Raw genomic sequence first — 231,427 nt, 5'->3', positions numbered from 1 at the left:
AATCACTGCAGAAAATGTTCATCTCACTCAACCCAAGTTAAATGCATCCACAGGGCAGCCTAAAAGGTGAAGGGAACGGGGGCTAGCGGTCAAAGGTGAGCCAGCAGGGACAAGAGACAGCACCAATTTTGCCTGGGTCACAGGTGGTATCTATGACCCCCTGAACTCATGAACATCAGGTCTGGCCAGCTGCAAATACAGGCAGCGCCTGTCAGCTGGCCCTCCAAGCAAGACAGTCCTTACAAGGGGACATCTCCATACCTCCCCTTGCCGCTGATGATGGAGCCCACTATGCTCGGCAGGACCCCAGTGACCCCAGGAACAAATGCAGCAACAATTCCGAGATGCTGTTGTTGAACACCACCCCGAGGGGTTTTAATCAGAGCTTCTCTTTATTTATTACATTTTTCTCCTGTGCATACATATCAGACAGACAGACATGTCTGCCTGTGTACATGTATAGATATTTATGGCGAAATTTAATAATGAATATATATGAATAGTGAATACACACACACACACACACCTTTGGTAATCAGAAAAAAATAAACATCACAAAAAATACCCACCTAGCTCGTGCACAAGAACATGTCTTCCTAGTGTCCATCCCCTTCCCGCTTTGTAGCACACCCCCCCACCCCCACCCCCATCTGCTGCCCCTGTCTTTCCCATGCCCGTGGGCCTAGGGGAAGAATGCCTCTTTGGGCCTTCATTGCTGGTGCTGCTGCCTGATGGAGAATCTGAGAAAATAACTTTTCTTGTGGTTGTTTTTCTTTTGACCTTTTCATCCCCAGTGAAGGCAGGCAGGTTGCACCCCTTTTTCTGTCTTTGCCCCTCCCTCCTATCCCCTTTTGTTTGGTACCGAGAGAGCCACTCAGCTATTTCTAGTCATAAGGATGGTTTTTACACATTTGTAAATCTTCACTTGGTGAAACGTTCCCTCCGCCTTTGTCTTTGTGTCCTTAATGGTAGCCATAAATTACCGCTTTCTTTTCTCCGCACTGCATCAGGCTTCATTGCTTTTGAAATGATCAAAGTTATTTTCTTTTAAAATCCAACTAGAAACTGCCCATTGTGTGGCACAGACCTCTTTAGCTCCAGTCAAAGCATATAAATACATAAAGCTGCCCATTAAACTCGATGGGAGCCCCCCCAGCCCCTTGCCTGGTAAAGAAATAAAGACACGTTTATGTTTCAGTAAGAACACAAATTAGTTATGATAAGACCCAGTGCTTTTTTGCCTAAGAGGGTCAGTTTTTGTCATGTTTCCTGGAAAAGTTCACCACTGGCACAAATCTCAAAAAATGTTCTGAATTCTATTTTGTTTGCCCCGACTTCCATACAAATGTGCTTTCAGCTGGTTGGCTCCCAGACTCCTGGGCAACCTTTCTGACACTTAGATTAAAATCAGTATGGTTTACAACTGGAAATTTCCATAGGGGAAAGGCTCCAGGGGAAATTTGTGTTCAAATGTCAATGTTTTCAGTGTTTCAATGTCGGGAGGGACTTGGTGGGCCCTACACTAGCTGCCGTCTGCCCTCTATTGTCCAGCTGAGGTCCCCACAAACTTCTCTGAGAGGCCACAGCCACTGTTCCTGGACTGAGGCTGAATCTGCCTCTCCCTCTCCTCTCCTTTTCCACAGGCTGAGAGGCCAGTGAACAAGACCTGAGGGGAAAGAGGGCCCAAGCAGCCCCATCACACTGGTGTGGGCATCTGGCACCCAAGAGACTAGAGAGGCAGAAGACCCTGGGTGCTCTGCACCATGGATGGCTAGCTTAAACTCTGCATTCAACAGACACCTTTCAATGCCCATCTTTTTTAACTCCTCAGCAGCTTTTGGAAACTCGTTTCGGAAACTCTCCCTCCCCTGGATTTTCATCACAGCAGGCAAGCTCCTGGTTTTCCTCCTACCTCTCAGGATATGCCTTCGCAATCATCTTCTTGGGGTCCTCTTTCTACACCTCTTCCCTGATGGTTCACTCATTCCCTTGCTTCCATAACAGAAATCTCCAGCTTGGATCTCTCCCCATAGCTTCAGTTCTATGTATCCAATTGCCTACTGGATACCTCCACCTTGATCTCACACAGGTCCCTCAGATTCAAGATGTTCAAAACAGAGCTCATCTTCTCCCTCAAACCTGCTCCTTCCCAAGTGCTCCCTCTCTCCAAAAAGGGCACAACCATTCTGCCAACACCAAGTCAGAGACCTGGCAGTCATCCTAGACTCCATTCTCTCCCTACTACATCCAAACAGTCATGTCAACTCTACCTTCTTATCATCTCTCAAAGCCATCCTCTCCCTCCCTACGAGCTTCCGGAGCTCAGAGCCTCATCATCCCTCACCCACCCATCCCTCATCCCTCACCCTCACCCTGTAGCTCCTCGTCTGTGGTTCTTTACTGGTATCCCTGTCTCCAACCCCACCCGCCTTCAGTGCATCTTTCACAGTGGGGGCCAGACTCAGACATAAATTTCATCACACTACTCCCAGTCTTCCTCAGACTAAAGTCAAAACTCCCTTGATACAACCACTCTGAGGAACTTGGGAAGTACCTACTAAAACAAAACCATGCCTGCCCACTTCCAGGTATATACCCAAGAGAAATGAGTACATATGTTCACCAAAAGACATGTATGAGAATGTTCACAACAGCTATACTCACACTAGCACAAAACTGGAAATAACCCAAACGGCAGTCAACTAGAAAATGCATAAACAAGTTGCTGGATATTCATTCAATGGAATACTATGCAGCAAGAAAATGAACAAAGCCTCATAAATTCAACAACACAGAGACATCTCACGATCATTACAATGAGTAAAAGAAGCCAGATACAAAATGGTACAAATTCTGTAAGGCCACTTCTGTGAAGATTAAGAACAGACAGAACTAATTAATAGCAATTGAGGCCAGAACAGTCTTCCTGCTGGGGATGGGGATTGACTGGGAAAGGCGTGAAGGAATCTTCTGGAATGCTGGCAGTTTCAGATCTTGATCCGGGTGGTGATTATATGGAGGTATATACATATGTAAAAGTTCACGGAGATGTTGGCTTAAGCTTAATGCACTTTATTGTCTGTGTTTTACTTCAGTACCTAAGCTGAAACAAGAACTGCCGAGACAAAGACTATTATGATCTGATCCCAGTCTACTTTTTCAGCTTCTCTCGTTTCGCACCCTCACAGGCTAGGCTCCAGAGACGTCGGACTACTCACACCAGAAGTTTATCATCTTCCCTCATACATCTTTTCTTTTGCCCACACTCCTCCCTTTGCCTAAAAGACATGAAGTGGGCGTCAGTAAATATTTAAATGAATGACATGATGTATCTTGATTATAAATATACCTCAAAGAAAAGGTGCTTGCTGAGATGTTTCCCCAAAAGCAATGAGGTATGGATGGAAGTTCTAGAGTCAGCGGTTAGCAGGTCCTGAGAACTAACGCTGGAAGGAAAACCAATCTGCTCTTGCTCACACATTAATTTCTCCTCCACGATGGCTTTCACATTTCCTGAAAAATTTGTTCAATATTTCTGAGCTGGATATGAGCTAGTAAGTTCTTCTAGTTGCTTACTCATCCTCATCTGCTCCTTTTTTCTTCCTAACATATATTCGTCCCTTCCCAAGGCAGGCCATGTTCCTAGGAGGGAAGCTGCTCCAACCTCAACCTCAGGCTGTGGACTTGGCTTAAGACAATCAGTATCTTTCATTCTGGGGCACCTGGGTGGTTCAGTCGGTTGAGGCTCAGTCGGTCAAAACTCTTGGTTTCGGCTCAGGTCATGATTTTGCCATCGTGGGATTGAGCCCCGTGTTGGGCTCTGTGCTCAGCGTGGAGTCTGCCTTAGATTCTCTCCCCCTCTCTCCCACTCATTCTCTCTCTCTCTCTCAAATAAATAAATAAAATCTTAAAAAATACATATCTTTCATTCTATTCCCCTTGCAACAGCCATGGGTTCAGGGATAAGCATATGACAGTATTCTAATTGGAGTGAATCTCAGTCCCCTTGCTTGAAAGGCTGGCATGCAGGTGTTCTCTTTTCTTCCTGTGATGTGGTTGTGGTGAGACACTGTAGTAGCCATCTTGGTACCAACCTGAGGAGAGTAAACTAAGAGAAACACTGAAGCCAACCGAGAGGCAGTCCCCTACCTCAGGATCTCTGGTTAGATGTACCAGGGCATTTTCTTATTGTTTGCGCTGGGTTTGTTCTTATTTTTATTAAGATTTTATTTATCCATTTGAGAGAGAGAGAGAGTGAGCGAGAGCACAAGCAGGGGTGGGGGGCGCAGAGGGAGAGGGCGAAGCAGACTCCCCGCTGAGCAAGGAGCCCGATACGGCTCAATCCCAAGACCCCAAGATCACAACCTGAGTGGAAGGCAGATGCTTAACTGACTGAGCCACCCAGGCGCCCCTGTTTGTTTTTAAGTTGTGGTAAAATACATACAACATAAAATTAACCATTTTAAGTGTACAATTTAGTGACACTGAGTACATTTACCTCATTGGGCAACCATCACCACCATCCATATCTAGATCTTCTTTTCATCCTGCAAAACTCTGTATGATTAAACAATAACTGCCCACTCCCCTGGCAACTACAGTCCCACTCTCTGTTTCTATGAATCTGACTACTCCAAGCACCTCATAGGAACGGAACCATGCAGTATTTGGGGCTGGCTGCTTTCACCTAGCGTAAAGTCTTCAAGGTTCATCTATACTGTAGCATGTGTCAGAATTTCCTCTTTTAGGGGTGCCTGGGGGGCTCAGTCATTAGGTGACTGGGTGGCACAGCGGTTAAGCGTCTGCTTTCGGCTCAGGGCGTGATCCCGGCGTTATGGGATCGAGCCCCACATCGGGCTCTTCCGCTGGGAGCCTGCTTCTTCCTCTCCCACTCCCCCTGCTTGTGTTCCCTCTCTTGCTGGCTGTCTCTATCTCTGTCGAATAAATAAATAAAATCTTAAAAAAAAAAACAAAAGCACACTATAGATCAATATCACTTCTGACCATCAATAAAAACTCTTCAGCAATCAGAATCTAGCATCTTAATTAAGCAGTATACATTTTAGAATGCAAATATGGTTTAATATTATACCATTTACATAACTAATCATAATAAAAGATTTTGAAGTAGAAAATCATAGATCACCTCTATAGATGTCAAAGTGCATTTTAAATATGTATTCTTGGGGTGCCTGGGTGGCTCAGTCGGTTAAGAGTGCGACTCTTGATTTCGGCTCAGGTCATGAACTCAGGGTCATTGGGCTCCACACTGGGCATGGAGCCTGCTTAAGATTCTTTCTCTCTGGGGCACCTGGGTGGCTCGGCCATTAAGCGTCTGCCTCTGGCTCAGGTCACCATCCCAGGGTCATGGTATCGTGCCCCGCATTGGGCTCCCTGCTTGGTGGGAAGCCTGCTTCTCCCTCTCACACTCCCCCTTGCTTGTGTTCTCTCTCTTGCTGTCTCTCTCTGTCAAATAAATAAATAAAACCTTTAAAAAAAAAAAATCTGTCTCTCCTTCTCCCTCTGCCCCTCCCCTCTCCTCTCTTAATAAATAAATAAGAAAGCATTCTTGATAAAAACATTCAATAAGATAGGGGTAGATATTTCTTTAACATGAAAAAAGATCTATCTTAGTCCAAAAGCCAACATCAAACTTAATGGGAAAACACTAAAAATACTTCTATTAGACTCTGAAACAAGACAAAGATGATCACTTGACTATTATTTAACACTTTACAAGACATATTAGTCAAATCAACTAGACAAAATAAATCAGAGGTGTGAAATTTGGAAGAGAGGCATGTTGCAGATGATACAATTGTAATCTAGAAAATCTAAGAAAATCAACTGCAAAACTACTACAAGTAATAAAAAAAACCACGGTAAACTCATAGAAAACAAAATCAACATACAGAAATCAGGTTTTCTCAATATAAATGATGTGATAGAAAAATACTTTATTTATAATAGCAATAACAACATAACAAGAAACATTCAAGGCCTATGTGAAGAAAAAATTAAACACTACTAGGCACTATCTAAAAGAAAACTTGAACAAGCAGAAATATAACATGCTCTTAAACATCACAAAAATGTCAGTTCTCCATAACTTCATTAAAATTTTTAATGTGAGTGACCCAACAGGCCTTTTTTTTCCAAACTAGATAAATTGATACTAAAGTTTACCTAGAAAAAGAAAGGGGCAAAAATAATGACAAAAAGTGTGAAAAAGCAGAGCAACGATGGGGGAGGTGGATCTGCACTAGCAGATACTAAAAGATGTTATGAAGCCTCAGTAAGCAGAAATGGTGTAATGTTGGCATAGACAGCTAATGAAGTAGGATACAATCTCCAAAAATAGTTGCAAAATCATACACAGACACAATATAATAAAGCTGACATCTCATCAGGGAAAATATGGATCACTAAATAAATGGTACTAGGACAAAGGAGGAGCCACTTAGACAAAAATTAAGTCAAATCCATTCCTCATGTCTCACTGGGTTAATTTCAAATGCATAAAAGACTTAACTTCTCTAAAACTTCAAAAATGCGAAAAGAAAAATGGGAAAATACCTTTCATCTTGTAGTGAGGAGAAGTCTATCACCCAAAATCCAGAAGCCATAAAGGATTAGTAAGTTCAATCATCCTAAAATATACTCTGATGTTTTAAAAACATAAGTTAAAAAAAAAAGAAATAATAAACTGGGAGATCATGTTTTCATATCAGAGCACGAAAGAATAATTTCCTTCATATATAAAGAGCCACTAGATATCAATAAGTAATGACCAGTAACCCAAAAGAAAATAGACAAAGGATATGAATTAAAAGAAATATAAATGAATCTTAAACATATGAAACAAAAATCCAAAGTCTGATAACACACTATCCTTGAAAGACTAGGGAAACAGGCATTTCAAACATTAGTGGTAGGAGTGTACATGGACATATCTGTTTAAACTAAATAAATACATATATTTTTAATATGAATTCACTTTCATGTCTGAAAAATGACATCAGAACAAAGCCATTCATCACAGTCTGTTTGTAGCAGCAAAAGATTAGAAAGCAACTCAAATGTTCATCAAGAAGTGGGTAGAAATAGAAATTTTGTGGCATCCATAAAATAAAACATTATGCAGCTGCAAAAAGGAATGAAGAAGCTCTATATGTTTTAATATGGGAAGATCTCCAAGAGACACTTTTTTGAGAGAGAAAGAGAGAGCAAGCAGCGAGAAGGGGGGGTAGATGGGGGCAGAGGGAGAGGGAGAGAGAGAATCTTCAGCAGGCTCCATGCTCAATGTGGAGCCCAATGCAGGGCTTGATCTCACAACCCTGAGGTCACGACCTGAACTGAAATCAAGAGTTGGATACTTAACTGAGCCACCCAGGTGCCCCTCCAAGATACACTTTTAAATGGGAAAAACAAAGTGCAGAACAGTGGATATTCTGTTACCTTCTGTGTAAAGAAGGGAGAAAACCAAACCTGTATTTGTATTTGTTTATATATACATATATATATATACACAAATATATATATATATTTGTTTATATATATGTATTTGTTTATATAAAGATTCTAGAAAGATATAAAAGAAATTAAGGAGGTGACTGGGTAGATGGAGGTAGAAAATGGGAGGGAGGTTTTCAGTGATTACTTCTTTATACATTTTAATTGTGGAGCCATGCGACTATATTGCCATTGAAGAAGAAGGAAGAGAAGAAGAACTAGAGTGGAGGTGGTCTTTATATCATGACCACCAAAGTAACTGAAAATGGAATGAAGTCTAGATCCCAACCATTTTTGAAAATCATGGAAATTTTCAGTGTTTGTTCATAGTTTGTCTTCAGCCATAAAGTATAAGTGAATTTCTCCTGCTGCCGTAGAATTGTTGACACCTGATTATGGTGAATTATTGTCCTGGACCAATTTAGGCTAAAGAGACAACGAATAACATCTTTTTAATTCTTGTGGCAACATAGCTACCTATTGCCTAAAGTCTGTGGGAAGAGATGGACAATCAATGTACACACACACACCACACACACACAGGTCAGTCTTTAAAATCATCAAATAAGATTACTGATATTAGAGATGCCATTATCCTTTTAAATTAGCTCACAGAGCCTATTAATAAGATAACAAGTTGAGGTGTGACCTGTGGTTCCTTGCAATTATCTGTTTAACCATTCTGCAATTTTCGTGCAACTAATGCCCTTTCATTTATTACCAGATCAACACAATCCAGTTTATCAGTTATTTCTTATTTCTAAAATATCGTTCATGTCAATGTTCAAGAAAAAAAGAAAATAGAAAAAGAAAAGGGAAAAAGAGAGTCCATATATCTTACATCAAAACCGGGCAGCGGGGCACCTGGGTGGCTCAGTTGGTTAAGCGTCTACCTTCTGCTCAGGTCATGATCTCAGGGTGCTGCGATCGAGTCCCGTGTAGGGCTCCCTATTCCACGGGGAGTCTGCTTCTCCTTCTCTCTGCTCCTGCTCTCTCTCTCAAATAAATAAATAAAATCTTTAAAAAATAGGGGCGCCTGGGTGGCACAGCAGTTAAGCGTCTGCCTTCGGCTCAGGGCGTGATCCCGGCGTTTTGGGATCGAGCCCCACGTCAGGCTCCTCTGCTATGAGCCTGCTTCTTCCTCTCCCACTCCCCCTGCTTGTGTTCCCTCTCTCGCTGGCTGTCTCTATCTCTGTCGAATAAATAAATAAAATCTTTAAAAAAAAAACTTTAAAAAATAAAACTGGGCAGCATATGTAATAGAAGAAACAGGGACTTTAGTGTTATGTAAATACATTTGTAGAAAAAGTAGCCCTTTGTTTCCATCTTGCTACCAAAGGGATGATGACAAAGTTTCTACAATGAACATGTATTACTTGTATTTTTTAAAAGATTACTTATTTATTTATTTGAGAGAGAAAGAGTTGGGGGGGCAGAGAGAGAGGGAGAGAATCTCAAGCAGATGCTCTGCTGAGTGTGGAGCCCCCATGCAGGGCTCAATCCCACCACCCTGAGACCATGACCGGAGCTGAAACCAAAAGTTGGACGGCTAACTGGCTGAGCCACTCAGGAGCCCTGACAGGTATTACTTTTATAATTAAGAAGAGAGGAGATTTTTTAATGTAAATGTGTATAAGCTGAGTGTGGAGACAGCCCCGAATGTTAACTCTAATCCTGTCATTTGTTATCTGTGAGATCTCGGTCAGAGCCTCAGTTTTCCCATCTGTAAACTGAGGGCAATCATACCCGCTTCGCAGGGTTGAAGTTAGACGGACGAGACTATGTGAAGAGCTGCGCACAGGCTCTGGCACAGAGTGGACACACAGAGAGAGATCCTCATCCCCACGCACCTGGTAGAGAGGAAGGACCCACGGAAGCCGAGCCTGGTTGGTGCCCTATTTCCTAAGTTCCTCTATCTGGGCTATTCCGTGGCTGCGCCAAAGCACGGGTACTTGCCCCTGCCTGTTGGGAGAAACCTGGTTATTAATCCATACCCGTGGCATGACTGTAATTAAGAAATCTGGAATTTCTGGAGATAAGCTAGCTCTGTTCAGATCCCAGAAGGGTGTTTCCCTTTTTATGCGAATGAGGTTTCAGCGCAGGAAACTGAAATGTCTCCAGAAGTATATAATATAGAGAACCGAGAACGGACAAAACGCTTGGAAGAGCAAGAAGGGTAGGCTGTAGGAAGACACCAGCCCTAATCTGCCAGGAAGCCACTACTTCTGCACAGCCAGGGCAAACCTCAAGAGCTCTCCAAGGAGCTGTGAGTTCAGACACCTGGGCTTGAACTCGGTCACTTGTTATCTATGTAACCTTGGGCAAGTTACTTAACTTCTCAAGAATCAAGATAAGGAAGTTGCCACCACAGTAGCTGCTTCTCAACACCTGTGGAATTATTTCTACAATTTTGTTTATGAGCAAAAACAAAGCCAAAAGCAAATGGAAAATAGCCTCTGCCTCACTCCTACTTTTCAAATCTCACATGAGTACGTTTCACCTGCAGAATGTAGGTCACATCCAGGACCCTAGCTGCAAGGGAGCCTGGAAGAGCTGTTCATGCTGGTGTTTTAGCTTGTCAGACATGCAGGGCTGAAAGGGATACCACAGGGACCAGGAAGTCAGTGCTGACGACCAAATAAATGTATCACAGAAAGAGTTATTTAGTTCCTACTAAACTGGGGTGACTTCTGCCAACACCTTTTCTGCTGCAGGCACTGCAAACATAGTCAAGGTCAAAGCTTATTGTGCTCACGTGAAAATGTAGTGAGACATGTTTGGTTGCCTCTCACGCATCCCTTACCCATCATCTCCCCTAACAACGCACAGATCATAGATCTTCACTCATTCAGGTATCCATCCACCTCTCCCCTAGCAACCCATACGCTTTGGAAAACTGACCCCCATTCCATTTCCAGGAGTGGGCCCTAATTTGTGTATATAAATTAGCACATTCCATCTTCTTGGCCATAGTCATTGGCACAAAGGCAAGTCTCCCCTATAAGAAATGACTTAAATTTCACATTCCCTCTCTACACAGGATTCAAGTGGTGAGGGTATAATTTACAATTCATCTTTTTCAGCTCTCGTTCTTCTTCATCCATTCCTATACCCATTTCCTCTTGTTCTCTGTCTGCTGTTGCGTCTTCTGTATATACATATAAAATGAGAATATTATTCAGCCTTAAGAAACAAGGAGATCTTGCCATTTGTGATAACACTGATGAACCTGGAGGACATCATGCTAAGTGAAATAAGCCAGACACAGAAATAAAGATACTGTGTGATCTCACTCGTATGTAGAATCTAAAAAGTGGAAGACAAAGAAGCAGAGAGTAAAATGGTGGGTTACCAGAGGCAGGGAGGTGGGAGAAGTGGGGGGGTGGTTAAAGAGTAAAAGGTTACAGTTAAGTAGGATGAATAAGTCTAGAGGTCTAACATAGAGCATTGTGATTATAATTAATAACACTGTATTTTATACTGGAAATTTGCTAAAAGAGTCGAATTCAGGTGCTGTCACCACACACAAAACCCACTATTTTTCTATTTCTCAAAATTCACCATTAACAGAGCAAAGATAAACCACAAAAGGGAAGAAGATACTGCAATATCTATTAACAACTAATAGTCACATCCAGAATATATAAAGAACCATTAAAAGTCAGTAACAAAAAGACAAATCAATTTAAAAAATGAGCAAGCGGGGCACCTGGGTGGCACAGCGGTTAAGCGTCTGCCTTCGGCTCAGGGCGTGATCCTGGCGTTCTGGGATCGAGCCCCACATCAGGCTCCTCCGCTATGAGCCTGCTTCTCCCTCTCCCACTCCCCCTGCTTGTGTTCCCTCTCTCGCTGGCTGTCTCTATCTCTGTCGAATAAATAAATAAAATCTTTTAAAAAAAATGAGCAAGGAACTTGAATGAGCACTCCATCAGAAAGGATATCCAAGTAGCCAATACACGTATAAAAATGTACTCGATATCATCAGTCATCATAGGAATGCAAATTAAAACCACAATGAGATATCACTGCACTCCTACCAGAATGGCTAAAAATAAAAAGACTGACAATAGCAAGTACAGTGCAGGATGCAGAGAAAGGAGAGTACTCGCACCCTGCTGGTGGGAGTGAAAACTGATACAACCACTTTGGAAGAGTCTGACACATGCAGTGTGTACCAGCAATTCCCCTGCTGGTAATTATGTGTGTGTGTGTGTGTGTGTGTGTATGTGTGTGTGTGTGTGTGTATGTATATGTAGAAATACATGCACATTTCCCCCCAAAAGACTCTAAAGGAACTTTTTTCTTAGCACCATTGTTCATGTAATCAAATCCTGGGAATAGCCCAAATGACCACCAAGAGCAGAATGGATAAATAACTTCATACTACGTGGTGTATTTTTACCATTCAGCAGTTAAAATGAATGAACTTCAGCTACATTAAAAAAAAAAAAGGATGACCCCAAAAGAAACCATATACAAGGGAGGACACACTGTAGGACTCCATGTATAATCAGGTAAAGAATAGGCCCACAGTTCTCAGCTGTCCCAGCCCAGTGGCATCAGCATCACCTGGAAACTTGTTAGGAGTGAAAATTCTCCACCTGAGACGGACAGAATCAGAAACTTTGAGGGGGAGCCCCAGAAATCTGTTTTAACAAATCTACCTGATTCTCGTGTGCACTCAAGTTTGAAAACCACTGGAAACAATAAAACTGATCTATGGTGTTAGAAGTTGGGATAGTGACTGTTTGAGGGTGTGGGGGCAGGGGTGTGCAAGGGTGGCAGAGTGGTAGTTATTAGGTTCCATTCCTTGGCCTGGGTGGGAGTCATGCAAGTGTTTCCAGTTTCAGTGGTGACAATTCGCTGATCTGAAGGCATGCTTGTGATTTCTGCATATTGTTGTGTGTTATGTTTCATTTTAAAACCCCACTAGAAAAGAGCTATGTGATAAAACTGAGGAAATCTTCCCAAAGCAAAGACAAAAAGATGGGAAATGAGTGAGTGGTAAGATGAGGGAAACAGCATTCAGCATCTCAACAACAGACATCCCAGGAAAGGAAAACAGAAAAAGAATGGGAGGAAAACATCCAGGGAATAATTTAAGAAAATTTCCTGGAAATGAAGCCCATGAATTTCCAAATTAATTGAAAGGGCCTATTAAGTGCCTACAATGGATGAAAATACACACACTTAGGCAAAATTTCATCATCGGAAACAAAAAAAGAATCCCACAAGCTTCCAGGAAGAAAACACAGGTCTCATACAAAGGGTCAGACATCAGAGTGGCTTTAGACTTCTCGGTAGTGACACTGAAAACTAGAAGTCATAAGGCAATGCATTTAAAATTAAGAAAAAGTATTTCCGAGCTAGAAGTCTATATTTTTCCAAACTAGGAATCTGTAAGAACAGAATAACAACATTTTCATATATGTAAGATCTCAAAAATGTACAGCCCACTATTTCCTAGGGATGTTACTGGAAAATACATTTCACTAAAATAAGGGAATAAAGAAAAAGGAAGGCATGGGACCCAGGAAAACAGAATATTCAATACAGGAAAGTATAGTAACCACAACCTCTACACAGTGGGATGTCCTGCAGCCAGGGTGTTGGTAAGAGGAGACCCCAGGATGACAGTGGGCCCCAGGCAGCCACCAGTCCAGCCTGAAGCAGGCCCAAGGATCCAAGAGAGACTTCTTTAAGAGGATAGGAATACACTGAATGTCTGGTACAAACTAATGCATTAAGAGGAAATTTTTGACAACCAGCCAAGGGTGCGGGGTTAAATTTGTGATTAACTCAAGGAAACTAAACAAAGAATCTCCAAGGGGGCCACTCTGAAGGGCCACTCTAGCTCCAGAGCTCCATGGCATCAGTCAGGGCTGCGCTCATGCCTACACAGCAGCCTGGCTTCTCTCTCTCCCAAATCCCCACTCTCGTCTTCTTCCCCTCTATACACACGTGTTGATCCTAAGGGTACTCCCTAATAAATAACCTATACACTAAGCTCCATCTCAGAGTTTGCTTTCTGGACACCCCAACCTGCAACACAAGATGACTCCAGAGAAAAGAAAATTTAGGGAGGGAAGGACAGCCCGTCATATATTACTACACCATGCAGCTATCAATAGCATTTACAAAGAACTCAAACTTCCACTCCCCGCAGATGACATGATACTCTATGTAGAAAACTCGAAAGACTCCACCAAAAATTGCTAGAACTGATACAGGAATTCAGCAAAGTCACAGGACATAAAATCAACATACAGAAACTGTGGAATTTCTATAAACTAATAATGAAGCAACAGAAAGAGAAATCAAGGAATCGATCCCATTTACAATTGTACCAAAAACCTAGGAATAAACCTAACCAAAGAGGTAAAAGATCTCTATGCTGAAAACTATAAAACACTTATGAAAGAAATTGAAGAAGACACAAAGAAATGGAAAAATGTCCCATGCTCACGGGTTGGAAGAACAAATATTGATAAAAGGTCTATGCAACTGTGATCAAAATAACACCACCATTCCTCACGGACTAGAAAGAAACATCCCAAAATTTGTATGGAACCCAAATAGCCAAGGTAACACTGAAAGAGAAAACCAAAGCTGGGGGCATCACAATCCCAGACTTCACGCTGTACTGCAAAGCTGTAATCATCCAGACAGCATGGTACTGCACAACAACAGACACATGGATCAATGGAACAGAATAGAGAACCCAGAAATGGACCCTCAACTCTTTGGTCAACTCATCTTCGACAAAGCAGGAAACAATATCCAATGGAAAAAAGACAGACTCTTCAACAAATGGTGTTGGGAAAATTGGACAGCCAGAGGCAGAAGAATGAAACGGGACTGCTTTCTTACACCATACGCAAAAATATTTTCAAAATGGATGAAAGACCTAAATGTGAGACGGTAATGCCTCAAAATCCTAGAGGAGAACACAGGCAGCAACCACTTTGCCCTCGGACGCAGCAACTTCTTACTTGACACGTCTCCAGAGGCAAGGAAACAGAAGCAAAAATGAATTATCCTGGGACTTCATCAAGATAAAAAGCTTCTGCAGAGCAAAGGAAACAACCAACAAAACTTAAAGGCAACCCACGGAATGGAAGAAGATATTTGCAAATGACATAAGATAAAGGGCTACTATTCAAAATCTATAAAGAACTTCTCAAACTCAACACTCAAAAACCAAATAATCCAGTTGTTAAATGGGCAGAAGACATGAACAGACATTCCTCCAAAGAAGACCTATTAAAGGCTAACAGACACACGAAAAAATGCTCAACATCACTCAGCATCAGGGAAATCAAAACCACAATGAGATACCACCTCCCACTGGTCAGAATGGCTAAAAGTAACAACTCAGGAAACAACAGGTGTTGGCGAGGATGCAGAGAAAGGGAAACCCTCTTACACTGTTGCTGGGAATGAAAACTGGTGCAGCCGCTCTGGAAAACGGTATGGAGGTTCCTTAAAAATTTTAAAATAGAGCAATAGCTCTACGACTCAGCAATAGCACTACCGGGTATTTATCCAAAGAATACAAAAATGCTCATTCGAAGGGGCACATGCACCCCAATGTTTATAGCAGCACTATCCACAATAGCCAAATTTTGGAAAGATGTCCATCAACTGATGAATGGATAAAGATGTGTTATATATACACAATGGAGTACCACTCAGCCATCAAAAAGAATGAAATCTTGCCATTTGCAACAATGTGGATGGAACTAGAGTGTATTATGCTAAGTGAAATAAGTCAGTAAGAGAATGATAAATATATGATTTCACTCTTATATGGAATTTAAGAAACAAAACAGATGAACATAGGAAAAGGGAAGGAAGAATAAGATAAAAACAGGGAGGCAAACTGTAAGTGCCTCTTTTAACTATAGAGAACAAACTGACGGTTGCTGGAGGTAGATGGGCGGATAGGCAAATGCGTGATGGGTAGTAAGGAGGGCACCTGTTGTGATGAGCACTGGGTGTTACATGTAAGTGATGAATCATTAAAATCTACTCTTGAAACCAATACTACACTATATGTTAACTCGAATTTAAATTTTAAAAGATAGCATTTATATTACCATAATAACATAAATTCTATATTTTGATCTAACTAAAACTACCATATCATTTTATCAAGAGGATATACGAATGGGGAGATGTGTATGTGTCCTGGGAGTATAGAGGGAAAGAGAAATCCTCAACTTCTGTATCAAGAAATCATAGCAACATATCAAGAAATAGCATCTAAGATGAGGGGGTGCCTGGGTGGCTCAGCCAGTGAAGTGTCAAACTCTTGATCTCAGCTCAGGTCTTGATCTCAGGGTCATGAGTTCAAGCCCACGCCCAGCACGGAGCCCACTTAAAAAGAAAATGCCTAAGATGAAAAATCAACAAGTAGCAATTGTAGGCAGTTATTTAGAGCCATAGGGGTAAATACCAAAATAATTAGCTAAAAAGGAGATGAAAGTGGTTACATTTGCTCCCAGGCAAAGAGGAAGAGTGGGTAAGGGATTGACTGCTGGTTTTCAGAGCAAATTTTACATAATTAGTTGGCTCTTCAAACTATGAGCATGTCTAACTATCATAAAAACACAGCTAAAGGGGCGCCTGGGTGGCACAGCGGTTAAGCGTCTGCCTTCGGCTCAGGGCGTGATCCCGGCGTTGTGGGATCGATCCCCACATCAGGCTCCTCTGCTATGAGCCTGCTTCTTCCTCTCCCACTCCCCCTGCTTGTGTTCCCTCTCTCGCTGGCTGTCTCTATCTCTGTCGAATAAATAAATAAAATCTTAAAAAAAAAAAAACACAGCTAAAATTGTGGAGGAAAAGGAACCCTTGTGTACCATTCTTGGGAATGCAAACTGGTGCAGCCACTGTGGAAAACAGTATGGAGGTTCCTCAAAAAATTAAAAACAGAATTACCACATGATCTATAATTCTACTACTGGGTATTTACCAAAAGGAAATGATAACACTAACCCAAAAGACGTGTGCACCCCTATGATTATTATAACATTTTTTACTATAGCCAAGATATGGAAGTAAACCAAGTGTTCATCCACAGATGAATGGATAAAGAAGCGGTATACATATACAATGGAATAGAACTCAGTCACAAAAAGAATGAAATATTGCCATTTGTAACCACATAGACAGAGCTAGAGGATATAACGTTAAATGAAATAAGTCAGTCAGAGAAAGACAAGTACTGTATGATTTCATTCATTCGTGGAATTTAAGAAACAAAACAAAGAAAAAAGGGGCTAAACAAAAAAAACCCAAACTCTTAAATATAGAGAACGGGTGGATGCCAGAGGTGGGTGGGGGATGGGTGAAATAGGTGAAGGGGATTAAGAGTACATTTATAGTGATGAGCACTGAGTATGTACAGAAATGTTGAATCATTGTATTGTACACCTGAAAATATAAGACTATGTTAATTATGCTTGAATTTTAAAAAATTCTTGAATAAAATAAAACAGATGCAAAAAAAAAAAAATCCCACATGTAGCTAAAGTCAAAATAGTAAGACGTGGCCGTGAGATCAGGTGGGTTAACTATGGATTCTCCAGACGGATATTACACGGCCCTGGAAATGATGCCAAGGTGAGTGTTTACTGGAACGGAAGGACGCTAAATGGTAAAAGCAGACTTCAAGATGACCTGCCATCCTTGTAGCCCTAAGTCTTCTGGCCTCACAGGATCTCCCCTCAACATTTAAATAAAAATGGCTGAAATCTTCACCGTCTATGCTGAGGAAAAGAATACAGCAAATGTACTAATATGTAAACAAGTATTAAAGCAAATTCCAATGCCCTCCCCCAACAGTGGTGCAAATCTCCAGATGCCTAGTTCTCACATTTACTACAATTTCCTCTTCCTGCCACTCTTGTTCCCCTGGCATCCCGTTTTCTGCAGCTGTTCCCTTCTCTATGTCCCTAGTAAACACAAATATGGAACACTGTCCCGTTTCCTTGCTTTCCCCAAAGACTATATTAACATGGGGCACTGCCGAGGGGGCTACAGTTGTACACGGCACAGGAGGCAACTTAAAATCAGAGGAGGATCCCTGTTCCTACATGTCCTGGCTGACCCTGCTTCTGGGGGTCACTGGACATTCTTCTTCCATCCCTGCCTTTCACCGAGTGGGTGGGCCCCTCTCTGGGTCCTCACTTGCTACCAAACTACCAAATCCTTCAAGTCCTTTGTTCTCTTATTGCAGGGTATGAAACCTCCCTCAAAGAACCTGCTTTTCCCAGCAGAAAAATCTTGAACTTTCATATGCAAAAGATGATCAAGAACCCTTTTAAGAGCCATTTTCTGCAAACTGAACAAGCAGCCAGAGCCAATTTTTCTGTTTGTCTTCCCATTACATATGTAATAATGGCCATGTATTGTTCTGTAATTAAATTATCTTCACTAAGAGAGACACCATGGAAGTCAGGAGTTTGGCCCATGAGTAAGTGCGATGTCAAGGGCGGTGACTGCAGCAGCTACCCACGAGCTCCTGCTCCATGCCAGGCTCAGGAGACGCTCCTTAAGGCAGTGTGGGATGTGCAGGCCAAGGCAGGTCCAGAGTTCTACAAAACTGCTGAGCTCAGCGTGGGCAGGTCAGCAGCAGAACTCTACAGAGACATGGGGCCAGTGCAAACAAGCTGAGACCTTGCCCCAGGGGACCAAAATGCCTTCCCCTTTCCTCTCGATTCATCTGCCCAGGCCTGGCTCAGGTGTTGACCCATCATCCCCCGGGAGCCTTCCCTGAAAGTCCGCTCACCAGCTCTGCTACTTATCAGCTGTGTGGCAAGTTAGTTCACCTCCCCCGTGCCCCAGTTTTCTCATCTGTGAAATGGGGATAATAATATTTCTAAGACTCAAACGAATAATATTCATAAAGTAGTTTGAACAGTGTTGGTTTCAACATCAGTACTCCATAATGCTAGTGATCGTCACCGTCATCACCATTATTATGGTCTCTATGTCCATAGACTGTCCTTGACCAAGACATCGTATATGAGGGAGTCTGTCCAGGGGAAGGCCTGGTACGATTTATTTCCGATCTCATCACAGACAGCACAGGGGCCAGCATGGAACTTGTGCTCAATGCCTACTTGATTAAAACTGTGCAGACATGGGGCGCCTGGCTGGTGCAATTGGTTAAGTGTCTGACTTGGTTTTGGCTCAGGTCATGATCTCAGGGTCCTGGGATCGAGCCCCACGTTGGGGTCCACGCTCAGCATGAAGTCTGCTAGAGATTCTCTCTCTCTCCCCCTGCCCCTCCCATTTATGCTCTCTCTAAAATAAAATTTTAAAAAACTTTGCAGAGAAGAAATAGGCCAGCTAAGAAACTACACATTACGTGCCCTAAAACCCAATTTGAGTTAAATTTTATATGTGATGCAAGGTAAGGGGTCCAATGTTATTCCTCTGCATGTTGATACCCAGTTGTCCCAACACCATTTGTTGAAAAGACTACGCTTTCCCCCATTGAATTATCTTAGCACTCTTGTCAAAAATCAGTTGACTGTAAATGTGAGCATTTATTTCTGGACTCAATTCTATTCCACTGATCTGTATGTCTGTTCTTATGTCAATACCACACTGTCTTGATTACTACAGCTTTGTAGTAAGTTTAAAAATTGGGAAATATGAGTTCTCCAACTTCATTCTTTTTCAAGCTCATTTTGGCTATTCTGGATCCCTTGAATTTCCATATCAATTTTAGAATCAGCTTATCAATTTCTGCAAAGTCAAATGGAGTGCTCATAGAAATTGCCGTGAACTATATGTCAATTTAGGGAGTACTGACATCTTACCAATATTAAATATTCTGATCCATGAACATGGATGTCATTCTATTTATTTACGTCTCCAGTAATTTCCTTTGGTGATGTTTGGTAGTTTTCAGAGTATGTGTTTTACACTTCTTTTGTTAAAGATTCCTAACTATTTTATTCTTTTTGATATTACTGTAAATAAAATTGTTTTCTTAACTTAATTATCAGTTTGTTTATTGCTCTTTATGGAAATATGATTTATATTTATATATTGATCCTGTATACTAAAACCTTACTAAGTTCATTTATTAGTTCTAATAGTTCTTGATAGACTCCTTAGGATTTTTTTTTTAAAGATTTATTTATTTATTTGACAGAGAGAGAGACAGCCAGCGAGAGAGGGAACACAAGAAGGGGGAGTGGGAGAGGAGGAAGCAGGCTCCCAGAGGAGGAGGCCGATGTGGGACTCGATCCCAGAACGTCGGGATCACGCCCTGAGCCGAAGGCAGACGCTTAACGACTGCGCCACCCAGGCGCCACCCAGGCGCCCCCCTCCTTAGGATTTTCTAAATACAAGATCATGTCATCTACAGATAGTTTTACTTCTTCCTTTTCAATTTGGATGCATTTTACTTAGTCTTCTTGACTAATTGCTACTGACTTGTTTTTGAAAATCATTTATTCGCTAGGTCCTTCGATCTTCAGTACACACCAGTAACATGAGGCTAATGTGCTCATTTTACATATGAGGAAACTGAGAACAGGAAGTCACCCTACTCGAATTTGTGGGACCCACAGTATTCTAAGACTGAAACCTCGCTGCTTCAGCTTCCCAGATTAAAGCCTGCATTTGGCATTTATTTATTCTAAATAAAGAACTACCCAAGAAAATCACCTTTGTGAAATTAGTAAATTGAAATATGTTGCAAACAAAACCAAGCATTAATTTTAATTAAAATTCTGATGGCTTTTTGCTACACAGTTGTATAAATCCATGTTGTCTCATTAGGCTATAGGGGTATGCTTAGCAAACTGCGCAACAGGTGGGCTAAAATTTCAGCTCTCACCAGAGTTTCCTCCAATCCCCAAAACTGAAATAAAGGGGCAAACTTTTACAAAGTCTTACAAGATCTTGGTTAAAGGTTTCTTTATTAGAAGGCCTGTCCCTAATGTGTTCAATGTTTTGGGCTCTTAGTAGTAACATCAATGAGAACAGCAACATTTTGGAAAGTGCAACATAAAGATTCAAAGAGTTATCTGGCCCACAGCTGCCCCCAGAGGTAGGGAAGGTATTACCTGCCCCCAAAGCCAGAACTTACTAAAGATGGAGCAGGAGATCAGGAACCAAGAGTTGAACCAAAATGAAAGAAAAGTAACACACAGTTCGGTCCAGGGATGCTCTTGGCCCAGGTCTGGGGTCAGCAATCAAGCAATTGAAACCAAGCTCTCAGCAATTAATCCTGCAGTTCCGAGGTTGTTGCAACTGTCCCGCCTGTGCATCTCGAGTTAAAGGTCAGACCCTATAATAAGCCTCTTTCGGAAGCTGACATCACTGCGACCCCAGCCTGAGGGCCCAAGCAGAAATGTTCAGGGCCTGCCTCACCCCGGAGGAAACAGCAGGGTGAGGGAAAGGCAGAAGGAACCTCAAGTTCCAAGGATTCTCGTGTGCTCAGCCAACCCCACCTCCCTTAGAATAAGTATGAGTAAAGGAAGTTCAGACAGCGTGAGGGTGTCCCACAGATGAGTGAGCCAGTAAGCACAGTTATACACACCGTCCTACACATTTTTGGCTATAAGCACAAGTCTGCAAACTGAACTTCAGTGCAGACTATGAGATATCCTTGGAGATATCCTTGACAACTCTTCTTCCTCAGCCCATACCCAATCCATGACCAGGTCCTGTCAAGTATTGCCTCTGAAGCAACTCTAGAACCCCTTCCCTTCAACTCCACCACCCCTGGTCCAAGCTGCTCTCATCTCCTCTTTGGCTACTAGTTGGGATGCTCACATCCCTTCCTCAAAATGAAAATCTGAGTATGTCACCCACCTTCAGGAAACCCTTACATGACTTCTCAGGGCTCTATAGTAAAGATAAAACTCCCTCAGGTGATCTCCATGGCCCTGCACAGCTGGGCTCCAGCTCTCGCTCAGCTTCAGCCCCACCATCCTCTGCTCCAGCTGTGCAAACCAACCTTTGGGTCTGTGTGCTCTCTGCTCCTTCCCCACACAGACTCTTGGCATAATGTTGCTCCCTCTACATAAACACTCTTCCCTTCCTCCTCATTTGCCCAATTTCAACCTTCAACCTCAAGGAAGTCCCCCTGACCTCACTGACTAAGCCAAATCCCCGAGGTTCTCTTGGCATTGGGTGTCTCCACAGAACTTATCACAATTGCGACTTAACATCTGAGTGATTTTTTAAAAATTAGTATCTATCGCTGCATGAGACTGCAAACTCCATAAAACTCCATAAAGGCAAGAACCATATATATTTTTTAAATATTTAAAAATATTTTATTTATTTATTTTGAGAGAGAGGAAGAAAGAGTGTGCACACACGCAAGCGTGAGCCGGGGGGGGGGGCAGCAGGAGAGGGAGAGAGAGAACCCCAAGTAGAGTCCACGCTGCGCACAGAGCCTGACGTGAAGGTCCATCTCATGACTGTGAGGTCATGCCCTGAACCACAATCAAGAGTTTGCCGCCCAACCGAGCCACCCAGGCACTCCTAAATCTTTTTAATATGAAAAATTAGGGACACCTGGGTGGCTCAGTTGGTTAAGCATCTGCCTTTGGCTTAGGTCATGATCCCAGAGTCCTGGGATCGAGCCCCACATCGGGCTCCTTGCTCAGAGGGGAACTTGCTTCTCCCTCTGCCTGCTGCTCCCCCGCTAGTATGCACACTCCCTTTCTCTCTCTGACAAATAAATAATCCTGAAAAGAAAAGAAAAGAAAAGAAAAGAAAAAAAAAGAAAAGAAAAGAAAAGAAGAAGAATTAAGGAGCTTCCACGTACCTCACCCAGCTCCAATAACTGGAATCACAAAGCAGGCCCCTGGAATTCTGGAGCAAAACCATGCCATCTGCTACACAGATTTACATAGCTTTTGAGAAACAGCTCCTGGCCCAGGACTGGGCCCTGGTTTAGATGAAATGCTTGACCATAAGCATTAAGTGACAACACATCAAGAACTTCCCATGATGAACTGGGTTCTGCCAAACCATAAAGTCAGGAGCAGGCACCATTAGTTCACTGTAAAATGGAAGCGGTGACCAAGCTTGGTCTGCTGATGGCTCAGCTTGGTATGTGGATGGAAGACAGAAATGGACAGTGGCTGCATGACAGTCACATTCAGGGACTGCCTTGAAAGACAGCGGGAAGCAAAGGAAAATCTTCCCAACGAGCAGAGCTGCGAATGGTTATGGAAGGGTAGCTACATACAGGACACAACGTTTACGTTCCCGAGCCGCGGCCAGTGGTCTAGCTGGCTCGTCAGGGGACTGGAAGAAAAAGGTCTAGAAGGTTGGAGACAAGGTCTGAGGTATAGGCACGTGGCTGGACATTTGGCAGTAGGCACAAAGTATGAAGATTTGTGTATCACACACTAGCACACACCAGAGAACATCCACCACGGAAAGGAACTGAAAACTAAGTTGATCAAATGACTCAGCCACTTTGTTACCGGCACAATCGGCATATGAATGGAGTTGGTCACAGCAGCAGAGACCGAGGCTACACATAGGCCCACACACCAAAACTAACCTAGCTACTGCTGCCTCTGAACGTCCAATCTGCCAGCAAGACACCAAGGCTCGGCCAGATTCAGCACTATTCCGTGAGAAGCCCAACCAGCCACTCGGTGGCAAATCAGCTCCATCAGGCCCCTCCCATCCCAGCAGTTGGTCCTCACAGGGACAGAGATCTCTTCCGGGAATAGGTTTGTTTTTTCTCCGCACAGAACCCCAGCGAGCACCCATGTCCGGAAGCTCAGAGAGCACCTGATCCTATGGTATGGAACTCCACCCAGCACAGCATCCAACCAGCACGCCCACTTCACAGCGCAGGAGGTTAGGCAGTGGGTCCCTAGCGTTAAGTCATACGTGCGCTACACCGTCCAGGAGCTACCAACCTCAAAGAGCACCGGAATGGCCCACTGAAGGCACAACTGAAGCACTGACTTCAAAAATCTGAAGCAGGAATCTGTAAGACTTGGTTGCCATCTTTTAGGATCTAGTCTTTGCCTTACATCAGAGACTTTTAGGTGGGGCTACGTCCCTAAGGAAGAATACATGGGTCTGGGAACCAAGAGGCAGCAGAAGGAGTGGCCACACTTACCATCACTTCTAAGCACCCGCTGAGGGACACGGGGCCTTGTACACCTGCAACTCGAAGTTCTGCAGAGCTGGAAGTGCTGGTTCCCAGAAGGGTCTCACCCTTGCCAGAGCTCCATTCTGTAGGTCCTAGTGCATTGAACCACAAGCGTCACCTGCTGCCAGCGTGCTTTGGACTTCTTATGTCTGAGGACCAGCGGACAAGAGTCGCCATCTTGGCAGAGATAACTGAGCCTGAACACCAGGACGTGGCAGGAATGCGTAAAACATATGCGGAACCCAGGGCTTCTTAGACAGATAGCTGATTCCAAGCCTGAGACAGAAAATGATGAGCCTGGGACATCTTGAAATTCCACGAAGCAACCACCAGGGTCATGTCGAGCAACTTGGGAGGCACTTTGAAGAGGCTCCCAACTGCCAAGATGGGACAATGAAGATAATAACTGCAACAGAATGAAACTCATCAAACACACGTGAAGTCTGTGAGCTCATAACAATGTTTTTAAACAAATAGCCACCTTCTGAGGATAACCGGGAACCAACCCCGTACAGTATCTTGAAAGTTAATGGAAGGAAGGGATTAAGCACTTACGCTGCCTTTCCTATAAACTCTACTGAGAAATTAAATACATGAAGGGCGGCATCTCCTTATAAAATTATTCCACCTAATAAATGAAACAAAATGATAGATTAGAATACCCCCATGTTGCAACCCCCCAGTGAATTACTTACAGGATGATAGCTGCTAACATCAAAAAAAGTTAACACCAGACATGACGTGCCTCGTGATAAGTGAGTACACCACCCCTAGAGTCCTCTCAAAGAGATCTGTCCGGAGGCCAATCAGGTCCCTGGATCTAGCTGCTGATGTACAGGGAATGCAGAGGATAAAGGAGCACACTGACCTGCACCACCAGCACGAAATTAGCGCAATCAGGGCTGTGGGAAACCACAGATCATAGATCCCAGATTCTTCGAGAGACGAACTGTAAGGAAAAGAAAGGGGTAGAGGGAACCCTTTATATTAAAAGACTTAAAAGATGTGTGAAGTTAAAAGGGAAACCAGTTCGAGTACTATAGTGTATAGGGATGTACACTGGGTGATGAAACAACAAAGAAACTCAAGGAGGTGGTTAGTATAAAGGTCACGAAGTGGGAAGGAAGGAGGCGGCTGAGACTGGGACTAGGAACAAAGAGGACTCTGGGAAGGCTGATAAAGCTCTGTTGTAGACCTGGTGGCAGTTACAAGGGTGCTCACTCTAATAATTCACCGAGTTCAGTTGCATGCTTATTTATCAGTCCCTGAAATCTCAGAGTCTGAGAAGCACTGAATTAGGGCAGGTGCAAAAGCCAAAGCAGGCAGCACTTGACCTGAATGCACTCCATCTACCTAGGGCTACTGGAGAGGAGTTGACTCAAGTGTCCTTGAAAAACTGAGCTACTAAACACGCCTGTTCTCTTAAATCACACGTCATTCCAAAAAGGATTCGCAGATTATAAGACAAAACACAGTAGAAAGTGAGGTGCTCACCGCAGACTCAGCTGTGAGAAGGAGCACAGAGATAGGTGGTCCTGGGAGAGCCTGGGTTTTCAAAACATGACCGACACTCACCTGTGCAGCTTCTGCTGGAAAGGGTGTTGCTCCTGCAGTCTGGGCGGACTGAGGCCGCCAGCACCCTCCGTGAAAGCACGGAAGCACATAACTGAGTGCCAGATGCTGTCTGCCCACCACACAGACCCACAACGACTGGACAGTTGTACAGGTTAGACCCCTCACCACATACAGGAAGGGTCATGTAACTCTAACTGGTATGAGCACTGCCTCCAGTAATCAGCATCTAAAAACTGGAAGAAGATAAAGGAGAAGCGCGCCTAGGTTACCTAAAAGAGACTCCTCCCCTTCTTCCCTGAGACACAAGGCCCCGCCATGGGGTGAGTCGGTTGTGTGTTGTGACTTTTCAGGCCCCACACTGCACTTGAGACACACAGATGCCACGCCTCAGCCCCGCAGCTGTGCTCTGACCACAGGCTTCCATGCCTCGCGTCACAGGAGGGCCCAAAGCCGCAGGAATAGTTCACAAGGTGGACATGTGTACTAGGAATGCCACATACAGGTGACGTGGCTCTGGGTTTTGTGCCAGCAGCATGTGGTCTTTCCTTCAGTCCACATCTGAGCACCGGCAAAGTTCAAGCCTTTTCCTTGTCTCCTACTTTATGGATGTGGAGCCCACAAATCTGTTCTCCCCATCTCAGACTTGACTCTAGCGCTAGACTTCCCCGAGCGTTCAGTCTGGCTGGCTCCTTCACAGCAGCACGCCTTTGCTCACGCTGTTTTCTCTGCAGGGAACATGCACTCCCTCTGACAATCCCCGACCCTAAGCACAGCTCGTTAGGGTCAATACCTTCCCTGGTGTCCTACACCCCCCACAGCTGCACTTGCCTTCGAGTTCCTTGAGGACTGGGGGTCTGGGTTTCAGTCAGGAACCAGGGCTTGCTACAATAGGGCAGTAACAACCACCAAGATTCATCCAGCACTTGCTACACACCTGACTCTGTTCCAGGCACACGTGTAGTCAACCAGTAGTCACAACAAGCCTTCGATGCGGGCACTACTACCATTCCCACTTCACAGACGGTGAGTAAAAGAAGCTTCAGGAATTAAGTAGCTTGCTCTGGGTCACATCAGCAGTGCAAGGATTTAACTGAAGGACATTCGGCTCCATAGTCTGTCATCCTAACCACTGTCAATGAATCCATTTATTCCATAGATACCTACTGGGTAGCTACCATGTGCCAGTTGCTACTTTGTGAACGGACTGTGTCCTTCCTTCACACATCTAACATTTGGAGTTAGCAAACAGCTAGTAGAGTGGTTGTAGGGTTAGGAAGGAAAATAAAGTACAATAAGGGGATAAGAGAGACTGACGGAACTTGGTATTTTAGAGTGGTCAGGATGGGTCTGAGGACATCTGAGCAGAGACCTGAGTCAAGCAAAGTAGTAGTTGTCAGTGGAAAAGCCACACTCTTGGAGTGAGACAGTTCTCCATGCAAACTACTTATCGAATGTGTGGCCTTGGGAAAGTGACCAAATTTCTCTGACACTCAGTTTCCTTACCTATAAACCAGTGATCATCTCCACCTGCCTTGGGGAGGTGCGAGGAAAAGGGAGAAGTATGTGTAAAGCACCTGGCTTGAGGTCATCTCTGGCCTAGGCCCACTATAGACATACATGCAGTGAGTTCTGTGCTGCCTTCTTGCCCAGCCAGAAATCTCCCCTCTTGCTACCTACCTCCCCAACTTCCAAAAAACTGTGGACTCCCGTAACCCACTCACACCCCCTGCTGGCAGGATATTGCACTGCGGCTGTCCTCAAAGCCTCCAGGCCCTTTCCTCACCTCTTCAAGAAGCTTACCTGGGCACTCACAGCCAGCCAGGGATGGAGATGAATGAGAGAACCTCCAGGAGCTCAGAGCCTACGGAATGGGCCCAACATGAAAGCAGCAACAACCCAGAGAGGAGGTACCAGCATCTAAGCAACTGATGACAGAATGATTAACTGTGCCCACGGAGGATTAGGGAAGGCTTCATAGTGGGTGACTCCTAAAGTATCTTCAACAATGACCAGGAGGGAGGCACCAGGGGAGGCATTCCATCCAGGCAGAGAGAGCATACAGGCAAAACCAGGGAAGCATAAAAGAGAACATTAATTGGTTTGAGGCCCTTTACCTGACCAAGCCACACTTCTGGAACTTTCTGCAAAAGCAGCTTGGTTAAAGAATAAAACTGAAGGGGGGCGCCTGGGTGGCACAGCGGTTAAGCGTCTGCCTTCGGAATGCCGGGATCACGCCCCACATCAGGCTCCTCCGCTATGAGCCTGCTTCTTCCTCTCCCACTCCCCCTGCTTGTGTTTCCTCTCCCGCTGGCTGTCTCTATCTCTGTCAAATAAATAAATAAAATCTTTAAAAAAAAAAAAAAAAAGAATAAAACTGAAGGAAGCTGGTTCCCAGGACCCTCATAAAGCTCTACTATCTACCATCCTGGGAAAAACAAATGTTTCTCTACAGAAAAAGCTTTCTTTTTCCTGAGGGCAGACAGGTTCTCATGTACCCTATGGTCCCACACCTGGTCTTCCTTACCCTTCAAGAAATAGCCCATCTTGCCTCGGTCAACTGACAACCTTTGCAACCTTGACCAGATCTCTTCCCCTCTGTGCCTCAGCCTCCTCTTCTGTGGAGTGGGAAAATAACCCTTATCTGCATCCCTCTCAAACAGCCATTTGACTTAAGAACTATGAAAGCTCCTGGTGCTACAGCAGGAAGGACCCACGAGACGCCAGGCCCTGAGGGGGCACCCTAGGCAGCTGAGGGAGGAGTCAAGGCAATGCTACACCCTCTCACACTCGTCCTCCCACATGGACCAAACCATAGCCCCCGCCACCCACTGCTCACAAACCCCCATAAAAGTCAGGGATCCATGCAGTTTTGTTTCAGGTGTTTTATTAAGTGGGCCATACTGTAGCTGGTTTCTAGGTTGCAAAACAACATAAATTTAACAATAATAACATAGCCAGTTAGACTGTGACAAGCTTTTTCCTTCCTTAAAAAAAAGAAAAAAGAAAAGAAAAAGATTTAAAACACACAACGGAGGGTTAAATAAATAAGAGGAAAAAAAAGAAAAAGAAAACCTGTTAAAACATGCTTCTGTTTACTTCTGTGCAGCTGTGTGCCAAGAGGAAACGTGATCTTCTGCACGATGGTGCGTCCCGGCATGTCTCCGTTCCAAATAATACTGACAGAAAAAGAAAAGATGTGGGACTGACTCATCAGTGCTTGCAGAGGCACTACGAAAAATCCCTTTGACTGGAGCTTGGGGCTTCCTGCTCAGCACACCTGTGTGTGGCCCATGAAAGCCAAATATCCATAACAATGTTAATATAGAAAACATTAGTTTAAAAACAACGTGGAATGGCCTCATGACCAGGCGCGGGTGAGGAAGGAGAACTGCCCCGCCCGCGCGCCGCAGGCTCAGTCCGGGGAGGCCGCAGGCTCCCAGCACGCGGCCGTGGCGAGGGAGGGCACCAGCTTCAAAATAAGCGGCGCCAACCTCGTCTCCCTCTCCCTATCACTCTTTCACATGAAAGTGTGTAAAAAGCAAATCAGCAAATAAACTCTAAAATAGATTATTTATTCCAAAAATCCTCTACTTTTCTTTTTACAGTGAGTGTACATCTCCTCTCTGTCTCCTGCACGACTTGCTTAAATCCCCCTGGGAAAAGGGTCAGAGCCGCAGGGTGAGTCTCTCTCGGTCCTGCTGCTAGCTGGTGCTGGGAGGTCAGATGTCGATGCCCTTGACAAGGGACGTCTCCAGCGTGATGTTGAACTCCTGCAGAGTCTGCAGCACGCGGATCAAGGAATTGACAAGTGTGTGGTCTTTGATCAGCGCTACATCCTCATACATGTGTGCGGTGATGGGGCAGTCAGCCAGCAGCGCAATCCAATGGTGCAGGAGGTGATCTCTGGCAGGGAAGGGTCAGTCCGGACGGATCAGAAGGGAAGGGGAAGGGAGACAGTTAGTACAAGGCCAAGGGGAAACCTGCTCCATCACTGCTTGAACAAAGTCTGAGGCTGGAGAAGTGGATAGCTTCCCCAGCCCCCTCTCTCTCCCCTAATAGTGCTAGGCTAAGAGGCCTTACATGGCTTTAAAAGGCTCCTACTAGGGACTACTCAGCTCCAGGGACACCAACCCAACCTGACCCAGACGACCCAGTTACCTGCCACCAGGTCCACAACTCCTCCCCTGCCCACCCCACCTCCCTAGACCAGCCCACCACCAACCAGACATTAGGTCCAGTCAGCACCACCTCTTCCATCTCAACAGCCAGAGCATCACTCCTCCACGGAGCTATCACCGCCAGGAATAATCCTAAGAGCTCACATCCACATAGCACTTGGCATGTGCCAGACACTGTTTTAAGAGATTTAACCTTCATAACAACCCTATGATATGAGGTAGGTGCTATCAGTGCTATTAGTAGCTCTACTTTATAGATAAAGAAATTGAGGTAGACAGAGATTAAGTAGTTTGTCCAAGTTCATATGGCTAGTAAGTGGCTGAGAATACGAACCTAGTCAAGCTGGTTCCAGAGTCTGTTTTTAACTATTATGCCAACTTCCTCCGTTCCTTGGCCCAAATGAACTACTGCCTTAAGTTTTTTGGCCTTCACGCTCTCACCTGACCCATGGGAATAGCCCCTAACAGTCCTGCCCACTGATATATACCATCCATGGTATCAAATTCATATCATTTCAGCCCCCTGATTAAACAACTCTGGAAGGATTCTCTGCCCCAGCTCCCCGAGGCCCCTACCCTTCTTCAACTGTTTCCTACAACTGCCCTTCCCATATTAACTTGTTATTTCCTAACCGCACAACCTTTGCTTCCTTTAGGACCTCTCTGCTAGTTCCGTCTGCTTCAAACTCTCTCCCCACTTCTACCCTCCCCTTAAGGCTCACCTCAAGTACCACCTCCTCCCTTTCTGATCTTTTCTCTACAGCTTCAGCATAACTTATGAATACATGCTTCCTTTTGGGCTCTCACAACCTTCTGCCTTATACCGTATTTAATTAGGACAAGTAAACTTTCAAATGGTAGGGACCATGTTTTATTCAGCTCATCCCCCTGCCTTCCATAACGCCAGGCTCATTCAAATGTTTGTGGAAGGCATGACTAGATAGACTCTGCTTCAAATTTCACCAGTGGGCTGGTTTTATTCCCTCCCATCAAAATGGGCCTCCACCCAGTTACACACATGCTCATCCCCACCCCTCCATATCCCCACACATACGCTTCGTACATGGAAATTACGGACCTCCAAGGCGTCACCTCCCCAGGGGCATCTGGTCATTAGCCACTCCCACCCCCTGCACCACACTAGGCCCCCAGCACCACCTCCAAGGCTGGGTGCTGTGCGCTCGGCCATCAGGTTGCAGTACCTGGCTCCCAAGCACACCAGCATCTGAAACTTGCCGTCCTTGCCTATGTTCCGGGGAGTATTATTGATTGCAGTGACAAATCGGCAGAAGTTCCGGGCCCTTGTATGCCAGTTTTCCTCGGGGACAAGTTCGTTCTGCTCCAAAGTCTCATAATAGGTTTGTGCTTTTTCTGTGAAGAGTAGAAAAGCTTGCCAGTGACAAAGGCTCTCAAAACCAACCTATGCCTAACTGTCCTACAGGCCACTAGCCATGGCTCTCTCCATGTTGATGCAGATAACTTAATGTAACATGAATGTTCTGACATCACTGATCACATTTCAAAATATAAGGTCCTTATTCTTATGTTTTACATTTCTTTATGTGGTCCTTGATATAAAGAGGGTCCTTTCCGTAGTCTGAAGATTAAAAAAAGAAGAAGAAAGAAAAACACTCTTGAGGTAAAAGGTTCTTGCGTGAAAATTCTCTAAATGAGTACATCACAGGGGTGGGGCTCCTAATACTATCAACTGGCCTTTTGGATCTACAAGGAAAAAGCGTGAGGACTTGTTTCTAAGCCTTTAAGAAAAGCCAGAGCAAAGAGAAACAGATCGCATTTGAGAGTCACCTGGTTTGGCTTCTGCACCTCAGACCCCAGTGGTCAGCACCCACATTGTGTCGGTGAGTCCCCATGTCTCTGTATGGTTTTCCCACCCTCACACCCTGGCTCAACTCACCCAGGAAATCCCAAATGAAGACATTCTTGAAGAGCCGGGGGGATTTAAATCCATGCTGGAAAGCCTGTTCCAGGGCCGAGACTAGGCCACATTCTCCACAGAGCAACAGCGTCAGACTGCCTCGCTACGTAAAGAAATAAGAAATGCCAGGCTTGCCTCAGCCAAGCTGCCTTCCACTACTGCTTCCCCCAACCCATAGTCCACAGCTGGGAGGGCAGCAAAAGCCTGGCTGGGACCCTGTCCATCTCCCCTAGTGCCCGGCACGGTGAGGGGCACAGAGCAGCTGCCAGGGCACAGCTGCTGAACAGACGATGGATCTGGGTCCCCACAAGAGGGACAAAGCCAGAGTGACCATTGTTCAGGGAGACCCAGGAAAATCCAGAAGAGGAAAGGAATATACACTGTTCCTTAGGGGCCCAGGGACTCTGCTGGGTCATTAGTGTGAAAGGAAACCAGGGTAACCCAAGGCAGAGGCCCCTAAGGAAGGAATCTGCTCAGTGCCAAACGGAGGCACACACTCTATAGACTCCAGGTTGTTCGCACTACATGGGCCTGAAAACAGATTATTCTCTCTCATTCAATATAAAGCCCTGGGTTGGAGGGAAGGAAGGCTCACCTCTTTCTCGGGCTTATGGAAGTGCTTCACGATGCCATTGACTGCCTCCCCGATGGACTCCTGGATCTGCCCGGTGTTCAGCTCTGATAAAAGTCAAGTAGACATCCCTAACCAATCTCAGAGGCTAACAATGCTTAGCAACTGAACTCAAGACTGAGAACATAGGAAGGGCTCCTGGGAGAGGCAGGATGGCCTGGACCCTAGAAGAGCAGCTCTTGCCCATCCAACCTTGCTGAGCTTGCCCTTCCTAAAATCTTGGGGAAAAAGCACAAGCTAATACCTCAGAGTTCCATCTCTAAGAGAGGCTGGTTAAGTTTATTTTCCATTTTACCCTGGAACTTCTGGCAACTAAAAATGGGCCAAGACTTGGCTGTGAGGCCCAGGAACAAGGAAGGACAAGGCCAGAAGGTAGACCCCTCTCCTCTCTAGAATCATATATAAATAGTACAAAAGACCTAGGCCAGGCTGCATGACCTCTCCCCTCTCCTTCCAGGCCTCTAAGGAGTGTGACACCCCCCTTCAACCCCGACACACACACACACACACACACACACACTGATTCATGAGAGGAGGGTGACAAATACCTGAGGCTGCTTTGTTGGCAGAAGGGGTTCCTGAGGCAGCTGCAAAGGCTGGGTCTGGACTCCCACATCAGGGTTCCCAGACATCTGCCCACATTCCCCACCTGGGTGGCATCAGGGCCCAGTCCCTCCTCCCACTTACTGGGCTTGTTGTTGGGTGAGATGGTAACGAGCCTCCGGATGACGCTGGGGGACTGCTGCAGGGGCGGGGTCCGGCACGGCCTCTCGTCCACCTCAGGCTGGCAGGTGAGCAACTCGCCAACCAGGATCCGCTCCAGGCTCCCGTCATCTATGCCCTTCCCCAACCACCGACCACATGGGAACCTAAAGGTCAAGCAATGGCCTGTCAGAGCTGCTGGCTTCTCCAGTGTCCTTCCCCTTGCTGCTCAGCAGAAGCCATCAAAAAGCCAATCCCTGGAGATAGGCTCTGAAACCCGGCTGGGGATCCCTCAAGGCCCTGCTCGTCCATCCCACCGTGCATCATCAGGGAAGCCACCCGAATGAATGACAGGTGGCTTGGAACCTGTGTACAGCAACGTCATATGTCTTAGCTTGGAAAACCCTCCTTCTATTTCTTTTCAGGTGCGTGAGGCGAGCCAAATAGGAAGTACCTTAGTCTACCACGACCTAAAGGGTCTCCTTGAGAACTCCACATATCCAGGCATCAAACCCAGCCCCTGGTCTACCTTGCCCCACTACCTTAGGGCATAACTGAGGGAACACTTACTTGTAGGTATGTCCTGTGATCTCATTCCTGACCATCACATACTCCACCAGCCATTTGGCATACAGCCCAGAGTTATCATGGCCTATCTGCACCGTAGTGAGCTTTCCCAAGTTCTGGCACTGTGAAAGAAGAGCCAAATAAAGAAGGCAGGTAGGTCCAGAAAACAAGAGAACACAGAGGCACTACTCAGAGGCACAGATCTGACTGGCTGCCTGCAACCTGACCCCTTAGTATCTATAGGGAAGAGCTCATGGTTCTACCTACCACCAAGACTGGTGGTACGCACTCTCATGACGGGGAAATGATTGAGAAAGAAGATGCTACTATATGAAGGAAGAATAGGGCCTATAAGCAGAAGGGTCTGGAAGTGGGACGGGAGTCTCAGAGTCAGAGGTTTCTGTGAACACTTGGACTTGGCAACTGAAAGAATTCTTGGGGATTTCTCAACATGCCATGGGCAGGGCGTTATGCAAGTCCAGATAGATAAGTGCCTTCAAGCCAGAGACTGCTTAGACAGGGCAGGCTCCCCCATTCTTGGGTCAACCCTTGGCTCCGGCCTCTGAGCATCTCAGGACACATCAACTGCGCTAATACTACAAGAGCAAGACCACCATAAAACCCTGCAGAAAGCTCCCATAAGCGGCTGTTGCAAACTCAGACCCCCAAAGAGCCTGGGGTTGTGATCCCTGGATAACACATACCTCGAAGGTCATCTCTAACACGTTCCTGGGAATCTGCAGGATCTGTGTCTCACCCAGTTCTCCCGAAATGCAGATCCATGGGTTGGCGGTGAACATGGAGCCCCCCAGCTTCTTGCTCGGTACAATCAGGATATGGTACGGGATCACTGTGTGGGGGAAGCCACAAAGGCATTGAGGGGGATCAGGAATCCCTCCCATATCTGAAAGGGCCCTGACCTGCCTGCCCAGGAGTGCTGGCATGATTGCAGTCCCGCTGTACCGGCCCCAGCAGGACCCAGTCTCTCGCTGGCTTAGAATATTAGCCAATCCTACCCTCAGTCTCACTCCTCTCAGGGTTACCACCCAACCATCAAAGATCCAAGCCCATCTGCAGGCTCGGAGGCTAAGTAAATTTGTTCCTTAAATAATACCACCAACTCCACGTTGTACTGAATTGCTTTTCAGAGCACTTTTCAATCTATCGTCTTGTGAACTCTAATAACAATCTCCAGAGAGGTCCTACAATGCCTTTTCTGAGGCATTGAGAGGGAAATAATTTCCCCCGGGTCCCCTAAGTTCCAGTCCAGTACTGCTCCTCCTGCAGCCTACAACACTCATCTCTGAGAGGGAAGATGGGTGTCACATAGAAACAAGAGTCCATGCTGCTGAGGCTGCTGAGTCACCGGCCAAACAACCAGCCATGGGGCAGATTCAGAGACTAACCCCTAAGGAAAAGAGCATCCTGGTACCAAAGGAAGATGAGGCTCCAAAAGCCTTCTTTAGACCATACTGAATCCTCCTTCCTGACTCTGCAAACAGGGAGACAGGCCCACAGCAGGGGTCAACTCTGCTCACAGAAACCTAATGAGTTAGGGCAGAGCAGAGCCTGGACCCAAATCTCCCACCGCAACCTCGAGTTCTGTTACTTCAGCAAGAGTTGTTTTTCCCTGTGCGCTGGTCTGAAACCTTCTAGGATACGGAATCACTCTCTAAGCCCAAAACAAAAGGGAGATTTCTTTACAGGTGTGCAAAGAGGGCAGTGAACTTCACCACGCCACCCAACTCCACTCCACCTTCATCGCCTTAGGCTCCCAGAGCAGTGCCTAGGACAACAGTGACAACATCATGGCCAAAAAGACTGAGCTCCCCAGTTCAGAACAAGAATAAGAAGCTTCTGAGAAAAAAACAACCTCCACGGAGGGCAAATGCACCTCTCTCCTACAGAAGCAAAAGGCAAACTCAAAGTACACGCGACCGTCTTCTTCTAAAAAAGGGACAGTGAGCTAGCCTTAGGCAGGCCCAGGAAGACTGGCATTGAGAAGGCTTGTGGGGAGCACAGGGCTACTCACGGATAGTTGTGAAGACATTGGTGAAGCAAAAGTAATCGACGGCATTGAAAGAGAGGAGGTGATAGAGGAACTGCTCCTTCTCGTCGTCACAGCGCAGGAAGGCATAGCGCTTGTACAACTTTCTGTCGGAGAGGAGGCAATACATCAGTCCCCCAGCCAAAAGGAGGGGGAAGAGGCTAGAATTACTCAGTGCTGGAAGGAGACAGCTAAGGAAAGAATAAGATATCAAGCTTCAAGTTCTTTGGAGCCACCTAAAAAAGGAACAAAGCCAGGTAGAGGCCTAGAGGGAAAGTGACTGAAACTATAGCAGGAACAGCAAAACCAAACTCTGTGTCCAAGGATTGATGTCACTACAATGCAGTGTCAGAAGTCATGGGGTCTCCTTTCCTGAACTGAGGGCTGGAACTGTCACCCCTCAGGGATGGCACAGGCCCTCTCAGGCTTCTAGCTAGGGGCATCACCCAGTGTGTGGTGTGGGAGTAACGATGGCAGGAGGTCTGTGATCACCAATCATTAACAGGGCTAGCCTCAGACCCTCAGCAGACCTAAGACCCATGAGTCAAAACACCACTCTGAATGTGAATATAAGCCCAGGACAGCCTGAGGCAATAGAGGGTATGATCCAGGTCACAGGCAAGGAAAGCTGCATACATCATGTCCTTCCCCTTTTTTCAAACTTTCTTCCGTCCCCAGCCCCACCCCCACTTACTCATCAAAGGCCAACTCCTTTGTCTGACGTTGTAGACCCCCTGCAACAGCAATGATACCTTCCCCAAATAGAGGGAACATGAAGAGCCAAGTGCACAGGCCTTCAGCACAGAGAAACAAAAGAAGGCACTGTCCTGGTTGCCAAGACTGCAAGCACTGTGGCCAAAGAGGTATGGATTCAGTAAATCTGTGAAGTTTTACCTATAAGGTACACCCAAGAGAGTAATTCACCAACCAGTGCCTACTATGTGCAAGTGCTGGCGAGGGAACACCTATCCTCAAAGACAATGCAAGCGAACAAATCAGGGAGGGCCATGGTACGAGACTGCCCATAATGAGCTGCTGAACGAAAGGCTCTCTGTGGGAATTAAAGAGCCATGAGCTTCGATGGTCCTAGATGAGGAGAGGCATAAAGGACAGCATGAGTTTAGAGAGATGTTGCAGAAGAAAGAGGACAGGGTATGGAAACCAGTTTGGCTGGAGTTGGGGCTCAGGGAGATGATCAGTTAGCAATGAGGCTGAAAGGCTGGGCTATAGTCAAGTGAATGAAGGCCCTAAATAGGCTGAAGAGTTTGCAACTTGCCCTACAAGTAATGGGTTTCGGCAATTTACCCTAGAAGTAAAGGGAAAGCCACAGCGGGTTCCAGAAAGTGTAAATTTAGTGCATCGGAGAAGTGAAGCTAAGGCAGCAGCACTAGTAAGACGACAGGCGGAGGCGGAGGACAAAACATTGCGAGAAAGGCAGTTACGGTCAATCAATTCTGTGAAGCTTGCTTTCGCTCTCTCTGAGCTAGAGGTTAAGATATCTGAATGGAAATAAATGCAGGACTGAAGCGCAGAAGAAAAGCCAAAGCTACAGCTTCAGATGTGGAAGTCACTCGACGGGTAACAGAAGTCATGAGAATGGGTGAGATCACTAAGTGAGAGAAAGCGTGCATGCAGAGAACTTAGGACTGTGGAAGCCAACGCCCTGGAAAGGGTAGGGGGACAGAGAGAGCAGGATGGTGTAAGCCTATGGCAGCCATGCCAAGTGAGTTTCAAGGTAGAGGGGCTACTGCACAGTATTAGTCACTGCAGGGAGCTCAAGGAGAAACAGTGTGAGCTCACTATTTAGAAGCTAACTTTTCCCCCTAGACCCTACAGCCCCCCTTACCCTGCCTTGACCTGACCCCCTCTCCAAGCTACAAACAGTTTTGGAGGCTACCTGGAAATACCAGAGACTCAGGAACATTCTATCAAGGTATACTCTCCAAGGCGGCCCACCACCTCCTGGCTGTGCAGCTATGCACACATTTCATGTGCCCACTGAACAACTGCTAGGTGCTAGGCAACACGCGCATTCATGCCCTCGATGAAAGCAAACTGTAATAAGCAGCAAGCAACGAGGTGATGATAATACAGCCCATCAGTGGTGAGAAGGTTTGAATAAATACTGTGACAAATGCTATGGGTGCTCAGGGGAAGAGTGAACCAAGTCTCTGAGGTGTCTAGACAAACTCTGGCAAAGAAAACTTCTGACCAGGCCCTGAAAGGACTACAGACATCCTGAGAAGGGTGAGTGGTATGATGTGGCTGGAGCGTTAGGCAGACTGAAGAGAAAGATGAGAGAGAGGAGAATGAAGGAATAAGTAGGTTTGATGAAGGGCCCCTTTTTTCTCCTTTACACCCCATCCAAAATGCAATCTGTGGCAGCAAAACTCATTTTCCACTCACTGGACTAGCACTGGGGCCAGAACATAAGGTGGAAAGTTTCTAGTACTGAGTAAATTCTGAGCTTATCTCCTTTAAATGGGGCTACAGTTTAAAGAAACCAAAATGAGCCTCCTGACCAAGGTCTGTGTCCCGTTTGCTGCTGCCTGGGCCTTTAGGCGCATTCACACCCTAGACCTATCCACTGTTCCGGGCTTCACAAAGTTCTTGTGCTTGACCACCTTTCAGATGCCTCCCTGTCCTCCTGCTGGCGACACCCACACTGGCCAGCAGGAAACACTCCTGCCCTATCCTGCTACAATGGCAAATTTTTTTTCCTCAGCCACACACAACTGTCCCCTAGAATCTTGTGTGCGAACACCTCCCTTCCCAACTCCAAGCTTACATGTTCACTTGTTCTTTTAGTTGTTCTCCCAATCTCCAAATTTTATCCCTAAGCCCTTCTGTCCCTATAGGAAATAAAATTTAAGTGCTTTAAGAATTGCTGTTTCACGACCTCTCAAAATGAGCTAACTTATCAAAGTTTTAAACCCAGTTCTTGCTGTGGTTTACATACACAGTAAACAATCTAAATCATTATATTTTTACTTTGAATAAAAACAGATTCTGCAGGTTTAATCAACTGGCTACACAAAATTTCCCCAAGGCCCACTCCTCTGTTTTATCATCCTTGGGAAAGTCAAATAATAAAGGACGCCATGAAAAGATGCCTAAGGAAATGCTAGACAAAATGCCCAACAGGCCTGCCGATGAAGAAAGAGCCACACATAGACAGGAGAAGTAGAGAGGTGGTGGCCCGAGAGGCAGACAAGGGGGTCAGTCCTCCTTCCCACTCCTCTTCTGGTAGCTAGGGTACAAAAAGAATGCAAAGAATATCAAACCCAGAGAAGGGAACCATAGGTTGAACGGCCCCTGGGAGTGTGAGAACCATGGAATTTCTCCTCTTTCTCTTTCTAGGTGGAAAGTGTGGAGGGAGGGGGCCTACGAGGGCCATCGGAAGCCCTTTTAAGCTCTAGGGAGACTCAGACAGGGTCCAGAGAGGAAAAGCAAGGACTGGGTTATTCTGGGCCGGCCCTGGCTTCAGAAGAGAACAAAAGAGATAAGGGAATATCTTAGAAGTTCTTTTCATTCCCTAATCCTTTCTTCTCCAGGACAGGAAAGAGACCAAGAAAATGCCCTGTGCCTAAGAGGTATGCAAGTCTCCTGAGTACAGTAAGGAGAGGGGAGCCCCAAACTCTGAGGTACCCAATAAGGACCCCACCCCTCTCACTACCTCTTTAAGAAAGCTATTGGGGACATGCAGATTGAGAAGGGAGGAAGGACAAACACAGCAGCATTGGTCTTCTATACTTAAAGACGGAGAAGAGGAAATGCTACAAAATCTTCACACGCAAGCTGAATTAGCTGAGTACAGCAGAAATGAAATAGTGAATATTCTCCCTCCTCACTCAAGGGTTTCCAAACCCTCCCCACCATTCCTGGGAGCCTGGGTCTACTCCAGGTGGAATGGCCTTACTTGGTGAGCTCATGGTCTGAGAGAAGCTGCTTCAGGTGTCTGGAAAGTAATTTTTTTTCCATGGATAGTCGCACCCATGCTCTGGCTTTTCCCACATCAGTCTTGATCTCCCCGATGTTCTGGATGTGCCTGAAGGGAGAATGGGAAACAGGAGGTGGGGAGTGGGGTAGAAGAGGAACTCACTACTAATACCTCCCCCTGTAAAGCCAAGCAGGCCTGGTGAGACAATCCTATCCCATCCTGGTGAGAGTCCATCTCTTGTTCTCTAAATCCTGGGCTTCCATGTGGCTTTGCAGATAGGCTCGCCACAATTTGCAGGGGGCGGCAGGGGTGACAATACGGCTCTCAAAAAACCAGGCAAACCCTGGAGCCCTGTGGTACTTCGGTATAATTCTCCAAAAGCACCAGGAACCTCAACCGCTCGTACAGCTCCACAATTGCATCAAGAAGCACAAGACCAAAGACAAGGTCTTCCTGGTTAACGGAGATGCTGCGGAAGCCCACGTCACGGACACCCTGCTACTGAAGCAGACGCCTAAGGAGCAACTGAAAACAGGCTTTCAGTGGCTTATTATATATGAACCCAGACTGACCTCATGTCCTGAATGAGGGAGATTCTCAGGGGAGACATGACTGAGCTGGCATCAGACTTCCTCCGTTCTGAATCAAGAAGTATTCCTGGAACAAAAAAGCTGGTCACGTCCCAAGAGAGATCTGACTATCCAAAGAGCTGACTACCCAAATTTGTACAGGGACTACTTGGTAACACCTTGTGTTTCATGAATATTTGTTAAGTACTTGATAGGTATCAGATGGTGTACTTTTATACATATTATCTCATTTAATCCTCTAACAACTAGATAGTCAAGGAAGGTATTACAGAGAAGGGAACCAAAATTCAGAGAAGTTAAATGCTTTGCCCTAGTTACCAAGTGTCCAAGTCAGCACTAGAGGGAACACAAATCTTCTGGCTCCTAATCCAGCATGTTCTCATCAGGCAGCCACGGAAGCAGTATTTCCAGTTGGAGCTACTACTCCTGTCCTTTCTTGCCTCTAACTGGGCTACAAAGGAGCCAAGGGAATGCGTACAGCACGTGCTCCGCACGCTACAATACAAGCGCACCTCAGTTTGCCGCGCTTTCACTTTACCGTGCTTCACAGATACCGCGTTTGTTTACAAACTGAAGGTCTACTGCAGCTCTGGGTCAAGCAAGTCCACTGGCATCATTTTTCTAACAGCATTTGCTCATTTCATGTCTCTGTGTCACATTTTGGTATATCTCACAATATTTCAAAATTTTTCATTATGATTATTATATTTGGCTTTTTCAGAAGATTTATTTGGGAGAGAGAGAGTGTGTGCACACACGAGCACATGCTCAAGTGCGGGGGAGGGGCAGAGGGCGAGGAAATCCCAGGCAGACCGCGCTGAGTGCTGAGCCCAACACAGGGCTCCATCTCACGACCCATGAGACGACGAGCTGAGCCGAAACCAAGAACTGGACGTTTAACTGACCGGACCACCCAGGTACCCCCATTATTACTGTATTTGTTATAGGGATCTGTGATCCATGATTATGACTTGCTGATAGCTCGGATGGTTAGCAGTTTTTAGCTATAAAGTATTTTTTAATCAAGGTATAAACAGTTTTTAGACATAATGTTATTGCACATTTAACACACTATACTACAGTATAAATGTAACTTTTATATGCAATGGGAAACTAAATAATTCACCTGACTCACTTTATTGTGATATCCATTTTTTGTGGTAGTCTAGAACCAAACCCACAACATCTCTGAGGTATGCCTATATATTATCTTTATGTCTGGTCCAATACTTAAAACTTAGTATCTTCACCATGTAGCTGTTGAGAATTTTTGGCTATAGTCTATCCCTCAGCAGTAACTTTCTTCTATAGCCTTCCTGAGAAGACTTTTTGTTCCAATGTCCAGAAAGTGGACCAAAAAACTCCTTATCAGGCTACTTAGGGAGCTCTTACACCTGGTTTTCAGCCAACTATTCTCCCCACATTCAGTGCCAGCTGGGGTCAATTAGCTCAAGGGGAAAGAAACATTGAGTTTATGCTGATGTCTTTACTTCCATGTGAACTGATCTTCACCATTAGGATAAGAACATCCAAGAAGAGCAAACAACTTCTTGGCAGAGAGAGGAAAATGAAGGACGGTGCTAAGGGGAGATGCTGCCAAGAAGTACAGAAAAGAGGGGGACTGTCCTGGAAGGGGCACTGCAGAAGGAACACCAGACTAGGAGACAAGAGGCCTGGCTCCTAATCTGGCCTCTTCCATGAATGCAGTATGCGATCTTGAATAAATTCAACTCCTTTCTGGATCCCAGTTTCCTCCTCTTGTAAAATAAAGGGGCTGGACTAGATCATCTCCAAGGGTCCCTGCCAACTCTGATATTTTTATTAAATTAGAAATGGAAAACAAGGGGAGGCTGGGTGGCTCAGTTGGTTAAGCGTCTGCCTTCAGCTCAGGTTATGATCCTAGGGTCCTGGGATGGAGCCCCACACTGGGCTCTCCGCTCAGCAGAGAGCCTGCCTCTTCCTCGGCCTGCCGCTCTGCCTACTTGTGCTCACTCGTTCTCTAACAAATAAATAAATAAAGCTTAAAAAAAAAAAATAGAAAAGAAGTGTTAAGGGATCATTCACACCAGGCCCTGACTCTGAGGAATTCCAAGGTAGGACACAGGCTCTCTTAACTGACAGATCATCTCAATGCCCATCTCTGAGGTATAAAACAAAAAACTCTGAAGACAACTTGCTTCAAACACAGGACACCAGTACCACACAAATTCATTAAAAGCCTAAATTCATTCTAAGACTGTCCTCTTGCTGACATAAATCTTCTATCTCATTCATCAAAAGGTACAGAAACAGGACGCCTGACCGGCTCAGTCAATAGGGCATGGAACTCTCAATCTTGGGGTCATGAGTTCAAGCCCCATGTTGGGCACAGAATTTACATTTAAAAAGGGTGGATACAGGGGCGCCTGGGTGGCACAGCGGTTAAGCGTCTGCCTTCGGCTCAGGGCGTGATCCCGGCGTTATGGGATCGAGCCCCGCATCAGGCTCCTCTGCTATGAGCCTGCTTCTTCCTCTCCTACTCCCCCTGCTTGTGTTCCCTCTCTCGCTGGCTGTCTCTAGTCTCTATCTCTGTCAAATAAATAAATAAAATCTTAAAAAAAAAAAAAAAAAAAGGGTGGATACAGAAACGCATAATGAAAGCAAACACCATGGCTTTGGCACACTCTGTGGTTCAGAGAGCCGGGTAGCTTAATATTTAAAAAAGGAAACATTATACAGCAAAGGTTTCAATGACCTAGAATAGTCTACTGCAGACGATCACTCCAGTGGGGGATGGGAAAGTGGATGGAGGCGGTTCTCCCCAGTGGTGCAAAAACCATCTTACCTGAGGTACTGAGACTTCCTGATGTGAGTTTTCTCTGCCGGTTTTCCTGATAATGTAACAGGTGGGACCACAAGGCTGATTTCCCCTGGAACCAACACAAGGGAGAAACACCTATCAGTTTAGATATCAGAGGCCAAAGCATCCAGTGAACACAGTCACGGATAATTTTAGCATATAGATACGGGCTTTTACTCAAAAGTATCTGTACTATTTCCTTATCTCGATGTACACCCAGATGCAATGTATACAAATATATCACCCTATATAAAGAAAAATTTAAAAATATAAAGAAGAATGGAAAGGAACAGAAAAAGAGAAATGGTCCACCACTTCAAACAGGACATGGCCAAAAAGAGTCTGGACCAGCGGGTAAAAAAGAAAAAAGCAAACAACCTATCAACTTCTAAGCTGGTTAAAGGCCAGCTTGGGTAGAGCATGATGGCTTCTGTACAGAGGAGCTAATACCCCGTCTATAAGATTCTAGGACAGCTTCTGAATTTCCTAAAACACTTAAAGGCATTATTGCCCTTAGTGCAGGCTGAGAAGAATAAGCTGTCACTAAGAGGGGGATTTACTATTAAAGGTAAAAATGAAGAAGCCTGCAGGAGGGTAGGCTGGTCCTTAACTATAGTTAATATAACAGAACCTTAGCGTTTGGAAATGTAAGGAGTTGCAGTTTATTTGAGCTATGTAGTAATTTGTCATTTTACCAAGGCACCAATCTGATTAGCATTTGCAAGCCTGCTGTAACGGAGCCATTTGCCTAGGTGGTGAGTGGCCACCCAGCCACTGCTTCGCCTCTTTCTAGTCGTCCTGCAGAACACAGTGCCCCTTGTTATGTGACAAAAACTCTATCTTAGATTCATGCTTTATGCTTCTATATAGCTGATATAATGTAAATGTAGTATTATGCTTGTTTTAGTAGGAGGTTTTATTATAATAATTTTATAAATGACTTCAGTTCTGTATTTTGGAGAAGTGATAGTAACAACAATAGAAGCTACCCTGTCCTGGGACTTGCCACAAACTAAGCACTATGTTAAGTGTTCAAAATACAGTATTTTATTTAATGCTCTCAACAATCCCACAGGATGCACTATCCTCATTCTCTTTAGAAAAGAGCAAACTGAGCATCAGACAGATTAAGTAACTCGTAAAAGATCACACAGATAGTAAAGAGTGTTGGGATCAAGCTTCAATCTAATGTCAGAACCACTGCTCCCAATAATGACGCTATATAGACTGCTTGGAAGAGATCATTTAATTTATGAAGTTATACATTCTAAAGAAAATTTTATGCTCTCGGATGAATGTGAGGATTTAATGTCTGAAGATTTGCCCCTTGAGAATACTGAGGATCTATCTTGTTTCTATCCATTTGATAGATTTGGGGGGGGGGGGAATCAAGCATTTGAATGGAAGAAAACCCTCATCTACAGATCAGCAGGCTGTTGACATGAACTCACTTTATGTTTGGATATCCTAAGATTTAACCAACTTAAAAAAAAGAGAGAGAGAAAGGAGAAAGGGGCACCTGGGTGGCTCAGTCAGTTAAGCATCTGCCTTTGGCTCAGGTCATGATCCCAGGGTCCTGAGATCGAGTCCCGCATCAGGCTCCCTGTGGGAAGTCTGCTTCTCCCTCTCTCTCTGCGTACCCCCCACACTCGTGCTCTCTCTCACTCTGCTATCTCTCTCTCTCAAATAAATGAATCCTTTTTTTAAAAAAAAGGACTTAACCAGCTTAAAACAAAACCCAATTATCATAATGGTTTTTAAAAAAAAAAAACACGCAAGTTAAAACTAGAAAAGACTTATTTATTGAAAAACCAAATATTTTTTTAAATGATGTTCAACATTAATGAGACTTACAACTCCTACACACTACCTGCTATATTGATACAATATATGTGAAAGATAACACAAGAGCTTAAAATATTCATACTTTTTAAAATTTTTTTCCTTTTTTTTTTAAGATTTTATTTATTTATTTATTTGACATGGAGAGATAAAGAACATACAAGCAGGGGTAACAGGAGAGGGAGAAGCAGGCTCCCCTCCAAGCAGAGTCCGATGTGGGGCTCCATCCCAGGACCCTGGGATAATGACCTGAGCTGAAGGCAGACTCTTCAACCAACTGAGCCACCCTGGTGTCCCATATTCACACTCTTTGATTTAGTAATTCAGCTTCCAGAAATCTGTCCACCCCTCTACCAAAACAGTTAGAGTAGGCTCCTGAAAGGGCAGGGACTTTGGCTTACCCGTCACTGTGTCCCCAGAATCTAGAAAGACTAGAAAGGCAGGCTCCCTTAACAGACCTGTGTGGGTGTGACCTACACTAAATACAGCCAGTCACCAGAGAGCCCTCACATGCATTGCTGCTGAAGAGCCAAAGGCTAGAGGAGCACCAGCCTGCCATGCCAGAAGGACGCCCTGGCTCATGGTGATTTCACCGGAGAGAAAGCAAAGGCGGGAATGAGAGAGCAGCGGCTGGGCTGAAGCTTAGTGATAGGGCACTGAGGTCCTTCTAGTTCAGGAGATATGAATTATTCTTCCTCTTTTGCACAAAGACTGATTGAGACTGCAAGGTTCAGTTTAGCCTAACTACCCATTTGGGGTATTATACAGGGCTAGCAAGATATAGATTGCACCAGATTCTCTGAGGACATCACACAGAGGTAAGAAACAACCCATTTTCACTTACCCAAAGGGCAGCAGTTACAAAACGAGTATGAAAAACCAACCTCACTTCTCATTGTTAGAATATACTAGAGAAGGATGCCCATCTCCTTGAAAAATGTCACTGAAAGCCAAAGAGAGTTGTGAGGATAACAGAACTTCTTATAAGGACTTGCTGAAAACAGCCCTGTATGCAGGCAGTCATGGCTAATGACAAAATTTAGGAAGCTAGAGCAAAAACTGCTGTTTGGGTTCTCTCTACTTTCTAAGTACATCAAATAGGTAGTTGATCAGTAAGGTGCCCTCAGAAGGCGGCAGTAAGATCACTCTCTGGGCGTGCGTTTGGTCACAATGTGGGTGACTGCAGGATCCTGCATAATCTGCATAATGGAGTCCAGGGAACCAGGTTACAGAAGTTTTGGACTAGAATATAACCGAAGAAGGTCTCACCAGGAGACAGGTGCTCTACACACACGCTAGCAAAGTGAAGGCCTAAGGAGAACATGCGGTAGAAACCCAACATAGATAGTCACGGTCAATCCGCAGCTGACCATGTATGTGTCCCTGAGGGTATAAACACCCTGCCAAAAAGCACCCTTGCTTCCCTCTGGTGACAATGTCAGTGCTTCACTTTTAGTGCTCCAAATGCACGATTCAGAACAGAATGGGACCTCGGTTGAAAAGTCCCCATTATTTTATATTAGTTTCTCACTAAACAAGTAGCCTCTATCAGGGGCACCTGGGTGGCGCAGTCGTTAAGCGTCTGCCTTCGGCTCAGGGCGTGATCCCGGTGTTCTGGGATCGAGCCCCACATCAGGCTCCTCCGCTGGGAGCCTGCTTCCTCCTCTCCCACTCCCCCTGCCTGTGTTCCCTCTCTCTCGCTGCCTGTCTCTCTCTCTGTCAAATAAACAAATAAAATCTTTGGGAGGGGGGGAACAAGTAGCCTCTATCTATCCAAACTGAGAAGGGACTCAAATGGGCTCCAAAAAACATTCCTCATGCTATGAGAATTTTTACAGAATATGGCTGCAAAGCCTCAGAGGATAGGTTTAGAACATGTGGTGATATGGTATTATTTCTTAAAATGCAGGAGAAGGCTCACTAACTCTCTAAAAATTTTTATGCCAAAAATTAGAAAGTTTTGGGGGGCATTCATTTTACCAAAAAGCTAAAGAGCTCAACTATAAGTGTCAGCCTCGCTCAGCTTAAAGGAAAACGATAAAATGATTATGTTTATTCTACTCATTTGTTATACAGAAAAGGAAAGAAACAGAAATTCTTCATGTAGAGACTTCCAAAATAGCCATCGTATGTTATATACCTACCACATGCCAGGTACTTACTTATTTATTTATTTATTTATTTATTTATTTATTTATTTATTTAAAGATTTTATTTATTTATTTGACAGAGATAGAGACAGCCAGCGAGAGAGGGAACACAAGCAGGGGGAGTGGGAGAGGAAGAAGCAGGCTCATAGCGGAGGAGCCCGATGTGGGACTCGATCCTGGAACGCCGGGATCACGCCCTGAGCCAAAGGCAGGCGCTTTTAACGACTGCGCTACCCAGGCGCCCCCAGGTATTTATTTTTATTACGTCTAATTATCATAACCCTCAAAGGTAGATTTGATTAATTCCAGTAATATGGATAACGAAAATGAGATTCAAAAATCACAAATTACTGGAAGTTATCCAGCAGAGCTAGGATTCCCAGTCTTTCTGACTCCAAAGCCCACAGTATTGCTATTATACTACAGGATTCTCAAAATTTTAGGAATGTGATACACAATTTTTAGCATTTTAAAAAATTTATAACCATACTGCTGTTTACAATACTGAAAAACCAGACATAGTAACCTAAATGACTAGTAATAAAGGATTGATTCAAACATGGAAAATACATACAATGGATACAGTAGTAAAACTGAGATCTGAGAAGAGTAATAACCACAAACATTTACAGAGCACCTCCCAAATTCCAGGCTGTGACTTTAGTGCTTCACCTAAACTCTATTAGCAAACCCTCACAGGAATCCTATGGAGGTGGGTACTTCAAAAAGTCCACCATATATAGGATGAAAGAAGCTTAGCAAAACTAGGTATCTTGATCAGTTTTATAAAGTTATTAAGTAGGAACCAAACCCAGGTCTGATTCATAGCCTGAGCACTTAAATACCATGGTATCACCTAAATAGTTAAGGACATGGAAAAAATATTATAACCAAGTTATAAAACATTATGTACATATGATCCCATCTAGATTTTTAAAAAGTTTTACTGAGATATAATTCACATTACCATAAAATTCACACTTACAAAGTATACGATTTTCTGTTACAAAAAAAATCTGGTTTTTAGTACGTTCACAGAGTTGTACCACCATCACCACTATCTAATTTTAGGGCATTGTCATCACCCAAAAGGAAACCCCATACCCATTATCAGTCACACCCTATTCCTCCTTCCCTCCCATTTCTGACATCTCCTAATCTGCCTTCTGTCTATGGATTTGCCTACTCTGGACATTTTATATAAATGAGATCACACAATATGCGGTCTTTTGTGACTGGCTTCTTTCACTTACTGTGTTGAAACATGTATCATCCCTCATTCCTTTTACTGCTGAACTAAATTCCATTGTACAGATACACCACATTTACTGTATCTATTCATCAACTGATGGACATTTGGGTTGTTCTATTTCTGGCCTATTAGAGATAATGCTGCTATGAACATTTGTGTAAATGTTTTTATACAGACATAGGTCTCCATTTAACTTGAGTACACGGCTACAAGTGGAGTCGCTGCGTCATGTAACACTATGTTTAACATTCTGAAGAACTGCCAGACTATGCTCCAAAGTGGCTACACCATCTTACATTCCCATCAGCAATGTGCGAAGGTTCTAATTTCTCTAGATCCTTACTAAACTTGTTATTGTCTGTCTTTTTAATTTTAGTTACCCTAGTGGATGAGAAAAAGTATCTCACTGTGGTTGGATTTTTAAATATCCACGGTATACGGGTACACCATGCACAAACAAATGTTTCGAAGGACAGATACGGTAGACTGTCTCTATACCCGTGACAATGGCACTCCAGAAGGGCAGAGATCTTGGTCTGTTTTGTTCACTAAGTATCTCAAGTGCCTTCAACAACAATGCCTGGCACACGGTCAGCCCTCAATAAATACTTGCTGGATACTTACATGTGTTTTCTAATTTAGTCATATTAAAACTGCTTTTTTAAAAAAAAAAAGATTTATTTACTTTGGAGAGAGAACACGAGTGGAGAGAGGGGCAGAGGGAGAGAATCTCAAGCAGATTCCCTGCTGAGCACAGAGCCCATTGCAGGGCTCCATCTCTATGAGATCTCATGGGGCACGACCCATGAAATCATGACCTGAGCTGAAATCACGAGTTGGGTGCTTAACCGACTGTGCCACCAGGTGCCCCAAAACTGCTTTTGAAAAGATTTCAAGTTCCTTTCAAATTTAAAAATGCGTAAAAGTTGTCCATCGTGACTAGTCAAAATAGAGTATTTTGAAATAAGGAAATTCTCTGGTACTAAGCAATAAAAATCAAACTTACTCAATTTCCCACAGTCCTTTCTCAAATCTTTAGACAGTTAAGCTAACTGTATATAAAAGAAATGTTAATGACAGACCTTTTCCCACTGGGAATGTACAATTAGTGAAGAACCCTTAGAGTACATTTGATACTTATGAGCTCCAAGTTCTCTCTTTCTTTTGTGTCCCATCTCCGGACCAGGGCCAGCTGCCAAAAAGGATCTATCAGTTTGGCTGTTTGCTCTACTTACAATAAGGAAGATGCTACTCTAAAAATGTCTAACAAACACACAGAGATTCATTTAGCATATATTTAAAGAAAAGAATTTGGATCACATTTATTACTTATTTGTTTGCTTAGCTATTTCAAGTCTCACGTCACACGTGGCATGCACCATTTTTCAAAGGCAGCCAGCTGGAAGAGTGTGGGAAAGCTAGTAAGTGAAAAGGGAAAGACAGTTTGCTCAGCAAGGAGTCTAGACATTCCTTACCTGCTTTACTTGTAGCCCATGACTCCAGATCCTCTCTAGGAGGTCGCAAAGGCTGGCAATCAAGGTGTTCTCCTCCACCCCTGTGATGTTCACCTCTCCATGCCCTAGCTCCACCGCCTCGCGGCCCATCTTCTCCACCAGCATCCTCTTGGTCTACAAGGAATCAGTCAGCAGGATTAGATAACCACAGTGAGCAGGATCACATGCAACTGGAGGGGCCTGTGGTGACCCGCACAGCACATCCGAGTAAGACAGATGAGTAAGACAAAGAGACATAAAGTATATTTATTCCCCATCATATAGGTCAGGCTCTGGTGGAGTGCATTCTTTAAAAGTTCAGTTACAAAGATAAGAACAGAGCAATCACGGTATGACCCTGGGCAAGTGATGCCATCACTGGATTAATTTTTTTGCATTTATGAGATGAAAAGAGTTGAAGAAAACCCTTTGGTCACGGTCACTTCTGACATTCTCCCTTTCTCACTGTTTAACTGATCTTACCAAACAAACCTGCAAGCTAGGCTAGAAATACATCTAAAGTACTTGTCAAGGGGATCAAAAATCATGCACAGGGGCGCCTGGGTGGCACAGCGGTTAAGCGTCTGCCTTCGGCTCAGGGTGTGATCCCAGGGTCCTGGGATTGAGCCCCTCATCAGGCTCCTCCGCTGGGAGCCTGCTTCTTCCTCTCCCACTCCCCCTGCTTGTGTTCCCTCTCTCGCTGGCTGTCTCTATCTCTGTCAAATAAATAAATAAAATCTTAAAAAAAATTATGCACAAATAATTCACTTTTGTTTTTTCTTTCGATATTTTATTTAAATTCAGGTTAGTTCCCACATAGTGTAGTATTAGTTTCAGGGGCAGAATTTAGTGATTTATCAGTTGCATATAACACCCAGTGCTCATTACCTCAAGTGCCCTCCTTAACACCAATCTCCCAATTACCCCATCCTCCCACCTATCTCCCCTCCAGCAACCTTCAGTTTGTTCCCTATAGTTAAGAGTCTCTTAAGGTTTGCCTCCGCCTCTGTCTTTATTTTACTTTTCCTTCCCTTCCCCTATGTTCATCTGTTTTGTTCTTAAATTCCACATATGAGTGAAATCATATATTTATCTTTCTCTGACTGATTTCACTTAGCATAATATACTCTAGTTCCATCCATGTTGTTGCAAAAGGCTGAGTAATATTCTATTGTACATATATATATATATATACCATATCTTTTTTAAAAATATTTTATTTATTTGTCAGAGAGACAGCACAAGTAAGGGGAGCGGCAGGCAGAGGGAGAAGCAGGCTCCCCGCTGAGGAAGGAGCCCAATGAGGGACTTGGTCCCAGGACCCGGGATCATGACCTGAGCCGAAGGCAGACACTTAACCAACTGAGCCACCCAGGCATCCCTACACCACATCTTCTCTAACCATTCATCAGTTGATAGACATCTGGGCTCTTTCCATAATTTGGGGTGCGTGTGCCCCTTCAAATCAGCACTTGGGGTGCATGTGCCTCTTCGAATGAGCATTTTTGTATTCTTTGGATAAATATCCAGTAGCGCTATTGCTGAGTCACACGGTAGTTCTATTTTTAACTTTTTGAGGAACCTCCATACCGTTTTCCAGAGCGGCTGCACCAGTTTGCATTCCCAGCAACAGTGTAAGAGGGTTTCCCTTTCTCTGCATCCTCACCAACACCTGTTGTTTCCTGAGTTGTTACTTTTAGCCACTCTGACCAGTGGGAGGTGGTATCTCATTGTGGTTTTGATTTCCCTGATGCTGAGTGATGTTGAGCATTTTTTCATGTGTCTGTTAGCCTTTAATAGGTCTTCTTTGGAGAAATGTCTGTTCATGTCTTCTGCCCATTTAACAACTGGATTATTTGGTTTTTGAGTGTTGAGTTTGAGAAGTTCTTTATAGATTTTGAATAGTAGCCCTTTATCTGATGTCATTTGCAAATATCTTCTCCCATTCCGTGGGTTGCCTTTAAGTTTTGTTGGTTGTTTCCTTTGCTCTGCAGAAGCTTTTTATCTTGATGAAGTCCCAGGATAATTCATTTTTGCTTCTGTTTCCTTGCCTCTGGAGACGTGTCAAGTAAGAAGTTGCTGCGTCCGAGGGCAAAGTGGTTGCTGCCTGTGTTCTCCTCTAGGATTTTGAGGCATTACCGTCTCACATTTAGGTCTTTCATCCATTTTGAAAATATTTTTGCGTATGGTGTAAGAAAGCAGTCCCGTTTCATTCTTCTGCCTGTGGCTGTCCAATTTTCCCAACACCATTTGTTGAAGAGTCTGTCTTTTTTCCATTGGATATTGTTTCCTGCTTTGTCGAAGATGAGTTGACCAAAGAGTTGAGGGTCCATTTCTGGGTTCTCTATTCTGTTCCATTGATCCATGTGTCTGTTGTTGTGCAGTACCATGCTGTCTGGATGATTACAGCTCTGTAATACAGCTTGAAATGTGGAATTGTTATGCCTCCCGCTTTGCTCTTCTTTTTCAACATTACTTTAGCTATTCGTGTTCTTTTCTGGCTCCATACAAATTTTAGGACTGTTTGTTCTGAGTCTGTGAAAAATGGTGGCGTTATTTTGATTGCAATCGTATTGAGTGTGTGGACTGCTTTGGGAAGTATAGACATTTTAACAATATTTGTTCTTCCAATCCATGAGTATGGAATGTTTTTCCATTTCTTTGTGTCTTCAATTTCTTTTGTAAGTGTTCTATAGTTTCCAGAATAATTTACTTTCAAGTAAAAATTTTCAAATGCTTGTTATAGAACAAAAATAAAAAAACACACACTGTGTAATGATAATTTCAACTATGTGCCAGGCACTATATTAGACACTGCAACTCTATGAGAGAAGTATCATTATTGTTCCCAACTTATTAATAAGGAAATTGAGGTCAGAGAACTTAAGGAACTTGCCAAAACCACACAGAAAAAAGTAGCAGATCTGGCCTCTGAATCTAACTCTGCCCGAATACTGAGCTCAAGTACTTAACTAATATTTAATTCTGTTATGAATCTGTGACATATAAAAATCTAAAGAGCAAGAAAAAAAATCACCCCAAATTCTGCCTTTAAGAAGCAACAATTCTTAATACCGTGGCATATTTTTTCCAGTGTTGTTATTTTTAAAGCTTTTATTATAAAAATAGATCTCATAATCATGTATTATGTGCATGTGTGTGTGAGATATACACACACACTATTATAACCATCACCCAAGTTAAGAAATAAAACATTGCCCATGTGTCCTCTCTAATCACCTTTCCACTCTGGAAATGACCAGTATCCTGACCTACACAATAGAACTACAGAAAAGCAAGGAAATACTTGTCACCTATATTTGTGTTGCTAAACAAGGTAGTTTAGTGTTGCCTACATGTTTTCTTTTGTGATTTGCTTTATCATTTAACTTTATGTTTGTGAAATTCACACACACTGATGGGTATAACTGTTATCCACGTCCATCAGTATATGCCATTCCATCATATGAATATACTACAATTTATTTATTGATTCTCCTACTGATTGACATTTGGGTTGCTTCCTGTTTGGGGATACTACAAGAATGCTGCTATAAGGGCGCCTGGGTGGCTCAGTTGGTTAAGCACCTGCCTTCGGCTCAGGTCATGATCCCAGGGTCCTGGGATCAAGCCCTGCATTGGGTTCCCTGATCAGCGGGGAGCCTGCTTGTCCCTCTCCCTCTGCCTGCCATTCCCCCTGCTTGTGCTCTCTTTCTGGCAATTGATAAACTTAAAAAATCTTAAAAAAAAAAACAAAAAACAAAACAAAACAACAACAACAAAACAATGCTGCTATAAGCTACTTGTACAGACCTCCTGGATCACACTGCAAAGGTTTCTTTAGGGAATATATCCAGGAGAAGAATACTAGATAATGTATGCTGTTCTCCAAAGTAGCCACACTAATCTCCACGTCTAGCCGTACAAGAGTTCCTGTTGCTCCACAAGCCAAGCAACATCTGGCAGTGCTAGACTGATTACTGTTATTTCTTCAATTCTAATATGCACATTATTTTACATATTAACATCTCTTAAATTGGGATGTATTTCATAATCATTGTTGACCAGACAGTGAACATAAGGAAGTTGTCACTGCCTGGACATGCATCTCAAAACTTGAGAATGAATGTCAGCAGTTTGGTAAACAAGTCTGAGAGACAAAAGAGAAGGCTTCTTTCAAGCAAGGCAGCATCACCAATGTTCTTGATAGCAGAAAAGACAATATTATGTGGAAAATAAAAATATCAATGACTCAGAGTGAGCTGATAGAAGCTGCTTTTAAAACCCCTGAATTCAAAATACCAGTACTGATATATCCACCCAATTTGTACCTGTAATGATTTCTTCTGTAAGGGAAATATATATTTGATTTCATCCTATAAATGACCACCACTTACAAGCTGCAAATGCAGGAAAATCTTTTTTTTTTTTTCCCACTGATGAATAAACAGGATGTAGTAGAGACCAAGTTATGTGAATTGTCCTAAAAAGCATGGTATACCGATTTGGTTGAAAGGCTGTATTTTATTAGAAATTACATTCATAGGCAACCCTCTTGGGTCCCCTCCCTCTTCGGGAGCTTTGTACTCTCAATAAGCTTTGCTTTACTATCACTCAATAAACTTTGCTTTGCTGCCCACTAAGAAAAAGAAAAGAAGGAAAGAAAGAGAGAAAAAAAGAAAAGAAATTACACTCATAACTAAAACATTAAAAATTAAGAACGGCAATATTTTGGAAACACCTGGGTGGCTCAGTCAGTTAAGCACCCAGCTCTTGATTTCAGCTCAGGTCATGATCCAAGCCCCACGTAGGGCTCCCCATTCAGTGGGGAGTCTGCTTCTCCTTTGCCCTTCCCCCTTCTCACACACACACTCTCCCTCTCTCTCTCTCTCTCTGGTAAATAAGTAAATCTTTAAAAAAAAAAAAAAAAAGAGTGGCTCTGTTTTGATCCAACAGTCCTACTTCTGAGTATATCTCCAAAAGAACTGAAATCAGAATCTCAAAGAGCTATCTGCACCTCGTGATCACTGCCCCATTATTCACGGTAGCCAAGACACGGAAACAATTCAAGCGTTCATCAACAGATACACGAATAAACTAACTGTGGTACAGATATACAACAGAATATTACTATACAAAAGAATATTATTCAGCCTTTAAAAAGAAAAAAATCCCATTTGCAGCAACATGGATGAACCAAGAGGACATTATGCTACGTAAAATAAGCTAGTCACAAAAGGGCAAATACCCCACGATTCCACTATATGAGATACCTAAAAGAGTTAAACTCACAGAAGCAAACAGAACAATGGTTGCCAGGAGAGGGGAAAGCGGGAAATAGGGACCTGTTGCTCTGTAGGTATGAAGTTTCAGTATGTAAGGTGAATAGGTTTAGAGGTCTGCTGATCAACATAGCACCTATTTTTATTTTAATTCTAATATAGTTAACATATAGTTATATTAGTATTAGGTGTACAATACAGTGATTCAACAATTCTATATATTACTCAGTACTCATCACAAAACCATGATGTTAGTTAAAGCCAGCTCTTTGCCTACTCTGCCTAAACCAGTGCAGTAACCATGCTGAATTGGTCTTGCTTATTTTTTTTTAAGTTTTTATTTATTTACCTGTCAGACAGAGAGAGAGAGAGAGAGAGAGAGAGAGCGTGCACATAAGCAGGGAGAGCAGCAGGCAGAGGGAGAAGCAGGCTCCCCAGTGAACAAGGAGCCTCACGTGGGACTCAATCCCAGAACCCTGGGATCATGACCTGAGCCGAGGGCAGACATTTACCCGACTGAGCCACCTGATGAGCGCCCCATCACTTTATTTTTTTTTTTTTAAGATTTTATTTATTTATTTGACAGAGAGACAGCCAGTGAGAGAAGGAACACAAGCAGGGGGAGTGGGAGGGGAAGAAGCAGGCTCCCAGCGGAGGAGCCTGATGTGGGGCTCGATCCCAGAACGCCAGGATCACGCCCTGAGCCGAAGGCAGACGCTTAACGACTGCACTACCCAGGCGCCCCCACTTTATTTCTTTTTATATTTAATTTTTTATTTTAATTCCAGTATAATTAACATGTAGTGTTATATTAGTCTCAGGTGTATAATATAGTGATTCAACAGTTCCATAATATTACTCAGTGCTCATCAAGATAAGTGCACTCCTTAATCCCCCTCACCTATTTCACCCATCCCCCACCCACTGCCCCTCTCATAACCATCAGTTTGTTCTCTACAGTTAAGAGTCTGTTTTTTGGTTTGTCTCTTTGCTTTGTTCATTTCTTTCTTATGTTCAACATATGAGTGAAATCGTCATATTTGTTTTTTGCTGACTGACTTATTTTATTTAGCATTATACCCTCTAGATGCATTCATGTTGCAAACAGCAAGATTCCATTCTTTTTTCTGACTAATATTCCTATACATATACACCACTTCTTTATCCATTCATCAATCGATGGACACTTGGGCTGCTTCCACAATTTGGCTATTGTAAATAATGCTATTATAAACATATGGGTGTATGTGTCTTTTTGAATTAGTGTTTTTGTATTCTCTGAGTAAATATCCAGTAGTACAACTGCTGGGATACAGGGTTGTTCTATTTTGAATTTTTTGAGGAACACGCATACTAATTTCCACCATGGCTGCACCAGTTTGCATTCTCACCAACAGTGCACAAGGGGTCCTTTTTCTCTAACATCCTTGTTTTTTTTTTTTTTTTTAAAGATTTTATTTATTTATTTGACAGAGAGAGACAGCCAGCGAGAGAGGGAACACAAGCAGGGGGAGTGGGAGAGGAAGAAGCAGGCGCCCAGCGGAGGAGCCTGATGTGGGGCTTGATCCCAGAACGAACACCGGGATCACGCCCTGAGCTGAAGGCAGACGCTTAACGACTGAGCCACCCAGGAGCCCCTCTACCATCCTTGTTAACACTTGTTGTTTCTTGTGTTTTTGATTTTAGCCATTCTGACAGGTGTGAGGTGATATCTCGTTGTGGTTTTGATTTGCATTTCACTGATGATGACTATCTTTTCATGTGTCTGTTGGCCAGCTCTATGTCGTCTCTGGAGAAATGTCTGTTCATGTCTTCTGCCCATTTTTAATTAGATCATTTGTTTTACAGGTATTGAGTTGTATAAGTTCTTTATATATTTTGGATACTAACCCTTTATCAGATATGTCATTTGAAAATATCTTCTCTCATTCAGTAGGTTGCCTCTAGTTTTGTTTATTATTTCCTTTGCTGTGCAGAAGCTTTTTATTTTGATGTAGTCCCAATAGTTTTTTGCTTTTGTTTACCTTACCTCAAGAGACATATCTAGAAAAATGTTGCTATGGCTGGTGTCAGAGACATTACTGCCTGTGCTCTCTTCTAGGTTTTTTATGGTTTCAGGTTTCACATTTAGATCCTTAATTCATTTTGAGTTTATTTTTGTGTATGGTGTAAGAAAGTGGTCTAGTTTCATTCTTTTGCATGTAGCTGTCCAGTTTTCCCAAAACCATTTGTTAAAGAAAAGGTCTTTTTCCCATTGCATATTCCTGCCTCCTTTGTCAAAGATTAATTGACCAAATAATCATGGGTTTATTTCTGGACCCTACTCTGTTCCACTGACCTAAGTGTCTATTTTTAAACATAGCATCTATTATTAACAATAGATTATTGTGTACTTTAAAATATGTTAAGAGAATAGATCTCATGTTAAGTGTACTTATCACAGAAACAAACAAAACCCACAAAACAACATAAGGAAGTTTTTGGAAGTGACAGATATGTTTAGCATCTTGACTATGGTGATGGTATCATGGGTGTATGCATATGTCCAACTTGTCAAAATGTGTACATTAAAATATGTGTGTAGGGGCACCTGGGTGGCTCCGTCGGTTAAGCAACCCGACCTGATCTCAGCTCAGGTCTTGATCTCAGGGTCATAAGTGGGCGTGGAGTCTACTTAAAAAAGAAAACTATGTGTGCAATTTTTTGTATATCAAGTATACCTCAATAAAGCTTAAAAATATTACTGTCTGTAGAATTGAGAAAAACAACCCCAAAATAAGCTTAAACTGAACAACACACTTTGGCCTGGCACACAGTTGGCACCCAGTAAATTCCTGTGTCTAAATAGTGATATTACTGCTGTCCAATTAAAACAGGCAGAAACATTTTCATGTGTGAGACTAATCTGTTGAAGACAATTCAACTACAAGGATTTCATGTAAGCAATGTAAGATGTCTAAAATTGAAAACTACATCCATCTCTCAGTTTTAAAAAATACATGTTAAGACCAAGCGAAGTGTGCTTGCTCTCCGGGAAAGGTGTATTTACTTAAAACAAATACACCTAATTCCATGTTAACAGGATCTTAAAATCAGTACTATTTCATTATATTAACAATATTTTCAAAACCAAGAAAGAGTGGTCAGAGCCCAGATGTGGTCTCCCCTTGGCCACCAAGGAAAAGAGCACACATACACGAGCAACCATGGCTCACCTTGTTGCGGCATTCCTTCAGCAGGCCCTCTACAAACTTCCAGTTGGTTTGAGCAATCACTGATGGGGAGAGGTTGGACAGTTTGGGTTGGCGGATGGTACTGCCCATATTCCTGGCTTCCTGGATGTACTTCTACAGCAAACAGAAAAATCAAAGGCTCTTTGGATCCACGCACACAAACCACAGGTAACCAGTACTAATGAGAGCCTGAAGAGGGCACTACTATCACCCCACACTTTCTCACTGTCTCTTATGCTTACATTTGGGGGTGGAAAGCTTAAAATGCAACTCCTACAGCAAAAAGAAAAACTAAGACAATATGATGAGTTTTCTCTGATGTAAGACATTCCACGTGTACTGTAATTACCTTTGCTTGAATAATAGAAGAGGTAAAGAACACATAGCTAACACAAGGCTGCAGCATGTGCAGCTCAGTGTACAAACCCACCCAAATTTCAGAGTACTAATGAGAAACTCATTTTCTCCACCCCGCTGCGAGGAGTTTAACTCTTCAGCCCGTATCAAAAATATCTACCTTTACTATCATGAGTATAGCCTTGTGAAATTAGGGCCTGGAAAATAAGAGTGCACATTAAAAACAACAACCACATTTTCTGTTTCTCTACAATGTGCTGGTGATTCTCCATATGCTATTTGTTTTAACACAGAGCTCACATCAATTCAGTGAACTGCACACTGCCTTCCTCTCAGTATCAAAAGTTTGCAACCAATATTTTTACCCTAGACTTTATTCCAGTCGTACAATTCTGTCCATTCTACCTTCTGGTCCTCAGTCTGCCCCTCCTACCAACCCCCAACGTTGGGCTTCAATTCCTTCACCTGGACTACTGCTATCTGCCTCCTAGTTTGTTACCTACCTCCTGAACCTCTTTACTCCAAAGTATTCTGTCCACAGCCTCCATTACACAACAACTACCAAGCGTTTGATCCCCCATTTCCTCTACTCGAATGCTCTTCTTTGTCTCTCACAATCCCTTCATCCTCTAAAACTTGAAGAGATGACGGCTCCCTCAGTCTTGTTTGAATACTACCCAGGCAGAATCAAGCTCTGATAATCAGAGCTCACACACTGGCCTGCCTCCCATATGGCCCTTTCAAAAGACTATTCTAAAGTTATTTGAGTATCTTTGTTCCCTTAAAAAACTGGTATTCCCTGAGGACAAGCCTACCTCCTGTCATCTTTATATTTCGAAGTGCTTACTACAGTGATTTGACCAAGAAAACATGCTCAATAAACACTGCTGAAAAAAGTAATAAGGAGGTGAGGTGGAAGACCCAGGGGAGACTTCCAAAATAACACCAAACCCCAAATCCCTTATGCCACCTTCACAAAAAGTCTAAGCACAATCATATTCTGTAAATCAGCAGTCAAAAATTCATAACCATACCTTGCAATTCTAATTTATTCCTTTAAAAAACAGCAAAGACAAAATGGTTATTTGTTTTCCCATTCACTGAGGTGTCAGACACATATGAAAACAATATGCTTTAACAGGTTTTAAATGTATAAAATGTGGGGCGCCTGGGTGGCACAGCGGTTAAGTGACTGCCTTCGGCTCAGGGCGTGATCTCGGCGTTATGGGATCGAGCCCCACATCAGGCTCCTCTGCTATGAGCCTGCTTCTTCCTCTCCCACTCCCCCTGCTTGTGTTCCCTCTCTCGCTGGCTGTCTCTATCTCTGTCGAATAAATAAATAAAATCTTTAAAAAAAAAAAAAATTAATGTATAAAATGTAAATTGCAGGGTCTTTTCTCAAAAAGAAGTTCCTGAAATGGGAATCTGAAGATGAAGCTCCATTTTTACAACTTCTCTGCAACTAAGTAAGGCAGAGTCTCCATCCTGAGGTTAAAGGACTAGAAACTTCACTGGAAACAACTTACAGTAGAGCTAAGAAACTCAGCTGGTAAACTCAGGAGGTCAATTCAGGGTTCCCTAATTCCCAGGCACCTCATGATAACATTTCTCTTTTTTGTTCCTCTAACAAAAAAAAAGTCAATATTATCTGTTTTAAATTAAGATACATACAAAATAGAAGAAAAGCCTCCCACTCCCCAGTTTCAGAGATTCAAAGTATTAACCCAAGTCCAGCTTTTCTTCCTTCTCACTCTAACACAATTAACTTCTTTACTACCATACTACACACACAAAAAGTCCCACAAATTTTAAAAGTACTCTCTTAAATTTCAGACTCTTATCTTCGGAGATTCCTATCACACTCCCCAGAGAGTATCAAACATGACTGAGTACTGAAAGGACAGTGAAAGGCTTTTGTCTTAAGCACGGACATCATTCCTAATGGGACTCCAAACAGGGCGTGGCTCAGGGAGAGGATCCACACCGTTAATAGCCAGCTGTCCCTTGCAGAACATCGTACATTCTGGATTTGTCATAACCAAGGCCCAGTATCAGGTAGCAGGAACTAATCCTAATGTTAACCCTTCTTTATAGGGAGCGGTCATTGCTAGGATATCTGAATTAGACCAGGGGCCAAGGAAATGGGAAAGAGAAGGAGAGTGTAAAATACTCATAGTGTCACTGTTTGTCACTCTTCAGGTGGCTTACCTCTCTCTGGTCATTATCTAAACGCAGGTGTTCTGTGTGCTGCTTCTGCCGATCTTTCCGCCTCCACTGGGCAGGGGCATTCCTTTTTGTCCACCTGACAGAATCCAAGCAGGCAAATTACGAACATCTCAGTGAGAAAGAAAGGTCAAGTTACTGACAGGAAAGAACCTGAACGTCTAGAGAACAACACTGGGCATGGGAAAACCACCAAAAAGCCACCAGAGATAGCTCAGAGACCTGGAGGAAAAGGAGCTTAGACCCCAGTGACTGGGAAGGAACAACTCCCCAAGGAACACAGACATAGCTCTCTTAAAACATGTACAAAAACTTCACAGGCAGACCCAAAACTATACTCATTCAACTCTGTCTAGGCTTTGATACACTCATCTCCAAAAGTAACGAAAAAAGAGCAACCCTGCTAAAGTAATTACTTTCAGTTCAGACTGCAATTATTTCAACTACCACTCACTGAAGACACAATGCTAGCTAGGTGTGGGATGGGATTTAGTTGAGGGATGGTTGCAACCTATCTGCAGCCTGGCTTTCTGCAGCTTCTGGGCATGTGGGGCTATCCCATTTGCAGAGGAGAGACGGGAAATAATTATACTTTGTCACCTGTATTCTTGTTCAAACAAGTGAACAACCTGACAGTCTGGGTCTTTTCCATATTTGCTTTACAAAATTCCAGGGGTCTTCTATCAGCTCAGGAACAGATACTGGATAACCCTTACCACCTGTGGTTAGGGAGCTAGATCAGGAAATCCTTGGGGTTGACTCACTTGTTGCTGGCTGGCCCAGTGGAAAGTACATCAGACTGCAACTTAGGGAAAAAGCCCGGCTCATACTTCCCTTGTCCAATCTTCATGTCAAGTAAATGGGGGTGAATCGCAGTATGGTCAATTTTTGCCAGACGCAGTTCAATTGCTTTTTCTGGATGAGAACAACAAAAATAAGCCAAATACTTTTTTAAAATATACCATATTTTAGGCCATAAAATAAGCCTCAATACATTTAAGATCATTTGAATCATATAAAATATGTCCTCTGACCACAACAATCAATAACAACATCTTAATACTAAATAACACACTTCCATATAAAACTCATAAGTCAAAAAGAAATCAAAAGAGAAATAATGTATTCTGAAACTGAATAAAGATGAAAACACAAAATATCAGCATATGTCATTAAAATATTACTCGAAAGGAGATTTACAGCACTAAAGGCCTATTTTAGAAAAGAAAGGTCTCAAACTAATGACCTCAGCTTCCACCTTAAGAAGCCAGAAAAAGACAAGGAAATTAAATCCAGAGCAAATACAAGAAAGGAAATAATAAAGGCCAGAGCAAAATCAATGAAATAGCAAACAGAGAAAATTAAAAATCCAAATACTGTTTCTTTCAGAAGATCAGTCAAACTAATAAAAAAATGTCTGGTCAGGATAAAAAGGAAAAGACACAAATTAACAGTATCGGGAATGAGGTAACACTGCTACAGATTCTATGGATATTAATAAAAGGAATATTCAAATAATTTAATGTGAACAAATTTAACAACAGGTTAGATGGAGAAATTCCGTGAAAAACACAAGCTGTGAAAGCTCATTCAAGAAGAAATGGATATGAATAGCCCTATATCTATTTTAAAAATTGAATCTGTAGTTTATTTTTTATTTTATTTTTGTAGTAGGCTCCACACCCAATGTGGGGCTCGAACTCATAACCTTGAGATTAAGAGTCACTTGGTCTACTGACTGAGCCAGCCAGGGAGGGACGCCTGAATCTATAATATAAAACCTTCCCACAAAAAACTCCAGGCCAGATGGCTTCGCTGATGAATTCTGCCAAACATCCAAAGAAGAAATAGTATCAATTACACCAGCTCTTTCAGGAAACTGAAGAGGAAAGAATACTTAACAATTTATTCTTTGAAGCCAGCATTATCGCGATACCAAATCAGACCAAAATACTACCAAAAAAACCTATGAACCAATATCCCTCATGAACATAGATGCAAAAATTCTAAACAAAATTTTAGTAAATCTAATCCAATAATACACAAAAACGATAATATATCATGACCAAATACAGTTTATTTCAGGAACGCAAGTTGATTTACACATTCAAAAATCAATGAATGTCACTCACCAAATTAAAAAACTAAATCTAATAACCATATAATTACCTCAACAGATACAGAAAAAGCATCTGACAAAACACAACATCCACTTCTGATAAAAACTCGTAGCCAACTAATAACAGAAACAAATACCCACCTAATAAAAGATATCCACTGAGGGCACCTGGGTGGCTCAGCTGGTTGAGCATCCAACTCTTGACTTTGGTTCAGGTCATGATCTCAGGGTAGCAAGACTGAGCCCCATGTCGAGATTGAGACCCATGTCAGGCTCCGTGCTCAGTGGGGAGTCTGCTCAAGACTGTCTCTCTCCTTCTCCCTCTGCCCCTCCCCCTCCCACATGCTTGCTTACTCTTTCTCTCTCCAAATAAGTACATAAATCTTAAAAAAAAAAAAAAGATATCCATTGAAAAACCTACAGCTAACATCGTACTTAATGGTGAATGCTTTCCCCTAAAATCAGGAATAAGACAACAATGTCCACTATCACCACATCTATTTGACACTGTAGAAAGGTTCTAGCCAGTGCAATATGGCTAGATAAAAAAATAAAAGGCTTCTGAATTGAAAAGGAAAAAATAAAACTATCATTATTTGCAGGTAATATGATTATCTATACAGAAAATCTGCTAGAACATAGAAAAAACTACTAGAAATAAGTATAGTATGGTTGCAGGGCACATATCAATATACAGAACTCGTATTTCTATATATTAGCAATGAACAATCAGAAATTAAAATTTTAAAATACCATTTATAATAACACCAAAAAATATGAAATACCTAAAAGATTAATCTGGCAAAAGATATGCAAAACTTGCACAGTGAAAACTACATAATCCTGCTGAGAGAAACTAAGGAAGACCTTAATGAGTGGAAAGAGAGGTCATGTTCCACGGATCAGAAAACTCAATAACATTAAGGTGTCAAATCTCCCTAAATTGATCTACAGATTCAAGGCAATTTCAATCAAAATCTCACAGGGTTATTTGTGAAAATTGGTAAGCTGATCCTATATATATATATATATATGAAATACAAAGAACCCAGAATAGTGAAAGCAACTTTGAAAAAGAATAATAAAGTCGGACCACTAACATTACTTGACTTCAAGATTTCACATAAAGCTACAGTAATCCAGACAGTGTGGTACTGATGTAAATGCAGACTAAAAGATTAATGAAACAGAACAGAGAATCCAGAAATAGACCCACATATATATAAATCATGGATATTTTGACAAAGGTCAGAAGGCAATTCACTGGAGAAAGGACAGTCCTTGCTGGCTAATTGAACATAATTAGAAAAAAAAAAAAAAGGATATTCTTTCCAACATATGATGCTGGAACAAGTGGATATCCACATGGAAAAAATGAACTTGGATCCTTAGCTTACGCTACCTATAAAAATTAACTTGAAATGGATCATAGACCCAAATATAAAGCCTGAAAATATAACACTTCTAGAAAGAAACACAGAGGAAAAAAAATCTGTGATCTTGGTTAAGCAAAAATTTCTTACATATAATACCAAAATATAATCCAATTTTTCCCTAAGGATTTTATTTTTAAGTAATCTCTACACCCAACATGTGGCTCAAACTCACAACCCTGAGATCACGAATCTCATGCCCTACCACTGAGCCAGCCAGGTGCCCCATTTTTTTTTTAAAGATTTGATCCATTTTTTTTAAACTGATAAATCAGGCCTCATCAAAATTTAAAATGCTGTTCTTAAAAAAAAAAACAGAACAAAAAGACAAGCCACAGAGTAGGAGAAATATATGCAAATCATATATCCGATAAAGGACTTGTATCCAGAATATATAAACAACTTTCCAAACTCAACAAAAAGAAAACAAACAACCCCAAAAAGGTGGTGGGGGGAGACAGTTCACCAGAAAATATGAAATGAATGAATAGCAAATAAGCAGACGGAAAAATGTTTAACATTGTTAGTCATCAGGAACACCCAAATCAAAACCACAATGATATCTCACTACAAACCTATTAGAATGGCTAAAGGTGAAAAGACTGACCACACGCAATGTTGGCAACAATGCAGAGTAACTGTAACTTTCATACACTGCTAGTGGGAATATAAAATGTACAATCAACCACTCTGAAAGACAACTGTCAGTCTCTTTAAAAAGTCAACATACAAATATCACATGATCCAGTCATGCCACTCCTAGGCATTTATTCAGGGGAAAGGAAAACGTAAACAAATGTTCATAGCCCAAATGCCCACAACGGATAAATAAACAAACTGCAGTAATATCCATACAATGGAATACTACTCAGCAATAAAGGGAATATGAATGAACTTCAAAATAATTATGCGGAGTAGAAGAAGCCAGACTAAAAACAACAACAAAAAAAAACCATACTGTATGATTCCATTTATATAAAATTCTAGAAAATGAAAACTCTATAGAAACAGAAATCATAGCACTGGTTGCCTCAGGATTTGGGGACAAAATGGGGAGGGGACAGGTTGGAGATATTATAAAAGGCCATGAGAAAACTTTTGAGGGTGATGGATGTATTTGCTTACTCTTGATGTAAATGCATACATATACCAAAACTTTAAGTATGTGCAGTTTTCTTATATGTCAATTATACTTCAGAAAAAAAAATTTTAAAGATTTTATTTATTTATCTGTGAGAGAGAGAGACAGTGCACAAGCCGGGAGAGCGGCAGGCAGAGGGAGAAGCAGGCTCCCCGCTGAGGAGGGAGCCCGATACGGGACCCGATCCCAGGACCCCAGGACCCCAGGACCCCAGGATCCCAGGATCATGACCTGAGCAGAAGGTAGACACTTAACCGACTGAGCCACCCAGGTGTCCCCAGAAAAATATTTTCTTAAGATTTTATTTATTTATTTGAGAGAAAGACAGAGAGAGAGCATGAGTTGGGGGAAGGGCAGAGGAAGAGAGAGGACAAGCAGACTGCCCAACGAGCAGGGAACCCAGCTCGGGGCTCAATCCCAGGATCCTGAGATCATGACCTGAGCCGAAGTCAAACACTCAACTAACCGAGCCACCCAGGCACCCCTAAACTTCAAAAATTTTAAAGAATAAGGTAGGTCCCCTCCTGTGACCACGGTGAGCCCTGAAGGGTTCATACCCTGGCATGATCTGTGAGGGCCTGCCTGCAGGTTGGGAGGAGGAATGCATTCATGTGCACTTTGTTTCTCACCACACCTCAAGTCCTCATGTTTGTAGCACCTTTAGGTTGGTGTGAATCATGACCCAAGCCAGCCAATTAAAAAAAAAAAAAAAAATTTGTTTTAAAGAGTAAAAACAAAAAAAGCTGGTAACTCTCCTGGTATTTCCTAGAGTCGTATAAAAACATCTCAGCCTTTGGGCCTTGATGTTAGCCTAGGTCAAGTCACCTTCTCTCTTTGGGCCTCCCTCACTTCCTCCCGCCCGTACCTTCATTCAACAGAACTTATTCAGTGTCTAAAATGTGCCAGGTGCTATTCTAGGCCCTGCAGATACAATGGTGAATCAAAGGAACATCTTTATCTATAAAATTAGTGGGTAAGTAGAATTGATTGCCATCAGGATCCCTTTTGAATGCAGAATTTTAAAGGATCTCCAAAAAGATCTTTTTAGCCAATTCAACATAATAATAAAAATTAAAAAAAAAACATAAAAATTTTAAGCACAAAAAAGAAAAAAGAAAAGATCCTTTTAGTTATGTTTTTACCATTTTCCAATCAGATTGCTTCAAGAAGCTGAGGTGTGAGATGCGGTGAGGTGAATGAACTAGTCCTCCAGGCTAGGGATCTGAGACCAGCGGCAAGAACCCCGCTCTAGCATATTTGGAGTACATCTCTCTTGGGCATACCTAAAATATTGCCATTATTCCTAAGAGCAGAGCATAGAGTTGCTGAAGGGTCTGTGGCATCCATTTTTCTGAAATGAGCCATACAAATGAGGGTTAGCTGACCCTCCCACCAAATCCCAAACCCCACATTCTAACAAGCCCAAAAGACCATGTGCTCTGGCCACAGCTGAGACTACAATAATTCCAATCAGTATGCAGCAGCGTTTGGTGTTCAAAAAATGGATTACAGATGGGCTGCGAACTGATTGCCTAGACCCTTGTGGCAGATGGGCAAGGCCTCATGACTGGAGTTTCTAGCTTTATAGCCTCTAGCTATAAGCAAACTCCTCCGTTTATTTCAGTGAATCATATATTATCATTTTCAAGTGTAACACAACATGAAAAGATTGGGAAGTCCTGATTTAAACTGGGAGATGTTTCTCTAAACCGACACTCCTTAAAAAAAATTTCCACCAAACACCCCAGGACCAAAATCTTAGGCGCAGTTCAGGAATACAAAGCCTGATGTGTTCCAGGAGGCAAGCATGACTATGTTAGAGTAATTCACTTGCACAGGCAGCATGTCCTCAAGCCTTAGCCAAGAGGACTGTCACCTTAATGAAAAGCATGGAACAAGAGTTGAAAGGTAAAGAGAAAAGGCTAGAGAACATACGTTTGATGAAGATAGGACTTTGTCCAAACTGTCACCAGTTTTGGGGTGTCTGGGTGTCTCAGTCGGTGAAGTATCTGACTCTCAATTTTAGCTCAGGTCATTATCTCAGGGTCGTGAGACTGAGCCCCAAATCAGGCTCCATGCTCAGTGCAGAGCCTGCTTGTGATTCTTTCCCCCTGCCTCTCCCTCCCTCTCTGCTCTTCCCCACACTCACGTGCACGCACACGCACTCATTCTCTCTCACTCTCTCAAATAAATAAAATCTTAAAAAAAAAAAATGGTCACCAGTTTCATCTTCAAAACTTAGAAAAATGCCTGGCACATTCATTCACCCAGTAAATATCTATTGAACACTTACTGTATGTTGAATATGTAACAGGTATTATACAATTTGGTAAATGAATGAAAAAAATATGCAAAAAGGCTACAACAAGGACACTGAACAACCCACAAGGAAGCGAACACACTACTTAATCTGACACCTCAAATGAGACTGTTCTCTAGCTAAGCTGACCTAGACAGGGCCTCTGTGAACAAAAAGGTCTCTTCAGTCACACGTGAGAGCAAACAGCTTTTAACATCTATATGTGCTGGGCCGACGCTAGCAGATTACAGGCAAGAAAATGAGTAAAGAGTCTCCGCTCTTAAACTGTTCCCCAATAATGACAGCTCAAACGAATAGAGATTATAGAGAAGAGGCAAGAACAAAGCACCACAGGAGCACAGACGGGGAATCCACTGACTCAGCCTGAGGTCATCAGAGAAGGCTCCTCAGACAAAGAGACATTTCAGCCAAGTTTTTGTGGTCTGTCAAGTGCCTAATCATAACTCATTCCCCCCTTCTTTCTTGCTAATAGAGCCCCAATACTGTTCAGGGTGACATTACACCCAGTTCAATATTCGCTTTCACAGCCTCCCTTGCACTTAACGATGGTCATATAACACGGTCATGGCCTATCAGACAACAGAAGTTGTTTTCTGGGAAAGCTTTAGTTTTCTGATACAAAAGGGAAAATACCACTGGTATCACCTTCCCCTCTCTTGCCCTGAATGTGAACATAAAAAGCCTCTTGCAACCATGAGGCAACAAGTATGAATATAAAAGTGACTATGTTAAGGATAACTGAGTGAAAAGAAAGAATCTTAGTTCTTGATTACACTACTGAGCAACTGAGCCAACACCAAAACCACTAATTCTGAATTTCTTACTAATTTGAGAAAAATAACCCCCATCCATCTAACCCAAGCTGATTAAATTCTCTATTACTTGCAGCAGGACCCATTCCTAACTGACGCAGTGTGAAAGGAGAAGTTTGCCAGGCAAAAAAAGGGGAAGGCAATGGGAATAATCTATGCAAAAGCAGAAACAGGGAAAGAAGCTGGCATGTTTAGGAACAGGGACACCTCAGTGACATAATCCAAGAGGCACGTACAGCACCAAGAAGGCCTCACCTGCTTCATCCACAGTGGTACACTTCTGGTACATGGATGTGCGGAGAGTAGGTGTCCGAACATTCAACAGCCTGATCTTGTCCACTCGGGAATCAAATACCCGGAGCACAGGGTCTTTGTCATCATCATCATGACACATGATTTTGTTGTCGATGAAAGAAGCAAACATCTGGGTCTCTAGGAATCTTGAGAGGAAGGGCAGATATGGCTCAGGCTGGTCTGACAGAAAAGAGGCCTGGTGGGACCAAAAGAAAACAGTCATTGGCAGGGAAGAGGGAAGCAGGTATATCAGCCTTGACTAGCAAAGGCAACACACCCAAGGGATCCAGTAGGTTAATTTTTCTCTGAAGTTTCCTAGGTCTTTATGAAAAGCAAATAGCAAAATCTCTTCATCGCTTTTTAATGCTCATATAATTCCAGGTATCCTGAAACTTCGGCACACTAGCCCGAACTTACTCAGGTAACCTACTGTGGCAACCAAGCTCCCCAGAATCCGGTGCTCAACCTGCACGTGCACCTTCGCCTAAGACCGCTCTCTGACTCACCCGACAGTAATAACCAGCACTCCGTTCTAAAGCAAGACCTCACACTGCGTCAACATCACAAGACCTCACACTGCGTCAACATCTGCACTTGTTTCCAGCATGTAACGCAAGAAAGCTCATCTTCAGCTAAATCTTCAAGAGGGTCTGGCATGTTCTCATTCCTCACCACCTCCCCAGCAGCATTACTCACTTTATCAAAGTTTTGCATCTGCTCCCTGTTGGTAAACCAGGACTCCTTATCCTGGCTGGGCTGAATGACAAACACCTCATAGTCGGCAAACATCTGAGTGAAACGATTTGCAAAAACTTCACGGATCTGAATGTTTAGCTGGTAAATCCTGAGTTCTTCCTCATCACACTGAACTTTCAGATCCTTATTGTTGCTGGGGTCTTCACGCACTTCCAGCTACAAAAAAAGAAACAGTTGAAAATATAAGGTTTCTCTTTAATCCAAAAAAATGCCACTCGTCTGTCTCCTGCCCGCCCCCCCACAGTGGTCATTACTTCGCAGCAAATGGAGAAAAGAAACAAACAACAACATACCAACAACAAAGGGAAGGGGAAAAAAAGTAAGAAAGGAATTCTGACACGCAGAAGAGAAAAATGAGGGTGTCGGTACTTGCAGGTACCCAGGAACTCAACAATAGTAGAGATAAGGTCATTATGGGCAGAGATTCAGCAACAGAAGAAAAGCTGCTACTTATCTCAAGGGTCAGGGAAAGGAGGAAATCTGGAAAGTCAATGAGAAAATGATAACGCAAAGCAACAAAGTCAGACTCTGGCTCTCCCTTCACCTCTTTGATTTTCTCCCCCACATCACTGTTCTCATCTTTCTCCCTAAGAATTTCTCCTTACTGTGTCTGTTTTAACCTTTCTAAATATTTCTCTGCTCCTCTTTAGCCATGATTTTTTAAAAAATATCTGCTTTACTAATTAAATAGAACAGGAAAAATAAATGTTTCAGACTTTACTAAAAAAAAAAAATAGCCCAACAAAGTGATTAGCCCATTCTGCTTATATGTAATTTACAAAAATAACTTAACAGTGAGAATGGGGGAGGGTGAAGAGATGGGTAAAAAACTACAGAAAGCTGATAGTGTCATCAAAGTCAGGAGATGGAAAGCTAACTTCAGCCTGGAAAGAGCACAGGACTAGCATTCAGGAAGACCAGGATCTAGCCTCTACTCAGTCACCTAGTAGGCACTTAATTTCTCTAAGCCTTGCTTTCTTGAGTTATAAAACAGTGTTAACAATACCTGCCCTGCATGCTGTCAGCTGCCGTGAAACTCAAAGGGCAATGGATCTGGAAGAGGTCTGAATACAAAGATGACGACTGTCACCCCCAAGTCACTCTCCCGTGGTGCTCACAAAGGATGACAGCGGGTTCTTTTTGATGCCAGGTGAAAAGCTACCCAAATTTAGATTTAAATAGCATTTACTAAGATAACGTTTGCCAGAGCTGAATCCAGAGTCTCCCATCCAAGAGCATTCTTCCACTGCTCACATATAAGCCTTGCCCAGAACTAGGTGCTTTCTTATCTCACACTCTATTTCACCAGGACAGCCCCCTAGTACAGACCAAACCTGTCACAAATTTATATACAGCATCTCACCTTTTCCAGGCTCACCCCAGTCCTCTTGACCAAGGCCTGCAGCCGGGCAATAGTTTCATTCTCCTTGAGGAGCTCATAGGAATGCAAAGGGGAGCCTGCGATGTTCCCATTCCTCTTGTCAGAGACAAGCTCAGAGGCCCGGAGCCTCTTCAGCTTGGAGGCACTCTCGCTGCAATGCAGGTTCCCTTCAGGGGGAATGCCAAATGCCATGAGAATCTCAGAGACTTCCTGGACAAACTCCAACTTGTTGGGAAACTGAGGCAGGTCCTCTGGCAGCTCAATGAAGTGGTTGTCAATGTCCACAAAGCAGAGGTTAGCCTGGCAGTCAAAACAGGATGAGTGTAAACAACTCCAGAGCATTAGGAAGAAGGTTTAGAAAGGATAATGAACAAGAGAGAGAAGAGGAAATATCTGAAATTGGCATGTGTGAGATACGGTATAAACATGGGGTTCAAGAAGGAAACTGACCTGAGTTCTAATCTTCCCCTGCCACTTTCTAAGGAACGGTACTTAAAACTTTCTGATTCTGTCTCCTCAGTTATAAAATGCAAATAAAGAGATAAAAACACTTATCTTAGAGAGTGTTAAGGATTCTGTGATGACACAGATATTGAACACCTACCACAAAAGTCACACCTATAGCAAATGCTCATAAAACAGTCGCTGAATTCCTGAATTCTTACAGTAGTAAAGAAAACATCCGGAGTGAGTCAGAAAGTCTAGGTTCCAGATCTGACTCCAGCACTACCTCCCTATATGACCCCAGCATACCATTATCCCTTTTGAGCCTTAGTCCTAGTTTGTTAGATTTGGTGGTGGGTCTTAATTATTTCTGTGCTATGTTCTGGCTTTAAGGTTGCTTCTGAGAAGATGTGCGGAGACAGCACTCTCATACACTGCTGGTGAGGTAGGTAATATGGATTAACAAAGACCAACTTGGCAATATCTACCTACCCTTATTTTACAGACAAAACTGTTACAGAGAGGTTAACGAACTTGTTCAAAGTCACACAGCTAGTAAGTAGAACTGTGATTTGAACTGAGCTAGCCTGACTTCAGACATATGCTCAAGCTAACCCTCCACTCTTCTCCTTAGAGGTCCTACACATTTCTTGTTCACTTTAACTTAAATATTTTATAGTTCCTGTCCCTATGGTATTTCCTTGTAGCTATAAGTTAGAGAAGCCTTTTTAAAAAATATTTATCTTATAACCATAACCTGTCTAGCCAAGACAACTATCATTTCCTTCACTGCATTATTAAATGTTTAAGAGTGTTTGTTTAGGGGCGCCTGGGTGGCACAGCGGTTAAGCGTCTGCCTTCAGCTCAGGGCGTGATCCCGGCGTTCTGGGATTGAGTCCCACATCAGTCTCCTCCGCTATGAGCCTGCTTCTTCCTCTCCCACTCCCCCTGCTTGTGTTCCCTCTCTCTCTGGCTGTCTCTATCCTGTCGAATAAATAAATAAAATCTTTAAAAAAAAAAAAAAAAGAGTGTTTGTTTCAAGATGAAACCAGAGAGGGAGACAAACCATAAGAGACTCTTAATCTTAGGAAACAAACTGAGGGATGCTGGAGGGGAGGGGTGTGAGGGGATGGGGTAACTGGGTGATGGACATTGGAGAGACTATGTGTTGTAACGAGCACTGGATATAAGACTGATGAATCACAGACCTGTACCCCGAAACAAATAATACATTATATCTTACTTAAAAAAAAAAAAGTTTGAGAACTGATCTTAAAAAAAAAAGATCTGAAATTTGCTGAATGAATTAAACATAACACAGAAATTTTTTTAAAAAGTGTTTCTGTTTTATGTCCTTCAACAGATGAATGGATAAAGAACATGTGAGATAGACAGATAGACAGACGCACACACACACATATAAGTACATATATATATGTGTGTGTGTGTGTGCGTATATACATAATGGAATATTACTCAGCCAACAAAAAGAATGAAAACTTGCCATTTGCAATGACATGGATGGAACTAGAAGGTATTATACTAAGTGAAATAAGTCAGTCAAAGAAAGACAAATACTGTGATTTCACTCATGTGGAATTTAAGAAACAAAACAGATGAACAATAGGGGAAAAAGAAAATAAGAAAAAAAGAAAAAGAAAATAAGACAAAAACAGAGAGGGAGAGCACAAGAGACTCCTAATTCAAGGAAACAAACTGAGGGCTCCTGGAGGGGAGATGGGTTGGGGGAGATAGGGTAATTGGGTGATGGGCATTAAGGAGGACACGTGATGTGATGAGCACTGGGTGTTATATGCAATTGATGAATCACTAAATTCTACCTCTGAAACTTAAAAAAAAAAGTGTTTCTGTTTTGTTCATATAACAGAAATGATAATATTACCTATGTCATAAATTTGAGGATTATGAGACAATAAATGTTGAGGATTTATGTGCCAGGCCCATATTACTAACCAATGGTAATTAACATTGTTATTATCACTGTGGAAGATAAAACTTCAATAAATGGTTATCATATATAACAATATTATTAGATAGGAAAATTTCACATTGAAAAGATGCTGATAATCCCCCTACTTATTTGTAAATTTAATGTCAATTTTTTTCAAAATTCCAGAGAGTTTTTGAAGGGAGTGTCTGATGAATTAATTCTGAATCTTGCCTGAAAGAATAAAATAGCCAAAAAAATTCTGAGAAAACACTTGCCTTACTGGATTCTAATATAAACATAAAATAATCTGTTGGAAAACAAGAGTCTTGAACAGACCCATGTATGTGGATGGATCATTCAATAACTGTTTTCGGGACAAATGGCTATACATTTAGAAATGTTAAAATAGAATACCACAAATGAATTTGAGATAGACTCAAGATTTAAATACAAAAAATAAAGCCACTCTATTTTCTTAAAAAGAGTATCTTTCAGAGATCGATACTGAATATATTTGAATAACACAATACTGCTGTGTGAGATTTGTTTCAAAATAATCCAGCAGGGTGAGTGGGGAGAGGGAGGTCAATACGGAAAGAAGGGCACAGAATGATGGATGCTAGTCTCTTTACTCTGACATGCATTCGTGTTTTCCATAACAAAAAGTTAAAAAAGTTAAATAAACCCACAGAAGCAGTAACAAACTATAAAAGATTACTGCTCTATCTTAAGGTAGAGTTGGGCTTTCTAAACTTTATTCAAGGCTAAAAACCATAAAGGTAAATACTGCCATAAAAAAATTAAAAGATAATCTAGGAAACAGTAATTATCATACATAACACAAGGTTAACAGCCAAAGAAATCACTGAAACAAAAATAAATCACCCAACTGAGAAATGGGAACTCGTTACAGAAGGCAAACACAGAAGAACTTTCAGTTAATTAACTTCAAATATATGAAAAGATGGGGGTGCTTGGGTGGCTCAGTCAGTTAAGCAGCTAACTCTTGATTTTGGCTCAGGTCATGATCTCAGGGTCCTGGGACAGAGCCCTGCATCAGGATCCATGATTTAGCGGGGAGTCTGCTTGAGGATGCTCTCTCTCCCTCTCCCTCTGCCCCTCCCCTTCCCACTCCCACTCTCTCTCTCAAATAAAGTTTTACATATACACACATATACAGTTCTTCGATTTTGCTAATAATCCAAGAAATACAGACAAAGTATTTTTTACCTACTGGGTTGGCAAAGATCTACAAGATTTATAAAGTCCAATGCTGGCCAAATCACTAGAAAACAAACATCTCATACACTCTTATTAGGAATGGAAACTGAACACTTTCTGGGGACAATCTTAATGACATTTTTTCCTGAGAAACCAAAAACTAGAACATTGCCAATACTTTACCTACCTATACACTCTTCCCCAATCCCACCCTCCAATCTACACATTCCCATCCCCAGGTAACCACGATCCAGAATTCTCTATTTATTATCTTTTTGCCCTTTGTTTTACAATTTAGCACATATATATGCCTTTAAGTGTTTGCTTGTTTTTTAAAATTTATGAAAGGATTACCATTCCTTAAGCAGTGCTGTGCTACTACTTTTCTTCACTCAACTTGACATTACTAAGATTCAGCCATTTTCTTATAGGTAGCTATATGATGTTCATTTTCATTCTTGTATAATATTCCACTGTGTGGATGTAGCACAATTTATTATCAATTCTCCCATTAAAGGGCATTTAAGTTCTTTCCTGTTATTGCTTTTACATTTTTACATGTTTTCTTGGACATGTGTGCAAGATCTTCTCCTAGGAGTGGAACTGCTGTGTTCTAAGCTATGCAAATGTTCAACTTTATAAAATAATGCCTAGCTGTGTCCAAACTAGTTATAACAATTTACACTTTCACCAGCAATCTATTGAGCCTACCAAAATTTGGTATCATTAGATTTCTTAATTTTGCCACTGAAACAGGTGCATTTAATTTATATTTGGTTGCTAGTGAAAAAAATGTGCATTTTTTGTGCAATACTTATTCACATCTTTAGCCCATTTTTCTACTGGGCTGCTTATCATCTTACTGGTTTGTACAAGTTCTTTACAATCTCCTGATGCTAATTCTTGGTAGGTTATACGTGTTACATATCTTCTAGTTTTTATCGTATCCTTTCATTTTCAGATGTCTTTCTCGTAATTTAAAAAATCAAATATATACTCTGGTTTCTCTTCAGACCACATAAATGTTTCGCCTTTTACTAAAAAACCAAATTTACCAATTTTTTATTTTAGGGATAGTGTTTTCTGTATCTTGTTTACAACGTCCCTACCCAGAGGTCAGAAATGTACTTATTAATATTATCTTTAGAAGAGTTAATTTTTGCTCTTGATGTTTATAACTTCTTAACCCATCTCAAGTTGATTTTATTATGGTGGAAGGTAGGGATCCTTTTACTTTTTTCCCTTTTGGACAAACAATTTTCTAGCTCCATTATTAAACAGTCCCTCCTTTAGGATGGTACCTCTGTTGTATATCAAAGCGTTGATCCACTGATCCTTCTATTTTTCCCCGTACCAATAAGTCTTGCAGTCTAAAAGAAGAGGTGGGAGGATGACGTAAGTCTAGCTAAATAGAACCATTCCACAAACTCTCAATCTATTAAAACTGCATGCTTTAAGACGTCCATGCATGCATTCATTCAATAAACACCTGCTGGGTGCATAAACTATTCCACCTACCAATCCACAGTCAAAAAAGGGAACTTTCCCATATCTAAGACACAAAGATTAAAAGAAGAATAGCTTTAAAATCCACTACTTTCTGGATTCAAAGGGGCACCTGTACCCCAATGTTTACAGCAGCAATGTCCACAACAGCCAAACTATGGAAAAAGCCCAAATGTCCATCAACAGATGACTGGATAAAGAAGATGTGGTATATACACACAAAGGAATACTACTTAGCCATCAAAAAAAATGAAATCTTGCCATTTGCACAAATGTGGATGGAACTAGAGAAGAAGGGGCAAGAGAAGAAAAAATAAAACGAAATCAGAGAGGAAGACCAACCATAAAAGACTCTTAATCATAGGAAACAAAGTGAGGGCTGCTGGAGGGGAGGATGGTGGGAGGGTGGGGTAGCGGGTGATGGACATTAAGGAGGGCACGTGATGTAATGAGCACTAGGTGTGATATAAGACTGAAGAATCACAGACCTGTACCTCTGAAACCAATAATACATTATATGTTAATTAACTGAATTTAAATTTTTAAAAAATGAAAAAAAAATTCACTTTCTGGAGTTCTCCACTGGATAACAAGTTTAAGCCTTGACTGGAAAAAAGGCCAACAAATGTTTAACACCTAAAAATAGGCTTTTTGTTTGTCCCTTTAAGATTTTAAAATTATAAATGCTTTCATATCAAGCCATTAAAAAAGGTAGTAAAGACAACTAAATCTAGTCATGAAGATCACCTACCTCATCAGCCCTGTCCATACAGCTAACAGAACAAAGCTGTGGGACCCTCCAAAGGCACACAGTGCAATCATTTACCCCACTGGTTCTCCTCTCTTTGTAGAAAAAAAGCAGTTTGTCCAATTGGAAACACAGAGGCATCTAAAAATAACTGCATCCACTCAACAATGCTTGGTTGGCTTTTCTCCCACTGATGTGAGCCAAATATAGAATGTCTGTAAAGAATTTTATGAACTCCAAATGCTATGTCCACGTATTGTAGATACACTCCTGGTGGGAGGTAGCTAGAGGAGAGAATGCAGCTCAGGCACACATCAGAGATGGGCTAGATTAAGACAGGAGCCTCTGAGTAGATACCACTAGCCATTCTTTACAGAGTTGGGCTGAAGGAGGTAGGGATGAGAAGGCAAAGTGAAACAGGAGGTCACTCAAACACTAAGCTCAAACAATAGCCTCACACTGCTTTCTCCTACAGGCTGAGAGGTCTGGCAAACAGAAGCAACTTGCAAGCCCACCTCAAACTCCTCATGCACCCCTTTCCTCAGCTAAGAGGCCAACTCCTGCAAAACAGCCTGGGGGACAAAAAGTAGCCTAGAAGAGGCATTGAACCCACATGATCAGTTTTCCTCTTTTCACCTCCTGCCTTGTTGGGAGAGGCCATGGGAAGACTTAGCTACTCTGGGACAGTAACCACATGGATCCCCAAAATCCTGAAAAGTCTTCCAAATTTTTTCCTGCAGGAGGTCACAATGCCCCTTCCCAGAGCTTCAGTTCCTAATACCAAATTACAGCCAGCTTCACCCCTAGTCTAGCTCCATGTTATTCAATGAAGGGGAGCTCAACGCATACGTTATTGGGAAAAGCTATTGAAGGAATATCTTGAGAAAGGAGAAAAAACAGTAGGAAAGACAGACAGACCCAAGAAAGAAAGAAGTAACACCCTCTTCTTTACTCTAATATCCTCTGCCTGCTTCCCCTGACATAGCTGTGGACAAACTGCCCCCTTCCTGGACTCACACAATGAAACCCAAAAGAGAAGCACAGGACAAAGAATGCCTCACAAAGGCAGCTCAGCACTTTCCCTTGCTCAGGGACAGCTGAGCTCGTGTGTTGGTATAAAAAGGAACAAAGGGCTTTTTCACAGACTTCTGATGCCCCAAGATGGGGCAGCAACTGATGAATTCAGATTTAGAGATCTAAGAAATGTACAGTCTTCATCCCTCTGGGGAAAGTCCCTTTTATAAGTCAAGCTTGCCCCATGAGCCTGATGACGCACCGTTGCGCAGGCCCAGGTGAATTTCCCCAGTTCTGCCTCAAACCTCCTTCTAGCAGCGTAAAGATACCACAGGATGTCCACCAAAATGTTAAAAGTCGTTATCTCTGAGTAGTAAAATCCGAAGTCATTTTTACTTTATTTTTATGCTTTTGTGCACTGGTATAATTTTTTACTAGAAACACGTATCACTTATGGGACACCTGGCTGGCTTGACTGGTAGCACATGGACCCTTGATTTCGGGGTTGTAAGCTTGAGTCCCATGTTCGGTATGGAGAGTACCTAAAACTAAAATCTTAAAAAAAAAAGTATATATATACAAAATTTGTGAGACATCCCAAAGTTGTCTTTCAGAGATATTTTTAGTCTTTCGTTATGCATACCTTTCAGGGCGCTTTATTCCTTGAGAAAAGTTCTCCCCAGTCTAAAGTTCCCCAGAGGGACGACACAGGCTCAGGTATTCTACAGGTTCTCTGCTAAAAATCAAGGTAAATATCCAGCTATGAAACAACCTGCACAAATATGTGACCTTCAAAAGGACAGTCTGGATGAAGTGGGACTCCGAAACCCTAGAATTACTTATTAAGTATGTACAGGTATTCATTGTCACCTCTCCTTCCCAAGCAGACCACAGGGAGACGCAAAGGATGTAGCAACAATGGAGAATATTATAAAAGTGGAGACCCCAAGAACCAGGACAGAGTGAACTTTTGGATTCCTCAAACAACCCTTGGTTTCTCAAACAGTTTCACTGAGTCCCCCATTAAGAAAACTGCTGGTCTCTTAGCAGCCTCTTCATACACCCACATACATGAGGCACCCAAAGAACGATGCTGAGGGATCCTACAGGGAACAGAGCTTGCCCCAAATATAAGCAAGCTGATGCTAAAGATGAAAATAAAACCGAGAAAACTGGCTTCTTGCCTGGTGACCTACTTACTACACTGGTACGTAGCATTCCTCTTTAGCTCTCCACCTTCACCCATTTTTTGTTGTTATTCTTGTTTTGACTTTACAAAATGATAGATTTATTCTGAAGAGGTATCAATTTAAATATGCATGTTTCCATTTTCCAAACTTTGCTATGTACTCCTCATGTATATTTATCAGTAAAACAAACATATATAAAAATCCAATACCCCAACTCAATGATTTTCTCCATCACTTAGATCTCTTCTTCCTTAATCAATCTTGTCCCACTCCAAACAACACAAAGGTCTATAAAATCAAAGCAGCAAAAGCGGTAAGACAGGGAAGAAGCTAAAAGGAGGACATTTTGCTTCTAAAACCAAAGGAGAAAGAAAAAGTAGAGATGCATCTGACTATAATGTAAATATTACGAGTGTGACCTAATAATCAGGGTTTCATCAAGGATGCTGCCGAGACATGCCCAATAATATGAGGCTCAGATCCAATTACATGAGACCGTGCTCCTCTTTGGAGGTTTCCTTACTAATATTAGTTATGCAAAAATCTCCTCCAAAAACATTTTGGTGGAGGGAGGAAACAGAGCCATGTAACACCAGTGTACGTATACTCCAAAATCTTGTTCTGAATTTCTAATGACTAAGAAATTCAGAATATGAAAACCCCTTCTCCCAAGTGGTTTCATACCAGCCACAAAATGAGATAAAAAGGTAGACCGGTTCTTTGAGTAATTCTAGAAAAATAAAAAATAATCTTATTTTAATCGTGCTTTAAATCTGCTTTAGAATGAAGCAGGAAATAAATAAATATATTTTTAATCAATTCTTTTGGTATATGAAATAAGAGGAAAGAGGAGCAGGCCATCTTCACAGCAAAAGAGGAAAAGCATTCTCTCAAGGTCTTCCTTATCTTGAACAAGGAAAATTTTCAGCTGGCTCAGCACCACAAAAATCACTATGATCAGGTCAACGTTTACAGATACACTTGGCCTATAAAAGAAACCCACAGATTTATTAATACTTGGTCTGAGTAATGAAGTGATTATGAAATTATGTTATGTGGGATTTCCTTAAAATAACAGGGGGTAGGAGGTATAAAAGTAAAATTCAATTTAACATGTATGATAACTGTTGAAGATGGGTGCTGAGAACACAGGAATTCATTATGCTACTCTTTTGTGTGTATTTCGAGTTTTACAGAATGAAACGATTTTTTCTTTCTTTCTTTCTTTCTTTCTTTCTTTCTTTCTTTCTTTCTTTCTTTCTTTCTTTTCTTTCTTTCTTTCTCTCTCTCTCTTTCTTTCTCTCTCTCTCTTTCTTTCTTTTTAAGTAGGCTCCATGCCCAGCACAGAGTCCAATGCAGGGGCTTGAACTCAGGACCCTGAGATCAAGACCTGAGCTGAAATCAAAAGTTGGAGGCCTAACCAACAGAGCCACTCAAGTGCCCCTAAAAAGATCTCCTAATAAATGTCTTGAAGAGTACGTAAAATACAATGCTTGAAAAACTGCATATGGAAAAGGAAATTCACGATAGTATAAACACAGATGTTACAATGTATGCAATGTCAGATAATAGAGATGACAAATGTTCCCGCAATGACTTAAACTAAGCTAAATGTTCATTGTTTTTACATTTTTTCCTGGAAAGTTATTTATGTTCCTCAAAAGAAAATAAACTTTGTGACACCACCCTAGCCTCATCCCAAAGCCATTCTCTTTCCAATCCTAGACTGGGGCCAGGGGCGCCAGCGCCCAAGCTCCGCATTCCTCTCACCTCTTGAGGCAGCTCCAGCTTTGACCGGTCATCCAGGCCATTGGAATGCAAGCCCATCAGGTATGGAACAGGAGCATCTAAGAAATGTAGGAGAGAAGCCGGGAGAATAGGGACATAGACATGCTGCCACTGGAAAGGAAACATGAGAGCTGTAATTGTCTCCGCCACAGTCATCAATCTCTGGTAATCTAGGTTAAAAAACAAAACAAAACAAAAAAACACATACAAACCAGTCAAAAACAAAGCACTTGCTTGTCAAATAGTAAGTTAAAACCTTCAATACAATTTCACATTTAGAAAGGCTCAGAATAAACCTCAGCAAGGGTATGCTCAGAATGTGATTCCCTTATGGGTATCAGAAAGACAACCCTGAGACCTCAGTGGACCACAAGCTGAAATATACCCACATACATGTTCTTGCTGGTAATAAAATTTACTATGGAAATATAGTAGAAATCCTAAATGGCACCTTGCTCCAAATACTAAACAGAATGTTAAGTAGCTTCTCTGAAGTAGAAAGGGGTTGGGGAACCACAACAACAACAACAAAAGGAACAGTGGCCTGGGTCTTCATTCAGCATGGAAGCTCTTCTACCACTCAGATATATCAGCATTCTATTAGGAACTAACAGGAGCTCTGCCTTCAAGATCAAGACCAAAGAACCACAAAGCATGCAGAGCTGGTTTTCCACCAGTCAAGTCTGTCCTCCACCTGGAACTTTTCCTCAATGAGAACAGCACAAATGTGTTACTTTAATACTTGAATAAAAAGCTTCCTGAGAATTTGAAAGACTAAGATTGACTTTCATGCTTCAAAACTCTTATTTTAGGTCAGAGATCTTAGTCTGGAAGGGAAGGCTTTGTGTTCAAAGTTTAGCTTTACTTTTAGAACACAATTTCTAGACCCATTTTATAGTTAAAAAAAAAGTAATAAATACATTGGCAAAGCCAATAAAATGGACTGGTTAAAAGTAAAATTTTAAAAGTTACTATTTACAAAAAAAAAATTACTATTCACAAATGGTATAATGGTTTCAGGCATTTAAGGACAAAGGCACATAAATTTTAAAATCATATGACTAATATCCTCTGGAATGGCTGATTTCAAATGAGCTTTCTCATAAGGGTTAAAGTGGTTTCACGTACTAAAAATCCACCCCATCATTTAAACAAATAATAGCTTGGTTCAAAAAGGAGTTATAAGTAACAGAAAGGTTTCCCCACAATGAGGAAGGTTGAGTAAAAAAGTGAGCAAAAACTGATATGTATCAACTAGGTAGAAGTTTAGCAAAGTATCCCATATTTGCTCACTAATCATGCTTTGAAAGTTGCCTACCTTACTACTGGCTAAGCAAAGAATAAGGAAAATATATAGAAATTAATGACTAAAACTCCATCATCTCAAACTTGATTTTAAGGGCACTACAGGAAAATGCCTCATATGCTTCTTTGAGGAAACTAAGGAACGTGACAGATAAGTGATATGACCAATTAATGCCTAAAAGTGAACTCTGAGATTGATCATCAATTAAAACAAACAAACAAAAAACTGGTTTAGCAGAAGGACAAAAGAATATGAGCTTCTCATATTCACTAAAGATCAAGGCAAACTAATAAGAGTTCAAGGAGAGAGTCTATCTCATTTTTCATTGTGCCTACACAAAGCAACGTCATTCCTACATTAAAAACTATGTAGTGAAGATTCTCAACCATCACTCAAGCAACAACAAAAACATTTCCCAAATTACAAAAAAAAAAAAAGAAAAGCAATCTTTGGAGTTAGGTTTTATATACATAAATAATTTCAGAAAAAGTATTTAGTCCCACATGAAAGTAAACGACGAACAAAATGTATGCCATTGCAAGCTCCGCCTTCAGCCTCTTCTGTGATACCTCAATTCCGTGGGATGCCCACACGACTTTGCTTTTTAATCTTTCTGCTGAAATTCTTCTGCTCGATGACATTCCAACAACCATTATTAAGAAGAATTCTAACCCGGGAGGCTGAGTCAGTTAAGCAGCCAGCTCTTGATTTCAGCTCAGGTCATGATCTCAGGATCCTGAGATCAGGCCCCTAGTGAAACGGAACCTTGCATCAGGCTCCACTTAGCAGGGAATCTGCTTGAGATTCTCGCAGTCTCCCTCCCCCCACTCACACGTGTGCTCTCTCTGCCTCTCAAATAAATAAAACCTTTAAAAAAGAAAAAAAGAAAAATTCTAATGATTCTCCAGATTAGACTTTAATTCTTCTATTTTTCTACATATGAATGTCTGCAAATAATCTACTCAAGAGCAATAATCTTGAGAATCTCAGTCATCTTAAGAATTTATTTTAAAATTCAAAATTAAGATGAATCAAAAGAATGCAAAAGCATGGGAGAAAACCTTCAAGGGATATGTAAAGCTAAAGGTGTAGTCTTTCTATGTCCCAACACTGGGACATGATATTTTGAATAAATATTACACCAAAATATCCATCCCCATCTTCAGTGTGTACACACACCTACACACACACACACACACACACACGCACACCCCGCTGCTGGATTTAAAGGGGGGGAGGCAGGCAGGAGTACCAGAGGCCTTTTCAATCACGAGAAAACCAAAAGACTTCCTCCTTCCTTTGCCCAAAGTCAATAAAGCAGGTGCTTTATTCGGCTGGCATTCCTGGCATGTCTGCTCAGGGACAGTAACATTTCACAGAAGGCCAACAGACAGTTTGAGTAAAGAAGTCCCAAAAACGCCTTTGTCATGAGACTTCCTGGTGCTGGACTACTACTTCCAGTACCTAGCTGCAGTGTCTGGGAACAACCATTCTACAACATAGAACAGAGCACGCTACAGTCTGAAGGAAAAGGCTTTCCCTACTCCATCAAAGCAGGTTTTCCAATAGCACAGAAATCTGGTTCTGGTTTTCCCCTACTTTTCAGGAAAAAATCTAGTCTAGTTTAGTATCTAAAACTCAGCCCACTTGTTTCTTAAGAGTGGATAACTTTATTTGCCTCAGATTGAGATCTCTGAAGAATTCCTTGTGATGCACTTGAAATTATGGGATTCTTAGAAACAAAACACTTTTGGAGGTCAGAGATAATCTCCTCTCTCAAGGCTAAGCCGATTTCCATTTATGTGGTTTAGTTTTACAGACACCAGAGAGTTGGAATTGCATGGCCTTTCTGGTCTGAGTTGTAGGTTTCTTTTTCTCTACATTTTTACATTTAAAAAAAGCGACATCCCACCTTGAAGGATGGCCTGCATGGCCTAACAAACAATGCCTCAGGGATCCAGTAATCTGTGGTACCCGCGCTAGGACGCTGACCTCCAGGAGCTGTAAGTAACAGCACAAAACCCATTTCTGTACACCAGCACAAATGATAAAATCAGTACCTCCTCTGCCATTGCCTGTGTCTGTGCTCATCATTCCAAGAAGGCGAAATCAATAACCAGGAAGCAGCTGAAGGTCACGTACACCCAAGGCATTTCAAACGACCAAAATCAACTGGAGATACTAAGGCTCTAGGCAACTATGTTCTCTTAAATCCCCATAATGTTTAACGAGCGATTACTTTTAACAAAAGGAAATAATGCAAAACACAGTGGGATCACAACCACCGCTGCTGAGTGGGGAGGGAGGGAGGGTGGGAGGAATCAGCATGTTTTCATGGCTTGTCTCTGTGCAGAGGAAGACAACAGCTTTGGGACCACTCTACAGATAACCCACCCTTAAACAAACTACGGGGCCAGTTCCATGCACTGGAAACTGAATCACGAACGGTCCTTGCATACTCACACTTCTGTGAAAACTTTATGAATAAGGATGTTTCTCATGTACTCGTTGTTCTTAGGAAACAACCTAATCTCTATGTCTCACTATCTCCAAGATACATTATTAAATGAAAGAAAGTGCAAAACAATGATTAGCATGCTCCCATTTGTGTTGTTTCTAAAAAGTATGTATGTTGTATATGCACGACTATGTCTGGAAGGAAACAGGAAAACAGTGGTAATCTCCCTGAAGGAGAACCAGGGGCCAGAGGTGGAAGTCTTTTACACTTCACGATACACCCTTTTGTAACGTGTTAAAATTCCTACCATATGATTGAAAGGCTTTTTTCCTAAGTTTTAATATACCATATTTAAAACATATACATATGGTATATTAAATTTTAACATTAATTTTAATATACCATACATGTATCATAATGTACATGTATACTTTAAAGAATAATACAATTAACACATATGTACTCAACACTTCACATGAAAATATTTCATTGTTCAAAAATATTTGAGAGGGGGCACTAAAAAAATTAAGAGATTACTTCTGAGGAGTAGGATTCTAGGTAAAAAAGGGAAACTTTCAACTTTCTCTACCTTGTTTGTTGACACATTATTTATTTGCTTTTTTAAAAACTTATTTTTGGGGTGCCTGGATAGCTCAGTCAGTTAAGCATCCAACTCGTGATTTCAACTCAGGTCATGATATCAGGGTCCTGGGATTGAGCCCCAAGTCAGGGAGCCTGCCTAAGGATTTGTCTCCATCTCTCTCTGCCCTCTCCCCAAAGTAAAATAAATCTTAAAAAAAAAAAGACTGAGTAGAGACGCCTGGGTGGCTCAGTTGGTTAAGCCTCCAGCTCTTGATTTTGGCTCAGGTCACAATCTCAGGTTCGTGAGATGGAGCCCATGTCAGTCTCCCTGCTGGGTGTGGAAGCTGCTTAGGATTCTCTCCCTCCTTCACCCTCTGCCCCTCACCCCTCAAGTATGCATACACTCTCTCTCTCAAAAAAAATTAAATTAAATTAAAATAAATAGACTGAGTAATGCAAAGTGGCTAAAAAATAGTATAACTGAATTAAGTATATCATGAGGCAATTAAGTGCAAAAAAAAAAAAAAAAAAACAGGGAAAACCACAAAAATCTATAGGTAGTCTCCATTCTGGTTCTTTTGCAAGGTTTGTTAAGTTCTCACTCCCCTTTAAAAAACAAAATGTATCTGGAAAACCTAGTGAATGCATTATGGGTGTTGTTTATATAAGAAAAACAATGCAGACATCTGATTAGCAGACCCATAATCAAAGGAAATACCTAGACTAGACCCTTCATCAAAAGACTAGTGACTATACAGTCATGTTTTAAGCAAAAATACAATGTTTTAGGGAAGGCCACCTTCTTCATCCACCTGAGGCAAAACCTATTTCAAGAAAAGCCACCTGAACTGTTTAAACTACACTATTAACAGAGAGCACAGCCTACATCCAATAAAAGGCTACTCCATTTTACCTTCAGCCACGCTCAACAATATCCAGGAATTTTTTTGGAAAAATCTTTTTCCTAACCATGCTAGAAACATGGTGTTAGGTCCTGAGTTCCACTTGATTCTATACACAAATCTTCTCAATCACCTCTTAAAATTCGTATTACTGATACAATAACGCATATTCTGGGAAATTTAAGAAGGAATCCTGAAGGAAAAATGTCACCTATCATACTTCTGGTTTTAATCCTCCTTTTCCCATGTCTACGTCATCCCCACTGCATTACAGGTACCTAACGTACTGAACAAAATAAAAATCTGTGAGTCCATATAGTAATAAACAAACAAGGAAAAATGAACGTTACTCCTTATAGTACAATGACAATTAATAAACATAGATGGAGGGGCGCCTGGGTCACACAGCTGGTTAAGCACCCGACTCTTGTTTCGGCTCAGTTTGTAATCTCAGGGTCATTAGACTGAGCCCGTGACAGGCTCCACACTTGGCATGGAGTTTGCTTGAGATTCTCTCTCCCTCTCCCTCTGCCCCTCCTGCTTGCGTGCTCTCTCTCTCTTGAATAAATAAATGAATCTTCTAAAAAATAAATGAAAAAAATATAAATAAATAAATAAATAAATAAATAAATATGGAGCTAGAAAAATCACCATTTTGTGACCATAATGGTCCTACCTAATTCAGACCAGACTCATCAATGGATGTTAAATCTACTGGGAAAACTTCAAAGAGGAACAATATATTTACAGAGTTCCAAAGTAACTCCCCACAAATTACTTACTAATTACAAAGGGAAGGAGGATAACTTTCCATTTAAGAAATTTGGCAGACATAATCTTAACCAAGTGATCAAATTAACATTACCAAAGATGGGCAAACTGACATCAAGTGCGTCCCGTCATGATAAAAATACACATTATGTGCCTCCTGATACGATGCACTGAGAGACTCACAACATCACTTCTGTGTATTATAGCCAAAAATTTATAATCCAAATCTAACCCTGAGGAAACATCAGACAAACCCAAACTGAGGGACACGCTACAAAATGCCTTGCCTGCACTCTTCAAAAATGTCCATGTCATGAAAGACATGAAGAAGTAACAAGTAGAAGCAAGTCATGTTACTAGACGAGAGCCCAGATCAGGAATTAAAAAAAAAACTTATCAAAGTAGACATTTTTGGGACAATGGTGAAACCTGAATACGATATAACAATGTTACATTTCTTAAATTTGATAATCATACTATGGTTATGTAAGAAAATGTCCTTGCTCTTATGAAATAAAAGCTGACACATTTAGAAGTCAAGGGACATGGCATCTGCAATGATTCTCAACGGTTCAGTTATGTTCACACAGAGAGAGAGAATGATAAGACAAATGTGGCCAAATGTTAATAATTGGTGAATTGTGGGAGAGCACACAAAAGTTCTTTCAATGCTTCTTGCAACTCTTCCATAAGCTGGAAACTACTTCAAAATAAAAAGTCAAAAAACTTAAAACCTACAATGACTATGCATCTCAGAGTAACAAAGTCCTTACAGTGGTCTACAATAGTAAAATTTAAGCTCCTGTTAAGTTTAACAACATCTGCTTCTATATTCCTGCTTTCTCACTCCGTACCATCCACTCAGTTTTCTCAACTGTTCTTGAACATAACAAGCACATTCTTGTCTCAAAACCTTTATATGTGCTATGCCCTTTGCCTAGAATACTTTTCCTATAGATATTAACAAGGGTTGCTCAGAGAGGGCTTAAACTAATCACTCTATTAAAAATTGGAGGGGCGCCTGGGTGGCTCAATTAGTTAAGCGTCTGCCTTTGGCTCAAAGCATGATCCCAGGGTCCTGGGATTGAGCCCTGCATTGGGCTCCCCACTCAGTGGGGAGTCTGCTTCTCCCTCTCCCTCTCCCTCTACCCCTCCTCCCCGCTGGTGCTCCCTCTCTCTCTCTCAAATAAATAAAATTTTAAAAAATCTTAAAAAAAAACTAGAATTTCCCTTCCCCAAATACCATCCTCTTCCCTATTTTTCTCCACAGATCTTATTACCACTTTACACACTATGAACTTTATTTATTTATTTAATCATCCCCTCCTTCCCCACTAAAATATCAGCTCCATTACAGGAAGGATTTTTACCTGTTTTGTCCACCACTGTATCTCTAGTCCCTGAAACAATGCCTGGCACATGGCAGGGTCTCAATAAATAGGTACTGAATGAATAAATTTTATGTTCTTTTTCTGGTTCATTTAATAAACATCTGTTTCCTTCTGATCGACTTTACTATTTTGTCCAAACCTGATGCTCACATTCAGTTCACCTCTAATTTATAAAAAACAATTCAGTTATAACAAACAGCAGAAAGAAGCAATACATCCTCATTTTCTCAAACACACTCTTTCAGCTATACGAATGATCATCGTTTCTGAGCCCTCACTTTTACGGTCAGGCTGAAGGGGCAAAAGTACTGCACAATGATGGAAAGTCAGCTTTCCAGAACCATCGTTTCCTACCCCTCTTTTCAGCACAGTTAGAAGGGATGTCAGAAAGGATCCCCTCCCAGGCTGAAGCGCCCAGCAAAAGGCCATGATGATAGCCAAGTAGAAACTGTGACCCTCCTGTGCTCCATCAGTTTGCCATCTACCACCTACCTGCAAAAGATCTGAGTTTTGCTCAAATTGTAACAGCCCTTCACCTTTTCAGTCAGTTCCACTGCATTCGATATGGAAAGAAGGGAAGCCCTATGCAGAGAGAAAGCTCCAGTAAGCACTGACTTACGCTGTGAGTAGAGAAGGATCTGAAACTCCAGAAGGGCACAAGTAAAAAGCTGAAACACATTTTCCACCCCAAGCAGTTCAAAGACCTCTTTGACAGGGAAGTCAAATAAAGGAAGCTCGTTGGTACTTGGTCTCTGGCAGATTATTGGCCCATAGACCCCAGAAAACTTCAAGGACCGGCCAGGAGGTGGGAGTGGCACCTCATAGAGTACATTGTATATGTAGCTCTCAAGGGGCAGTGGAGGGGGCTGAGGTGAAGTGACCGCCTGGTGAAGCTGTTCCAGCACACTCCGACATGCTTTCATGAAGGACATGGGTGTGATGAGGCAGATGCACTTAGAGACGTAGAGCGTGTCCCGGCTAATGTCATAGGAGTTGAAGCGCTGAAGCTTGGTCCCAGGAGTGCCTTCACCATCCTCCATGCCACTGTGGTCTCGGCCATCAACAGAGGGAGAATGTAGGACATCACACTCAGCATTATGCATGTGGTAGAGGGTCTGCATTGCACTGCAGATCTGCTTGCTAGTCACCTCCTCATAAAACGTGAGGGCAAACCCAAATGTCCGAGAGCCATCCTCCCTTGTGATGATAAAGGCATGGAACTGGGGCTCCCTGGGATCAGCCTGGGTCTTGAACGCTAGCCCTTTGGGCATGCATAGCTGCAAAAGACAATAAGGAAACAAGTGGTGAGAACACTCACTGCTGCTCCTCTTTTCAGAATACCATCACTATTTATTCCAGAGTACCTACCCTGCTAGGTGTTTGGGATATTGAGATCAACACAGCAAAATACCTGTCCTAAAAATCTCCCGTTCTAAGACATACGAGTAAATAAAATTATAATGCAGTTACCAGGGTTACCCAAAAACAAAGTGTTAAGGCAACAAAGAACAGACAACCCAGCCCAGGAACATCAGAAAAGGCTTCATAGATGAGGTTATATTAGAATTCGTCAGGTAGACAAGGGAAAGCGGGTATTTCAGGGACAGGAAGAAAATGCACAAAGATGAGGTAAGAGAAAGCTTGGAGAACTTAGGTAGGTGATTAAGCATGATGGCGCTTACTGGGAAATGACGCTAGAGATATACCTATAGACAGATACAACTTCATACCTAAAAATAAAGTTTGAGACTCTATCAGCTCAGAAAATTCTGTCATCAAGAGAGCCTTCTCTTTTCATAAAAAAAAAGGGAGCATTTCACATAAAGGAGATGACATAATAAGGATAAAGACGCACTTGTTTCACTTCAGCTCAGATGGGTTGTATAAAGAAACGTGGACAGCTAACCAAACCGACCTACATCAGTCAGTCCCCGTCCCCGTCCTACATACCCCGGCTACAAAAGATCTGCCAGCGGCCTGGGTTAACAAATAAAAGGACCTACATTACGTTATATCCATTACCTTTGGACGTGACTTCCCAAAACCTAGGTGTTTCTAGAATACAGCACGTTAAAATGAAATAAGCACTGGACTAGGAGTCAAAAAAACTTGAGACTAAGACTCAGTTTTCTCATCTGTGAAATGAAGATAATACAATTCACTCTGCCTACTTCACAGGGTTATTACATGCATCAAACAAGATCATCCTCCAAAAAGTATAGGAAGCTACTGAAAATTAATACAGGCCGTACAAAGATGGGATTAAGAGCACAGCACTGGAACCAGACTATGCTACAGTGTTCAAATTACAGCTCAAGCGCTTCTTAGCCATGTGACCCTGAACACGTTACTTAACCTCTTTGGATCTTAGTTTCCTCATGTATAAGATGTGTGTGTGTGTTTACTTAATATCATCTACATAAGAGGTACTGTGAAGATTAAATGAATTAACTCATGTAAAATGCTTATCATAATGCCTAGCACAAGCTGAATACTCAATAAAGGTTAGATTATTCATAGTAGTATTCTACGTGAGATTTAAAATGCTGTCCTGGGACGTCTGGGTGGCTCAGTCAGTGAGGCAATCTGACTTTGGCTCAGGTCATGATCTCAGGGTCCTGGACTGAGCCCCAAGCTGGGCTCCACACTCAGCAGAGAGTCTGCTTCTCTCTTTCCCTAAGCCCTTCTCCCCAGCTTGTGCTCGCTCTCTCCCTCGCTCAATTAAAAACAAAAACAAAAAAATGCTGTCCTATCTAAAATTAGGATGAAACAAAATACCCATTCCTGCCACATCACCCAGATATACACAACCAAGATTGAGAGAAAACTCCTTTAAATCAGACTCATCATGTAATCTCAGTACTATAAGCAACCAATAGCTAGCTCAGTACCTCAAAGTTCACTGAACCATTACTATGCATTTGTCTGACAAAACAGAAACGTGGTGATTTTCAGTGTATTTGATATGTTGATCAAAACGCAGAATCATGAAAAATATGCACATAATCCCTTCTTCAAAAGTTACTGGTAGTTGGTGGAACTGCTGCTACCACAGTCTAGACTCATAATTCTACTGTAAATTAGTTTGTAAATTATTTCATACTTGGAGCTAACAAATACTGACCATTCCCACTGCATCCTGGTCAAAGGGATTCCATTCTACGTTCTCAGGGTATCGGGCAAGGACCTTAGACTTGAATGTTCGTCTCAGTGGTGTCTGCTCAAAATTTTCTCCTGCAAGAAAAAGAATGAAGCAAATCATCTCGACAAAGTCCCTCAAAATCACAGTTATGATTGTGTGAGGTTGGTAGTCCAGCAAGGTACAGAAGTAAAGGCAAAGGGGTTAGTATGCCAACCATCTAAGAAGAGGAAAGGTATTGAAGTTACTAGGTAAGTAAAGAAGCTGAAAAGGTTTAGCATGGTTAATAGTGGACACCACTAGCTAGCTTTTCTTTTCTTGAAAGTGAGTTATTACTACAAATCCAATGGTTAATCTTCTTGGGAGAGTAGAAAAAGCACAAGGAATGACAAAGGATTATAACCATCTTTTTTCTTCCTGTAAACCACATTTAGTTTGCTTAAAGTCAACCGATATCATAGAAGCATAAATGATTTTAAATTCAAAATAAAGTATGCATTTCTATGATCTCTGAAAAAACACGAAGGGACTAAAAGATTCAAGAACATTAAAAAAGCAGATTTCAGAATAAATCTAATGAGATATTTTATCAATTCAGAATCATTTGAAATTTCTAAAATTCTACTTTGTTTCCCCTTTCCCCCTATAAAACATCAGAATATACTGAAATAAAGAACATTAAAGTGAAAAGAGGAAGAACCACAGAACCCACCACCTAGAGGAACACAAATATGAAAAACCTACTGGTCAAAAAAACACACAAGAAAGTTAGAAGGTCAAAGGTGCAAAATACCACTGTAGACACATGTAAAAGCCACCAGAAAGCTGTGGGTGTTCTCAATTTTGTTTTGTTTTTACCTTCAGTCGTACTGGAAATGAAAGGGCTGGCACCATCCCTGGCTTTAGAAGCCTGTATGTACTGGCATAATGCTATATGATAAATGAAATAACAGAGTATTACAATAAAGCAATATTATTCAAACTTTTTTGACCATGACTCCGGTATGAAACAAATGTTACATCATGAAGCAATAAATACATACATGATGTGTACATATAAATTTGCCTAAAACAAATTTCACAAAATAATACTTACCCTTACTCTGTGTGATACTCTTTCATAATTTCTACTCTATAACATTAAAACCAAATATGCTAATTGCGGACCTACTAACACAATTCACAGTTTGAAAAAAACATTACAAAAACAGCATAATGAGATGAAGAGCTCAACAGATACCAAATTACTATAAAGTCACTGGTACTTTATCCAATGGTACTACTTTATCCCACTGGTACTGCTTCAAATACTACTTTTCCTAAGGGCTTAGGGAATAGGGGACAAATTAAATGTACCTAAATATTTCAAACAAATAAATTTAGTAGGAGTCATGGAAAAATATGTGGAAAACATGATCAAAAATAATTTGATTGAATTTGATACCTATTTATTGAGTAACCATGTCATACAAGGGCCTCAGGCACTGAGGGGATAGAGATGAACAGAATGAACACCTCAGGACCTTACTCCCAAATGTATAAGAAAAAAGAAGAGACACAAATAGCCACTTCACAGGGAGGTTACTATCTGGGAGGCTCCAGAGCTTTAGAGTCTGTGTGGTCCAACCATTCAGAGCACACTTGCACAGGATCCTGCTCACATGTTCTCGTTGATAATGTAAATTCTGTTCTAACTATAGTTTTTCTGAGTTGGTCTGGAACCCAAAGGAGCTGATGATTAAGGAAGATGCATTCTTCCAACAAAGGATTGGGATAAACCTAAAGTTGCAGAGTTCACTCTAAATCATCCCGGAGGCATCTTAGGTTTCTAAAGAGTTTACAGTAATTCTAAGGTACTTGTTCCAGAAATCAACAATGATTCCAGTCAGAAAGTTATCATTTATAACTAAAATGTTCACTTCCACTTTCAGGTTTTGTCCATCTTCATCATCAGAAGCTCACTTATTCATAATTTTCAACTTCTGACAAGACTCAACTTTCCTTCTGTTAGTAGAGCTAGTAACACAATTTCAATTCCTCTCATTTCCTGATCCTCCCACCAAACTGAGTTTTCTGAAACTCTTTTCCAGCAAATTTCATCTCTCAAAATACATTTGGTAATCTTCACAAAATCAGCAGACAGCTGTAACAGTGGGAGCAATAAAGCCCCTCCGGCTATGTACGGCTAGTCTCAAGCCTTCAAAAACACCTGCGAAGAGCCCACCCACGGCAAGACTGCACTTACTGCACAAAAAAAATTAAACAGCACGCGGCTGACATAATGATCTTGTCTACAGTCTGAGATTCTCAGAATATATATTTAAACTGCATTCAGTTCTGAGAAGATAACTATGTCTTCGTCCTAAGCTTCTTCACTTTTAGTTGTCAGTTTGCTCATTTCTTCCTTACTAGGCCAGAAAATCCCCTCGCTAAAAACCACAAAATATTTGAACAGAAACAGGAATCAGGGCAGTTTCCACTGTCCTTGATGAAAGCCTTTATAGAAAGATACTTTTTTAAGATGGTTATGAGGTGACCCCAAGACATGATGAGCATTCAAAGGATGGAACAGACTATTTTAAACAACCAGTGAGATGAAGCCAGAGGTGAAAATGATGAACTGACTTGGAGTATAGACAAAGAGTAGGGGGAGGTTATGAATCACAAGAAGTGTCTTTAGATCCTCTATCCTCCACAACACCTCTTCACCTCCTGCCCCTTCTTCAAACAAGCTAAGTAAAGATCTCTTGTTAAAGAGTCAGGTTCTTATTAAAGAGTCAGTAAAGGCACCATTGAGACTGCCAATCTTAGACCTAAGTCCTTCTGTGTATTAGACTAGACCAGTATCAGGTGCCTAGTATCTTCACTGCAAGGGGAAAGGGGGTGTATAAAGAGGAATGAGAACCCTGAGGCCAAATCATGTTCATTACAGCACCTATAGTGTCAGAAAAGTCACAGAGGAAGGGGATTCACAAACCTAAGATATTTTTCCTAAAACAACTCAGTCTTTCATCATTTACTGAGGGATAAGTTTTGAGAAGAAGCTGTAAAGACTTAATGCCTCAGGAACATCTACACAGACCCACCTCATGAAACCTGTACATATGTCACAGATCCCTTAAATCTCCAATTAGTTAGACCTTCGGAAATTCAAACGATATTAGGAATAAGACATTGCAACCACAACTGTCCTATTGTCCTGGAAACAGTAACTACTTATTTGCCTAACACACACAGAGTCCATAAATGTCAGGTCTGGATACCAGAACTAAGGCTCATTTCTAACAGCAACTTAAAAATTAGTCAACTAGGTGTCGGTCTATCTTTGTGAATCTGTCCCTGGGGAAGTACAATTCAGATAAATCATAACAGATTTTTTTTTTAAGCCTGCACGCCTTACAAGGACTTCTAACAGGTTCTTTGTTTACTTGTTCTGCTTTGACCAAGCCAGAAACAAACTGACGTTTGTATTGCTATTAGCCTGTTGGTACTAGCTTGATTCGAATAATCCTAAATAAAGGATGCTTACAACTGAGAAGCTTCAAACTCTCTGAAATGATTTACAAAATTTTGTATGAAAATATGTGCATTTTTCTAAAGAGAAAACACAATTTTCATCAGATTCTCAAAGGGTTCCATGACCCAAAAAAAGTCAGAAGCCACAGCTCCAAATGTTTCTCTTATTTTGGGCAGGAAACATTTGACCACTTACAGATTAACCTAAATAAGTAGGTTTACATACAATCTAGAATAAAACATATGCACTACTAAATAACTGCTTTCTGGATTGATGATGATAACATTATTTTCTCTTTTTTTATCATGAGAAGCCTATGGATGCAAACTTCTCTCTCTAAACATACACACATATGTGAATGAGTTAAAAAAGAAAAAAAAATCTTATCCTCAAACTTGTATTTGAAGTTGTCTGAAAGGTCATCAGAAAATGTTCACCAAGGGGCGCCTGAGTGGCTCAGTTGGTTAAGCATCCAACTCTTGATTTCGGCTTAGGTCATGATCTCAGGGTTTTGAGATCAAGTCCCACACAGGTTCCGCACTGAGAGGGGAGTCAGCTTGAGAGTCTCTCTCCCTCTCCCTTTGTCTCCCCCCCCCTCCCGGCCCCACTCATGCTCACTCACCAAAATCTCAAAGTTACACATTTATAATAAAAGTATTACATCTGTGGGAAACAGTGATAGTTTTGAAATGGTAGCACAGGTACAAAAAGGCATGTCCCAAACAGCTATGTGAAAAAGACCCAATACAGTCAAATTCCCACCTGGTTTACATCAAATTACAAAGAGCTTCTCCAGAACATAGCATGAGCTTAGATTCAAGCAAAATAAAAGTAACCATCACTTCCTAGGAAAGTGTTTATGGGACACATCTGTGATACCTCCAATCTGGATTAGATATACCAAATTAAAGTATTTCAATTTCTAAACCTATCAGTAATCAGAGTGGACATACACTTAAGAAGCTTTACATAAAACTTGAAGTTTGGGAAAAAAAGAGAAAAAAGAGCAAGAGCTAAGGGCATTTTTATATCTGGTCTCTTAGAAGAGATGGGAAGGAAAATACAAACATCTGTGAAACTACAAATGAAAAAAACTAACTTGGTCAACAGAATAATTTATATCTAGGGCGCCTGGGTGGCTCAGTCAGGTAAGCCTCTGCCTTCGGCTCAGGTCATGATTTCAGGGTCCTGGGATCCAGCCCTAGTTGGGCTCGCTACTCAGCAGGGAGTCTGCTTCTCCCTCTCCCTGACTCATTCTCTCTCTCAAATAAATAAATAAAATGGGGAGGGGGGAGGAGGGGGGGAGGGGGTGGAGGAGGAGGAGGAGGAGGAGGAGGAGGGGGAGGAGGGGGAGGAGGGGGAGGAGGGGGAGGAGGGGGAGGAGGAGCCTGGGTGGCTCAGTCAGTCAAGCGTCTGCCTTCAGCTCAGGTCATGATCCCAGGGTCCTGGGGACTGAGTCTCATATCGGGCTCTCTGCTCAGAGGTGAGCCTGCTTCTCCCTTGCCCTCTGCCTGCTGCTACCCCTGCTTGTGCTGTCTCTCTCTAGGTCAAATGAAATAAAATCTTAAAAAAGAAAAAAAAAAGAAGAAGAATTTATATCAAGCATGATGGAGGTTCTGCCAGAATATAAAAAACTACCTGAAGTTACTAAGGAACAAAAGGCAAGCAGATTATGATGGAAGAGAGATGGTCAAAACTTGGAAAAAGGTAATGACACCACCCAAGTGTCTCTTGTTACAGCTTTTGGCCAGACAGGTCCCAGTCTGTGTCATGAAAGATGGCTGAAATTGAGATAAAAACCCATAGTCTTACTAGCTTCACAAACCAAAGAACAGACTTTAAGGCAACCACAACAGAGAAGTGAGGGAGAGAAGGAGGTGCCTCAAACTCTGCATAAATTCTGCCCAAATTGCTGGCTAATCCCTAATGTATGCATGCACGGAACAGACCTCAAGCAACCAAGTTAGGGCTAAAAGAACAGAACTGAGATTTAAACTGCCATTCACTGCAGGGGAACAGAGTTTAACAAAACAAACAAAACTCAATGTTCTTTAGAGGAAGGTTAAAAAAAAAAAAAAAAAGAATCCAGAGTGTCTCCAACATGTCATACTCAATATCAAGGACACAACCCAACAAAACTTTCTGCCATATAAAGGAACAGGAAAACATACTCTGTTCTCCAGAGAAGACTCAATCAACAGAAACCAACCCTGACTTGAATCAAATACTAGGGTTAGCAAAGATTTTAAAACAGCTAGCTGGCTCAGTCAATAGAGTTTGTGACTCTTGATCTTGGGGCTGTGAGTTAGAGCCCCACATTGGGAGTGGAGATTGCTTACATTAATAAAACTTTAAAAAAAAAAAAGAAAGAAAGAAATCAGCTGTGATCATAATGAATGAAAAAATAGTAGATCACAAAGCAAAACAGACTCTATAATTCAGAGGATGGGCTTAACAGCGGATTGGAAATGCAGAGGAGTTAGTGAACTTAAAAAGAGATCAACAGTGGTACCTGGGTGGCTTTCTTGGTAGAGCATGTGACTCTTTATCTCAGGGTCATGAGTTCAATTCCCACACTGGGCATAGAGCCTACTTTAAAAAAAAATTATAAAAAAAATAAAGAGATCAACAAAAAGTATCCAATCTGAAGAACAGAGAGAAAAAAAATTAGGGAGAGAAAGGAGAGTGTGGGAGTGATCTGTGGAGCAACAAGTCTAATACACATATAATTGGAGCCCTGGAAGAAAAGGACAGCAAATCAGGTTAAAAAAAAAATTTTTTTTTTTTAAAGATTTTATTTATTTATTCGACAGGATAGAGACAGCCAGCGAGAGAGGGAACACAAACAGGGGGAGTGGGAGAGGAAGAAGCAGGCTCACAGCAGAGGAGCCTGATGTGGGGCTCGATCCCAGAACGCCGGGATCACGCCCTGAGCCGAAGGCAGACGCTTAACCGCTGTGCCACCCAGGCACCCCTAAAAAAAAATTTTTTTTAATTGAAGAAATAATGATCAAAATTTTCCCAAATTTGGTAAAAGACATAAATTTACAGATTCAAAAAGCTCAGTGGATTCTAAGCAGGATACACACCAAGAAGATAAAAAAGTATACATCACAGTCAAACTTTTAAAGAAAGGAAAAAAAAGAGAAAAATCTCAAAAGGAAACAAAGAAACATGATACACTAAGGAAAATAAATGATTGAAATTATCATTACTTTCTTACCAGAAACAGCAGAGATTAGAAGACATGGAACAACACCATACAAGTACTGAATCAAACAAACAAAACCCAGAATTCTATAAGCAGAAAAAAAAATCCTTCAAAAACGAAGGCAAAATAAAAATATTTTCAAGTAAAACAAAACTAAGATAATTCATTGCTTGCAGACCTGTACTACACAAGTGAGAAAAGCCCATCCCAATAACTTACATCCTATATGAGCTCATTTATACAACATTCTTGAAATTACTAACTTTTAGAAATGAAGAACACACTAGTGGTTGCCAGAGGTCACAGATGGGGAGGAGGAGGGTTCTATAAAAGGGCAATGCCCAAAAATCCTTGTGGTGATGGAACTATTCTGTTTCTTGAGTGTATTAATGTCAACATCCTGGTTGTAAGAGCATCCAATAGCTTTGCAAGATGTTACCACCACTGGGGAAAGGGTAGAGTCATTTCTGTATTATTTCCTACAACTGCATATGAATCTGAAATCACCTCAAATAAAAAGTTTAATGTTTTTAAAAAGTATATTTTCTAATTAAAAAATTTTTAATGTTTTTAACAACCTGTCAAGGTTTTAAAGCAGAGGCTTTAGGCAATACGATTCAAACAACCAGAGGCGCCTAGGTGGCTCAGTCGTTAAGCGTCTGCCTTCAGCTCAGGGCGTGATCCCGGCGTTCTGGGATAGAGCCCCACATCAGGCTCCTCCGCTGGGAGCCTGCTTCTTCCTCTCCCACTCCCCCTGCTTGTGTTCCCTCTCTTGCTGCCTCTCTCTCTCTCTGTCAAATAAATAAATAAAATCCTTAAAAAAAAACATTCAAACAACCAAAGTTATACCTTGGACCCAACTCTTCAAAGGCAGCTGAACTATCCCTCAATCCGGGGCCAAAACATTATGGTCACATGGGCTGCCTCACCTCACCATATCCACACCAATCTTATAGGGTCCGATTCACATTATCTACAGCAAGAGTGATAGAATTTTCTTCCTCTGGGAACAGATACAACCAGGTTATTATGTCATCATTTCCATATTGGCATGCTGGGATATCCTAAAATTGATCCTGCTGGTGACACTGGTGATCATTTCAGGGCCACTCATGCTATGATCAGTTTACTTCCTGCACTAACAGATGTCATGTCACTGTATTTTTCCTGTTATAAACATTCCAAAAACAGAATGCCCACCAAAATAGTATTACTACCAACTCATACTTCTGTCTGGTGCATGTTGAAAATCAGCTTGTGTTTCGCCAACTCACCTGCTGCCTCAGTTATTTCAATCCTCCTTGTCTTTCAGATAATTTTCTGAACTCTTGAATAAATCAGAGACCATCTCCTGCCATCTCTGACTGATGAGGCACAGTGTAAAAAGAGAAGGAATGCAAATTTCTAACTAAACAAAAATTAACTTTGCTACTCGTTTTAGGTGACTATTTCATTACTATCAGCAGTTTTAAATGGGGACGGCTTAAAAACACAGTAAGACTAGCTGAGTTTTGGTAGCTACCGAAAACCATCTAACACTATCCTCTACTCATCGCTCTCCCTCACCTCTTCTTATGAAATTGAGGTAAATTTACAGGTCCTGAGGCACAGAGAGGGTACCTGCTCTTTGAAGAGACAGGCTGTACCTTGCCCCGCAGCAACCAGCTGACATGGTCTCAGGAGTCAGCCACTCACAAAAACCCAGAACGCAGGGAGTGAGCTGCCCCCCACTCTGGATACACCACAAGGCCTCTTCTATCTAAGGCACTCACCCAGAAAAGCTGCTCACCAGGTTTTTCAATGAAAGCAACAGAAACCATCTGTTACCTCTTTGTTTTCCCCTTGAGGCAGATCTGTTCACTTTCTTTCTCAACATGTTTTCTTTGTCAGATAACTTTAGATTTAGGTATACAGCCATTACTTTTACTGATGTTTGCCTCCTGCTTGACATCTTCCAGGCTGCTCCACACCTAGTCCAACTCCTCCATCTAGTATTTCTAAAATGACTGAACTTCTTATGTACCCAGTTTTAACAGGAGTCTAGGGTTTGAGAACCCATCCAGACAGGACTGCTCCAAACAACAGCTCGGACAGAACTTTGGTAGCAAGATACCAAGCGGAGACACTGCTTCCCTTTTAGCCCAGCCAAAAACTCTGGCAGGACACAACATCTCGAACTTACATAATTTGCTCTGTTTAGTATGGGAAGCAACAAGCAGTCAAGTTCATGGTCTTTCAGACCAGTCTAACATACACTGTCCTGTGAGTTGGATACACACATACTGTACTGAATTACATACAGTACACACTGCGCTGAATTACTAATAGAGTAAGGACTCCCAGAGGTTATATTTGTACATAAGCACTTTTCTCTAAAAGCTAGCCCCTCCAGAAAAATGGACTTAGACAAACTCAGTGGACCGGGACCTCTAAGTAAGAAACAGCAGAGGACAAATATGAGCAATTTTCATGCTCTCCTCAGTATCAAATTTTAAAACAATCAGCCTAAATTAACAGTAAGCAACTAACCTAGAAGGTAGGAGACAGAGCTAAGGTCCTACCTTGGCTACTCGCTAGTTGTGTGACCTAAACAATTTATTGGGTCTTGTGGGTCTCACTTTCCTCACCTAAAAGATTAAGAAGTAGAGGTCTAGTTGCTAGTTTATAAAGGTTTTTCCAGCTTGATCATTTCATGACTTAATAACTGTTGGGCCTCAAATCTGACCTGGCATGGAAATTGTGCCTTTTAAATTGTGAGCAGAAAGGGCGCCTGGGTGGCTCAGTTGGTTAAGTATCTGCCTTCGGCTCAGGTCATGATCCCAGCATCCTGGGATCCAGCCCCAAGTCAGGGTTCCTGCTCAGCAGTGAGCCTGCTTCTCCCTCTCCCTCTGCTGCTCCCCCTGCTTGTGCTCTCTCTCGCATAAATAAAATCTTTTTTAAAAATAAAAAATAAAATAAATAGTGAGCAGAAAGCATGCATTAGCTCTCCCTCTGCTGCTTCTGTCCCCAAAACTTCATAAAAACAACAGTAGAGGGGTGGGGGTCAGGGGAGCATAGCCACAGAATGAAAGTGAAGCAGATGGATGAGTGGCTCCTGACAGCAGACTAAAGAAAGCTAAGATATAATATAACCTCCAAAAAGCTCAGGAACTTGTGGCATCAGGCACTTCTGGAAGTAGGCATAAAGATGGGACTAAAAACAGAAGGAATGGTTGAAAGTCTATTGAAGAACCAGGTGGCATCAGCTCATGAAAAGATAAACTGCTGTCAAACTATACAATGGAACATTATTCAGCCATAAAAAGGAACGGAGTACTGTTACACGCTACAACACAAATGAACCTTGAACATTATGCTAAGTGAAAGAAGCCAGACACAAAAGGCTACATGTTGTATTACTCCATTTATATGAAATATCCAGAATAGGCATATTCATAGAAACAGAAAGCGGTTGCCAGGGGACTAACTGCTAATAGGTATGCAGTTTCTGTTTGGGATGATAGAAATGTTCTGCAACCAGATAATGGTGATGGCTGCACAACACAGTGAATAAACTAAAAACCAATGAAGTGCACACTTTAAAATGGTTCATTTATGTTACATGAATTATATCTCAATTTTTTTAAATTGAATTTTTTAAAATTTTAAAATGAAAGAACCAGCTAGACCCCACCCCATCCCCATACTCTTCCCACTCTGTGCAGCCTCCAACATGCCAGAAGAAAACTGGAAGTTATTTTTTTTTTAAGATTTTATTTATTTGAGAGTAAGCAAATGAGAGAGACAGAGAGAGAGCACAAACAGGAGGAGAGGCAGAGGAAGAGGGAGAAGCAGTGTCCCCGCTGAGCAGGGAGCCTGATGCGCGGCTCCAGCCCAGGACCCTGGGATCACGACCTGAGCCAAAGGCGAACACTTAACCCTCTGAGCCACCCAGGTGTCCCTGGAAGTTTATTCTTTATAAGGTATAAATAAAAGAATGAGTTAGGTGGTGAAATAGGTGACAGTGGTCAAAAGGTACAAACTTTATAAAATAATGTACAGCATGGTGACTATAGTCAGTAATACTCTACTGTGTATTTGAAAGTTGCTGAGAGAGTAGATCTTAAAAGTTCTCATCACAAGAAAAAAGAATTGTCACTATGTGGTGATGGATATTAACCAAACTTACTGTGATCATCATTTGCAATATATATATCTATATATAGATATATAGATATATATATCAAATCATTATATTGTACACCTAAAACACCATATGTCAATTATATCTCAATTGAAGAATAAAATAATTTTTAAAAAGAATGGATATATCTATACTTGGGATTATAGTTGAGGTATCAAGCATCAACAGCTGGGAAGCCACAGGCACAGCTGAGAGCAAGGGTATCATTCTAAAAATAGAAAAATATGAAAAATTTTACATACTGAATGTTGAGATTCCCAGTGCTCTTCTACTACTTGGCTCTTACAAACTTGGCAGCTAGGATTATGCCCTTGAGGCAGAGATTTAGAGGAATGTTTTCTATGTTTTCTATGAATCTGACCAGCCCAAGAAAAAAGACCTACAGATCTTCACACTACAGGGAAGAAACTATACAGCCAGTGAAACTCTCAAAAACCAACCTTCCCCCCACGAACATCGAGCTTCCAATCAGCTTCTTGATGCATCATTCTTAAGTGTAAACTGACAGCCGGAGATCACGAGACACTTGGGAAAAGGCTCTAAGATTAATGAAAGACACCTCTTGCCAATGCAACTCTGAGGAAACAGAAAATTATGCAGAAAAAAGAGCTTCAAAAAGTACTATCCTAGGGCCTAGAAGCAACAAGACCCCAGTGACAGCATGGCTAGCACCCAGATCCTGGTTTCCACAAATAAAAAGAATCAGGACTGCTTAGAGAAATGGCTGGTTCTTTAATTGGAACAGGGCATACACAGGAGGAGCCTGGAGTATTTTGCAGTGCCAAAAAGTAAGGAAGTACTCAAAAACCTATGATTACAGGGGCGCACCAAAGAGACACAGGGGCCAACTAAAAGATCTCCCAATGGCCAAAGCTAGAATAACTTGAACAACAAAATAAATACACTGAATTATAATCCAAAGTATAAAATAAATATCCATGAGGCCATACTAATATAAATAAATGATTAAATAAACAGGGGGAGAATAGACAAATTTCCTGGGCAGAGGAACGCCAAGTAACTTATACAGATACTAGACTCTCCAAGAGGCGGAAAGTAACTCCCTGCCCCGTAAGCATGGGCTGCTCATAGGAAAAAAGAGTAACTTTATATTGGAGAAACCTGACAAACACTACCAGGTGATCAAGATTAACATCAACAGTGAGGTCATGTTGAAAATATGCATGTATTCTTTTTTTTAAGATTTATTTATTTATTTTAGAAAAAGATAGAGAAAGGGAGTGGTGGCAGGGGGTGGGGGGAAGGAGTAGAGGGAGAGAATCTCAGGCATACTCCCTGCTGAGCATGGAGCCCAGTGTGGGGCTCAATCTCATGACCCTGAGATCATGACCTGAACCGAAATCAAGAGTTGGACTTTCAACCCACTGAGCCACCCAGGCACCCAATATGCATGTATTCTTAATATATTATGATGAGAATGGCATTTATTTCTGAAGTCTTCCTTTCAAAAAAAAAAAAAAAACTATTCTAAAATAAGAAGTTTACTGAAAAGGTTTTAAAAATTATATCCCATTTAAATAAAATGTCCAGAATAAGCAAATCCATACAGACAGGAAGTACATTTGTGGCTGCCTGCAATGGGGGGATATTGAGTAATTTTATGGTATATAAACTATATCTCAATAAGACTGCTTAAAATTAAAAGACAGGGGCGCCTGGGTGGCTCAGTCATTAAGCGTCTGCCTTCGGCTCAGGGCATGATCCTGGAGTTCTGGGATCGAGCCCCACGTCAGGCTCTTCCGCTGGGAGCCTGCTTCTTCCTCTCCCACTCCTCCCCCTGCTTGTGTTCCCTCCCTCACTGGCTGTCTCTCTCTCTGTCAAATGAATAAATAAAATCTTTAAAAAAATTAAATTAAAAAAATAAATAAAATTAAAAGACAACAAGCTTGTGGAAATTAAAAAGGTGCTCTGCCAAAACTAGAGATTAACCAGGAACGATGTACATATGGGATGCAGGAAACTGGATCCATCACAAGAGAGTGGCAAAGGGTAACTCCAAGATAAGGTAAAGGGACATCCCAAGGTGTGCAATGCGCACTAGGCTTAACAAGCCAAGACATCAAACAACCCAGGCTGATGGCTAGGGCAAGAATCTGCAGCTTCTATCAGATTCTCAGAGATTTATCAACCCCAAACTTCCATAAACCACTTCTTTAATAGTATCCATATTAAGTCCCACCCAAAGAACAAATTGCAAGACTCATACTTTTTTTTTTTTTTAATTTATTTATTCGACAGAGATAGAGACAGCCAGCGAGAGAGGGAACACAAGCAGGGGGAGTGGGAGAGGAAGAAGCAGGCTCACAGTGGAGGAGCCTGATGTGGGGCTCAATCCCAGAACGCCGGGATCACGCCCCGAGCCGAAGGCAGACACTTAACCGCTGTGCCACCCAGGCGCCCCAGCAAGACTCATACTTAAACACATGCGCGTGCACGCGCACACACGAATCTTTCAGATGTTGTAAATCTCAGAGAAGAAATATAGAGAGTAATGAAGGAGAGTAACAGTTCTCCTGATTCAATATCATCAAGTAGGAATTTAAAAAAAGGAAATAGAGACACAGTTAAAGCACTTTAAAAGCCTAGTGAATGTGACTCCAGATGAAACTTAACACATTATTCTATAGAGCTTATAAAATACTGAAGAGAAATAGTGTTTTTTTAACTTATATCCTACCTACCTCAAAAAACAAGATTACATATAAGAAAAATTGCACAAAAAAATTTAAAACAGAACATTAAAAGAAGCAAAGAAACAGATTTTCTTGGGGTGCCTGGCTGGTTTGGTCGGCACAGCATGCACCTCTTGGTCCCAGGGTCATAAGTTCAAGCCCCACATTGGGCAGGGAGCCTACTTAAAAAAAGAAAATATATTTTTTAAAGATTTTACTTATTTGTCAGAGAGTGAGAGAGCACAAGCAGGGGAAGCAGCAGGCAGAGAGAGAAGCAGCCTCCCCGAGAAGCAAGGAGCTCAATGTGGGACTTGTTTCCAGGATCCCAGGATCATGACCTGAGCTGAAGGCAGACACTTAACTGACTGAGCCACCCAGGAGTCCCCCCCCCCAAAAAAAATAATTTAATAGTGCATTTCTCCTGGCTGATGAAGAAGATACTTTTTAATTCAGATTTAGGATACTAATTCCTAACTTCTGTACTGCAACTACTCTGCACATCTGCTCCTCTTTGTATTATATGGAATGAGAAACCTTTAATGCAAAAGAAAAATATATATGTACCACTTTGAATCCATTGAAACCACTTTCACATATATTATTTCATTAAGTTTCATCACAATCCTAAGAGAGATTTTACAGAGAAGGAAACTGGCTCAGAGATAATAAATCATTCAGCAAGTAGGACACGAAACCAGACATCCTAGTCTAATACTCTTTTCACCTACTACACTCGAGTAGATGTCTCTTACAACATTAGAATTCAGAGCAGTCAAGAAGTACAGTTTTGGTATAAGGAAAGGAACAGTCTACAGGTAAGCAATCTTCATCAAAAAATCTAAAAAGCCATAAAACCACAAATTCTCTACTATAACACAGAGCAGTATTCTCAACCCACAGGTCATGAGAGGGTTACTCCCTAACTAAAGGCAACCCCAAATCTGGATCCTTTCACTGCACCAAGCCCCATCAATCTCCAAGCTACCCTACCCTCCAGCAGTTAGGACCCTCTAACAGATGACCCCTCAGAGCCTCTTGTAGCTGGAATGGAAGAGATCCAGTGGAGAAGGGTGGAGAAGGGGGGATGAGACAACCTGACAGTTAAGTGAGCTTAGTAAGAGCAGAAAGACATGAGGCTAAGGCCTTCTACCAGTCCTTGGAAGAAAACCAAGACTTAAAGCCACCACTGTTGCTAAAGCTTTAGGTGAAAACCCACAACTTCTTAGAGCCAGAGGAGCAAATGCTATGTCAGTTCTTTCTCTCCACCTTTCTCCACCTCAGTTCTCGCTCTCCTCCAACATCTTCTGTAGCTCTCATGCTCTCCTGTCTGGACACACTCTGAAAATGAATCCGTTCCATTTAGATCAACAACCCTACAAACACTGATCCTCCTTTTCCTGAAAAACCATTACGCCTGCTAAATGCTAAACTGAGGACCCTAGCAGAATGACTAACAGGGTAACCATTTTCCTGCAAATGAGTTATTTATGAAGCAACAGAGGCAGCTAACAGTCTTCAAGCTGTTACAGTCAAATACTATCATCTCTCCATTCCCCCACTATTCTTTTGTCATACAATCTATCTGACACACCCTTGTTATTTCTTCCCCCTAGCCTCCATTACTATCCTCTGAATAGCACAGTACCTAAATATGCCCAAGAGTTCCTTGTTGATCCACCTCTTACCCATTCCTACTCACATCCTCTACATCTAACTCCTTCCTACTGTTCAAGACTTTGTTGAAACTGCCTTTATTATGCAGCTTTCCCTAATCACTGCCAACATATGTGACTGTTCTCCCTACCCAGTATCGTGTACTCTCTGACAGAACTAAATGGCAGTACTGTACTGAACTGTGACTTCACTAAAGGCAAGATTTACAGTTAATTCATTTCCATCCTTCCACCTGTTTTCAATGAAAGCTCAATTCTTTTGAAGTGAACAAAAATTATTCTTTTTCTCCAGACTGTTAATGCCTTAAAACTTTAGTATGGGAGTCAGAGAATTAAACACTGAAAAGGTTCCAACCCACACAGTGACACCTTTGACACAAGCTCAACCAAACTAGCATGACATCATGAAAGCTGTTTTAAAAAAAATCCATACCCTTTAATTTGCTAAATCAACTAAAATTCCACCCAAAAGGCACCAGGGGAAGAAAAAAAAACCAACCACTAAAATAGCACCCCAGTAGCATTTTTTTTAAAGGGGGGGAAAAAGCAATTTCGGCACACCTGGTTGGCTCAGTGGGTTAAGAGTCTGCCTTGCGCTCAGGACATGATCCCAGGTGCTGGGATCATGTCCTGCATCAGGATCCTTGCTCAGTGGGGAGTCTGCTTCTCCCTCTGCCTGCCACTACCCCTGCTTATGCTCCCTCTCTCTCTCTGACAAATAAGTAAATAAAATCTTTAAGCTAAATAAATAAAGCAATTTCTCACAGTAGAGCTATTTACAACTACGAGAAAAAGAAAAGTAAATACATAACAAGATAATAGTTTGGTACATCAACACAATGGAATATAATCTAACCATTAAAGCAACACACATAGGAAAAGAAAGAAAATGAAAAACATTTATTAATTACAGTTAAGAAATCTAGATACAGAGGCACCTGTGTGGCTCAGTCAGCTGAGCACCTGACTCTCGATTTCAGCTGGAGTCATGATCTCAGGGTCCTGGGATGGAGCCCGGTGATGGGCTTCCAACTCGGCAGGGAGCCTGCTTGAGGATTCTCTCTCTCCTTGTGGCCCTCTTCCTCCCCTGTGCATGCATGCACTGGCACGCGCTAAGTAAATAAATAAAATCTTAAGAAAAAAAAAAAAGAAGAAGAAATCTAGATACAAACAAGGTTGATAAAACTTTTTTTGGGACAATGGCTCCCACCTAGAGGTCAATAAAGGAAATAGTAAGGATAGGATAGGGGTATCATTTTTAATATTTCAAAAAGCTGTATTGAAATATATGTGAAAACATTACTAAAAGGTCAAATTTCTTTGTCTTTGGCTGGAAGTATATTAGTCTAATTAGTGTAAGGCAATCAGAAGTTATAACCACCAATAATACATCTTGAAGAATTTTTAAAACCCTAACTACAATTTTATTAATGCAGAGGTGTTTTTGGAGGACAAAGCTTTTTTTTTTTTTTTTTAAGATTTATTTATTTGAGGGAGGGAGAGACAGTGGGGGCAGGGAGGGGCAGAGAGAGAGAGAGAGAGAGAGTATTAAGTAAACTCCCTGCTGAGTGCAGTGCTGGGTAGGGGGAGGCCTCCATCTCACAACTCTGAAATCACAACCTGAGCCAAAACCAAGAGTCCAGAGTTTAACCTACTATGCTACCCAGGCGCCCCTAGCTTTTTATTATGAAAAGTACAATGAATTACCATGTATCCATCACCCAGTTTTAATAATTATCAATGCATGTCCAATCTTACTTTATATCTGTACTCTCCCATACCAAATTATTTTAAAGCAAATCTAGACATATCATTTTATCTCTATTTCAACATGTGCCTCTAAAAGGCCTTTATTCCTTTTAATATAATCATAGTATGATGAATACACCTAGAATTTTTTTTTTTTTAAGAGAAAAAGACTCAGGACGCCTGGGTGGCTCAGTCTGTTAGGCGTCTGCCTTTGGCTCAGGTCATGATCCCAGGGTCCTGGGAGCGAGTCCCGCATTGGGCTCCGTGCTCCTCTGGGAGCCTGCTTCTCCTTCTGCCTGCTCTGCCTGCCGCTCTGCCTGCTTGTGGTCTTTCTCTCTTTGAAAAATAAATAAATAAAATCTTTTAAAAAGGAGAGACAGACAGAGTGAGTGTTAACTGTCGGCGGGGGGGACAGAGGGACAGAATCTTAAGCAGACTCCGTTCTGAGTGCAAAGCCCTATGGGGGCCTTGACCTCACAACCGAGATCACAACCTGGGCCAAAATCAAGAGTCAGAGGTTTAACCAACTGAGCCATCTAGGTGCCCCTCACCTAGGAAATTTTGACAAAAAAAATCTTTAATGACAAATCTCTGGTCAGTGTTCAAATTTCCTTGGTTGTCTTATAAATGTCTGAAAACAGTTTTGCTTTTGTTTTTTTTTTAAGAAGGCTCCATACTGTGTGGGGAGCCCAAAGTGGGGCTTAAACTCACAACCCTGAGATCAAGACTCAGCCAGCCAGGCGCACTTGAAACTAGATTTTAAATCACTAAGTGGATGTAAAGGAAAATACTATATCATGGTCTTCAATAGGGAAAAAAAAATGTTTCTAGGAATTTTTTTTTTTAATAAAGTTAAGAGCATGAGGAGAAAAAGACAATTTCTCTAGATTTTAAATCACTAAGTGGATTTAAAGGATTTTAAATCGCTAAGTGGATTTAAAGGATTTTAAATCACTAAGTGGATGTAAAGGAAAATACTATATCATGGTCTTCAATAGGGAAAAAAAAATGTTTCTAGGAATTTTTTTTTTTTTAATAAAGTTAAGAGCATGAGGAGAAAAAGACAATTTCTCTGTATAAACAAACCACAAACAAATTAAAGAAACTTCAGGTCTGGGTTATGATAGGGGAAGAGGGATGGTTAGAGATAGACATGATTTTCAAAATACTTAACTATCAGAGCAGTGTGGACACCAACCTATGAGAACAAACACTAGCCATATACATACGGTATATAGGCTAGATACCAACCTTGGATAGAGCCCTGACTAAGAAACAAGCAAGGAGGCCTCAAGAACCTGCTTCGCATGAAATTCAACCCAGCCTGCAGTGGAACAATAAGCTACAACCACATCAGTCACAACCAAAATTATCACAAGGTCTTGATAAACACATCTTCTTGGCACAGCTGTTAACTGCTAGTCACTATAGCTTCAAGTGTTCATCTTAGCATCTATCATTTGAACCAGGCAAAGAAAAAAATGCTCTTCTAAGCAAATAGCATGGTAAAGTGGGAAAAGTTCTTGATTCTAGCATAACCTAGACTATAGCCTGCCTGTCTCTAAAAGTTAAAACCATAATAACTGATGGAGCACCTGGGTGGCACAGTGGGTTTAGCATCTGCCTTCAGCTCATGTCATGATTCCAGAGTCCTGGGATCGCCCTCTCCCTGTCTCTCTTTCTCTCAAACAAACAAAATCTTTTAAAAAAGTAATAATAATAACTGGGATTGTTTATACCTCTTCAATCTACTGCTTACAGATCATAGTTTTTCTGATAAGTTTCTTTAGCTTGCTAAAGAATGTAAAAGATAGTCCTGTGTGATTAGAATCCTTTTATAAACAGAGGGCATACCCTGACCATTTTAAAGTAAACCTAAAACCACACACCTAAAGTAAGGGAATGAGAGAGCTCCTTTTTTTTTTTTTTTAAGATTTTTTAAAATTTATTTGACAGAGAGAGCCAGAGAGCACAAGCAGGGGAAACAGCAGAAGGAGAAGCAGGCTCCCCGCCCAGCAAGAGGGGCTCCATCCCAGGACCTTGGGATCAGGACCTGAGCAGGAAGCAGATGCTTAACCATCTGAGCCACCCAGGCGCCCCAGCGATGAGAGCGCTCTCAAGGGAAGTAAAAAAGCCTGGAATTCCTCCTGGTTCAATTCAATCAAACCTTATGCAAATCAGTCTTATCTTCTGGGCTCTAGTTCCTCCACCTTCAATAAAGCACCTGCCAACTTCCCAGTCTTACCTCCTACCCAACCCCTCTCTCCCTCTCTAGACATTATCCACACCAACTCACTTGTAGTTCCTAAAATATGGCATGTTTTATCAAGCTGCCTTCATTCTTTTTTAAATGTATTCTCTGCTTAGAATGACCTTCATAGGCTTCTTCGCCTGATTAGCCAATCTACATTTATTCAAGTGAGTGCTATCAAAATCTACAGTATTCCAACAATGTTGCCAATTCTGCAACTCCAAGCTCTTCTGAAACTCTTCTGTGGGACCTATTGTCAGAGCCATTCACTGGTCATAAAACAAGTCTGCTCCTTTGAATGTACGAGATGGTTTTCAGTTCCCTGACCTCCCTAGCTCCTAGAACTAGAATCAGTATTCTATTTAGGTGTGGTCTAATTAACATCATTTAAAACAGGACTATCCACTTCTCTGACAGTATCTATTAATGTAAGCTAAAATCACAACTTTTTTTTTTAAAGATTTTATTTATTTATTTATTTATTTATTTATTTATTTATTTATTTGACAGAGAGATAGCCAGCGAGAGAGGGAACACAGCAGGGGGAGTGGGAGAGGAAGAAGCAGGCTCCTAGCGGAAGAGCCCGATGTGGGACTAGATCCCAGAACGCCAGGATCACGCCCTGAGCCGAAGGCAGACGCTTAACGACTGCGCAACCCAGGCGCCCCGTCACAACTTTTTGACATAAAGTTGCAGCCAACTAAAAGCCTTACATTTTAGTGTTGCTATTAAGTCACATCTTTTTTTTCAGAACATCTCCTTTCTGTACTGCTACTTATGCATCACCTGCTTCATCATACAGCTCAAATCTGTCTCTTATCCCCACGTATATCCTAATCATTCCCATCAAACCATTCCTGAATCCAAAAATGGTGGTGCCAGTTATTCTCCTCTTCTACCAGTCTATTCCCCCTTAATAAAGAAAATGTAGTTAGTCTGACCTAACATGATCTTAGTGGGCCTGTGTTGGCTCTTAAAAATCAGTTTTCTTTTTGAAATCCTCATTCCATATCCTTAATAAACCATTCTAGATTTTGACTAGAAATGTCAAGGTCTTACCTTCTCAGTCTTGAAAATATGTCTTTTTGTGGTAATTCTATATGCCTTAGATGTGACTGACAGCAACTAAATGATCTCATCCCAATACTCTTACAGAACTCTGGGGTATAATTTGTTTGGGTCAAGAGACTTGAATTTGGGGGCGCCTGGGTCATTTAAGTGTCTACCTTTGGCTCAGGTCATGATCCCAGTGTCCTGGGATAGAGTCCTGCATCAGTCCTTACTCATCTGGGAGACTGCTTCTCCCTCTGCCTGCCACTCCCCCTGCTTGTGGGCGTGCAAGCTCTCTCCGCCCCGCCCCCCAACAAATAAATAAATTTAAAAAAAAGAGAGAGAGAGACTTGAATTCATTCAGAGAAATTAAACGCTCCTATATAAATGCTTAATGGTCTCAGGTTTGGGTCTCCTCTATAATTCAGTTCTACCCTTTCCAATCTATAGATGATTTACCATGACAATGCAGCGAGGAGCTTCTGGGGCCATTTCAGTCTTGGAGATTTCTTTTTCCAATGTGGTTATTTGGGATTTCACATTTAGAATACTACCTAGCATTAAATGCCCTTCTTGAAGAAATATTTAGTACAATTAACATTTCTTTAAGTTTGTTTCTTTTTAGGTTCTTCAAAACAAATCCATAAAACTGTTAGAGGAAGCAGAGATGCTAATTATAACATAGTTCTTTTTACCACAGCAGCAAAAACTGAATTAGCCAATCTATTACAAAATAAGGCTAAAGAAGAATTCTAAAAATGAATACACCTCTGCTACCACAGAGAAATAGAAGAAAATGCGTAAGCCAAAAATTTAAATTCTTCCTCGAGGTGAAAATATCCCCATAATTCAACAACATATCAACCCACAAATATTTACTGAATGTGCAAGACACTTAAAACAATTCACCCAAAGCCTCCCATCTTACTCACACACCCTCCCACCAAATCCCAGCTATAAATATAAGCACAGTGATGTTTTCCCCACTCAGCCACCACAGGATAGAGAACTTGTCTACCACACCCTCAGCCATTCTACTACATTACTACATTATTCCATGCTCAAGCAATTTATCAATCTTGACTGAGTTCCTACTATTTACACGGCTCTGTACTAAGTGCTATAGAGACAGAAAAATGTATCGTTAAAGGGGCGCCTGGGTGGCTCAGTCGGTTAAGCGTCTGCCTTCGGCTCAGGTCATGATCCCAGAGTCCAGGGATGGAGCCCCATGTCAGGCTCCCAGTTCAGCGGGGAGTCTGCTTCTCCCTCTGGCTCTCCTCCTTCTCGTGCTCTCTCTCACTCACTCTCTCTCAAATAAAATCTTTTTTAAAAATTATCATTAAAAACCAACGCCTCCTGGAATTCATGAACACTTCTGAATAAATCTTTATCTCCTCTCTGGGCAGATGAGGCTCACAAATCCGCAAAGGTCTCTCTTCAGATGAAGCTAGGAAGGTACTGCAGTATGTCCTGTTATACATACACTGTGGCAGAAGAAACTGGACTTTAAACACAGGCAAATCTAGATTCAAATACTAGTTGCATGTCTTCCTGAATTTTAAGTAACCTGCCCAAGGTCTCTCTTCAATAAATCTCAGTTTCCTCATCTTTAACATAGGGATAATAATGCTTATTTCATAGGCCTATTGAGGGACTGAGTTAACGTATGTAAAGGGACATACTTGTACAGAGCACAAGAACCACTCAACAAATATTACCTCCTTTCCTCCCAAAAGGACAGCCATACATGCAAGAGTCACCTTTAAATCTTTAACCATGAAAATGACACAGAAATGCCCTGGGAATTCCCAAATTCTTCCCAAGAAGGAAGCCTCCACTGCATAAAACGGACAACATGTATCTGCCCAAAGCAGAGCCCAGAGCAGCAAACAGGGCTGTACCAAGAACACTAGTACTAACATATCCCTATGGCCAAATTTCAAAACACGGTTTATAATAAAGGATCACCCCCTCACCTCCCCTAGAGTGTACAAGGAGATTTAAGAATGTGGGAGCCTCCTGTCAGGTTACCTTCAATAACAGAGGTGAATTCTCTTTACCCTTAAGACATCTTATAGTAATTTTTTTTAGGGGTGCCTGGATGGCACAGCAGTTAATAGTCTGCCTTCGGCTCAGGGCGTGATCCCGGTGTTATGGGATCGAGCCCCACATCAGGCTCCTCTGCTATGAGCCTGCTTCTTCCTCTCCCACTCCCCCTGCTTGTGTTCCCTCTCTCGCTGGCTGTCTCTATCTCTGTCAAATAAATAAAAAAAATCTTTAAAAAAAAAAAAAAGACATCTTATAGTAATTTTTTTTTTTTACAGTTTCCTAAACACTAAAATTTTACCAGCTGGTACTAAATCAAAGCACAAAGACAAGCATTTGTTTAACTAAACGTCTATCAAAAGCACTGTATTTGGTCATATCAAAGCGTTGTTGTACTACAGGCCCAGCTGTGACAGCAATGGAAATGTTTCTCTTCCACTCTGTAGAATGTTGAAAAGTGGCGTCCATGCGCATGCCCGCGCACACGGGCAGCAGAGTAGTGTCACAGTATAGTGATTAAGAGGGTTAGCTCTGAGACTGCAAATCTAAATGCAAAAGACAGAACAATAAAGCCTTTAGTAGGAAACACAGAACATCTTTGTGACTCTGCAACAGCAAACAGATCTTAAACGGAACATAAAATGCACTAAACATAAAGAGAGAAAAGTGATAAACTGGATATTTTTTGTTCTTCAAAAGTCACCATTAAGAGAATGAAAAGGAAACAAATTAGAAGGAGATATTTTCAGAATATATAACTGACAGAAGACTCATATACAGAGCATATAAAAAAATTCCATTAAATCAATAAGGAAAAAAAAGACCACCTGAAAGAAAAATGGCAAAAGACTTGTTTACTTCTAAAAAGAGGGTATACAAATGTCTGATAAACTTTTGAGAAGTGCTCAACTTTATTAGTCATCCAGAAAAATGTAAATTTGTGTAATGCAATACCACTGCACAACCACCAGGACGGCTAAAATAAAAAGGAAGGAAAATGCCAAGTATTGATGAGGACAGGGTGCAACCTATACTCTTATGCTATAGGTGAGAAGGGAAAGTGGTACAACCACAGTGGAAAACAGTATGGCAGTATTCACTGAAACTGAATAGATACTTATGACCCAGCAATTCCACTTATAGGTAAATACCCACCCAACAGACCAAAAGGCATGTTCACAAAAAAGGCACATACAGGAATATTCATAATATATCACTATTGTTAATACTCAAAATCTAGAAACTACCCGCAGTGTCATCAACAGAAGTGAGAGAGAAACTGTGGTAGAGATACACCATGGAAAACTATACAGCAGTGAGAATGAACAATCTAAAAGTACTTATAACAATATGAACGAATCTCTCAAACGTGATGTTGTGCAGAAGAACACGACACAAAAGAGCACAGCGTTTTATTATATTTATATGAAAGTACAGACAAGCAAAAGTAATCCATGCTGTTAGAAGTCAGAACAGTGACTACCTTTGGTAGGTGAGAGAGCAAATACTGACCAGAAGGGGCACAAGAAAGGATTCTGGGGTGCTGGCAACACCTCAGTTTGTGAAAATACATCACGGTGTGCACTTGGATATGTGCACTTCACCGTGTTCTATATTGATATCAATAAAGTTTAATTCTTAAAAAAAGTGAACTCTGATTCTGACAGATCTGAGTTTGAATACCAATCTTCCCAAATATTAGCTAAATAATCTCAGGCAAGTTATTTAACCATATCGTGCATCAGTGTCCTCACATATAAAGTGTGAATAATAACAGAACTTACCTCATGTGGTTGCTAACAGGCCCAAATGAGAATGTATGTAGTATTATTACTCTTTCTCCACTTTGCATCAATGTCAAAATTATATAGTTAAATGATGCAAAGAAAAATGTTAGTAATAGTGAAAACACTTAATGCATACTCATCATGTACCAGGCACTATCCCAAGCCATTTAATGTATCACCTCCTTTAATCCTACAACAACCCTATGAGATAGATTCCATGTCCACTTTAAAGATGAAGAAACTTAAACACAGAGAAGTAAATTGCCCACCATCACGCAAATAGTAAATGGAGGATCTGGGTTTCAAATCCATGTGACAGATATAGCTTTTAGGCTATCCTGTTTCCTTCGCTGCCACAGTAGGAAACCCCAGCTTTAAGGAAGAAAAATAAATAATCACAAATCTTTCCTTCTTTATCAGTTTGTGCAGCTTGTATACTGTATATATCATGCAAAAACACTCAACCAAGAGTTAAGGAACCCCAAACTCAAGTCCCAGCTCTGACACTAACCAGCTGTGAGACTTAGATAAGTTACTCAGAACCCTTCCAGCACACTTCCTTCCTCCGTAAAATGAAAGGTTTGGAAATTCTAACCAGCTCTTGTTTCTCTTCTAAAAGATCTATGTTGACTATTTTAAAAGAATAAATACTGTACCTCTATGTTTACTGCAGCATTATTTACAATAACCAAGATAAGGAAGCAATCTAAGTGTCCATCAATAGACAAACGATAAGGAAAATGTGATATGTGTGTGTGTGTGTGTGTGTGTCTGCGCACACACACTAAAATATTACACAGCCATGAAAAAGGATGAGATTATGCCATTTGAGACAACATGGATGGGCCTAGAGGGTATTACGCTAAGTGAAATAAGTCAGAATAAGAAGACAAATATCATATGATTTTACTGATATGCAGAATCTTAAAAAAAAAAGGAATAAACAAACAAAAAGCAGAATCAGACCTACAAATACGAACAACTGATAGCTCCCAGAGGGGAGGAGGATGAGGGGATGGGCAAAATGGGTGAAAGGGAATGGGAGATACAGTTTTCAGGTTATGGAATGATTAAGTTATGAGAATAAAAGGCACAGCATAAGGAATACGGTCAGTGATATTGTAATACTGATGTATGGTGACAGATGGTAACTACACTTGTGGCGAGCATAGCATAATGTATAAACTTGTCAAATCACTATGTTCTACATCTGAAACTAATGTAACATTGTATGTCAACTATACTCAAATTAAAAAAGAATACAATGCGAACTATATTTCAATTTTTAAAATAATAATAAAGAATAAATACAGCATAAACAAAAGTATTAGAGGTGATAGTGATGATTACTGATGGTGATGACAATGAATCTGACTGGTTCAGTAGATACTGGTTCTAGCATCGCAGTGCTAGTAAATACTTTTATTATAGATAAGAATGTTCTGCCATAGCAGAAGCTTGACTTTTGTGAGTTACGTGGCTTGTGTCAAATAATTTAGACTCTTAGTCATTTTTATACTAAAATCCTATCTCTGAATCCTAATCTCTGAATATCAAGTATAGTAACAGTACAGAACACTGGTGATATTAGTCTCTTTTCTCCTTAACCATTCTTCTTGGGATCTCCTTTTTACTCCTGTCTGCTCCTTGCTCACACCTGAGTAAATTTAAAACCTACCTTATAGACACTCTGTAGGTTGAATGGTGGCCCCCCAAAACAATATGTCTACATCCTAATCCCCAGAACCTGTAATGTTATCTTATTTGAAAAGGTAACAGATGTAATCAAAGATCTTGTGATAAGAAAATCATCCTGGATTAGCCGAGTGGACCCTAAATCCAATGCTAAGTATCCTTGCAAGACAGACATATAGAGAAGACATAGAGGAGAAGGGATGTGAAGATATGAGCAATGTGGCCAAAAGCCAAATTTATGTTATGTGTAATACACCATCCCCACCAAACAATACATACATATATATATGACTAAATAATGGCAAACTAGGGGCGAGCATTAATTGGAACAGCACTTCTGAGAAGAAATTTATCACTACATGTGAAATGTGTTTAAAGATTCATTTAATTTGGCTTAATAATGTCAAAATATTTACATTAAAGCAAAAATAGGATACTCAAGATTTATATAAAGTATTAAAGTGTAAAATAATTTATAATAAAGTATAAACCACCCAAGTGCCAAATAATCACTAAAAATTTTAGTTCAAAAAAAATTTTACAGTTCACCCATACTTTGGAATTAAGTAACAATTAAAATTATATTTATGAAGACTATTTAATAGCATGAGATTATTCAAGACACTTTTAATGCCATGGGAAAATTATTGACATATAGTAATATATTCAAAAGGCAGTATATACACAATACACTTCTCTTATGATCCCAATTTATAAATATATACTATTGTACATGTATATTTTACTGTACATGTATTTTTGAAGCTCTGATTTATTTCCTGACAATCAAAATATTCCTAATACACAATTTCCACAAATCAATGAAAAAAAGATAATCAACACAATGGAAACATGAAGAAAAAACCTGAAGAGGTAATTCATAGAAGAAATATACAAATGTACATAAAGTATATGAAAAGATGCTCAACCTCACCAATAATTAAATTCAGATGAAAACAAGATATTTTCTTCCTAGCAGACTGGAAACATTTTAGAAAAGTCCAAACATTTATTACAGACATAGAGAAACTGGAATCTTAAACACTGTGGTGAGTCTAAACTGTTGAGGAGGAAATTTGACAATATTATTAAAACTTAAGATGTGCACTTCTCAGACTCAACAAAGTCTAGTTTTAGCAATTAACCTTATAGAATGACTCCCGTGAGTGTAAAAACATACGAATGAGGATATCGAAAAAAGGAAAATTTGAAATATTCCATATATTTATGTTGGATATTCTTTTAAGATGTTACTTATAAATATATTACATGTTAGAATTTGAAAGAAATCCCCTTTTTACTTTAGCTTATCTGAATGAGTTTCTGCTCCCTGTAATTAACTCTTCACTGGTATCAACAAAATTTCAGGAGAATACTTCATGACATTGAGAAATATTCATGATAGAACATTAAGTGAAAAAAATCAAAACACAAAATTTTACATTTCACTTTATCACAATATGTAGAAGTATACACCCACACATAGTAAAAACTGGAAAGAATTGATCTGGGTGATGGTTACACACATGCATACATATATAAAAATACATCAAGCTGTAGACTTAGGATCTGTGTTTAAGTTATACTGCAATAAAAATGTTTAAAAACTAGAAGGAACTACATAAAGACATCAAAATACTAACGGCTTAATTCTGGATACAAGAATTATGAGTCACTTATTTCTGTACCTTTCTATAATTTCTAAATTTCCTATAAGGAGTGTGTATTTTATAACTCAAAGTTTTATTTTTAGAGAGAGAAAAATACCATGATCTTCAAACATGTTTGTTTTTTCCAACCCTCAGATTCTATAATTTATGTATAGGTCCAGAGGTGTTTTTGCACATACTAAATGAGCACTGAATTAATTAATGAATAAATCAGAGAGATTATCTTTTTATTCAGGGTCACACCCAGAGCTAAGCCCTCTGTAGTAAATTCTGCAAGACATAAAGTACAAAGCTAGAGAACAGAACTCGTTCCCTCTCCTGAACCCCAACAACACACCATAAGGAACTGACCTTTTCTGAAGTTAACTGATTCATATGCAGGCCTCCTCAGAAGACATGAGCTCAAGGACAGCAACTGTATCTCACTCATCTATGCAAACAAGGGTCCTATCATCAGGTTGGTCGTTTAGTAAGAGAAAAGTGTGGTAGAGGACTCTGGAGACAGGGAAAACAGGCTTCCAATTCTTGCTATATGATCTTGGGCACATTATTTAAATTCTCTGCACTTTAGGTCCCTAATCTGTAAAATGGGGATAATGCCATCTCATACCTGGCACTGAAGTGTATTCAATAAACAAACACCTAGTAATTTAATTATCATCTATTGCAACAAGGATGAAATGCTACTCTAACCTCACTTTCTTGCCTGTGTTCCCTATGACCTACAGTGTCCTTGTCAGTGGGATGGTGAACTGACACTAGCACAAAAGTAGATAGAACAAAGCTAACTGGTCCTTATGGAGACCGACACAATGACCTTGGCCTCATTAAATGCACCACACTCATAACCAACTGAGCTAAGCAGCCAACAGAGCAAGATCAGCAGACCAACAATCCTCCACAAAACACTAAATATTCTTCTAGAAGATAAAGCCACAAATGCTTAAATACAACTTTCCACACAACAGAAATGCAGGGGAAATAATGTGTTTCATACAGATGTGAAAAAATGGGGCTAGGAGAAGAATATTAAGTAACTACTTAGCAAAGAAAGGGATTAAATACTATTTGGACACACAGAACCTCAGAGTTAGCAAACTGAATGCTGTCAGTTCAGCAGGTGATACTTCCAGGTATTTGTTTTGGTATTTCCCAATAAGAGATCATGATCCTGAGTCAATAGAACTGGTTAAATAAATTAAAACCAGATTTATTTTAAAAAAAAAAAGGCAGGTTCGTCTGAACTATTATAAAATTTAGTTTTATTGGGGTGCCTGGGTTGAGCGACTGACTCTTGGGTCCAGTTCAGGTCATGATCTCGAGGTCATGGGATAGAGGCCCACATGGGGCTCTGCGCTCAACACAGAGTCTGCTGGAGGTTATCTCCCTCTCCCTCTCTCTCTGCTCCTCCTCTACTCGCTCCCTCCCTCCCTGCTCTCCCTCTAAAATAAATAAATAAATAAATACAATATTTTTTTATATTTTTTAAAATTTAGCTTTATAAATTAAAAATTATAAAACAAGGGGCGCCTGGGTGGCACAGCGGTTAAGCGTCTGCCTTCAGCTCAGGGCGTGATCCCGGCGTTCTGGGATCGAGCCCCACATCAGGCTCTTCCGCTGTGAGCCTGCTTCTTCCTCTCCCACTCCCCCTGCTTGTGTTCCCTCTCTCACTGGCTGTCTCTCTCTGTCTAATAAATAAATAAAATCTTCTAAAAAAAAATTATAAAACAAATGGACTGAGGTACAAAACACCTCTTCCATCACCATCTTACCTCTAAATCTGACTTTGGCCCTTAACTTTTTGAGTATGGGAAAATAATCAATACTATTCCTCTCTTCTACAGACCTCCACATTTCATCACTTATTCAGCACTTAGAAAAGTTGTGGAAGCTTGGCTTGAATTCTAAAAGTTAACTCTTGTGCTTTATATCAGAAAAAAAAATGATTACATACAATTCTTTGAAAATCTGAATAGGCAGTCTCTATCCTTTCATAATTAATAGAACAAATCTTTATCAGCAACTATTATGTAAAGCACTGTCTTTTAGCAAAGCTAAGAAATTTGTCTAGCTAACCCAAGGACAACAGGAATTTATAACATAACTCTGTAATGTTTTAATTTTTATAATGATCTATGGTTTTTATTATCAGTAAAAAAAAATAAGAGAAATTTTAATGGTCATTGTCAAAGACTCTGAGAAAAACAAGAAAAGGGACACCTAACGTAAAATAAAATCTCTACTTTTCTTCAACAATATAAAAATAATCAATACCTGTCTTCACAACTAGGCTAAAGCAGTGTCAGAGGGCCATTATTCTAAAACTACAGGCGTGCCTGGGACGCTCAGTTGGTTAAGCATCTACCTTCAGCTTGGGTCATGATCCCAGGGTACTGATGCATCAGGCTCCCTGCTCAGCGGAGAGCCGATTCTCCCTCTCCCTCTGCTGTTTCCCCTGCTTGTGCTCCCTCTCTCTGTCAAATAAATAAATAAATAAATAAATAAATAAATAAATAAATAAAATATTTTTTTAAAATAAAAATAAATAAATAAAACTGCAAAAACAAAGAAAGAAAAAGACATCAGCTGATAACACAACTGAGAAAAGAACCAAGTCCTTTGACATTCCTGTGGAAAGTAATTCTAATGTATAACAAAAATGCATGTAATTTATTATAAATTGGTTTTATCCACTTACAAATTGTGGCTTATGATTATCATTTCTAAATCATTTCCTCCTCTGTCTTCCTGCTTTTAAAAATCCCAGAAGTTTCTTTGTTGCTTCCCATAACATTCTTTTGTTATACAGAATATGGTAAACCAGAAGTCACAGCCAGCCCCCAAACTATAACCACAAAATATGCAAACTACAGCCTACGCTGAGGGATTTCTGAGGTTAACAGATGCAAATCCTTTTTCTTTTTTTCAAAGAAAACAAACCTCAGACAAAAAAGCATTAAACATCCTGAAAAAGCCACACCAAAAAGGGAACTTCTTAGAAACAAAGCCCTAGTAACTATTTGATCTAAGAAAGACATTTCCAGAACTGATAAGAGTGGGGTAGACAGGAAAATATACATGTAAAATAACCAGCCTTAACTACAATTCAGACCATGAGTGACATGGTTCCTCTCCCAACAGAGCTCCTCTACTGCAATGTGGGTTGGGGACCGAACTAAAGAGGTCACACCATAGCTCTGCTATTCAATGATTAAGCCGTTGTTTCAGTTTTCCCAAATCGATAACTAAAAACAATAATCTCATCAATGGTGTGACAGCAGACAGAAGACATGGATTCTAACAGTTCTTTCCAATTTGACTGGTGACAATGGACAAAAAATTATATTTCAAGTAGGGCTGAACAAAACTGTAAAACTCATTAAAGGTACACTGCGAAACTATAAAGTCACTAATATTAATCATTACCATCTGTCAAAAGTGATGGATAGACTGTCTCTGATTTCTAGCTCTGACTTTTTAAATTCTGTGACCGCTATTAATGAATGCACACTCATTTATGTTTTGCCAACTAGGAATAGTTTAGAAGCCAAGGAATCCCACACTCACAGAGGAATGAAGCTTAACAAAAGGAACCTCCATAAACCTTCTCCCTGCTTAGGACTCTCAGCACTCCATGAAAATTCTATTTTAGACTAACCCTAGTCTAGTTCCACCAATACAGCAGATCACAGATGGCCTAGCGCAATTCTGACTTGACTTAACCATCACACTGATGAACAAAAAAATAGTAATAACCTGGCTATCTTTAACAGGAAACTATGACAAATCCCAAGTATAAGATACTATTCTTAGGGTCTCAGATATTAGACTAAGGTGGGAGAAACTTGATGATCTAAACTATACCTGTTCCCATCTTACTTCCTGGAGTCATACCTGATCGCATACTGAAAATAGCTCGAGAGCTGGCACATCCTCTCATTTTCCACAGGACTCTGCCACTCATAAACCCATACAGGGTTCCATATACTCCAAACTAAAATCAGTCACCACAGGACATCTGGAACACAGACGCTTTTCCCTTATCTGTCCCACTTAGTAACTTTTGAGAACTAAATCTAAAAATCTGGCAATGATAGCCTATTGCAATCACTGAGTTCCCTAAGTCACCAGCTTCTAAAAGGTTAAGTCTTTCTCTTTCACTGGATCCTATGCCTTATCCAGCAGGTTCCCTGATATGCACTTAGATGCCTGAGAGACCTTAAGACCCCTTGACAGTAATTCATACCCAGGGATGGCAGAGGAATTGAGGAGCCAAGCCAAGTCCAAGAATACCATCCACCAGAGTTAGCCAGAAAACAAGTTTATAAAAGGATATAGAACTGGAAATGGGCGTTGCCAAAGGACGCCTTAGGCAAAGAAAACTGTTCTAATCTAGGAGGGAAGGAAGGACCGTGCAGAGTCTAAGAGAATTTGGTTTAAGCACCAAACACTGTAACTTAGGACTTCCTCCTAAGCAGAGAGGAGCAAGGCTCCAGTGCCATTCAAGTAAAATCCCACTTACCCTCGATGTGACCCTCCCTCCCTGAGGGAGTGCAAAGTGGGGTTCTCTCATGTTTAAGAATATACAGTCTCTTCGACTAAATTTAGTGTGTAATTTAAAAAATTTTTTTAGTTTTCTATTTTTTCAATATATTTTTTTAAAGATCTTATTTATTTATTTGACAGCGAGAGAGAGAACACAAGCAGGGGGAGTGGGAGAGGGAGAAGCAGGCTTCCCGCTGAGCAGGGAGCCCAACGCGGGGCTCGATCCCAGAATGCTGGGATCATGACCTGAGCCGAAGGCAGACACTTAACGAATGAGCCATCCAGGAGCCCCGAAAATTTTTTTTAGTTTTCTAAGTAGGCTCCATACCCAATGTGGGGCTTGAACTCATGACCCCAAGATCAAGAGTTGCATGTTCTTTCCACTGAGCCAACCAGGCGCCCCAGCATGCCTTGCACTGCTCTGTCTTCTGTGTGTTGATCTCTTCTCTTGATTTCTCCTTTGCTCAACTTTAAAAAAGGAAATATATGATCTAACTTAGGAAATCTTCCCCTGCTATATAGCAACTTTGACCTCTGGAATTTATCACAGACACTTGAGGTAAGCTACCAGGATTTGAGTTTTGCTTCAGCTAGGAATCTAGGATTCAGAACGGAGATGCCTTTATACAATGACCATGAGAGAATCTGCATAAAATTGAAAGACTAGCAGAGGAAAATAAAAATAAAATAAAAATTAGCTCATACTGACTCCCTGTTTGAAACTGGCTCATCAAGCTTTTTATAACCACTTCATCTCTGGAAAGAGATAGCCTTCTTTTTTTTCTTTTATATAAGATATCCTTCTTAGCCATCAGGGATCTGAAAATCCAAACCACAAGGAGATATATATTCACACCCATTACGATGTCTATAATCAAAAATAAAGTTAGTAATTATTGGTGAGGACATGGAGAAAGTGGAACCTTCACACACTGCTAGTGGGAATGTAAACAGGTATAGTCATACTGGAAAACAGTCTGGCAATTTCTCAAAAAGTTAAACACAGGTGCCATATGACCCAGCAATTCCACTCCTAGGTACAGACCGAAGAGAAATGCAAAGATATCTCCACACAAAAACATGTACAGGGGTGCCTGAGTAGCTCAGTTGGTTAAGCGTCTGCCTTCAGCTCAGGTCATGATCCCAGGTGGGATAGAGTCCCACATAGGGTTCCCTGCTCAGTGGGGAGCCTACTTCTCCCTCTCCCTCTGCTGCCCCCCTGCTTGTGCTCACTCGCTCTCTCTCTCAGATAAATAAAATCTTAAAAAAATATATATATACACAAATGTTCACAGCAGCATTACTCATAATAATCAAAAAGTATAAACAATCCAATGTCTATGAATGGATGGATAAATGTGGTATACTCCTACAACAGAATATTATTCAGCCATGAAAAGAAATAACATACTGATAAATGCTATAACATGGATGAACCTTAAAAATGTGCTAAATGAACAAAGCCAGTCACAAAGACCATATAGGACTCCATTTATGAAATGTCCTGAACAGGCAAATCTATAGAGATCGAAAGTAGATTAGTGCTGCCTAGGGCTGAGGAGGGTTACAGAGTTGGAAGGAAATGGGGAGTGACTGTTAGTGGGTATGGGTCTTGGGCAGGGTGGGAGAGGGGTGATGAATACATTCTAAAATTGACTATACTGATGACTGCACAATTCTGTGACTATACTAAAAACCACTGAACTGTACACTTTAAATGTGTGAATTATATGGTATATGAATTACATCCCAATGAAGTTGTTTATATATATGTATATGTAAGAAAGAGAACATACACATACAAGTGATAAATGAAGCAGAATGTTAATCAGTGAATCTGGAAAAAGGATGTACTGAAGTTCTTTGTACTATTCATGTCAATGCTCAGTGTGAAATTAACTGAAAAGAAAATGCTAAAAAAAATAAGACATCCCTCATGAGAATCACACATAGTATTCTTCCTTAACATGAAACAGAAACCTGCACTAGAAAAATTGCCATGTCTGCTCCTGCCCCTGCCAAACAAATATTTTACTTGTCCCCTCTACTCAACAGATTACTGCAAAGCATCACTCAAATAGCAGAAAAGAGAAATGAAATGTGGCAAGGGAAAAAAATGTTCTCCAACTTTCTCATGGCCTCAGTTTCTTCATCTGTAAAATCAGAAGGTTATATAATCTCTTGAAGAGTGCTTCCACATTTGACATGCCATGAATTTTAGGTTAAATTCACTGCTCAATATAGTTAAGGAGGAATATGATCTCACCAGTCCTCTGACTCTCCTAGTCAGTAAGCATTTTTCCTCTCTTCTAATGGTGACATTAAGAGATGATTTCAATATATTCTCAGTATTCTAAATAGGCTCATACAGGACACTGGCCTGTATCCTGTCTATATCCCCAGACCTTTCTCTTCAACTGTTGGCAAGGTCCTCTGCTCAGAGCCTGGGAAATCTAGAGTAGTGGATGCATGAATCAAGAATACTTACATCTCAATACTAGGTGCAGGTCAGTTCAGAGGAACTTAAAAAGATTCCAAAGTAAGAAATAGGTCACAAGTATCCTGGAACCTTAATTCTCAGGCAGACAGGGAAAGTTAAACTCAGGAATCCCATCTCACGGTAAGCCTTCTCCTGCAGTCACTGGTGGGGACCACAAGAAGAAAAAGGGGAAACAAAGATACCCAGGACATCCATCCATCAAAGGGGTAAAAGAGGGACTGGACTCAACTACCACCTGCCTCCCCACTTAGGATGAGCCAACAGGAATGGAAAACATAAATCAAAGGCAATTCTTACAGATTTGCTTCTCTCTCTGACAAGCTCAAAAAGCTAACAAGCAGCCACTATTTCCTAAAGTTGGCTAGACTTAGGATTCATTCATTGATCACCTCCCCCCCTCCAAGCCAAAATACTTCCTCAACTAACCAGAAAACAATTTTCATACCTTCCACAGTTTCTTGCACAACAAACAGGCATATGACTTGCTTAAATGCTTAAGTCTGAAAGAAAGGGGAAGTGACAGGGAGACAGTCCAATAAAATCCAGTGATTTGAGTTTATATTCAACACAGCAGGCTCTATGCTTATTGTTGCAACATGAGGATGAATCTTAATCCTTCTCCACAAAACTAGAAGGAACAAGTGCGTGCTTTGATTTGCCTGTTCTGGATTTGCTTAAGAGTACAGAAGCTACCTGAAGTACAGAACTTAACTTGCATAGAGAGAACACAGACTTCTCAGTACCTCCCTAAAGACCTGGGTGCAATTCACAATTTCCTACAGTTTCACTTACTATGACATCATCAGTTTGAGAGCTATAAGGACAGCTATGGAGAGAAAATGCACCCTGGAGAGTCCCAAGACTAACCTGCATAAAGCTACTTGTATTCTGTTTTTATTTTATTCAGATTCCCTCTGGGTAGTCCAGATTCCCCTACCAACTCACCAGAAATGAAATGAAGGAAAAAAAGAAATCCTTCAATCAGTGCCCATTCGAACAAAGGCCACCTACTGAATAAATGGTCTTTGGCATTCCACTACTGCAACCACATTTAAAAAGACAGAAAAATTACTCTTTCTTCACACATTTTATACAATTGATTACCCCTTTCTTTATTCTCCCAATAAGCTTTTACAGGGATATAATTTTAGCTTGCTGAAAAAACAGATAATTAACAGATATTCACTAAAAGAAAAGTAACATTTTTGAGTGTCTACTTGACAAAATGCTTTTTACTTACATTCCCTTTTTTATAGATGAAGATCCCAGCAGAGTTATCTAACTTGCCCCATAGTCATAGAGATAGCCAACATATTGAAGAGGGGTACTGTTTAACTGCAAAACCCATGCTCTCACTAACACATCATTTCCCAGCTTCATTCCTACACTTTATCATCTGCAAACCATTCTCTTTATTTTCTAAAATCAAATTTCTTTTTTTTTTAAGATTTTATTTATGTATCTGTCAGAGAGAGAGTACAGGCAGGGGGAGCAGCAGGCAGAGGGAGAAACAGGCTCCCCACTGAGCAAAGAGCCCCATGCAGGACTCGATCCCAGGACCCTTGGATCATGACCTGAGCTGAAGGTAGACGTTTAACCGATTGAGCCACCCAGGTGTCCCTAAAATCAAATTTCTATATAACTTAATAGACACTCAAAAGCACAGCATTAAACACACACACACACACACACACACACACACACACTTGTGTATTCCACCATTTTAAAGTTTCTTTTACTGGTAAGAACTGTGTTATTTTTAGTCTTTCTCAACATGTTAATGTTTTCTAAAGACCCAACCAGGCAATGAGATGCAGTTTAGTGTAAGAGAGGAGCACTAAACCAAAAGTCAGGCAATTAACTAACAGGATGTAGGCCCTACTGTCCTTCCTGGGGCTCATTTTCCTCTCTGAGGTCCCTCCCAGCTCCAACATCATGAACTGAATTCCAACAACTACGTCACAAAGTCACAAATTTAATAAATATGAGACAAAGATGAAAAACTAACATCTGTATTGTAAGAATTTGAAGACCTAAAAAAGTGATTTTGAAACAATAAAGCTTCCCCAACAAAAGGCCTAGTATTAATAGCATTACTGCTTCACGATTTTTTTCTCCATCTGGTATTAACTTGAGAAAATAGTGTATTTGTTCTGACCTTGTTAAAGGTCATCAAGTTATCATGTTTTTTAAAAGATGGTCTATTTTTGTCATATGAAGTATGCACTTAGTTTTTTTTTTCATAAGAAACACTGGAATTTTTCTGGTGACCAAAAAAATCAAACAAAAAAACCCTGTCCTGTTATCTCTGAAGCAAGGTAAAATAGTCATTAGCATAATCACTTTCGGGAAACTGGTGAATACATCGTGACAAAAGACTGGAAAGGAATATCCCTCATCAAATCAGGATGACACAACAAACCTCCACTCACATGAAACCTGCAAACCAGACAATCCATACAAAAACTTTTTCAAAACTGTTGCAATTCAAAGGCTCTAATGACAATGCAGTGGAATTCAAGGGGATTTTACAATTATGACATTCTTCTGCAATTCTTGTCAAATTTGATCTGGGCCCCATATTCACTTTCCTACCACTTCCCCTTTGAAAGATGACTTGAGAAGCATCACTACCCAACCCTCTCCCACTAGGTCCCTGCCCTTTTACTCACAAATGAGGGTCTCATAACGGCCACCAATTACTTTTCATAAAAAGAGGCATGGCCCCGTGGTACAGGCCCTTTCTAGAACTAGGAGAGCTCTCACCCTTCTTGATGTGGCTCAAGTTCACTCTATTACTTCATGTCCTATCAGACCAGGGGCCCAGGCCAGGGCTGAGTTAGAACGGTTTTGAGGAACTGGCTTCTTGGGAAGAGGCCAGAAAAACTCACAAGTTTCTGTTTTGCTCTCCTTGTTTTTTTTTAAAGTCTGGGTGGAACTTACTTTCACTGAGATGTGGGATACCTTCTGCCCTCCTTCGCGGGTGCTCGACAACAGGCTTACCTTCATCTTGTACTAAGTCACTCCGCCTTCACCAGACAGAACACACAACGCCTCCCCCTCCTCCTCGGCCCCTACTAGACGACCACGGCGCAGAGGGGCAGCGGGGGCCGTTCGGACCCTCCCGACTCAGAAGCCCTCATCCCGCTTCCCCGCCTCCAGCCCGACGCCCCCTTGCCCCGCGCCGGCCGCGGGTGCTGCGGAGCGGCCCTCGCCCAGCTGCCGGGACAAAGCGGGGAGGTTTCCTCGAGGGTCCCCGGCCGCAGCGGGCGCGGGGAAGCGGCCCCGGGCTCCGCGCGCACTCACCCGACAGCTCGTCCGGCTCCAGCCCCGTCTCGGTGTCCAGCCCGCAGATGACAAAGTAGTCGGCGAAACGACTGGGCGCCGAGCCCCCTCCGCCGCCGCCGCCGCTCATGGCGCCGGGGCCGAGCCGGGCCGGGCCGTGCGGAGCGCGGAGCCCCCGCACCAGGGCGCCCGCCCGCCCGCCCTCAGGCCGCCCCTCCCGCCGCCGCCGCCGCCGCTACCGCGGCTCGGGCCGCCGCCCCCGGCCCTGGCCCGGTCCCCGCGGCCGCCGCGGCTGCCGTGACGGGGCAGGGGGGCACCGGGCCGCCCCGCGCCGCATCCTGAGCGCCTTCCTCTCCGCGCCGCCGCCAGCCGAGAGCGCCGCGACCCGAGCGAGCCTGGAGAAGGGTGGAACGCGCGGAGGAGAGCCCCCACCGCGACCCCCTCCCGCCGCGCCTGCGCAGGCGCCGTCGGGGAGGGGGCGGGCGCCCGGCGGAAAGGATGACGTGATGCTCTTCGGGCCCGGAGGGCCGCAGCTTCCCAGGCGGCCGCCGCAACGCGGCCGGCCACTGCCCGGTCGCCTGCAACCGTCGCCCCCTCGGGGCTGCGGCTCCTTTTGAGAGAATAAGGAGGTGAGGGATGAGTGGGCGCATGCCGCAGAGCTGAGGCCCTGGTCCATGTTCTGTCCCCCCACCTACTCCTCACACTGGAGGTCCCGACGTCTCCTTAACCCGGCCCTGTCGCAGGGATGGGGTCGCAGGACCGAGCTCAGCAGCCTGCCTCGTCCCGTCTCCAGGCTAGACCTAGACCCCAGATAGCTCTTTCCCCCAGCCGCTGCACCTTGGCTCCCGTGCCCTGCCCCTTCCTCAGGGGAGCTGAAAATGCCCCCCCTTTTGGCGGAGGTGGATCAGCCAGTAGCGTATTTACCCTTTTTTACAAATGGGGAAACTAAGGCTTAGAAAGAAGCAAGGACTTCCCCCGAGGCTATATAGAGTCTAAGAGACAAAACCCGAACTAGAATCCTGGGCCCTGGTCAGCTCCCAGCTCTGTCACCCACCACCCCAGGCAGGCCTTTTCCCATGCACCAGGCTGTCCCCTTTTCTCTCCTGGAGCCTCCAGAGGCTCAGGCCACTTAAGAGCTCCCCTTCCACTTATGAGAATTCTCAGATCCATATCTGAGGCTGTCCTCCTGAGAGAAAGTGGGGAATGAGGAGAGAAACTTGCCTCCTAGCCCTTGTCTTGGGACCCTCTGATTTGGTTTCCCACAGAGGGTAGGCAGGAAACCGGAGATCAGAAGCCAGGAAGGTAATATAGTATGGTGGTTACTATCATGGGCTCTAGAAACAGAATGCTCAGATTTGAACCTGACTTTGTCATTTATTATGTGACCTTGGGCACTCTCCAGGTTCTGGCAGTCGTGTTTTCGTGAAGATTACATAAAATAAATGTGCAAACTGGTAAAAGGGTCATAATAGTACCCGGAACATAGATGGCATTCCATATTATTATAATTATTATTCCAGCAGAGGTTTGCTTGGGCAGGCTGCTACTAAGGACTCTGGAAGGCAGCTGGTCTCCCTAAGGGCCAACCATGGGCTCTCTCCTGGGTTCTCTCCTGGGTGCTTCTCTCAAGCATTGGTTCCCTTGGGGAGGGTGGCCTGGAGTTCACAGCCAACATCACTGGGAACCATAGCACCTGCCCCTCCCTGTATGTAACCTCCAGAACTGATGGGACAAAAAGGGGAGGAGAAGGGGTGCCTGGATGGCTCAGTTGGTTAAGCATCCAACTATTGATCTCAGCTCAGATCTTGATCTCAGTTCAGGTCTTGATCTCAGGGTTGTGAGTTTAAGCCCTGCATTGGGCTCAAAAAAAAAGAAAAAAAAAGTGGGGAGGAGAAGGTAGCTTCACGAATCCTATTCAAGGTGATGCCCCACCCCATCCTGTATGTTGGGAACACAGAGACAGTAGAAGGGACTCAGAGAGCTAAATAATTACACAGCATCTGGGGCATCCCCCCAGGTTGGGAGATGGTCAGGGAATGCTTCCAGAAGATGGTATAATCCGACCTGAGTTGTAAAAGAATCAAAAGGAATTTCTCAGGTAAAAAGGGAGAGAAAAATGCTTCAGGAAGCATGGGCAACAACAGGGAGTGACAGATTAAAATGGTACATTCAGGCAACAGCACATAATTCATTTCAGTGTGAAATGGAGAATTAAAAGGGGATGAAATCAGGGAAAGAGGAGAGGGACAGAGCAGGAAAGACTTCATATGCCAGGCCAGAGAATTTATCCTGTAGAGTGTGTGTGAGGGGTGGTAACTTAGAGGAATTTGAGCTGGGGAATGATAAGATCTGACCAATATCTTAAAATGATCACTTGGGGGTGATATGGAAGAAGAGACTTGAAAAAGACTTAAATGTCCTCAGTTTGGGGGCACCTGGATGGCTCAGATGGTTGAGCATCTGCCTTCAGCTCAGGTCATGATCTCCAGGTCCTGGGATGGAGCCCCATGTGTGGCTCCCAGCTCAGCCAGGAGCCTGCTTCGCCCTCTCCCTCTGCCTCTCCCCCTGCTTGTTCTCTCTCTCTCTCAAATGAATAAATAAAATCTTAAAAAAAAAAAAAAGAAAGAAAGAAAGAAAAAGAAAAAAGAAAAAGAAAAAGAAAAGAAATGTCCTCAGTTTGAAAGTCCAGAGACTTTATCCGATACATCCAGGGCAAGCAGGTGCTGGGAGATCTCTCACACTAACTCAACTCATAAAACACAAGTTCGAAACAAAAGCCCAACTGTATTAATTTGCCCTTGGAAATGTAACTGCTCAGAGACCCAGAACACTCAACTGTAAAGTGATCTCCTTCCCAGTAGGAAATATGTTTGGCAGAGTGATTGCTTCTTTTGAGAGAAAACAGAACTGGATGCTCTTTAGATTTAGTATTTAAATCCCCACTCCTGCTTTTACTAGCTGTGTGAGCTGAGGCACATCAGTTAACCTCTCTGGAATAAGAATAATCATTCTAACCTTTCACAAGATTGCTTTGAAGATTGTTCAATTAATTTTTTAAAGATTTTATGTGTTTATTTGTCAGAGAGAGAGAATGAGCGCAAGCAGGGGGAGCAGCAGGCAGAGGGAGAAGCAGGCTCCCTGCTGAGCAAGGAGCCCTGATTTGGGGCGGGGCGGGGGGGGGGGGGGATGCAGGACTCTGGGATCATGACCTGAGCGGAAGGCAGACGATTACCAACTGAGCCACCAAGGCGTCCCTGTTAAATTAATTTTTAAAAATCAATGGAAAAAGGACTTTCAAATATCTGGGACTAAATATACTCTTAGTAAGTGGCATACTAGGGCACCCATTTCATGATGAAGGACATGAGGGAGAGCAAGTGGACATCTGAGGGAAGATAATTCCAGGAAAGGACATGAGGCCAAAGTGTGCCTAGAGTGTTCAAGGAGTTGTGAGAAGGCCAGAGTGGCTAGAAAGTGTTGGGGTGGGAGGAGTGGCAGAAGATTGTAGAAGGCGTGGTGGATGTGTCTTGTAGTTCACCAAAAAATGTTTCTCCTTCCACAGTGTGGAGTTGTCCCTAGGAAGCAGCTGTCTGGTCTTGGCAACTTTTCCCAGTCCCACTTGCGTCTAGATGTGGCCACGTGACTAGTTCCCACCAATGGAATGCGTGCAGGAATTTATGTGTGTCATTGCTGGGTCAGGATTTTTAAGAAGCAAATGAGGCTTCTCTCTCCCTTTTATACCTTCCACCACCGAGAAGTAGAGGATTCTGAGGTTCTAAAGCATGGTGAAACAGAAGACAGAAGAAGCCTGGATCTCTGAATCAAGCACATAGAGGAAAGGCTTCAACTGACCAAGAATACCCACACTGGACTGTTTTGTGAGCAAGAAATAAAATTCAATTCTATTAAGCCTCTGGTACTGCGGAGTTTACTTGTTAGAGCAGCTAGCATTATCAACACAAGGCAGAAGATGTTGGGGTGGGGCCAAGCAGACTACAGAGAGCTTGGTAGGCATACTGTCAAGATTTGGCCTCTGTCTCTGAATAAATTGAAGAGTCACTGGAGAGTTTTTAATAAAAAAGAGTCATGGTATGACTTACTTTAAAAGGACCTCCAAGGCACTGTTTTAAGCACTTTATATATATTAATTCTGCCTGGAACTTGTCCCTCCACTCAAGATTTGTATATTTAATTGACTTCTTATCATCTCAGTTTGGAGATCTGAAAGGCATCTCCAAGTTAACATATTCCAAATCAGATTTCTGATTTGCCCCCATAATGCTGCCCCTTCCACATTCTTCCCCCATCTCAACAAATGGCAACCCCATTCTTTCAGCTCATGGAAAAACCTTACACTCATTCTTGATTTCTCTCCTCTCTGTCTCTCTCTCTCCCTCTATCAAAAACACACACATTAGGGGGCGCCTGGGTGGCTCAGTTTTTAAGTGTCTGCCTTCGGCTCAGGGCGTGATCCCGGATCCCTAGGATCGAGTCCCGCATCAGGCTCCGCATCAGGCTCCTCCGCTGGGAGCCTGCTTCTTCCTTTCCCACTCCCCCTGCTGTGTTCCCTCTCTCGCTGGCTGTCTCTCTCTCTGTCAAATAAATAAAATCTTTAAAACACACACACACACACACACACACACACACACACACACACACACACACTAGGGGTGCCTGGGTGGCTCAGTCATTAAGTGTCTGCCTTCAGCTCCGCTCGGGTCATGATCCCAGCGTTCTGGGATCAAACCCCGCATTGGACTCCCTGCTCAGCGGGAAGCCTGCTTTTCCCTCTCCCGCTCCCCTGCTTGTGTTCCCTCTCTCGCTGCCTCTCTGTCAAATAAATAAAATCTTTAAAACACACACACACACACACACTAGAAAATTCTATTAGTGGGGTGCCTGGGTGGCTCAGTAAGTTAAGTGTCTGCCTTCGGTTCAGGTCGTGATCCAGGGATCCTGAGATCAAGCCCCATGTTGGTCTCCCTGCTCAGTGGAGAGCCTGCTTCTCCCTCTACCTCTGCCTCCCCCTCTCCCTCTCCCCTCTACTCTTGCTCACTTTCTCTCTCAAATTAATAAAATCTTTTTAAAAAACAAAATTCTATTAGTTCTGAAAAACAATAAATAAAGCATAGCATGGTACTGTCCCACTTTTAATCCCTTTAAAATTATCTGGCTCAAAAGTTAAGGGGAAACTGAAAAAAGAACAAGCTACTGAAAGTGTGAAATATTTTGGTTATATGAAATCCAGAAGATCACTAAGCATATTTTGAAAAATACATTGGAACTTTATAAGTTTCCTCTACTTTTAGTGAGTGTTGCTAGATAACGATATCAATAATGGAAAAACTGGGAAATAAAAACAATTTCATAATGTATAAACAACAACAAAAAGGAGACTCACTGTGTACTGACATGGAAAAATATCCAAGATATATTGTTTAAGTAGAATGGTGGTTGTCAGGGGTCAGTGGGGAGAAAAGAGTGAGTCATCATTATTTGATGGGTGTAGAGTGCAAGATGAAAAGAGTCCTAGAGATGGGTGGTGGTGATGGTTGCACAACATTATCAGTGTACTTAATGCCACTGAACTGTACACTTTAACAAGATTAATGTGGTAAATTTTATGTTATGTACATTTATTTTACCACAAATTTTTAAACTGAGAAAAAAAAAACCCACAGTCAGGAAACTAATTGAATTTCAAGGAAACTCTTCATTCTTTAGTTGTTTTGAACTTACTTCCTGGACAGTAGCTTTTTTTTTTTTTTAATCAGAGAGAGGGTTGGGGGACAGGAATAGAAAGCATCTTAAGCGGTCTCCAAGTCCAGCACGGAGCCCCACCCAGTACGGAGCCCTGCAGAGGGCTCTATGCAGGGCTCGATCTCAGGACCCTGAGATCATGAGCCAAAATCAAGAGTTGGACACTTAACCAGTTGAGCCACCTAGATGCCCCTGGATGCTAGCTTTTAAAAATGAAAGGGTATGGTTTCCGGGTGGCTCAGTCTGCCTTCGGCTCAGGGCATGATTCAGGGTCCTGGGATCCAGCCCCACATTGGGCTCCCTGCTCAGCAGGAAGTCTGCTGCTCCCTTTGCTTCTGCCCCCCTACTTATTCTCTCTCTCTCTCAAATAAATGAATAAAAATCTTTTTAAAAAATGAAAAGGTAGAGCTGAGCTAAGGATATAAATCAGAAGCAATTTTTTTAATGTAGAAAAAATAAATTCACATATTGAAAGACAGCTTTTTTTTTAACAACTAAGAAATTTTATTCTGATACTTTTTTTTTTTTAAAGATTTCATTTTTTTATTTGACAGAGAGAGACAGCCAGCGAGAGAGGGAACACAAGCAGGGGGAGTGGGAGAGGAAGAAGCAGGCTCATAGCAGAGGAGCCTGATGTGGGGCTCGATCCCACAATGCCGGGATCAGGCCTTGAGCTGAAGGCAGACACTTAACGACTGAGCCACCCAGGCGCCCCTATTCTGATACTTCTGGCCAGTTGTAAAACTAATCTAGGACAAATTACCAAGTAAATGTTACCTTATTTCTTCAGGACTGGAGTTTTTTGGTGGCTTCAAATTTGGGATTTTCAAATTTGAAATTAGGGAACATAATCATGTCTACTTTACCATATATTTGCTTAAGCTTAAAAAGCTCCCTTGGGACACCTGGGTGGCTCAGTTGGTGAAGCGTCTGCCTTTGGCTCAGGTCACGATCCCAGGGTCCTGGGATCCAGCCCCGCATTGGGCTCCTTGTTCAGCGGGGAGCCTGCTTCTCCTTCTGTCTACTGCTCCCCCTGTTTGTGTGCTCTTGCTCTCTCTCTGACAAATAAATAAATAAAATCTTTTAAAAAAAAAGAAAAGGAAAGAAAAGAAAGAAAAACCTCCCTCTCCAGCTGTTGCTGGTACGCTGGGCCAGTATCAACAGGTCCTCCAGCTGCCTGTCACTTTGCTCTGTATTCTCCAATCTTGTCCATGAAGAGTTTCTATACAGGATCAAGTTCTTTATTAAATGGCACAGCTGTAACACCAATGTTGCTCCCCGAATGGACTGAGACTGTGACCTAATGACAGAGGAGACCCTGAAGAGCCTCTGAAGAATCATGCTGATTCTGTTATGGACAGGAAACACCTCGGAGGCACTCTGCGACTGGCCAGCTCTCGGTGAGACAGACGAAAGACAGCTCTTAATGGAATTGAAAATTCTGTAAATAACCGAAATCACCTTACAGAAATGTATGCTAAGATAGCACTTCTTAGTTCATGTGAAATGGATCCGTTTCCTGATTTACAAATTGTACTATTGGGGGGGCCCCTGGGTGGCTCAGTCGTTAAGCGTCTGCCTTCGGTTCAGGGTGTGGTCCCAGGGTCCTGGGATCGAGCCCCACGTCAGGCTCCTCCGCTATGAGCCTGCTTCTTCCTCTCCCACTCCCCCTGCTTGTGTTCCCTCTCTCGCCGGCTGTCTCTATCTCTGTCAAATAAATAAATAAAATCTTAAAAAAAAATTGTACTATTGGGATTTTTAGTAGAATAAACATTGGTATTATGACATTCCTGTAGTAATATGGGTCTCTGAAATCAGAGTCCCCAGGTTCAAATCTCAACTTTAACCATTTACAAAATCTGTAATTTTAGGTAAATTTCTTAACCTATGCCTCGATTGCCTCGTCTGTAAAACGGAGATAATATTACCTGTCTCACATGTTTGCTGTATGAGTTAAATGAGATGATACAAGTAAAAAAAAAACAAGGGTGTGCAATATGTTATTATCTGTGTAAAAAAGAAAATAAAAGAACTATGTACTTTCGTTCTTGTACATACACATACTAGTTTTGGAAAAAGAAGACATTGTTAAAATTGATTACTTCCACAGAAGGAAACTGAATGGCTGGGGTAAGCGCCTCTTCATCTCATCACACAGGGCTTTGATACCAGCTGCTCGGTTTCCTTCCCCCAAAGCAATCAATGTTTGCAATGCCCTGTTTCTCCTTCCAGAGATAGTCTGCGCCTATACTAACAGGGGCACTTCCTCCAGCGAGACCGGAATCAAGTTGACTCCACCCAGGCAGAACCTGCCCACTGCCCAGCTCACGGCACAGCATTCAAGAAAAATCAGGCATGAACCCCACAGGTGCTCAAAACCCTTACTCCCCAGTGCTCAGTGAAGAGTTCACTATGTGCAAAACTAAGTGAACCTCACTAATAATACAGAGAAATGGATGCTTTACAATATGGGCTTTCTTAAGACTAGAAACACCATTCAACTAGATACAGACTGATACACCCACAGCCATCTCTGGCAGCCAGCTCCTTCTGCACAGGGATCCGTCTCTACAGAAGTCACACAGGCTTCACTTTCCCATGCCCTACTGTCCCACCAGCCCCCAATACCTCATTCCTAACAGGCATCAGGCTCCTCCTGTCTCTCAATGACACAAGCTCCCTGAATTGGTTAAAAATTAGACATCACCTTGGACGCCTGGGTGGCTCAGTTGGTTAAGCATCTGCCTTCTGCTCAGGTCATGATCCCAGCACCCCAGGATCGGGTTCCACATTGGGCTCCTTGCTCAGCAGGGAGTCTGCTCCTCCCTCTGACTGCTGCTCCCCCTGCTTGTGCTTTCTCTCTCACTCCCTCTCTGGAAATAAATAAATAAAATCTTTTAAAAAAATATTAGACATCACCGTTCCACTACCATAATGCACAGTAACAAAGAAGCCCCAAAGAAGAGTCGGCATCAAGCAGCATCTGATGTCTCACGGCATGAGGAAATACGAAGTTGAGCAACAAGAGAAGCAAATTGCAGATAAGGTCCACGAGTGATGCAACTTTCCCTGAAGTAGTTCGTGAGCACATGCCATGTGCATGTGTGTACACGTCTGAGTTTATGTGGGGTGAGCGTTTGTGTATAGGGTGGATCATGTATAGGTGTGCGTTTATGGATATCAGATGTATGTGTATTTGCACATGTAAATACTTGTATGGGGTGTATGTGCGTGTGTGTGTTGTGTGTACACGAGGAGGCTGAGACAGGGCAGACCGGCAAGACCAGGTAAGAGGAGGGATATGTCTGCCTCTTGACAAACCCGGGAGTGACTCACTGATGGTCTGCTCTTCCCCTCTATCCTCCTAGGTTGGGGAGCCTTTTGAGAGTCCGGGTGGATGGCCTTATATGTGCTGCTGCCAGCCCTCTCTCTTAGACTGTGAACATAGTGGCCTCACTATTCCCATCAACTTGAGGGCCAGGAACATCCTGGGAAAGGCCAGATAGTCTAGTGAGGGAAGTGAAACGCCCTTGGACAAGATCCCAAAAGAAAGATATATTTAACTGTGGCTGAACTCTCAAAATTTCTTTGGGGTGATGGAATTGTATCTTGATTGTGGTGGTGGTTACGTAATTGTTTATACTTATCATATCTCACAGAACCATACGCTAAAAAGAGTGAATTTTATTATATGTAAATGATACCTTAATTAAAAATGAGAAAACATCTATAGAACTGATCAATGAATATTTTAGGATTTTTTCCAGCTGACTGTAAACAGAAATATACAGAGTCATACTATCACTTTTGCAAGTGATATCAATCTGCCTTTAGTGTGACAGAAAAATCATACCAGAATTATTATAGAGAAAATTAATGATATTTAATTATTAGATGATTAAATTTATAATGATATTGACAGAATTCGAACAGCACATCAAGAATTAACTGTAATCGAAATAAACTGAATTTCTAAGGTTCAGAACATTATGTCCTAGAGCGTGTTTGGAGAACACTTTGTCTTTATTCATGCATAAGGAGATGCTCCACTTTTAAGAGTACAGTTTAATGTATTCTGTGGACAAAGAGATATAACTGGGTCACTAGAAGGCGTGGAGCTTACAAAAGAATTATTAGCCATTGTTATTAAATGCAACTCATTCACAATAACCAATTATATTTTGGCAAATGTTAATTAAATGGTTTGGGCCCTTTCTGAGTCTGACTAAAGGCTCATAAAATTTCAGGAAGAAGAGGAAGAGAAGGAGAATGAAGAAAGAAGGAGGTGCTCATCATGGGGACTGAGAAGGCGCTGCCTCAGGAGCCGGGAAACCCAAGCTAGAATCCTAATTCTGCAATTTACTCAAATGATGTGACCTCAGGCAGACCCCTTGCTCTCTCAAGTCTTTGGCTTACCCACTTCTGTGAAGAAGGGCCTGGCCACGAGCAGGGTTTCCAATAGCTGCATCTTTTAAAGTCCTTTTATTGCTTTCCCACCTCAGGGACCCTGTACTTAGAAAGATGTCTCTGGGGACACCTGGGGGGCTCAGTCATGAAGTGTCTGCCTTCAGCTCAGGTTATGGTCCCAGGGTCCCAGGACTGAGTCCCGCATCGGGCTCCTTGCTCAGCAGGGCGCCTGCTTCTCCCTCTGCCTGCTGCCCCCTCCCCTGCTTGTGCTCTCTCTCTTTCTCTGACAAATAAATAAGATCTTTAAATTAAAAAAAAGATGTATCTGAAACAAATTGCATTTGCAGTCAGTTTACCTATTTTTTATGAATAAAAGATACATTCATCTGATGTTGAGATTTTTTTAAAAGGTTTATTTATTTTCGAGAAAGAGAGCGAGAGAGCGAGACAGAGGGGGCAAGTGGGTGTAGGAGCAGGGGACAGAATCTTCAAGCAGAATCCCTGCAGAGCGGGAGCAGGTTGCCGGGCTCAGTCCCGCCACCCAGGAAATCATGACCTGAGCCGAAACCTAGAGTTGGACGCTCAACTGACTGAGCCACCCAGGTGCCCCTGATGTTAAGATTTTTTTTAAAGATTTTTTATTTCTTCATTTGAGAGAGAGAGAGAGAGCGCACGAGCAAGAGTGTGAGCAGAGGAGAAGGACCAGAGGGAGGAGGGTAAGCTGACTCCCCGCTGAGCAGAGTACCCGACACAGGGCTCCATCCCAGGACACTGGAATCATGACCCCAGCCAAAGACAGATGCCCACTGACCGAGCGACCCAGGAACCCCAAGATCTTTTAATTAGCATAAAATATGTGGATCACAAAGAGTTAATGTAATTCCAGCCAAAAGCAAAAAAACGTTGAGGGTTTGTATTATATTTTCTTTTTGCCTGTAGAGGCTTCCTCTAGATAAAATACTATTTCCATCCACTCGGCTTTGTCAGATGTTGGAACTGGCCAAAAATCCCCACCATGACATCTTCATGGGCTGCCAAGGGACAAGGCAATGTAAACAGAGGAACAATTGGTGTTGATTCCCAAACAAATGCCTCTGAGGCTGGGATTCAGAGGTATGCCTGGGCCACCCGTAGGCCTGCCACCTCACCCCTGACAGCTGCCCACTAAGATTGCCAAGCTCAGGTTATGCGTTATCCGCATGTGTGCCTCTGGACCCCAGGGGCCCTGAAGGTAACAGGTCAGGACTGCCACTCATGTTTTTACAAATTGAGCATTGCCCAAGAGACACTATTCATTGTAGTCACCATACATTTATAAAGTGGTTATGACAGTCTTCCAACAGATGGCAGTAAAGTATCTTAAGAAAGGGGCACCTTTTTCTAGTTCACTCAAAATCACACTCTGAGCTAACAATAGGGCTGCATTTTCTCTACGTTGTCCAAAGTGGTGCCAGTAAATAGCAGGACAAAGGAAGTAAGACTGGGCCTCAAGGAACTAAAAAGTAGTTGACAGTCAACACCCACCCCTACCTCCTTCTGTTATGCCCAGGGGCAGCTTCCTGGTACTTCACCTACGCCCAGGGCTCTGTATTCAGAAGGGCTAAGCACTTGGTTTAATGCCCGGCTCTTGCCGTTTTAAAATTCTTCATAATTTTATCTTGGAACTCGTATTTTGTAAGTGAAGTCTTTTGGGACAAAGGAGTGTGCCCATGAGCAGATGCTCTATGAGCAATATGCACGCACACCTGCTGTTCCTTGCTGCCTCGTTCCCATACGGCGTTTCCCATACTCTGTGAGCAGACAATTCTGGTGGGCTAGTGATACCTGGGAGTTCAGCGAAACTAGCATGTTATGTCTACAACTGCATAAACAGAGGTGCTGACTGTCCTGACAGGGTATGCTTTCCCTTCGAACCAGAACTTGCTTCTAACACAGAAAGAAGGCAATGGCGTTCTAAGAAACACAAGTGACCAAGGAACCCTATCACAGTCTTACACAGGTGACTTCCTTGTAGCGACCACCTGCTAAAAATGATGACGTAGAAGGAAAAGGAAAATTAGGGCAACCCATAGTCCCTTCTCCTTTCAGTCCTTCTTTACTCATCAGTAAGAAGGCAGAGACTGTTGGTAGAATGTGCACACATCGGGATGTGAAATAAAAACAGCTGAGTTACTTTCTGCAGCATTTCTACTATTCATGTAAGAATTGAATATATAATGCACGTATGGTAGAACTGTATCATTTCAGAGATTCCACACGTAAATACTCTTGTATTTGCATTTAAAACTGGCACAGCACAATATAAAGAAATGTAAGCTAATAATTGACAATTTTAACTTTTTCTTTACTTAGGACAACGTTAGATAGAAAATAAAAACACCATAACACGTCAAGAAGGAGACCCTGGAAGAAAAGGAAAAAAATCTCTTCATTTTACTACCTTTAATGGCATCTTTTTTCCCCCTGCCTTTTGAATAAAGGGCTCTGCATTTTCATTTTGCACTGAGCCCTGCAAATTACGTAGCTGGCCCTGATTATTCGTTTCTGTCTTGCAGAAGCTGGAAAGCTACAAACTCTAAAAACTAGAATTCTGCATGTGAAATGGTTTCCACAAATTAGATGCCCTTGAAAGAAATTTGAATGGAAAAGAGAAACAGATGCTATTTTCCTGCTGCTTTCAGCAGTGTTCCATGGGCAGGAAGGATTGTGGAGATGCCAGGGGTCCATCTCCAGCCTTGTGGATGATATGACAGAGTTTCAGTGGCGAAAGTAGCAGGCTCTGTCTTCCAGGATCGAAGAAGCAGCAACGGTTGATGCAGTACCTTAGATCCTGTCCTAAATTCTGAACCACAACTATGGCGGCGAGTTCTTGAACACAATTGCTGCCAGCTCTGGAGTTTTCTAGGAGTCATTCTTGGATCTTCAATTTACAGCCTGCTCCTCCAAACTTTCCAGTAATTTTGTAAAACCTACAATTCCCTATACTAAGTTCTTCTTTTTTTTCTGCTTAAAATATCTAGAATACAGTTGTTCAAAATCAACTGCCAAACATCACACATTCTTGTGGAATATACCTCTACCATACCCTCATTAATAATGATGAAACTAAGCTAAAACATCTCATCGATTTAAAAAAATGCAATGCACAGCTTGTAAGTATGCATTTACTCATTAAACGCTTTCTTAAAACAAACAAATCCTGGAGTAGTTTCTTTGACTACACTGATGCCCGTCACGATGGTCCCAACTCCCAGACTTCACGTTCAGAGCCTTTTCAACAGCAGTTCTCTTTTTTCAAAGTAGGATTTGAAAAGTCTATTCTGTCAAGCCCTTCTTACAAAGCCTCAGATCCATCCAGGCTTTGACCATAAGTAGAAAAGCTCCAGGCCCAACTTCCACTTCCTGAAGTTACACAGACCTGACCAGCCGTCTTGCGCCTCTGACTGCACCTCGTCCACGCTTGCCCCACATGCCCACCTGCCTCCTGAGAACTTGTCGTTCCTTTACCCCTCCATTTCTTCAAGCAATACCAATTGCTTGGAACCTCATCAACCTTCCCTCCCATCAGCAAAGGTCCTGTGCCCAAGGAGCTCCCAAGTTAAGAGAAGCAGGAGAGTAAATAAATCAAATAAGAAGGGTGAGCTTTACGAAGAGATCCTCACCCAGACGGGCCTGGAGGCCAGCCTGCGGAGACTAGTCAGGTGGTGACCATCTTCTTGATGAGTTTCATCTCCTCATCCAGGAAGTGGCTCTCCAAGAAGTCACAGCCGTTGGGGGGGGGGGGGGCGGGATCTATGCAGGTAGAATCCAGGGCACGCAGATCCAAAAGAGCAACAGGTTTTTCTCCAGGACCATGGGGGCTTCCATGACTCCAGGGTTCTGCCCCACTCATCTTGGGACAAGCTTCTGTACATCCTGGTTTTGCATCTTCAGAAGATGCTGGGAGCCCTTGCGCTTCTCCTGGGCCAACTGATGAAAGTGGCCCACGCCCTCCAGAGCCACATCCTTGAGTAGAAATAGAAGCCCAGAGATAGGGAGGTGTAGGAGGCCCCAGATACCTGTTGACAAGGTGGTTGATAGCAATCTCCAACTCAGTGAAATAATTCTGATGAATCTGGGAGCTCATGATTGATCAGCAACAGGGAACTAAACTCAAAATACCTTTGTTGGCTGGTCCTGGAGGCAAAGAATGGCTGGAATGATGGTTGCAAAGGTTGCGACTGGCAGATAGGTTGGAGGATAGTCAGAGGCTGGAAGAAGGGGCATCCCCAGGTCTGTTCTGTCCAAACACTGTTGAAGCAAGAGACAGATCAGCAGATCATCAGGTGCACTGCTCCAAAGACTATCTTTTAAAATGGTAGATCCTATTATCTGGTGTGCCACTGATGTCCAGCAACACTGCTAAAGCCTCATTTGAGTTTTAGTTTGTTTAATTTGCTGGTTTTATTAAGTAGATGATCATATAGGTTTCCAAATAATAGTTTTATCTTTCCTTTCCAATCTTTACACCTAATATTTCTTTCTCTTTCGTTATAGCATTTGGCCCCTTTTATAGTCACACCCATTTTTGTCCTATACCCGCCCCTTCCTTAGCCCCTAGGCAACAACTAATCTCTATCCTATGTCTATAATTTTGTCATACGGTATAGAACATATTGCAATTTGCTTTTTTCCTTCAGTATAATTCTCAAGATTCATCAACGTTGTACAAATCAATCGTTCATTCCTTTTCTATTGCTGAGCAGCATTCCATGGTATGGGTATACCACAGTTTAACAATTCACCCCTTGAAGGACATCTGGATTGTTTGCAGTTTGGGGCTATGATGAATAAAGCTATTATAAACATTCACATACGTGTTTTTGTGTGGACCTAGTCTTCATTTCTCTGGGATAAATGCCCAGGGATGCAGTTACTGAGTCATATAATAGTCACGGGCTTAGTTGTTTTTTTTTTTTTAACTGCCAAAACATTTTCCAGAATGGCTGTACCATTTTAACATCCCCACCAGTAATATATAAATGAGTGATCCAGTTTCTCCATACTCTTGTGAATATTTGGTGTTGTCACTATTTTTTTTTAAAGATTTTATTTATTTATTTGACAGAGAGAGAGATAGCCAGCGAGAGAGGGAACACAAGCAGGGGGAGTGGGAGAGGAAGAAGCAGGCTCCCAGCAGAGCCAGGAGCCCGATGCGGGGCTCAATCCCAGGACTCTGGGATCACGCCCTGACCCGAAGGCAGACATTTAATGAATGAGCCACCCAGGCGCCCCACTATTTTTTTATTTAGCCACTCAGATAGGCATGTAGGGATATCTCATTGTGGTTTTAATTTGCATTTCTCTAGCGGTTCATGATGTTGAACATCTTTTCACATGTTTTTTTTGTCATCTGTATATCCTTTTGATGAAATGTTTGTTAATACCTTTTGCCCATTTTCTAATTGAATTGTTTTTTTACTATTGAATTTTGATAGTTCTTTATACATTCTAAATACCAGGCCTGTGTTGGATATGTGGTATGCAAATATTTTCTCCCACTCTATAGCTTGTCTTGTCATCTTCTTAACAAGATCTTCTACAAACATTTTTAATTTCTTCATAAAGATCTTATTTTTAAGTAATCTCTACACCCAACATGGGACTCGAACTCACAACCACGACATCAAGAGTCACATGTTCTACCCACTGAGCCAGCCAGGTGTCCTGCAAACATTTTTAATTTTGCAGTGTACTTAACAATTCTTTCTTTTATGGACATGCTTCTGGTGTTAAGTCTAAGAACTCTTTGTCTGTTTCTAGTTACCAAAGATTTTCTCTTATGTTTTTCTCTAGAAGTTTTAGTTTTACATCTCACATTTATGTTTTTTGTTAATTTTGAGTTAATTTATTAGTTTTGAAGTTTAGGTAAAGGTTTTTGTTTTTTGCTTTGTTTTGGGTTTTTTGCCTATGAATGTGCAATTGTTCCAGCACCATTTGTTAAAAAGACTATCTTTCGCTTTTGCACCTTCGTCAAAAATCAGTTGAGCATATTTCTGTGGGTCTCTTTCTGGGTTCTCTATCCTGCTTCCTTGATCTATATATCTATCCCTTTGCCAATACCACATTATTTTGATTACTGTAACTATCTAAGTCTCAAAATTGGGAAGATTTCCAATTTATTCTATTTCTTAAGATTATTTTAGCTATTTAGTTCCTTTGTTTTTCCATACAATTTTTAAAATAATTTTGTCTGGCGACGCCTGGGTGGCTCGTCAGTCAAGCACCTGCCTTTGGCTCAGGTCATGATCCTGGGGTCCTGAGATCTAGTCCTGCATCAGGCTCCCTGCTCAGTGGGGAGCCTGCATCAGGCTCCCTGCTCAGTGGGGAGCCTGCTTCTTCCTCTGCCTGCCACTCCCTCTGCTTGTGCTCTCTCTCTCCCTCTGACAAATAAATGAATAAAATCTATTTTAAGATTTTTTAACGATTATTTTAAAATAAAATAAAGTAAAATAAAATAAAATAAATTTTGTGTGGGGCACCTGGGTGGCTCAGTTGGTTGAGCATCTGACTCTTGATCTCAGCTCAGGTCTTGATCTCAGGGTTGTGAGTTCGAGCCCTGCATTGAGCTACCTGCTAGGCATGGGGCCTACTTAAACAATAAATAATAAAATAAAATAATCTTGTCTATATCTACAAAATATCTTGCTGGGATATTGATGGGAATTGCATTAAACCTATAGACCTATTTGGGGTGAATGGACATCTTTATAATGTTGAATTTTCCAATCCATGAAGATGGTATGTCTCTCTTCCTTTGATTTATCAGCATTGTGTACTTTTCAGCATACAAGTGCTGTATATATTTTCTTAGGTTTACACCTAAGTATCTAAGTATTTCATTTTGTTTTGAGTGGCTAGACATTATATTATACTTTTAATTTCTATTTCCATGTGTTCATTGCTAGTACATAGAAATACAATATTGTTGAATTCACTTATTCATTCTAGAAGTTTTTTTGTTGATTCCTTGATATTTTCTATGTAAATAATCATGTCAGGTGCATATAGGGATAGTTTTATTTCTTCCTTTCTAATCTGTATGCCTTGTATTCACTCTCCTACCTCTCAATTCACTAGCTAAAACTCCCAGCACTGTGTTGAATGACACATGACAAGAATGGACATCCTTGCCTTGTTCCTAATCCTAGGGGAAAACATTCAAATTTTTTTACCATTAAGTATACTGTTAACCATAGTTTTTAAGTTAGCTGTTGCTTTTTATCAAGTTGAAAAAGTTCCTCTTAGGGGTGCCTAGGTGGCTCTGTCAGTTAAGTGTCTGCCTTCAGCTCAGCTCAGGTCCTGGTCCCAGGATCCTGGGATCAAGCCCCACATTAGGCTCCCTGCTCAGTGGGAAGCCTGCTTCCTCCTCTCCCTCTGCCACTCCCCCTGCTGGTATTCTCTTTCTCTGTCAAGTAAATAAATAAAATCCACAAAGAATGAAGGAAGGGAGGGAGGGAGGGAGGGAGGGAGGGAGGGAGGGAGGAGGAAGGAGGAAAATTTCTCTCTACTCCTATTTTTTCTGAGAGTTTTTATCATGAGTGATTGTTGAATTTTGCCAAATGCTTTTTCTGCATCAATTAATATGATCATGTGAACTGTCTCCTTTAGCTTGTTAATATGGTCGATTGCATTGATTCGTTTTCAATTTTTAGTTTTTCTTGTTTTCTGATGTATTTAAAGCATTAAAAATGTTTGTTTTTTAAGTAGGCACCATGCACTTGTGGGGTCTGCACTCAAGACCCTGAGATGGAGTGCATGCTCTACTGACTAAGCCAGACAGACACCCCCAACTATGTTTAAATTAATCATTTTCACTTTAAGTATTTCTCTGGTTGTGTCTCACAAATTTTAACATGTAGGATATTTATTACCATTCAATTTTAAATATTTTATAATACCCTTTATAGCTTCCTTTACTAGACGAATTGGATTTTTAAGTCATCTTTTCGTTATTTTTTTTTTTACCATTTTTTTAAAAGATTTTATTTATTCATTTGACAGAGATAGAGACAGCCAGCGAGAGAGGGAACACAAGCAGGGGGAGTGGGAGAGAAGAAGCAGGCTCCCAGCGAAGGAGCCTGATGTGGGGCTCGATCCCATAATGCTGGGATCACGCCCTGAGCCGAAGGCAGACACTTAATGACTGAGTCACCCAGGCCTCCCTTACCATTTTTTAAAACTTATTTACTTGTCAGAGAGAGCAGGAGCAGGCACAAGCAGGGGGAGCAGCAGAGAGAGAGAGGGAGAAACAGATCACCCACTGAGCAGGGAGCCCCACGCAGGGCTTGATCCCAGGACTCCAGGATCATGACCCGAACCCAAGGCAGATGCTTAACTGACTGAGCCACCCAGGTGCCCCTTGTCATTAGTTTTCTAACTTCACCGCAGTACAGACCAGACAACAAATATTGTCTGATATCACTGAAATTTATTTAGGCTTCCTTTTCTTTAAAGTATATATATTTTTTATTATTGAAGTAATGTTGACATACAATGTTATATTAGTTTCAGGTGTACAACATTGTGATTTAACAATTCTATGTATTATGCTGTCATCCATTTTTGTAAAGATTCGTGTGTGTTCAGAAAAAGTATGCTTCTTTAGCTGCGTAAGTCTACATGTATTTCATACATATATGTTGCTTTAGTTACTATTTTATTGTTCATATAGTCTATGTTTGCTTATTTTTTGTCTGCTTATCAGTTTCTGAAAGATATGTGTTGAAATCTTCAACTGCGATTGACTTATCCATTTTCCCCCACCGTCTTATAGGCTGTTGTGTTTTATGTTTTGAAGCTGTGTTTTTAATGCATTTACACTTATAATCATTGTGTAGTCCACTCTACTCTTCCTTTTTCCAGTAAAAAATATGCTTTTTACTACTTCTGACATTTCTGTGCTTAAGCTTATTTTGTCAAATGTTAAGACTACTACTCCAGCTTTCTTTGGATTTAAAATTACCTAGTAGAGGCTCAGTTGGTAGAACATGCGACTTTTGATCTCAGGGTTGTGAGTTTGAGCTCCACATTGGGTGCAGAGATTACTTAAAAATAAAATCTTTAAAAAAACATAAAATCTAAAAAAAATAAAATAAAATTACCTGGTGTATTTTCCAAACCTTTCATTTTAAATTTTTGCTTCTTTATTTTAAGTATGCATCTATTGTATTCTTTTTAAAAATTATTTAAGTAATCTCTAACCCCGTGTGGTGTTCAAACTCACGATCCTGAGATCAAGGGTTGCATGCTCCTTTGACTGAGCCTGCCGGGCACCCCTGCATTTTTTTCTTTTTAAGATTTATCTATTTGAGAGAGAGAGCGCGCGCACAAGGGGGGGGTAGGGAGTGAAGAGAGGAAAAGGGAGAGGGAGAAGCAGACTCCCCACTGAGCAGGGAGCCCGACATGGGGCTCATCCCAGGACCCTGGGATCATGACCTGAGCCCAAGGCTGACACTTAACTGACTGAGCCACCCAGGCACACCCTCTGTATTGTTTATTTCAATGATTACATGTATCATACTTAGTATTTTTACCTAGTTCTTTGATTTCTTGTTCTTGCATATTAGTATCTTTATCATCTTGAATATGTTTTCATTTTTAAAAGTATCTCATCCAGTAATTCTGCCTTAAATATTGTACGTTGTTCAATGTATTGTCTCTCTTTCATAGTGATTGTCCTTCTTAGGTGTCTAATTACCTTGGTTTATGACTTCATGTTCTTCTAGTACTAGTAACTCTCTGCTTATACGCGTTGAGGAGGGGCTGAAGGGAAGCCACCACGCCTTTCTCCGTGAATTTAAAGACAAAGGATGGAATAAGCTCCAGGGTGGAAAGCCTCAGACAAGGTTCCTTTCACTAGCACTCTATTAGACCATGCCTCCGGCCAGGGACTTAACCTACAAGCTGTTGGGAAGAAACCCCAGTGTAAGAGGCATCTCCTTAGTTTATGACTGCCCAGGCCTGGACGGAGGAGCAGGGAGAGAGAAGTGATACTCACCGATTCTTCACCCCGACAGGGATTTGCACTACCCTGTTATTCTGGTGACACAGTGAGTCTGAGTTACCATTTAATGCGGGAAGGGGAAAAATAGAACTTCAAAGCCCCATTGTCTCATTGCCCTCTAATCCTCCACCATGGCTAGAGCCGCTAATACTAGTGAAGACACGCACTCACAAACACATATATGCGCGCTTGCACACGCACACACACGCGCACACACACACAGAGCTTACTAAAGCTTTCCTTCTCCCCAGGGGTTTCTCATGGTATTTGTTGCTGACTTCTCAGATCTGTGCTTCTCTCTGGCTTCCAGTTTCCCTAGGGTTGATTTTGGGGAGGAAGCCAGCAGGTGGTGCTAGTTCACCATTTTGATAGGAGATGAGTTTTTAAGAGACCGTGCTGGCTGTGGTGTAGAAAACAAGAGTTTAGGAGGGCAGGCTCGGGACTAGGCAGACAAGGAGGTTATTAAGGTATTTCAGGTCAAAGGTAATGATGGACTTGGATGAGCTAGGCCGCTAGCAGTAAAGATGGAAGAAATTAGATTCAAGAGTTCTGGAGGTACAATTAGTAAGTCTTGCTGATGAACTGTGTTTAGTTGAAGAAAGAATAAATAATGGCTACCGTTCAGCATAAAAAACTGGATGTATGAATGGAGCCATTTTTAGGATAAAGATTGACAGACAAAATTGGGGGACTTTCAGTTTTAGAATTCTGTATTACATATTCTTATTGGATAAAACAGCAAAAGCCCTGAACTGGGTGAGTTCCCAGGCAGGGTCTTCTGCCACTCTCCCCACCTTCAGAACCACGTCTCCCTTTTGTCTCTGTCCCATGCCAAGAAGGCCTATCACAGATGGGCTTCCTGACGGTCTCAGGGTCTCATTTCAGAGTCTCTGTCACTGTTAGGGGAAAGCACATGGCATGTATGACCTCCAAGCTTTCTGCTCACTGGGATCAGTCACTGCAGCTCCTCGTTTCTAATTTCCCATTTGCTGCTCTTTAGTCATCTTGACTTCACTTTCCCTTCCTGTCAGCATCCCAATTTCTTTTTGCCTTAGTCTAGAGGAACTGTATAATCAGGTGCTCTGCTCCCCCCTGGCGGTGTGGGGGGCATGTGACCCCTGGAATGTGAATGCTGAGCAAGTGACGACAACGTGAAGACAACTGTAGTCAGTAGCCTGACTTCCATCCTGCTGAGGCCATTCCAGTGTTTCTAGGTCCTGGCCTCCAGAGGTGCTAATAAATATCCTTTTGTTCAAGCCAGAGGTAGTTTTTGTTGCTTGCAATCAATGAACCTTAATAATAACCACACTTTATGAAGTACCAGGACATGAGTGCAGCCTAGCCCCAACGCCCAGCTTCACCATAACAGTAACAGGTGGGTTAGTGTTGACCCTAACACACCTCCACCCTCCCACTCACAAGCAGCCCTTTGTTTTCTCAGAACTGTCCCTGCCTAGCCTGCTAGGCTTCTCTTTTGTTTGTAACCAAGACTTCCCACACATTCACAGCTGAAGTAAACTGATGTCCAGGGTAGTATTCAGGCAGTATTTTGACCAAAAGGGAGTGTGTTTATTTCCACTGCCCAGAATCTTACTCATCGGGCCTCCGAACTCAATTCCAACTCAAGTCTGAACTGAGGGCTCCCTTCCCAACAAGGTTGGTTAGAATTGTTATCTGAAGATGACCAGTGTCTCACCCAGCTTCTTCTTCACCCAAGTTGGATCCCTAAGAAAGATTAGAGGGCCTCTCAGGTCTTTGGTGGTCTTAGTTTCTACACTTCACTAACAATCACGCTTATAGGGTTTAAATCTAGCTAGGACTGCTGTTCCAGGATGCATCCCATAGCACCCTTGTCACATGACTTGATGCAAACTCTTCCAAGCCTTACAGAGAGATTTTTCTTCCTTCCTACTTTTGTGTACCCAGAAGCTATATATGTAAATTCTGACAATTATCCATGTTACCAAATACATTTTATGAGGAGTCACGCATACCAGTAGTGACATGAGCATTAGTACCTTTGACACCACACGTAATTCTTGATGACAAATTCTACTGTTTTGTATCCATCACTCTTCTTCATCACTTCCAAAGCCTCTACTTCTGTAACATTTTGGCATGTTCTAACCAGAAGTCCCAATTTTCCTCTGCAATATCTATTGCTATTTCACATCTCCAGTTAACAGCTGCCTATAACCTTGAATTAGGGTTCTCCAGAGAAACAGAACTGAGAAGTGTGTGTGTGTACGTAAAGAGATTTGTTAGAAGGTAGTGGTTCATGATTATGGAGGCTGAGAGGGCTCACCGTGTGCTGTCTGCAAGCTGGAGACCCAGGAAAGCCAGTGGCATAGTTGAAACGCCTGAGAGTCAACGATGTCAATTCTGGTCCAGGTCTAAAGGCCTGAGAAACAGGAGTGCCAGGGGCAGATGATCAATGTCTCAGCTCACCATCAGGGAGAGTGAATTCAACCATTTTGTTCTATTCTGGCCCTCAATGGATTCGGAAAGACTATCTGCTTTACTCGGACCACTAATTCAAGTGCTAATCTCTTCTGAAAAACACCATCACAAGCACACCTAAAAATAATGTTTAACCAGCTATTTGGGTACCTCATAGCCCAGCTGAGGTTGAAACATAATTAGAAGGGCTTATTAATTGGGGCAATTGGGTGGCTCACTCAGTTAACCGTTTGCCTTCAGCTCAGACCATGATCCCAGGGTCCTGGGATCGAGCCTCACGACTAGCACCAAGTCAGGCTCCAGGCTCAGTGAGGAGTCTGCTTTTCCTTCTCCCTCCCCCCAACTTGTGCATGCTCTCTCTCTCTCAAATAAATAAATCATAAAAAAGAAGGGCTTATTAATCTTCTGTATTAATTTCAGAGAATTCTATCATACCTGAGCTATGAGGAACCTGGACATTAGAACTCACTTGCTTACTTGTGCCAGATGAGAAAAATGAGGTCTAGAGCTTAAACAATATCCTCCTAAAGTCACCCAGCCTAGAAAGTTTTTCCTAAGTAAGGAAAAAAAAAAAAGAAAGAAAGAAAATAATGAAATTGCACTATGATCCACGTTCTAAACATCTAAGCTACAAGCCGTGAATGATCACTTACACACCAGGAAAGCTTCAGCCCTTTTGATTTATTCTACCCATTTTCAAAAAAACTGAAGGGGGCACCTGGGTGGCTCAGTTGGTTAAGCATCTGCCTTCAGCTCAGGTCATGATCCCAGGGTCCTGGGATCGAGCTCTGTGTTGTACTCCCTGCTCAGTGGAGAGTCTGCTTCTCCTTCTCCCTCTCCCCCCAGTCGTGCTCTGTCAAATAAATAAATAAAATCTTAAAAAAAAAATCAAAGGGAATTTTTATAGAGAAATCAGAATGAACTAGAAACTTAGATGTTTACCTGTATTTACTTACCTCTACAATTTTTTGGACCTCTGCAATTTTAAAAATAGATTTAAGATTCTCAAAAGCCAAGAATAAAAATCAAAGGTCTTTAACAATTTCTTTGGGGGTGCCTGGGTGGCTCAGTTGGTTAAGCATCTGCCCTCAGCTCAGGTCATGATCCCAGGGTCCTGGGATTGAGCCCCACATCGGGCTTCCTGCTCTGCTGGAAGCCTGCTTCTCCCTCTCCCTCTGCCACTCTCCCTACTTCTGCTCATTTGCTCTCTGTCAAATAAATAAATAAAATCTTAAAAAAAAAAATCTTTGTTCTTAGAGGGGAAAATGTGCATCAGAATTTTGGGAGAATATATTTTTATTCAATAAATAAAATGTTGTTTTTTTTAACACAAATACTTCTATGAAATAAATCCCAAGTACTACGTTAAAGTTTCTTCAGTACAATTTATTCTTACTACACTTTAATTTGCATTTATTAAGTATCTTGGAAATATTATACTCAAAGTACTAGAACTCCAGAGAAACGCCATTAACTAAGGCGAACAGTCTCAGTGTGTCAGCTTCCTGGTCAGCCTGCTCGCCTCTCCACTGTACATACTTGCTCTCTGGTGGTTATTACTACGTAATTGTCTTCAAGATGCGGCTGGAGCTTGAATCTACATCCGGTATCAGGCCACGTCTGTAAATCCATGAATACAGGTCACTGACTGCGTTTAGGGTACAGTCAATGATGATGAAACTGAAAAAGACTGGCTATTCTCTTGGGAGAAGAAAACACCCCACCTAAGTGGCAGCTCAGTTTTCTAAGAAACTCAGAAAAGAATCATCAGCAAAGGGAAAGAATCAATGGTAAGTAAAGGGATAATACTCTGAGAATAGCGTATTATTTACTGGAGTAAATAGGCTTCTCCTGCGTCCAAGCTCTTACTTTTATTTTTAAAAGTCTGTTAAAAATGTACTCAATTACATTTTATACAGTAATATTTAGTGAACGTTATCCAAAAAACTTATGTTTTAAGTTCGTTTGTAAAAATAACAAAAGCTGTATCACTCAATTTCTGGTCAATAAGGAAGGAAGAAAAACCTTGCTAGAAATGACAATAAATAATTTCACACAAAAGGCCAGGTGACATAAGAATAGTATATTAATTAATATATTTTCTTTGTATTTACAATAAATCCATTTGTTAATACTGTGATAGAAAAAATAATCAGTCCACATTATGTAGTAGAAACAGGCTTTGAGGATGACCATTCCTCTCACAATAAAAACATACAAGGATTTCTCCCACAGCTAAAGTATTTTTCAACATGACAGTCTTGGGTGAAGGTAAAACTGACAGCACTTTACCTTATAGATCAGCTATGTCCTAGAATCAAGAAATCAAGGGTATTACCAGTAAGCAAGCAGCAAAAGGCTGTTTCATTCTTCTAGGACCATTTAAATATAGTAGTTACCATGTGAGAATTTAATTTTACTTTGAGTTATAAAAGGTAAAAACACTAAACTGGGTAACTGCATTAATCAAAAGCAGTCCCAAACAAAAAAGCCATCAATAAAAATGAAACAAGGCATTCTTATAGTGTATCATGCATAAAAAGGATAATTACATAATACATACTTTCATGACCAGACCAATAAATAAATGAGGTAAATTTTTCAGTTATTGAAACAAACAAACCATATTTAACCACTTAAGTGTTGCGCTGCCACTGCTTCAGTCTCAAAATATAAAGTAATATAATTAATCTATCATCTAAAAACTGCATACTTTGAATATTTGCTTTTCTTTGATCCCCTTCTGAGATAGTAAAGGGAACTGTGTAACAAAATATTATCTGAATATAAATTATCAACACCAATATAATACAATTATCACGTACTCGCCACTTTTATATGCACAGTGGAAATACTGTGAAATCTAGAAAAAAAGATGAAAATAGACCGGCCGGAATTTTAAATTTCAGACTAACCCATGATAATCTAGAACAGGAAAAACAAAAATAAAATTTAGAAAATAGATATAACTTGATATCCTTTCCAAATTCAGTAATCCACCAACATGCAGCTTCTAAACAAATCTATTACCTCAAAGTTAAAAAAAGAAAATGTCTCTTTTGAGCTTTAGTTTTCAAGTTTATGCTCTTAAGGTAGACTAACATTAGCAAGAACTGTAATACCATTTTTAAAAATCTAGAATATTTGCTTTTTTATTTTGTACTTGCTTTCCCTATTTTAGTTATTATTAAGGGATAAGAGAGAAAAATATTAAATTATCAAGTCAAGGGTAAGTATGTATAGCCAGTTCATGAAATATATTAAGTTGAATCAGTTGGATCAAGAATTTCCTACTACGCTGCTACTAAGTATCTGTAGCTACCTTGGAGTAGTAACTTAGAAGGTGTCTATCGTAACTATTGACAGTACTTTTCATAGTATATCAATTTCCATTTCTACTTTCTTCTCTCCATTGCCACTTACATGCATTATTTTAACTGTGTGATAGAAAATTTTATTTTACAAACTCATTTCAATTACTGAAGAGGTGATTTTAACACCTAAACCTGCCAATCCTGAGATGACGATGATAATGATGATGATGATGATGATGATAGGAAAACTAAAACCTAGATGATTTCTCACTCAAATTTCTGCTTTAATTTCTTTTGGAAGATGGCTGGCAGAATAGAAAGAAGAGCCAAAATCATTAGAACGAATACTGAGTTCCAGGAAACAGCTTCCCCTGCTGTTGTAAGCTGGTACAGCGTTGTTCCTGCTTTAATCGCTACAAAAGAGGGAGGTGCGACACCTAAAACAAAAAATAAAAACATAAACAATCATTTTGAAAAATAAGATTTTATAATATACTTTATATTCACAAAAGTATTCAGAACTCATAACAGTACTGATATTATTCGAACACTTTGTTATGTAATATTTTAAATGATTCAAATAAATCCATATTTAAATTTTTAAAAATTAAATTCTGTGTATAAAATTTCTTATAAGAATATACAGATCTCCATTTCGGAAAAATGTAATTTAGTTTAAAGCTCCTCAGGTTTATTTCCATATAAAGAATTAAATCTTTTATAACTACCTCTGAAGGATAATGAATTTAAAAATTCAAGAAAATTTTCCAGAAAATAATTTACATTTATCAGTAACTTTAAAAAAAAAAATGTACTTTGACCCAGCCATTTCAACTGTAGGAAATACTAATGTATATAAGCAAAGATCTAGTCTCAAGGATGTTCATCAATGCATTATAAATAACAAAACTCTGGAAACAATCTAAATGTTCAAGAATAAGATTGAGTAGATTGTCGATCATCCTTGACAGAACATACTTAAAAATGAAGCGGTAGGAGATACTCAGAAAGAGAACGCTACTCAAAACATGAGGAAGAGCAGTTTATACAACAGCATAGGTGGCACAACTACATTTTATTAAAAACCAGAACAAATTGGAAAAATTACTTTAGACCAAGTTGAAGTTAACTAAATCTCTAGGTATTCCACCTGTAAAATAAGGAGATAGGGATAAAAATTCTCTCTTCTGATTCCATGAATGTAACATTATTTTACAAAATCCAAAATTATCCCTGCTAAGATTTTTAAGTTTGTCAATGAATTTTTTTAAAGTAGCAACAAAAAACTGATTTTGATTATTCATTTCAAGACCTAGAAACACTAACTTAAACTTTAACAGATACTCAGTACAAAAGAAATCTGTTCATTTCATTGGTACCTAAACAATTCAAATTAAATTTGATAGAAAACCAGAATACTCTTACTAAAGAACCATCAGAATTCACAAAATATATAAATGAATCTTTACGTCCACTAATTTCAAAATGAAGTGCCAGCTCCTTGAAAGCAAGAACATTTTATCAACCCTTGCTTCTCCTCTCCTGTTGGTAATGCCCATAATAAATACTGATGTAAATAAAAAGAAAAACAGGGGGGCGCCTGGGTGGCACAGCGGTTGAGTGCCTTCGGCTCAGGGCGTGATCCCGGCGTTATGGGATCGAGCCCCACATCAGGCTCCTCCGCTATGAGCCTGCTTCTTCCTCTCCCACTCCCCCTGCTTGTGTTCCCTCTCTCGCTGGCTGTCTCTCTCTCTCTGTCAAATAAATAAATAAAATAAAATCTTTAAAAAAAATAAATAAAAAGAAAAAGAAAAACAGGATCAACTTTCTACTGAACATTAAAGTTCAATAAGGGAGTAAATTATTCAAAATGGGCACCTTGATTTTCTTTTCTCTCCACCAAGGGAGAGGACGGAGTTAAAAAAAGTCCTGCTCAAATCTTTATGATTATAAAAATATCTGATAGAAAGTGCTCTTCTTTAAAAGAAATAACACAAAAATACTTAAATCAACACAACCCAACAAACATTTCTATTTATGTGTGCCAGGCTCTGTGCCCAAGAGTTATATATGGTGCTGGCATGTGTGCAAAGAACACGAAACATAGCCCAGCCGGACACTGTTAGGAATGTACACAACAAGTTCTAACACAGCATGAACCAGAGGCCTTACCTAGAAAAGTGCCAATAAAAAAAACTTTCAATGGCACATTTATCACAGGGGATGTAATATTAATAAACCAATTAGGCAGAAATGGTGTTATTCTCAAAAATATAATGTAGTTAATGAGATGTTCTCTATGACGCTCAACCTGTCATAAGAAAGAAACCAGTTAGGATCAAGATAAGGCCAATACTGAAAATAAGTTGCTTAACATAAAATATTTATTTCAAATTCACATTCTCTGATAGCTCAGAATCTATCCAATAGAAATGATCAAAAAAGGAGCCTGAAAATGAAAATGAACTACTTATACGCTCTTCACCAGAGCTAAATGAGATGAGGTTTTTTAAAATTGTACTTATAGCTTAATGTTATACTACTGAAGATGACTCTGTATCAGCCTATTTAATGCAGCTCAACAATGACACTTTACACCTCAAAGAGCAAAATTAACACTATATATAAGACACACGTCAGGTGACTAATATTTTAATGCCTTTAACTTCCTACAATATAAAGGGCTAGTATAGCACATCACTAAACCTAGCCTCCAATTTAATCTTTATTTTTCTACTATTAGGATATATACTACATGAGTGACTCACTCATTAGATAAATGAGATTGAAAATATATGAAGATATTTACCCAGTTAAATAAAAGCACTGATTATAGTTTATACTTCTAGATCCTGCTTAACAAATAATGATGGTGATTTGCAGCAAAATGCTTAATTTCTCATTTCCTAGTCTGTAAAGCAAAAGGGTAAGGCAGAATGATTTCTACAATTCCTCTGGGATTTAATTAACAGGTTGTTTCTTCTAATTCTTTATAAAAATAAGATTTTCTTAGCAACACTATATCAGACCTTTCTGTGTAGTGGTGCTTATATTTATCATCGCTTGTCTTTGCAGAGATCCTGACTGAAGAGCACAGTCATTTCTACTGATGAAATGTATTCAAGGAGTTGGCTGATACAAGTTTTTCAGTGACCCACTACAGTGTACTGCACCAACACAAAACAGGAGAGGTGTCCAAATACGTGAATGCCTTCACAGACACGCTGACTTCTCTGCTTTGATTGAACTTACTAGGAATGAAGAACTAAAACTACTGTTACAGTACAGAAACTTCATATGTGAAATGATTAACGTTCATTATTTGCCCACCACCTTAATGTACGTCGGTTGGAAGATCATTTTTATTAAAGCCCCGAGTCTGGGTTAATTCATATAGGAATTACACAGTGATACATTGACCTCCCAATTAGCCCAAGAATTACATTACATAACTTAAAAATACATGTTTACCTGTTGTGACCATTTTACTGCTTTCTCTGTTAGGTATTTGTATACAACTGGCCTCCCAACTAAATAGGAGAGCATATAGCAGAATGAGGCACCGAGTCCAGAACACTAGGAAATAACAAGAAGCCATAAGCATTGTGTACTTTTCCGTCTTAGTCACATGGATATACTCACTTAAGGAAAAGCTCAACTAGTATACTTCTTTTGGGTTTAGGGGAGGATACTCTGCATGACATCTCCTATTCAGAGAACAGGAACCCATTTGATCTAGTCCTTCCTCAGACCAAATTATGATTAAGATGAGACCAGCTAAAACTAACTGGCATTTGTGATTAAACTTAGTGACCGCATCAAATAGTTAAGGATAGCATCTAGTCTAAGTATAAAACTTAAAGAGCCAATCCTTTTTCAATTGCTATGCCTAAAAATACCACCCCCAGCGCTGGACTTAACTCATCGTGCCCACCAACACTCTTGGGACTATTTGAATTACAAAACACAGTAAGAAGGAAAGGCTAAAACAGAACCTATAAATGCAATTAAGTCTGTGATGTCCCTGTTCTAAGAAAAAGACAAACTATAACAACCTGCTGATGCAAGGACTTAAAAGATACTTTAACATTAATCACCTCTTAAAACTAATGAGTTTATGCTTACATAGACTGGTGGGACTAGATGCCATCCTTCTCGCTCATCATTCTATCAAAAGCTACTTTTCTAGTCTCCCAAATTCATTTTATATACTTACCAAACAAACAAGAAATAAGGCTAGTGGAAAGGGATAAAGAAACCCTGAGAGTATACTGAGAAATATAGAGCCCGGAATAGCAAATGTTTGCAAGCTGTTAACTTCTAAGTTAAGGATTAAAACATAATAAAATGGAATTTTTAACAGACAAATCAAACATTTCAGAAAAATTATCAATATAGAAGTTATTATAAGATTACATCCATAACTCAGTACTAATAAAGTAAAATTATATCTAAAAGTTTAAAAAAACCTACAACCCAGTTATAATGCCTTTAACTCTAAACCGACCATTTGCTAACATTATCATAAATACAATGCTAATAAGAGTGTGTTACTGAAAGAAAAACCAAGACAAATATCCAACATGTACCAGATAAAGAACTGGGCACTTTGGCAAAAGAAAAGAACAAAAGAAAAAAAAAATAGAACAAAGAAGGTCTTCAGTAATCTTATAAATACACTTCTCTAATGCACTGCATTTACTACTAAATGTGTTCAGGAAACATGATTTCCGTGGAAAACTAGGTATATATAGGGTATAAAAATTACTTGTTCCTAATTTAACTTACAAATATTTACCTCAGTTCACTACTCATTTAAAAAAGAATAGGGGTTACAAAATATAATAAAAATCAAAAACCTTATTTTTGGAACAGAACTATGCTTTTTACTACTTTCCTCTTGTTCCCAGTGTTGGTGTGGAGCCCCCTCCCCCTTTAAAAAACCCCTAACATGATTTACTTACAAGTCAGTCAGAGTGAGTGAATTCCCTCAACATCTACCCTTCCTTTAAAACGTCTATCTTCACTCATTCTCCCATTTTTTCCCCTCTAGTTCCCACTTTATTCATGTTTTCATCTAATCTCCTCTTTCTCCTTCCTGGCTTCTTTCATTCTCAGCTTCTTGCTCTTTCCGAGGATCCCTCCTGTAGAAAACCACTCCGCTGCCTATGAACTCAAGCAAACCTAGGCTTTCCTTGACCGAGGTATTCTATCCGGCCACTGCGTCTCATCTTCACTTCCTCACAGAAGATTCTTTCCCTGCCCCCTTGCAACCTGACTTACCCACCCAGTACTCTACCTACTGACACTTTCTCCTGGCCCAAAATAACGACTTTTTCCTATTTCTTTTTTCATTCTGATTTAATTGGTTTTAAAATTACGTTATTTACCTGGTTCTAAAGTCAAATCTAAGCAATGAAGTACGTCTAGAGAAGTTTCACCTCCATCCCTGTATCATCCCTCTCCCCATAGGTAAACACTGTTATTGGCTTTTAAAGATATCCTTCCTTTTCAAAAGAGGATAACAAAATATCTGCATGTGTCTGGGTGTACTCATATAGATAAAACACAGCATACTGACTTACTATTCTGCCCCTGCTCTTTTCATTTAACAACATAGCCTGGAGATAATAATGCCTTAACAGCAGAGAGAGACATTTCTCATTCTTTTAATAGCCAGAGTCCACTCCAGTGTTTAGATTTACCATGGCTTATTCAACCAGTCCCCTACTGACTGACATTGGGTATGGATACTTCTATTTGAATATTTAAAATTCTGCATGTCCTAAATAAAAGTAAATATTATCTTCCTTTCCCAACCTAAATATGGTCCTCTACCTATTCTCTTTTTCTCAAAAGGCCAAAAATACAAAGCCAAAGAAAGGTAATCAGCAAGAACAAAACTGGCAAAATATTGGTAACTACTGAAGCTGGGTGATGGGTACACAGAAGTTCATTATATATGATTTTCTCTACTTTTGTGTATGTTTAAAATTTTCCATAATAAAAGAAACTTTTCTAAGTTACTCAAAGATTTTAGCCTTAGGGAAACAAACAAAAAAGAGATGATAGTGACACTTTTAATGTCATCCACAGCTCAAAAGCCCTCAATGACTACGCAATACCAGCTAAATAGTCTAAATTCCATAGCCCAGTGACTCAAAGTCCTCTACAGACTGAGTGCATTGTCTAGCCTATCCCCCTAAACTTATTTCTCTATCCTCCCCTTCACGTACCCTGAACTCCAACTAAACTGGACGCCCAATCACTTCTTAACCATGCGCTATGCTTGGCAAGCTCTGCTCTAGACTTGCTCCGACTAGAATGAGACTGTGCCACGTCTCTATCCATAATTCCCTCTTACTCCAGTAGTTGTCCTGCTTTTGAGCTGTCAAAACACTAGATCTGTACTTAGTATATAATTAATAATTAAAAACACTGGCTAAATAAATGAATGAATAAAATAAGTAATTATAATGTAAAAAGTCATTTATATTCATGAGTTTGAAGTTAGAGAATACCAATGAAGGTACTAGTACTCCACTGCTGAATATGGTGGCCACTAGCCACATGTAGCCATGGAGACACTGAAATGTCCCTAGTCTGAGTTAAGATGTGCCAGGAGTATAAAATACACACATTTCAAAGATTTAATATGAAAAATAGAATGTAAAATATCTCAATTTTTATGCTGATTACATGTTGAAATGATAACATTTTGATATATTGGTTCAAGCAAAATGTATTATTTAAACTGATTTCAGATGGGGCACCTGGGTGGCTCAGCTGGTTAACTGTCGGACTCTTGACTTCCGGCTCAGGTCACTATCTCAGGGTTGTGAGATCGAGCCCCGTGTGGGGCTCCAGACTGGGCATGGAGCCTGCTTGATTCTTTCTCTTCCTCTCTCTCTAACCCTTCCTACCTCTTTTAAAAAAAAAAAAAAAAAAAAAGGAAAAAAAAGGCAAAAGAAAAAGAAATTGATTTCCAGTGGCCTTTTATTGTTTTGTTTTTTTTTTTACTTTTTCTAATGTGCCAACTTGAAAATTTTTAAATTACATGTGGTTCACATTGTATTTCTATTAATCAGCACTATATAGTTAAAAGTCCTAAGATAGAGTCTTTCTCTTTGGTTCACTGAGTTTAAAAAAGTACCTTTTTAATACAGAGCTTAAGATTCAAAAGTGAAAACAGAAAATTATGACAACATGGATTTGACAAATTATGTTATAAAAATCTAAAATGAGGTGTGAAAAAATTAAATTACTTATCAAGGCAACAGTTACAATATGCAATAAAACCTGAATTGACAATATTAATCAATATTTAAAATTTAAAACTTTAAACCAAATGTATTTTATAATAATAAAGCCATTCTTATACTTTCAATTCACTTTCTACAGGGCAGTTTATTCATTTCTATTATTTTGCATATGAATATTAAGACAACTAGGCTATAATATTATTACTCCATAGACTGTCAAGATTCATTTATGGTAACTGGTTGATTGACCTCATGCGCGGGCATGCCCTTGACCCTCAGCCATGTATCCCTCCCAAAGCTGAGAGGCAAAATAGGGCAAAACAAGATGACTTTCCAAAGTAAACAGAAACTATATGCCTTGTTCACAAAAACTTTATAAAAGTCAAACGAAAAAAATGAAACACGTTTTTACCTTACCTGGGGAAAATATTTTAATTTATGGTTAAAGTCTATAAAGGCAAAATAACTTGTAAGTCTAACACTATGGTTTTCCCAGATAGGTTCTAAAACAGAATTAGTAGGAAAAGGCGGCAGTTATGGATTTCTTAAAACAGTTTATATACTATTAAATTACAAAGTAAAGATAAGTGCATAATAATTCTCTAAATTTTCCCTAAATTTGAATTTTTCTCATAATAAATAAATAATGACAAAGTGCCTACATACAGCACACTACCTAAATAAAAATGTATTCTCACTAGACGGGTAAAGGAGTAATGTTTATATCATCAGCAGAAGATTTTGTAAAATGTACCTGTAATAAACTGCTTATGCTGGGAATAACTGGCCCAGAGTGCTTAAGTATATACTAAAAACATTTGTATAAGGAGGCAAGTATAGAAACATACATGTTAAATATGTAGCATCTAATCTAAAAAATATCAAAGAAAAGAAAATGCTACTGAATTTTAGGAGAAAAAGTTTTAGTTGAGAAGTCCAATTACCAAAAGCAATTCAGGAAATAGAAGAAGTCAAAATGGAAATAGTTTGAGAGAAAAAAGAAAAAAAAATAGTTTGAGAGAATTAACAACATAACTAATTTAACTTTTAAAAATAAATGCTGGTTGGGGGTGGTGCCTGGGTGGCTCAGTCGGTTAAACCTCTGACTCTTGATTTCAGCTCAGGTCTTGATCTCAGACCGCTGAGCCTGGCTCCAAGCTCAGCAGGGAGTCTCCTTAAGATTCTCTGCCTCCAAGCGCCTGGGTGGCACAACGGTTAAGCGTCTGCCTTCGGCTCAGGGCATGATCCTGGCGTTATGGGATCGAGCCCCACATCAGGCTCCTCCGCTATGAGCCTGCTTCTTCCTCTCCCACTCCCCCTGCTTGTGTTCCCTTTCTCGCTGGCTGTCTCTATATCTGTCGAATAAATAAATAAAATCTTTAACAACAAAAAAAAAAAGATTCTCTGCCTCTCTTCCTCTGTCCTCCCCCTCAGGAGGGCACTCTCTCTCTCTCTCAAATAAATAGATAAATCTTAAACAAAAATAAAAATGGTGGTTTAAAAGGGATAATGACACCTTTACAAAATCAAGAGATAATGTTTGTTTTTTTTTTTATTTTATTTATTTATCTGACAGAGAGTACACAAGCAGAAGGAGTGGCAGAGGGAGAGGAAGAAGCAGGCTCCCCGCTGAGCAGGGAGCCCAATGTGGGGCTGATCACAGAACCCTGGATCATGACCTGAGCTGAAGGCAGACACTTAACGAACTAAGCCACCAAGGCACCCTGATGTCTTTCATTAACTGAGAAGATTTGAAAATAGGTTGGATTAAAATAAAAAATACAAAAAAATCAGATTAAAGTTAAAGCCCATAAATTAGAAGACTAATCACCAGGAGTATAAGCCATCTGAAAGTATGTAGGAAGAATAAAGTTATTTTCCTGACTAGTTAGTACAACATATATTTTATAAAACAAAGAAATACATACCAATAATTATTTTAAAATTTCATATCCTTTGAATTGACTAATTATTTTCTTAGGATCTTTTTATAAAGAAACCATTAAAAGGAAGAAAAAAATCATGAACATAAGATTCATAACATGACATGTAGAAAAATAAAAAATTAAATACAAATTATATCTTCAAACCTAAGGGAATATTTTTTTAAATTATGCTGTGGTGACTATTAATTCAAAATAACTAAACTGAATTAAAATAAGAAATTAATACAATCATAAATTAAATAGATAAATAAAATAATTATCTTGAATAATACAGAGGAAAGGAAAATGTTTATGATAAGTGAAATACGCAGAATACAAAAGAACTGGTAATAAATATTCAGAAATAATAACTGAGTTGAGGAGATAGGTTTAAAGTGAGAATTTTTTCCACTTTAATTTTTCTATATTTTACTAAATATTACACTGCATTAACAATTTTTTTAAAAAGTTATGCATAACAGAACTTTTAAAACTTCTTTCTTGAATAAAACTAGAAAAACTTTTTTTTTAAGTAAAAGGATACAAAATATATGTAGCAAAATAAGCTACAAGTACTTGTACATAAAAGGTGTCCTTATATTTGGATAAAACTTTTCCTAGAGCCTTGGCATCATCCATATCTCTGGGAACCTTCATATTCACTCTTTCTTCTCTAAAGAAATAAAATTAAAGTGAAAAATTTTAAAGCAGAAATTTGCCAAGATAATTAATATCAAAATCAAAGCTCAAAACATGAAGTTTTATCCAAAATGATTTGATGCCTTGATCTGTAATATATTAACCATAAATTCGTAAGTTTTAAGTTCAAATGTCTACAAATTATTTGTTTTCAATGCTTTATTATGATTTCATGAGACATGTAATCTATATACAAAAGTTCAGGATGACACAAACTAAATCAGGTTAAAAGCATTTGCTCCAACGCTGCTATAAATTTTGAATTAAGAAGTGAACTACTGATATTAGCATATTTAAAACATATTTAACATCATTTTGGGTAATCCTCATGATAACCCTAGGTCAATAATTAAATACAACTAAAATTAAGTAAAAATTTTGGTGAATTTACAGTTCACATCTTTTCTGGAATATCCCAGCTCAAAATTCAGATAAAAACTGAAACATCTTTCCTTTTCTATTAATTTTACTTTATATTTGGTGCCTTCTTTGGAACTGAATGATTTCTTACTTATAAAAGCCTCAAATAATTACCTTTGTGTTTAATGTATATTGTGCCCATTTATTTACATGATAAAATTTAACTGATCTTGCAGAACAATGACAGACCGCTACCTAAGTTCTATAAAATTGGCAGGTAAACTAAATGTATTTTCTCATTTATAAATTTAAGAGATAAAAAATTCATTATAGGAGTGTGCACATACGTATACATCCGCATACGCACACAGAAATAAGCAGAACATAACAGGCTTATAATAGCATGCTTATATACAAGTCATGTTATCATTCTTAGAGCAGACTGGGAGCAAAGATAACCTCAATCTACACTCTATATTCTTGCCTTCTTCCAGTCAGCTCTTACTTCCTCCTCCTTGACCAAAACCAGAAAGGATTTAAAATTCAATCATACTAATATTAACCTATCAATAGAACATGTTAGCCTCCCAAAGGCATTTACACTGAAGAAATCAAAACACTAAAACAAAAATAAGTTTAACTATAAAATTTCAAGCATAAGGAATTGTTAAAGAAAAGAATTTAGAAGAAAACAGGAACTTCCAAACACCCTGAAATCACATTTCACAGTTATCCGTTACTGCACCGTCTGGCCCTGGTTGAAAGTCTAACTACATTTTAGTAGTCCTTTATGTAATTTAGGATTACACAAGGGTGGTATTACTGTTTAAACAGCTCTGGGATATTTTGCCTTCTTAAAGTGTGTTTCATTTCAGGTCCTTAAATTCAAAAACCTCTGAAAACCAAAAGTTCTTCATACTCTGTCAGCAAAAGTTGACCCACACTTATATAATTATTCATATAATCTTTTATGATGCCCGTTTCTCTGCAAAAATATTACTGTATTTGATTATGGGATGCTGCCCCAGATCCTGCTGGAGGTACTACATAATATACAGTATTTTATTCCATGTAGTCTTTCCAAAATGGAAAAAAATATTCTGAAACACGTTTCACCCCCAAGGTTTTGACTAAGAAATTTTGGATGTATTGTATATAAGATACACGAGGTTTATACAAAATCCATTTCACTGTGAAAACTACCTATTCAGACCATATCATTTTCATAAAATGGGGAAAAGAAAAAGAGCTAGGAGAGGGAGAGTGGGGAGGTGGAAATGGATGAACAGAAGCCGAAAGAACTTGATCACAAAAAGGAAGTGAGGAAAAAATGGATGGAAAGGGGGGAGGAGGCAGAGAAGAAGAGCGTCAATGTTTTTCAAACCGCAGGTCAATATCTTTCATGAATTTTAAAATAAGTTTGCTTCGTCACTACTGGCATTAAAAAAATAAACAGAATAATTTAGAAAATATCAGAGACCATGACCTGTTCCATGAAACTTTAACCTAATTTTATATGTACAGATGTATGCAAGTGAGCAGGGGAAAAGGGACAGGCACAAGCATGCAGGATCATGATATAAAAACATTATTTCTTAATGTGGCTATATATATTTTTTTAATTTTGAAAGCCATTAGAAAGATGAGGCTTTAACTAGAGGAGCAGTGCTAGGAAAACCCTGCATAGAAAATCAAGAGGCATATTTGGAAAGGAGTGTTTAAATAACAGTTAATATGGACTTGCTACAAACCATGAGAGCTGATATACAATCACCATGACAGTTCTGCTGCTTAACATTAATTTAACGTTTAATCCATTTTTATCTATAAATGTCTAGGCATTTTTCAGTTTCTTTCTGTATACTTACTCACTAAGCTGAGGAAAATTTTTATATACCAAAAACATAACAAAAGCTGCAGATAAGAAAATGGACACCAATATAAGAAGTGACATTCTTGCTGACCCAGCTTCTGCACAGGCTTTTTCTGAAAGGGGAAAAAAAAAAGGCTATAATTAAGATAAATATTTTAAAAAGATAGTATTCCAAGTCGGCAAATAATTTCCTTAAAGTTTTTCCTCCCCCAAAAAACTATTCACACTTTTGTCCAAAACACTGTTTTAACATAAAATTTTAACTACTATTGTATTTGACATTAACCAGGCATACTACTTTTGGGGGATAGATCCATTTCAGAAGCACGAAAAAAGCAGAACACCAGAATTTGTAGCATTGATTTGTTAATAAACCAAAGGGGAAAGGGGGCATTGCTCTAAATACTATCACTGACTTTCAAATTTGTTTACTTATATTGGGAGCTAACAGCATAGACAGAATGGCCTCTTAGGAAAAATGAGGTAATTTGGCAATTACTTCAACTGTCGTAAGAACTCAGAGATTGACTAATACAACTGGTCAACGTTATACTTTTTTTTTTTAAAGACTTCAGAATATAGTTGAGTCTCAAATGTTTTCGGTGACTCTCTGAGACCCCAAGAATGGCAAAATTTGTTGACATTCCCTCACAAGGTAATCTTAGCGTTATCTAAAAAATTATATGCAGGGGCGCCTGGGTGGCTCAGTCGTTAAGCCTCTGGCTTTGGCTCAGGCATGATCCCAGCGTTCTGGGATCGAGCCCCGCATTGGGCTCCCTGCTAGGCGGGAAGCCTGCTTTTCCCTCTCCCACTCCCCCTGCTGTGTTCCCTCTCTCACTGCCTCTCTCTCTGTCAAATAAATAAATAAAATCTTTTAAAAATAAAATAAAAATAAAAAATTTTATGCAAGATAAGAGTATGGAATGAAATCCAGGAGACAGCAAGCAGAAGAACAAGCAAGGCTGTTTTTACCAGGACGCGGTCAATAGTGGGGAGGCTAAGATACCTTAGTAGTGCTCACTGGGGAAAAGGTAGAAGTGGGTGGCTCAAGTTTTATTGCCTATACTTGCCATTATCCCGTGTATATACTGATAACACTCAGAGGATTAAAAAAATATATGTATACTATAATAAGAATTATTTTTAGTTCTCTCAGAACTAAATGGATGGATCTACCACTATGCCCGTCCCCTAACTACCGTCTGTGTTAACTTTCACACACACTTTCATTTATAAAAGTGTATTAGACAGGTGTCACTGCCTGTTCTACTAACACCCTCTTTCTCTGGGAAACTTTTCCATGTTCCCCTTCCCCCCAAAGGGGCTAATCTCATTGGCCCTATTACAGTGTGATTCCAACCCTCTACCCTCCCAAACACAGAAGGCTAACTTGCCCAAGGTTGGACACCTGAGGCAAACAGAAACACTTCGTTATTGACTGACCAAATTTTCTCTTGAAAATTTGAACTAAAACAAAGAGATGCTGTTGTCAAGAAGTGGTAGGTCTTGAGGCTGAAAGGTCAAGCAGTGAAAGCCACAGATAACAACATGGCAAGCCAAAGACATGTACCAGAAAATGTAAGAGGGGAGACTGAAACAAAAACCCGGAGAGCCAAAATGGGAGCTATAGCTAACCTACTCATTGATGTCTAAGTTTCTCACTTCCCTTGAAGCCTGGCTATATTTCATTTCTTGCTCATGGGTGCCGGTCTCTTATATATTTTTTTCTAAACTCTCTTTTTTATTGGTGCTGGTTTAAACTTATTTCTGCTCCTTTCAACCAAAAAGCATTAATTAAAAGATAAATTTCATTTTATCCCTTGTCTCATTATGGTAGTTTTATATATTTTACAACTGAATTAGTAAAATTTTGCTCAGTTCTGTGTTGAACATGGAGCAACAGAAACCATCTAGCTCCGTGCTAGTCAAGGTGTACTGTGTGGACAGATGCTTAACTGATTAAGCCACCCAGGCATCCTCAAAAATGTAGTTTTAAATAGAAAATCTACTAAAACACAAACTTTTCACAAAGCTAAAATGTTATTTTCCTACTTTATTAAAAAAAGAAGTAATCTACTGGAAAAAGAGTAAGAGTAATACATAAACACTGAGGTTTTGGGCATAGTTTTCTATGGCCGGACATCAAAGCAAAGCCATGTTAACACATATACAGTCTGCACAATTTTTCCAGAGGTCTGCTACTTCTTAAAGGCATGCTCCTTTTAAATCTACCTCAAATTAACTTGCTCAGCCTTCACTTTTCACTCACTTCCCTGCTTGAATCAAGTCCAGAGTACAAAAAGGACGGATAATTTAATATTATGGGCATCTTTTCAACTCTTCAAAATCACTGCTTTTTTGTTCTTCATCTGGAAGATATTTGTGGACACAAGACTTACTGCTAAGAATAAATGGCTGATTCCCCACCCCCACTGCCCCACCCCTCTCTTGATACTTTCCTTTAGGGTTTCTACTCTGCAAGGTATGCACTCAAACGTGGAGTTGCTTAGGACTATCTGCTGAGCATCTATTATGTACAAAATGTTTTGCTCAATCTCTGCTTTTAAGAAGCTGATACTACCATTAGCTAGATTCCCAAAGAATGGCACAAAGGGGTTTTGAGTATAGAACAGCAAGATTACTGGGCTGGAGTAATGGAGACAAGATTCACAGAGCAGGTAGAAATTTGGTTGAAGACTGAAAGACGAGAACAGTTTACAGCCTTCTAACCCATACTGTAGCTAAATATATTTTTTAAGATTTCAACAGGTTATATCATTCTTTTGAATTAAGAATTAGGGGTGCCTGGCTGGCTAAGTTGGTAGAACGTGCAACTCTTGATCTCAGGGTTGTGAGTTTGAGCCCCACATTGGGTGTAGAGATTACCTAAAAATAAAATCTTTAAGAAAAATTAAATAAGACATTTCGCATGTTAGGGGCGCCTGGGTGGTGCAGTCATTAAGTGTCTGCCTTCGGCTCAGGGCGTGATCCCAACATTCTGGGATCGAGCCCCACATCAGGCTTCTCTGCTAGGAGCCTGCTTCTCCCTCTCCCACTCCCCCTGCTTGTGTTCCCTCACTCGTTGGCTGTTTCTCTCTGTCAAAGAAATAATAAAATCTTAAAAAAAAAAAAAAAAGACATTTCACATGTTAGCTCTAAAATTAAACGATAATATTTTCCTTCCCATTATTAATTTGCCAGTCCTAAGTAAGCAGTCACAGGGAAGAAAGGTGTCAGGTAACACTTACCTGGACTACAGAATACCACCCTGAGTGTTCCCTGGGTACACATTTCTCTGACTGCTACTTGTTGTCTTACAGTTGGATGAGGAAATATACAGACATTTGAATAAAATTAACCGCCAGGTTTAACCTGATACCTATTTCCTACACTCTTTAAAATTAGGCAAACATTTTCAAGCATTGTATTCAACAGTAACACAGAAAACAACGGATAAAAATGCAAAAAACAAAGCGACTTTCAATATTGAAGCTCTCCTTTCTTTCACACTAACTGGTAACTAGGGGTTGTTAGCTATTATGAGTCAACACTTTTTCTTGAGTATAATTTTATTAAGTCCAGAGACTAGCATGTAATATTGATTTAGAGTTCTAAACAGATAAGAGTTGAAAATCTTGTTTTAGTGGTAATTCTACATCTAAATGTATGGCATGCATATTTATAATGTGCTTCCTTCTGATTACATTAGATGTGTGTCATTTAGCATTTAGAGCTATACCCACAACAGTACTTTGTATATTCATTAACCTTCAAATCTTCCATCATAGTAATTCCCAATCTGAATTATCCCATTATCTGCTTTCCAACCTCCTCCCAGGCCAAAGGTACTGTTAGAGAAAGTCAAGATTATGTTCTCTTGGCCTACAGGTTCATATGTTTTTCTACCTTCAATTAAAGTTATCACTGGCAAATAATAATCCTTTCACAGCACTCTCTAAAAGGGCTATTTCAAGTCTCTTCAAGCCTTTAATTCTATCTTCGTCTATTCTCAATGACACTGCCTCCACACTTTAGTGAGCTCCCTAATCTCTACCTCAAGATCTGTTCCCCAAATTATCTTCCCTTTGCCCCTTATCTTTGCATTCAATGCTAACACACTTCCTTTCAGATTTTGCTCCAAGAATTGTCTCTTCTCCATTCACCCTGTATCTTCAATTCTTCCTCCCAAGAGCAACTTTTCTCTAACTCCTAATATGCATCTATCCTTTCTGAAAAATCATAACCTTAATGGCCCTACAGTAGTTCCCTATTTCTCTTATTATTTTCATATCAAAACCTTTTGAAAAGCAAAAATCTTCCTAAATCTGCACAATCTTAGGAATGACTCTTACTGGTCATCAGGTCTACTAGTTCTCAACATTTTCTGAACCTACTTGATCCTACCATGAAGAAGCAAAAGACCCATCTCATTACCGGGACTCTAACAAGTTTTCATGGTCACAAGAATCTACTACAACATTTTTGGAAGTAAATTTTATTTCAAAGGCTTTAGAAATTTTTTACTATTAAAAATAAAAATGGTAGCAGTATCATCAAGTATAAAGTCAAACAACTAAGATAACCATAAAATACAAATAATTAACTATTAAGAACACACACACAGAGAAAGCATGTTTGTAGGTAGAAGAAACACCACTGCCAATTTTGTATAAATGCTCATTCTCTAAGGCTGATACCCTACAACTGTGCTGCCATTCAATCCACACACCCTCACTCTCATCTAACCACTTTTATATGCTTCCCCCCTCCATTCACTGAAGACTGCGATCAAACTTATACTAAACTTCATAACCCTAAAAGATTCATCATCCATGTAGATGATCCACCCAGCCTCAAAATTCTTAGACCTTCATTTCTATTCAACTTTAGCCACCAACTTCCAATGATAAACTAAGTTCTCACATCCCGTGAGACTGCTCTACCTTGGACGTTTTAAATTCCAATATGCCATTCCTTGATCACCTCTATTCTTTCCTGAGCTTACGCCCTCCATTTTCTCCCTTCTGCTGGGCTCCTCACTTTTCTTCTTTCCATACCCAGCCTGTATTCTACGGTGTGTCATCTGAAACAGCACCTTTGATTAGAATCCTTACTCTTTTCTTATATCTAATCAAACCCAGTATCAGTGCTACAAGTGCACCTTCTTCACTGAGATGGTTGAGCGCAAACAGAGAAAAACCATGAGTGACCCATCATAGTGATCTATGTCTTTGGGAAAAGTGACTTAGCCTCATTCCTACTCCCATTTTTTTAGGTGTCAGACATGAATCAGGTTGAGCCAATTTGATATCAGTGATAGGTTCAAGGACAAGCATCAAATGAGACAGTCTACTCAGAATGAATATCTAGACTTCTACTGGTAATCCTAGGAAAAAGATTCTCAAAGTTATCAAGCAAGCATTTAACTTACCTGGACCTTCAAGAGAAATCAACCTTAAGGTAAAGTTGACATTAAAGATATGAAAGAAATCAGATCCTGATGATATCACTGGGCCACTGGTTCCAGACTGAAGCCAGTGAATCCCACTTAATCTCTCAATTTTTTAGTTATATAAATCAATCAACTTCCTCTCAGCAAGGGTTTCAATTGTATTTTCTATTGATGATAAGCACAAGAATCCTGATACATGATATTTGGGTTGAGACTGGCACCAACAAATTATACTAATACCTTGGTTGATGTCTAGTTACCAATTTTAGTCTTAGTTCCCACTTATCAGTAAGAGCTTCCTTCTTCCTCTAAGCCAGTATCTTGCTCATATCAGATGCTCAGAGTATTTATTGAACCAAATGAGCAAGGAAGGATCTAGAACAGGCATCTGAAAGGGGTTTATTATCCAAGTTTGAACAATGTTGTCTTCTAAAAGCAGTAAAACCAACTTCAAGATGTTTCTCAAACATTTTTGGCTGCAACCAAAATAAGCGCCTTTATATCATGATCTGGTACACGCAAAATCTATGAAACTAAAAAATAAAATTCAAAGAACACTTATGCCCTACTACATGCAAAGCATTATATTTTCTCTTACATTTTTAAAAATGTCTCATCATTACCCATCAAACGGATTTCACACTGCTCACAAGGATGATGAACTATATATATTGAAAAACACGGTCCTACAAGTTCTCTTTTTTTTTTTAAGTTTATTTATTTTTAGTAATCTCTATACCCAATGTAGGGTTCAAACTCATGACCCCAAGATCAAGAGTCGCATGCTCTCCTGACTGAGCCAGCAAAGCACCCGGTTCTTTTAAATCAAAATGGGAAACTTCTATGACTTGGCTAGTAAACAGATCAGCCAGGACAAATAACACAGAAGAAAATAAATACCCTGGTCCAGGCACCCTTGCAGATAGATTAGATCAAGAGCCTCTTAAGTGCTTCTACTCTTGTCTTGTTTCTTGCCCTTTCTCATCATCCAAGAATTAGACTTTCAGTGTTATTGCCTTGCTCAAGTCTTCACAGTGGTCCTCAGTCTATAAGGCTAAGATGTGAGACCAGAGACTACAGTCATGGCAAAGGACCCACTAAATGTACCAAACACTGCATGTAGCATGTAAAATATTTCAAACATACACACAATGACAACTATTTGTAAAAGTTAGGTAGGTGTGTCAGTTAAAAAAATACAAATTCATTTAAAGTGCCACGGAATTTATAGGAACATTCTATTACTATGTATTTCTCAATCAAGAGTTACTAAATTTTTTTTAAAAGATTTTATTTATTTATTTATCAGAGAGAGAGAGCGATCACACAAGCAGGGGGAGCAGCAGGAAGAAGGAGAGGCACATCTATGGAACATAAGAACTAAGATGATCAGTAGGGGAAGAAAGGGATAAAGAAAGGGGGGTAATCAGAAGGGGGAATGAAACATGAGAGACTATGGACTATGAGAAACAAACTGAGGGCCTCAGAGGGGAGGGGGGTGGGGGAATGGGATAGACCGGTGATGGGTAGTAAGGAGGGCACGTATTGCATGGTGCACTGGGTGTTATACGCAACTAATGAATCATCAAGCCTTACATCGGAAACCGGGGATGTACTGTATGGTGACTAACATAATATAATAAAAAATCATTAAAAAAAAAAAAAAGAAGGAGAGGCAGACTTCCCACTGAGCAAGGAGTCCCATGCAGGACTCAATCCCAAGGTCCTGGGATCATGACCAGAGTCAAAGGCAGACACTTAACCAACTGAGACACCCAGACATCCCTGCAGTTACTAAATTTTTATCTCTTCTCCAAAAGGTGTAATTTTTTTGAAAGCCAAGCTAAATACCACCTGTAATTAACAAAAATTGTTTATCATAATTTGGAATACTGGTTGCTAAGTAGTTACTAATGACATCACATCAACAGCTGATTACCACAAGTAACCAAGCCCCATCATGTAAGGGATCTATGAAATCTTTTGCCCAGAAAACGAATTCCTAACACTAATTAAAGAGAGACAAAGACAGAAACAGAGAGGCAGAGAAGAAAAACACTGGGAATTCCTAATTAACAGGATGGATCAAAAAAGTTCCTCTGCATAGCACTTAAATCCCTCTGTACCGACACCATTTTGATCATGGTCAACCTCATCTCCTACGAAACAGAAATCCTCCACTCCCAACAAATTTATCTCTTTACTGACATAAAGATTGGCACTAAACTTCCAGCTTAATGTTTCCCCCAGCCAGAATCCCCTCACCCTCTCTCTAACAATCCAAACCCTACTGCTCCATGAAGGCATGCCGTCACATCTCCCTCTATCTTCCAATAGATCTGTAGTCCACAGAAGTCATTTGACAGGGGCAACTGGGTGGCTCAGTCAGCTGAGCACCCAGCTCTTGGTTTCAGCTCAGGTCACGGTCTCAGGGTGGTGGGATTGAGCCCCGTGTGGGGCTCGACGCTCAGCAAGGAGTCAGCTTGGGATTGTCTCTCTCCCTCTGCCTCCCCATTCCCACTCCCACACACTCTATTTCTCTCTCATAAATAAAAAATTTTCTTTAAAAAAACAATGGCACAGTCGGTTAAGCATCAGACTCTTGGTTTCGACTCAGGTCTTGAACTCAGGTCATAAGATCAAGTCCCACATCTGGCTCTCTGTGGAGTCCGCTTGACTCTCTCTCCCTCTGCCCCTCCCTGCCACGCTCTCTCAAGTAAATAAATCTTTAAAAAGTAATTGTGCTAAAAAAAAAAAAAAAAGTAATTGTGCTGAATGTGTCATCTTAATGATAAAATTGGATAAACAATTATAAACGCACTTTGGAGGTTTCAAGGTTTTATTTTCTGAATAGCTGTAGGTTAAAACAACAACAAAAATCAGTAATAAACAATTGACTGCTATCACAAACCAAATGACAATCTTTAGGGATGCCCTATCTGGAAAATAGTTTTTCTGAAAACCCTTGGATTATTGTCACTCTCCATCGCAGCATCTTTAAAACAACGTTCCTATAATTTAGAGTGGATTTATACCTAGTAAATCCATTTCTGGGTTTCTGAAGTTATTTGGCCCTACTGTCTATAAGATGGAGAAATACCCAAATACATAAAGCTTAAAAAGCCAAATTAGACTGGAGACATTTTACATTATTTGAAAATAAACTACCATTTTCTGCAGGATACTCTTTTTTTTTTTTTTTTTAAGATTTTTATTTATTTATTTATTTGACAGAGAGAGACAGCCATCGAGAGAGGGAACACAAGCAGGGGGAGTGGGAGAGGAAGAAGCAGGCTCCCAGTGGAAAAGCCTGATGCGGGGCTCGATCCCATAACGCGGGGATCATGCCCTGAGCCAAAGGCAGATGCTTCAAGACTGAGCCACCCAGGCGCCCCGCAGGATACTCTTTTTAAAAAATTGATTCTTTTTTTTTTTTTAAGATTTTATTTATTTATTCGACAGAGATAGCCAGAGAGAGAGAGGGAACACAAGCAGGGGGAGTGGGAGAGAAAGAAGCAGGCTCATAGCAGAAGAGCCTGATGTGGGGCTCGATCCCATAACGCCAGGATCACGCCCTGAGCTGAAGGCAGACGCTTAACCGCTGTGCCACCCAGGCGCCCCAATTGATTCTATTTTAAATTTCAGCTGAATGTTAAACATACAATCTTCATATATATAAATATATATTTTTAAGTGTGTAATACTTTATTGTTGATTATACTTACAATGTTGCTAGACAATCTTAAAAGACCCTCTCCTTACCCATCACTGGTGGTGGAACACATCAGTGTAAGCTGAAGACAACTTAATGGACATTTGTTAGGATCTCTTCAAGTTTATGGGCTTTTTAAAAAGCATTTTAAAAGTTTAATCATTTCAGCTGTTGAAAAGCAATGAAAAATTCTATGCCAAGATGGAATTACAGTATTTAGTTTCTAGGTATACTCTCTTTTAAAATAATATTTGAAGTCCTGAAAAATGGCAGAATGGTGTAATGCAAAAAAGCTTGCGAATGAGAGATCTGTTACAATAGCAATTGCTAATATTTATTTAGCCTGCACTTCACATAAGCCATTACAATAAATGCTTTACATCAATTATTTTGTGTAATGCACATGGCGAGCTAAGCAAATACTATTATTACTATCATCTCTGTCACCCCCACTGTACAGTTTAGACACTGAGTTCTGAAAGATAAAAAACCCAAGTCGTAAGTGGTTGAGGAGGGACTCACACCCAAGTGTTCCTGCCACTTGGAAGTCGCACCTGTACAGAGTTAAATCCTTGCTCTTAACTACTACTTGACTAATTTGGCCTTGTGACTTTACGCAAGTTCCATATCCACTCTGGGCCTCAGTTTCCTCATCGGCAAAAATACAGTAGGATTGCTGAAGTTCCTTCCAGTTCTGTCTGGTCAACCTTACACCCTCCCTGAGCTTCAAACAAGCCAGTGTCATTAGCTCTTTTATTGAATTCAACTACACAGCATTTACGACGCACCTCGTAGGTGGTGTCCGGCCTTGTGGTGGCCAGCGGCCCAAGCCAGGTCCCCCACCCTCTCAGCTCCCGCGCCCCTGGGTGCCAGCAGGCCCCCTTCCCCTCGTAAATCCCCGGGGCCAACCGAGGTCCTTTCCACCCCGAAACCCCTTCGGCACACTCCCGCCTCTGGGCCAGCCCCAGCTCTAGTTCCGGTTCTACTCACCCTTCAGGTGGTCTCCGCTGCCCTGCGCCGTGAGACCCCGCGTCCCCGCTGCCCTGTCCCCCACAGGGGTCGTGTGGAGTGCCCCCGTCTGCGATCGTTCGGAGACTCTGCCTTTCGCCATGGCTGCAGCAGGGAAGGTGGAGGAAGACGGGTGATGCCGCCCTCCCTTACCAACAACTCTGCCGCAGGCTCCTTTCAACACCCAGGGGCCACAGCCACAGCCACTTCCGGGGCGACCACCTCACCTGAGACGACCTCAGCCGCGCGAGCAGCGACGCTCGGCTGAAACCTACAGCGCCCACTCGGAGTAGACTCCGCCCCGTACCACCCCCGAGCCTCGCGCGCTCGCGCTCGCCCAGTAACCGCGAGACGTGTCAGGGTCCTGGCCCTCCCCATTCACTGCCCCGCCCCTCTTCGCGACTGCAGGGAGCGTGCGCAGTGGCGGCACCGGAGTCCCTTGCTGTGGCTGGAGGACGCAGGCATCTAATGCGCAGCTTTAATTATCCGGAAGTGCGGTCCGTAAAACTTCAAACCCTTTGTCCCGGCCGCCGGAAGTGCCCGCGAGTGATTAGTTGGCGTTTAGCGGCGAATGCTGATTCAGCTTGCTGACTTCAACGATTCCCCAATCTTCTGTCTTCACCCTGGAGGGTCTAGGTGATGTTCGATCTGAAAATGTAAAATACACAGCCTGAGCCGAACTTACCGAGTTTAAGGAAAGTGAAGGCTCAGAGAGGAGCTATAACCTGTGAAGGTCACAGGGTGGCAGAAATGGGTTTAGAAGTTTTCCCTGTTCATCACCCTGCCGCCCCTCTCTAGTAAACCCAGGTCAATTCGTTTAGCTTTTCCTTTCCTGAGCCCAAACGTGCCGTTTTTGACTGTTAACTTTTTACACTCTGAAATCTCGGAGCAGTGTTTAGCTTACTCATTGGTGAGTGTATTGGAATTCCCTCTTGAAAGCAACTTGGCAGTCTGTAGAAAAATACTCTGTTCCTATCCAGTAATTACATTTCTAGGAAACTATTCCATGGAAATGAGAATACAGAGGAAGTTATTCCTAACAGCATTATTTATTAGTATAATGGTAAATGTGGAAGAAATCTGATAAACCCAAAACTAAAGAATGGTTGAGGAAATTACGAGAGATTATTCAAGGGAACTGTTTCAGGTACACAACCTCTGCCTACTTACATTAAGACCTTCAGTGAACGCTCTGAGAGGTAGCTCCCCATTTTATTTCCTTCATGGTTGTCATTAAAAGCAGTAGTTATTTGGATTCTTTGTTTTCATTGTCTGCCACCTCTCACAATGTGAGCTCTACTAAGGTAGGATCTTTTTGTTCACCATTGTATCCCCCCAGCAGCTGACAGAGCGCCAACACGGTAAGTGGGCATTCAATAAATTCATTGACTAAATTTTCAACCACAGAAAATTGTATTTATGAAGGGACTAATAATGTGGGCAATGCTCATTCAAAAATAAAATCAAATTTAATAAAAATATTAAATACGTAAGCAAGTAAATTTATATTTTTAGGATAAAGTTTTTTTGTTTTGCTTTCATTTATTTTAATGTAATTTCTATGCCCAATTTGGGGCTCAAACTCACTACCCCAAGATGAAAAGTCGTATATTCCACCAACTGAGCAAGCCAGGCACCCCGAGATAGAGAAAGTCTTCAGTAAAACAAAACTATTTTTAAACATTTTATATATTTTACTACGTAAAAAAATTAAAAGTAAGTATAACAAAAACAGCCAGGGGGAAAAAAAAAGAAAAGAAAAACCTTCCAAACCTAGGGAAAAGATACTACCACATAAATAAGAATTGCTACAAACTGTAGCTTCTGGCTGGCTCAGTTGGTGGAGTGTGTGACTCTTGATCTTGGGATCATGAGTTCGAGCCCCAAGTTGGGTGCAGAGATTAAGTAATTGAAAAAAAATTTTTTTTAAAGAATTACTACAAATCAATAAGAAAAGCACAACCAACAGAAAAATGAAAAAAGGATATGACTAGTCAGTTCACAGAAGAAAAAATTGAATAGCCAACAAATCAGGGAAAGATGAACAACCTCATTTATACAGTATGATAACACTGAGAGGTACATAGAATGCAATAGCAATAGAGAGTGGTATCTAACTTAGAGTGGGTTTCAGTGAAGGTCTCCTAGGTAGAATGATTCTTAAACTGATTTAAAGGATGAGTAGAAATTAACAAAGGGGAAGGAAACCTTTGCAAAGGCTAGAAGCTACTGCTAATCTTTGAAAAACAAGTGGAGGCAAAGAGTGTGAGAATGGAAAGAAATGAGATGAGGGAGATAAGACAAAAGACACCACAAAATGCTAGAAGTTTGAACTTAATCCTCAAAGAATCTGGTCATCGACTGGAGAGGGACATACTAGGATTTGTATTTACAAAATTTATTCTGACTTCTCAGTGATAGAATTGAGAAAGAAGGTAAGAAATTATTATAATCCTGGACTGACCCAGGGTAATGGACTGGAAACAGATCTAACATCAAATATAAGATGATGCATGAGAAAAACTACCTTTAAACTTTCATTATTTTAATTACATTAGTAAATACATAGTCATTTCAGAAAAATCGCAAAAGCAAACTATCAGAAAAACAAAAATCATATACTGTCATCCATAGATAATCATGATATTTGGGATTTATCCTTCTGAAATATTAGAAATGTTAAGAAAGTAGAACCTAGGGGACTAATGCCCTAATTAGACAAGGATACTAAGTGAGAGGGAAAAGACTAGTGTTTAGAGAGCTTCGGATTTAGGAGGCTGTGGGGAATATTTGTGCCTAAGAGATTAGAGGAGGAGGAGTCATATTGGAAGGAAAGGGGTGCTGAATTTTGTTTTGGATACCCTCTATCTAAATATCCTCACTTCCTGGGGCGCCTGGGTGGCACAGTGGTTAAGCGTCTGCCTTCGGCTCAGGGCGTGATCCCGGAGTTCTGGGATCGAGCCCCACGTCAGGCTCTTCCTCTATGAGCCTGCTTCTTCCTCTCCCACTCCCCCTGCTTGTGTTCCCTCTCTCGCTGGCTGTCTCTCTCTCTCTGTCAAATAAATAAATAAAATCTTTAAAAATAAATAAATAAATAAATAAATAAATAAATAAATAAATATCCTCACTTCCTGACTTCTTCCACCTTTTCTCAGCTAAAACTACTCTCATTAATGGTCACCAGTGGTCTTCTTTCCATTCAATTCAGTGGTCAGTTTTTAGTCATTTGCCACCTCTCTGAATTGTTTAATATATTAACTGTGCCCTCCATGGTTTCCATGACAACTCTGACTACTTAGTAGATTCTTGAAGGTAATTCTTTTCCCCACCTCTTAAATGCTGGTTATTTCCCCCAAGATAGTCACTCTCTTCTCAGTCTACAGACTTTTTCTAGGCAATCTTGGCCATGATTTCAGCAACCACTAATACATACATAGAGGACAAATAAATGTTTATGTCAAACACCAGAATGTTACATATGAAGCTTATTTATACCAGGGTGTACCACACACACACTTCAAATTCAGAACATCCAAATCTGAAATCAGTATCTTACCTCCCAAATTTTACCCACTCCCTATATTCACAGTCTTGGGAGATGATACCATCAGCTCCCCTTTTGCTCAAGCCAGAAACCCAAGAATTCTCATTTCACACTTATTAAATTCAACTTGGTTTTTTATTTTTGTTTTGTTTTGTTTTGGGGGGGAAGGGGCAGAGGGAGAGGAAGAGAGAGAATCTTAAGCAGGCTCCAAACCCAGCCTGACACGTGGTGCAATTTCATAACCCTGAGATCGTGACCTGAGTTGAAATCAAGAGTCAGACACTTAACTGACTGAGCCACCCAGGCACCCCTCAACTTGTTGAATGAATGAATGAATGAATGAATGAATTCCTCCTTGTCTTTCACACTCACATCCAGTCAAAATCTGGGTCTAGTCGATCTTCATCTCCTTACCCACTTCATTCAGATCTCATGAACTCTCTTCTCATTTGCCTCTAAGCCATTTTGCATGTTACCACTAGATAGGTCCCTAAGAGATAATCTTGAAGCCATTCATGATCTGAAACAAGCTCAAATGCTCTAGCTGACTCTGAATCCAACATGAATAAACACATCAGTGAATAAAAGAAATCATCCTGAACACATATACCCTAAACATACCATACTCATTTGTGCTACTGTGCCCTTGCATAAGTTTTCCCACTGTCTTAAATATCTTCTCCCCAGTGTTTCCCAATGATCAATTACTGCTTATCCTTGAAGAATTTCTTCAAGTATACCAGTCCTGATTGATAGGTACTTCCTCCCTGGATTTCCTCTATTTTAGCAATTATCTAATTATTTTCTAATTGTTTACTTATCTGCCACCAGACCATGAGTGCCCTTTGGTGATCCAGCACAGTGCCTTTTTCAACATGTTTTTACACAATGAATGCTTTTGAGATACATGAAAACTCTCCAGTTATCACTAGATAATTAAATGTACGAATCTGTTGCTCAGCAGAGATTAAAACAAAGTCTGATGTTGAAAATATTGACACTTTTTTAAAAAAGGAAGACTGAGGATGATAGACCTGCACCAGCAGATATAAAAAATATTATAAAGCTACAGTCATTAAAACAAAGGTATACTGGGGCAGGAAAAAAACCATATAAATAAATGAGATCAAATAAACTTATATAATTACAAGGATTAGTATATGATAAAGGAAGCGTTTTAAATCAGAAAAAGAAAAAGAGAGATTACTCAGGGGAGCCTGGCTGGCTCATTCAGTGAAGCATGAGACTCTTGATCTTGGGGTTGTCAGTTTGACCCCTGCATTGGGTGTGGTGATTATTTAAAAATAAAATGTTAGAGAGAGAGAGTATTCAATAAGTGGTACTGGGATATTCAGCCAATTTTTGAAAAGTCAGATACCTGTCATACTATATACAAAACTATCAAAATTTTTTTAAGATTTACTTATTTATTTTAGAGAGAGTGTGTGTGTGTGCACAAGCAAGGTCGGGGAGCAGCAGAGGGAGAGAATCCCAAGCAGACTCCCCCAGTGAGTGTGGAGTCCAACATGGAGCTAGATCTCACGACCCTGAGATCATGACCTGAGCCAAAACCAAGAGTTGGATGCTCAACTGACTGAGCCACCCAGGTGCCCCTATTAAATGATTTTGAAAGCTTTGAATTTAATAAACAAAACTATGAAAGTACTGGAAGATAAAATAGAAAAAATGTTTTTGTTACCTTGAGCAAAAAAAAACTTGCTTAGTATAACCAATAGGGAAGCCTCTGATTTTACCCTCATGCAACCCTTAAAAAACAGAATATAACTTTGTCACACACCCAAAAGAAAATCTTCTGTACAAAACAATAATAAACAACATAGAGTTTACTGAGTTGTTTGTTTTTGTTTTTTTAGTTACGTAGGCTCCATGCCCAAAGTGGGGCTTGAACTCATGACCCTGAGGTCAAGAGTCGCATGCTCTACCGACTGAGGTAGCCAGGGACCCCTAGAGTTTATGGAACTGTTTGAAGAAAGACAGAGAAATAGTTAATAAATTCCTTTAGACATTTCTTCTTCCCTCTTATTTTCAGCGCCTCCCTTTTTTCTCCTCCCTCCTTATCTCCAGAACAAACAGTCCTTTTCTGCTTTCAATCTTGACTCATAGACCCTGGAGGCCTAGCTTTGGGGCAAGTTTAGAAAAGTCTTTATCTAATAAAATTGAAGAATTTTTTTCAGAATCTAAAATTAATATCAGAATAGGAAAAATATTTATTTAAGTATATTACACATAAAGAAAAGTTGACATAAGTTTACGGCTTGCTGAATGTTCACTAACTCAACATGGAAGTCCCCAAATCAAAAATAGAACATTACCAATACCAGAAGACCCCATACTTCCTTCCAAGTCACTATGCATCCTCCCCATGAGAAAACACTGGAAAAGCCCCTTAAAATATGATGTAAAACCCAAAAGCCAGTTTGATATTTCCATGTCTAGCCAAAGTAATTGCACCAGACCAGTATTCCCACTGCAAACAACTAGAATATTGAAGAAAATATCTGAAACACTGGTTTTAGATATTGAACAATAGTCAGGGACTATAATCTTTGAGAGAAGGGAAACAAATAAGACTCATGATCACCGTGGCTTCTGCCTAGAGGCACTTTCTGGACCACTGCACAAGAAAAGGTAATCCAAAGAGAGCGCAGTGGTGTTACTGAACCAAGGAGAAAAGGACTGGAGTTCAAGGCTATCGGTATGGCTGGAATGTGCAGGGCAGGATACCAGAGAGGAGTAAAGAAGCAGCTCTAGATAGCTGCATAGGAGTCTGTTTGGGTCCTTTTTTTTTTTTTTTTTTTTTTTTAAGATTTTATTTATTTTTGAGAGAGCATGTGCATACGAGCGGGGGAGAGAGGGGCAGATGGAGGAGCAGACTCCCCACTGAGCAGGGAGCCTGATGCGGAACTTGATCCCAGGACCCTGGGATCATGACCTGAGCTGAAGGCAGACGCTTAACCGACTGAGCCACCCATGCACCCTCTGTTTGGGTCTTTTGTTAAAAATCTACACAGCCAGGGTGAGGCTATATAGGTAGAGCGAAGAACAAATGCTGGAGAAATTACAAGTGCTGGAAAGCTATGAGCTGAACAGAGATACCAGAGTTCACACCGGGCTAGAAGACATTAAAATTCCAACCAATCCACCAACGTGGAGAAGGGCAACCCTCTTGGGTTCCTGCCCTCCTCAAGAGCTTTGTACTATCACTTTGCTATCACTCAATAAACCTTGCTTTGCTGCCCACCAAGACCAAACAAACACAAAAAAACAAAAAACAAAACAAAACAAAACACCAAAGTGGAGAAAATTTGTTAACCATACTGGGCATTCAGAAAAGACCCCAGAAAGGCAAAGCCTAGGCATTAGGGATAATCCAACCCTAGAGAAGAGTCTGTTTCAGACACACCCTAATAAAGATTACAAACAAGATTCAAAGGATTAATTTGATGCACAAGTAAATTAACTGCCTACCAGAACAAACCTCAACATTGCTCAAGGTACAATTTTTTAAAGAGAAAATAGGGGGACACCTGGGTGGCTCAGTCAGTCAAGCATCTGCCTTCGACTCAGATCATGATCCCAGGGTCCTGGGATCAAGTCCCACATTGGGCTCCTTTTTCAGCAAAGAGCCTGCTTCTCCCTCTGCCTACTGCTCTCTCTCTATGACAAATAAATAAATAAAATCTTTTTAAAAATTAAAAAGAAAATAGATGCACCTGGCTTGCTCAATCTGTTAAGCCACTGACTCTCAGTTTCTGCTCAGGTCATGATCTCAGGGTCCTGGGATAGAGCCTGGCATCTGGCTCCACACTCAGCAGAGAGTCATCTTGAAGATTCTCTTCTATCTCCCTCTGCCCCTTCCTCCAATCTCTCTCTCCCTCTAAGATAAATAAATCTTGAAAAAATATATTTACTAAATAAATAAAAAGAAAATCAAATTCTATAGCATGGAATCCATCACATTCAGCCTATAATCTAAAATTAATAGACATTCAGGTGCCCAGATGGCTCAGTCAGTTAAGCTTCTGACTCTTGATTTGGGCTCAGGTCATGATCTCAGGGTCATGAGATAGAGCTCCACATCGGGTCCCACACTCAACGGGGAGTCTTCTTGAGATTCTCTCGCCCTCTCCCTCTCCCTCTGCCCCTTCCCCTACTCATAGTCTCTCTCTCAAAAAAATAAATATACATATTTAAAATGTTTAAATGAATAAATAAAATTACTAGACATTCAAAGAAGCAGGAAAAGGTGATCCATAATCAGAAGAAAAATTAATCAATAGAGAGAGACCCAGAAATGACTTTTTTTTTTAAAAGCTATCATGATTATGTTCAAGGACTTAAAGGAAACCATGAGCATAATAAGGGAACAAATGAGAAATATCAATTAAGAAATGTAACCCATAACACAGAACAAAATAAAAATTCTGGAAATAAAAAATGCAATATCTGCTATGAAAAATTCATTAGATGGGTTTAACATCAGACCAGACACCATGCAAGAAAAAAACAGTGATCTTAAAGACAGGGCAAAAGGATCTCTTGAAACTCAAGCAGAGAAAGAAAAGGCTGAGTCTAACATAAGCCTAATTAGAACTTCAGAAAGAGAGTGGATTCTTTTGGGTTTTCCATATAGAGTATCATGTCATCTGCGAAGAGAGACATTTTGACTTCTTCCTTGCCGATTTGGATACCTTTTATCCCTTTTTGTTGTCTGATTGCTGTTGCGAGGACTTCTAGTACTATGTTGAATAATAGTGGTGAGAGTGGGCATCCTGGTCGTGTTCCTGATCTTAAGGGAAAGGCTTCCAGCTTTTCCCCATTGAGAATAATATTTGCTGTAGGCTTTTCATAGATGGCTCTTATGAGCTTGAGAAATGTACCCTCTATTCCTACACTCTGAAGGGTTTTAATCAGGAAAGGGTGCTATATTTTGTCAAATGCTTTTTCTGCATCTATTGAGAGAATCATATGGTTCCTGAGACTTTTCTTGTTGATATGATGTATCACACTGATCGATTTGCGAATGTTGAACCATGCTTGCATCCCAGGTATGAATCCCACTTGGTCATGATGGATAATCCTTTTAATGTACTGTTGGATTCTATTAACCAGGATCTTGTTGAGGATTTTGGCGTCCATATTCATTAGGGAAATCGGTCTGTAATTCTCCTTTTTGATGGGGTCTTTGCCTGGTTTGGGGATCAAGGTACTATTGGCCTCATAGAATGAGTTTGGTAGCTTTCCTTCTGTTTCTGTTTTTGAAATAGCTTTAGGAGAATAGATATTATTTCCTCTTTGAATGTTTGGTAGAATTCCCCAGGAAAACCATCCGGGCCTGGAGTTTTGTTATTTGGAAGGTTGTTTATCACTGACTCAATCTCTTCATAATTAATTGGCCTGTTTAAGGAATCCATTTCTTCCTGTTTCAGTCTTGGTAGTTTATAGGTTTCCAGGAAGCCCTCCATCTCTTAACTATTAGAAGTTATAAAGCAATTCAGTAATGTGGCGGGATACAAAATCAATGCTCAGAAATCAGTTGCATTTCTATACACGAATAATGAGACCGAAGAAAGAGAAATTAGGGAATCCATCCCATTTACAATAGCACCAAAAACCATACGTTACCTTGGAATTAACTAACTTAACCAGAGACGTAAAGGACCTATATTCTAGAAACTATAAATCACTCTTGAAAGACATTGAGGAAGACATAAAAAGATGGAAAGATATTCCGTGCTCATGGATCGGAAGAATTAACATAGTTAAAATGTCCATGCTACCCAGAGCAATCTACACTTTCAGTGCTATCCCGATCAAAATACCGAGGACATTTTTCAAAGAACTGGAACAAATAGCCCTTAAATTTGTATGGAACCAGAAAAGGCCCCGAATCGCCAAAAAACTGTTGAAAAGGAAAAACAAAGCTGGGGGCATCACAATGCCGGATTTGGAGCTGTACTACAAAGCTGTGATCACAAAGACAGCATGGTACTGGCACAAAAACAGACACATAGACCAATGGAACAGAATAGAGAACGCAGAAATGGACCTGTGGCTCTTTGGGAAACTAATCTTTGATAAAGCAGGAAAAAACATCCAGTGGAAAGAAGACAGTCTCTTCAATAAATGGTGCTGGGAAAATTGGACAGCTACATGCAAAAGAATGAAACTTGACCACTATCTCACACCATACACAAAAATGAACTCCAAATGGATGAAAGACCTCGATGTGAGACAGGAATCCATCAAAATTCTAGAGGAGAACATAGGCAGCAACCTCTACGACATCGGCCAAAGCAACCTTTTTCATGACACATCGCCAAAGGCAAGAGAAACAAAAGATAAAATGAACTTATGGGACTTCATCAAGATAAAAAGCTTCTGCACAGCCAAGGAAACAGTCTAAAAAAGTAAGAGGCAGCCCACGGAATGGGAGAATATATTTGCAAATGACACTACAGATAAAAGACTGGTATCCAAGATCTACAAAGAACTTCTCAAACTCAATACACGAGAAACAAATAAGTAAAAAAATGGGCAGAAGATATGAACAGACATTTTTCCAATGAAGACATACAAATGGCTAACAGACACATGAAAAAATGTTCAAAATCATTAGCCATCAGGGAAATTCAAATCAAAACCACACTGAGATACCACCTTACGCCAGTTAGAATGGCAAAAATAGACAAGGCAAGAAACAACAATTGCTGGAGAGGATGTGGAGAAAGGGGATCCCTCCTACATTGTTGGTGGGAATGCAAGTTGGTACAGCCACTCTGGAAAACAGTGTGGAGGTCCCTTAAAAAGTTAAAAATTGAGCTACCCTATGACCCAGCCATTGCACTACTGGGTGTTTACCCCAAAGATACAGACGTAGTGAAGAGAAGGGCCATAGGCACCCCAATGTTCATAGCAGCATTGTCCACAATAGCTAAATCGTGGAAGGAGCCGAGATGCCCTTCAACAGATGACTGGATTAAGAAGTTGTGGTCCATATATACAATGGAATATTACTCAGCTATCAGAAAGAACGAATTCTCAACATTTGCTGCAACATGGATGGCACTGGAGGAGATAATGCTAAGTGAAATAAGTCAAGCAGAGAAAGACAACTATCATATGATTTCTCTCATCTATGGAACATAAAAACTAGGATGATCGGTAGGGGAAGAAAAGGATAAAGAAAGGGGGGGATAAGGGGCGCATGGGTGGCTCAGTCGTTAAGCGTCTGCCTTTGGCTCAGGGCGTGATCCTGGCGTTCTGGGATCGAGCCCCACATCAGGCTCCTCTGCTGAGAGCCTGCTTCTTCCTTTCCCACTCCCCTGCTTGTGTTCCCTCTCTCGCTGGCTGTCTGTCAAATAAATAAAATCTTTAAAAAAAAAAAAAAGAGGGGCGCCTGGGTGGCACAGCGGTTAAGCGTCTGCCTTCGGCTCAGGGCGTGATCCCGGCGATGTGGGATCGAGCCCCACATCAGGCTCCTCCGCTATGAGCCTGCTTCTTCCTCTCCCACTCCCCCTGCTTGTGTTCCCTCTCTCGCTGGCTGTCTCTCTCTCTCTGTTAAATAAATAAATAAATCTTTAAAAATAAATAAATAAATAAATAAAAAATAAAAAAATTAAAAAAAAAAGAAAGGGGGGTAATCAGAAGGGGGAATGAAACATGAGAGACTATGGACTCTGAGAAACAAACTGAGGGCTTCAGAGGGGAGGGGTGGGGAATGGGATAGACTGGTGATGGGTAGTAAGGAGGGCACGTATTGCCTGGTGCACTGGGTGTTATACACAACTAATGAATCATCGAACTTTACATCGGAAACCGGGGATGTACCGTATGGTGACTAACATAATATAAAAAAATCATTAAAGAAAAAGAAAAGAACTTCAGAAACAAAGAAGAAAAAAATAAGGTATCTGAAGTACTTTAAGAAATAATGGCCAAAGTTTATATAGATTTGTTGAAAAAAATAAGCCCAAAGATCAAAAAGTTCATTGAACTCCAAGCAGGATAAACACACAGAAAAACACAGTTAAGAATATCAGATTGATACAGCCAAAGTTAAGCAAAATATTTGGAACAGCCAGTGGGGGGTTGGGGGAAAAGACACATTTCATTCAGGGGAACAACAATAATTAATGTGGGCTTCTTATAAAGCATAATGCAAATAAAAAGAAAATGGAACAATTTCTGCAAAGTGCTTAAAGAAAATAAAAACAAAACTACAAACTGATAATTTTAAATCCAGCAGAAATATCTTAAAATATAAAGGAAAAATTAGGATATTTCGGATAAACAAAAACTGTAAGATTTGTCATCAGCAGACTTGGAACATAAGAAATGTTGAAGGAAAATGATGGCAGAAGGAAATGCAGATCTACAGAGGAATGAAAAGTGCCCCAATGGTAAACACAGGTAACTAGAAAAGAACTTTTTGACCCATTATATAGTCTTTAGAAGAGAATTGGCAATCATACATTATTGATGGGGGTGTTGAGTGGTACAACCACTTTGGAAAAATTTTAGGCAACTTCTTATAAAACCAACTAAATACCTACCTTATGACCCCTCAATGTCACTCCTAGGTATTCACCCATCAGAAATGAAAATAAATGTCCACGAAAATATTTATACACAAATATTCATAGCAGCTCTAATTACAATAGCTAAAGTCACTGGAAAAGAGTGGTGTGAGGACAGTGGGGTGGACTGGCAGAGGGTGTCAGAGCGCAGACAGAATGAGGAGGCTGGTTTGGCATAGAGGTTTAAAAACCCAGGCAAGTGAAGAGAGTGTCCTTACAGAAAGGCAGCCCACTGTGGATTTTCAGAACCCAAGCCAGGTATGTCAGAGGTCCCCAAGGCCACCCCCAGGTTCATTGATTAATTAGCAGGACTCCACACAATCATACTCATGACTAGGATTTATTATAGCAGAATGATACAAACCAAAATCAGCAAAGGGAAAGGCACCTGGGGCCAAGTCCAAAAGAAACTAGGCACAAGCTTCTGACAGTTCTCTCTCCCAATGGAATCATAGAGAACATGCTTAATTCCTCCAGCAACAAATTGTGACAACATGTATGAAATGTCTACTGGGGAAGCTTATAAGAGACTCAGCACCCAAAGTTTTTGTTGAAAGCTGGTCACATAGGCACTCTATGCCTAGCCAGAATTCCAGATAAGCACAAGGAAAGCAGTTGTTCAGTATAAACCAGGTTATTTATACAAACGGTTTGGACATAGTGAGCCACCCTTATCAGTACTGAATGGTGAAACCCTCCTGAAATCCAACTTACCAGACACTAGCCATGGGCCAACCTTGCAAGCAGGCTCTCCTAAGGGTAGCGGTCTCAGGCCTGCTATGTTAACTCTTCTCTGCTCACCAGGTGACAAGGGTATCTCCCTGAAGGGGCAGCTCAAAGCAGGTTTTTGAAGCCAAAGGAGGATGAGGATGGTGTCACCACAGGAGGCAATGGTGGCAGTAGCCTGGTACCAGGAGTCAGAGGCAAAACTGGGTAGAAGTGCATCCATGCAGGACGACCTCCTACAGGTGTTGTTCGGAGTTCAATTGAGATGAGGTGGGCATCTGCAAAGGAGAGAGAGGGGTACAGCAATAAGGGATTGGTTACAAACTAGTAGACTGATAAAAAAAAATAATAAGTCACAATATTAGGGATAATAGAAGCCTGGATTTTCTTTCTTTTTTTTTTTAAGATTTTATTTATTTATTTGAGAGAGAGCAGAGAGAGCACAAGCAGGGTGAAGGGCAGAGGGAGAAGCAGACTCCCCGCTGAGCAGGGAGCCCAATGTGGGACTTGATTCCGGGACTCCAGGATCATGACCTGAGCCAAAGGCATATGCTTAACCGCCTGAGTCACCCAGGCACCCAAAGCCTGGATTTTCTTACCACCAGGAGAGTTACAAACATGGAAAGGAAGAAAAGTGGAATGAAATCCATAATGTTGGATTGAAATCAGAGGTCAGTGTGAAATCGTGGTTTTCAATACAAAGACAGATTATAGATGGATAGATCAACAGATGATGGATCGATGTAGGAATGAATATAAATGTAAATGTGTGTGACCACTAAAAAGGTCTGGTGGCAAGAGTGCCTGAATGGCTCAGACAGTAGAGCATATGATTTTTGATCTTGGGGTTGTGAGTTTGAGACCCATGCTGCGCATAGAGTTTACTTTAAAAAAAGAAAAAAAAAAGAAAAGAACCTGGGTGCAATGACACCCCAAAAACAATGAATTTACTTAGTGTCAAGATCCAGGTTCTGAATAATATTCTTGGAGAAATGGCTGATTACAAGATTGGGGTATGGAAAAATACAAGATGAGACTGGAATGTCTTGTGCAAGAAGCAAGGAAGTGCTCAAAGAATGACGGGGACATATCAAAAGGATTCAAGAGCAAGCCTGAAGAGGCGTCAATGATGAAATTGTGCATAATGTGAGTTGCAAAATAAATAATGATATTAACAAACTATCGCTCATTGGATATAATATGAAATTATGAATTTATAGCAATAAAAAATCAATGAATAAATTAAAATTTCGATGAAAATAGAATACATAGTTTCAAGATGTAATAAAATATGATTAACTACAAAAGGAAAAAGTAACTTTACCTATCATAGTAACAGCTGCTGGTAACAATTCTGAAAGAAATAAATACACAAATCACAATTATAGTTGAAGATTTCACCACTCACCTCTCAGGAATTAACAAAACAAGTAGATCCTGATTGTGACGTTGGTTGTGTAAACCTGTATCTTTGCTAAAATTCATAGAACAACACTGCAAAAACTCTATACTGTAGGATAATTTTTTAAAAAAATTTTAAGTAGGGTCCATGCCCAATGTGGGGCTCAAACTTGCAACCCTGAGATCAAGAGTTGCATGCTCTAAAAAAAAAAAAAAATAGAGTCATGCGCTTTACCGACTGAGCCAGCCAGGAGCCCCACTATAGGAAAAAATTTTTAATAAAATTAAAATAATATATACACATATATATTAGAAAGTGTGGCCTAATTCTAAACCTTAAGGAACTAGATAGAAAAGAACAGCAAACTGAACCCACAGCTAGCAGTAGGAAGAGAATAAAGAAGTGGGAACAGAAACAATAGATAACAGAAAAACAATATAAAGAAAATCTACAAAAACAAAAGCTGGTTCTTTAAAAAGATCAACAAAATTGGCCAGCTTTACTTAGGTCGACTAAAGTATAAAGTGAGGAAAAGTCAAATTACTAAAATCAGGAAAGAAAGTAGAACATTACTACAGATTTTACAGAAATGAAAAGGTTTATAAAAGAATATTATGAACAATTCTCTTCAGGGAGCAGAACCGGATGGCAGGGGAATGGTGAAATTTTACTATTTGAATTTTGTTCTGTGTGCATGAATAATATATTTAACTAATAGCAACAAACTTCTGAGCACAAGAGCAGATCAAGAAGAAAATACTATATTAAAGCAGAAAATATATGTACTATATTTTTCTAAAGTTCTTGCAGTAAGCCTGTGTTACTTTCATGATTGGAATACAAACGATTTTTAAATGTTTGTAATGTCAGTATGCATACAGTTTTGGCTGTGTTTCTTTAACTTCCTATCATAGCAAGTCTTACCTCTTCTTTGACTAGAGGAATTTAGTGAAAACAGCATCTTCTTGGCTGTGAGCAGGAGCTGGAAGCCCTAAGCTTTGCATTCCCCGGTGAAGAGACCTCAGTCTGAACTGGGAATGGAAGCAGTTTAGAAATGAAAAGAAGAGTGGTTTCTCAGGGAGCCAAAGAAGGAGGATTTATCCTAAAAATAGACTGGAATGTGGTGACTGTACTCAGGCACTTAGAACTAATTTTTACGTCCCAGTGTTCAGGCAGTTGTCAGACAGGGCAGGCCGGAACCCAGTAGGATCAGCTCCCTGGAAACCAGCTGGCGAAGCTGGAAAGAAGCAGGCCATGAATGTGGGGTAGGCAGGGTCAGCACCTTCAAATACTGGCACAGCAATGAGTTCTGTCCCCAGACCGGGTGGGGAAAGGCCTGGGCTCTGGTCAAGAGCAACCAGCCAGGTCGAACTCTCTGGCCTGACATCACTCTTCTGCCCAAAGAATGCAGGCAGCTCACACTGCCTTTTCATTTGTGCTGGGCAGAGAGAGTGGAGAATGAGTCCAAATGGTTCCAGGCTTCAGAGGCTTGGCCCTCTGGCCCAGTTCTCTCATTGCCATTTGCCTAGGCCAGTTAAAGAATCCAAGTCTCTAAAGAGTCGGGAGTATCTGAACAAATCAGAATAACTTTTTTATTTTCAAAAATTATTTTTTCCATAGGACATGTCATCAACCCTCACCGTATCGTATGGCGTGCTCGTGTGGATTTTGCTTTGTTCTGTTTTCTGTGGCTTCCCCTGTTGGAATGGAAGTTTCACGAGGACGGGGACTTACTCTGCTTCATTCCTTGCTGTGCTCTCAAAGCTAGAAGAGCGGCACAAACAGCGCCTCAGAAGATTTTTGTCGAGATACAAAAAAGTATCACGGCCAAAAGCTTGTCACGAAAAGTTCAAATAATAGTGTTCGAAAGGAAAAATGAAGGGTCCTTGACCACATCTCGATCTAATGCAAGACCCCGAAGAGAACTTTTATAACACTTCTGTGTGTACGACACTAACCCTAGAAAAATCTGTCTTGTTCATGTCTGTACCTCTTAGGCCGACCACAGCGCCTGGCACAGAAGAAGTACTTGATAAGAACTAGTTGAAAATCCACTGAATGAGTTATAAGCAGTCTTAGGGTTGGGGTGGGGTGACAAGAAAGGGTCGGCAGCTCCAGGCTGTTTCCCCAACCAAGTTAGGGTGAGTTCCTTGAGTTAGGTATTCATCTATACATCACAAGCACCGAGGAGAGTGCCTGAACCCTCTCTACCAATTATTTATTAAGCACTCACTCAATGAGCCACCCATATGCCGTGGACAGAAATCTGATTCTGTAGCCTGCAACACTACTTTGGGCTTCCTCGCATAAGACTCTTTGCCCTATTAAACTGGTCCAGTGCCTTCGTACCAGAGCACGTTGGCCTCAGGGCAGAACTCCCATCCCAAGGGGCTCTCTATGTCTCTTGACTGTTGGCACGACAAAATGAGAAGCCCCTCCCGTAGTCAGCAGACACAGACACCCACGCTCAGGCCCAGCCTGTCTGGATGGAACGCTGCCCAGTTAGATCCTCTGAGAGACAGAGATCTGTCAGCATCTCTTTGTGAGGACGTCTCAGGGGATTTGTCTGAGTGCCAGCTTCTCTGTGGAAAATGCAGTCAAAGCCAGAAAAAACCGGCAACTCAGCCACACTGAAAATACAATATTGAAGCATTATGCTGGAATGTGGCAATTTACAGCTGTCACACCACACTCGCTAAGTGAAATCACATTTTGTGCCAGATTTCCAAAGACATAATCACATGAAAACTATTTTTATTGCCTTGATGCATGGTTAAAAAGTAGTTTACCACAAATGTAAGAAAGTCCTATACTATAAGATCTCTGTTGAGCATAAGTACAGAGAGCAAAGTGGCTGTTTTCTACCTCAGGAAAGATTTAGTTAGAAATAAAGGGATGCACTAAGCCCAGAAGAGTGACCTAGGGTGGATTCCTTGCTAGTTAATAATGTCATTGGATCAACAAAACTTAAACCAAATCCTGGAATTCACCTTCATTATAGAAAAGCTTCTCGGTAGGCCTGGGCTACAATTTGGGTTTCAAGTCACCTTTACTTTCTCCCTGACTCCTGCTTATTTCCCTACCAGGCCTTTTAACTTCTAGAAGGTGAACAAAATCTTCCCATCTTACACTGTCCTTGCTGTTGGGTTCTCATCAGTGAGGGTAGGGGAATGGAGAGAGGACTCATATTCTCAGTATCCAAAACATTAAAATTGCCAAATAATTCCCAAGCCCTTGCACCTGCTGGTTCCTTGGTTTGAGAGGCTCTTTTCCCAAATCTTTGAGTGGCTGCCTCCTCATTATTCTGGTTTCAGTCAAATGTCGGTCCTCCCTGACCATCCTATTTAATAATGAATACTCTCTTCCCATCACTCTGTTTCATGGCACTTAGTCTTCTTGTCCTCACACCACACCATCTGAAATTATATTACTGATCTGATTATTGTCTGTTTCCCTAGGTAAGACCTAAGTACCATGAAAGCAAACACCTTGTCTGCCTTGGTGACCACAGTATTCCAGTACTGCTTGGTACACAGAGGCTTTTGATATATTTTTATTTATAATTGAATACGTGGTGGCTGATAGATGGCAGGCAAGTGACTAAGTGCAAAAGCTTTGGAAAGGTGATTTTTTTTTAAGGATTTAAAAAAGAAAAATTTTAATTTTCAGTGAATTATCTTCTTGCCAAAAAGAAAGAGAAAAATGAATTGAGATTATTGTGTCCATTGCATACTTCTAATTGTGCCCTTGGCCCCAGTTTCTGTACATTTAGAGAAACCATTAATACATGCTTCTCTCAATAGCTCTTGCAAGCATTGCCCTAAAACATACTGCTATTCAATGGAACATGCAAATTAGTAATGAAAAAGTTTGCTCAATTAATCTCAATTAATGCATGTGTATAGAGATGACACATTTTAAAAGGACAGAAAACGTGCCCACTGAATTTAGTGTCAATAAGATCGTCCTTTTCTTCAGTTCTCTGCAGTGAAAAGACTATACGGATGGATAAGAAACAAGTGCTGGTGAGGATGTGGAGAGAAAGGAACGCTCGCGCACTGTTGGTGGGAATGCAAACTGGTGCAGCCACTGTGGAAAACAGTATGGCGTTTCCTCCAAAACTTAAAAATAGAACTACCATATGATCCAGTAATTCCACTCCACTGGGTTATTTATCAAAGAATATGAAAACAGTAATTCAAAAAGATACACGCACCCTTTTGTTTATAGCAGCATTATATAATAGTCAAGATATGGAAGCAACCCAAGTGTCCACCCAGAGATGAATAGGTGAAGAAGTGATATATATGTATATAATAGAATGTTATTCAGCCATTAAAAACGAATGAAATCTTGACATTTGCAATGACATGGATGGATCTAGAAGGTATAATGCTAAGTGAAGTAAGTCAGTCAGAGAAAGACAAATGCCATAGGATTTCACTCATATGTGGAATTTAAGAAACAAAACAAATGAACAAAGAAAAGAAGAGACAAGTGAAAAAATAGACTCTTAAATTTAGAGATCCAACTGGTGGTTATGGGGGGCGGGGATGGGTAATATAGGTGAAGGGGATTAAGAGTGCACCTGTTGTGATGAGCACTGAGTAATGTATAAAATGCTTGGATCACTATATTGTACACCTGAAACTAATACAACGCTGTATGTTTATTACACTGGAATTTAAAAGAAAAGAAAGAAAAGAGAAAGAAAGAAAGAAAGAAAGAAAGAAAGAAAGAAAGAAAGAAAGAAAGAAAGAGAAAGAAAGAGGAAAGAAAGAAAAGAAAAGCTGGAGAGAAAAAGACCATAAGTATGGTAAAAATTAAGACATTTTATGGCCTTGGGGCGCTTGGTGGCTCAGTCAGTTGAGTGTCTGACTCTCGGTTTTGGCTCAGGTCATGATCTCAGGGTCATGAGATCTAGCTCCATGTCGGGCTCCGTGCCTAGTGGGGAATCTGCTTGATTCTCTCTCCCTCTCCCACTCCCCTGCCCCCTGGTTGCTCTCTCTCTCTCTCAAATAAATAAATAAATCTTAAAAAAGGGTATTTTATGGCCTTTATACTTGTGATTAATTGATACCAAGTAAAGCTGTATATTTGCATCATAAATAAGTCATATTACCAATCACAGCTTTATCCTAAATGTCCAAACTATGACTTTTATAGTATTGCCTCTCTGAGATCTTAACTAGATTTGGTGTAGAAATTTGTATGTAAGAAGCAGGGTCCTCAGAAAAAAATGGCAATTGATTTCTTTTTTTTTTTTTTTTAAGATTTTATTTATCTATTTGTTGGAGAGAATGAGAGAGCACAAGCAGGGGAGTGGCAGGCAGAGGGAGAAGCAGGCTTCCCGCTGAGCAAGGAGTTGCATGAGACCCCATCCCAGGACCCTGGGATCATGACTGGAGCTGAAGGCAGACATCCAACCAACTGAGCCACCCGGGTGTCCCAATGGCGATTGATTTCATTCCTTTTATCTTCACTTTCCTTATCTGTTAAACGGAACTAATCCTTACCACATAGAATAAATAATGTGTACCTAGCTTTAGGTTAAGTATCTTGCTTTAGTAGATATTCAATAAATGTTATTTTGGATTGCCTCTCTCTTTCAAGGACTTGAGATCCAGATGCCCTTTGAGTAGCATCTGGCCTTCTGGTCTGTGATCTGCTTCGGCCACACTGAGTTCTCTTATATATTCTCCCTGGAAGCTTAGTCCACAGGCACTGTGGGGATAAACACTGTTCTGATTATAAGCTGTTCCTGCTTCTCAGAACAGTAACAACAACAAAATCAAGCATCATTTCCAGTCTCCTCTCCAGCATCAACTGTGCTTCAGGACTCTAAAGCTAATGAGGTTATCTGGGCACAACTGAACAGTGTGCATTAGGAGCCCATGCACCCATTGGGACTTCATCAGACGCCAGAGGCCACAGCAGGAGCAGAACAAAACCGAACCACAGCAGTGAATTTCAGGGAGGCCTCCTGAACAGGTGGCAGCTAGCTATGTGAGGAGAGCTCTGACTGTCTGTCTCATCCTTCTCCCTAACCCCTTCCCCGGAACCGGCCCACACACATGACCCAGATCCACCTGCCCTCTGGGGCACCAGAGTGGGAAAATGATTGAAAAAGTCAACCAGTTTCCTCCTAGGTAAGTCTGGCCTGTATTGGGCCAGGCAGAGTTTGGAACCAAACATGAGACTGATGTTTTAAACCAGATTGAACTGCATCGTAGTAGTCAAGTCATAGAATCTGCCAGGGTGTCATTAGGCTACAGTGGAGGGGGATTTGCCATCCCAGTTGAAAGTGGTGATTGAGGGGCGCCTGGGTGGCACAGCGGTTAAGCGTCTGCCTTCGGCTCAGGGCGTGATCCCGGCGATCTGGGATCGAGCCCCACATCAGGCTCTTCTGCTATGAGCCTGCTTCTTCCTCTCCCACTCCCCCTGCTTGTGTTCCCTCTCTCGCTGGCTGTCTCTATCTCTGTCGAATAAATAAATAAAATCTTTAAAAAAAAAAAAAAAAAAAGAAAGAAAGTGGTGATTGAGGGGTGTTTGGGTGGCTCAATCAGTTAAGCGTCTGCCTTTGGCTCAGGTCATGATCCCAGGGTCCTGGGATTGAGCCCTGCATGGGGCTCCCTGTTCAGCGGGGAGTCTGCTTCTCCTTCTCCCTCTACCCTTCTCCCCGCTCATGCTTGCTCTCTCTAGCTCACTCTCTCTCTCTCTCAAATAGATAAATAAAATCTTAAAAAAAAAGAAAGTGGTGATTGAAAATAATAATATCATCTAATAATTATTGAATGCTTACCAGATGCCTAGGCTGTTCAAGAACTTGACATATATTAACCTGTTTAATCTTCATAATAACATTGTGAGTTATGTCCATGACAATCTCCACTGGACACAGAGGGAACTGAGGCACAGAGAAGTTAATTTGCCTAATCCGGGCCCCAGCAGTCCTGTTCCAGAGCCAGGCTTCCACCTAATATGCTCTATTGCTTCTTATGCCCTGATATGTTTAGATTTCCTCATAAGCCAACTATTCATGTATGTGGGGCCCACCACACATCCAAACCATATAATGTGTGAGTTCAGAGTTCTCTCTTCAGCTTCCTTAAAGAATAAAATCTCTCAAGATATGAATTTCAAGAAATCTCAGCTTATTCAAAGCAGAGATTTTAAAGGCAAGGCCCACCCGGGTTGCGGGATCAAGGCCAAATGCAGTCACCTACCAAGAAGAGTTAAGAGGGCATCTGCCCTGTCTGCTATTGTTTATTTCTCACTCCATTTAAGTAAGTTCTACACCCAATGTGGGGCTTGAACTCACCACCCCAAGATCAAGACTTGCATGCTTTATCTACCGACTGAGCCAGCCTGGTGCCCCCTCATTCCATTTTTTAACAGCAAGAATTTGTATAAGAGAACATCCCCTCAAAGGATTACTGTCTTTCTTAAGCTACATTGGCTCTTGTCAAAGATCAAGCTTTTTCAGTTAGTTTCTTCTATGACTCAATTTGACAAATGCTATTGAGCATCTGAATTGTGTAGTGCAGTTGTTTTTTGGTTTTTTGTTTTTTAGAGAGGGAGAGAGAGAATCTCAAGCAGGCCCCACACCCGGGACTGAGCCCAACGTGGAGCTGATCTCACAACCCTGAGATCAGGACCTGAGCTGAAAGCAAGAGTCGAACACAACCAACTGAGCCACCCAGGTGCCCCATGCAGTGCACTGTTATGACAGGTTCTTCCCTCAGGAAAAATCACACTCTCCCAGGAGAGAAAGGAAAATACGTAACTAGCAATAACTCCAATCAGATTATATAGTACTTGTTCTAGTGGTTCTGTGGGAACCCAAAGAAGTGAATGTGGGTCCTGACAGGATGTGTAAGGAGGCTCCATGGAAGGATTAGCATTTTGAGTTGGACTTTGAAAGATGAGTGGCATTTAGGTAGGAAAAGGTGGGGAAAGAGCATTCCAGGGAGGAAACCATCAGCAAATCATAAAATGCATAAAAATCCATGACATGTTCTGGGAAAGTGGTACTCGTACAAGGCAAAAGAAGGAGGATGAATGTTGGGATAAGGAGGGATTTAGACAAGAAAGTGAGAATTGAAGGGGGGTTACCAGGAAAGGGACCCTAGGGGAGAGGGGAAGAGGTGTTGGGGAAGGAAGCCTACAAGACTGGGCTGGAACCTGGAAGAGAGTGTGGCTTGCTGGAGCAGATAAAATTATTCAGGAAAGAGGTAAGCAAGAGGATAAGATGTCTAAACACAGAATCTCAGAGATCTCTATAGGGCAAGTGGAGAAAAGAAAACAGTGAAGGATACAGAGAAAGAGCTGTCAGAAAAGTGAAAGGAGAATCCATGCACGAGGTGGAATCACAGAGACCAAGGGAGAAGAGACTGAAGAAGGCAAGGATAGTCAACGTTGCAAAGAAGAAGGGAAATTGAGGGGCACCTGGCTGGCACAGTCAGTAAAGCATGTGACTCTTGATCTCAGAGTCATGAATTCAAGTCCCATGTTGGGTGTGGAGCCTGCTAAAAAATAAATTAATTAAAAAGATAATTAAAAAAAAAAAGAAGAGGGGAAATTGAATGAGAGTCGTTAGGTTTGACAACTAGAAATTGGGGGCATACAACAAAGTCTATCTACTAATTTTCTTTAGTAGTTGTCTCAGTCATCATCCTAGTCAGCTCGGGTTACCATAACAAAACACCATAGACTTGGTGGCTTCAACAACAGACATTCATTTCTCATAGTTTTGGAAGCTGGGAAGTCCAAGATCAAGGTGCCTCCTGATTGGGCTCCTGGTAAGGACTTTCTTCCTGGCTGGCAGATAATCACAAGCCATCTTGTTGTTTCCTCCTGTGGCAGAGAAGGAGAGCTCTAGTGTCTCTTCAGCTGGCTTGGAAGGGCATTATCCCATCATGGGGGCTCCAGTCTCATCGCCTCATTTAAATCTAATCACCTCTCAAAGCCCCACCTCTACATACCATCATCTTGGCAAATAAACTCTTCAACATATGAAATTTGAGGAGACACAAAAGTTCAATCCAGAGCAGTTACAATTCTTTGGGTTTGCAAGTAGTAAGAGAAATTCACTTCAAACTAGTGCAAAGAGAAGGTATTTCAGCAAAGCTCCAAGGTAGCCAGGATCCAAACGCAAAGGAAACAGGGTCTGGAAACCCGTCAGGAACCATGATCCTGAGAGTCCCCTCTATCTCTATTTCTCTCTGCACAGCTGTTCAGGTATCCCGTCGTTGAAGACTAGCTCTCAATGTTTTGGTATGAGTATGGCCAAGTATTCCACAGCTTCTGAACATTTTCCTCCTCTGCTCAAGCATCGTGCAGATACTGAAGGAGAATCTCTCAAATCTAATTATAATTCCTGATGTGGGTTGTAGACCTGAAGCCAACTCCACCTTTGTCAGGCTTTGGAGGAATGAAACAAGAACCTTTTCTTGTTTGTTTGTTTGTTGTTTGTTTCTAAAGATTTTATTTATTTATTTGAGAGAGAGAGAGTGCAGGAAGAGGGAGAAGCAGGCTCCCCACTGAGCAGGGAGGCCAATGCCAGGCTCCATCCCAGGACTCTGGGATCATGACCCAAGCCGAAGGCAGATGCTTAACTGGCTGAGCCACCTAAGTGCCCCTGTTTGTTTGTTGGTTTTTTTTTTTTAAGTGGGCTCCATACTGGGCTTGAACTCACCACCCTGAGATCAAGACCTGAGCTGAGATCAAAGTCAGAGGCTTAACTGAGTGAGCCACCCAGGCACCCCTCACTGAAGATTTTTTAAATTGAGTTTCTGTTATATGCAATTGAAAGAGTTCAGAATTTCTGATGGTAAAAGTTGTTAAACCCCAGGATGGTTTCCAAGAAAGGCTTTCTTTCCAAAGAAACTCTCTAAGAATTGTCTAGCATGGGCAATTCTTTTCTCAAAAGGGCCTCAAGTTCGGATTGTTCCTATCATTTCAAAAGCAAGTGACCAAGAAGAAACCACTCAATTGCTTCATCATCTCCCCGGGGAGGCAAGACGTATTAATATCGCAATCTGACAAATACAAAGGAGCGCAAAGATACTGAATTATTTTCTGTGGTTATCCACCCTGTCAACAGGCCTGCTAGGAATGGAAAACCCTTTTTAGCCTCAGGACTACTTTTTTTTTTTTTTCTTTTCAAAAGTAAACTGTAACAGATGAGCAGTTAACAAGAAGGAAGGTAAACGTCTAGAGCTCATTCATTGCACCTAAGTGAACACTAGCTACTCCCTTAGTCAAATACCCTAGGTAGCTTCAGGCAAATGAACCCTCTAGCAGAAGACATGATTGGGAATTAGCTCTTTTAGCATTTAATCTGTTTCACCCAGTTATTTCTGTTCAGCTTTCCTCCTCTGAATAATCTTTCATCATTTACTCTTCAGGGAATCCGAGCATTGCATTGCCTTTTGAGATCTGGCGTTTCAAGTCCTTTGGTAAGAGCAGGATTTCCCACTGTGAGAAAGGTATTTTACTAGTAACAGCTGTTACCTTGAAAGGAGGGTGAAGTGGGGATTGTGCAGGACTTTTACTTTCTGAATTAAATATTTCTGAATTGTTTGAAATTTTAACAATGAGTATGGATTGCTTTTGTAATCAGAAAATAATGTGCACGTATATTTCTTTAACATGTTCAATGCCAAATAAAAAGGCAACCCACAGAAAAGATCTTTTAGGTGTGGAGCTCTCCAAGGGGAATAGTATTTTGTCTAGTATCTTGTGTATTTTGTCCTTTTTCTCTTCTAATGATGAAATCCTGTGCTTTTCTAGAAATGTTAATGTCTTAACAATTATAATAACCTCAGGTCTCTGCCTCCAGCCTTGCCCTTTTCAAATCATTCCCCACACTGTTACCAGAGTGATCTTTTTAAAACATAGATCTGAGCATGTCTCATCCCTGCTTCAAGTTACCTGAGACTCCTCTTCCTCTGTAAGCCCAAGGGACGCCATCCAGTCCTTACCCACCTGCTTCTCTAGCCCCATTGCCCTTTACGTCTCACCTGGCTCTTTAAGTTTCCACAATAAGTTATAGGACTAAGTTATAGGACACAGCATCTTAAGGTCCAAACTGAACCATCTCCTTCTCTGCATAGGTGAGGAAGTACAAGGACTTCTCCAAAAACTTGGCTTTGCTGGGGCTGGACTCAGGTGTGCTCCTGTGAGTGGGACTGAAGTCATAGGGGTGGAGACACAGCGTTGGCACTGAAGTGTGCAGAGGGTCATCACCTTGGTGATCATCTGCAAACATCTCCTCATTCCTACCTCAACAGCAGGATCACCAGTGCATCTCTACGTCCCCTTAATAATGGTTTTCCCTGTGATTTTAGGGGCTTAACATAACTCTCTGGGGGCTATTGCAATGTCTGCTAAATGGATCACCTGGTATTTCTAAGCCAGAAACAACCTCAAAGTGAATGTCAAGTAGATCACAAGCTGCTGTGGCTTAGCTCTACTGGGCCTCTTGAGTTCCTGTTGTTGCTAAAGGATCAGGAAGTGGGGAGGGGGGAAGGGGACTTGAGGAGGAAGAGAGGCCACACCAGAGTAGTCCTGTGCCCCAAAAGACTGTATCCTCAAAGGCCAGCTTGTTCCTTGCCTGCTCTTATTGTGCAATAATTGGAAGCTCCCCAAGGTTTCCTCTCGGTCATGCACAATTTATTATTGAACTGGTGTGCCATAAGAACACAAGAAGTATGTGTCAGTGATTGCACCCGGGACAAATACACATATAAGTGGTCAAGATCTAGAAAGGAATATGCCAAAATATAATTAGTAATGTGTCGGGTTAGTGCTAGAATGGGTGACTTTTTCTTTTAAAATGTTTAAATTAGTTCATCTTTTAAATACTTGCTACGAGACGAGGGGGTGGAGAAGGGAATAATGCTGCACCCTTGAGACCTGAACTTCTAGCATCTAGAGTAATGGGATGTCTGTATACTATAATAACCTGTTCTACTCCAGGAGTCACCACAGAGTTCAGCCGAATACACCCATGGAATTAGAAAGTCATAGAAGGTGCCTTAAAGACAGTCTAGTCCAATTTTTCCTTTTATAGAAAAGAAAGCTGAGACCCAGAAAGATCAAGTGGCTTCTTTCCAACTAGCCCAGTTAATATACGGAAGAGCTAAAAAGACAGCTCAGAATTCTTCTCTTTTATCCAAAGGAAAGAACAATTTTATTCTTTCTTATTAATGCCTTTCGAACTCACTCTGTAACTCTACCTTCCTATCCCCTTAACTTATCCTCTTTGGTCGTCCAGCCTCTGACCTGCCCTCAGGAGGGATAAGACATCAGTCTCTACACCGCTCAGGTCAGATTGTCCCAAGTACTCTCTCCCCATACTCCACTCTAGTCCCTGGTTACCTCAAGGCATTTCCTCCATTCCGCACACATGGCCATGAGATGTCAATCAGTTTCCTCTCATGGCAGATCCCCACTCTTTACCGTCCCCTGACTGGAGAGTGAGAAAAACACAGCACTCTGTTCAAACACAGTTCTCTTCAAAGAAATCCTCACTTTTTAAGCCTCTTCTCTTTGCCTTTTCTCTGGCCCAAAAGTGGGTGACAGGCGACAGGTTTCAGAACCAATTAGGGGGCTACCCCCTGAGCAAGTCATGCACAAGTGATCTGACACATCTTATAATAAATATGGGGGCACTTGGCACCTATTATTCTAAGCTATGAAACTAATGAAATAGGGAAATCTCATTTAACATCCTGTTACAAGGGCATCTAATTTTTTCCCAGGTCTCTGTTTCCTAACACATTACAGCTGAAAATTTTCAATTTAATTTTTTATTAGGTTATGCATTCCAATGAGATGCCTCATTCCAATGCCTCTTACATTTTGTAATTCGTTAGGCCCTGTGATGGGACCAACCTTTGTCTCCCTCCTTCCCCTTGGCTGAGGCCATCCAAAGCACCTGCAGGCTCAGTCTTGACTAGTCAGTGGATCCTACACGGAGGCAGGAGGAATTTATGGCACTCACTTTGGGGTTTCCTACCGAGGCTGTCGCTAGTCTGAACTTATGTCCAAGTTCTATCAGATAGCTGACCTTCAGTCTCATTCTCAAGACTCAGCCGTGCCTTGGACTCCAGACCCAGTCCGTGAATTCCAGCCCTAGCGCCTCACATCCTATCCTGATAGCCCTGCCACTGGGGCATGCCTGCTCCTTTCAGTCCCCCACTCCTTGGGATTGGAATGTCCCTGAACTGTAGCTCAGTGACTGGGGTCCTACTACCTGCTGACCAGACTTATCTGTTTGTCTGAAATCCTGAGTATTATCTACTATCTCAGAATTCTCTGTCTCTCAGTAAGACAACGTGTCATTTTCTGTTTGGCTTCAGATACCAACTGCTTGCCTATCATACTGCTTGCTGCTTGTCAGTGTGCCCTCCCAATGGCAGATTTGCCTGCCCAGTGCTTCTGCAGCTGACACTCTGTCCCCTCTCAGCTGGCCCTAGGCCACCACAGAACTCAAGCCAGGCATGCACCATTTCCCTTGAGCAGGATGTTTCATTATACAACTGGTCTGAAGAGCAGTGCAACCCTTGGGACCAAACCCAGAAAAGCACAGCCCTTTGTCATGAGCCCTTGGAGGACAGATCATAGAATGTCCTGTGCTCTCTATGCAGGCACAGTCGACCTGGATCAGGGATTGTTGAGTCCTAGTTCAGTGGATGTGTGTGTGACAGACATCCATTCTGCCTGCCTGTCACCCCTTCTGGTCTGATACCATGATTTTCCCTTCCCCATTCTCAATCCATAAAGTTCTGGTAGGGTTGACCCAAACTCCAGCATTAGCCCTGGCCAACCAGAGCAACACAACACACCTCGGACACAGTGATTGTATCAGGGATGTGCACGTGACCCAAGCTGGACCAGTGACAGTCTTACCTGAGGATGATAGAGATGCTTTCTGCGAGGGTTACTAAAATGGTAGAATGTAACCCGGAGCTGCTGGTGGCCGTCATCGTTCCCACATAGGGAAATCTTGCCTGGGAAGAAAGTCAACTCAAAGGAAAGCAAAACTGAGAGAGAGAAGTAAGTTTCTTACAACACAGATCCAATCCTAAAGCCAGCAGTCCACCAATGGAATCCTTAGTTTTAACACATCTACTTTTATTGTGTAAGTCAGTAGGAGTTGTATTTCTGTTACTTTAAAATTAATACAGCTGGGCCCCTGGCTGGCTCCGTCTGTAGAGCATGCAACTCTCCGTCTCAAGTCATGAGTTGGGTGTGGAGCTTATTTAAAACAAACAAACAAACAAACAAACAAACAAGTAAGTAAATAAACAGAATTAATACAGCTGACAAGACTGACTGACAAGACTGACTTATTTCCTTCTGCTTTACCAGCGGGTTAAACCTCCACGTTGGAAATACAGCAAAGAAGAGCAAGTTGAAGAAAAATGTGCTCAAAAAAGTATTTTTCGTTCATTCAACTATTGCATAAGAACAGCAGCATAATGCAATGAAAACAACACAAGCTTCAGAGCCTATCAGAGCCCTTTTCAAACCCTAAAGCTCCTATTTTCTAGCTGTATATATTGGGCATGTTAATTAATACTTCCAAGGCTTTGTTTCTTCCTTTGTAAAATGGGGATAATATTACCTGTGTCCTAGGGTTATTATGAGGAATAGATATAATGTGTATGGTGCCCGGCACTAAAAGGCTTTCAATAAATGGTGCTTATTTGAACTATCAAACATTTTTTTTTAAAGATTTTATTTATTTATTTAACAGAGATAGAGATACCCAGCGAGAGAGGGAACACAAGCAGGGGGAGTGGGAGAGGAAGAAGCAGGCTCACAGCAGAGGAGCCTGATGTGGGGACTCGATCCCATAACGCCGGGATCACGCCCTGAGCCGAAGGCAGACGCTCAACGACTGCGCCACCCAAGCGCCCCTGAACTATCAAACATCTTGAGCTGCAAGGACTTTGGGCTCGGGGATTTAAAAAACAAAAACAAGGGGTACCTGGCTGCTTGTCAGTAGAGTATGCGACTCTTGATCTCAGGGTCATGAGTTCAAGCTCCACATTGGGTAAGGTGCCTACTTAAAAAAAAAAAATTGTAAAAAAAAAAAAAGGCAAAAAAACTTGGTTACTACCACCAGAGATTCAAAATCTAAGTAAGGGGGACACCTGAATGGCTCAGTTGGTTAAGCTTCTGCCTTCAGCTCAAGTCATGATCCCAGAGTCTTGCCCCCTGTCAGACTCCTTGCTCGGTGGGGAGCCTGCTTCTTCCTCTCCCTTTGCCCCTCCTCCCTGCTTGTGGTCTCTCTCCTTGCCTCGCTGTCTCTCAAATAAATAAAATATTTTTTAAAATATAAATAAATAAATAAATAAATAAATAAATAAATAAATAAATAATCTAAGGGAAGAAACACAATGTTAGAGAGAGAGGCAGTCTTGTGACTGGCAGAAGCCTTGATAAAGGAAGATAATTCCCTCTGGCGTGATCAAAAAAAGCTTCATGGAAGAAGTTAAATCTGAGCCCTAGAATGAACAGAATTTTTTTCAAAGATATTTATTTGTTTGAAAGAGAGAGAGAGTGCATGAGCAGGGGGAAGGGGAGAGAGTGGGGAGGGGGATGAGCAGGGGAGTAAGCAGACTCCCCATTGATCGAAGAGCCCGATTAGAGGCTCGATCCCAGGACCCTGAGATCACGACCTGAGCCAAAGTCAGACAATTAACTGACTGAGCTACCCAGGCGTCCCTAGAATGAACAGAATTTATGATAAGCAGAGATTGGGAGACAGAGAATTCCAGTTAAATGAAAGGCAGGAGTGAGAAAATGGCTCTGTCTGCGGGTTTACATGGCATATCAACATGGCTGGATTATAGAACCCGTACAGGAGAGGGGCTAACGCTACTGCCCATCCAGGGGTGGGGTGCTCTGAGGAAAGTGCCTTCTGCCCTGTTCTAGAGACTAGAATCTTTGAATAGAACCAGGTGATGGGACCCTTTGAACATTTTTGGACAGCGCTTGCACAGGATGAAAGTTCTGACGGATCAGAAAATCACTTGGACCCTCTTTCAAACTGCACGTTTCTACCAGTTGTCCTTAGAAACCCCGCCTCGGTGAACCACCGTAACTAAGGAGAGCGTGTTGTAAGCCTCAGCCACGTGCAAGAACATGAAAAATGGCTGGGAAACGTCCACCCAGAGGCAGACACACTATTTCAGAGACTAATCGTGTGTGCTCAAAAGGGACTAGGAAAGCTATGGAAAAAAGGGAGGGTAGAGGAGAGGACCTATATTCATCCCTCCGTTGGACTCCTACAAGCATTCCTCCTAGCTGCTCTTTCTGACTCTGGTACTTCTCTATTTCTAGCTATTTTATATTTCACTATCAGGTTAATCTTCCTGTTCTGATCCCGTCATCCCAACTCCAAACCTTTAAAGATCTACAGAACAGACTGAAATTCTTTGATTTCGCATCAAAGGGTCCTTGGATGAGGCAGAAACCACTTTTTAGATCTCACTTCCTGCTATTTTCTTGTTTGTTTTAAAGATTTATTCATTTATCTGATAGAGAGAGCATGAACACCAAGGGGCTCCATGAGGGGCTCTATGTGGGGCTCCACCTCACGACCTTGAGACCATGACCTGAGCCTAAATCAAGAGCGGACGCTTAACCGACTGAGCCACCCAGGTGCCCCTCTTCCTGCTATTTGTTATCGGGTATCTTCTGCTCCAGCCAACCTGACTACTACCCTTGCTTTCCTGTCTCCACGCCTCTTTTGTGCCACTCCTTCTGCCTGGACTACCGCTCCACAGTCCCCTTCTCATCTATCTTCATCTTCTCCATCCCTGAAGCCTCAGTTCACAGGCCTTTTCTGACCTCCTCTCTCTCCCACCCTGCCTTTGATAATGTCTCTCCATTTTAAACTCCCACAGAGCTTCACCTGTCTCTCTGCTTATGTGTGAACCATTTGCTTTAAAACAATCCCTCCAAAAAAACCCTTGTAGTCATTTTCTTAATAATTTATTTTTTAATAGATTTTATTTATTTGACAGTGAAAGAGAGAGAGCACACAAGCAGGGGGAGCAACAGAGGGGGAAGGAGAAGCAGGCTCTCTGCTGAGCAGGGAGCCCAGTGCGGGGCTCAATCCCAGGACCCTGGGATCATGACCTGAGCTGAAGTCAGATGCTCAGCTAACTAAGCCACCCAGGGGCCCCAGCCATTTATTTTTTAAAAATCAAAATTTAAAATACACAACAGTGTAATAAAATAAAACTTGTACATACTCTCACCACGTAGAACCACCAATTGTTTTTACAGTTTCATATTTGCCTCTGTATTTCTAAAAGAAGTGAAATATTATAGATAAAATTAGGTCTCCTTTAACCACAGACTCTCCCACCCAGTCCCATCTCCCCTCTCAATGTCCAGTGGCAACTGCCCCATGAGTATGGTGTGAATCCTTCCATTCCATTCTCTATAATTTTATCTGCATGCATAGATGTATCCATCACCAAGGGATTATGATGTTGTGTCCTCAGATTTACATTGATGGTATCAAGATATATGTATCATTTTGCATCTTGCTTTTATCACCCAAAGTTATTTTTGAGGCCAATTCAGTTTGATATATGAATATACTTTTATTTACCCATTCCTCTGATAAAAATTTAGGCTGCTTCCACCTTTTTGCTTTTATAAACAATGGGGCAGAGAACATCCTCATACTGGTTTCTTTGTACACAGGGGTGAGAGTTTCTTTGGGATACATACCTAGAGGTATAATTGCTAAGTCATAGGGTACATACAATAAATAAATTTTTCAGGGGTGCCTGGATGGCTCAGTCAATTGAGCGTCCAACCCTTGATTTCAGCTCAGATTATGATCTCAGGGTTGTGGGACTGAGTCCTGTGTGGGGCTCAAGGACTGGGCATGGAGCCTGTTTGAGATTTTCTTTCTCTCTCTCTGTCCCTCCTCTCTCTCTCTCTTTCTTCCTGCTTAAAAAAAAAAAATTAATTGCGGTTAAACACATATAACATAAAATTTACCATCTTAACCATTTTTTTTTTTAATTTGACGGAGAGAGAGGGAACACAAGCAGGGGGAGGGGGAGAGGGAGAAGCAGGCTTCCCGCGGAGCAGGGAGCCTGATGTGGGGTTTGAGCCCAGGACCCTGACCACTGAGCCACCAGGCGCCCCCATCTTAACCATTTTTAAGTATATAGTTCAGTAATGTTAAGTGTATTCACATTGTTGTGCAACTAATCTCCAGGACTCTTTTCATCTTGCAAAACTGAAACTCTAAGGGCATATACATTTTAACACATTAAGTGCATGACTTATGACTTCTTTCATCTATTAAACTGCAAGATTTATAAGTGTGTGATCAACATCTCATTAATTTTACATCAAAGAGCCTAGTACGTAGTTTAATAGGTAGACACATAACAAGTATTTGTTGAGTGAGTGAAAGAACTAATATTATTTTCACAAGTCTAGTGAGATAAGATTTCCTCATCACACAGAGGAGATACTGGAACTCAGCACTCAGCTCTGGCAATCTTACGTACTTGGAGCATACGCAGCCAGCCAGAAAGAGACAGCAGTGACCTCTGACCTAGATAAATAAATAAATAAATAAATAAATAAATAAATAAATACTCTAAAAGCACATGTATCTTACCATAAACCTATAAAAATAAGTTTTTAAAAAAATCACACTTTGTTGCAGATAGAGCCCTGGTCAGGGTTCCCCTCAAGAAAGGAGTTACTGCCTGGCTGCAGGGAGTGACAGCATTCAGCTGTTGACCTCTTGGTTATCCTCAGCTGTCCAGCCAAGGTCAGTCTGCTCTCAGAGTGGCCCCAACCAATGACTGTGGAAGGTGTTGGTACCAAGGCCTGTTTATTTCTGCCCATCATAGGACACCTCCAACAAGCAATCTCTCCTCCAAAGTTCCCTGCTGTGCTGGGAAAGATTTTATATCACATCTGCCCAATTCTACCTCCTCCCCTTTCTTTTTATTGGTTTAACTCCCCAACAAATTTTTCACTAATTCCAACTCATCATTTGCTTCCTATAGAACCCAACTGACACGATCTTAATTCCATAATCCTAATTCCTGGAGATACACAGCATAAGCATTCTAAAGGACTACCATCCAGTCTGTTTACTAAGAATATATGTATTTATGCATTGCTTTTTTTCACTCATTTTTAAATTAGCATTTTACTATGAAATTAAATAATTCTCAAGAAGCATCATGAGTCTTTAGATTATTGCACTGTTAGACATTTACATTGCTGCCATTTTGGGGTTTTTTTTTTTGTTTGTTTTGTTTTGTTTTTGCTTCTGACTAAATTATCCTACAATAACTATTATATATAAATCTTGGCCCTTATCTGTAATCATCACCTTGGTGTATATATATACATAGAAAGGAAAGTATGGGAGGGGCTCCTGGGTGTCTCAGTGGGTTGAGTGGCTGACTCTTGGTTTTGGCCCACGTCATGATCTGGGGGTGGTGGAATCAAGCCCCACTTAGGGCTCTACGCTCAGAGTCGATCCTGCTTGAGGATTCTAGCTCTCCCTCTGCCCCTGCCCCTGCTCTCTCTCTTCTTCTCTAAAATAAATAAATATCTTTTTTTTAAAGAAATGAAATTATGGGACTATGAGTTTGTATGATTTTATGTTTATCCATATAAAAAATGAATTTTTAAATTTTTTCATTAAAAATGTTCACTGAAATATTGAAAAATATTTCAATACTTCAATGCCACTAAAAAATGTATAGCGAGGGGTGCCTGGGTGGCTCAGTTGGTTAAGCATCTGCCTTTAGCTCAGGTCATGATCCCGGGGGTCCTCGGAAGCCCGCCTTGAGCTCCCTGCTCAGCGGGGAGTCTGCTTCTCCCTCTGCCCTTACCCCCTGCTTGTGTGCGGGCTCGCGCGTGCACTCTCTCTCAAATAAATAAATAAAATCTTAAAAAAAAAATGTATAGTGAAAAACAGTTGTCTTCTGCCTTGATCTTCATAGCCCAAGGACAACCATTTTCCACTTTCCCTATTGCTTCGGGTATTTACATCCATATTTAAAACAATGTGTTTATGTTGTTATTTCCTGATGTACGTGTGTTAAACATGCATTATGGCCTTGCTGTTGTGGTAGATGCGGATGTAGAACCCTTACAAATACACCAAATACGCAGTCCCACTTGTTGTTCCCCATCCTCTCAAAGTACTTAAATCATAATTTTGGCTTTTTTTTTTTAAGATGTATGTATTTATTTTAGAGACCGAGCGCGTGCGCACGCCTTTCCAACCTTTCCCCTCTGTTCACTTGGTCGCTCCCTGTCCTGCTCACACTTACACCAGAGCACTTATTACACGGTATTGTAAGTATGTGCTTACGTGTTTATCTCCCCAACCCCCAGCTCCTGCAGGGGTGCCACTATGTAGGATGAAGAGTGAGCATGAAATATTGATGGGAGGGATGGGGGTGTGGATGAGCCAGGCTTTAGTGCCGGGAAAAAGGACTTTCTGCTCAAACCGAAAGGCAACAGCCAAGTGTTACATTTTCTCGAGCAGGGCAGGGTCTTGAGAAGCACAGTGTGCCTTCAGGGCGCACCGGGTCACTGCGCGAGAGCTGGATGGGAACGCGGCGGAACCAGTCAGGAGTCACAGCAGGGCCCCCGCCCTGAGATGTTAAGAAGCGCGGGACGGTTGCGGTGGCACGGAGAGAGGGAGAACGACATCTAGTAGGGATTTCCGGGAAATAATAACAAACGCTGAGATTGGCTGGGCTGTGCCAACGGCACCAAGGTGGGTATGGCCTCACCCCCATTTTGCCCATGTGCAGTGAGATTTGGCGGGATTAAGCAACTCGGGGGGTCCCACGCCTGCAAGTGAAGGACTGAGCTGCCGACGTAGGTCGTCGGGCTCGAAAGACCCAGGGCTGCCCTAGACCTCCCCTGCGCAGACCGAGGCTGTCCACTCTCTGCACTGCGGGCCGAGGCTGTTTTCCCGAGCTGAGACCCCCACTCCTCCACCCGAGAAGGGCGCAAGCCCCGCAGGGCGGGGACGCCTCAGCGAGCGGCCAGTCCCCCTCCCGACCTTCGAGGCGCGCACCGAGGGGTGGAAGAAGGCGCGTCGCGGCGGCGGCGGCTCAGCGCGCACGCGCCGGAAGCCGCCGAGTCACGGCGGGGCCGGGTCGCTGCGCGCGGGGAGGGGGCCTGGCGCCCGGCGGCTCCCGCCCAGGGGGGTCGTGACGCCCGGCGTCGCACACTCGGGACGGCGGCCCCGGCGGCCGGAGACGGAGGCGCTGAGTCGGCGCAGCTCCGGGCTCCGAGGGCTGCGCGCAGACCGCCGCCGTCCGTCGACACCGCCCCGCGAGGACGCGGTTCGGCGCAGAGCTGCGGCGGTCGCGCCCGGGCGCTGGAAGCGAAATCGCGAGGTAGCCCGAAGCAGCGGGTCGTGTCCGCAGATTTCCTGGGAAGCTACCGACCTTGGGAAAAGAGGCAAGCTTTGTGTCGAAGACGGTAGATTCCGAAGATCGAAGGGACTTGCCCAGGACCAAAAATGATTTGTCTGACTCAGTTCCAAAATGCAGTAAATAATAATGAAAACACTCACACACAATTTTTTTTTTAATGCAAAAGCAAAACTTCCAGAATTCCAAGAGAAAGTAAACTTTGGAACAAAGGTTTACCTAAAATAAAGCTCCAACCTGGATGAGAGCACTGCACGGGGAACTTTCTAGAGGTCCCTATAAACTTGATCCACAGATCTTTCTCCAGTTTCTCCCCACCACTATACTACTGAGGCCAGAAACCCATTTTTGTATATTTTATTGTTTTTATTCAAGTTTCTTATTTTAGTCAAAACGCTACTATAGAAATTTCTGGACGGGGGGGGGGGGGTGGTGGTGTTTGGGAATCATACCTAATTACAGTCCCTAAAACTGGAAACCACAATTACTTTTGCTCTCCCCTTACATTTTTGCTCACAATAAGAGGTTTTTACATCGCTGCACCAGAGCTATCATCTTCTATTTTACTGTCTTTAGGTAATGTTATATAAACATCTGCCCGTGTCTCACAGATCTTCAAGATCATTGTTTTAAATAACTACATTATGCTCACCACATAAACTACTGAATTATCCTCCTATACTGTGCTTGTAGATTATTGACCCGAATTGCTCTTCTCTTGTTTCTGATTGTCCATGTTTGTCTTCCATCAGGAAACCTCTCTGGGCAAAATGGTGGAACCGAATGTGGAAAAGTGGCTGCCAACCATTGCACTGTAGGAAAGCTTATTTTCTCTTTTAGAACTGGCAAAATTTCTCCAATTCTTCTTTTGATATTTCATCCCACTTGGATATTCATAGCCTTCCTTTAATGCTATAAGGTATACATTTATTTATTTATTTTTAAATATTTTACTTATTTATTTGAGAGAGAGCACAAGTGTGGGGAGAGGGAGAGGGAGAAGCAAACTCCCCACTGAGCTTGGGGGTTTGCGGGAGGGGTGTCACTAGGTGCTCAATGAGGGGTTCCATCCCAGGACCCTGAGAAAATGACCTGAGCCGAAGTGAGACACTTAAGAGACTGAGCCACCGAGGCGCCCCTATGAGGTATACATTTAAAAAGACTAGACCTTTCCAGGAGTCTGGCACAAATGGGATTCAGAGTTGTGCCTGAGACATTTTCAGATTTTCATCAAGCAGTTGATGTTCAGCTGCTGCTGTTTACAGTCTTCTGTGTGACTTGGAACACGTTATTTAACCTATGTCAGTCTCCGTTCCTTATCTGGAAAATGGAGTTAGTAACAGTGTGTACCTCATAAACTGTTGTGAGCGCTAGATGAGGTCATATTTGTACAGTGCTTAGATCATGCCTGTACGTAGTGCTCCATTGATGTTTTCTTATAAATATTATTTTTTTGCTACTAAAGACAACAATAGCTATGTGTTGAGCAGTGACAGGCACATCTACCACGCCTACCAAGGCTAAAATTGTAGAAGCAGTTCCTTGCAAACTTTCCCTGCCGTTTGAAAGTCAACTCAGTGTGTAAGCCTTCTCGATCAGATCAGTAATTCCATAGTTAGAGAAGATGGATAAAGCTGAAAAGAGGTATAATGTCACAAGATCTTTGGAACAAAGTTGATACATAGAAACTTGTACCTATTTGGAGGCAGTGGGACAGAAGGTGGAGGGAAAAGATCGAGAAGCTGTTACTTTTCATCTTAAACTCTCCAGTGCTACATTGTAACTATGCAAATATATTACTTATTTCTTTTTTTTTTTAAGATTATTTATGTATGTGAGAGAGAGAGCGAGATTAAGAAAACTAGTGGGAGGAGGGAGGGAGACGCAGACTCCCTGCAGAGCAGGGAGCCGGATGTGGCACTCAATCGCAGGATGCTGGGATCATGACTTGAGCTGAAGGCAGATGCTTAACCCACTGAGGCACCCAGGTGCCCATTACTTATTTATTTCTTGTCGTTTTGTTTTGAACATGTGGCCTGATTGCTTGCTTTTGAGTCAGAAAGCTTAATAGTTCTTCAAACAAAACTAATCTGAGTCCTAGATCTGGTTCTGGTGTAACACACGCTAGAATTTTCCTTTTCCATTTTTCTGTCTTAGGTACTTTTTCAACTGCTGTTATTCATTCATCCATTCAGTACATATTTGGTAAGTGGCTCTTATGGACCAGGCACTATGCTATGTGCTGAAGATGTTTCTTTAAATAATCAACCAAAAGTTGGAACATGTGTGCCAGCTACCTGTAATGGATTTTTGTTTAAGACTTCTGTTGTTGTGGTTCCTTGGGTTTGTTGCTAGAAAATCCTGAGATGATCTAATAGATGTAGCTTTTTTTTTTCTTTTACTACCCCCCCCCCCTTTTTTTTCAACAGAGCTGGACCTAGAAATTCTGCTTCACACTCCAGGGTCCTGCACATGAGAAATGGAGATACAACTGACTTTGGGTCCCGTGGTGAGGGAGTTGCTTCCACTACTGCTGCCTTTCTGGAGCTCTGCCCTAAGATAATGTTATACCAAAGGGCCCTGTGGGTACTTTCCTGGAGATATTATTTGATTCAAATCAATTCAATTCAAAAACATATATTGAGTGCCTACTACTTATAAGCACTGGGGTAAGAGTAGGAGATCAGCCAAAGATGAAAACGACCAGACCTTGAACCTCATCATTATTTAAGAGTCTTAAATCTTCCTGAAGTTTGTTCTGATCCAGATACTTGTCTTTTTAAAATCTTTAATGGGTATCTTTTGTTTTCAGATTTTTTTTTCTTCTGAAAAAATACTAAATTTAACTAGACACTATGCTAGGGGTTGATGATACCATTTCAAAAAGTTACATTGCTGATTGCAGCGTTGTTGAAGGCATCTGAGTCACCAACACAACAAGCTTGTATCAGTCCAAATTGCAACTGTAACATTTATAGTTTTGCTATGTATAGTTGCAAGCATCTGACTACCGCTTTATGACTTCTGGTATAGCTATGCATGAGCAATCACATACTGAAGTACATATTATTTTATTAAAAATAACTTTTCTTTGTTTTTTGTAAGACAGAGCACTTTGTTGATTTAAAAATATGTGTGTGTGTGTGTGTGTGTGTGTGTAGTTAGACTATAGTACATATGTACCCCATTTAAGAAGAGTAGAGAGTTTGAAACAAAAACAAGAACCAAAAAAGGGGAGGGAGAAAAATAGAGAGAACATTACAGTAAGGGGTCTGATAGGGTTGAGAACTCTGTCCTAGTCAATGAAATCGAAATGACTTATCCTGGCACTTATGGTCATCATTATCTTGTTGCAGGTTTATTTCTCTTTGTTATACCTGAGATCAGGCCAAGTTGCTCTGCTTAATATGCTAGTATTGGAGCAGTGCCTTCACCCCCACAGCTGTGAGGTCACCTTGTTCTATACCACAGGACTCTGTCACCTTTGACACATCTGATTGACCATTCTATTCATAGCCTGTCCAATTGCCCAAGGGAGTTGCTCAACGAGAATGATAATAATTAACCAGATCAATCAAATTTTCTCTTGCAAAGATTGCATTTGAGACCCAGACAGTAAAGTGGTTAATAGCAGGGTCACAAGATGAAAGATATACAGAGAAAAAGGTGTCACTGGAAGTTATGACACAGCAGAAGCCAGGGGTAGACAGAATCTTGAGTGTGCAGAAACAAAACAAGAAGTCAAATGGCCATAGATGCAGGGAGAGCATCCCTGTGTAGTGATAGGCCACAGAAAGGGATCCAGACAAAACACCTGATGCCTTGAGCTGTCTTGGATCCAGTGTAACCTCCCAGTTCCCGGATGGAATTTAATCCCCCATGAGGCCTCAGTCCCTCATGATTGAGATTCCTGTCTTCTTTATTTTCCCGCATAGCTTTGAAAGTAATCTTTATCACTTAAAGTAATGTGATCTTTGCCGCTAAAGATCCTAACTACCACATTCTCACAAACCATGCTCTCCCATTGCTGGGCCTTTGTCATCTCCTCAGCTTGCATTGTTCTGCCCTCGGTCTGGTTATTGTACGTTTTGGTGCTAGGCATCCAGAGTCCCCCTCCACCATCTACCATCCCTAATATCTCAGCTGCAAGGAATGACTCCCTCTCTCCTCAGAGCTTCTATTCCTACTGCTTTTCAGGATATTTTTCACTCCCAACTCTATATTATATAAAAACATCATCTCTATTAGATTTGATGAGCCCCTTGAAGTAGTTACAAAGACTATCACATATGTTTCCTTCCTAGCAGAGCTACACATGCACAGAATGGGTACTTAATTATTTACTCTTCCTTCTACTGATATGTTGCTTATCTTCTCCCCATTTCTCAGATCTTAATCCTTTCATGGTGTCAACTATCCTTAAGAACATGGCATTGAACCAAAACTGGTTGGCACATAGTAGATTTTCAATATGTGTTAGCTGAATGGAAGATCTGTCTTTTACTTGAGACTAGGTCAGCATCACATCCTGTGCGCCGGGCATCAAAAGGATATACCCAGTATTTCAAATTAATGTTTTCAGTAACAAACGTGTTCCTCTTACTGCGTTGCACGTTTATTCTAATGGTGTTACCACCCTCCAATCACTCAGGCCTGAAAACTTTAAGCTGTCTTGCCACTACATCTAAAGTTGCATTGCCACAGTCTGGGTTTCCCGCAAGGTAGAACCCAGGACATAATGCCAGTAGTTTATTTGGGAGTATAATTCCAGAGGGCAGGAGTGAGGAATAAAACTAGGAAGGAGAAGAGCCAACACAAGGAAAGTTTTAGTTGTCTGCTACTAAGGGAGACTGGCCTGTGGGACTGTGAGATTTATGAAATGTATCTTGGGACCATCTGACCAAGAGAAAAAATTGAGAAGAATCAGCTCTTATATTCCTCATTGGTCAAGGATTTGCTTCACAGACTGTTAACTTTCCTGCACTTCCAGGTTGCACATGCAGAAGAGCCAAGCCTGTTTCTGTGGGCATACTGTAAGATGGCATCACAGAAGCCCTGAGGTAGGAAGTGAGAGGCCTGTGGTTCAGGCATATGGTGAGGCCCAGTCACACAGACAGGTTTTATAGGTGTATGTCAAGAACTGTATTTCTGGGCGCCTGCGTGGCTCAGTCCATTAAGCGTCTGCCTTCAGCTCAGGTCATGATCCCAGGGTCCTGGGATCGAGTCCCCCCCCTGGGCTTACTGCTTGGCAGAGAGTCTGCTTCTCCCTCTGCCCCTCACCCTGCTTGTGTGCGCACGTGCTCTCTTTCTCTCTCTCTCAAAAATAAATAAATAAATAATCTTTAAAAAAAAAAAAAGAACTATGTTTGCAAGCCACGGTTACAGGGATGCTGACAGAAGACACGAGACTCCTAGGTCAGAGGCGAAACTTTATTACTTACTACGCAGCAGGCAGCAGCAGTTTTTTTTTTTTTTTTTTTTTTTTATTTGACAGAGATAGAGACAGCCAGCAAGAGAGGGAACACAAGCAGGGGAGTGGGAGAGGAAGAAGCAGGCTCATAGTGGAGGAGCCTGATGTGGGGCTCGATCCCAGAACGCCGGGATCACGCCCTGAGCCGAAGGCAGACGCTTAACTGCTGTGCCACCCAGGCGCCCCTAGCAGCAGCAGTTTTACGTTCATATTAGTAACTATTTCTGGAGTCATTATCACTCTCGGTAAGAACCAATTGCTGTCCCTCCAGGGAGGAAGGGATCTGATGCAATCAGTCTGCTACCAAGTGTCCGACTGGTTTCCTCAAGGAATGGATATAGAGCATTCATCTCTTCTGCTGGCAGGTTGGGCATACATTAGGTAACAACAGCTAGATCAACTTTGATTAGAAGGAACCCATGGTGTTGGACCCATGCGTAGCCTCCATCCCTGCTATTATGGCCCCTCCGTTAGTAGGCTTATTGTTTAAGCATTGGGATGGCCAAGGAAAGAGTCCGGCTGGCATCCATAGGACAAGTCATCCTGCCTGCCTGGTTTCTGAGTGCATATTTTGTGATGTCTAGTCTCTGGTGGACGTTATAATGAGGCACAAAGATCTACACACTTTGTGCCTATTTCTTTAAGTCCACCTGTTTATCTCCCCAGTTCTCTTTGTCCCCATCTTCCAATGTTTCTTTTTCCAGCACCCTGAATAACCAGATAAAACATTCACCACTAGAGTCCATATAGAGCCATATCTCAAGCCACTTATCCCACCATATATAGTGATGAGCAAATGTACTGTTATCAACTCCACCTGCTGGGAGAATTTTCCTTCATCACCAACGGGTTCTTTAGGGCCACCCCTGAATAGAGCTGTGGTTCAGCATAGTCCATCTTTTATTAGGGTCAACATATTAGCTGATCTTCCTGTGAACCAGGCCTGACTTTCCTGCCACCATCATTGAAGTGAATTGAAAGAGTCTTCAGTGCTACAGAGGTAAGTGACACAGGAGTTTGGGTCACTTGTTACTGTAATTTACTTATGCCTTCTCATCCTGCTTAGATCCGATCCCAAATCTAGCATTTCTATTGTACACGGAATGCTTGACCTTTTTTTTTTTTTTTAAGATTTTATTTAAAAATAATCTCCATACCCGACTAGGGCTCAAACTCCCAACCCCGAGATCAAGAGTCACATGTTCTACCAACTGAGCTGGCCGGGCACCTCTGGAATGCTTGACCTTATGACATGGTAGATCTTGTAACACCCAGCATGTCATTGGGACTTCTGATTGCATTGTCAATAGTGTCCCATGAAAAAGCACTTGGGCTCCACTGGGTCTCAGTTACACACTAGAAACTGTTTCTCAAACAATTATTTAAAGGATCAGATAGTAAATATTTTATACTTTGTAGACAACATATAATTTCTGTTGTGTATTCTTTTTTATAACATCCCTTTTAAAAATGTAAAAACCGCTTTTCGCTTGTGAGCTGTAAAAAACAAAACCCAGACAAACCGAAATCAAAACCAAACAACAGGACAAGTTGAACTGACCCCCAGGCCATAGTTTTCCAACCTCTGGTCTAAAACCCTAGAAACATGTGGCAACTTTCCTTTAGAGCTTGCAAGAGTGGTTTTTACCTACCATGGATCCCTGTGACATTTCACATCTACTGAGTCATACAACCCAGGTGCAGAGCTTTCTCTGTTGCTTGGACTTTCTCTGCAGCGCGCTCTCTTTCTTGCTCTCGGTCTGACTCAAAATTGGGAGCTTTCTTAGATATCTGGTAAATGGAGAAAGCAATATCCCCGAATGTGGGATATGCTGCTTTCATAATTGAAAGAACTCCATCAAGCACAAAAGAATGCTGTCTTTCTTCATGTAAGGTGAAGCAACCTGTCCTTTAACTTTTAAGGGATGCCATAGGCTATTGGATCCCTAAACACTTCACCAATGTGGTAGACCCTTAAGTCTTCATGAGGGTTTTTTTTTTTTTTTAAGATTTTATTTATTTATTCGACAGAGATAGAGACAGCCAGCGAGAGAGGGAACACAAGCAGGGGGAGTGGGAGAGGAAGAAGCAGGCTCATAGCGGAGGAGCCTGATGTGGGGCTCGATCCCATAATGCCAGGATCACGCCCTGAGCTGAAGGCAGATGCTTAACCGCTGTGCTACCCAGGCGCCCCATAAGTCTTCATGAGTTTTATCTCTCACCCTCTGGTCTGCATTTGTAATACTAGGGTATTTGGGGGTATTTATCACTTCTGCTCACCAAGTCCAATTAGTATGACATATATTGCACCAGTGTGTTCTGTAGAATATTCTTCAAAGATCAAGGTCACTGTAGGCTATATAGTGACGGAGCAGGAGACTTAAATAAAACAGTCATGGGGTAAGGCAGTAAATGGTTATTAATGTCTTTTCCACTAAAGGCAGACTGGTTTTGGTCCTTACTTTCTACAGAGCCGTAGCCACTTACTAATTACTAGAAGCTGTGTTCATGTGTTGATATACATTCCTTATGTTCAAGCTTCAAAAGAGCCATTCCTGGCAGGGCGTTAGGACCAGCTCCAGGTGTTGCTCTTGCCAAAACACTGAATCGGAGTTTTGGGCAAGTGCCTCCATGCTAATAAATTCTCACCTACTTATCTTTATATCTTACCCTGCTGCTTTAACACACTCAAGATACACTCCTTTGGTTTCTGTTGGGACATATTAGCCAATATCTATAATTCTTTTGGTGTACACTTGATTTTCTCCTGGAGCAGCAATGATATTTCCCTTCCGGGGCTATACTGAGACCTAATCCTAGTTACCAGTGTTAGCCTGGAGCAATGAAGGGTGGCAGGGGTAGATCTTAAGGACAAGAGTCATCTTATGAGACATCTGCCTCAGATTGGATCTTGCAGGATCCTCAAAGGAAGAGAGGGACCGGTTCTAGCTGGACTTCTTTCTTCTGGCTTCTGCAAACATGGAGGATTCAAGAGAATCCAGGGGTACAAAATTCCCATGCTTATCCATTTAATTATCTCTATCCCAGAACTCAGAGTTCTACTTTTTATCAGGGACTGACTTTGACATAAGAGATCTGTTGAGACTTTGAAGCAATACTATCCTTAAGATTAGGACCTTGGCCTAATATTCAACACAGGCTACAGGTTTTTTTTACAGGTTTTGGGGATCTCCTGAAATGCTGTCATAGAGGCCTGCTCTTTCATAGCTTAGAGTGGTTAATTGGCTTACAGGAGTTTGTCCTTTTCCTTTTTAATTCTGGTCTATCAATGCTAACAAAAGCGAACTCCATCCATAATTTCAGAGTTATCATTGCCCTATGCTGTTCAAGTGCCACAGCCACTGTGTACATAGCCAACATTTCCTTTCACCTACATCACATCCCCATCAACCGCAGGTGAGATTCTTAGTAAATGGGACTAAGGGCAGGTCAGAGGTCATCTAACCCATCTAACTAAACCCGTTACCAACAGCAAGGAAGTCCTCATTAGGTGATACAGTTCCTTCCTGAGGGTCTGCTTTCTAAGACCATTTTATGTCTCAATGGTCTTAGCCTGGGTTGCCCTTAGAGCAGACTCTGAGACAAAGGCTTATGTGTTTATTTTTTAGTGTGATTCTAGAGGGCAGAAGTGAGCAACAACATGAGTTACAACAAGGAAAGAGGCAGAAGTCAAGACAGAGACAGGCTATGGAGTCAGCCACTGTTTTGGACAGTAGGACACTAGACCCTGGGAGGCCATCTGAGGAATTATTTGAAATGTACCTCAGGACCGTCCACCTAAGGGAAGAGAGGGGGAAGCATTTGTCCATTCCTGCTTTCATTGGTTAAGGGCTGCCCTACAAGGCTGAAACCTGCCGGGGCACTTCGGGGTTACACATGTGCAAATAGCCAAGCAGGTGCCCTCAGATCCCAAGATGGGAATTAGAGAAGTCCTAGGGCAGGAAGTGAGAGGTAAATTGCAGGCTTGAAATGAAGTGCTGACAGGGAGCCTGGGGAGCAAGATTGGTTAAGTGTCTGACTCTTGGTTTCAGCTCAGGTCATGATCTCAGGGTCGTGGGATTGAGGCCCAAGTCGGGCTCTGTGCTTAGCATGGAATCTGCTTAAGACTCTCTCTCCTGCCCGCCCCCACATTCTCTCTCTCTAAAATAAATAATAAATCTGGGGCGCCTGGGTGGTGCAGTCATTAAGTGTCTGCCCTCGGCTCAGGGCGTGATCCTGGCGTTCTGGGATCGAGCCCCACATAAGGCTCCTTTGCTGGGAGCCTGCTTCTTCCTCTCCGAATCCCCCTGCTTGTGTTCCCTCTCTCGCTGGCTGTCTCTCTCTCTGTCAAATAAATAAATAAAATCTTTTTTTAAAAAATAAAATAAATAATAAATCTTTAAAAAAAATGAAGTGCTGTCAAGTTGCACCTTGACAGGAAGGTAGATGAAAATTGCGCAGAATTGGGTCACAACCGCAGTAGCTATGAGGATTTGAAGTGGTGCAGAAGAGGTATATAAAAGACCCATGAACTTTACTTCCTGAAATATTACTCTCTAGCAACACGTAGACCCTTATTATCCCTTACCTGGACTGCTGCACCTCACTTTTATCTGTTATCTGCGCTTAGTCTCAGTCTTTCCAAGTCAACCTTCATATTATTACCAGAGTGATCTCTCTAAAATACAGGTAATTCTCTGGTTCAAATAATATGCATGATGAGGACAATGATGATGAAGACAATGATAAAAGTAATAATGATAATAATAGAAGTAATAATAATGACTCAAGTCCTGAATATTTACTATGAGCCGGGTACAGTGCTTATTTTTTTCAAAGATTTTATTTCTTTATTTGTCAGAGAGAGAGCACAAGCAGGGGGAGTGGCAGGCAGAGGGAGAAGCAGACTCCCTCTGAGCAAGGAGCCCCGATGCAGGACTCAATCCCAGGACCCTGGGATCATGACCTGAGCAGAAGGCAGACGCTTAACCAACTGAGCCTCCCAAGCGTCCCCGGGTACAGTGTTAAGAGCTTTATGTGCATTTATTCATTTCTCACAATTCACTGAGATAAATACCATTATTACTTAAATGTTCATGAGAAACCGAGTCTCCCTGAGATTAAGTAACTTGCTCAAGGTCATATCCCTGCCATATGGGACAGTTCAAATTCAAATCCAAGTCTTTTTTATTTAACTCTGAGCTTTTTTTTTTTTTTTTAAGATTTTATTTATTCATTTGACAGAGATAGAGACAGCCAGCGAGAGAGAGAGAGAGAGAGAGAGAGAGAGAGAGAGAGAGAGAGAACACAAGCAGGGGGAGTGGGAGAGGAAGAAGCAGGCTCATAACGGAGGAGCCCGATGTGGGGCTCGATCCCAGAACGCCAGGATCACGCCCTGAGCTGAAGGCAGATGCTTAACCGCTGTGCCACCCAGGCGCCCCTAAGTCTGAGCTTTTAAACCACTTCACAGTACTGTCTTAAATATTCTTACCTATAGCACAAAGTTTAACATAATACTTTAGCGTTTTATGACCTTTCTGGACTCCTCGCTCATTATTGTCCTCCCCTTTCCTCCCCGACAGACTCTGCTCTCATGACTCTATGTCTGCACACCTACTGTGCCTTCTTCCCGTAATGCTCCTCATCTTAACTCCATTTGCAGAAGCATCTCTTTCTCATCCTCTTCAAAAACCATGCTGTATAGTCATCTGAAAATCCTCCTGGACACCTTAAAAATTAATAATTTTGAACTATAGTCTGTTCTTCCATATTTCTAGCCTTACATTTTTCCTTCTATCCTTCCTACCTCACTTTTTTTTCTCTCATTCATACTTTACTTTCAGGGTGGCAGATGTGAAAAGTCGAGTTAATTATATATAATCTCAGTTCTTAGCACATTATCATCAGCAGCCTGGGTGAGACTCCTCTGCTTGTCCTCCTTTCATCCGTGACTCTCATCAGCGTCTCCTTCTCTTCCACGGGCAACCGCTTTATGTGTTTGCTATGTACCCCTGAGTAATTACAATCCTTGTAGAGTATATAATATTATTCTGTGTGAGGATGCTTTTTTAAATGTCAAGTAAAATAGACTTTAATGAAACTGAGGGTTGCTGGAGTGGAAGGGGATGGGAGGGATGGGGTGGCTGGGTGATGGACACTGGGGAGGGTATGTGTTGTGGTGAGCCCTGTACCCCTGAAACAATTAATACATTTTATGTTAATAATAAAAAAGTAAATAAAAATTTTAAATATAGACTTTAATGAAAAAAGTTATTGAGATAAACAGAATTATTTCATAATGATAAAAGTTTCAGTTCACCAGGAAATAACATAGCCCCAAATATGGAATGTAAAAAACTTATTGACAGAATTTAGAATAAATTTAGAAATCCACAATCATAGTTGATTTTTTTTTAAATTTTTTCAGGAAACAAAGAGGATTTAGAAAAAGGCGAAGGACTAGGGATGTTATATTGTGTCCCCCCAATATTCCTATGTTGAAGCTCTATGGGTCCCTCAGAACGTGACTATATTTGGAGATAGGGCCTTAAAAGAGGCAAAGTTAAAACAAAACCATTAGGGTGGGCCCTCATCCAATCTGACTGGTGTTCTTACTAGAAGAAGTTAGGACTACAAAAAGAGATGCCAGGGAAGCACATACACAGAGGAAGCACTATGTGGGGACACAGTGAGAAGGCAGCCATCTGCAAGCCCAGGGGAGAAGCGTTGGGACAAACTAACCCTGCTGACATCTTTTTTTCTTTAAATAATCTCTGTACTCAATCAGAGATCAAGTGTTGCATTCTCCTCCTGACTGAGCCAGCCAGGAGCCTGCCGTGCTGACATCTTGATCTTGGACTTCTAGACTCTAGAACTGTGAGATAATACATTTTTATTTTTTTTTAAGTGACAATGTGGTCTATTTTTTTCATTATTTTTTATTTTAATTTTTAATATATGTATTTTTTTTTATTTTAAGTGGGCTTCACACCTGTGGAGAGCTTGAACCCACGACCCTGAGATCAAGACCTGAGCTGAGATCAAGAGTCATCCTGGCGCCCCTCATTATTTTTTTTTTAACTTTTTATTTTGAAAGAATTGCAAACTTTATGGGAAGACTCCAAGAATTCTCATATACCCTTTTACCCTGATTTTCCAAATGTTAAAATTTTGCCACATTTGCTTTATCATTCTCTTTGCGTATATTTTTCAAAAAGTTTGAGATTAAGTTACAGACATGATACTCCTTTACTGCTAAATTCTTCCATGTTATTTCCTGGAAGGACTTTAGACATTTTTGAGGGTTTATTTTTAGATTTTAAGGTGAATCTAGCGTCACTTTTTCTTTAAGACATGGTCCTTGGGACATCTGGGTGGCTCAGTTGATTAAGTGCCTGCCTTTGGCTCTGGTCATGATCACAGGGTCCCGGGATCCAGCCCCGCATTGGGCTCCCTGCTGAGCAGGGAAGCTGCTTCTCCCTCTGCCTGCTTCTCCCCCTGCTTGTGCTCTCTCTCTCTCTCTCTGACAAATATGTAAATGAAATCTTAAAAAAAAAAAAAAAAAGACATGGTCTTTACATGTAAGGCATAGCCTTTCTAGTGTTTCAGCTGAAGTCCAGGGGTTTAATGAGATTTCTCCACTTTGTCAGGGCGAAAACTCCAGTGACGCCCAGACTGCTTGATCTCTAGTATCTCTGTTCCATTCTCAAGCTCCTAGGAGCTTCGATCTGGCAAGACTTCAGTGGTCTCACAGTGTGTGTGTATAGTACAACCAGCAGCCATGTTCTAATGGGAGACCACTACACAGACTTCCAGGAATCATCTCTATAACTCCGTCCTCCATGAAATTTCACTCCAAAGATCCTAGTAATTTCACCGGTCTTGAACTCCGATCTCTGTCTCCTCAGATCAGCAGGATCCCTGGGTTCTGCCAGAACCTTGTTCTGTGAACTCTAGGTAAGAATTATTCTCAGACAGGTAAATGGAAAATCATGGGGCTCACTTTGTAAGTTCCCCTTCTCTCAGGGATCACAGTCTTACACTGTCTTTTTCTTTTCCTTTACTCCAAAATCAATACTTCATATATTCTGCCTGATTTTATTTATTTTATTTTATTTTTTTTAAAGATTTTATTTATTTATTTGACAGAGATAGAGACAGCCAGCGAGAGAGGGAACACAAGCAGGGGAGTGGGAGAGGAAGAAGCAGGCTCATAGCGGAGGAGCCTGATGTGGGGCTCGATCCAATAACGCCGGGACCACGCCCTGAGCCGAAGGCAGACGCTTAACCGCTGTGCCACCCAGGCGCCCCTCTGCCTGATTTTATAGTTGTTTACAGTGAGAGGTTTATTCCTATAGTTATTCCGTTATGATCAGAAGTGGCATGTATAAGGGCTTGTAATTTACATGAATGTCATTATGCTATAAATTTCATTGAGTTGCTTCCTTTTTCACACAACAGTGTGTTTTCAAAGATCTGTTCATATTGCTATGGATAGGTACCTGGAGATTGTTGCTTTTAACCACAGCAGGGAGTTCCACGGTGTGACTTCACTACTTTTATCTTTTTTGGTGCTCTAGTGATAGATATGTGGATTACCTCCTACTTCCCCCACAACAACAAAAAGCCACGAATAATAAACTCTGAAATATAAACTTTCAGACCGGGATTATAGCCTTATAGTGTGTAAGCTTATTTAATTTTGCGAAATACTAACAGATTATTTTCCAAAATAGTTAAACAAGTTTATAGTCTCATGAGCAGTGCACAAGAGTGCCAATTTTGTAATATACTTGTAAATATTTGGTATCATACAGCTTTATCTTTTTTGGCCATTCTAACAGAATAAAAATGGTATGTCATTGTTTTATGATTCACCAATTACTAGTGACCTTGATTATTTCTTTATGTCCCATTTTATAACTCGAGCCTCCCCTTCTATGAATTGCCTTTTAATAACATTTTCCCATTTTTCTTTTGGGTCTTATCTCTACAGATTTTTAGAAATTCCACACATATAATCAGTAATAATCCTTTGTGGGTTTTATTTATTTTTTTAAAAAAGATTTTATTTATTTATTTGACAGAGAGAGACAGCCAGTGAGAGAGGGAACACAAGCAGGGGGAGTGGGAGAGGAAGAAGCAGGCTCCCAGCAGAGGAGCCTGATGCGGGGCTCGATCCCAGGACTCCGGGATCACGCCCTGAGCCGAAGGCAGACGCTTAACGACTACGCCACCCAGGCTCCCCTCTCTGGGTTTTAAATGTGGTAAATATCTTTACAGAGTCTGGTATCTGTCTATTAACCTTGTCTCTGTTATCTTTTATTGGACAGAAATCCTTACTTTCACGTAGACACATTTTTGGTTTTGAGTTTCAAAAACTTTTCTCTTTCTCTAAGTAAAAAAAAAAAAATCTGTTACACTTTTTCTATTTGTTAGAATTGTGCTTTTCAAAATAATGTCTTTGATCTTTCTGGGATCCACTTATGTATATGGTATGAGGTAGGGAGCCAGTTTTCTTTCTTTCCTTATAAAGGGCCAGTTTTTCCAAAACTACCCACTACACACCTGTACTCTTTCCATTACCACTTTGTCATATATGAAATCCCAATTTATATAAGGATCCAGTTTGTAGCTTTTGGTTCTGTTCTGTTCCTATTTGCCTGTTTCTGAGCTAGTGACATTGATGCATGTTTTTAATTACTATGGTTTTATGGTATATTGATATGGTATTAGAGCAAATCATATCTCATTTTCTATTATCTTTTCTAGTTGGTTATGGTTGATGTAGGCAAATGCTATTGATTGTTTCTTTTAAAAATTTTTATTGAGGTATAACATATATAATGGAGTACACAAATCTTAAGTGAAGGGGTAGGTAATTTTTGCATGTCTGTATATAACAGTTGTAACCACTATCCAGACAAATAGAAAATATTTCCATTATCCCAGAAGGTTCCTTGTGCCCTCTGTCTGTTAGTGTCTCCTCCAGGGGTAGATGCTATTCTGACTTCAACAACTATTGATTAGATTTGCATGTTTTTTTGAATTTAATATAAGTGGAGTCATATAATATATACTGTTTTGTGTGTGACTTCTTTCATTCAGCATTGTCAGGAAAACTCATCCGTGTTGTGTGCATATCAATGGTCTTTCCTTTTTCATTACAGTGTAGCATTCCATTGTATCAATTTATTTATTCTTTCTATTAATGGATATTTGGGTCATTTCCAGTTCTGAGCAATTACAAAGAAAATTGCCATAAACTTGTCATGCCTGTCTTTTGATGAACATAAGCACTAATTTCTTTAAGGTATATATCCAGGGTCATATGTATGCTTAATTTTAGTAGGCACTACCAAACATTTTTCCAAAGTGATTGTATCAAATTACACTCCACCTACAAAGCACGAGAGTCCTAGTTGTTCCACATCTTAACCAACCCTTTGTATTGTCAATCATTAAATTTTATATGTTCTTTGGTGAGTAATGCTACCTAATGGTGGTTTTAATTTGCATTTCTTTGATGATTAATGATGTTGAACACCTTTTTATGTGTTTATTATCCATTTTGTTTTTCTCTTTTTTTTTTTTTTTTTTTTTAAAGGTTTTATTTATTTATTTGACAGAGATAGAAACAGCCAGTGAGAGAGGGAACACAAGCAGGGGGAGTGGGAGAGGAAGAAGCAGGCTCATAGCGGAAGAGCCTGATGTGGGGCTCGATCCCATAACGCCGGGATCACGCCCTGAGCCGAAGGCAGACGCTTAACCGCTGTGCCACCCAGGCGCCCCTTGTTTTTCTCTTTAGTGAGGTGTCTATTTAAGTCTTTTGTACATTTTTTAAGATTTTATTTTATTTTACTTTTTAAAGATTTTATCCATCCATTTGAGAGAGAGAGATAGCAGAGAGAGCACGAGTGGGGGATGGGGAAAGGAAGAAGCAGACTCCCCGATGAGCAGGGAGCCCAATGCGGGGCTCCATCCCAGGACCCTGGGATCATGGCAGATGCTCAAGCAACTGAGCCACCAGGTGTCCCTAAGATTTTATTTTTAAGGAATCTCTACACCCAGTGTGGGGCTTGAACTTGCAACCCTAAGATCAAGAGTCAAACGCTCCACTGACTGAGCCAGCCAGGTGCCACAGTCTTTTGTACATCTTTAAATTGAGTTGTCTGTCTTAAAACAAAACAAAACAAAAGTGATTTGTAGGAATTCTTTATATATTCTGGATATAAGTCTTTACTTAGATTTATGTATCATATTAGCTTGCCACTATTTATTTATTTGTGTTTAAAAAAAATTTTTTTTTTAAGTAATCACTACACCCAGCATGGGGCTTGAACTCACAACCTGGAGATCAAGAGTCACATGTTCCACCAACTGAGCCAGCCAGGGGCCCCAATTTATTTGTTATTTTTTTTTTTTTTAAGATTTCATTTATTTATTTGTCAGAGAGACAGAGAGAGAGAGAGAGAGAACATAAGCAGGGGAGTGACAGGCAGAGGGAGAAACAGGCTCCCCACTGAGCAGGGAACCCAATTCGGGACTCCATTCCAGGACCCTGGGATCATGACCTGAGCCGAAGGCAGATGCTTTAACTGACTGAGCCACCCAGGCATCCCTATTTGTTATTTTTAAATAATAATTTTATTTTAAAATAGCTTTAGATTTGCAGAATTATTGCAAAGATAGTATGGAAAGTTCCCCTATATCTCATACCCAGTTTCCCCTATTATTTTTTTTTAAAGATTTGTTTATTTGAGAGAGAGAGAGAGAGCACGCACACAAGCTTGGGGGAGGGGCAGAGGGGGAGGGAAAGAATCCCCAAGCAGCCTCCCCACTGAGCACAGAGCCCGATGCAGGGCTGGATCCTAGGACCCTGAGATCATGATCCAAGCCTAGATCAAGAGTCAGATGCTCAAATGATTGAGCCACCCAGGCACCCCAAGTTTCCCCTATTATTAACATCTATATTAGTATGGTACGTTTTTCACAATTATTGAACCACAACTGATATGATATTATTAACTAAAGTCCATACTTTAGGGGTGCCTGGGTGGCACAGCGGTTAAGCATCTGCCTTCGGCTCAGGGCGTGATCCCCGGCGCTATGGATCGAGCCCCACATCAGGCTCCTCCGCTATGAGCCTGCTTCTTCCTCTCCCACTCCCCCTGCTTGTGTTCCCTCTCTCGCTGGCTGTCGCTCTCTCTCTCTGTCAATTAAATAAATAAGATCTTAAAAAAGATAAAGTCCATACTTTATTCGGATGTCCTGTTTTTTCCTAATGTCTTTTTTTCCTTATAGGGTCCACCTAGGATACTAAATGGCATTTAACATTTAGCTCTACTTAGACTTCTCCCAGTTATAATATATATTTGTTTTAGATTTTCTTTGTTTATATGAGAGAGACAGAGAGAGCATGAGCAGGGGGGAGGGGCAAAGGGAGAGGGTGAGAATCCTCAAGCAGGCTCCCTGCGGAGCTTGGAGCTCAACGAAGGGCTCAATCCCAGGACTCTGAGATTATGACTTGAGCTGCTCAGACACTTAACTGACTGAGCCACCCAGGCACCCCTATGACATCTATTTTTAAAATCTTTTTATTATTATGTAATTATAGATTCATAGGAGATTGCAAAGATAGTACAGAGAAACTGTGGAAAACAGTATGGAAGTCTTCAAAAAATTAAAAATAGAATTACCATATGGTCCAGTAATTCCACTACTGGGTATTTACTCAAAGAATATGAGACACTAATTTTAAAGATTTTTATTTATTTGTTTGTCAGAGAGAGAGAGAGCACAAGCAGGGAGAGCAGCAGGCAGAGGGAAAAGTAGGCTCCCCACTGAGCAAGGAGCCCAATGCAGGACTCGATCCCAGGACCCTGGGATCATGATCTGAGCTGAAGGCA

General features: G+C 41.2%; 2 protein-coding genes, 2 long non-coding RNA genes and 1 pseudogene across 5 annotated transcripts; 2 read left to right on the top strand and 3 right to left on the bottom strand.

Moving 5' to 3' along the window:
* Positions 1-28,110: 28,110 nt before the first annotated feature.
* Positions 28,111-129,223, bottom strand: DENND5A (DENN domain containing 5A). The gene is made up of 23 exons (XM_045803870.2): positions 129,049-129,223; positions 92,031-92,102; positions 91,158-91,267; positions 88,653-89,310; positions 80,606-80,793; positions 70,744-71,061; positions 69,321-69,536; positions 68,586-68,820; positions 61,270-61,420; positions 60,491-60,584; positions 57,908-58,039; positions 49,393-49,545; positions 42,659-42,743; positions 39,817-39,901; positions 39,224-39,352; positions 35,290-35,411; positions 33,962-34,107; positions 33,261-33,379; positions 32,676-32,857; positions 31,953-32,035; positions 31,337-31,460; positions 30,624-30,792; positions 28,111-29,146 (listed from the first exon to the last, which is right to left on the bottom strand). Exons 1-23 carry the CDS (start codon positions 129,155-129,157, stop codon positions 28,963-28,965), a joined length of 3,864 nt encoding a protein of 1,287 aa, XP_045659826.1. The 5' UTR covers positions 129,158-129,223; the 3' UTR covers positions 28,111-28,962.
* A 44-nt stretch (positions 129,224-129,267) lies between these two features.
* Positions 129,268-132,936, top strand: LOC148108731 (uncharacterized). Its single transcript, XR_015726908.1, has 2 exons — positions 129,268-129,656; positions 132,590-132,936. It is a non-coding gene; the product is annotated as an uncharacterized LOC148108731 (long non-coding RNA).
* An 8,581-nt stretch (positions 132,937-141,517) lies between these two features.
* Positions 141,518-152,966, bottom strand: LOC148108730 (ferritin light chain-like; annotated as a pseudogene). The gene is made up of 2 exons (XR_015726907.1): positions 151,545-152,966; positions 141,518-143,484 (listed from the first exon to the last, which is right to left on the bottom strand). The product of XR_015726907.1 is annotated as a ferritin light chain-like (transcript).
* Positions 152,967-153,064: 98 nt separating this feature from the next.
* TMEM41B (transmembrane protein 41B) lies at positions 153,065-177,658 on the bottom strand. Its single transcript, XM_045803873.2, has 8 exons — positions 177,532-177,658; positions 177,287-177,409; positions 167,128-167,245; positions 164,745-164,873; positions 159,230-159,323; positions 158,485-158,589; positions 157,186-157,324; positions 153,065-155,450 (listed from the first exon to the last, which is right to left on the bottom strand). Exons 2-8 carry the CDS (start codon positions 177,405-177,407, stop codon positions 155,281-155,283), a joined length of 876 nt encoding a protein of 291 aa, XP_045659829.1. The 5' UTR covers positions 177,408-177,409; positions 177,532-177,658; the 3' UTR covers positions 153,065-155,280.
* Positions 177,659-212,243: 34,585 nt separating this feature from the next.
* On the top strand, positions 212,244-216,098 carry LOC123796384 (uncharacterized). Its single transcript, XR_006780746.2, has 4 exons — positions 212,244-212,382; positions 213,802-213,968; positions 215,207-215,254; positions 215,479-216,098. It is a non-coding gene; the product is annotated as an uncharacterized LOC123796384 (long non-coding RNA).
* Positions 216,099-231,427: the final 15,329 nt, after the last annotated feature.

The sequence above is a fragment of the Ursus americanus genome, chromosome 16, assembly GCF_024610735.1.
Source record: "Ursus americanus isolate L20-20 chromosome 16, mUrsAme1.1.p, whole genome shotgun sequence".
Taxonomy (NCBI): Eukaryota; Metazoa; Chordata; class Mammalia; order Carnivora; family Ursidae; genus Ursus; species Ursus americanus.
Note: the sequence above shows the minus strand (reverse complement) of the source record. Positions and strands in the feature narration are given on the sequence as shown.

Bases quoted from the DNA above. Each gene is read 5' to 3' on its own strand.
- TMEM41B (XM_045803873.2), bottom strand. From the start codon at position 177,407: ATGGCGAAAGGCAGAGTCTCCGAACGATCGCAGACGGGGGCACTCCAC. The intron at 167,246-177,286 runs GTGAGTAGAACC...TTCCCCTTTCAG, and splicing joins CAGCGGAGACCACCTGAAGG to AAAAAGCCTGTGCAGAAGCT. The intron at 159,324-164,744 runs GTATCCTTTTAC...AGAAGTTAACAG, and splicing joins TATTTTGCTACATATATTTT to CTTGCAAACATTTGCTATTC.
- DENND5A (XM_045803870.2), bottom strand. From the start codon at position 129,157: ATGAGCGGCGGCGGCGGCGGAGGGGGCTCGGCGCCCAGTCGTTTCGCC. The intron at 60,585-61,269 runs GTGAGTCAACCC...GGATTCTGTCAG, and splicing joins ACTGGGCCAGCCAGCAACAA to GTGGACAAAAAGGAATGCCC. The intron at 31,461-31,952 runs GTGAGCCTTCCT...TTCTTTACGTAG, and splicing joins TCCATAAGCCCGAGAAAGAG to CGAGGCAGTCTGACGCTGTT.